The sequence below is a fragment of the Lutra lutra genome, chromosome 13 (genome assembly GCF_902655055.1).
Source record: "Lutra lutra chromosome 13, mLutLut1.2, whole genome shotgun sequence".
NCBI lineage: Eukaryota > Metazoa > Chordata > Mammalia > Carnivora > Mustelidae > Lutra > Lutra lutra.
The window spans coordinates 61,324,046-61,611,672 of NC_062290.1; the positions used below are offsets into that span (position 1 = coordinate 61,324,046).

The following is a 287,627-nucleotide window of genomic DNA, read 5'->3' on the forward strand; positions in this document are numbered from 1 at the left end:
CTGTTGAAGTTGAGAATTTTTTAACATTTGAAAATAGTGTTACATAGGAATTGGTCTATATGGACTGTAATTTGCAGTCAGTTCCTTGTTAACACGACATGATTGTATTTAAAAGCTCTCAAGGGGTGCCTGGGTAACTCAGTGGGTTAGGCCTCTTCCTTCAGCCCAGGTCATGATTTCAGGGTCCTGGGATCAAGCCCCACATCAGGCTCTCTGCTCAGCGGGGAGCCCGCTTCCTCCTCTCTCTCTGCCTGTTGCTCTGTCTACTTGTGATCTCTCTCCCTCTGTCACATAAATAAATAAAATCTTAAAAAAAAATAAAGGCTCTCAAAGGCAGTGGGTAAATAGGAGCAGTCAGAGTTAATCCATCTTTAGTGCCTTTTCAGTTAATTTCCAGTAAATTTTTATTTTGTTTATTTTGCTGACGGGTTGGGTTGTAAAGTCATGATCATCTCAATAGAATTTTAGTCCTTATGGTAATTTATTATTTTAGCTTTTAGCAAAAAATATTTGGTAAGTGAGGACTCACATTTTAAATAGAAGCATAAGAAAAAAAAAAACCTTGGCATTACTGAATGTCTCATTCTGTGTTACAGCTGCGACTGTCTTTTTTGGTTATCTTCTTTTTTTTTTTTTTTTTTAAAGATTTTATTTATTTATTTGTCAGAGAGAGAGGGAGAGAGAGCAAGCACAGGCAGACAGAATGGCAGGCAGAGGCAGAGGGAGAAGCAGGCTCCCCGCCGAGCAAGGAGCCCGATGTGGGACTCCATCCCAGGACGCTGGGATCATGACCTGAGCCGAAGGCAGCTGCTTAACCAACTGAGCCACCCAGGTGTCCCTTTTGGTTATCTTCTTAAGAATAATTCTCATTATCTGATAGAGGTACATGCAAACCTACAAAATGTTTTCTTCCCATTTGGCTTCCAGATTCTCTAAATTGTTAGTGAACATTTCTTAATCAGTTTTGGAACTATACTGTGTTAATTTCAAATTGCCTCAACTGTGAAGTCTGATTTTCTTGAAGCAGCACAAAATTTCATTGCAGAGCTTGTGTTTTTCTGTTGGAATTATATCTTAAATACCTTGGAATATGTAACTTAAAAAATTTTTTTTTACCTATTAAAAATTAATAATATTGGTGAATGGTCAGTGTTTTATAGAGCATAAAATTTCAGCCATTGGTCATAACTTCGGGGTCAAGCAGAGGACCTCTATTAAGTTTTTGTGGGGGCAACACCGAGAATATCTCCAGAGGAATGACTGCTATTCTGAACTCAAGATGCTTGCTTCTTGCCCTTTTTTCATTCAGCTCATATACTAGAGAGCCGAAGAACTACTAACTTTCCTAATGGGAAGACCTGCTGAATGTTCAGCCCTCTGAATCTCATTCCTTTACTGTAGAGATCCTTCAGATCTGTCCTCACAGGATAGCTCTTCCTGCAAAGATCCTCCAGGTTTATCCTCAATCATCAGATGTGAGCTTTCTACAACATCGCTCTTGATCAAGGCCTGGAAGAATTGTCAGTTCTTCTATCTACCTTTCCTTGTACCTCGAAGCTTTCCTTTATTGAAGACTCCTTCCCTTCCCAAGAACCACCCCAGATCCTGTTAACTCCTTTTTTTTTTTTTTTTTTTTTTTTTTTTAAACAAACGAGTTCTATATACTGATCTTTACCAGCAGTGGTGAAGGGCCTTGTATCTGTCATGCCCTCTGTGCCCTGCCTGGTACGTATAAGCAGGATTTGCCCTTGGGCTCTGTTGTTCATAAGGTTGATTTGATTTAGGTCTCCAGCTCCACTCAGTGACTCCTCCTGCTGGATATATGCTCGTTCTTGAAGAGAGGACGACTTTGGCCGTATAAAATCTTGACCTACTGGCCAGGAGCTGGGAGTTGAACAGATATTCAGGGGGCACCAATAGACCCCATTTTCCAGGCCTTGTATAGACTTGGTATTTATTTTTCCTTTATTATTATTTTTTTTTAAGATTTTTTTTTTATTTGAGAGAGAGCGAGCAAGGGGGAAGGGCAGAGAGAGGAACTAAAATGCACTCCCTGCTGAGCCCAGGGCCCAGGGCGGGGCTTGGTCCCACCACCCTGAGATCATGACAGCTGAAATTGAGAGTCCCACACCTAACTGATTGAATCACCCAGGTGTCCCAGGCCTAGGCTTTTAGCACAGTAGTGAACCTGAGTCCTTAGACTCCCAGCCTGAGTAGGCAGTACACCTTGCCACTTACTATGTGGGCCCTGCACGTAGTATGGTAACTTCTAAACCCTTTTGACCTTAGCCTAAGTTGGGGATAACATTATCATAGTTCACCCCTTTAACTCTTCAGGCCCACTCGTCCCCAGGCACGCAGTTACGATGATTCACAACTACCGACTGTCCCAGGAGTGCCCTAATGGTACCACCGCCCCGTGCAGCCCGAGCCCTGGGCATTCTCCGGGGCGCTCAAATACAGCTGGTCATTGCCGGTCAAGGTCCCTCCGGGATAAAGCATCCGTGGTGGGCGGTGTCCCCGCTTTCGCGGTCCCCAACGGATGGTAGCCAAGGGCGGCGCGTGTTTCCCAGCCGGCGGGGTTAGGCGGTCGCACGCCGGAAGTGGCGGCTGGAGCGGGAGAGCTGAGGTGTCGGCCGGCGGGGCTGCGGCCGGGAGAGGGGGGGCGGGTGCGTTGGTCATGTTTACCTTCGGGCCGGGTAGTCCCGAAGGGGATGGGACGGCCGGAACGGGGGATGAGGAGCCGGCACCCCGTGCGGGGCAAGTGGCAGCCACCGGGCCGCTCCCCTCCTCGCCCGCGCCTCCGCAGCCCGGGGCTGACGCAGCCCCTCCCCCGTCGCCCTCCCGGAGCCCTCGCCGCCCCGGGGCACCCTCGCTGCCCCTGCCCGCGCGCGCTGGGGAGCTCGGGCAGCCTGGAGCTCTAGACTCCTCAGCTGCTTCCGCCCAGGAAGAGCTGTCACCAACCTCCCCGCCGCGCCGGCGACCCGGGCCAGACTGCAGGGCCGGGAGCCGGGGCCGCCACGGCCTCGGCGCCGGCCTTGGTGGCCCCGGAGCCCGGCTGTTCGGGTGGCTGAGAGAGCGCAGCCTGGGCCGCGGACTGTTCGTGGACCCGGCGCGGGACAATTTCCGCACCATGACTAACCTCTATGGTTCCATCCATCCCGCGGACTCGGTGTACCTCAGTACCCGCACCCACGGCGCGGTCTTCAACCTCGAGTACTCGCCCGACGGGTAAGCGCGGCCCCTCGAAGGGGGGGTACCCGCCTCCGCCTGCCTCTGCTGCCCGTGGGCGGCGGCCCGGGTTGGGGGCAGCCGGCCCTGCAGGCACCCCAGCCTTTCTGAAGCGCTCTGTGGCTGTTGGAGGTCCCGGCCCGGCCCTTGGAGGTAGGCAGGCCCGGGACTCACTTGGGCGCCTCTGTGAAGCCAGAAATGCCTAGAGCCTGCCACCCAGCAGGTCTACCGAGCCCAAGCCAGAGCTAGGCTTCTCTGGTACACAGCACGTACCCAGCAAATACATTCTGAGTAATTACTTATTCTTTCCCTGTCATCCCGGGATTGCGTTTTTCTCAGCGAAGCTGCTGGTAAGCGTAGGAAGCCTGCAGGTTCCATGTACTCTGTGCCTGACTTACCTTGAGGGTTGACAAGTGTGCGTTCCTCTGACCCTGAAGGATACTGAGACGCTGCAGAGAGGTGTCTTATGATGTGGGGCATTTGTGAACACCCCAGGTTAGACTACGTGCTTCTGTTAGGGTGTCCAGCCGTTTTCCTGGCTGATTTAATAGTTATGTTTGGTCTCGGTTTACTTTGTGTTATGGGGAATTCCAGAATAATGTGTATTTTTAAAACTTTGCTGAGTACACGAACAACAACAAAGGAAAAAATTTATACACAGTGCTACCCTGAGAAGACAGTATAACTCTTACCTGATCAAGGACTTGGGATTCTAGTCATTTGCTTAGTTGATTTATTCATTCCCTCATTCAGCAAATGTGTGTTGAGCACTTGCTGTGTTACAGATGCTGAGGTCGCCGTGGTGAGCAAAACCAGTCAGTGGCACCACTTTTATTAAGCTTGGGACTTATTGGTTCAACAAGATATTAATAACCATACTAAATATTTCATAATGTATACTTATAAACTGAGATAAAGGCTTGAAGGAACCGGTTGTATACTAGGGTGTTTGAGGTTTCCCTGAAGAAATGGCATTTAACCAAGAACAGAAAAAATGAGTAGAAGATGAATTAACCAAGATGGGGTGGGGATAGAAGTATTTCAGATGGAGGAAATAGTATGTCAGAGAAGCTATGGTTGAAGGGCCACTATGTCATGTTAGAGAAGTTGAAAAATGATGGCATAACAAAGCAATATATTTTGCTAAAGAAAAACTTGAAATATGCTGAGAAAGGAGAAAAGTAGCAGAATATGAAATCATGGTGAGAAGTTGTATCATATTCCATCTCACTGATGCATATGCATCTTCCTAATTACACTTGGTGCTGGGGTTTCTACTTAGAGCAGTTGCGTGGAACCTGTAGCAATGAATGTGCATCTGAATACAGGTAAGGGAGGAGAAACTACTGCAGTTTATTCATGTAACATCACCTCCGCAGTTCTCTCTCCAACACAGCCCTGTTCTAAAGCTCCTCAAAGTACCAAGAATCTGTTCCTGATAAACATTTGGTTCCTTTCTTCTCCATACCCCAACTCCTCTCCTCCCACCCTCCTACCTGTTCTGTGAGGCTTTCAGAAGTAGCTAGCTGTTTCTACCCTTTGGAAGTGAGATTTGAGGTACATGATGAGAGGGGCAGAATGAGTTCTAAAGAAAGAATTCCCATCGCCAGTGCTATTAGAATGAGGAATATATTACTGATAGTTCTGTTTGAATCTGGACAATTATTATCCCCTACAAACATTTTTGTAAAAAGTAGTTAGGTACTCTGGTACTTAAAATAGTTTAGTAATGTAAATAATAATAATAATTCAATATTGTTTAATTTGCAATTGATACATACTCTAGAAAACCTAGGCAATAAATGAGCAAAAAGAACTTAAACATCATTTATAATCCCAGAGATTAAATGGCTATCTAAGGAGTTTTTTGTGTGTATATGTTTTTTCTTTATTTCTTTATATTTTAAAGGTTTTATTCATTTACTTAAGTAATCTCTACACCCAGTGTAGGGCTCAAACTCATGACCCTGAGGTTCAATAACATGCTCTTGCAATTGAGCCAGCCAGGCACCCCTGCGTGTGTTTTGTTTTGTTTTTTTAAGATTTTATTTATTTATTTGACAGAGATCACAAGTGGTGGGGCAGGGAGCAGGCTCCCCACTGAGCAGAGAGCCCAATGCGGGGCTGGATCCCAGGACCCTGGGATCATGACCTGAGCCAAAGGCAGAGGCTTTAACCCACTGAGCCACCGAGGCACCCCGCATATGTTTATTTTAATGTAAATGTGGAATCATATTATTTTGTTGCCTGCTTTTTTTTATACAATATATTGTAAATTACCTACGTTAATGTATTTTTACATTATTTAACATTTTTCATTAGTTGTTTTTTTTTTTATTTATTTGACAGAGAGAAATCACAAGTAAGCAGAGAGGCAGGCAGAGAGAGAGGAGGAAGCAGGCTCCCTGCTGAGCAGAAAGCCCGATGCGGGGCTCGAACCCAGGACCTGGGATCATGACCTGAGCCGAAGGCAGCGGCTTAACCCACTGAGCCACCCAGGCGCCCCAACATTTTTCATTAGTTTAAATAAAACCTCTATAAACAAAATTTTTAGATTTATGCCCTCAATGATAATTCTCTAGAATGAGTGAAAAGTTATGAAGATTTTGGATACCTATTATTAGATTGCCCTCTGTGAAGATTTTACTAGTTCTCATTCTTATCACACACATATGAAAGTGCCTATTTCCCCATACTTTCGCCAACATTACACATTGCCAATTCTTTTTTTTTTTTTTTTTAAGATTTTATTTATTTATTTGACAGACAGAGATCACAAGGAGGCAGGCAGAGAGAGAGAGAGGAGGAAGCAGACTCCCTGCAGAGCAGAGAGCCCGATGTGGGGCTCGATCCCAGGACCCCGGGATCACGACCTGAGCCAAAGGCAGAGGCTTTAACCCACTGAGCCAGCCAGGCGCCCCGCACATTACCATTCTTTTCCATTTATGCCAAGGTGATATGTGAAAATAGTTGTGTTACAATTTTTTATTATTCTTACTACATCTACTGATATGCTCCAGATTTTTATGGGACTTAATTGTATGGAAAGACAGACATCTGTGTTAAATGAGATAATTTCTTACATCCTTCAGTTATATAGGTTGTATCAGCTTACTGGGTACCATTATCACTGTGATTTATAAGGACTTCTCAGTACAGAGAAAGAGAAGTGACATAGAAGGTAAGAATTAAAATTATGAATTTAGTAGAGACCAGACTAGAAAAAATTTGGCACTAAAAAGGAAATGAAAGGATACATGAAGTAGAGGTAATTTCTAAGAATTCAAAAAATATTTTACAGAAACAGTTTTATCAAAATAAGTGTATCAGGGGCACCAGGGTGGCTCAGTGGGTTAAGCCGCTGCCTTCGGCTCAGGTCATGATCCCAGAGTCCTGGGATCGAGTCCCGCATCGGGCTCGCTGCTCAGCAGGAAGCCTGCTTCCCTTCCTCTCTCTCTGCCTGCCTCTCTGCCTACTTGTGATCTCTGTCAAATAAATAAATAAAATCTTTAAAATAAAATAAAATAAGTGTATCATCTCAAGATAACATTTTGAAAAGTGAAATTCGATGTTAATAGATTAGTTAATAATATATGGGACTTTGTTGAGGTATCCTTTATGAAAACACATTAGGCACTGCTCTAGAGGGAAGTGGTGTACTGGAAAATAGAAATGAAGAAATTACCTAGAATGGAGATAAGATACAGAGATTGAAAATATGAAGGAGATTTGGTGACATGGAGCATAGAGAGAAAAGGCATACTATATGTTTGGTCAGCTCCTGAAGAAAATGAGATAGATAATGGGTAGAAAAAATTTTGAAGAGATAATTGCTGAGAACTTGATGAACTGAAGAAAGTCACCACACCATGATTTAAAAGGCCCAACAGATCTTAAGCAGAAATCCTTTCTAGATATACAGTGACTCCAGAACAACAAGTATTAAAATCTTAAAAGCTAGCCAAAAAAGACCTCAAAGGCGTAATTATGAGAACAATAATCAGTCACCAATAATAGTGCAAATCAGAAGTGATTATTTTCAGTATGCTGGGAAGAGCACTGCTAATCTAGATGTCTATATCCATCAAAGATGGGTTCTTCATTTTCGTCAGAATTGAAGATGAAATAAATACATACACAAGCACAGCCCAGTGGGTTTGCCACCAGACCTTCAATAATGGAATTCTACATTTACAGGGAAGTGTGTTCAACTGGAGGGTCTGAGATGGTAGAAAGAATGAAGAACAAAGAAAGTGGGAAATGAGTATGTGAAACTAAATCTTATTTCAGTTCTGTGTTTTGCAATTAACAAAGCTAGAAAATAATTATGAAGGGATATTCTAAATTTCTCGCTTCAGGGAGTATTTGACATATTAACTGTAGGTTTTATTTATTTATTTTTAAATATTTTATTTATTTATTTGACAGAGATCACAAGTAGGCAGAGAGAGGAGGACACAGGCTCCATGCTGAGCAGAGAGCCCGATGCAGGGCTCCATCCCAGGACGCTGGGATCATGACCTGAGTCGAAGGCAGAGGCTTTAACCCACTGAGCCACCCAGGTGCCCCTAACTGTAGGTTTTAATGTTTGCATGTTAAAATTTGCAAGATTAAAAGATAAGAAAGAATATATTATCTCCAGCCTACTAGAGGAAAAAATAATGGAATGAGAAAAAAATATTGCAAGAGAAAGCAAGAAAGGAAAAGAAAAAAGAAAAGGTATAATTAAAAAAAAAGCACAAAGAATGGCTGAAAATAAGTCCAAATGTTACTAATTATAATAAATATAATAGTACTCAATGTTTAGTAGGATAGACGAAAATATATCAAATCCATTCTAAACAAAAGCTGGTGAGCTATATTAATGTACAAACTAGGCTTTAAGGCAACAAATTTTACTAGCGGTAGGAGGTCACTTTATGCTGATAAAAGTTCAATTCACATGGAAGATAAAACTTTTTAACTTGAATGAATCTTTTAGATCTAAATATATGTATCAAAAACTGGTAACTTCAAGGAGAAAACAAATTTATCATAGAAGAAGATTTTGAGGTACATTATAGTAGAACTCAGGCAGACACAAAACAAAATTAAGAACAGCATCACTTAGAATCTTGCTCTGGAGGGCAGTATACTGCATTCAGGCCTGATTTGCAGCTAGTACACATTGGTTCAGCTGTACCATTTATTAAAATATTGATATATGTCCATAGTGGATGAATAGTTACTGCCCCAAGCACATTGAGTGTCTTCCATGGAACCTCCCAGTGTAACCCATTACACAGAAGCTATAGAGTTAAGAGCTGGCACTGCAAGTTGCAGAAAAAAAATCTTACTTGAGGACTACAGCATCAGTGCTAATTATTCCTTATCCCTCCCCACAACAAAAAAACAAAATCTATAGGCAAATACCCAGTGACCATTTGGGTTCCCTCAGTGTGGGGCTGTCTGCCTTTCACAAGCACCCTCCTGGTCATTCTTACATAGTCATTTGTGAGAACTGCAGCCTCTGGGGAGATCCAGACAGATGAACAGGGCAGTCAGATGAAAGTAATAACACTACTGCTGGCGCAAATTAACTCTCTTGGCATAATGTGCACTTCCATGACTGAAAAGAATCCACAGCAAATGAATGGGCCCTATAGGGATGATGTATGGATGTCATCACTCTGGGATGGAGATCCCTAATTTTATCATTATTAATGAGTTTCACCATTATTTAGTGGGATAAGTTTGCTAAAACCCACTAAATACCTGCCCATCATAGGTGTCAGTAACATTTTATTTTTTTTATTTTTTTAAGGATTTTTAAGGATTTTTTATTTTTTTAAGGATTTTATTTGTCAGAGAAAGAGAGTACAATGAGGGGGAGCAGCAGGCAGAGGGAGAGGCAGGCTCCCCACTGAGCAAGGAGACCGATGCGGGACTCGTTCCCAGGACCCTGGGATCATGACCTGAGCCAAAGGCAGACGCTTAACTGATTGAGCCACCCAGGCGTCCTAACACTAATTTTGTTAATGAAAATGACCGCCAACATAAATCTCAGTACCCAGCACATTTAGTTGAGGAAACAGAAGCAGAAAGGTCATTAAACATGAAGAATTTGTATCCTGGCTTGCTCTTAACTTTTGTATTACATTACTTCTCATCTGGGCTGAAGGATTAGGTCTGATATAAGAAAACATGATATATCAACAGATTATTTATGTGGCTTAGTTATTAATATAATTGAATATATGTTTCATATATAAAATTAACCGCAAGCATTATAAATACTAAAAAATTTTAATTCCGCTTGAGCAAAACCTTAAAAGAAGAGGATTTAGTTCCATGAACAATTCTGTTGATGCTGAGTAATTTTTTTACTAACGAAGACTCCAAGTTACTTACTGACTACCAATTAATGTGGACATTCTTGGAAGCGCTTTATGCAATTACCTATGTCTCTTCATGGTGCAGACATGGGCATCTGGGTCAAAGAAAAGATTATGGCTACAATTTCTAAAAATTAATAAATAATGGAAGTTAAGTTGATGAGCAACGTAATTAGAACTATCACTTGGCATATATAATCTATAGGTTAGTTTACTTTGAAAATGTTTTAAAGTTTTTATTCATAATGTTAATTTTTATTACTATTGAATATTAAACTTTTTAAAAAATATCATACTTCACTGTAACAGCTATCTCCTGCTTGCTTTTTTTTTTCCCAAACAAAATGGAAGATTTACAGATTTTCACTTAAAAGGCCACATTTCAAAATGTTATGGAAGTACAATTTCTTAGTACAATGTGACCATTTGAAATGAATAACAAAAAGATAACTAGAAAAACCTCATGTTTTCAAGTTGAGAAACCTTTATAAATAACATATGGGCCAAATAAATGATAGCAGAGGTTAGAAATATTTAACATTAAATGATAATGAAAGTACCATATGTCTCAAAACTTGTAGGATGTAAATAAAAAATACTTACCAGGAAAATTATAGTCATTAATAAACTGGAAAAGGAAAACTAATGAGCTAAGTATCCATCTCAAGAAATTGAGAATAGTGAAATTATCTGTAATAGCAAAGTAAGTCTGAAGAAAGCAGAAGGAAGGAAATATAGTAACAAAGAGTAGAATTTCAATACAAATACTCAACAGAGAAAATTTTGTCTTTGAAAAGACAAAAATGAAAAACATACTGATCAAGAGAATCCCCAGGGTACCTGGGTGGCTTAGTCAGTTGAGTGTCCCGCCTCTTGATTTCCGCTTGGGTCGTGGTCTCCGGGTTGTGGGGAATCAAGTCCTACCTCTGGCTCTCTCAGTGCTGAATCTGCTTGTCCCTCCCCCTGTGCACTGCTCCCCACTCACTTGTGCTATTTCTCTCAATACATAAAGTCTTAAAAAAAAAAAAAAAAAAAAAGAGGGACTCCTGGGTGGCTCAGTTGGTTAAGCGGCTGCCTTCGGCTCAGGTCATGATCCCAGCGTCCTGGGATCAAGTCCCACATCGGGCTCCTTGCTCTGCAGGGAGCTTGCTTCTCCCTCTGCCTCTGCCTGCCATTCTGTCTGCCTGTGCTCGCTCTCTCTCCCTCTCTCTCTCTGATAAATAAATTAAAAAAAAAATCTTAAGAAAAAAAAAAATCCCCAAGTAAACAATATTCAGAATTACCATTCTGAACAATAGTCAGATAAATCAAACAATATTCAGATGCAAGAGGCAGAGATTGTAGCTTTCCAGAAGTTGTAAAGTAGATGGTTTGGGCCAACCCTTCAACAGAGAATAATTAGAAAAGCTAGAAAAAATACAAAATATTTAATGTAAGATATAAAAAGCTTATGTTTGAAGGGATTGGAGAATTATGGCAGTTAGTAAATTGCAGGGCCAACATCTGCAAAAGAATTGTGAGCCCATGATTTTAGCCAATTGAATTAAGCAATATGGTAGAAATGAAAAATGTAGAATATAAAACAATGTAAGTAGCTACATTAACATATTGAAGGGAAGATATAGGGTAATCTTAATAAATGTTGGAAAACTTTTATGCAATTGAAAATACATTACTGAAAAAAACAGCAAATTTGAAGTAGAACTTCCTTAATCCAGTAATGGGAATCTACCCCCGCAAAAAAAGAAAAACAAACTTCACAGCAAACATTGTACTTAATGATGAAACGGTGAATGTATTCTTGAAAATCAGGCATGACAGGAGTGCCTGCTAATATTAACATTTCTATTTAACATTATACTGAAAGTTCTAACCGAGTGTAGTAACAAAAAAATATTAAAAAAGAAAAAAGCATTTGTTTGTAGATAATATGATCATCGACAGAGAAAATCTAAAATAATGGTGCTTGGGTGGCTCGGTTATTGGACATCTACCTTCAACTGGGGTCAGGATTCTAGAGTCCTGGGATTGAGCCCCTCCTTAGGCTCCCTGCTCTTTGAGCCTGCTTCTCCCTCTCCTGCCTGCTGCTCCCCCTGCTGTGCTCATGCTTACTCTCTCTGTCAAATGAATGAATAAAATCTTAAAAAAAGACCTAAAATAACCTACTGATAAGGTATTAAAATAGCAAGATTGATGGATAAATAATTTTAAAACCAGTTTGCATTTTTGTACACCAACAACAAAGAAAGCAAAATTTTAAAAAGAACATTAAATAAAAGCATTAAAAAAGTGTCAGATACCCAGGAATAAATCTAAGAAGATAGGCGTGACCCATATGGAGAAAATCTCTATGGTATATGAAAACACACCATGTACATAAACTGAAAGACTTTTTATTGTAATGATCTCAATTCTATGCAAACTTTTTTTTTTTTTTTTAAGATTTTGTTTATTTGAGGGGCGCCTGGGTGGCTCAGTGGGTTAAAGCCTCTGCCTCCAGCTCAGGTCATGACCTCGGGGTCCTGGGATGGAGCCCCGCATCGGGCTCTCTGGTCAGCGGGGAGCCTGCTTCCCCTTCTCTCTGCCTATCTCTCTGCCTACTTGTGATTTCTGTCTGTCAAATGAACAAATAAAATCTTTAAAAAAAAAAAAAGATTTTGTTTATTTGAGAGAGAGAGACCAAAGGCGCACAAGTAGGGGTATGGGCAGAGGGAAGAAGGAGAAGGACAGGGACAAACAGACTCCCCAGTGAGCAGGGAGCCTCAGTCGGGCTTGATCTCAGGGTCCTGGGATCACCACCTGAGCCAGAGTCAAGACACTTAACCCACTATGCCACCTAGGTGCTCCCTATGCAAACTCTTCTATAGATTTATCATAGTCTCAAAATCATAGCTGGATTTGTATGTGAGTGTGTGTACATAAGTTGATAAGTTGATTTGAAATGTATAAGGATGTTTAAAGGTCCAAGAATTGCTAAGATACTCATGCTATGAAAATCTCAAATATGTGGGAAGGTAGACATGTTACTGATGGGATGATTCAATATTAAATGATATAAATTCTACCAAATTTATAAAGTCAGTGCATCCCAGTAAAAATAAGAACAAGATTTTTTTTTAAGGATTTTATTTATTTATTTGAGAGAGAGAGAGTGAGACAGAGAATGAGAGGGGAGAAGGTCAGAGGGAGAAGCAGACTCCCCATATGGAGCTGGGAGCCCGATGTAGGACTCGATCCCGGGACTCTAAGATCATGACCTGAGCTGAAAGCAGTTGCTTAACCAACTGAGTCACTGAGGCGGCCCCTGAACAAGATTTTTTGGTAGGATCTGACATGCCATATCTAAAATTCATTTAGAAGACAAAGCATACTATTAGCCCCCCACCCACCCCCAATGTTCAGAAAACATTAAGAAAGTATAATATTAGCCATCCGAAAAAATGTTCATAAAGCAATGTTCATCTTGCTTTACATATAAGAAACCTTCTAGAAATTAAAATAGTATGGTGGTATTGCATAGAATAGGATATAGCATCCAAAAAAACAGCATATGTGATCAAAGTCACATTTCAAACCAATGAGAAAAGTATAGGCTTGATATTGGGACAAATGATACTCATTTTAAAAGTTACAAATCAGGCCATGTACAAAAATAGATTGTATTAAAACAAAGAAATGACTGTCAGTTTTATACATCTCTTACTTAACAAGACTCTCCCAGAATCACTAATTCATTTACTTTGTTTGTTTGTTTGATTGTTTTAGAAAGGGAGAGAGTAGAGGATGGTGAGGAGGAGGGAGAGAGAGAATCTTAAGCAGGCTCCATGCCCAGCACAGAGGACCCTGCTCCTCCTGCTGTGGGACTTAAATTTCACAACCCTGAGATTATGACCTGAGCCAAAAACAAGAGTTGGACACTTAACCTACTGAGCCAGCGGCACCCCTGATTCACTTTTATGCACAAAAAGGAGTAAAGTTCATTCCATAACTCTTGTGAGAAACAACAAGAGATGGCTGTTTATTATCTTCTAAAATTACGGATACTAATTTTTACTCATGCTGGTCAACTAGTACAAAAATCCTTCAGATACTCAAGTTTTGAAGACTACTAAATATGGAAAATACTTTAATTTAGATTTTTCCCCCTCTCACACTTTATCTAAAAAGTTTGTTCTGAATAGAAACTTTTGACTTTTTAGAATTCTGTCTTGGGGGGGTGCTGGGTGGCTCAGTCGTTAGTGTCTTCCTTTGGCTCAGGTCATGATTCTGGGGTACTGGGATCGAGCCCTGCGTCGGACTCCCTGCTCTGTGAGGAACTTGCTTTTCCCTCTCCCACTCCCTCTGCTGTGTTTCCTGTCTCACTATCTCTCTCTGTCAAATAAATAAATAAATAACATCTTTAAAAAAAAGAAAAAAAATCTATTTTGGGGCACCTGGCTGGCTCAGTTGGTAGAGCATGTAACTCTTGATCTTGGGGTTGTGAATTCGAGCCACACACTGGGTATAAAGATAAGTTAAAAAAAAATTTTTTTTAAACCCTGTCTCACTATTTTCATCTTAAGTAAACAAATTCCATTTGTTATTGGAACTATAAATTGGGAAGGCCTACAGTTTCAAGACTCATGATTTCATTTGCTAGATCTGAATCTGAAAGAGCAGTGTCCACAAAAAACTAAGACTTAAAAATAAATAAAAAACAGTAGATTTTTAAAAATCAAAATGTGGCTTATAAAAGGTTTATAATAATATAGCTTTGTAATGGGAAAGTGCTGAAACAAGAGACAAAACTAGAAAGCATAAAGGACATGATATATAAGTTTGATTGTAACTAACTGGTTTACAACTGGTTTGGTAGGATATATGCCAAACCCTTTTCAGTACATTTTAATAGATACTGATAAAGAAATATATAATTTGTCAAAAAAAAAAAGTATGTAATTTGTCATATATGACTTTTTCTCCTAAGTTGCCTCATCTGTGCATGTTTTTTACAACCAGCTTTCCTCATTTAAGAATATGTTTTGGGGGTGCCAGGATGGCTCAGTTGGTTAGGCATCTGACTCTTGCTTTTGCTTTCTTATGAGATCGAGCCCTGTATTGGGCTTCACGTTAAGCATGGAGCCTGCTTGGGACTCTCTCTCTCCCTCTTCCTCTGCTCCTCCCCACCCCCACCCCCCAGCTTTCTCTCACACACGCACTCTATTTCTTTCTCTCCAAAAAATAAAAAAAATTAAAAAACGTCTTGGAGTTCTTTCATATCCATATGAAACCATCCCTGTCTTTTTAAACATTGCATGATATTGCAGAGTATTACATACCATGGCTAAATGATCAATCATTCCTTCTTTTACATACATTAAGGTCACTTTCAATTTCTCATTATGGTGAGGTATAACTTTATATATGCTTCTTTGTATTTATAAATGGTTATTTCTTTAGATTAAATTCCCAGAAAAAAATTGCTGAGTCAAAAGGTACACATATCAAAAGGTATACACATGATAGATACGGGTACTCTCCAAACCTGAGCTGTATCAGTTTATGCACCACCATAATTTTGAGAGTCCATTTCCTACTGTTGTCAGGAACAGATAGCTTCGGGGCACCTGGGTGGCTCAGTCAGTTAAGTGACTGCCTTGGGCTCAGGTCATGATCCCAGGGTCCTGGGATCGAGTCCCGCATCAGGCTCCCTGCTCAGTGGAGAGCCTGCCTTTCCCTCTCAATCTGTGTGCTGCTCTGCCTACTTGTGCTTTCTCTCTGTCAAATAAATAAATAAAATCTTAAAAAAAAAAAAAAAAGAATAGATAGTTTCAATCTTACAAATACTTGCTTTTAACATGGGCAAAAAGAAGTTATGCATTATAGTTTGTGTAATTATAAGTGTGCATATCAATAATAAGAGAATGCTAGAAAACTAAATGTGTCCTTTGCTTTCAGGTCGGTGCTGACTGTTGCTTGTGAACAGACTGAAGTTCTGCTTTTTGACCCTATATCTTCAAAGCACATAAAAACACTTTCTGAAGCTCATGAAGACTGTGTAAATAATATCAGGTTAGTATTTTAGTGAAATAATGAAGTTTATTAGTATGACACAAAATATTCTAATTTGGAAGTTAATGAAAATTTGTAATTTCTTGCCCAGCAGTGCTAGATATGAATTTATGATTTGTGAATTTTATCCCTTATTAATCTTATCCCTTTAATTACAAAACTTGCTATATTAACCATTTTGGATTAGAATCTTTCTGAAATGCCTTTTTTTACTTACATGTGATTTTACCTTTTCTCTTCATATATCAGGGTCATCATTATGAACCTCAGCCATGTATTATGATAGTCTTGCAATGTCTTTGGGCTAATGATCTGTGTAGAATTATGGCAGTCCCATTGCTAAGCCTCTCTCACCTTCATCCCTCAAATCCAAACTGTTGAGGGGAAAGAACACATTTGCACAGAGAACTTTCTAAAAGCGTGTTGGAAGCACCTTAAATTCTCAATAATGTGGGAAGTAAATAACAGTTGAACAGCTTGGTGGATTAATATGCAGTCATTAAAATGATGGTCACAGGGACTACATATCAACATGGACAAATGCTTGGGACAATATGTGTTAAAATCATGATAAAAATTGTTACAAATATGACATGCAGAAGATAAGGAAATATTTTTCAATGCTAACATGGGGTGGATTAGAATGAGTGGATAATGAGTAATTTTGTTTTCTAAACATTATGTAGTAAGATTATATTCCTTTTTTACTAATTACTTCTAATGTTAAAAAAAAAGATACTGGGAAATTACTTCTAGTTACAGCAATATACTGAATTTTGATGTAACCTCTATGTTCTAAACACATAGGACAATAGAATAAATAACACAAAAGATATAGCCAGGCTTTGAAACAATATATATGTTTTTGTGGGCCAGAAATGGAACATAGACACAAGCTATTATAGGGCTGAAACCAAAGGCTCACTGAGGGTTTTGAGTCTGGTACTGATGTGTAGTAATTTTAATTCCTGTCGAGAATCAAAAGTACTAAAGTGCTTCATAAGAGGCAGGAACCAGAGTCAGAATTACTACACAGTGCACTAGCTAGAATGCCTGTCCCATTTGTGAAAGGCTGAAAAAAGGAAAAAGTTATTCACTACCTGAGGCCATGGGTTTTGGCTGATTAAGACACAACCTCATGGCCAGGAATAGAATGAAGCCATTACTGAGTCAGTGATTGAATGCTTATGTCTGATAGCTCCAATATTATCATGAAACTGAAGGCCTTAATGTCACTATAAGGCCTAACTATGGATTAGGGGTTCAGAAATCCAAGTTGGGGCAATGATAAAACCATTAAATAGGAAAGAGGAAAAAAATGATTAAAAACCTTTCTTAAAATAAGCCTATAACCAAAATTCTAAAACTCATGAAGACATCTAATATTCATATCATAACAAATTCAGCAACTAAACAAGCATATTTTCTGGATGAAATTAATTTTATGGAGTAGTCCAACAAAGACTATTTTTAAAAATAAATTATTTATTTTTTTTTGACTAGGTAATACATGCACGTGGTACAAAATTCAAAGGTACAAAAGGGTAAACAGTGAAAAGTAAGTCTATCTCCCACCTCTGTCCCCTAGCCACCCAGTTCCCCTCCCCAGAGGCAACCACTATTACCAGTTTCTTGCTATCCTTTTTGAGATAGTCTATGCATGTACAAGCATATACACACACACATACATACACTTTTATATAAATGGTAGCATTCTCTACACACAATTATATACTTCGGCTTTTCCATTTAATAACATTTAGAGATCATTCCATATTAGTACCCATGGGATGATCTTATTCTTTTTAACGGCTGCATAGTATTCCATTGATTGGAAGAAACTTTAAAGCATTTTTAGGATGTTCAAAGAAATAAGTTAACTGATACTTTCCATTTAAAGAGAACTCAAAATTATGAAACAAAAGAGTTGAAACAAGAGCAGATTACTGTGGAAAAGAACCAACTACAACTTTTAGAAATTAAAAATATGCTAGTATATGAAAAAACTTAAAGATGGGATAAATTTTATCCTTTACACCATTGATGAGAGAATTAATGGGTTTCAAAAATACTAAGAGTACTTAAAATACATAGAGGATTAATTGAAGCCTCCAGTGTGTATATAATAAGAATTACAGAAAAAGAAGATGCAAAGGTTGGTGGAGAACTAATTTTTGAAGACACAAAGGTAGAGAATTTTTAGCATTAAAGAAGGTCCTGAATCCTTGAACTAAAGTAAACTCTAGAATGTCAAGTAGGTTAAATAAAGATAAATCTACATTTTGACAGGTTGTAGTAAAACCAGAATATCAAAGGTAAAGAGAAAATCTTAAAAGCCACCAAAGTTAGAAGCCAGATTACCTACAGAGGTATAATTCAACATTATAACAGAAGGTTTCTCATCAGCAACAATTGATGCTAGGAGATTCTGAAGTAGTATCTTAAATACTAAGGGAAAATAATGTCCAATGCCATATCATATCCAGGTAAACTATTATTTCATAATTAAGAATTTAATTAGGTGAAATGATAAATGTTATTGATTATTACTGGCAGAAAGATAATAATTTAGGTTTGGGGGGGAATACATTTAAAACAAAGTTAAAACTAAAGTCTTGATTTATTTTCTGGTAGTCACATTAAAAAGGAAAAAAACATGAAATTAATTTTTAGTAATGTTTTATTTATCCCAATAGGACTAAAATATTATCATTTCAACATGTCATCATTAAAAAAAATTATTGAGATATTTTAGTTTCATTTTCTAATGTTAAATTTTCAAAAGCCAGTGTTTTACACTTAGAGCACAACCCAGTTCATACTGGCCACATACCAAGGATTGGAAAGCCACATGTAGCTAATGGCTACCAAACTGGACAGTGTAGCTTTAGATAGTAACAACAAATAGGTTGTGTGTAATATGGTAAGATTTGTGTCATGTTCAGGAAGAAGATAGAAATATGAAATAATTTCAGACTCTTTCAGAACAATATATAATTAAATATATACAATGAAAAAGTACTAAATTAAAGGTGACTGAAATAGTAGACATTCAGTGTATAGCTAGCTTCCAAAGCAGTATGAGTGGGGGGGAGAGGGAATATTGAAAACATGATCAGTTCAGTGGAAGATGGACAGCTATAAATAAATAAAACAAAGGAAAGGAATGCTAAGTAGAAAGCAAGAAGTAGAAATAGACCCAGTATATAAGTAGTTCACAGTAAGTATAAATGAATTGATACTCTTCATTAAAAGACATGGAGATAGCAATTTGAATAAAAACCAAAATCATCTATATAGTCATTGTAGAGATACCAAAACTGAAACTGCCCAAAATGGAAAACTAATGTAGATTATCATCATTGACAGATGGAAGACTAAAGGCTTTAATAAGGATAAAGTGCAACAGTACATATTAATGAAAGGAAAAATCAACTAATAAATATAATAACGAAGAACTTTCGTATACATTTTGAAATTTGTATATTTAAAAAAACAACAACAGCAACAAAAACAAGCACAAAACAGATATGGAATTACAAGTCTATAATTATAGTGAGAGATTTTAATACACTTCCGTCCCAAACTAGTAAATCAAGTAGATAAAAATTAAGCTACACAAGATTTTAAACTATACTGGACAATCTTTCACCTTAAAATAGAAATGCAGGATAAGATTTTTAACATATTTTTAAAAATATATAATTGAACTGATAAGAAAGAAAGGAATCCTAGGGCCAAAAATGAAGTAGATGCTAGAATGCAAAGTAGTAAATAGGTATTCAGCTAGCTTTTACCCTGGAGGCATCAGCCAAGTGCAGGTGACCTTGAGCTTATTTTTCAGTATGTGTAAGGGGTTATAGTGGACAGGAGACTTAGTTATAGTGGACAGGAGACTTAATTCTATTGCCAGTTGAAAATGAGGAGTCTAGTAGAAAACTCTGCATAAGGCTGGGACTCCAAAGAGCTATACTTACAGCATAAAGGTGATCTGGAAATATACCACCTTGTTCATGTAGACCATGACATTGGTAGACGGGTGTCAGGAAATCTCCTCAGTGAGTGTCTAACTGCAAGTCAGTCTTCATGCATGTGTGGCGCCCAAGTTCACACATTCAAAACCATGTAGCCAACAGTTTTAAATTGGATCCAGGCTGATAGTACTGCCAGGTATCTGCAAAAACAAATGCAAATCTTCTCTGGGGGAGAAAACTTGGTATCATAAGTCAATTCTTTCCAAATTAGTCTATAAATTTAATGCAGTTTTAATCGAAATACCAACAGGGTTTTTTTTTTTTTTTAACTTGACTTAAAAGTTCATATGTAATAGCAAAGTGCCAGGAATATCAGACAATTTTGAAGGAGACTAAGATGATAGTCTTCAGATATCAAACACAGTATTAGGACAGGAATAGATTAAGTGCCTAATGAAATGGAGTAGAACTTCCTGAAACAGACCCATGCATATATGGAAATTTGATCTGTCTCTGCAGGGACATTACAGAGCAGTGGTGGGGAAATGGAAAAGAGAGAATTGGTTATATATGTGAATAACTGCGAGTTAGAGACCTAATTAGGAAAGCAAACCATTAAAGCTCTAGGAGAAATATAGAATATATTTATGTTCTAAGTATGAGAATGGATTTTTTAAGATACGAAAGCACAGATCATTAAAGAATTGCTAAGTTGAACTGCATTAAAATTGAAAACTTCATTCTAACCCCAGATATAACAGTGTGAGAAGATAAGCTATAGGCAGATGGGAGAAGATGTTTTCAATGCACATAGCCAAAGAAAGATTAGTATGCAGAATATTTAAAACAATTACCCTGCAGCAAAATAGGCAGAGAATTATATAAGAGAAGCTAAAATGAGCAATAAATATGGAAAATTTTTCAAGCTTTCTCGTTATGAAAATGCAAATAAAAATAAACAATGAAGAAATACTAAGTATTGGCAAAGATGTTGAGAAGTAGAAACTCATGGACATTGATGGAGTATAATTGATAAAATTATTTTGAAGAATATCTCAGCAATATCTGGTAAAATTGAAGATCAAACAGTTTTAAAGAAGTTAAAGTACATGTAAATAAGGAGATGTATAAAGAAGGTTTGTAATAGAATCATTATTAATTTAAGTTGTAAATAAATCTTCCGTCAAGAGGAAGATAAATTCCAGAATACTCATACAATGGAATACTATACATCAGTTAAAATAAATGAACTAGAAGCATCTGAGATATGTCTCAGAAATTCAAGGTTGAGCCAGAAAAGCAAATTGTAGAATGAGCTATACAGTGTGATACCATTTATATAAAGTCTGAAAATATGCAAACATAAGTTTGATAAGGGCATGTATTTGTCTATTTGTTCTCTGTTCTATTCCTAGCACCTAGAACTGTGCCTAGCACATAGCGGGTGCTAATTAAATATTTATGGAATAAATTGAATGCAAAATAAAACTATACATTGTTATGGGTACATACTTAAGATCTCACGGTTTTAAAAACTTACATGGGGAGTGACAAACAAATTTTGGATAGTGGTTCCCTCTGGAGAGGGAGGGAGGGGAATGGGATTGGGGAGGGATATTCAGGGTGCTTCAGTTGTGTTTGTAATGTTCAAAAGAATCTGAAAGATAACAAAGTGTTAAAATTTTATAAAGCTGGGTGGTGGGTATCACAGGTTTTTGTTATACTCTTCATAATTTTCTTTGTGTTTTTAATATTTTATGATCTAAAATTTTCTTACCTTAAAAAGAAAAGATGTGTTGTTTGCCCCTACTCAGAATGATCTCTGACTGTTAGAATTTGTTCTTTATCAATGTCAGCTCTCATTTGCTGTTATCAGTGTGTCTGCTTTAGTACCCCACACCTACAGATTTGAATTTGCTTATCTGTTGGTTAGAAAACCAGGTTTTGAAGCTTTTTAGAAGTACATATCACTTAAGAGTTTTGCATGAGGATCTGAGGGGTCCTCTGGCATGAGCTTAAGTGTGCATTACTTATTAATATTAGCTACCGTTTTTTTGACTGCCTGCCAGTCAAAAACTTTTTGTGCCAACCTTTGTGAAGCATTTTTCATACAATATTAATTCTCACAGTATCCTGATGTGAAACAGATATTGTACCCACTTTAAGGAGTAAAGAAATTGCAGCTCAGATAAAGAGATTTGCCCAGTATCTTTAATATGTACCAAGTGGTAGAGCTAGAATTCATGCTCAATTCAATTAGACCACCTCACTCTCTTTTTCAGAGTTGTGGGCATGCCTTTCCTAGATAATGATTTTACACATACTTAGTAATGTCTTCTAGTTCATTTCTTAGTTTTTTAAGGTTTGCTTATCTTGTAAAATAAAAATATTGATAGTTGGGAAGAGTATTTTCTATTGTTTCATACTTGGGAAAAGTAAGGGAAAAATATGATGTAATTTAAATTCTTAAACCCATTATACAGGTTTACTTCTCATTCATGAGGGTCCTATATATCGATTTAAGAGTCCATTTAATAATCAAGGTCCCCCCAGGTTAGAGATTACAAGGACATTTGAGATTATCATAAGAATATTCACTTAGTGGTATGGCAGTTAAAAAATCAGTGGCTATATAAATATTCCAGGATCTACTTTTCCCTCCCACTGTCTTTGTTGGTCTTTTCCTGACTGATATACTTCGAACACTGTAATGTAAATGCAGTGCTTGCATCACTAGGAACATGAAATTTCTTACCTTGCAAAGGATATATAATTTCACAAAACCCTGAGAGTGATAATAGAAAACTGGTCAATTACATATAAAATCATTGCCAAATAAGGATCTGATAGAGTTAGACTAGTTATCAGTTAAGAAAGGAAATGACGGAAACGGGGACATGATAGATAGTTCAGAGAATATGTGAATATTTCATGGGACTAAGGAAAGGCCTTGGGAAAATGAATAAAGCCCTTGAAGTTATATAGAAATGACTCTCTTTCTAATTATAGTACAAAGCTCAAATATGAAGTAAGGGTGCTATATTTTGCTGTCATAATTTTAATGGAAAGATTATGTAGGAAAACCTAAACACTTAATTTAGTCTTATTCTAAGAATTTGCATATAGTTATATAAATGTAAAATAAATGTTAAAATTTTTATGACTTCTGGTTTTTAGGTAAAGACAACACTTTCCATGTACAATGAAATGTTGGTACCCATTTTAAGGAAATTCTATTTCAGTTGCTGTTATCTTTCACCAGTTTTCCTCTGGTAATGAAGACTTCAATTTATCCATGTGTCCAGTTTCCAGAACTGTTAAGAGTCATATGTTGGGATTTGATGGAAACATATGGAGCAGTTTTATAATTCATAAACGCATAGATTTCAGTGTGGATGGAGTGTCTCCTGTTTATTAGAGACTATAAGTTAAAACATTTTACAATTATTAACTTATTAGGCTAGACTGAGTTTTAATTTGAGAAGATTGAGCCAGATCTCAAAGGATTTGTCTAATACTTTACATTCTCTGCATCTGCTTGCTTTAGGATAACAGGTGTGGGTACTTAACTGATCTCCTAATCAGCATTCTTAGTTTTCTATAATTTTCTATTTTCTTCACCAATGATTCTTCAATACCAAGATTTTTAACAGGTAAACTTTAAGGCAAAATGAGAAAACTAAAGTCAAAGTGTTAAATTTTTCATTAAGGTAATTTATTCAATTCGAATTATTAGCTTTTATTCCAAGATTATATTCTTTGTACATTATTGACATTAAAATGGTAGTTTTTTCCGTTTTCATGCAACAATGGTAATTTTTTCAATGGCCTTATTGACAAAAACTTTAAAACTGATACCCCATTTCTTTTTATTTTTATGAAAATCCAACAGTTTTAGAAACTAGCTACCTCAGAGATCTTTTTTGAAACTCTTAATCTAATCATATCATTCTCTTGCCTAAAGCCTCAGGGTCGATCACTGTGGGTTAAGGTGGTATAATGCCACTGGGGTTTTGAATCCATATGTGCATTAAGTATTTTCTGTAAACTAAATAAAATATCTTATTTTTCCCTAAATTTTCTAAATGTACGAAGATGCTCTATGATGACGATCAGTTATTTTAAAAGTTTGATTTTCCAGTAGCCTTTGTCATTGTGTGTTTTTTTTCAGTCATTTAATTCCTGTCAGGAAGTCATTAAGATATTTTTACTTTAAAAACCTAATCAGTGGGAGCCCGGGTGGCTCAGTGGGTTAAGCCTCTGCCTTCAGCTCCCGTTAATCTCAGGGTCCTGGGATCAAGCCTCTCATGGGGTTCTCTGCTCAGCAGGAAGCCTGTTTTCCTCCTCTCTCTCTCTGCCTGCCTCTCTGTCTGCTGGTGATCTCTCTGTCAAATAAATAAATAAATAAAAACCTAATCAGTAAAGATAAAACCATAGGGGGCAAAATGGACTTGACAATTTTGATTTGTAAGATTTTGATATTGTAAGAAAATATATAAACCACATAATATAAATAAAAGTGTGTATGGAAAATATATTCAACATACTGTCTTTGAAAAACTGAGGTATATTACCTTAATATAAAGAGAATAATTGTAATAAAAATATAACAGTAGGAAAATCAGCAAGGAACATGAATAGCAATTCACAAGAGAAAATAATCTAATTAATATGAAAAACGTTCAACTTGATTAAAAATAGAAGTTTCGGGGCACCTGGGTGGCTCAGTGGGTTAAAACCGCTGCCTTCGGCTCAGGTCATGGTCCCAGGGTCCTGGGATCGAGCCCCACGTCGGGCTCTCTGCTCACCAGGGAGCCTGCTTCCTCCTCTCTCTCTCTGCCTGCCTCTCTGCCTACTTGTGATCTCTGTCTGTAAAATGAATAAATAAAATCTTTAAAAAAAAAAAAAAAGAAGTTTCAACTTAAGATTTTTTTTCTTCTGGGCACTTAGCAGAATTAAAAAATATCTGTGTGACAGGGCTTGGAGAAGTAGACACTCCTAACTGTGGTGGTACTGCATATTGGTATGTTCTTTGAACATGGCTGGAATATGGCTTAAAAACCTTACATTTTTAAAAATCCCTATTTACTTAGCAATTACATTTTTCTGGGAATGTACTTAGAAAAGTAAAAAGGGATGTGATTAATAGTTAGCTGTTAGGTTGTTCATCATAGTGTTTTTTAGTGTAAACTTTTTTACAGTACATAAATTTTTACACTAAATAAAACCATTTTGTGGTTTTAATATAAGCCGTAAAAAATTGGAAGCAATATAAACTGCCAGCAGTTGCTTATTAGTTTAAAACAGAAAAAAAGATACAGTTCATTCATACAATGGCTAGCCATTAAGAATGATTTTGTCGATAAATCTTTAATAACATGGCAAAATATTTATGACATGACATTATTGAAATATAAGAATTAGGCTAACTATCAATAACAGTGTTTTTTTTTTTTTTTAAGATTTACTTATTTGACAGAGAGAGACAGCGAGAAAGGGGGGGAGTGGGAGAGGGAGAAGCAGGCTTCCCACTGAGCAGGGAGCCTGATGTGGGGCTTGATCCCAGGACCCTGGGATCATGACCTGAGCTGAAGGCAGACGCTTAATGACTGAGCTACCCAGGCGCCCAACAGTGGTTATTTTTATGGTAGACTTCCTTCCATTTGAAAAATATTTTCAGGGTTGTCTGGGTCACTTAGTTGGTTAAGTGGCTGCCTTTGGCTCAGGTCATGATCCCAGGGTCCTTGCATCGAGTCCCACGTCAGGCTCTTTGCCAAGTGGGGAGTCTGCTTCACTCTCTCCCTCTGACTCTCCCCCAACTTGTGCTCTCTCTTTCTCAAATAAAATCTTTTTTAAAAAATGCAAAGGTGGGGGGGCACCTGGGTGGCTCAGTGGGTTAAGCCTCTGCCTTCGGCTCAGGTCATGATCTCAGGGGCCTGGGATTGAGCCCCACGTCAGGCTCTCTGCTCAGCGGGGAGCCTGCTTCCCCTTCTCTCTCTGCCTGCTGCTCTGCCTACTTCTGATCTCTCTCTGTCAAATAAATAAGATCTTTAAAAACATTAAAAAAAAAAATGCAAAGGTGGGGCGCCTGGGTGGCTCAGTGGGTTAAAGCCTCTGCCTTCGGCTCAGGTCATGATCCCAGAGTCCTGGGATTGAGCCCCGCATCGGGCTCTCTGCTCAGCAGGGAGCCTGCTTTCTCCTCTCTCTCCCTCTGCCTGCCTCTCTGCCTACTTGTAATCTCTGTCTGTCAAATAAATAAATAAATAAAATAAAATTAAATTAAAATCTTTAAAAAAAATTAAAAAATAAAAAATGCAAAGGTGTTAAAAGAATTAAAAAAAGATACTGGGACTTAAAGTAGAATAAATCCATGATATGTTCTCCTCTTATCTCTACTTTTCAGTACACAGTACTCCTAACTACTGTTGCCTCTCAGAGTATACCATCCCCTTACATGCCTCTGTACCTTTGCTTATCCCTTTGTCACTTAGGGAATGCCTGCCTCATCTTTTAAAATCAGTTCAAACGACCACCATAAAGTATTTCCTGACCACCCTTTTCTTTGCTTATTCCATGCAATTATTGTGTACAATTATGTATTTATAATTTCTTCTCCACTAGGCAGTGAACTACTATCTCATTCACACATAATAAATATTTGTGAGTACTTATTATATGCCTGGCACTGTGTATGTTGTGAACTGCAGATCTAACAATGAACTATGCAGACTGTTTCCCCTGTCTTAAGGAGTTTATAGCCTTATGAAGTTATTCCTTATAGTGTACATTAAGTGTTATGACAGAAGTATAGAGTACCTTGGGAGATCCAAAGATTGGTAAATCTACCCCAGGCTGGATAGGGAAGGAAGTCTTCCTGGAGCGGATGATAGCTGAATAATAAATAAAAAGAAAAGAAGTGTGTCAGGTCAAGGGGTAGGCGGAAAGTGGTTTCAAGTAGTAGAAACCACTTGTACAACAGCCTGGAATTTTAAAACTGTTAAGTTTAAAGAAGGTTGTGACGGTATTTATGGATACTGAGGTTGATTTCTGATAAAAAATAATTCAGTATAATTTTATCTTGGAAGAAGTTCCAGAATTTTTTCTCTCTGCCAGAGATTAGGAAGTAATATATAACAGCATATGTTAGAGAAAGCATCCTAAGGTTGAATTAGACAGAAATTCAAGTGTGGGAAAAGAAATAAAAGAAATTCAAGAGTGATTGGTAGGTCTGTTATCTTTTAATTATTTGTATAAAATATATTCTCACTAAGGATTGAAAATTAGTGTAAAATAATTAAAAGTCTGAATTATAGAGTATTTTATTGGTGTATTTTATAATCTTAACTGGTCCTAATAAAATATTGCTAAGTATGATTTTTTGAGGGAATGTCTTTGAATTAATAGATTAAAAATATGGCATTTTATTAGCAATTTTTATGTGTAAATGTGTTCTAAATAGAAAGACACTATTTGTAGCAGAGTAACTAGTTCTCATAATTACAAATCCTTTATGCTTAACATATCTCCCTCTGCAATTATGTCTTCAAAATCTCCTGTCTCTTATTAAATTGTTTCTTACCATTTATGTTTCCTATACAGATTCTAAAGTTCTTTTTTCTCTCTAGCACTGTTCTTCAAACATCCACCCCATATCCAGTTCCAAATAAAAATCAGTAATACAAAGCGAATGAATAAAATTACATTGTGGTCCTCATTGAATCATACTGTCCTTCCCTGAGATTATGTGAATTATGCTTACTTTTTATTGATATCCATATCACTGGGTTTATACAGGCAGTTTGTAGTTCTTTTTTGTTTGTTTTCTTGATTAGGTAAAATAGAGATTGTTTCTTAAGTTTTCTTTAACAAGAGATGAAATAAACCAATTGTTCTTTTCTGCTTTGTAGATTTCTTGATAACCGGCTGTTTGCTACCTGCTCTGATGACACTACAATAGCACTATGGGATCTGAGAAAACTGAACACCAAAGTATGCACTTTACATGGTCACACTAGCTGGGTGAAGAACATCGAATATGATACTAATACAAGACTCTTAGTAACATCAGGATTTGATGGAAATGTCATTATTTGGGACACCAACAGGTTTGTGAATAGGAGACCATGTTAGGATTGTGAACAACAAAAAAAAATTGTTAAAGATTTCTTTATGTGAGAGAGGGAGAGACAGCAAGCATGTGGGGTGGGGGAGTGTCAGAGGGAGAGGGAGAGAGAGAATCTCAAGCAGACTCCCTGTTGAGCATAGAACCTGGTGTGCGTCTCTGTCTCACAACCCTGAGATCATGACCTAAGAAATCAGGAGTTGGGTGCTTAACTGACTGAGCCACCCAGATGCCCCCCCAAAATATTTGTTAAAATGGTAAACAAAATCAGTGTTCTATCTTAGCTTTCATATCTCTTTAGGAGAAAAAACCTGACTTTGGGAAAATAAAAAATGATTCCATCTTTTATTACTTCCTCTTAGTCATATCCTGCACTAAAAAATTGGAGAAACTTAAATGGAAAGGAAACAAGCAGTATAGTTAATGATGAAAACTGTTTATAAGATGAGTTTCCTAAACTTAAGGAATTTAAGGAAAGATATTTTTGTTATTTCCTCTGTGGAACAAGTGTTTTTCATTCTTCAGTCCTTCAATTCTAAACCTATTTATTTTGTAATTTTTGTACTTTTTTTCATGCATTAAAATAGTTCCCACTGGGAATGTTTTCCCAGTGGGAATGTATGGTACAGTTTTAGTTGTCACTATGGGAGGAAAAGAGAGGATTTCTACTGGCATTTAGTCAACAGGGATCAGGTTTCTAAACATCCTGCATGGAACATTTGCACAGTAGACTAGTCCCATCTAAAATGTCAGTGATGACTCTGTTGTAAAACACTTCAGTGGAAATGTCTCCTTATAGAGAAATGATTATTTAAAGAGTTGGAGTTTGGGCACCTGGATGGTTCAGTTGGTTAAGCATCTCTTGATCTCAGCTCAGGTCTTGATCTCAGGGTCGTAATTAAACCCTGCATTAGGCTGCATGCTGGGTGTGCATGCATTAAAAAAAATAGTTAAGAATTGTTAAGAAAAGGAGTTGAAGTTTGAAAAATAATTAACATATACCTGTGCTAGCTATGGGGAAGTGACAATACAATAATACATCAGGACCATTTCTGAAATATTCTTTTCAGAGGTAATATATAAAAAGAGAAGAAGGGGATATGCTTAAAGATTTCTAACTATGCATATTGTTTGAGCAGAGTTATACATATTTCTTTAGATTAAGACAAGCATACCTGTTAAAATTTAGATTTTTTTTTAAAATTTAGAAATAAATTGGAATAGAATATGAATGGTAAGTTCTAAATTAGTGAACAAAGCTAGGAAAACATGAACAGTCCAATAGAGGCAGAGAAGGGGGAAAATCATTTTTTAAAAAGAGGTAAATTGGGAAGCAGAAAAAATATGGTAGGCAGAAAAACCAATATCAATAATTGTAATAAATACATATGGACTGGGGGCGCCTGGTGGCTCAGTGGGTTAAGCCGCTGCCTTCGGCTCAAGTCATGATCTCAGAGTCCTGGGATCGAGCCCGCATCGGGCTCTCTGCTCGGCAGGGAGCCTGCTTCCTCCTCTCTCTCGCCTGCCTCTCTGCCTGCTTGTGATCTCTCTGTCAAATAAATAATAAAATCTTAAAAAAAAAAAATACATATGGACTGAAGTAGCCAGTAAAAAAATAGATAAGGTTAGATCGAATTAAAAAAGAAAACCAGGGGCGCCTGGGTGGCTCAGTGGTTTAAAGTCTCTGCCTTCGGCTCAGGTCATGATCCCAGGGTCCTGGGATCAAGCCCCGTATAGGGCTCTCTGCTCAGCGGGGAGCCTGCTTCCCCCTCTCTCTCTCTGCCTGCCTCTCTGTCTGTCAAATAAATAAATAAAATCTAAAAAAAAAAAAAAAGAAAAGAAAACCAAACTATGTTCTTTGTAAGGAACACACCCAAAACATGCAAACGAGAAAGTCAAAGTAAAACCATGGGGAAGAAGTAATAGGCAAATTGAAATCAAAGAAAAACAGTTATATCTACATTAATAGCAGAATTAGAATTTAGGCATAAAGCATTATTAGTGGTAAAAAAAAAAAGTACTAAAAGGTTTATTTCACTAGAACATAAAGAAATCTTAAATGAACCTACACATTAAATGAAGCTAACACAGCTTCAAACCATAAAAAGCAAAACTGTACAGAATTATAAGAAAAAAGTAAGAATCCCCATCTCAGTGGAAAATATTAACACTATACTCTCGTTTACTAGTAGATAAATAGACTAAAAAGTTAGTAAGACCATAGGAGATCTTACTGTAATAAACCTGATTTATTAGGCATATTTAGGGTTCTCCCAACAAATAGTGAATACATTCTCTGAAGCAGACTTAGAATATGTACAAAAGTAGAGCATGTACTAGATTACAAAGTAAGTTTCAACCAATATCAAAGATTTGTTATCACACAAATGATTTTTCCTGTCCCCAGTATGATTTAATTAACACAGGTAACTAAAAATTCCCATGTTTGGAGATTTATAAACTCACTTCCTAAGTATTCATGGATTAAAGAAGTCATAGGGAAATCAGTAGGCTGAAAATTAGTGAACTAAGCATTTTACTCAGAAAAACTGGAAAAAGATAAAAAAGAGTAAACCCAATGAAAGATTATGGAATAATAACAATAAAAGCAGAAATTATGAAATTGAAAATGCACGTGAATGAAGTTTTTTTTAAAGCCTGCTTTTTTAAAAAGACAATTGAATATGCAATTCTCTGGTAAGATTCATCTGGAGAAATAAGACAAAAGACTAATCTTAACAATAAAAAGACAAAAAATATATAGTATAATACACTTTTATGCCAGTATACTTGAAAACTTTGATGAAATAGTTTATTCAAAAAATACACCTTAGCAAACCGATCAAGAGAGAAATAGAAAACCTAAAATACACCTGTGACCTGGACTGATACTTAACCAGTATGCAGTGATTTACCTGAAATAGTTGTTAAGATATTAAATTACTTCTGTAGTTAACACAGAAGTTAGATGTTGTAACTATAGTTAAATGATAAATAGCCACTATCCTGAATCATCCCTGGGTGCTCATATCTTGGCACCCTCTGGTTACCCAGGCCCTTCTTTTAGGGATACCTGCCTGAAGATCTTCCTATGATCTAGTAGCTAAGTCCCCCATAAACTACCCCTTCACTCCCCCTTTTATTTGGTTGTTCAGCATCTCATTTAATTCTGAGAACAGCCTCATGAGTTAGATTACTACTATTATCCCATTTGAGAGCTAAAGAAACCAAGTTCAGAAATGTTGGGTAATTTGCCCACATGACTGTGAATAAGATAGTAAGATACGAGCCAAGAGTCAAACCCCTGGTTTATAGACTCCTGAAGGGCACCCTTTGCTGATGGGAGTTTAAAGATCTTCTAGTAGAAGAATTCCAGGACTCAGTTCCAACACTGCCAACTGCATCAATTTTGACTGGATCGTTTTCATGCATGCTGATTATTTAAATATTCTAAACAGGGTACGCCTGGTGGCTCAGTTGGTTAAGCAGCTGCCTTCGGCTCAGGTCATGATCCCAGCGTCCTGGGATCGAGTCCCACATCGGGCTCCTTGCTCAGTGGGGAGCCTGCTTCTCCCTCTGCCTCTGCCTACCACTCTCTCTGCCTGTGCTCATGCTCTCTCTCTAACAAATAAAAATAAATAAAATCTTAAAAAAAAAAAAAAGAAAAAAATATTCTAAACATTGCTTCTGACATAGCCATTAAAGAAATGGAAAATATCAGTTAAAATTTATTTACTAGTAAAACAGCAGGCCTCCAGTTTTACAGGTGACTTCTGTAAATAGTACAAGAAACAGAACATTCCTATTTTATTAAGTTCACATTCCAGGAAAAAGGGGAATTCTCCTTACCTCATGTATGAAGCTAGTATAACCTTAATATATAAACTCAATAAAGATAATATTAGAAGAGAAAAATTGAAAGGTCAATCTGTAATGTGAATGTAGATACAAATATTCTAAATAGAAGGAAACTGAAACTTTTAAGATATTAATTAAAATATCATGACCAAGTTGGGTTTCTTCAAGGAGTGAAAAGATGGTATATCTGGTGTGCCTGGCTGGTTCAGTCGGAAGAGCATGCAGCTATTGGTCTCAGCATTGTGAGTTTGAGCCCTATGTTGGTTGTAGAGGTCACTTAAAATCTTAAAATAGAAATTCTTTTTTTTAATCTATTTTATTTGACAGAAAGAAAGAGAGTGTGCACAAGCTGAGAGAGCAGCAGGCAGAGGGAAAGGGAAAAGCAGGCCCCTTTCTGAGTGGGGAGCCCAATGTGGGGCTCGATCCCAGGACCCTGGGATCATGACCTGACCTGAAGGCAAACACTTAACCGACTGAGCCACCCAGGCACACCTGTCAGTAGAAATTCTATTAATATAACTCATTACATTGATAGATTAAACAGAAAGTCCATACGGTTGTTTAATTGAGGATAAATACAACATTTAATCATAATTAAAACAAAAGGGGATATTATCAGTCTTACAGAGATTAAAAGGATTATAGAGGGATACAATGAACAACTTTATGACAACAAATGAGACAACTTAGATAACAGATACCTGGAGAGTCACAAATTACTTAAACTGATTCCAGAACAAATAGAAAATCTATAGACCTACAGACCTAAAGCAAGTAAAAAAATTGAACTGGTAATTTAAAAATCTTTCCACAGTGAAAAACCCAGTCCCAAAAGTCTTCACTGGTGAATTTTACCAGACAGTTATAGAATAAATACCACCAATCTTTTACAAACTCTTCCAAAAAATAGAGGAGGAGAGAACACTTCCAAACTCATTTTATGAGGCTGGTATTATTACTCTGATACCAAAACAGACAAATGTCATAAGAATAGAAAACTACAGGGGTCCCTGGGTGGCTCAGTGGGTTAAAGCTTCTGCCTTCAGCTCAGATCATGATCTCAGGGTCCTGGGATCGAGTCCCGCATCAGGCTCTCTGCTCAGCAGGGAGCCTGCTTCCCCCTCTCTCTCTGCCTGCCTCTCGGCCTACTTGTGATCTCTATCTGTCAAATAAATAAAATCTTTAAAAAAAAAAAAAAAACAAAAGCTACAGACCAATATTTCTCAAAAACAAAAAGAGGAAGAAAAATAGAAAAATCCTCAACAAAATATTAGCAAATCAAACCTAGCATCATATGTCGCAATAGAATTTACCTCAGGTGTAGAGAGTTGGTTTAAAATCCAAAAATCAATTAATGTAATACATTGTATTAATAAAGGTCAGAATGCATAAACAGGATCATCTCAAGAAAGGCAGAAAAGCACTTGACAGAAATCCAATGCCCATGTGTAATAAAACTGGGAATAATAGGGAACTTTTATTCCCTAGACATCTGATAAAGGACACCTATGAGAAATTAATGGCTAAAATCATTTTTGTAAATATTTTTTTTTATTAGAGCACACTAGCGAGGGTGGGTAGGGGTAGAGAGAGAGGAACGGTTAGACTTCCCACTGAGGTGGGAGCCCAAAGATGCAGGGCTTGATCCCAAGACCCTGAGATCATGACCTGAGCTGAAGGCTGATGCTTAACCAACTGAGCCACCCAGGCACCCCTGGCTAAAATCATGTCAATGCTGAAAGACTGAATACATTCACCCTAAGATTGGGAACAAAGCAAGGATGTCTGCTCCTAACACTTTTATTCAATATTGTACTGGAAGTATAATTGCACTGGAAGTACAGTCAGACAAGAAAAAATAGCGGGCATCCAGATTGAAAAGAAAGAAGTAATGTTCTTGTGCAAGTATGATCTTATAGAAAATCTTAAGGATTCCACAAAAATACTAGAACTAATAAACAAGTTCATCAAGGTCACAAGATATACAAGATTAATATATACAAATCAATTGTATTTCTACTTACAAGCAATGAACAATCTAAAAATGAAGAAAATTCCATTCATAATAGCATCTAAAGAAATAAGACACTTAGGAATGTATTTAACAAAAGAAGTATAAGATTTGTAGACTGAAAACTATAACATTTCTAAAAGAAATGTAAGAAGTATAAATGAATGGAGAGGCATTCCATCTTCATGGATTGGAAGACTTCAGCATCATTAAGATGGGTAACCAGGCTGGGTGAAGAGAGCATGTGACTCTTGATCTTGGGGTTATGAGTTCAAGCCCCACATTGGGTGTAGAGCTTACTTAAAAAATAAATAAAATTACAGAGGACAAACAAATTTTTTTAAAGATGGCAACTTTCTACAAATTCATCTATAGGTTTGGTGGCAATCCCTATCAAGATTCCAGCTGCCTTTTTTGGACCAATTGGCAAGCTGATTCTAAAATTTATATGGACCCAATCTTTGAAGAACAAAGTTGAAATTTTAGAACTTACTGCAAAAGCCATAGTAATCAAAACAGTGTTTACTGGCATGGGATAGGCATATAAATCAAAGGAACAGAATTTTGAGAGTCCAGAAATAACTATTGCATGTATGATCAGTTAATTTTCAACAGAGGTGCCAAGGTAATTCAGTGGTTCAGAAAAGGATAGTCTTTTCAATAAATGATACCTGAGCAACTGGGTATCCACATGCAAAAAGATTAATTTAGACCCTTATATCAAAAAAAAGTAACTCAAAATGGATTTAAACCTGAAGGTAAGAGAATTACGTAATTCATAGAAGAAAACGTGGGATTTAATCTTCATGCAAACCAATTACAAGTGATTCCAAAAAATAGATAAAATGGACTTCATTAAAATTAAAAACTTTTGTGTATCAGATGATACCATTACGAAAGTGAAAAGAAAAACTATATCATGGGAGAAAATATTTGTAAATTATATCTGATAAAGGATTTGTGCCCAAAATATATAAAGAATTCTTGCAACTCACTTCATATATACACAAATAACCCAATTTAAAAATGGGCAAAATATCTGCATAGACATTTCACCAAGGAAGATAATACAAATGATTAATAGACACGTGAAAAGATGTTCAACGTCATTAGTCATAAGGAAAAGGCAAGCCAAAACCAAAATGAGGAAAATTTTCATATCCACTAAGAAGGCTTTAATTTAAAAAAGACAAATATTGACAAGAATGTGGAGAAACTGCATCCTCATACATTGCTGGTAGGGATGTAAATGCAGCCACTTTAGAAAAGTTTGGTAGTTTTTTAAAATGTTAAGCATAGAGTTACCATCTGACTAGCCATTCTACTCCTAGGTATCTACCCAAGAGAAATGAACACCTGTCACCACACAAAGATTTGTAGATGGATGCTTATAACAGTATTCATAATATCCCCAAAAGGGAACCAGTACAAATACCTATTCAGTGGTAAATGAATAAACAAAATGTGGTATATCTATACAATAGAAGAGTATTTGGTAATGAAAAGGAACAGAGTACTAATACGTGTCTAGAGTACGGATGAAGCTCAAAAAACAGTACACTAAGTGAAAAAAGCCAAACCAAAAGACCACTTGCTGTATAATTCTTAAATGTCCACAATAAGCAGATCTATAGAAACAGAAATAGATTAGTGGCTGCCGATGACTGGGAGTAGGAACAAAGAGACAGCTAGTGGTCAGGAGGGTCTTTTTAGGATGATGAAAATGTTCTAAAATTGAGTTGATGATTTCACACTCCTTAAATTTACTAAAAACCACTTGTTAACTTAAAATGAGTGAATTTATGATATGTAAATTATATCTCAGTAAAGCTGTTAGACTTCATTAAAAATGGAAACTCATCAAAAGTGTACACTAAGCGGGGCGCCTGGGTGGCTCAGTGGGTTAAAGCCTCTGCCTTCAGCTCAGGTCATGATCTCAGAGTCCTGGTTCGAGCCCCACATCGGGCTCTCTGCTCAGTGGAGAGCCTGCTTCCCTCCTCTCTCTCTGCCTGCCTCTCTGCCTCCTTGTGATCTCTGTCTGTCAAATAAATAATTAAAATCTTTAAAAAAAAAAAAAGTGTACACTAAGGGGCACCTGGATGGCTCAGTGGGTTAAAGCCTCTGCCTTCGACTCAGGTCATGATCTCAGGGTCCTGGGTTCGAGCCCCGCATCGGGCTCTCTGCTCAACACGGACCCTGCTTTCTCCTCTCTGCCTACTTGTGATCTCTGTCAAATAAATAAATAAAATCTTAAAAAAAAAAAAAGTGTACACTAAAACAGGATATTTTTAAATAGCGAAACTTTTAGAAGTTTCCTTTATAGGAGTACCTGGCTGGCTCAGTCAGTAGAGCACGTGACTCTTGATCTCAGGGTTGTGAGTTCAAGCCCCACATTGAGTAAAGAGCTTACTCTAGGGGCGCCTGGGTGGCTCAGTGGTTTGAAGCCTCTGCCTTCAGCTCAGGTAATGATCCCAGAGTCCTGGGATGGAGCCCTGCATCGAGCTCTCTGCTCAGCAGGAAGCCTACTTCCCTTCCTCTCTCTCTGCCTACTTGTGATCTCTGTCTGTTAAATAAATAAATTTAAAAAAAAATTAAAAAAAAAAAGCTTACTCTAAAAAAAAAATTTTTTTTTTTCTCTAAAATCAGGAAGGGAAGGGGTGCCTGGGTGGCTCACTGGGTTAAACCCTCTGTCTTCAGCTCAGGTCATGGTCCCAGGGTCCTGGCATTGAGCCCCACTTCAGGCTCCCTGCTCTCTGCCTCTCTGCCTACTTGTGATCTCTCTCTCTGTGTCAAATAAATAAATAAAATCTTAAAAAATCAGGAAGGGAGAGAACATGGCTGCTATTACTACTACTGTATACCACTGTTTTGGGTGGCAGAAGATAGGGTCCTAGTTGGTGCAGGAAAATGAGTATATAAGGATTGGAAGGAGAAAAAAATGAAAAAAAATCGCATTCACAGATGATATGATTGTCTATATGAACGGTTGGCAAATTTTCTGTAAAGGACTGTATAATAAATATTTTCAGCTTTGTGTGCTGTATAGTCTCTGAGCAGCCATCAACAATACATAAATGGATATTGCTGTGTCCCAGCCAACTTCCTATATAAAGACAGGACAGACTTGGCCCATAGACCAGTATTCTGACTGGTCTATGTGAAAAATCTTAGAAATTCTGTTGACAAATTATCAGAATTAATGAGTTAACCAAGATTGCTAGACATAAGATCAAAATGTAAAAATCAGTAGTGTTCCTATTTATCACAAGAAACAATTAAAAAATTTAAAGTATGTAGTTTTAGTGATTAAAAATTAAAAAACCCAGGGTGGGTCAAGTAGCAGATTAGACACAACTTTAAAAAATAGCTTGGAAGCTAGATATTAAAAATTATCCAGAATGTAACAAAAATGAGGAGATAGAATATAAGAAAGAGCGGCTATGAGACAAGGAAAATCAAATGTGAATGGTTCAAACATCGATTTGTAGCTCCAAAAGAGTAGAGAAAATAAGTGACAGACAATTTTGGAGTAATGATGGAGAATTTCCCAGAATATATGAATAATATGAATCTTATGAATTAGAAAGTCAAATGAATCCCAGTAAAATAGAAAGAAATCCAAATTTAAATATATATCAGAGTGAAACTGCAATGCTCAAAAGACAAAGAGACCAAAGGAAAAAAAAAGATAAATTGTCCAAAGTAACAATTGCCTAATAGCAGACTTAAAAATAGCAACAATGGAAGCCAGGACTCAGTGAAATATTATCCCCAGTATTCGGAAAGACACAACTATTAACCTGAAGTTTACATGATCAGCTTAATCTTTAATCGGAGTGGAATATTTTCAGAACAGTATAAAGTGACGGTTTACCTCAACAAAATCTTACTTTAAAATGTATATTTCAGAAAGAAAGAGTAAAATGGAAAGTTGGAGATGAAAGAAGGAATGGTGAGCCAAAAAAAAAAAAAAAAAAGTTTTGTCATGTGTATAAGGCTAAGCATACACTGTAAATTCTAGTTTCAAGATTGAAAATATGACTGTTAACCAAATCCTTATATTTATGATAATTCTAGGTTTTGTTTTGATTTCTTCTGTTAGGTGTACAGAAGATGGGTGTCCACATAAGAAATTCTTCCACACACGTTTTCTCATGCGAATGAGATTAACCACCAGATTGTTCCAAATGTTGATCTCAACGTCCTCTGGATATCTCTTGATTTTGCATGATCTTGACTTAACCAAGTCTTTAGAAGTAGGCAGCTATCCCATTTTGAGAGCAAGAAGAACTACATCAAGTTCAGGTAAGCTTTTCCTTTTTGATTTCAGAAAGTTTTCCATAGAGTTTCACACAAAGGGATGGTATATGTTTCCATTCTGAGAATGATACCAGGAAGGAGGGAAGGAAATTTGAAGACATTTTTGGAAAGCTCATTGAGAGCTTTTTTCCCAAGGAAGTATGACCTATATGAATTTCTGACATAGCATTAATTTGTGCTTCTGTATCACCAATGGAATAGGAAGGACTACTGACTATAAAAATATTTTCTTTTAGCGCTTTCTGCTATCCAGAAAATCTTTTATTTTTTATACATACATATACTGTATTATTTGCCCCAGGGATACAGGTCTGTGAATCAACAGGCTTACACATTTCATAGCACTCACCATAGCGCATACCCTTCCCAATGTCCATAAGCCAGCCACCCTATCCCTACCCCTCCATTCCCCAGCAACCCTCAGTTTGTTTCCTGAGATTAAGAGTTTCATGGTTTGTTTCCCTCCCGATCCCATCTTGGTTTTTTTCCCCCTCCCTAGCCCTCATATCCCCCGCCCTGCCTCTCAAATTCCTCATATCAGAGAGATCATATGATAATTGTCTTTCTCTGATTGTATTTATTTCGCTTAGCATAATACCCTCTAGTTCCATCCATGTCATTGCAAATGGCAAGATTTCATTTCTTTTGATGACTGCATAGTATTCCTGTGTGTGTGTGTGTGTGTGTGTGTGTGTGTGTACGTACACCACATCTTTATCCATTCATCTGTTGATGGACATCTAGGTTCTTTCCATAGTTTGGCTATTGTGGACATTGCTGCTATAAACATTCCAGTCCATGTGCCCCTTCAGATCACTACATTTGTATCTTAAGGGTAAATACCCAGTAGTGCGATTTGCTGGGTCATAGGATAGCTCTATTTTCAACTTTTTGAGGAAATTCCATACTGTTTCCCAGAGTGGCTGCACCAGCTTGTATTCCTACCAATAGTGTAGGAGGGTTCCCCTTTCTCTGCATCCTCGCCAGCATCTGTCATTTCCTGACTTGTTAATTTTAGCCATTCTGACTGGTGTGAGGTGGTATCTCACTGTGGTTTTGATTTGTATTTCCCTGAAATACAAATTTCATAGCATTTCATAGCTGAGTGATGTTGAGCATTTTTTCATGTATCTGTTGGCCATTTGGATATCTTCCAGAAAATCTTTTTTTTTTTTTTTTAATTTATTTGACACAGAGAGAGAGAGCACAAGTAGGCAGAGAGGCAGGCAGAGAGAGAGGGGGAAGCAGGCTCCCTGCTGAGCAGAGAGCCCGATGCGGGACTCGATCCCAGGACCCTGAGATCATGACCTGAACTGAAGGCAGAGGCTCAACCCACTGAGCCACCCAGGCACCCATTCCAGAAAATCTTTTATCAGTATTTCTAAATCATCACTATCTCAAAAAGTTAATGGTGACCCAAGGTAGGATCTATCTTTTTAAGTGCTTCTGAAGCCCAAGAGAGCTTTATTACTATTTTTATTTTATTTCATTTCATTTTTATTTCACATCCCTGAGATCAAGACCTGAGCTGAGATCGAGAGCTAGACACTGATCTCACTGAGCCACCCTGGTGCCCCACCTAGCAGAGCTTTTAAGATACATTCAATATAGAGCTTTACTTTTAAGTCTGTATTACATCCCAGACTTCCAGAAGTCTATACGCAGGTAGCTGGTGCCATCCTCTTTCACAACCCCTAAATATCCTCTTGCTAAAGCTATATTCTGGTTTGTTTGTTTTAGGATTTATTTATTTATTTTTGAGCGTGGCAGAGGTTGCAGAGGAAGAGAGAAGCCTGACGCATACTCCCCACCAAGCAGGGAACACACTGGAGGGGGGAACCTCAATTCCAGGACCCTGAGATTATGACCCAAGTTGAAACAAAGAATCAGCTGCTTAACCAACTGAGCCACCTACATGCCCCTAAAACTGTATTCTTTTTCCTGTTGCTGATTCCATTAGAATGCTTCAGTGAAATTGGGGGTCAGAAAAACTTATGCACTGTAATTTATCTACATTATGTGATAGAGTCTATATTTCATTACCTTTGGGGAAAAGAGGGCTATTCCAGGAACATACCTATTTATAATTTTATGTTTATGAACAAAAACCCAGAAAAAAAGACCTAAGCATTTGAAACGCAATGTTTATAAATACCTATTTAAAATCAGCTTCAAAAGAGTAAATAAATAAAAATCAGCTTCAGATGGTTGGACTCTTTCTCCTGTATGCATAGGGCCACATTTGAAGACTCCTTTGGGAAAGTACAGGCCCCATTGTAATTGCATTTGTCCAAATTCACTACTAAAAGTAGAAATTTGGGGCACCTGGGTGGCTCAGTGGGTTAAGCCGCTGCCTTCGGCTCAGGTCATGATCCCAGGTCCTGGGTTCAAGCCCCACATCGGGCTTTCCTGCTCAGCAGGGAGCCTGCTTCCTCCTCTCTCTCTGCCTGCCTCTCTGCCTACTTGTGATTTCTCTCTGTCAAATAAATAAATAAAAAATCTTAAAAAAAAAAAAATAAAAAAAATAAAAGTAGAAATTTAGTTTTATCAATTTATTTGCAAAGCAAGGGATTTCATAAGTGTGTGAGTATAATCCTTTTACATTCAGAAATTTATTTTTAGGTTAAACATTAATAATCAACTTTAGCTTAGTAAGAGGTAGTAACTTAGAAGGTCTGGTTGGTATTTTTTTATTCAAAAACCAAGAACATTTTCTGTCTTCTAAGAGTAACTCTGATAATAACATCAAAAGGAATTAGATGAAGAAATCCTCATAAAAGTGTGGGGCTACCGAAGAGTGAGATGAAACAGAGATTGCTATTTGGAGTAATACATCAGATCCAACTATCTGATACTCAGTGTTTGTTCTTCAACAGATTTCAGTATGAAGTTTATATTGCATTTCAAAGGTAGTATTCACATAATTCCATGAATGATAACAATTGTTTGGCATGCTTAAGAAGGCTCATTTACTGTTCTCAGTAATGAACCTGGTATTTGGACCCTATTCTAAGAGTAAATGGGCTGATGAACAGCTCAGTTTTCATGTTTATTAATAATAATTTTCTTATTCCATCTTACTACAGAAGTGATGGGGAACCCAGAGATGCTCCTGTGTTTATTTGGTTTGTCATTTTTATTTTACTTAAGCAAATCTTGGTAGAAGAGATTTTAGAAAGGGCCCAGGCCTTAGACAGAACACTTCGAAGAGCTGCCCTACCTACCTTGGTCTTAGTTATAGGCCTGCTTTAAGTGGGCATGTACTTGCCATGTTTCAGATGGATTTTCACAGTATGCTTCAACTAGATGATTAAAAAGTTGAGACGCTATTAAGTTCTGCTAAGTTTACTGTTAGAACTTTTTGTGTTTTCAAGATCTGACTACTTCATCAAGTTCATCTGGTCCTCGAGTTTCTAGTTCACCTTGTCATCATAGTGATTCTAATTCATCTTCTGAGAAACACATGTCACGAGCCTCACAAAGAGAAGGTAGGTTAAAAGTGGAATTTTACAATCTTGCAACAATAGATTCTACCAAATAGCTTTCTTTGGTTTAGTTTTAATCCAGACAAAAGCCAGTAAAGAAGAGGATATTCTTTGACCCTCAGTCATTTTCAAAAGCTAACCAGTCTCTAGGGTTGGATATCTTGGGCTTACATCATTGTTGGAATTTGAGCTTTGGTTTTATTTAGTGAATTTCGTTTGGTCTAGATTAGAGAAAAAGTAGTTTGGACATGTAGATTCTAATTGAGGTTGTTAGGGAAATTAAATGAGATATGCATGTGAGGGTGCTGTATAAGGTAATGCGTTTGTCAGGTGCTTGTGAAAGTCGCCTAGTTCCAGCCTGGTAGGCATTTTGCTCTCCCATTTCTTTATCCAAGCAATGCCTGACAGCCTTAGAGGGATTGTGGGATAAAGTGGGCTACGACCTGGCCCTACTGTGCTTGTGCCCGTTTCCCCCCCACTGCTCTGGGAAAACTAGCTGTTTACCCTATTCTTTTCCACCCCCTAAATGAGATGCTTTTTACCTATGCAGATTTCATCTACTTCTCCAAACCAGTTCACAACTAAGAACTTTTTGTTTGTCCTCATCTTTGTGGACTGATGGCCAGATGTGGTTCTTTTTGTAATTTTGGGTCACCTTTTGGAGATGAGCATGGCTCCTACCTAGATCTTTAGGGGAGGGACTATCCATTAGACTTCTAATTTTGTTTCTTCTAGGTGGTATCACCTGGTAAGTGCTTGATGATTGCATACTTGATTATTTTGCATGACTACTTATGTTTGTAGAGTGGTTTGAGAGCCCTTCCTAAACCTACAGCCTATCTATTTTCCTTTGGGTATTCAAGACTATGACATTTAAGATTAAAAATTCCTCCTATTAAATTTAGAGATTATGCCCAGATGTGTAACATTTTTTTCTTTGATTTGTAGCAGAAACTTCTTTTCTAGATTCTACCTGTTCTACTTTGGCTACAGAACATAAGACAAGGCTCTTAATAATCATTGAGAAAAGTCTTTATTGAGCTAAACCATCCATGAGGAAAAAAACACACAAAACTTAAGAGTAGTTAGCTGCTGGTTGCAGTGGTAAACCCGAAAACCAAACTACACATCAGTTTCATGATACAGAGAGTTGGGAATGGGAGAAGAGACAATGTATGGAGAGCCTAGGCAGAGTATAGAGAAGAGGTGGGGCTCATACATCAGGTCGTTCTGAATATTGGCGCTCCTGGGTCTTCAGGATATCAGAATGTTAGCACCATACTTTGACAGATATAGTAGCTGTATAGAGCTGAGGCTATCAATCCCATTTCAGGATTAGAACTTTTTTTTTTAAGTGATCTCTACACCCAGTACAGGGCTCAAACTCCAGACCCTGAGATCAAGAGTCAGATGCCCCTAGAACTCTTGTTGACATGAAGTCTGCTGTGGATTGTAGCACAGATAAAGTGCAAAAACTGGTTCAAGTGAAATTAGGGAGTCCCGTGACCAGTCTTCCCTACCCCATCCCCATGCGGTTCCCTCTCTGGAGGAACCTCCAAGGAGCAGAGCTCAAAAGCCACTACTTACTTATTTAGATGGGTTTCTTTTCTGCTTTTGTTCAATTTTCAGAATTCTTGAAATAGTGGTTTTTCTCTAAAATTGTTATTAAAGTTCAGTCACATGTGAAATCATTATTTAGGTATAGTTTGGTTATAACAATGTAATTTAGAGCTTCACAGGTTTCCATCAATGCTGTAGTAATCTAAAGGGAATCTTTTAAAGAAGATAACACATCTATTTGAGAAACAGTTCACAAAGGGTCTGACAGAAGGAGCTCATAATCTTCAAAGCAACTCCTTCCGCAGGTAGAGAAGTGTTAAAATATTTCTCTTGATATTAAAGTTCTAAACTGCTTCTTTATGATGTCTGTGAAAGTGGTTCTCCACATACCTGAGGGATAGGATGTAACTCTCAGTAGTAACGGCTAGCTGTAGCAATTACTTCCGTGAGGCCTAGGAAGGAGGACAAGATGGGCCCTAACAGAGTACTGGGCATATGTATGATTGGCAGTGTCTCCCAACCCCTTGTTTTGATACACTGATATGTGAACTATCCTCCCTTGCCTCCAAAATTATAGGTGCTTATCACTTATAGTACTGTCCTTGGGGGGCCATAAGTCCTGCTCCTTGCACACATAATAGCCTTTTATTGATAATAAAGGCAGTCTCCATGGCTTCCAAGTATTTCCTTCTCCAGACTAGAGAGCACCAGGTCCTCTGAGATGAGAATTATCTTTTACTTCTTTCCAGATTCCTTTCATGTCCTAGAATTTGATTTTTAGAGTTTTCTGAGATGTAAATCCTAATCAAAAGGATCCCTAGTCTACTTTAATGCCTTAGTCTTAGGTTATAGATTCCTGCTGCAGGAACTTAGATTCTTTAGTTCTGGTCATAACCTTTCCCCATAACCCCACGCCAAAGACATGTACACTGTACATCAAGGGGCACCATAGGTTTTTTTCTATATATGGTTTTTGGTGTTTAGTTATTTGTTTGGAAGGTTTTTTTTTTCGTTGTTGTTTTTGGTTTTTTGGAGGGGGCAGATTTATTTCAGAGAGAGCAAGCATGAGTGGGAGGTGCAGAGGAAGAGAGAGAATCTGAAGCGGACTCCATGCTGAGCATGGAGCCCGGTGCAGGGCTTGATCTCACAACCCTGAGATCATGACCTGAGCCAAAACCAAGAGTTGGCTGCTTAACTGATGGTGCCCCCCAGCTGTGCCCAGTTTTTCTTTTTACATGTGGTAGCATGTTAAAAAAAAAAAAAGGTGGGGTGGGCTGACGCAGGAATGAAGGCTAGAGGGGGTGACTGCCAGAAATCAAAGCTTTGATGAGCTGCCTTAATCCTTTGATAATATAAATCTCACATCCTAATTTTCGTATCAGGAGTTTCACCACGAAATAGTCTTGAAGTCTTAACCCCTGAAGTTCCTGGTGAGAGAGACCGTGGAAACTGCATCACGTCCTTACAGCTGCACCCAAAGGGCTGGGCCACTCTCCTTCGGTGCTCAAGCAACACTGATGATCAGGAGGTAGGAGCAGCAGCATTCCACCTCAGCGGGGCTGGCGGAACAGCCGCTGCCGTGCGTGCTCCTGGTCCCTTTATCCCTTGACCCCCTCCTTCCTCTCCAGCCTCCTCTCCAGGTTTAAATACTTTAAACCAGTATCAGCTCAGATTGTGTCCAGCTTCTTCATTCTTGCCCCCTCATCTGCCACATGCCCTTTACATAGTGAACTTCAGATGGGAGATGCTGCAGCTAAGCTGGCTAAATGTAAGGTTTTGCTAAGCCAATTGAGTTTTAGAATTTGCTCTTTTTTTAAAAACGAAGGGAGGGGTGTCTGGGTGTCTGGGTGTCTGGTCGGTTAAGTGTCTGTCTTCAGCTCAGGTCATGATTCCAGGATCCTGGGGTCGAGTCCCGGTCATGCTCCCTTCTCAGCAGGGAGTCTGCTTTTCCCTCTTGCTCTGCTCCTCCCCACTGCTCATGCTGACTCTCTCAAATAAATAAAATTAATCAATTAATTAGTAAAACCACCAGCGGAACCTGGGGAAAGACTGAACTGATGACTGGGGAAAGGGCCTTATATCACCTCATGACTCGTCACTCTGGAAAGCAGGAGTCTTTTGAGGATCTCACTGGTTCTAGAAGTCACAACTGAAAAGAGACAAGGACCTTTGAAGTGTGTAGGAGGAGAGCTATTTTAGGCTTAGATGTCTAAATTTCAGAATATTTTAAGTATCAAAGTTGTTGTTACTTTCACAAAAAGGAATTATTACCACAGAAGTCACAGCAGCCTGAGGGAATAAAAGGCATTAGTCATAGTATGTCACAGCACACAGAATAACCTTGGCTTCTGAAGATAAGGTGTGGGGCCTACACATTTTAGTAGATGGGAGAGGGGTAGCAGTCATCTGATTTCTTGCAACAATTCTGTGGCTTTGATGGTCTGTTGAGCTTTTTACAAAAAGAAATATTTAGCATTATTTGGGGCTCTGTAACTTTGGTTTCTCTCACTTCTCTCCCCTTAGTGGACTTGTGTCTATGAATTCCAAGAAGGAGCTCCCGTGCGACCTGTCTCACCTCGCTGTTCTCTACGACTAACTCATTACATTGAAGAAGCCAATGTAGGCAGGGGTTATATCAAAGAACTTTGCTTCAGCCCTGATGGGCGAATGGTCTCTTCCCCACATGGCTACGGGATTCGCTTGTTGGGATTTGACAAACAGTGCAGTGAACTTATAGACTGTTTGCCCAAAGAAGCCAGTCCCCTGCGGGTGATCCGTTCTCTGTACTCTCATAATGACGTGGTACTGACGACGAAGTTCTCTCCAACACATTGTCAGATTGCCTCAGGGTGCCTTAGCGGACGGGTTTCTTTGTATCAGCCAAAGTTTTAGGCACAACTTACATCAAATAAGGAACTCTTCTGGTGTTTGACTCATAAATTACTTCAATTTAGGTGAAGTATTTCCTTTTTAGAAGATCTTAAAAGTTTGGGTCAAGATCCCGGTTATTATGGGTCCACGAACACAACTGTGACCTGAGGACTTGGCTGTCCGGTATCGTAGGGGCCTTGCCAAGTTAGACTCTACGCAGCAGCAGCTTTTGCCGCATTCCTCTGCTCCTGTGCCGCCTAAACTTCAGTTCTTCTGGTTATTTTGCATGGTAGCTCTTGTCAAATTTCTTCATTTCTTTCCTTGTTTTTTTTATTTCGGTGTGAATTTCGTGGGCGTCTGGCAGGAGTTATGGCGGGGTTAGGAGGAACCCGTGACACTATATTGAATAAACCCAGAAGTCCCATGTCAGCATACTGGTCATTAAAAAAGAAATTCCATCTTATCAGTATACTTGGCCTTTTAAAGTTGCTGTTATGTTTCTCTATAATGAGCACAGATAATGGCATTATTCTCGTAACTGTTAGTCTTACAACAAAAATGTCTTTTGAGTTTCCTGTTAAAATTATACATATTTTTTCACCGTGAAGGGAATTTTATTGTAAAACCCTAGAAAAATAACTGCCACCTCTCTTTGTAATTTACTTGTATGAATTTAAAAATCTCTAGCATGTGTCCTTACTTGGTATTTTGTTCCTCTCAACAGCATTTAGAAAGGAAAACAGGAGAAGGAGTGGGCTTTGGTCATTTCTGTTGTATACAGGAGGATTCGTTGAGTTAGTACACTATCTGGTCAGAGTGATGAGAACCATGTGGCTTAGAATTTGTTTTCTCTGCCAGACTGACTCACACAGGGTGACTTGTTATGGTATTAGGGTGGAGGGGAGATTGAGAGGAAAGAGGTGGTATTTTCTTCATCTTTACTCCTTGAGCCAGGGGGCACAAGCTTGACCCTTAGCATTAGGGAGGGGTGAGCTGCAGTCCTCTGCAAGCCGTGACCTAACTATAGTAGTCAGTGACTTGGATGTCAAGACAAAGAGCTGACGTGAAGACCTCTTATATTCTGTTATGGAACACAGCAAGCTGGGTCAGTCACAGGGCTGACTGGCCTGCTGAAGTAAGCAGCTTTCTTCTGGTCTCCACTTGGAATGATATTATATTTAGGAAAGGATCCACCAGAGGCTGGAGTAATTTAAGCCACATGCTAGCTCGTTCCCTCTCAGATCACATTCTCTTAGGCCAGTGGTTCTCAGATAATAGGGTGCGTTACAGTTATTTAGGAGCTTGTGGAAAACAGAAACCTGGCCCTCACCTTAGGAGGTTCTGATTCCGTCAGGGAGATGACAGGAATCTGTTTTTTGGTTTGTTTGGTTTTTTTTTTAGGAATCTGTTTTTAATAGGAACCTCTAGTAACCTTATTCAGGTGGTTCCTAGATCAGAGTTAGAAAAACACTACCTTAAACATCAGTAAGTACTTCCATACCTTTCAGGTGGTTAACTCCCAGAAGGTGTTTTAATTATTTAAAAAAATAGTAAATGAAATCCATTTTAGAGGTAGAAAATGTAATCAATCTCATCATCAAATGAATGAGAAAAGTTAAGTGACTTGCCTAAAGTCGTCTTACAAAATTAGTGGCAGAGCCAGAACTTGAATTCAAGTCTCCTAATTCCTTGCTCAGGGCAATTTCTACTGTATTATGCTAGCTGTTAAAACAATGATTTATGAACACTTTATCTTGTCTTTAAGTTGTATTATTGTGACTACCCTTAAACTGGCTGATAGATTGAAAAACGCAAGGGAGTAGATGCTGAGAATTCCGGCCCTAAGAAAAGAATCCCAAATCTTAATAGAAATATTTAAGCAACCCAAATACATGAATAAAAATGACATTTTTTTTTTTGCAGGACCTACCAGACAGCCATTCACACATGTGTGCAGAGGTTACATACATCTCCCTTGGAACAATCTTGGCTCTAGGACAAATTTTAACAATTATATCATTTTACCATGGATGTTAAAAAGAATTTGAAATTTTTTAGCCATCAAGAAAATTACTACAAAGTATAATGTAAACATTGGTTTGCCATAAATTTTTTTAAACACCCACATATGTAAAGGAAAATAAAGTTGTGGAGGCAAAAGTACCCAATCTTAACATTCAAAACAAGCTACTGAGTACAGCGCTTCTATTGATGAAACAAAGATTCCGTATATCGCAACCCCTCTGGAGAGAGTTGAATGTCGGATGCTAGACCCACGTGTTGCCCAACTCAGTTTCAGTCCATGATTCTTCAACCATTATAGTTTCTATGGTGTCAGTCTACACACTCTACTACTAACCCTCACTCACAAATTACCTTGCAAGGTAGGTGACATGAGCACCAATTACTTTGGAAGAAATGGAGGGTCTGAAAGGTTGAGTCAGAGCTGGCACTGGGCGGCAGGGGGCGGAGAGCAACACTGGGATTTAAACCCAGCTGCTTCAGTCCAGAGCCTGGGTACTTACTACTCTACCACTTTGCCCCTTTGTTTATAAAGATGGGAAAATGGCCTGTGAATTTGTTTAGCATCCTCTGTAAATTCTTTATTACAGAGCTGACTTACCTTCTGCACCATGCAAGATTCATAAGAATGAAAATTTCCATTAGAATTAGTACCATAAACTGCAGGGCATACATACAGTCCACTCCTAACTGAAAGACTTCGAGCAGGATACGTAGCTGTAAAGAAAAATGTGGAACAAATAGCTTTGTGTAAAAATAGAGCCACACAGATGAGAATTAAAAATTAGGAAACTCGACAAAACCACCTTTGTCCTCTTTTTGAGGTCGGCTGTGATCAAAACATCATGAGGGGGATATTAATCCAGGAATCATAGGGCATCAGGAATGCTAGACTCTTGGAGGAAACTGCATCTTAAAATTTCAAGGTCTCATTTCACTTAAGAGCATAAAAGCTAATCTGGGGTTTTTTTACTCTAAATTTTATTTAGTTTATTTTTTATTCATGATAACTGGTGAATATATTATAAATGGTAATGTGGTATAGTTGTTGGTAAGTGTAGTATAAGTTATACTTGTTTTAAAAACCTTTCTACTGGGGCACCTGGCTGGCTCAGTAGAGCATGCAATTCTTGATCTTGGGGTCATGAGTTTGAGCCCCATCTTGAGGGGCAGACTGTACCTTTAAAAAAATCTTGAAAATAAGCTCTCTACAGAAATGCTATGTTAACTAAGTTTAGGAACATCAAATATTTAGTAGTTCCTCATCTTTAATTGTGAAAATGAAGTGGCTAAAGCAGACAAGACCTCTCTCAATCTTTTTTTTTTTTTTTAAGATTTTATTTATTTATTTGACAGAGAGAAATCACAAGTAGGCAGAGAGGCAGGCAGAGAGAGAGAGAGAGGGAAGCAAGCTCCCTGCTGAGCAGAGAGCCCGATGTGGGGCTTGAACCCAGGACCTGGGATCATGACCTGAGCCGAAGGCAGCGGCTTAACCCACTGAGCCACCCAGGCGCCCCCTCTCTCAATCTTTTGAAAATCTGATTTTTTTCCTCAGAAGCCCAAAGTACATGTATATTTTGTTATTTCTCCTTGTTACATCCAAGATAAGGCTTTACCAAAAATTTTAGGCAAACAAGCAAGGATAAGGTTCCCAACTCCTATCTAGAACCAAGATCACATTATGTCATGGTTAAAGCTTTGTTTTCCAGGAAGTGCAATATAGGAAAAATGCTCTGAGAATCTGTTAGAAGCCTAGTGTTTCCCATATCAGTCCGAATATGGTACTGGCATCCACAAGCATCTGTTAAATCTTCTGTTTAGCAAGAAAAATAGTCTGATAACACTGATGACAATCATCCCCATTTAAAATGACCAGCAGCCACGGACAGCTGTGAAAATTCACTCAGTAATAGCCAGTGCTGGTCATGAAAGAAAGCATATATATATATATATATATATATATATATATGAAATTTTGGATAACTAATGTATATATCATAAGTGCCAAAATTTAAAACTTGTAAATTATTTTTGATGCAAGTCTTTCAGCTATGTTAGTGTACCTCCCTGCCTTCTTAAACAGCATGCTCGGTATAATTCACTTTTTCATAACGGAAAGTAAAAGTTATATTCATGTGTTATTATAAATACCCAATGAGTTCTGATGTATGTAAAATACTTCATAAAATGTAAAGGGCTATAACAAATATGAGTTAATATCAATTATTAGAAAGTGATTCCCTCGGCCCTGAGGTATAATCATTCACTTCAGGTTGCTTGGATTTGGGGATTCTTTTCTTTAAAAATTTTTCTATGTGCTAAGTGGTTTGTTCTGTCTCCTACCACAGTCTCCACGTGCCTACCTCTAACAGGCTGGCATACGCACTGTGTTCATCTGTTCCGAGCTGGGACAGGAGATCACCAGGCCCGCTTAGCGTCTAAAGAGCTGCACAAGCCCTGCGTGCACAGTCTCTGGGACCACAGCTCTCTGACAGGTTCACCATAACCCGGGGAAAGCCTAGGTTAGTGATCGTTTCAGCTACCGCCAAGGAAGATACCATGGACAAAGGATGCTGCTAGATGAAGGGATGAACGGCAATGCGCCCAAGTACAGCCAAGTAACAACAAAGGCTCTGTATTTGCACAAGGATCCTTCATATTTGTTTTTTAAAAAAGAAGAATGGGGGGAGGGGAAACAATAAAAATAAATCCAGATAGACTTAAATATTTTTGATGCCATTAAACTTGGTCAATAGCCATTAAAATACATGCTTAAATTACCACACACGGTTACAAAGGCAATTTTCATCTCATTACAGAATAAGATCATACCAAATTTATACCCCAAGAATTTCTCCTGTTCAAATGACAACGGAAATAATCAAAAGGAAAGTCTCAAATTTACCTGTATGCCGCTTTAGTTTTAAATGAATTAATAATGGAAATACCAGTTTTATCAAAAGCTCCAAGGAACACATCTCACATATGCACAACTTGTATATGTATGTGTATATAAATGTTACTATAAATGAAATGTCATCCAGAGACAATAAAATAATTTTAAATTTTAAATCTTGTTCATAGTATTTAAAATGGAATTTTTTCAGCTTTCCTAAGTTTCTTCCTTATTTCAGTTTCATGTTTTCTACATTGAAGGTTGGCTATTCGATTTTCACTGCATCTTCCATTTCTAAAACGTGCTTTCTGGTAAAGTCTAGATTCATATTTTTAGGAAAGTTGGCAGTGTTCCAGATAATACCCTAGACACCAGGAAGTTTTCTCACTAGGTTCTGAGGTACTATTAAGTTCTTCCATTTGACTGTAAGCTCCTTGCGGGCAGGGACGGACTTTTCTTGCATCCCCAGTGCCCAGTACAGGAGCCGACAGAGTAATTCAACAAATTTCTTGTTGCGGGAATCAAATGAACCTTAGCCATATGTGACCTTGAATTTCCGTGAAGCCGGAATGTGATGTGCAAATAGAGAAGTCTTCATCAGAGTAAGATTTTCCTCTGACCACAGGTCAGAAAAACTAAGCATTTCTCATTGATTTGGAAAACTGCAAAACTCAATTTTTCGTTCACCAAACATTGAATCCCTACTATATGCCTTGTCCAGTCTAACAATGGACTCGAGGGACAAGGATAACTAAGATTGTAGCGCTGGCTTCATGGTGTGTGGCCAGTACAGGCATACAAGGCCGTGCAGTGAGAAAAGCCTCATGCTTGGTGTAAGGTTCTGTTCGATCCATCTTAGAATTCTTAATTTTTTGAGCAAGGGGCCCACATTTCTATTTTGCACTGGGCTTCCAAATTAGATAGCTGGTCCTGCTCTGATATTACCATGCCAACATGGTGGGAACAATAAGAATTATAGTATCTTTTATCTCCTGTCCAGTAAAGATACTCACATTCATTGAAAACTAGCCATAAAGTGAATGATTTAGTAAAATAACGTCTAAAATCTAAAAACTCCCTCCCTCCCACAGATTTTTTCCACAGATCTTCATTTCACAATTAGGCAAGCTTTATAAACTGTACTAGGCTTTTACTGTTTCAGTTGAATTCTCTTGAGGTTTTCATGTGGATGAATGTAGAGTTGTAGGTGATTTTAGCTACCTACATATATACCTACATGCAACTTTAAGATTTCAGTAAAACTTCTATTAATATATGCACTGAATGTCTTGGTGTAAGTCTACCTCATAATATGCTTTTAAAAAAAAATGCTACTCTGAAACATTTGACACATTTTTTTCTGTAGTTAACCTGTTTGAAAGGTTCATGACAAGTTTGCACTTAGCAGTAGTTTGAAATTTTTATTTAAATTGCTTAGGTGTTTATTTTTAGACCAGAATCAAACATAACGCTGTAACAGAGGCAGTGGCTTGGTGATTCTTGTTGAGGTTATTCTAAACTTTTAAATCCTAGAACCCCTATCCGGAAAAACTGAAGCACATGTGCTCTAGATTTTCATGTCATCTATGTATTTATATATATATATACACATACATATATATGTATGCACATATTTATACATAAAATATCGTACTGCTCTACTATGAATTATAAAACACGTACAGAGAGGAAGTAAATTTTAAAAGGTTAGGGGCTGTAACAAAGCTCTACATTACCTCCTGCACTTCCAGGGACACCTTGTGTTCCCACGGGTATATGCACATTTCCCTTTGTGAAGGCCACCGCTCTAAAACACAGAATTGGCATTTTACACTGAAAACACATTTACTAAGATCTGATTCATTCACATCTGTTCACTAATGTTCTGGACATCTACATGAATAATGTTTATATTAGAGAATTTCATAAATTCTTTATTCAGTGAAAATTATATTCATATCAATAAGCATAGTGGATGAACTTTTGTCAAGCTGCACACAGATTTGTTTTCATACAGGTACACTTAGAACATGCTATTTTTCACAGTGTTCCCCTGAATGACATTTTCTTGTTATATTATTTAACAGTGTGATGGTTCACTTTACTGTTTTAATTCACTTAGAAAAATGACAATCATATTTGGGACACTTACTTTTTAAAATAAGTCACTGATGAGAAAAGCAGAGTGACTCCCTTTCAATTCAGATCATTTTGTGAATTATTTAGATAAATTGATTTAGCTAACCATAGCATTAATTACCACTATTTCAGTTACTCCTCTGACAGACTTATTTTGGGCTATTTAAAAAGTAGTTTTTTTAAGGAAACAATTATTTGGCATGGTTTAATGCTAATAAATTAATGATTTATATTAGTTTCCTATGATGTAACAAATTACCTACCACAAATTCAGTGGTTAAAAGACAGATTTGGGGCACCTGGGTGGCTCAGTCAGTTAAGCCTCTGCCTTAAGCTCAGGTCATGATCTCAGGGTCCTGGAATCCAGCCCCGCATCGGGCTCTCTGCTCAGCAGGGAGCCTGCTTCCCACACCCCCTCTCTGCCTGCCTCTCTGCCTACTTGTGATCTCTGTCAAATAAATAAATAAAATCTTTTAAAAAAAAAACCCGCAAATTTAAAACAAAACAACACAAATTTGGGCTATCTGGCTTAGTTCGTACAGCATGGGACTCTCCATCTCTGGGTCATAAGTCTCAAACCTCATGTTGGGCAGAGAGTTTACTTAAAAAATAACACACACACACACACACACACCACAAATTCATATCCACTGAGTTTCCCTCTAGGCCTTTCCCTTCTGGCACAATGCATGCAATGTGGTGCTTTGACTCCAGCGCATGCCAGAGGCCTTGTTAAAACACAGATTGCTGCTTCTATACTGAGTTTCTGATTTCAAAGGTCTGGGGTGGGAGGCCCCCATTTTGCACTTCTAACCAGTTCCTAGTTGATGCTGGATGTCTGGACACCACGATTTGAGACCTACGGATATAGAAAATGTAGTTAGGGGGGCACCTGGCCGACTCTTGGTTTCTGCTCAGGTCATTATCTCATGGTGGTGGGATCGAGCCTGGCTTGGGCTCCCACACTAAAGGTAGAGCCCACTTGGGATGCTCTCTCTGCCCCTGCCCCTTCCCTGCCCCCACATGTGTGTGCACACACTCTCACTTCAAAAAAAAAGAAAGAGGGGCGCCTGGGTGGCTCAGTGGGTTAAGCCGCTGCCTTCAGCTCAGGTCATGATCTCAGGGTCCTGGGATCGAGTCTCGCATCGGGCTCTCTGCTCAGCGGAGAACCTGCTTCCTCCTCTATCTCTCTCTCTGCCTCTCTGCCTACTTGTGATCTCTGTGAAATAAATAAATAAAATCTTTTAAAAAAAAAGGAAAGAAAGAAAAAGAAAATGCAGTTAGGGTTTAATTCTTCATGGATGACAGATCCTAGGATCTCTGTGTAGATAAAGGAAGCCAATTTAGAGAACATTTTTTTTTTGTAAGAGAACATCTTAATTCTGGAGGCTATTACAGACGGACAACGGCTATTACAGCACACCGCTGGGGGCACTCCATCAGTGAGAGCGGAGCCTCCCCCAGTGTAAGGCGATGCGTAGGTCAGCGGGCAGTAAGTTAAGTAAGACCGCTGTACCTTCTCGGGGACAGACCTGGTGCTGTGGCTTCTCTTCTAACTCCGAAAGAGGAGCGCTGCCACAGGACACGCGCTGCTGTGAGCTGTCGAGAGCTGCAACCGTTGCTCACAACAAATCCGGAAAACGAACACCTGAAACTTACCAGGGCACGCACACCTCAGAACAGCTTTTAAAACCTTTTCTGGGGACACAGTGGTCTCCACTGAAAGCATCTGAACCACGGGTACGCTGGACTGCTGCGCTGACATGAATTCACAAAAGCCCTTCACTATAATAAAAGATCAGTTTTCAGGTAAAATGAAGACTTTTCATTGTGATAGGATTATTTTTTTTAAAAGTTAAACTATCTGACCTGAAAACGCTGTGTTTACTCTGAAGCAGTCGTTAGTCTTCCGTATGCGCGCACACGCGTGCAGGCACTTAATAAGTGTGTGCAATGAAAAGAAGGATTTCCTGCCATTTATTGAAATGTGTAGTTCACTGGCAGGAACATCAGGATCGCTGCCCTTGTCCCTGCAAGGGGCAGGGAGCCAGACCCCTTGCCTCTGGGGCAGTCTTAAGCAGGAAGCTGGTCAGCCTGTGGCAGTCTGCGGGTGGAGGAGGGCGCGGCCGTCCTTGCTCATCGGCAGGAAACGGCGCCGTCTGGCATCCTCTTGCAGCATGGATGGCGGTAGCATCCGTGATTGTGTTTAGTCTAAGAAGAACACACTAAAAGAATTAAACTGGGGGTACCTGGGTGGCTCAGTCAGTTAAGCATCTGCCTTTGGTTTGGGTCATGATCCTGGAGTTCTCGGATCGAGCCCCACGTCAGGCTCCGTGCTCAGTGGGGAGTCTGCTTGTTCCTCTCCCTCTGCCGGCAGCTCCCCCTGCTTTTGCTGTCAAATACATAAAATCTTAAAAAAAAATTAAAAATAAAAGAATTAAACTGAATCAATACAATGCAGACAACAGATAATGTGATAAAGTCCCTAATGATTTTTCTCAGCATTTTATTATGAAAATGTTCAACATACAGCAAAGTTGAAAGGATTTTATGGTGAACACCTATTGCCCAGGATTCTACCATTATCGTTTTCCTGTTTTTTCACATATCTAATACTCTATCCATCCATCAATCCACCTTAATTTTTGATATATTTTGACTAAGTTGCAGATAGCTATAGCCATCCTCCTAAAAATCCTCAGTAATACAAATCACTTAAGTTCAGTATCTTTTTGTTTTAAATTTTTCACATGACGAAGTATACCAGTATTAATGGTACGTTTGCTAAGTTAAGACGAACGTCCGCACCTGTGTTACCCAAACCCCTATCGAGATGTAAATTACACCATCACCCAGAGGTTCCTTCGTAGCTCTCCCAGAGGCAACCGGTTTTTTTTTCCCCAGCATAGATTTGCCTCTTCTGGAAATTCACATAAATGGAATTCCACAGTATGTATTCACCATGAAGATTTTTAAAAGACACTCCTAAAAATTCAAAGTGTCTCTGAAACAGGGAGAGCAAGTGATACAGACAGCATCTGAGATCAGATTACGATTCCCTCACTGACAGATATTCCTTAGGAGAACCTCTGGTCTAAGGAGTCAAGGGTCAGAGTCCGTCCTCCAGTGAGTTCACGTTGTCCTGAAGGCTCCAGCACGAACATCACGGAGCACATGCAAGGGCTGAAACAGCCATCACATGCCGCAGAAGCGGGCCCCATCCAGCCTGGGAGCCAGCAGGGAATCGAGGGAGGTTTCATGTTCACTTTGGCATTTGTCTCAGGCAGCCAATGCTCTGTATTTTCTATGAACCTAGAGTCTTCTAATTTAAAACTACTGTCCTTAAATGGGCAGCCTGCCAGTACTGAGCAGCGGGATGTATGGCAAATTCGCTGAACAAAATGAACCAGGAAAAAACTATAAAAGACACGAACTGAAATAAATTATTAGCCATTCTGTTTTTTTCTGGCCAGAATTCAAACTCAGATGCACGCAGTACTGCCCTGAAACACACGAACATGTGTTTGTGTTCCTGGCCCACAAGCAGCAGCTTTGAAGCGCTCCCGACACAGCCAGCAAACCTCTGACCTTGGGCTTCCCCTCCGCTTTCTCAAGGCCCAGCAAACCGAGGCCCCCTGCCAGCTTTTTACCCTTCACGCTCATCATTTACACACAAATTACAAATGAAAAGTACTTGGTTCCCTTACATTTTCCTACTCTGCCCTTCTCAAAACTCCACGGCTATTTTTTTAGCAGGGAGTGAGGAACCCAAGGAAACCTGGAAATTTCCTGTTCAATTCCTCTCTTCCCAGAGGAGGAGGAGGAGGAGTGAGAAAGTTCCAAAGCGGCTCCTCGCCCACAGGAAGGGAGGAAGCTGTCAGGAGCCAACTCGCACCTGAAGATACGACGGCCCTCGGAAGAGAAGTTGGCTTCATTTTTCTAGTGTCATAGGAGACAAGAAGCCTCTCCACGGAACTAAATGCATTCCCCGTTTTCTGGTGTGCTTCGAGATCAGGAGGTCACTGCCTTACCCACAAGGAACTGCTGACTAACGACCGGGTCCCCAAACATTCCTGTCGGCGACGAAGGATGGAGGGACAGATGCAGTCTGCTCTTAACAACTAAAACTAGTCCCTGCTTTCATGACACTTTTACAGTTAACAAAGCAGCGGTCGACGACACTATTTAAGGAAATAACCATTAGGCTCTTCGATCAGTTAGGCTCGTGCATGTAATGGACTGAATGTTTGTGTCCCCTCCAAAATGGATACGTTGAAGGCCTAACCCCCAATGTGAGGGGATGTGGAGGTGGGGCCTTTGGGAGGGGATGAGGTTTCCATGAGGTCATGAGGTCCTTTCTGCCATGTGGGGACACGGTGAGAAGTCTGCACACCAAGGAGAGGCCGCTTACCAGGAACCAGCTCTGCTGGCGCCCTGATCTTGGCCTTCCTAGCTTCCAGAACTGTGAGAAAGACAGGTTTGTCAGTTAAGTCATTTAGTCTCGGGCATCTCACTCCGACAGCCCAAGCAGTGTTAACGGCTTTTTCCTTACACAACCTTGATGGGGAATGGAGGTCTGACAGGATATTCCAGAATGCTGCGACCCTGACTATCCACACGTCGTTTCACCCTCCTGACTCCTCACCGGGCCCCCACGGGGTATCAGGCACGGGGCCAGGCACTCGAACGAGGGGATGGCCCGGCAGAGTCCCTGCCTTATGGAGCTGGCATTCAAAAGAGGCAGGAAACACTGAATACTCAACAGTTCGGTGCAAACAGGGAAGTGCTCTGAAGAACAGGAATGTGGCGGCACGAGAACGTCCCAGGGTGGGGGGACCTGACTTAGTACCTGAAAGTGTGAGCCGGCTTCCCTGAGGCGACACTCAAGACCTCCACAGAGGTGACTAAGTGAATGCGGGGCAGTGCTGTGCTTGGGCAGGGGACTAGGCCACGAGAGCAGAGGTGGAGGGTGGAGGGCGGAGACCGGAGACCGAGCAGGCCCCAAGTGGGGGCTACAGAGTACTCTTACAGCCATTCCCACAATGGATCCAAGGGAGAGAATTTAGAAAAATTCTATTTTATCCTCAATTTCGATTTTAAAATCAGCTCTGCTCACTGGAAAAAAGTTCCCCCTTGGAAACTTCCGAAACTAAATGAGGTTGGGCGTCCGCCTGGGAGAGGCTCCCCTCCCACCCCTGCAGCGCCTCAGGGCTCCCCCTGGAGAAACACCGCCCACACTCTCCCCGCACCCCGCACCCCTCCCCGTCCTTGGTGCTCCAGCGGTGGGCTACAATGACGCTGCAACAGAGGACATGTCCAACACACTTTCATCTAAAGTTCAGGATATTCACGTTTATGACTAATTCCAACCCCAAACTGTTGTTTTACAAGCCTGAAGTCAATCGCTCCCTTACCTGCTGGTCATCAGACAGCTTCAACAGTCCCTTGAGTCTGGGAGCACCTTAAAATTTAACATGTAAACAGCAGGCTGACATGTCAGCCTTCTAACAGAAAGGAACAGTTATTAAGTTAAAAGTAGAAAAAAAAACCTCAAAAAGCACAACATCCATATCATTTAGCTTGGGGGTAAACATGACCTTAAGGTACACTATACCACGGAAGTTATTAATAAACTGAATATACTAATTAAGTTTATAGTCAGTAGAGAAAAGTTTACTTCATTTGAGAAAAATCTGGAACTCCTCCTGACCTAGTAAGATGGATCAATGAGGGGCTATTCTACCTGCAAAGTTACCAGAGGAAGGTGCTGAAGAGTTGGAAATAGTATGCTAAATGTTTTCTCAACAAAAAGACAAACCACAAAAAAGTGCTAGTAACCCTAACCCAACCACAAGAGAAGACCAAATAGAATGGATTGAAAATAAAAACAACTTTATTCCAAACAGAATTACCAAAAGAATGTTAACTGACACATTTAACAGGTTTCATTTAAAGTCAGTCACAAAACTCAAAAAATATTAAACATAAACAGCTTTGTGTGCTTAACCACTTTTAATAATGAAACTTAAAAAAAAACCCCAAGAAACAAAGTGGAGACTCCCCCACAATCTGGGAGCCATTTAGGCAAGCAAATACTATCAAGCAAAAAGACGGCATTAAAAGTATTAAAAATGAAAAATCCTCAAACTTAAGGAGAACGCCTGTTAGATCTTGGATACGCATTTATACATACAAGAAAACAGAGTATTTTAATTGAAAGGAGATCAAGTCTGAGCTCACCCTTCCTTCCCATGTGATCTCCTGCCTTGCCTTCACTTGGACCTCACACGTCTCTCAAACTTCATCTGCTCGGACCTGCCGTTTCCCCACATGGTGCGATCAGCGGCCCCAAAAAGGCCTCCAGGTCCCATTCTGCACATGCTGTCGCCCATGATTCTATGTTCGCACAGCATGAGAACGGAGCACTACCAAGGTCATCGAGCTAGGAAATGTCACGTCTCCAAAGGTGATTCCAGATACACAATTCTGTTTTATTGCACAGCTTACAATATATAGCAGGCGATTACATAACCAACCATAAGGTAAGATGAATATTGACTACCGAGACAAAAACATTGACTGTCTCCAGCCACAAATGAAACAAAGACACACAAATCTGCCGCCTTGGAGAGGTTGTGTTTACTCTGTGATGCAGTCCTGAGGGCTCTTACCACCCTAAGCATGTTAGATACAGAATCCGTAGGACATCTCTGGTGGCGTCAGAGATGAAGTATGGGAGGCAGGGCCGAGGGCCCCGAGCTCGTAAGCCGTCTGTGCCACGTATGTAACAGAAAGGCCACTTTTAAAGCTCTTCAGGTAAAGTTATTCAGTCACGTTTGCCTTTTCAAAATTACTACTAGTTCACACCGAAGGTAAAAACAAGTGGTTAGGATCTCTTATATAACACATTTTGACTTCTTTTAAGGTTCAGACAAAGCTGTTGGCTACCACAAGCAAGTTCTGTTCAAATTTTTTGTCAAATTTAAGAAGTCTATAGGACAACACAAAACCATCCCTGGTAATATATTTACAGTTTGGTCTCCAAAAGCTGTAAAAAGTGACAAAGAAATCCAAGTATGAGTTAAAAACATTAAAAATATTTGTTGTTTTTAAACGCCACAAGTTTGAGATTGCAGAAACCAAAGCATCCCCTTTTCAAATTCTCACTTGTATTTCACAAAAGTGCTTTAGAACTTGGGTTATCTGTCACCTCACAGGAGTGTATTAATAGACAAAAGGAAGCCCATCCCCAGGGCATGACCCCAGGCTAACTCACCTGCCACAAGGTGTGGTGGGCTAGGGGCCAAGCACCACCAGACCTCAGGTGCCTTTGTCATTCATTTCCTTACCCTGCCCCCGCCACAAACTCAACCGGCTTCAAAGCCAGACTATTCAACAAGCCAAACTTTGATGCTACTCATGATGCTCCTCACGTTTATTTGGTGTCAAATCCTTGCTTTCTGAAATCCTCACCTCTGCATCTTGGTTTTCAAAGTAAACTGCCATTTCCAACACATTTTCAAAAGGGCTGTTGTAAAGCTACTGAGCCTCATTAGTGCCTGACGAGTGCTTGATGCTGCTTCCCAATCCTTTATGGTTGGAAGGGTGCTTATGTGATCAACCATATTGCATTTAGAGGTAAACATTGCTTTTGGACTATCTGCCCAGAAACTGAGTAAACTACCGAGACCCTGATTTTATTTTGGTCATTGTGTGCACATATTCATATGCAATTACCCAGAATGATGAAAAACTGGTAATAAGAAACCAAACTACTCTGCCATGTCAGATGCTGGCAAGCAATCATAACTACATATTTACAGATGTGGATTTTTAAAAGACTGATAACTACTTTTCTAGAATGTTTCAAGTTTTATTAATTATTCAGTTGGTAAAGAGAGGGATTTTGCTTCATCGATCTGGAAAAAATATTTTAAAATCTGATTCCTTTTTTCTCTATCAAGTAAGGGATGAGTATGCTATCCAGCTATTATGAACTAGTAGCATTTAAAATTAACCCAACAAATATCTTTATTTTGATCTTATCTCAAACTGTCTTACTGTTTTAATGATAAAATGATAAAACTGGGTTCCCAAATGTAAAAATCCTAATAGAAGTCTCTATTTCAAGACTCAAATAAAAAAGCTAATACTGGGGGGAAAGCTATCCTGAGATTTTTCTCCCCTTCTGTAATGCTTAAAAACCAGGAGAGAAATCTAGAATCCCATTAATAGACTTCCAAAATACAATCTTATAGAAGTGTTTTTTTTTTTTTAAAGAGAGTTTTAAGAAAACAGGATACTTTGATATGACAAACTACAACTCAAAGAAAAAAACACTCCCCAATCTCCCAAATCTCTTCATGAAGTTGGCAACAATTAATCAAAGAAACTGAATTAACCCGAGTTTGCAATTAATATGAAATTTCTTCACAGGAAGAAATGCCTGTAACTAAACGTAAGTCTCCCCGTGTTTTGGCAATGAAATAAGTGAAATTAACATAAGGGGATTTGGGAAGGGTTTAAGGTCACACTCAGAACTAGACACAAAACCTTCCAAGCTAGACAGGAAAATGGGAACTTGGACTAGCTGCTTGGTTCTGCCACACCATGTGTGAGTAGTCTAGATAAGGACTATCCAAACAGGTACTTAGTTTCAAAACTAATATAAGCAATTTATCATAAAAAGCCTACACCTATTAAGCTGTTCTCTTCTGTTGTTTGTCCTACATGTGTACGCTTATGTTTAACGAAGACTACCCTTTGTAACTCCTCCTAAAAGCAGAGAAGCAAGAAATGGAGTAAGAGAAGGAAGCCTGAGAATTCACATGGCTCTAAGAGCCTTTTCTCTGGCTGCTCATGGCCACTGACATTTCAATACGGAAGATTTTAAAGACTTTTGGGAAAAAGAATCATACCGTGGCTGTTTTCCTGGTCAAAAGCAGTCAGGGAGACAGCTCTTAACCAGGCAATTAGCCTAAAGTTCTCGGATAATAATGAAAGAACAAAACCAAAAACCCCTTAAATTTTCCTATTAGAACCTTTTATTCTGAATTTGTTGGTGCTTCAAGAAAACAGCTTTGCCCATAATTCACTGTGCCCTGAACTTATGACACCAACTTGTATTTGGCCAATTAGAAACCAGGCCAAACTGCGTTCTTCTTAGGTCTATTCAGTTAACAAATGGCACTTAACTGATGGTTTCTTTCATATAATCTTTAACAAGAACTCGTAAGTTGCATTGATTATGCCCCAAGAGATGAGGGAGCGATGGTAATTCAGGTGAGCACCTCTGAAAAGATTTGTCAGCTTCCTGTCCCGCTCTAGCCAGATTTTCTGGAAAACCTTGGGAAAAGACTGAAACTCCCCACCAATCTGAGACTGCATGCGAGTCTTCACGACATTAACTGGGAAAAACAAGATTCCCAACATGGCACCCAACAGACCTCCACAGATAAAATCATTGACCAGATGAGCACTGTGAGTCGTGGCAGTAGGCAGATGCTCCTTAATGGGACCTCGAAGGCCAAAGAAAAGGACATTGCTGAATCCATTACGGAAAAGAACAGGTACCAAGCCTCGATAATACTCTCTAATTCCATGGCATTTGAGTGCCTTGAAAGCATGGTAAGTGTTTGTAAATTTGTCATGATGCTTGTGGTCTTGAAGCAATGTCTGAACTCTTTCCAATGGAGTGAAAATTGCTTCTGTCGTCCCTGCAAGCACTGCGGCCACACTGCGGGTCGCAAACTCGGGGGTACGGACATGCTTGCGGAGAAGGCAAGATAAGTCCTCGTAGAGCCCAAACATGAGCGCCAGCGTCGTCGTCTTCTGCATCAGTGGGGGCAGGATGCCCCGGTACAAGTTTCGGAAGCCATCCCTCCGCAACTGGAGCACCGCGTCCCGCGTTTTGATCCCATACAGCTGCTGCCGAAAGAGCACCTTCTGAATGGGAAACGTGATGGCTACGTTGTTGAAAGCTGCACAGCAGCCACACAAGTAATGCTTCATCTCCCCGACATTCGCGATATGAGGTGACAGGTCTTGTTTTGAAGATGTCAGGATGGGCGGCCTCTTTTCATGAGCTTCTGAATCCACCATGTTGCTTAAGATCTTTCTTCTTCATGAAGGGTATTTTTAACCTACAAATAAGAAAACGACAACAGGTCAGCCATCACGGACAGGGCTAAACATGTGGAATGTTTCCTTATTTCCTTAACCCTTTAATTTCTGGACACGATAACATTTTCCCTGTTAGACTACATCAGTAATTGTGACCGTATTTTCAGAGGGCCCCTCGAGGTCCCTGATACCCCTGCAGGGGTCCAGCAGGTGTTTCCTTTTCCAGCCACGTACCTGCGTGAAGCTGGATTTTCTGCATCTACTTTAACCAGAACAACTTCTCACCACACACAATGCAGAAGCAAATACGGGACCCCACCTATCTTTTACACCAGACATCACACAGACCTGCAAAATGGGAAAACACACTCTTCTCATTCATTTTTTGGAAAATAGTTATTTTTCATGAAAACGTGTTGTCTATGTTAACATGTTATTTTAAAGCAAATTAGGAGCGCCTAGCGGCTCAGTCAGTTGAGCAGGTTGAGTGTCCAACTCTTCATTCTGACTCATGTCATGATTTCAGGGTCACAGAATCAGGCCCTGCATCTAGCTCTGCGTTCAGGGTGGAATCTGCTTGACCTTCTCCTTCTCTCTCTCCCTCTGCCCCTCCCCTCTCCCCTGACCCATGCAGGAGTTAATACATACATAAATTTTAAATAAATGCGTATAAATTTATAAATTATAATTTATAAAATTTTAAAAATTATAATTTCTAATTTAAATAATTATAAATTATAAATATTTAAAAATAAATACATAAAGTGAATTAATATTTTAAAATTTAGATTTCTAAGACCATAAATACTAATCCAGATAAATAAAGGCTCTTTAGGGTACACAATAATTTTTAAGTGTAAAGGGGTCCTGATACCAAAAAATTTGAGAACTACTGGACTAATTCATACGTTCTACGCTACATAATGGTCTAAACCATTATCTTTCTGAAAAAGATTCAAAGTCTTCCCTTGAGAAATAAAATAGCAAAATATGCATTCATTCATTCTGTTCACTAACACTCACTTAGTGTCTACTCTGGACTAGGACCTTTGCCAAGTGCTAGAGATTTATTTTATTTTTTTAAAGATTTTATTTATTTATTTGACAGAGATCACAAGCAAGCAGAGAGGCAGGCACAGAGAAAGAGGAGGAAGCAGGCTCCCCACTGAGCAGAGAGCCCCATGTGGGGCTCGATCCCAGGACCCTGAGATCATGACCTGAGCCGAAGGCAGAGGCTTTAACCCACTGAGCCACCCAGGCACCCCAAGTGCTAGAGATTTAAAAGTAAGGAACTCACAGGGGACCTGGGTGGCTCAGTCAGTTAAGCGCCTGCCTTCAGCTCAGGTCATGATCCTGGCAACCCAGGATCAAGCCCCATATTGGCCTCCCTGGTCAGTGGGGAGAAGCAGACTCCCTTCCATCCCTCACCCCTGTTCGTACTCTCTCTCAAATAAATAAGACTCTTAAAAAAAAAAAAAAAAGGCAAGGAACTCACAATGTAACAGGAGACTGGCAAGGTAAACGAGTACCCCACAGTGTACATACCTCGTATGACAGATACGTGCTGTGCATAAGGGACACTGAACACACACCTTGGGAGGTAGAGACTGGAAGAACAGGGTCAAGGGAGGCCTGCAGGTATGTACTATACACTGTATTTTCCCAGTGTTACCAATGAAAACACCAATACTCTCCTTTGTCTGAGGTATAGAAAGTGGAGCTGGCATCGAAAGTCTGACTACAGCGGTGCATGTTCCCACGACTGCACCAAAGGATGGCAGTGACTCTGGGAGGCTGCCCCGACAACGTGGCTCTATCAGATGCTGAAGATCTGAAGCCTACACCCAGGGGCTTAGTTCACCAAGTAAAACAAAGGTGAAGTCCTCCCCCAGAACACACCAGCGTCCTTAAAATGGCCAGGCTATCCTGTTGCCAGACATCTAAGTCTGATTTTCTCCAGAGGATCTAAACAGCTGGATCATCCACAACAATCCTACAGCCCAGAAATAAGCTTTACTGGGGGACTACATGGCAATTGTATTGTATCTTAAATAGGACAAGCTATGTATTTTTTTTAAAGGTTATTTTAAGGGATCTCTAAACCCAACATGGCACTCAAACTCACTACCCCAAGATCAAGAGTCCATGTTCCACCAACTGAGCCACTTAGGGCCCCCAACAAGCTAAATATTTTTAAGTTGCTTTTACTTCCTCAACAGTACACCACATTTATGAGACCACTCAATAAAAAAATATCCTGGGATCGAGTCCCACATCAGGCTCCTTGCTCAGCAGGAAGCCTGCTTCTCCCTCTGCCTCTGCCTGCCTGTGCTCTCTCTGACCAAAAAAAAAAAAAAAAAAATCCTGACTAAAAAATGAGCAAAGGACTTGAATAGCCATTTCTCCAAAGGAGAGATACAAGAAAATACGGAACTCCACCCATCTTTTAAGCTAGACATGAAAGAAATATACAAAACTGTAAAACAGGGGTGCCTGGGTGGCTTAGTCAGCTGCCTTCAGCTCAGGTCACAAAGGACATGATCTCGGGGTCCTGGGATGGAACTCCATCCACATTGTCAGCATCGCGCTGAGCTTCCCCATCGCTTTGGGCTCCCTGCTGGATGGGGAGTCTGCTTCTCCCTCCCTCCTGTGGTCCCTCCCCCATTCATGCTTTTTCTCCCTTTCTCTCTCAAATAAATGAAATCTAAAAAACAAAAACAGATACAAAAAACACCTTGGGGCAACTGGGTGGCTCAGTCGTTAAGTGGCTGCCTTTGGCCCAGGTCATGATCCCAGGGTCCTGGGATTGAGCCCCTGCATCAGTGGGAAGCCTGCTTCTCCCTCTCCCACTCCATGTAATTGTGTTCCCCCTCTCGCTGTGTCTCTCTGTCAAATAAATAAATAAAATCTTAAAAAAAAAACACTACCAAAAAACTGTTAAACACACTCAGATGCCAACAGCCATATGAAAAGATGCTTGACATCAATCAACAGAGAAATGCAAATCAAAACACAATGAGATCATTAGGATAGTTACTATTTAAAACAAACAAACAGAAAATAACAAGTGTAGGCGGAGCTGTGGAGAAGCGCAGTGTCCCAGTGCGCTGTTGGTGAGAATGTAAAATGGTGCAGCCACTAAACCAGAGCGGCAGTTCTACAGAAACTTACAACAGAACTAAGAGGATTCAGCAGTCTCACTTGCAGGAATGTATCCGGTAAGAACCGAAAGCAGGGTCCCACGAGGCTCACGCGCACACGCGCACATCCGCAGCAGTGCAATTCACAACAGCCAAGAGGCGGCAGCAACACAAGCGCCCACTGCTGCATGACACATTCAACAAGACATGGTGTATATATACAGACAGTGGAAAACTATGTGGGTAAGGAAGTCCTGTTACGTGCTAGGACAGGGGTGAACCCTGAGGACATTAAGTAAAATAAACCAGTCATAAAAGGACAAGTACTGTATGATTTCACTTACATGAAGTACCTAGAACAATCGAATTCATATAGACAGAAAGTAGAATGGTAGTTGCCAGGAGGCTGGGGAAGGGGGAACAGGGAGTTTTTGCTTAATGGGTATAGTTTCATACATCAACTCTTGAGCATTCAGGACAAAAGATGTTAAAATGTAAACACTATGAAGTGCAGGCCAGGGGCACCTGGGTGGCTCAGTGGGTTAAGTTTCTGCCGTCGTCTCAGGTCACGATCCTGAGGTCCTGCAATTGAGCCCCACATCCGGGTCCTTGTTCAGCGGGAACCTGCCTCTCCCTCTCCGAGTGGCTCTCCCTGCTTGTTTGTGCACTCGCACTGTCCAAAAAAAAAAAAAAAAATGCAGTGCACAGCTGAAGCACAGAAGAGAATCAGAAAAATCAGTTCCTGGAGAGCTTATATCTACAGGAGCCACAGATACATAATATCAAATATGAAACATACATCTGCAACTCCCTTCTAGGAGTACAGCCTATGGAAATAGTTATTCATACAAGATGTACACAAAGATTCAACTAGGCGACAGTCACGACGCTCTTGAGAAGTACTGAATGAAAACTAAATGCTCAACAGTAAGAGGCCCACTAAATAAATGAAGATGCACCCACCTGATGGGATGTCATATAGATATTAAAAGAGTACTGGGGCACCTGGGTGGCTCAGTCGTTCAGCGTCTGCCTTCGGTTCAGGTCATGATCCCAGGGTCCTGGGATCAAGCCCCGCCATCAGAAAGCCTGCTTCCCCCTCTCCCTCTACCTGCTGCTCCCCCCTGCTTATGCTTTCTCTCTGCCAAATAAATAAATAAAATCTCCATAAAATAATTTTTTTTTTCTGTTTCATTCAGACTTACAGGATAACACTGTCAAGACGACATTCATTTGCTTTTTTGTTGGGGACTTCTTCCTCTTTGTCTGCTTTTACACTGGCCTCTTAGCATACTAAGAAAATTAAATTCAAGCAACTTATTCAAAGGCACTGCCCTGTCAGAGATTAGAGATAAAGGAGAACCCTGGCCTCAGGGGAGACAGGACATGCAAATGATAGACTACAGAACAATAAATGTGAGCACGGAAATATGCACCAGGTGTATAAAGGCCCCCAAAGAGAAAGGGGTCATTAACTAGCTGTCTAGGGACAGGGCGGGATAGGATGTGTGGGCAGAAGCACATTCAGCTAACGGTGGCAGTGCAGGCTGAGGTGTCAGTCCTGAGTCAGAGGCGCAGCAGATCGAGTTCTAAAAGAATTACTCAAATATGTTCTGTAGAGCAGAATGTGGGTGGAAGATGGGTGGGTGGCAGAGGACGACAGGGAAGCAGGCTTAAACCAGCATTACGAGACCCTCAGGAAGATCCCAAGACCCTCTGACACTGCTCCGTACTGTTTTTTTTTTTTTTTTCCTTTCTCATGAGAAGCAAATGGAAACAAGCTATTTTCCTTAAGTATGTCACACCAGGGTCTGTGTGTCCTCTTCCCACAAGATAGACCACACTAAGAAGAAAATGTATCATTGAACACTCTGGCTCAAAGTTTCTTTGTTCTGTTGGAGTTCCAGCTGGCTTAGTCCATGTTTCTATTAGAAAAGATAAACTTGCTGAGAAAAACTGTGACTAGAAAACCACTGCTGGCCCAAACCCTGTCGGAAAGAAGGTCCTGAAAGGGGTCAGCAATCGTTCCTCAGCACTAAGTCGCCTGGCTACACCAACACAACTGACAGTGCTGGGGTGCAATGTTTCACTGTCCGCCCCCACAAGCTGGGGGAGCCACACCACCTCCGGGCACCACTCTATTCACAAGAAACACGCTCTCCCCTTGGGCAGAGCACTGGGAGCAGCAGGACTTAGGGCTGAATGCTGCTCAGCACTACTGTGACTCAGTTTAAAGGGCAGGAAAAATTGTTCCCTGGTGTTCTGAAACTGTGTTCCTCTGCAGTATAAATGAGCAAAGTAAAGCCTAGCTCAGAGACAGGAATTATTTCTCATCTTGGCAGGTATTAGAACAATGAGGGGCAGGGCGCCTGGGTGGCTCAGTTGGTTAAGCGACTGCCTTCAGCTCAGGTCATGATCCTGGAGTCCCGGGATCAAGTCCGGCATCGGGCTCCCAGCTCCACTGGGAGTCTGCTTCTACCTCTGACCTTCTCCTCGCTCATGCTCTCTCTCACTGTCGCTCTCTCTCAAATAAATAAATAAAATAATTAAAAAAAAAAAAAAAAGAACAATGAGGGGCGCCTGGGTGGCTTAGTTTGTTAAGAGACTGCCTTCGGCTCAGGTCATAATCCTGGAGTACTGGGATTGAGTCCCACATCAGGCTCCCTGCTCATAGGGGAGTCTGCTTCTCCCTTTGACCCTCCCCTTCTCGTGCCCCTTCTCTCTCTCAAATACATAAATTAAAAAAAAAAAAAAAAAAGAACAGATTATGAAGTCACCTAGATGCTCAACTCAGCTAGATTCCTTGGAGTTGGGCTGCTTATAGATCTAATAAACCAACAGATGAGTCATTTCAATGAAAATTCACAAAAGAAACATTATTTTTTTAAGAAAAAAAATGACACATTAATAATAAACATTTTAAAAAGATTTTAAGAGAAAATAAAGTTGTAAATCAATTAAATATACATACATCTCCCCACTCCAGGCTCACTGCCCTGGCTTAGGGCTCTCCGTGTCTAGACTCACTGTGGGAAAGCCTCTTTACCAGTCAGCCTGCCACTAGTGACACTCCCGATGCATTGTTATCTTCTAATAACAGCATGGAGATACCCCAGTCTTTGGAATGACTATGTAATACTCTAACAAATGGACATATTATATGTAATTTATTCTATCTCCTATTTTGGTCCCTGTTTTTTTGTTTGGGTTTGGCTTTTTCTTTTTTTTTAAAGAATGCTGCTTTGGGCAACCTTGTACCTACCTATACCTTGCTTGGGTGAACTCTTGCAAGTTTATCTGTAGGATAAATCCTCAGAATAGCACTGCTGGCTCAAAGAGTAATACATTTAAATTTGATAGCTACTCCAAGCTACCCCAGAACTTACAAGGATTTATACTTCCATTATACGTATGCCAGTACCAGGACCAACGTTTCCAGCATCAACTGATGGGTAAAGAATCGCATTTGTCATTTAAACTTTCTGATTAAGATACAGCGTTTTGAGGCGCCTGGGTGGCTCAGTCAGTTTTAAGCATCTGCCTTCGGCTCAGGTCATGATCCCAGCATCCTCGGATCAGCCCTGTGCCGGGCCCCCTGCTCAGCAGAGGGGCCTGCTTAAAAAAAACTATAGCATTTTTTCATTTTTGATCATTGGAACTTCTTTTGCTATAAATTTTCATGTTACCTATATTTCTAATAGGCAGAAGAACTTTTCTGATTTGCAAAATTTCTTCATATATGAAGAAAATCATTTCTGGTTCTAGTAATCAAATTTTGGCAAATACTTTTCCTACTTTATCATTTTTGTGATACTGAAGTTCTTAATTTGGATATTAAGTCTACGATCTTGGCTTCTAGGCTTTATGTCCTCCGAAGGCCCTCCTTACTCTAAAAGTATGAAGGAGTAACCCAAGCTTCCCTCTACAAGCTTCACGGATTCATTTGCAAGCCATACGGGAATCTCTCTGGAAATTTCAGTGTAAGGAGTGAGGCAAAGAGAAGAGCCTGCCTCTGGAAGTGACGGGTGAGCAGCATCCAAATGCCCATGGGCGCGTGCACATGTGTCTGCACTGGCTCTGCTCCGCCAGCAGCCCAACGCTTCTTGAGTGCCAACCTGCTGGGAACTGCTACAGCGCTAGGACGCGCGTCACCATGTGTAGCGCTTCCCCATACTCTTCTCAGAACTAGCAGTTTTCTTGGATCGCAGACTTCTCCTGATAAACTTTAGTGTATCTCTGTCATATTCCTCCCAAAATTCTTGGTATCTTACAGAGGAAGTGACTTCATAGATAAATGAAAAGACCTGTCACTTTTCCAAAATCAAACCATATTTCATAGGAATATGTCTTCCTATTTACTTGGGTCCTTTCACAAACCTTAGTAGCATTGAAAAATTTTTCATACAGATCTTGAATTTTTTAATAGTCTTTTTATTTTTTTAAAAGATTTTATTTATTTATTGACAGACAGAGAGAGATTACAAGTAGGCAGAGAGGCAGGCAGAGAGAGAGGGGGGAAGCAGGCTCCCTGCAAAGAGCCCGATGTGGGGCTCAATCCCAGGACCCTGAGATCATGACCTGAGCTGAAGGCAGAGGCTTAACCCACTGGGCCACCAGGCACCCCTTGAATTTAAGATTTGAAAGAGGGGTGCCTGGGTGGCTCAGTGAGTTAAAGCCTCTGCCTTCGGCTCAGGTCATGATTCTAGGGTCCTGGGATCGAGCCCCACATAGGGCTCTCTGCTCAGCAGGGAGCCTGCTTCCTCCTCTGCCTGCCTCTCTGCCTACTTGTGATCTCTGTCAAATATACAAATAAAATCTTAAAAAAAAAAAAAAGATTTGAAAGAGCACGTGCAGTACTGACAGGGGAAGAGGCAGAGGGAGGAGAGCAGCAGACTCCACTGAGCACAGAGCCCTACTGAATATCTCAGGACTATGAAATCATGACCTGAGCAGAAATCAAGAGACAGAGGCTCAACTGACTGAGCCACCCAGGTGCCCCCCAGATCTTGAATATTTCTTACCTCTAGGTATTTTATCTTTTCAGTTGCTATTATGAATGGGCCTTTTCCTTCCTGTTCACTTTCGAACTGTTTATTGACTGCATATGAAAAAGCTACCAATTTTTATGTATTAAGGTTAGATTCAGCCAACTTACCAATCCTCTTGCAATTTCTCATTTTTGGACTGGTTTGCTTTAGCTTCTACTACATAAAATACCACAAATAATTCTGACTTTTCCACTATAATATGTACCTTTATCTTACTAGATTTGCAAATATTTCCTGAACAAAATTAAGTAATAGTAATAGTGAATATCTTTTTATTTTTGACATGTATAGGAACTTTGCTAGGAATTACTATGAGACATAACACTGGTCTTTGGTGTAAGAAACAAAGTTGTCATCAGAGGATTAATAATCTAAGTCCTAGCAGTTTCAAGTTTACATAGGGAAATAGATCATCATGACACAACGTTTACTGAACTCGTCCCTACAAAATCTGTACCCACTCAAGTAACCTTCCCTGTTCACCATCTTTGCCTACCCACATTTAGGATTGTGCTACAAATACGAAGTAAAGCATATCTTTCCAGCGCTATCACTAATTTCATTGGATAAGCTACCTTAAAACCCCCAAAACCTCATTCTGCATTCATCCTAAGAATTAGCGTATCTTCTATTATAACATTAGCCCCTTCCCCCTGCTATTTACCAGGAAATTATGTTTCCCATTAAAATTACATTCCATTTTTCTAATACCAATGATCACCTGATAAGGGCTTAGAGAGTTTTCAAACATGGGAAGGGCAAACACATTTATTCCTGTTTTACGGATATTCAACCACCTTCAACCCCTCCCACCACCACTCAATCAGGAACTTTGGTCAAATGCTTTTAGGAAGCTACTGAGATGACCCTATGAATACTAGAGACAGAACCAGCGTAACATTTATGAGATGTAGCTAACAGCCTCAATTCAAATCCTGGCTCCAGCACATATCCACTGTGTGACCTTCTTCAAGTTTCTCAATGTCTCTATGGCTTAATTTCCTCATTTATAAAATAAAGATGCTACCTACCTCATAGGTGGGCTCAGTCATTTGCGTTACTACTTGTACAATATCTGGAATACTCTAGAGCACTAGAGGTGCTCAACAAGGATGGCCTATTATTATTATTATTCTCTAATTTATTTGGTGTATATGTTAGCATTATTTCTTGTTAATTACTTGCCCTCATAAATTGGGTATGAATACTCCTTGGCCATGGTGAAATTTTTTTTTAATGTATTACTAGATACCATTTGCTAATATTTTATTTTAAAATTTCACATCACTAGAACATACCAAATTTTTAATTTTATTACTATCTCACACCAAGTTCAGGCATCCCTGTTCCATTAGCTCTGTAAAAACAATCTGTCACTTTTCCTTCCCAAAGCTGGTGTAAAATTTAAACCTTATCAAAATTACCTTTTCCTTCAAAGTTAAAGGAATTCACCTGTAACACCATCTGGGCCTGGTGTTTTGGGGGATGGTAGCTTTTTGATAACTTTCTCAATTTCTTCCATTGTTACTGGTCTGTTAGGTTCTTTCCTCCACAGTCCATTTTTATACTGTAGTTCCTTTAAAAAAAAAAAAAAAAGTTCTGGTTTATTTATATAGTCTTACATAGTACTTGTTTTTATTTTTTATTTTTTTAAAGATTTTATTTATTTGACAGACAGCGATCACAAGTAGGCAGAGAGGCAGGCAGAGAGAGAGAAGAGGAAGCAGGCTCCCCACGGAACAGAGAGCCCAATGTGAGGTTCGATCCCAGGACCCTGGGATCATGACCTGAGCCGAAGGCAGAGGCTTTAACCCACTGAGCCACCCAGGTGCCCCAGTACTTGTTTAAAAAAAAAAAAAACAACACACAAAAAAAAACTTCTAGGGACGCCTGGGTGGCTCAGTGTTAGGTTAAAGCCTCTGCCTTCAGCTCAGGTCATGATCCCAGGGTCGTGGGATCGAGCCCCACATTGGGCTCTCTGCTCCGTGGGGAGCCTACCTCTCTGCCTACTTGTGATCTCTCTGCCAAATGAATAAAATCTTTAAAAAAAAAAAAAATACTTCTAGGGGCGCCTGGGTGGTTCAGATGGTTAAGCAACTGCCTTCGGCTCAGGTCATGATTCCAGGGTCCTGAGATCGAGTCCCTCATCAGGCTCTCAGCTCAGTGGGGAGCCTGCTTCTCCCCCTGCCTTTTTGTCCCTCATGAATAAATCTTAAAAAAAAAAAAACAAAAAACCTTCTAGTCTTGTGTACTTATGTTCCCTTTTTTCTCTTTTTTTTTTTTTTAAAGATTTTATTTATTTGACAGAGAGAGATCACAAGTAGACAGAGAGGCAGGCAGAGAGAGAGGGAAGCAGGCTCCCCGCTGAGCAGAGAACAGGCGCCCTGTTCCCTTTTTTCTTGAACAGGATAGCCAGTTTGTCAAATTTACATTCCTCCCATCCCAGACACAAAAAAACAGCTCTTAAAGTTACCAGTTTTACTATTTTCAGTTTTTAAATTTGTTTTCGTCTTTATCTCTTTTCTCCTGTTTTGTCTAGGTTTATTACATTCTAATTTCTTAAGTTGGGTGCTTATTTTTATTTTTTTTCTTAATTTTTGAGTGTTTAAGGTGATGTATTTTCCTTTGAGCAAAACTTTTTAATATTACTTTTTAAGGGGCGCCTGGGTGGCTCAGTGGGTTAAGCCTCTGCCTTCAGCTCAGGTCATGATCTCAGGGTCCTGTGATGGAGCCCCGCATCAGGCTCTCTGCTCAGTGGAGAGCCTGCCTCTCTGCCTACTTGTGATCTCTGTCTATCAAATAAATATAAAAAGTATATATATTACTTTTTAAGATACTCTTGAAGAATTTTGGTCTGATGGTTGCTTTATCATTTCCTGTTTCTTTGACATAGTGGCCTCGATTTGGGATTATATATGCTCAGCTCCAGAACCAGAACCTGTTTTGGCTTTGTCTGTCTTATCATATCCTTTATTTATGCTCAGGAGAAGAGCATCTTTCTGGTGGCCCACAGGAAGATCATACAAGGATGGATCCTAAAATTTGGCAACTGTGCTCTAGCCTCAAAAGATCTGAGATAAAAACACCCTGAAGCTGACCTTTATTAGTGGGAGAATAAAGCAGCAGCAGCAAGCCAGTTACATTAAGTCCATTACTAAGTGTTTTGCCAACAACAGGACAACGGTAAGAGAAACATACAAACCTGAAATATCCAGGCACCATGACAGTCTTGCCACGGAGAGAAAAATAAAATAGCCAATGGCAGCCATCTTTCTGCTAGATCAATCTGAAATGCAGGGGGGTGGGGGAGGAGAAGCAGAGAACTTAAAATGGATAAAGAAATGTTTTTTAAAAGTCCCTGTTTCGGGGGCGCCTGGGTGGCTCAGTGGGTTAAGCCGCTGCCTTCGGCTCAGGTCATGATCCCAGGTCCTGGGTTCAAGCCCCGCATCGGGCTTTCTGCTCAGCAGGGAGCCTGCTTCCTCCTCTCTCTCTGCCTGCCTCTCTGCTTACTTGTGATTTCTCTCTGTCAAATAAATAAATAAAATCTTAAAAAAAAAAAAAGTCCCTGTTTCGTCCTGCAATTTTAGTCAATTTTGGATAAATAGGATCTTCTGGCACAGATATGAGAAGCCATAGTTCTAATATCTAGCTATAGCTTCCTTGATCTGCTGACTGCATCGTTTTGACTTGCTTTTCTGGAAAAGCATTTTTGCTAAAAGCCATACAGACTTCCTCCTTCCTACACAGCAATCTCTCAGTAATTTATACAGTATGGGATTGTGCCATGTGGCATTTGAAGACTCACTTATTTTTTTTTAAAGATTTTTTATTTTTTGACAGACAGAGATCACAAGTAGGCAGAGAGGCAGGCAGAGAGGCAGGCAGAGAGAGAGGAGGAAGCAGGCTCCCCGCTGAGCAGAGAGCCCGATATGGGGCTCGAGCCCAGGACCCTGGGACCATGACCTGAGCCGAAGGCAGAGGCTTTAACCCACTGAGCCACCCAGGCGCCCCAAGACTCAATTATTTTTAAGATTTTTTTTTTAAAAGGAATCGCTATACCCAACATGAAGCTTAAACTCACAACCCCAAGACCAAGAGTTGCACAATCCCCGGAGTCAGCCAGGCGCCCTGAAGAATCAGTTTTTTAAAACTGTTCACCTGTTGCTGACTTTATTATGTTAATTCCTGTTTCAACAGTAGTTTTCCTTACTCAGGATACACTTCTTGTGTATGACAGCTTTTCCTCACACACCATTTCTGTGGGTATGTATTTATCGGACTTGGAGAGAATTGGGGGGAAAAAAAACCACCCACAACTTTTCGATTTAAAACACACCTGCCTGTTACAATTTTTGCTCTAAACCAGTTAAAGAAACCAACAGCGGGTGGGAGGTTGGGGGAACCAGGTGGTGGGTATTAGGGAGGGCACGGACTGCATGGAGCACTGGGTGTGGTGCAAAAAACAAAGAATACTGTTACACTGAAAAGAGATTAAAAAAAAATGGCATTTTAATTTTTCTTTTTTTCGCCAATGGCATTTTTAGTTAAAAAAAAAAAAAAAGGAACTCTGAAGATGCTTAAAAAGAAGTTTGCCAGGGTAGAGCTGGGTTATTATTAATCACTTAGTCTTCTACATCCTTATTTCTTGCTATTTCAGCTGACAGACATGAATTTAAGAACTTTTATTAGAACCACACTTGCCAATCTAAGATTAACCAACATTTTAAAACAGCTTAGCATACAAATGCTTTATATCTATGTAATGCTTTGCTTTCCTTCAATCTCAGGACTACAGAATGAAAAAATCAACAGGAATAGTCTGGTTAATGTATATGATTATATAATACCACATTGTGACAACTTATGAATGTAAGATATGTCATTTACATACTGAATACATAATACAATTTTAAATTCTAAAGTTACCACCTGCAAACCATACAAACTAAGTTATTTGTATACCCAACCTACCAAATTTTGTCCATGTTCACTTTTAATTTTTATTGGAATGACTTACTTCCCAAAATTATACAAATTAAAGTTACTTTAGCTAGCTTGTCATGGCTGTTTGTAATAATGGAGACTGTTATTAAACAGAAAACTATGGCTAGCAGAAGTTAGCCATTTATTGACCCCTATATTCAATTATTTTAAGTTTTTTTTTTTAAGATTTTATTTATTTATTAGACAGAGATCACAAGTAGGCAGAGAGGCAGGCAGAGAGAGAGGAGGAAGCAGGCTTCTGGCTGAGCAGAGAGCCCGATGCGGGGCTCGATCCCAGGATCCTGGGATCATGACCTGAGGTGAAGGCAGAGGCTTTAACCCACTGAGCCACCCAGGCGCCCCTATTTTAAGATATTTTGACAACATCACTGTATAGGTGCCTGGGTAGCTCAGCCAGTTTGGCATCTGCCTTTGGGTCCCGGGAGAGAGCCCCAGATTTGGCTCCCTGCTCAGCAGGGAGCATGCTTCTCCCTCTCCCTCTGCCACACCCCCCTACTCAACCACCAACCTTGTGTACTCTTGCCTCTTGCTCTTTAAAAAAAAAAAAAAAAAAAAAAAAAAAAAAATCACCGTACATTTAAAGTCTCAAATTTTAAAAAATTGGCCTGGGCATAGAAAAAGGAAGGAAATGAAACCCTCCTAGACTTCACAGATTTAAAACTTTCCCTCTAAATTTTAACCTCCTGAGACTTGTGAGGTCTTCAAAGAAACCACATGTGGAAAGAAAATAAATAAATAAAGCTTTCCCTCTAGTTTCATCCCACACACCAGGATGGTATGAATAGATTAATTTGGCAACAGAAGCAAGGGCAGTGTGCATAGTATTCTGTGGCAATGGAGTTTAGAATTTTATATGTTTATCTATACTGTGAACACAGCTAAATTTCTTTACTAAACTGATCTCTGTATTTAAATTCCTTAACATGGATAATTCTTTGCTACTGCAAAACTTATTTACCATAATTTTCAACTGTTTGTTACCTGAAACACTCAAGCTCTGTGAACAATAAGAAGCACAGTTAATAAGTTGACTTTCAAGCAACTACAAGTATCAAACTTTTGTGGCATAATTAAACAGTGTAAAGTCTAAACACTCACTGTAATTTACAGCCCAGGTGGATAAGCAAGACCTAGATGTGATCCCAGCACAAAGGTCTTTGTGCAAAAACTGGGGGGAAGGCAAATGTAATTCTCAAAGGATATGAACTCCAAGTCAGCAGGTCTGAGTCAGCAATGAGAACAAGATCAGTCTGGGTTCCAGTCCTAGTTACGACACTATCTTGCTACTATACTCCAAGCAACGTTCCTAATTTAAAAAGTCAATTCTCTGGGCTTAATCTGTCAAAGGTCAAACCAAATACCTCCACTCAGAGGTAACAACTTATGATTTTTTTCTTTAGATCCACGAAAGGTGACTCCAGATCCAAAGTACCTAACCTGTGCTCTGGAACCGTTGGGATACCCACCTGACCAGCTCCAGCACCTTTTGATTTTATTGAATCCTTTCCAAGCAAGGGTGGAGAAGGCTCTAACTGGCAAGGTCACTACCCATATACTTCTAGGACTTCTGTTTCACTGCTTACATGTAGAGAAACAGAGGATGGTAATTAAGACCAGCTGAGTAGAGCTGACGGGGCAAAATAAAGGTTATGCTCAAAGGGTAAATAGAGCTAAGGCATCGACAAGCTCTATCTAGCTACGCTCAGTGGTAAATAATCAGGACAGAGATTAACGAAGAACAACACCGTCCGCCTGCCCGCCCCCAGAAAGCCTTGTACAATTGAGTTTCCCACAACGCGATGCAACATGGTGTCGCAGAATAAGCACCGCCCCGCAGTGGCTAGACTTACCGCCCTCCGGGCGTCCATTTCCCCAGTTTGGGATAAGAGGGGCGGGGGTTGGGTGGGATCTCCGAGGCCCCTTCCGTCTCCGACAGGGAACAGGCTCAGGAGGCCCGGAATCCCAAACCCCCGGGAGGGCAGGGGCCTTCCGCCGTCCCAGCGCCGCCCGCCCCCGGGCGCAGGCAAAGCCCAGCCCTGCCCGCCCTCCGGTTCGTGCGCTGCGGGAGGCACCTCCCCAGCAGGGGCGCGTCCGATGAACGCACAACCTTCTTCGCCGGGAAGGCCCGCTCCGGCAGCCAGACGGCGCCCCGCGGAGCCCTGCGAAGCCAGGCGGTTGGCGGGGCAGCCGGGAGCCGCGGGGGCGTAAAACCCACCCTGTGCGGGAGCGCCGCCCTCTGCGGCTCCGGCGGCTGTGGGCCCCACCCGGGAGGGCGCGCGCGCGGGAGCGGCCGGGAACGCGGAGAGGAGTGGGCCCCATTGGCTGCGCCAGGGGACCGGGGCCGGGCGGCCTCCTCAGACCCTCCTTCAGCGTACAGGCCGGGGGGAAGGCCCATGCCGCCAGCCCACCGCACTCACCCATAGCAGCGGGCGCCCGGCCGCTCGCCCGGGTCCGCGCCCGGTAGCCGCCAGCCCGCAGGTCGGCGAGCCGGCGAGCAGCGGCCGCGCAGGCGCAGACCTTGACCGAGCGAGTGCGCGGGGCGTAGGGTGACGCGCTCGACGCTGCCCGAGTCGGATCACGTGAGGCAGACGCCACCGCACCGCCTCTGCCTAAACCCGCAGAATCAGGTGACCCCGACCCAGTCCCCTTGGCATCCACGGGGCAGGTGTAGAGTAACCCAGCACACCTGTCGTAAGGCACCGGGGCTCCGCTAACCAGAGCACCGGTCTCTTGGCGACATACGGTGGCCTTGCCTTGCCACAACTAGTCAACGCGTTCTCCAGCGTGCAGCCTGGGGGAGTGCCAGCCGGAGTTAACAGTTGTGGGTGGCAAACGCTAAACACCTGAAAGTGCCTTTTCTGGCTCCCCTTTGTAGCCGTGGTTAGATTTCATCTAAACTTCAGAGTGGCCTTTTTCGCTACCGGTACTGCAGGCCGCAGAGGAACATTTGTGTATGATTTAGGACATACAAATAACTTAGTAAATGTGCTGCCGAAGCGAGCAAAGGACATACAAGTAACTTGAAAATGATTTTTTAAAGATTTTATTTGACAGAGAGAGCCAGAAAGCGAGTGAGCACAAGCAGGCAGAGCAGCAGGCAGGGGGAGAAGCAGCTCCCCGCTGAGCCGGGAGCCTGATGCGGGGCTTGATCCCAGGACCCAGGCTTCTGAAAGTAGCCGCGTAACAGACTGAACCACCCAGATGTGCCCATACAACCACTTTTAAAGCGTCTTTCCTTTCAACCTCAAACAGTTTGTAGGTGTTGGACTCTATTGCACTAGCAAAATGAAGGCTTAGGTGCAGTAATAGCGCTGACGCTTCTGGGAGTGACCTTGGACAAGTCACTGGTTCCTAAGCCCCAAGTACCTGTCTGAAATACAATGCCGGCTTCGTATGCATCCTTTGGCCCTTGTCAGCATCACATCACATCCTTGTCAGGAATAATGACCTGACTCTAACTCCTAAACTGAAAGGCACACAGCAGGTGTGAGGAGTTGAAGGAAACAGAAAGGTCAGCCCGGAGAGGAGAAGCCTTCAGGAGGCTGGTGAAATGCGTGTGAAGGAAATGCACTTCACTGGGGTTAGTGCAAGAGGCATGTGTCAGAGATTCGCTCCAGGGGGTTGGCTTTCCCTGCCCACTTGCCCACACAGCACTTTAGAGATATCGACTCTGAAATTTGGTGTGCTTGAGCTGGCCTGTTTAACTGCTGTTTGGGATGTGGGAGAACGTGCCACCTCATTTCAGCTAAGTCCCCTGAGGCACCTGCTGTGTGCCATTGTTCATGTCCAAGCTCCTCTGGGGAATCTTAGAGTCTAATGAGGGATATAAAAACAGAAGACTCTGGATATTTGGAAGAGTGAAGGGCCTTGCCCCTTTCGAGGGGAACCAGGGATGGCTTCATAGGGTAGGAAGTGTTTGAACTGGGCTTTGGTTGAGTGACTGGAATTTGGACCAGTGGAGAAAGTCACAGTAGCAGGAGATAAGATTGTAAAGGTCAGGTGGTAGGGTCTGATAGAGCAAATCTTGACTGTCAAGACGGAGGCACTTGGCATCTAATTAGTGTGCAGGGATAGATTCGGGGCTCCATAGGATGATGACAAGGTCACACGATGGTTTGGAATGATAAATGGGGCAACAGTTGGGGAAGGGCGTTCACCTCAAAATTATATTTGCCCTGTCCTGTGTGAATTCCTGTTCAGATGTATTATTTGAAAAACAAATAAATCAGGCAGGCATCCAGAGTATTCAGATGCATAAATCATTCACTCCAGTTTAGAGCAGCTTAGTCTCCTGTGGTGAAACCTGAAGAGGAGGCAAAAATTGAAACTGAATATACACTTGGGGCACAACAGACTTGAAGGAGTGAGGAACTCCCAGGCCAACAGGAACATATGTGTTTGGAGCTGCATCAGTTTGTTTCTGTCACGCCGCAGGCCACCGTGGAGGCCTCTGCCCCCTCCAGCTCTTAGTTCCTGGTCAGAACCCCCCAGGCCCTTAACTGGCTCTTCTTGGACATATAAAGGTTGGAACTCAAAACCTTCTCTTTTCTGATTCAGGATTCATTAAGTTAGCTTTTCATTTTTCCATCTTCATCTACCAATTCTTTCATTCTTCAGCCCCCTAAACCATTCTCCATACCTCCAGCTTCTAGTCCGATCAGATCCTAGAGGATGTTAGAACCTATCTTTGACCATCTCACTCCTCAAGTTAAAAACCTTGCGGGGGAAGCTGGGTGGCTCAGTGGGTTGGGCCTCTGCCTTCGGCTGGGGTCATGATCCCAGGGTCCTGGGATCGAGCCCTGCACCGGGCTCTCTGCTCGGCGGGGGGGCTGCTTCCCCCCCCACCCCCCGCCTGGCTCTCTGCCTACTTGTGATCTATCTCTGTGTCAAATAAATAAATAAAATCTTAAAAAAAAAACCCTCCAATGGTTCCCTCTTGCCTCCCTTACCTAAGCTTCTTAAGTTGGCCTGTGGGCTGATCTGTGTCCGGCCCCTCTGCCTGCTTGTCCACCTGACGACTGACGACATTCTGCACTTCAGCCGTGTGCAGTCTCTCAGTGTTTTGTAAATCTTTGGTACCTTAAGTCTCTTCCGCGCCTTTCACCATGGACTCTTCACCAATTTTTTTTTTTAAAGATTTATTTATTGGGACACCTGGGTGGCTCAGTCGGTTTAGCGTCTGCCTTCAGCTCAGGTCATGATCCCAGGGTCCTGGGTTGGAGCCCCACGTTGGGCTCCCTGCTCAGCGGGGAGTCTGCTTCTCCCTCTGCCTGCGGCTCCCCCTACTTGTGCTCTCTCTCTCTCTCTCTCTGACAAAAAAATAAAGTTTTTAAATTAAAAAAAATAAAATAAAATAATACAGATTTATTTATTAATTTGAGAGAGAGACAGAGAGGGTAGGGAGGGTCGGAGAGAGACGGAGAGGGAGAATCTTAAGCAGCCTCCACACCTAGCGCAGAGTTCAACACAGGGCTCCATTTCACAACAGGGCTCCATTTCATGAGATCATGACCTGAGCCGAAATCATGAGTTGGATGCTCAACCGACTAAGCCACCCAAGTGTCTCAGCTCTTCACCAATTAAACATATTAACCTTTCAAGGTTCTTCACCTTCTCAGAAGAGCCTTCTCTGACCCAAGAAAAATCAATGGCCTTTGCTTCTGTCTTCCCATAGCACAAATTTTGGGGCATTTCCAAGCCCCTGCCCTATGTAATAGTCATTCGTGAGGGTGAATCCTTTCCCCATCGCCAGCTCACTAGGGTAGAGCTGTCTGCCTTGTTTCTCGCCCTCCAACTCAGTGCTTGGCAAAAAGGATGTTTGCTCAAGAGGGTCTGGAGTCCCAGGAAAAGGGACATAGGAGTGTTGCTGATGGACCTTTGCTTAAGCACCATCTACTCTCCCTCCCCTCCAGCCCCCCCACTCCGCTCCTGCCAAATGCTTTCTAGAAAGTTGTCTAGTGCCCTCGGGCTCCATGGGCCCTTATGTCCACAAAAAAAGCTTTACACAATCTGTCAGGGGCGTCTTGGCTACTGTGAGCCAAGATAAAGTCACCTGCGGTCATTCCCTAGCAAGGGGTCAGTGACCTTCCTTTCTCTTCAGCTCCCATTCCCCAGGCCCCTGCAATCATCTGGGCCTATCTCTCCTGCTCCCCTTCACACCCCTAGGCCCCGGACACAAGGCCGATTGCTGCCAGTTCCCTTCCCCGAACCTGCTGTGTTCTTTCACACACCTCCAAAGTGCGTACTTTTTGTCCTCTGTGCTCCGAAGGCCCTGCCCACTTCGTGACAAAGTCCTGTTCACTTTTCATTGCTCAGCGATCCACAGGCTTGTTGCTGCTTTCCCTGACCGTGACCTCATGGCCTGATGCTGCAGAGCTCCCCCACTGTGCTGTCAGTCCCAGAGTGGTGGTGGCGGGTGGGGGGAGCCAGGGTGTCCTCAAATTCCCTCAGTCTGTCTGTCCCCATGGCTGCTCTGTGAACTCCAGGATGTCCTCGCTTCTGCACTCATTTTCAAACCCGCATTGGTTTAGCAACTCACATGAGCTGCATAGAATCGAGTCAAAGGTTATAGCCCACAAGTCCATGGGATGCTCTATTCCATTAATTTATTTCCGTGCAGGTAGGGACCCACTAAATCAGTGAGCCTCAGCACCTGATCATTTGAAACTTTAAAAACCAAACCGAAAACCTGAGTGATTCTGATTTAAATTGGTCTGTAGTGGGATCTGGACCTTAAGTATAGTTTGTGGGGTTATTTTGTTTGTTTGTTGTGACCTTAGTAGATTTCAAAAGCTACCCGGGTGTGCTGAGGTTGCGGTTGAGAACAGCCCCAAATCCTGGCTTCTCCAGCAGGCCTAAAGATAAGAATAACCTGGGGTCCTGGACCTGCAGCCCCCACACCCCCCCACCCCAGGGGGCAGGTTTGAAATTATTCTTCCTGGCCTGCCCCAGACCTAGGACACGAGGATCTGTATTACTGAGCTCAAGTGATTTGTATGCACTTTACGATTGAAAAACTAGATTCTAGGTCGTGGAAGGTTGGTAAATACATCCCCAGTCCCAAGGCAGAACTACCAGGAAACCAGAACCTCGAGGAGAGAGGCCAATTGGCCTGTGTACATTTAAAACAAGTCCCAGGGGCGCCTGGGTGGCTCAGTGGGTTAAGCCGCTGCCTTTGGCTCAGGTCATGATATCGGAGTCCTGGGATCGAGCCCCGCATCGGGCTCTCTGCTCGGTGGGGAGCCTGCTTCCTCTCTCTCTCTGCCTGCCTCTCTGCCTGCTTGTGATCTCTCTGTCAAATAAATAAATAAAATCTTTAAAAAAATAATAATAAAATAAAACAAGTCCCAGATGATTCTTCTCAGGCAATTTTGGGGAACAACAGCTCTGCATGGATATCCTGACCCATAACAGTGACCTAAAGTTCAAAACGCAGGGGCCTGGAGAGCCCAAGAAGGTGTGAGTGAAAGAGCATGTGCCCAGAGGTGAAACTGGGGTCCGGCCCTAAGGAGAAACACTCAGCACTTGAGACAGGCACATACCAAGTTCTATTAGTGTCCAGAGGAGAATGAAAATGCACTGACTGCAATCAGGGAAAGCTACCTGGGAGAGGTGACCTACAAATCATGACTAAAATTTAAATAAAGTGGCCTCCAGAATAAACATAGGATGGGAAGGAGTGTGTAAGAAAAGAGACACCAAGCTTCTCATCCTCCCCGACCTTGTTCCTGTCCCCCAACTTTGCTTTGTCCCAGGCACATCTCCAGTAGCTCTCCGGGCTCAGAACGATTGCTGACCTCTGGGTGGGATCATGGAACACCTTACTTGGTATTTAAGTGACACATACTTGTGAAATACAAACACATTTTTATCTAGCAAGGGCTGAGTCAATAAAATAACATCAAACATTTGCACAATACTCTGTGGGCCTTCCAAGCAGTTACGTGATAGTTTCTTCCTCTGATTTTTACGTAATTTGTGTGCTCACAGAAGCCCGGTGACCTGCCCGAGCTTAGTACCTAGTGAAAGGTGAGGCCGGGACCCTACCACGTCCACCATTTTCGAGAACAGAAGCACAGTTGAGCAGTTGGTGCTTAGCACTTGTGGCAGACTGGCCCTTTATCCAGGACTCTCTGATCATATGACTACCCTGAGGAACTTGTTACAAATATAGGTTTCTGGCGCTCCACCAAGACCTACTAAATTAAGATTTCCAAGAGGAAGGACTTAGGAATCGCATTTTACAAGAGATGGAACACGTTGCAAGGTCAGCATACTGGGTTTGAATCCTAGACCCACCACTTCCTGATTGTGCCCCTGGGGCAAAGCTGTCCCCCTCTCTGAGCCTTGATATCCCCATCTTCAAAATGAAGGTCCTTGCTCGTTCTCACCTTCTGAGTCCCCGGGAAGGGACTTCCCAGGATGGCCGATCTAGCAGGACCGAGGCTCATTCTCCTTCATGGAGTGGGCGTGGAGCTCAGGGACTGGGACACCCAAAGCTCTCAATGTCACCTTTCTCTCTTGCTCCTGAGGAGGGACTATGTAGTTTCCTCTACCTCCTGCTCACTGTGAATTGTGACCCTCTGCTGGGGTGTGAGTTACACAGCCTGGGCCCTGGGCAGCAACTGCTAAATCTAATTTCTGCTTTTTCTTGTAGTCCCTTTACCTTCTGAGCCTCCGTTTCTCATCTGTCCAGCTGGCTTTTCATCGGGGGAAACCTACGTGTGCACAATGGGAAGGCACACAGAGTAAGCTCACCATCGGTGGGGAATTCTATCATCATTTTTTAAAATTTATTTAAAGATTTCATTTAATTATTTGACAGAGAGAGCTCACAATTAGGCAGAGAGGCAGGGTGGGGAAGCAGGCTCCCCACTGAGCAGAGAGCCCGATGTGGGGCTCCATCTCAGGACCCTGGGACCATGACCCAAGCCAAAGGCAGAGGCTTTAACCCGCTGAGCCTCCCAGGCGCCCCTCTATCATCATTATATCACTTAATACATACTTACTGAGCACCTACTATGTGCCAGAAGCTCTCCTAAACCCCTAGAGTCTACTTTCTAGTTACAGTCTGGTAGGTGCAGAGCAAAGATCATGAACATGATACAAGTTAAATATTTAAGCAGTGAAGACCCTGCCTAGATTTGATATTTAAATAACAAAGACAGGGGCACCTGGGTGGCTCAGTGGGCTAAAGCCTCTGCCTTCGAGCTCAGGTCATAATCTTAGGGTCCTGGGATCAAGCCTCGCATCGGGCTCTCTGCTCAACAGGGAGCCTGCTTCCCCCTCTCTCTCTGCCTGCCTTTCTGCCTACTTGTGATCTCTGCCTGCCAAATAAATAAATAAAATCTTAAAAAAATAACAAAGACAATACATAGGTTTAATACTGAAGCAAACAACAAACATGGTGGTTATTTAAATAGTAAACACAACAAATGCTTGTTATTTATATTACACTTAGTGTGTTAGCAGGAGTGTAAATCACAAAGTTGGAATGTTGGGAGATACCCAGGTAGGGGAATGGGGAGAACCACCCGGGACCCCAAGCTGGAGAGGAAAAGGACCTTAAACTCTGCGCCTTACTTCACACATGTTTAGTAGAACCATGGCGTCTTTAATTTCTAAAACAGACTCCCCTCACACCTCGTAAAGGAGGCCCCTTCCGGAACTCCAGACCCTCTTTCCTTTGAAATTCTGTGGCTGTATATGAAACTATATAAAACTCACCTGCTCTAGCTGACATTATCTGAAGGTTGACGAAGCTAATGCCTGCTGAGGGCTTTCATCCAACACTGTAATCCTGGCAATAACTGCAGGAGGTCACTTCTCCTGCCATTGTGCAGCAGAGGAAATGGAAGCTTTGCCCAGGTCACACAGCTGGATAGGAGGGAGGTAGGATGTGAGCCTGTCCTCCCCCCACCCCCATGCTCCCCTAGGGTGACTGCTTTTCCGCTTTTCATCTGCCTCCCAAACTCCAGGAGGGTGGGGCTCCTTCTCAGCCTGGGGTGAGGGGGTGGGGAGGCGGGGTTGGGGGTGTACCTCCCGCCCCCAGCCCAAGACAGCACCGTCACAGGGACAGAGATTTTGGGGGCGTGCTGAGGGTTATGCCAGGAGCCGGTAATGAGGGTGACCAATTGTTTTGGTCTGCCTGAGACCATCCCAGTTCCGCCCCAGAGTTCTGCCTCCTGGAGAGCTCTGCAACCCTGGACAGATACGGGTGATGGGTCACCTCTGAGCCGACCCCACGCAGCCTCCTGTCCTGTCCCTATGGCCCCATGCCCAAACTCAGGCTGTTTTTGATGAAAGGAAACTGCTTAGCTCATGCCTCACATTTTAGGCAAAGTCTAAGTTGCTGAAAGTTCTCTAATGTAGCCAAACGGCTTTACTCTGGGGGTTCTCCCAGACAGAGCAGTGGAATATAAACTTGTCTTTCTGGAAGTTGAGAAGCCTTAAAGATGGACCTAGCCTCTGACCAGGAATACCACTTCTAGGTATTTCTCCTAAGAAAAAAACAACCAGAAATATGGACAGAGATTTCTTTTTCTTTCTTTCCTTTTTTTCACAGTGATTTCTAAACAAAGATATTTCCAGCAGAGTTGGTTATACAAAAACTTGAATGAGTTAAAGTAGAATATCATGGAGCTAAGAAAAAAAAAATCGTATCACAGATTTAATAACATAAAGGTACTATTTTAAGTAGAAAATAAAATATAAAACTAAATAAACACAGCATGAGCCCAATTTATTTATGAGACACCTGGCTGGCTCAGTTGGAAGAACATACCAGTTTTGATCTCAGGGTCATGAGTTCAGGCCCCACACTGGGTGTAAACGGTACTTAAATGAGCAACAACAACAACTTAAAAAATAAAACAAGTGGGGGTGCCTGGGTGGCTCAGTCATTTGGGCATCTGCCTTCTGCTCAGGTCATGATCCCAGGGTCCTAAGATTGAGTTCTGTATCGGTCTCCTTCCTCATGGAGAGTCTGTTCCCTCTCCCTCTGCCACTCTTTCTTGCTTGTGTTTTCTCTTTCTCTCTCAAATAAATAAATAAATAAAATCTTAAAAAAAAAAAAAACCCAAAGCAATGTTACAGCCTAAGTTTAGGTTTATACTTTGATGGATGAATAAAGAAAATGTGGTATAATAATGGAATATTATTCAGTCATAAAAAGAAAAATTCTGGGTGCCTGGGTGGCTCAGTGGGTTAAGTCTCTGCCTTCAGTTCAGGTCATGATCTCAGGGTCCTGGGATCGAGCCCTCCATCAGGCTCTCTGCTCAGCAGGGAGCCTGCTTCCCCCTCTGTCTCTGCATGCCTCGCTGCCCACTTGCAATCTCTGTCTGTCAAATAAATAAATAAAAATCTTAAAAAAAAAAAACTGTCAAAAAAATAAAAAGAAAAATTCTGCCATTTCCACCACATGGATGGACCTTGAAGACATTATGCTAAGTGAAAGAGAAAGACAAATACCATATGGCCTCACTTATATTTGGAAACTAAAACAGTCAACTCAGAAATAGAGAGTAGATGGTGGTTGCCAGGGACTGGGGAACAAAGCAAAATGTGGAGGTATTGGTCAAAGGGTATAAACTTCCAGTTATAAAATGAGAAAGTTCTGGGAATATAATTTTCAGAATAGTGACTATAGTTAACGATACTGTATTATATACTTGAAAGTAGCTAAGAGGGACGCCTGGGTGGCTCAGTCGGTTAAGCATCTGCCTTCTGCTCAGGTCATGATCTCAGGGTCATGGGATCAAGCCCTGCGTAAGTCTGCCTGCTACATGGGGAGCCTGTTTCTCTTTCTCCTCCCTGCTTGTGCTCTTTGTCACTATCTCTGTGTCTCTCTCTCAAATAAATAATATCTTTAAAAAAAAGAGTGGCTAAGAGAGATCTTAAATGTTCTTTTTTTTTTTTTAAGATTTTATTTATTTATTTGATAGACAGAGATCACAAGTGGGCAGAGAGAGAGGAGGAAGCAGGTTCCCCGCTGGACAGAGACCCTGACGTGGGGCTCGATCCCAGTACCCTGGGATCACGACCTGAGCCGAAGGCAGAGGCTTTAACCCACTGAGCCACCCAGGCGCCCCTGAGATCTTAAATGTTCTTATGACACACAAAAATTTTGTCATTATGTGAGATGATGGATTTGTTAACTAATCTTTTTTTTTTCATAGAGGGCAGTTTATTATTTTATTTTATTTTTAAAATATTTTATTTCTTCCTTAGAGCACAAGCAGGGGGAGTGGCAGGCAGAGAGAGAGGGAGAAGCAGACTCCCTGCTGGGCAGGGAGCCGGATGTGGGACTCAATCCCAGGACCCTGGGATCATGACCTGAGCTGAAGGTAAACGCTAATTGACTGAGCCACCCAGGCACCCTGTGTTAACTAATCTTATATGTGTGTGTGTGTGTATCTATCTATCTATCTATATTTTTTTAAGATTTAACTTTTTTGAAAATTTATTTGAGAGAGCGCAAGCAGGAGCAGAGGGAGGGGGGAAGAAGGAAGGGCAGAGGCAGAAGCAGACTCCCTACTGAGCAGGGAGCCTGATGCAGGGCTCTATACCAGGACCCTGAGATCATGACCTGAGCCAAAGGCAGATGCTTAACTGAGCCACCCAGGCACCCTGACGTGTTGACTAATCTCACTGGTGCAATCACTTCCCAGTATATAGATGTATCAGATCATCACATTTGTATACTTCAAATTTACACGATGTTATATGTCAACAGCACATCAATAAAGCTGGAAAAAAAATTGCACGTATGCACAGAAAAAAAGACTGAGAAGATACCTCAGAATGTTAACAGTGCTTTTCTTTGTGTTTAGGGTAACTTTCATTTTCCTGAAATACAAGCCTAGTTCCATGAATAAATGTTAATTTTATCATCAGAAAGTCAGTAATTTAAAAAAATGCTGCATAAAAGGGTTCTGTGCTGAGCTGTTCTAACTCTGACTGACCTTCTTTCTCAGGTGGCATGAATTACTGGGGCTTTAGAGTAGAAGGCAGTTGAGAGAGCACTGGGTTGGGAGTCAGAGGAAGCCTCCTGTCCAGCTCTTGCTTACTCCCCCCGTTCCTCTCCTTGAGATGTCCATATCCCTGCATGTAATGCCTGGTTCAGTTGTCATTTCCTCTGCTGGCCTTACCTCTGCTACAGCTCCCGTCACCGACCTGTTTATCAATTCACATGCCTGCCTACTCCTTTCCTGGGCCTGTTTCTTTCTTTCTTTCTTTCTTTCTTTTTTTTTCTTTTCTAAAGATTTATTTATTTATTTGACAGAGAGAGAGATCACAAGTAGGCAGAGAGGCAGGCAGAAAGAGAGGAAGAAGCAAGCTCCTCGCTGAACACAGAGCCTGATGCGGGGCTCAATTCCAGGACCCTGAGATCATGACCTGAGCCGAAGGCAGAGGCCCAACCCACTGAGCCACCCAGGCGCCTCTCTGGGCCGGTTTCTTTCTCTAACAGGCCTGGTAATTTGGAGCAGCCGTCCCCTCCCCCTGGGCCTGGATGCAATGCCAAAGAGAACCACAGGAGGGCGCCAGAGCCTCACTGGTGACAAGACTGCCACCCAGTTAGACCAAGGTCCCTTTGAAACTATCCTAGAGGACAGCAATCCCTGTAAGCCTGGGATGCTTCCATTGAGGAGGGAGCCAGCAAGAAAGAACTGGATTATCAACTCGGTCCGAGAAGAATCCCCACCCCTACCCCAGTCTTCCCACCTACGCTGGCCAAGGTGACCCTCTGAACTGCCCCCCCGCCGCCCCCCGCCACCCAGCCCCTGCGGCATGTTAAGACAGAATTGCTGTGTGTCCTTGCCCAAGTCCCTGTCCCTCTCTGGGCCTCAGTTTCCAGCCTGCACTGCTGGGTTTCTGTGCAGAGATGCCCTAGGGCAGGCATCTGGCTGCTCGCTGACCGCTTCCTGTGAACAACGGTTGAGGATGTTTCCTCTGCCCAGCTTCCTGTTCCAGGTCACTAGTTTGTCACTGGCTCTGCTGCATGCTCAGTGTTTGTTAAATTGAACTGACAGAAATAAAATCCTTCCTAGAATGTAAAATGGAGTTTGGAAGTGACCACTAAAGACATTTTCTCCTTGCCCTTCAGGAAATTCCTGGTTGCAGAGCACTGGCATTGCCCTTGGTTGGGTCCTGGGTGTGTGCGTGCGTGTGTGTGTGTGTGTGTGTGTGTGTGTGTGGTTATGGTGTGGAGCGTGCTCTGAGGGGCTTGGGCTTGGGAGTTGGAGGAGTGGATTCGGGATCATTGGAAAATGGGAAGGAGAAGAGAACCAAAGCCTAAGTCCTGGGGACCATGGGGGAGGAAGGGGCCTGCTTGGGGGCAGAAGGCCCTGTCCTTGGGAGAGAGGGGCAGGAGAGGCATGAATTCCTACACCGGGAAGTGGGGGTCAGGGGCCACCCCACAGGTGCCGATCTGTGTTGAGTGCGTTTGGGCCACAGACCCTCCCCCACCCTTCCTACCTCAGGCTGCATGATGACATCATCTCGATGCTAGTGTGAGGGCAAATGATGGGAGACCCTGCACCTCTCCTTTAGGAATCACTCCCTCCAGAAAACAGGCCCAGAAAACAGGAGGCCAGCACCTCACGAGTCTTCAGGGAATTGCGTCCTGACTGGAGAAGACCAACGCATGTCCCCTTGCCCCGTTTTTTTTTTTTTTGCCTCTGCAGGATGAAGCCCTAGGAGACCCAGCAGAATGTCACTTCCTGCTGCGGCAGGCTGCACTATGCCGGGCAGTTCCACTCTCCCTGGTGATCCCCGCACCTGTTCCTCTGCCTGGAACACCCAGCCCTTATCCTTCAAGGCCCTTTCCCTGACCAAGGCAGGCAGATTCAATTCCTGCGTCTGGGCCCCCTCGGCTCTTGGCCCCACCCTGACCGTGTGTAGCTCCCTGTTTTCCCCCCACGATGGAAACTTCCTCAGGGTAGGGTCTGGGTCTCATTCTCCTGTGTATCCACCAGGTCCGAGTACCAGGAGGTACTCAACAAATGTTTGCTGAACAAATTAATTTGTTTTCATTTAACGAGCTCATTAGGGCTCTTTCTCTTAATTAGGAAGCAGGAGGTTTTGTTTTTCCTGTAACAATTCACCTTTGGGGGATGATGGCAGAGCCTCAGCCCCTGCGAGCAGAAGGCAATCAAACTAGATTTCTGGGGCACATGGTTGCATCACAAAGAAGTAACACGTGTGCTCAATGAGGTCCATGTAAACAAGACAACTGGATGTTAAAAGCTTCACATTAAATATACATTATCATACAGCTGATCACACAGAATTAGAGTTTATGGGATGCTTTTTTAGCAGTAGGTGGCTGGCACAGGTTCTTGGCAGTGACCCATAGCCCCAAAGAGAGGGGATGGCTAGGCTGAAGGCAGCTACCCGTGTCCTGGTGGCACCCGAGTGGGTCTCTGTGGGGTTCTGGAAGGTGCTCCGACAGCTAAGGCTCTGGGCTGTGCTGGCTCCTTCTGGACATCTTGATCCATTTGGTCTGTGCTGGTAAGTGAATCTGGAAGGGGGAGGAGACAGACGTGGCAGCTTGCTGGACGGCTGCCCGATCCAGCCGGATGCCTCATGGGCGCCCGTGGGCCAACTCCAAATGCCAGCCTGCCCCGTCTGCCGGGTTTCTGCGCGAACCGTCCCTAGGGTCCGTGAGAGCAAATGGCAAGCCTGGCTGTCTGTCCCTGCTAGGCCCTTGGACGAGGGACATCAACCGCTTTTGGAGTGTCCTGGAGAACTGGCCAGAGCTTGGGGTTAAAATCTTACAAAGGGAATCTCCAGGCCCCGTGACCACAGTAGAAGCAGAATGCTCGCCAAGGGCTTTACCTGTTGACATGAGGCCTTTGCTGGAAGCTAGATAAGGATTCCCCTCTGCCCACTCACTGTCCACAGAGGGGCACCAGCTCTGAGCCACCCTGGGAGGGGACCCATAGCTCAGCTCCAATTGGCCCCACCTTCCTGAAACCCCAGACCCTTTTCACCATTTTCCTTAGAAAGGCGGCTCCATGAAGCTCTCTCCTGACAGGCAGGTGGGCCCTCTCTCCCCACAAAGCCTCCTTTCTTCCTGTGGTCACCATCTTGTGGTGCGGAGGGGGGGTTGACAGAAAGGTCCTTGACTCCTCAGGGCTCAAGGATAGAGCTGCTGAAGTGGTTGGGCATTATGGTCAATAATGAGGCCCGCAAAAAAGGGAAAGAAAGGAAACAAAACAAAACAACACAAAAAACCCAGTGCTGTGGCTCTGGTTAGTGGCTGGAGGTTGTGTTCTGAGACAAAATGCTGAGGGCGAGATATTGTGTGGCAGGGAACCTTTTTTTCCCCCCCTCAAAGAAATCCAGCTCATTTTTTCCATTAATTGGCAGCTGATGAAAAAAAAAAAAAGCCCAAATCAAAACCAAACCAATGCCAGTAACCTGAATGTGAGTGTTTCTGAAAGGGAAAAGCCGTTTCAATTGTTAGATATCCAAGAAAACATGAATACACACCGACAGAGGAAATGGTCACAATTAGAGGAAGAAGAGGGAGAGGTTCGTAAAATTAAGGCAAAAATTCCTTTTAGCAGCTCCCATCCTGTAAGCTAGCTCCTCTGTTCTTAAGGGCAGCTGGAATTTGGGCCTCCCAGGGAAACTTCAGGAAGATTGGGGCAGGGGAGGGCCTAGGAATCCCTTAAGAGAGCAAAGTCAACAGCAAGCTAGTTTTTCAGGCGATAGGCACAGAACCTTTTCTTTCTTTCTTTTTTTAAAATATTTATTTATTTGACAGACAGAGATCACAAGTAGGCAGAGAGGCAGGCAAAGAGAGAGAGAGAGAGAGGGAAAGAGGAGGAAGCAGGCTCCCCGCTGAGCAGAGTCCAACTCGAGGCTTGATCCCAGGACCCTGAGATCATGACCTGAGCCGAAGGCAGAGGCTCAACCCACTGAGCCACCCAGGCGCCCCAACACAGAGTCTTTTCTGACGAGGAATTTGGTGTGCAGGACGGTCCACTGAGAAGTTCACACAGCTCCTGTTCTGACCCAGCCTGCAGCCTCGGAAGTGCCCCGTGGGCCTCTGGGCCTGCAGGTGGGGGAGAAAGCTCATGCGGGCTCACCCCGCCCCAGCTTGAGGGGCTATTCCCAGGTCCCCAACCTCCTCTAAGTGGACCCTTGGGATACAGACTCCTTTGGCACTTGTTTGGACAAATGCCAATTACTCTCATTTTCTCATCCACTAAAAAAGAGAGAGAGAGAGGGAGGGAGAGAGAAATGTGAATCACTCCAGGTACTGTCTTGCCTCAAAGGATGTTTGGGAAAATGCAAAACAGACAAAAGGTCAGGATGGAGTCTTGGGACACCAGACCCAAGCCGTGGCCTAAGTGGTAATCATGAGGCCGCAGGCGGGGTGGGGTGGGGGGGCGGCTATCTGGACCGAGACAGCACCAGGGAGGACGACCCAAGGGGTGGACTGGGCAGAAAGAACGGTTGCCAAGGAAACAGCTTTGGCTACAAACCCTGGCAATCCACGGCAGCCCCCTCCGTGGGCACAGCTCTCAGTCCTGCTCTGCCCTTTTGCCAGGCGCTGCGGCGAGTCCGCTCTCTTCGTGGGGCCTCTGAGCCCGCGTGTGAGCAGCGAGCTGGAAGCATGGCTGAAGCCCGGGCAATTCTGAAGGTCTAGGACTGCCGCTGATGCTCGAACTGAGCCCCTCGTGCTGGGGACGGTGGTCACTGAGCTTCCGTTCCGTTCGGATCGCCAGGGCAGGGAGGAAGACGCGTGCTGAAGACACCGCCAACTCGTGCCGTGTTTGGATTCCTCATGCCTCTGTCAGTAGATGGAAGCCGTGTCTGTCATGCTGCTGGGTGGGACTCTATTTCTTTCTCTTTTTTGAAAGATTTTATTTATTTACTTGAGAGCGCGTGCACACGCAGGCGGAGTAGAGGAGAAAAGGAGAAGGAGGCTCCGTCCTGAGTGCAGGACCTCACGCAGGGCTCGATCTCATGACCCTGAGATTGTGAGCTGAGCTGAAATCAAGTGTCAGATGCTTAACCTGTGGAGCCACCCGGAAATCCTGGATTCTTCTTCTCCTTCCACCAGCATTTAACCACAGTGTGGTGGTGGGTGAATGGGGGGCGGGGGAGGGGGGGCAGGGGGAACTAAGAGCGAGCCTCTCACAGCCCTAGGGGGCGCTGCCCTGAAGGGGTGGGAGAAATCCCCGCTCCTGTCAAGGACAGAGGTTAAGTTAGGGGTGGGGTGCAGCAACGTGTGTTTGTATCTGCAGGGAAGCAGTGTGGATGGCCGGAGAACTCCAGGTCCCCCCACGGGTCAGGATTTGTCTTCCACCAGGAGCAGGGTAACAGCGAGGCCATGGAGAGCCAGAGCGCTGGCCATGGAGCCTGCCAATCGGGGAGAAGAGCCTCTTCTGCGTATGAGCTCTGTGACCTTACGCAGGTTTCTTTCCCTCTCTGTGTCACCCTTTCCCCCAGGTTAAATGCCTCAGAGGGTCGCGGGGGTTGGGGAGCCGTCTGTGGATGGCTGGGTGCTGTGCAGACTTGCCATCACTGGGCAGCTACAGGAGGGAGAGCTTGGCTGTTGGGTCAGCGCTAGAGGCTACCGCTGCTGTAGGCTAAATGCGGGGCCCGGTTGCACCTTCCTGCAGGCTGGCTCTCAGGGGGCAAGGAAAACCCTCCTGCTCCACTTACTGCCTCGGCCCTGAGCTGAGGGCTCTGCCTCCCTCCCTCCCAGGACCTGTCATACCACACGTGCCAGAGACATACCTTGCTCTGGCGATGAAACCAGCACTGCCCCCCTCGGACACCCTCTGTGGTGTATTAAAAAAAAAAAAAAAAAAAAAAAAGGCTAAGAATATATATTAAATGACTATTTTATTTACACACCCTATTCATAAATAATTGAAACTTCTTTGTGACTGCACAATGATTCCTTGAAGATCCCCTAAAGATTATACTGAAGTGACTAAAAGTGGATTAGTGGGTTACTCACATCTGTGTGTGACCACGTTCTCTCATGTATGGGCTCACACTCACTCACACACATACACACACACACACACACACACACACACACACACACCAGAGGGGAGGCGGGACTCCCAGGCTCTTGTGGGCTCTCAGAGCACCCGCATTTGTCTCCCAGCACCAGCGGGCCCGGTGGGAAACTGGGCCCCCTCCCACAGGTGTGAATTTGTGACAGCTGGAGAACAAAGAGCGGCAACCCAGGGAGCTCCCGCCCCGCCCCTCGCCCCTCTGGAGCTGCTCTCCTTTGTTCATCCTGGAAGGCATCTCTTTGGATTTGCAAATATTTTAATTCACAGAAACTCAAGGAGGGGATGGGGGTGGGGGCTGGGGTGGCGCGCTGGCTGTCCTGCTGTCTTTATCCAGGCTTTTTCCAGCCCCCAAGAGTGGCAACAGCATTCTAGAGACATGCAGTGGTGTGCTAGTACCATACACACGACAAACTGGACGTGGCCGGCGAAGGTGGCCGGGGGCCTCTGGCTCCTCCAAGTCTGGGCCCTGTCACAGAGCAGCATGGGGCTGGTCCGCTCAGAGGGTCCGCACAGCCACTGGATAGAGGAGGGACAAGTGCTCGGCCCCTTTGATGGGCAGCTTTCTGGTGGTGTAGTAGTGGATGACTTCCGGGACACTGTCGAACGGGGGGCTGTTCTGACCCAGAACGTACTTCTCTTTGGTTTTGGCCAGTTTCATGTGCATAAAGCCCTGGTTGCTCCTGCGAACAAAACAGGGAGGTTACTGGGATCTGCAGAGTGACAAAGGTCAAACAGCCATCCTACCCAGGGCCAAATGAAATGCAGCTGCCCCTCAGACTAGGAACCCCTCTGCCCAGCACAGACTAGGAACCACCAAGAAGAAACTGCTGGAGAGTCTTCTGGGCCTCGAGAGCTTTGGAGGCTCCCTCAGGAAAACAAACCCCTGGACTTGGCTCCTCTTCCTGTTGCTGATGCAGTATTAAGCCCCGCATGGCAGGCACAGTGTAAGTCTCCAGCTCCCTAATAAGTACGCGGGACAGGTCATCGCCGCCCCCCCCACCCCGTTTACAGATGAGGAAACAGCGTGGTGGGGATGACAGGAGAGCTGTTTCCCAAAAATTGATGCTCCCCTTTCCATAGTACTCTATTGTCACTAGGAAGGGGTGGCCCAGCCAGGGACTACATTTCCCAGCCTCCCTGGCAGCCACTGCAAACATGTGACTAGCTTTAGCCAATGGAATGTCATGAGGATATGTGTCCTCCCGCCCCCAGCTCTGTCCCTATGCAGGCACTCTCTTCTCTGGACTTCTTCCCTCTGTTCAATGAACTCTGCCTCTTCCTCCAAGGCCCAGCCCAGGTGTTTCCTCTGCCAGGAAGTCTTCCAGGATCCTACAAGTAGAGCTCCTTTCTTCCTCTGCACTGAGTATACTCATGCCTCCATCAGCACTTGCTTTGTTGAACTGCAATTACTTATCTTCTCAATTACTGAAAGTTCCAGAAAGCAGGGCCCAGTCTGTACCCACCATGCATGGCACCTGCTGAAAAGGGCAGTGTGTGGGTCCCTCAGAGATCAGAGCACAGCCCCACGCCCTGTGCCCCATGCAGCCTGCCAGCTACATCAACACGCTGTGGGGGGCACAGCTCTTGGATGGCAATGGCCACACTGCTTCCACCTGGCCCTCGCAGACCTCTCCCACCTCCCACCCGGGTCTCCGGCCACATTAGACCATGCATTCCTCTGTCAATCTGCCTTTGCCTGAGCCACCTTTTCCCTGCCCATTCAGCTCCAAGCCTGACCTTTTATGATGTTGGTGCCACATGTGCAGATACTTGGGTTTCCAAAGGACAGTCCAATTTACCTCATGTTTGTCACTTAGTGAGAAAGCTAGGACTTGGACCCCCTGCTGCCTTCTCTAGACCCTGTCCCTTGGCACTAAGAACTTGTGACCAGTCCTGGGGGCCCGGCTTCCGGGACACCAAGGCCCAGCCGCCGGCGAGGCCAAGCTCCACGTGGACACAAGTCTGCAGGCTTCTCAGCTCCAGCCCTCTTGCTCCGGCAGCTCCCACAGGGGCAGTGGAGGGCCCACACGCATCGCTTCCAGTCGGGACTGGGCTCCCCGCGCGCACCAGCGGCTGTTCTATTAACGTGTCAATTTGGACTCCAGGACCATTTTCAAATGGCAGAGCAAATGCTTAATGAAGGGCGGGCACTGTGCAATACATCTGCTCATAATAACGTATTTAGAAATGTCACCCTCAGCTTAAAGGAAATCGTTCGGAGAGCAATTATGTTTCAAGAGAGAATAATTCCTGTAAAGAACTAAAATTTAAATCAAGATTTTTTAAGGCTGACAATGTTCTAATTACAGAGCCTGTGGCAAGTTCTGCTCCTCAGTGAAGGGTCATTTCATTGGAGAATTGCCTCCGACGCCTCTGAGAAGCAGGAGGCGCGCTTGCTTCAGCTGCTAGGAAGGAAACGGTGTGCATTCCATGAAAAATGTACAACCCCAGTTAAGTGGAGACTAGCCACCCACGACGCTGGAGAGATCACAGAGCAGGGTGGGCATGGGGCCTGGGACCGTCATGCCTCTCTGTGTGAGTGGGTCAAGAAGGGCGATGTCTTGGGTGCCAGACCGCTGGGCGTCAACGACTGTCCCAGGTCTACAGCAGGGATGCAAAGTGCAGGCTGTGTAAGATGGGATCGCAGCAGCTAGCTGTGGGCCGCAGCAGGCGTATGGAGTTGCAGGCGGAGCGGATTTCATTTTTAAGGAGGTTAAGGAAAGTAACTCCTATGGTTTAATGGGACGTTTTTACAGCGGTCGTTCTTAAAACATGCAGCGAGGGAAGTGGGCGGGGAAGGTGAGAACAGCTGACAGAGCCAGAGGCAGAAGAAGCGGAAGCTGCTCTGTTCCCAGACCACCAGCTCGGCCTGGAATGGCGGAATGGCCACCAGGTGATTGGAAACCTCCCCATCAACAGACACCGGCCAGGAAGGGCAGCTGTCAGCACTTCCCTCAAGTGCCTCCAGCACTCAGATTTCATTACACACAGGTTTAGGATTCTGAACCAACAAAGTTTGGGGACCATGGCAGAGGACTCGGGCCCTATGACCTCCCCACAGTCCCTGGCATGACCACTGCCTGACACAGGGGTAAGGGCCCATGAGCTGGCTCTCCCATGAGGGGCCCCCTGCAGGAGTGGCCCTGCTCGCTGGGCTCAGGCACGGCACACCCCATGGTTCGCTGGACCCGAGGCGGTTCTTTGGGGTGTGCTTGGCTCTGTCCCTGCATCCACTGCCTCTGTGAGGCAGGGAGGCTAACAGGATGACCTCTGAGGCTGCTTCCAGGCCTAAGGTCCTGGATTCCACATGTATAAGCTTAAGCTGTTGCCCACTCTGTTGAAGGTGTCCTGTAGGAAGACACCTGGCGGCAGCCTCATGACCCATTCCAGGGCTGCCCACTGCCCTGTAGTCTCACGGGGCACTGGCCTGAATGGTCATCACAGTCAATGTTTCCTGAGCATTTCCTGGGATCCAGGCTGTATGCTGAGCCCCGAGGCTCAGACAGAAGGTGGCCAACCCAGTGTCACACAGCAGTCAGCAGCAGCGCTGCTCCCCTCCTTGCTGGGCCTTTCCCAGGGTCCACGCTCCTGACCTCAGTACCATCAGCTCTGAGATGGAAGCCTACTTAGCCCTCAACACTCCATGTGAGTTCAGGCAGGGTGGCAGGGGAGAGACCTTAGACCTTGCACAAGTGACTCGACTCTGGCCTCAGTCCCCAGGTGCTTACTTCACAGGGCTGACGGTGGGCCACAGACAGCACAGGGCTGGCCCGGAAAGGTCACCCAAGCACTGGGAATGGCCCATCCTGACCGGTGAAGCTCCCAACTATGTAAACAGGGTGGTGGCCCATCCCATGGTGTTGGCAGGCCCTGAGAGACGAGCAGGCTTGGTTTTTGAGACAATCTGTCAAACTCCGACTCACGAAAAGGTCAGGTAGAACCCTGTCAACACACACCCGAGAGATGTGCTGTGATGATACATCCTGATCGGATGGCCACAAGGTCCCCATGAGTGAGATGTTACCTAACAACCACTAAAGATTTCAAAACAGCTGCGAAGGGATGGCTTGAATGACTCCCGACTCAACACAGAAGAGGTCTCACATGAGAAGAGAAAAAAAAAAAATCAGAATTTCTAGGGAGAACACAGTGTGCATCAGACGCCCAGCGGTGCCCAGGGATGCTGTGGCCACTCTGGACAGAGCTTCTGAAGCTCGAAGCCACCTGAGGACCCTCTCCTCTTACCCTCTTGGGGAACCTGGGAGGAAACTGAGGCTGGAGAGAGCAATGCTCGGGCCCAAGGCATACAGCAAGGTAGGCTGTAGCTGCAGCCAAAACCTAGAGCCCTTGCATCCAGGATCTTGAGGGCCAGGTCCTGGGCCAGGCCACCTCCCCATCACCCCTTCTGGGGGGGCACTGGTCCCCAGGGAGTTCAGACAGGCTGTTGCCGCCCGCCAGACTCCTGTGTCGGTCCTGCCTCCTTTGATAGGACATCTTCTGAGAGCAAAGTCACAATTAGGGGTGTCTCCAGTGGCTGACCTGTCAAATGAGTCATGTACGGCTGGCGGAGGCTGGGGGTGCTGGGGCTGTCACTGCGTTTAGTTCGTTCATTAACATCACAAAAAGCACCTCCTCATCACCAGGATTATCAAACGTGCCTGGTGAGCCAGGCCTAATAACAGGCCCCACCTCGTCTCATAATCATGGGCTTTAATAAAACATCACTCAGCCCGCAGCTGCCGGCCCGAGCAGGGTACAAGGCCTCACCTCTCGCTTTTAGACCTAATTGCTTGATGCATATTTCATGAAGGATTCTGAGTAATCGTTATGTTAAATCACTTCTTTTCATGATGAAATGACTTAAAAATACTTGCATATAATATTTATGCAGGAGAAGGCAAGGAAATTGCCTTTTGGGACTAGCATGTAGGACCTGTTACAGGAATCCACACCCAGCGAAGATCTCTAGTTCCCCTCTACTGAAAGGTGGGTGGGTAGGGAACTGCTCCCTTGACAGAGATGCCCCAGAACGCTGTCCCTTGGCTCAGAGCTGACCATGGCTCCCCAAGGCCACTGCACAAGGAACGCCACCCGTGCCGCTCACATGCCCAGCGTGCGCCAAGCAAGGAGCTGAGCTGGTGCTATAGGTCAGCTCACGGAAGCCCACGGCAACGCTGCTAAGTTGGTGTAACTACCACTGTTTACAGATAGGAAGACTAATGCTGGGGGGTTGGGGGGACAGTTGTGTGCCAAGTTCCACAGAACGGGCCGGGGCTGGGGTTTCCCTAGGGCTGTCCAATTCTAAAGTCTATGTTCTCTTCTTAGCCTGAGGTGAGTGTTCCGGGATCTGAAGCTACCACTGCCTCCTCTTCCCCTGCTTGGCCACCAAAGCAGATGGATCCAGGTGTCTAGGTGGGCCTTCGGACTCCTTCTGCCTTGAGACATGGGCTCCCTGTGGCTCTGCGAGCTCCTGAGCTCAAGAATCCCGTCTGCTCGTTGTGATGTTTCTCAGTAGGCCAAGCCTTACTTCCCTCTGGGCCCTCAGCACCTGCCTGGCCCACAGCTGGGTACGTGGTCCACCTGTCCATTATCCATCCATCCATCCATCCATCTGCTATCTAGTGAGGGTCTGTCCTGACCCAGCAATGAGGATCCACCTATCTTTCCCTGGCAGTTGTTCCGCTCTGTCCCTCAGGGTGGTCCAGCTAGGGTGGAAGCCACCGCCCCCAAGGCCAGACACAGTAGCTGCTCTGTCTGGACAGCACTGGTCCTGGGACAGCCAGTGAGGACCAGCTGAGCGAGCTTACTGGGGGGCAGAGCCATACCTATGAGCAGTGTGTAGCCACTCCAGAGAGAACATGCTGTGAGAGCCCTGGGCCAGCGGGAGAGAAATACCCAGAACTCAAGTGCCAAGGGCCCTCAGGGGACAGGAGCCTGGCTGCCATCTCCTGAGGGGCCTATTGTGTGCAGGCTAGCATCCACAGATACTGGGACCTTCCAGCAAAGGGCCCGGGGACACAGAAATGTACGACAGTGTTAGCGGTCACCCCCGGTCCACAAATGGACCAACCTCTAGCTTCAGAAAGATGCTGCGAGGGCTGGCATTACCCACAAGACGCCCATGGCACAGCTGAGAAGACGGCTGGAGGACAGTGAGAGGATATGAGGGGGTACCGAGCCAGAGGACGGGAGGCTCCCTCCAGTGGACACAGTCTAGAAGTCAAGGGAGCTGGGGGCAGGGGCTTACAAGGTCACCTGGCAAACACCTGCGTGCCGCCCACCGCCTTCCAAAATAGCCTTCACTGCGATAAGCCTCAGACGCACATGCCAAGTTATGGCAAACAAGCGTTTAAATGTAAATGCTGCTGACTGCAACGACTTGATTTACAACCAAATAATTAGACTTTCAATAAATGCATCAGCGGTGATTAGCCTTCCTGGGCCACCTGGGCATTTTTCAAGCACTAAGTGGGCGGCCCAGGGTGAGGGCCTCCAGTAAATCATGACAAACAGCCATCTCCAGGCAGAAGGAGAGGTGGCGGAGGCCTCTCCCGGCAAACACAGGGAGGCATTAAGGTTTGCCTTGTGCCACACAAAGCAGCAGGTAGGCCAAAATGAATGCATTTGGGGTGATTTTCTCAGGAGAAGACTAACAAAGTTTTAGGCAGGAGGACTTTAAGAATCAAGGATGACAAGAGAGTGAGCCTCCCGTTACTGGAGGTGTGAAAGCAGGAGGGTAATGATGCCTGGGCATCAGGCCGGGTGACTTTTGCAGTTCCCTTGTCCGGTATTCCCAGCGGTTCTCCGGCTCCACCAAGCATACATGAAAACTTCAAGAAGGGCGGAGGCAGGGGTGGGAAGGGGCAAGACGGTCTAGCATGTTTGGTTTGGTTTCCCCTTCTACTCCGTGTTGAGGACGCTCCTAGGAATGCAGACACCTTTGTGTGTTTAGCACAGGCTGGGGTGGCTACGGGGGCCGGACTGAAGTCAGACCGGACTGAGTTCAAACTCTGATCCCAGGCAAATCCCTTCTCCCTGGGTCTCAGTGTCCCCATTTGGGAAAGGTGGAGGAAGGCTCTCCAGCACTCAAGCCAGTGAGGGACACCCCCAGGTGGGGGGGGCACCCCAGCAGCAGCCAGGAGAACTAAGGCAAGGCAGAGTGGCTAGCCTCGATGCAGGAAGACAAACCAGCAGAGCCCTGGGTATAGTGGATCCCCAGGCTTAGGGAAGACACCATGACGACAGGAGTCCCAACACCTGTGCCCACAGATGGAGAGAACGCATTTGTCCCCGAGTGGTCTCCATCTGCTGCGACAAGTCATTCCCAGACCACTCTCCTTGGAGCAGTGCTTCTCCACTGAGGTGAGCTTATCCCTTCTGGCGGGTAATTCGGCGATGCCTGGAAACTCAGGGGCTGCCGGCATCTTGGTGGAAACCCGGGGCGCTGCTCACGAACCTAGGGCGCACAGGATGGCCCCTACAATGAAGACTAATCCAGCCCCCAATTCCAGCAGCACCAAGGTTAAAGCTGACACATACTACTGTCCAGTGCCTAAAAATCTGCACCTGTGAAATGGGAGTAATGAGAGCTCCCCTCACAGCAGTTATGAGGGTAAGTGAGAATGTCCTTGGGAACGAAGTGTGAATGCTTGATAAAGCTTAGATCGTCTGGCTCCGTACCTGAGGGCTTGACACGCAACACAGAGCTGACCGAATAGCTTGGCTACTAAGGGGTCCAGGCTGTTTCCAAGGCCCAACCTCTGCCCCCACCACCCCCACAGCCAGCAGGTCGGGGGGCCGTGCCAGCCTGAAGGAAGCTCCAGAACAGGGACCAGAACAGGGAGCTGTGGGGGTGAGCCCCAGCGGCTGTGGAGAGGACTCAGAGAGGCACAAGGGAAGCAGGACAGCTTCCAAAGGAACCCCCGCCTGTGGATTCAGGGTCCCCCAGACCTGGGTCTGAGTCCCTGTCCTGCCATGTTGAGCTGTGGCTCCCTTGGCCTCAGCTTCCTCACCTGTGGAATGGAGCGCCCACCTCTCCCAGGGCTGTCTGACGTCTGAGCTAGTCCGTGCGTGAGCTAGTCTGCAGATACTGAGGCTCGGGGTTCTGACATGGCTTTGTTTCCAACCGCTCTGCAGGAGTCTGCGTACAAGTTATTGCCCATCTGGTTCGTCTTGCTGGCTCCATGCGGTCTGGGCCGAGCAGTGAACGTGTCTTCCCGTCTGTCTGGTCTATCATTCATAGCCGTGTTGGCAGCCCAGAAGCCATGGATGGCCAGGCAGAGACCTGGCTGCCGGACCACCTCCTCCAGCTGGGGAGCCCACCTGGCTAGGGTAGAAGGCCTAGGTTCCGGCCCTGGCTGTGTCCCAGGGTGACAGTGGGGAGGGTGTGTACTTCCGTGACATCAGTTTCCCTGTGGGGCGCCTGGGTGGCTCAGTTGGTTAAGCCACTGCCTTTGGCTTAGGTCATGATCCCAGAGTCCAGGGATCGAGTCCCACATCAGCCTCAAGCTCCATGGGGAATCTGCTTCTCCCTCTGACCTTCTCCCCCTCATGCTCTCTCTCTTTCTGTCTCTCAAATAAATAAATACAATCTTTAAAAAAAAAAAATCAAGTGGTATTTCATGGCCCTCTCAAAAGCACATTGTTACCACAGGGGTCCACATGAAGACAATAGGAAAGAAGAGGAAAGAAGTTTCTGTGCTTAAAAAATTCTGGTCAGGGGCACCTGGGTGGCTCAGTCGGTTAAGCGTCTGCCTTTGGCTCAGGTCATGATCTGGGGTCCTGGGATTGAGTCCCACTTCTGGGCTGCCTGCTCAGCAGGGAGTCTGCTTTACCCTCGATCTCTGCCCCTCCCCTCACTTGTGCTCTCTAGCTCTCTCAAATAAATAAAATCTTAAAAAAAAAACTGGTCATACATGATCCGTGGTATTTATTAAGTACCTATGATGTGTACTTCTCTGCATTTACCATTTCTGAGCAGACCAGATGTCCAGCACAGGCTTCTAAGACTGTTGGTTCCCTGCCCTCAGTTCACAGATGACTTTAGGAGGCCCAGAGAGGGGTGGAGGTTTGCTCTAAGTCCCCAGTGAATCAGGGACTGGAATCCCCCCACACCCACCCCCATGCCATCAGGTGTAGGGGCTGCTTGGGCACCAGCGGTAGCCTTGTCAGCAGGGATGGGGGATGACAAAGTGGAGAGTGAGGATGGGGGAGGGGTGCAGAGAGGAGGGAAGCAGCAATCTTCCACACCCCGAATCTCATGCTTCTCCTCCAATCATGGGGCCGCCCCTACTATCCTCCCAGCCCAACTCCTGTGCTGGTGGGGGCTTCCCTTGCTCACTGACAGAGGGCATCCATTAGCAGAGCAAGGAGAGGACTTCCCCACAGAGCACCTGATCCAACTTACAGTTTTGCTTCAAAAAAGGAAAAAAAAAAAAGTAAAGAAAGAAAATCCAGAGGGGTCTTTAAAGACTACAAGTTAAAACAGATCCATTTGCCAGGGACCCTGCCCCTAACCTGAGGGTAGTTTTCTCCTCTCTGGAATTTCAAAGGCACACAGTTGCTGCAAGCCACCCAAACATCCTGGCCAAGGGCCTTTGCAAATCTATCAACGACAGTTCTTCTCCTGTGGAAAAACTCCCCAACAGTCCTGGGAATCTGGGTCTCTGTTTCTTTATCTGTGAAATGGGAATAGTTTTCAATGTGCTCTGAAGACCACTGAAAGCAAGTGAAAAGAGCTCTGTACCAGACATTAGGAACCTGGTCCCGACTCCAGCTTCTGCTCTCTTGGGCCTCAGTTTCCCCATCTCTATAATGAAGGGACAGGACTGGAGACCCCCAAGGTCCCGCAAACTGGTAAAGCTTTGAAGCCTGGCACATAGGAGTGTTCATATCACATGACAAAGAAGGAATGACTACGTGGATATTAAACAAAAGGACTCACCTACTTACAGAAGCACCAGAGCGCCAGGGCTGGAAGAGGACCGCGTGTTTCTTTAAATGTGCCTCAGAATGCCCACATCACAGTCCTCAAGACTTGTTAAACTTGAGGCTCCCTGGGTCTCTTTGGAACCAGATCTTTTATTTTTTTAAAGATTTATTTATTTATTTAGATGGGGGAGGGGCAGAAGGAGAGAATCTTTCAAGCGCACTTTCCACTGAGCATGGAGCCCAAATTGGGGCTCGATCCCATGACCATGAGATCATGACTTGATCCAAAGGTCAGATGCTTGACCGAATGAGCCACCCAGGTGTCCCTAGAATGAAATCTGCTTTTAATTCGCTCTCTAAGAGATTCTGATGCACATTCAGGTTTCAGCGCCCCCATTCTATTTCTATCCCATGATGGAAAAACCTTTGTAATACTCACATTTAGTGTCCAGCTTGTATCTCTTACTCTCAGCCCTGGTGAGATTACTTCCTACTGAGACAACCCCTTCCAAGTTTTGATGGCTCTGACCATGGGAAATTCCTTCTTGTACTTAGAGCAGCTCAGTGACCATAGCCTTAGTTCTGAGCTCTGGATCCTGTGACCACAGTCATGCCTTCCGTCCCACGAAGGCCCCTCAGAGACCAGAAGACCAAAGAAGCAGAATCAGCTCCAGTTGTCCTCACAGGGCAGCATCTCCTGTCCTTTCCCACCCTGGTCACACCTGCTGTTCACAATCTCTCATGTACTGGGGTCCTGCAACTGGTGGGTCTGTCCAGCTTTGCCCTCAGCCCTGCTATCTGCATATGACCCCATCATCAATGTGGACACACCAGGTGGTTGCTAAACCCCTTTCCGGTGTCTGTTGACCTCCTAAGGCCACCTCCTCCCAAGGTCCAAAGGATAGGATCTGACCAACGTGCAAGTGTTATCAGGTGAAGATAACATTCACTTCCTGACCAAAACCAAAAGGAACACCAGGTCCAAGAACATTAAGAAGCAAAAGATCACTGGCTTTGGCTACATTCGGAAGGTTTGCAAATGCAATTTTGAAAGGTCAGTCAGCCCTCAGTAATCTGGGCTCTGGAGGGCAAGTCCTCTTGTGCTGGGCATTCATTCTGGCAGCTTCTTGACAACCTCTGTCCACAGGGTGGAGAATTTTCTCAAAATTAAATCTCCGGCTCTTTGCTCCCTAATGAAATTGATTTCTGCCTTGATACACAACAAAGCTTTCATTTTATTATTTGCCTAGGATTTGACCACATTAATTACAGTTTTTTTTCAGCATGGCTGCAAGTAATTGGTTTCCAAAAAGTTACTTACTATGTGGAACTGATTGGTTTTTAAAAGCACAACTCCTATAAGAGTAAAATAGTCAACCCTAGTTTCTTCATAGTATACTTTTTTGGTTAAGATTGGAACCATTAGGGATGCCTGGGTGGCTCAGTTGGTTGGACGACTGCCTTCGGCTCAGGTCATGATCCCGGAGTCCCGGGATCGAGTCCCACATCGGGTTCCCAGCTCCATGGGGAGTCTGCTTCTCCCTCTAACCTTCTCCTTGCTCATGCTCTCTCTCAGTGTCTCTCTCTCAAATAAATAAATAAAATAAGAAATAAAATCTTAAAAAAAAAAAGATTGGAACCATTAAAGACAGAAAAGTTATTTTTCTGGCCCGAAAATATGAAGTCCAAGTGGGATTATGCTAACATTTGAGACTGTGGGTCTGAAATCTGGGTGTGCTCAGATCACCAGATCTCATTCATCTGCTGCCTCGCTGGTCTTATCCTCACTGTGTCAGAACTCACCCCACCCCCGCATTTTTAATCAGTGTTATTGGTATAATTCTGCCTGCCTCAGAGGACACTCTGCAAGGGCCAGTTCTAATCAATTCCTCCTAGGTACCTGGGACTGCAAAGAGCCTGCTGGGCACTGTGTAAATGCACGGCTCTCTCGGATGCTACGTCCAGCTTGGGTGGGGTAGACACTTTGAGCGTCAAGTGGACATGATAGGCACATGGCCTGCCCTTGGGAAGGCGGGAGATCAAAAAAATGAAAAACCAGGAATCTGGGGTACTGCCATGGTCACAGGTAAGTCCCAGGTCTTACTGAGCCCTTTTCCTTGACGGTGAAGTGGGGATGCTGGGACAAGCCAGAGACAGCTGACAGACTTCTGAGATTGTAAGGCATGTCTCTGTCCATAATAGTGTTGGTCACCTGGGCTGGGGTTGGAGGGCCCAGGGGCTCATATGGTAGGGACAACTGAAAACGCTAGTCGGGACCAGAGGAAGAAAGGATAGTGCAGAGACCTCTCCTCCAATCCCAAACCCAGTTAACCATCCTTCTACCTTGCTGTTACTTCTCTCTCTCTCTCTCTTTTTTTTTTGCAGGTTTTTAAAAAATTTTTATTTGAGAGATAGAGAGAGAGGGAACACAAGCAGGGGGAGTGGGAGATGGAGAAGCAGGCTCTGCTGAGCAGGGAGCCTAATTCGGGGCTTGATCCCAGGACTGTGGGATCATGACCTGAGCCAAAGGCAAACCCACCCAGGTGCCCCTTGCTGTTACTTCTCAATAAATTATCATCTTCCACAGCCCTGATCCAATGCCAGCTTCTCCAGGAAGGCTTCCAAGATGCCGCTGGTCAAACTTAACTTTCTTCCTCCTTCACCTATTCTCTGCCACATCTCCTTATATCACACCTACCTGTTTGTTCCCTTGTCCAGACTACCAGCTGAGAGACTCATGTGCCTCCGTCACCCTGCCCAGTTAAAGGCCTGGCACACAGTGCGATCACAGCCATGACAGCCACACTGCTGATCTATTTGTTGGCCCTGCCCTGAAAGTCCGATGAGAAGGTGGCAGGCTGGTTCCCATGCTGCCTGGAACCATGAGCAGTGTGTGGATATTCAAAAAGAAAATAGGGAGGAAAAAAAAAAGTTCTAATTAAAGCATTTCTAATAAGCTGGCCTTGCCAAACCAATTGTTTCTGATGATTCTCCTGGGTGAAGTAATCTTAAAAAAAAAAAGAAAAAGAAAAAAAAGAACAAGACACTAAAAGTGGCAGAAATCAGCCCTAGCTGGAAACAAGAAGGCGGCTGCTCACTAGGGAAGACATCTAGGAAAAGGTTTGAGGCACTAAGAACAGGAGTGGGGAGGCATCCACCTCAGCAAAGTGGAAGTACATGTGTGTGCATGTGACACTAGGTACACACACACACACACACACACTCACAAACAGCAAATCATCATTTTTACAGTTTTAGCATTTGAACCGTGGGAGCAAAGACAAGAGCTATAAAATCTGACACCTGATTTTATAAATCTGCCTCAAATACCAAGAACGCTGATGCAGAAAATGGGAGAGGAAACTACAGCGGCGCCATGGGGCTCAGAGGTGACAGTGCCTGGGCTCTGCCAGGAACCTGTTACGGGATGCTGGGGGTGTCTTTTTCCCTTCCTGGGCCTGGTTCTCCCATCCCCAAGCCAGGGTCTTGACCCGGATGACTCAAGACCCTTCTGATTTTAAGGGTCTGAAGGTCTAGGGAATAGCCAGCCACACTGCCTCTTGGAATTTTACCGTACAAAGCTACCTGCTTTAAGCCGGGCCAAATGCCTCTAGGTGGGGGCTAATCGTATTTCTTCCAGCGGCCCTGACCTAGCTAGAAGCAAATTAAGACCACAGCCCTGTCCTGGGGCAAGCACAGAAGCTCTGCAAAGAATCCCACCCTAATCAGCACAGCTTTCTTTCCTCCCACTGTGTTCCTGAGCCTCCAGGCTCTGGAGGCTGGGAGAGCCCAGAGGGTGGGAGCCGTGGAGCCACCTACTGGGTGACCCTCATACAGCGGGAAGTGGTGGGATTCAGGCCCCCGTCCTCTGCCTACTCCCTCCCCTCCTCCCACTGCATCCTTCTCTGTGCTGCAGCCCCCTCGCTGATGGCAGAGCCAAAGTCTGTGTCTGTCACCATGGCCGGTCCCTGTAGCACCCATATGCCCTCCCCAAGTCCCCAACCAAGCCATTCCCAGATGGCTTTTGCAAAAATATTATTAAACAAGTCATATTAACAAGATGTTAGAAATGTGATTAGAAAGAAATGTTTTTCTCATTTGGAGAGACCACCCAGTGCCTCAGAGGAGAAGCTGTCCCGGGGCACAAGAGGTTTCCTGGCGACGGATGGGCAGTTGGAATGCCTCCCCTGGCGGGCTAGCCACACAGGCGGATTTATGCGGGCTGATAGGAGATAATTAAAAACCAGCTGGAAATGTAATCGGGGTGGCTCAGAGGCTCAAGGGACCATGGAGCTCTCCGGGGAGCAAAAAAGGCATGCGTGGCTAGGCAGGGACACCCAGTCCGTCAGTGGGCTTCCTTGGCACCAGTGTGCCAGGGGGTGTGCTGGAGAATGGGTTGGCTTTGTGATGCAGGTGCCTGTCATCTCTGAGCTCTGGGCAGCAGTGGAAAAAGGTCAGCTGACTTAGGGAAAGCGTGTTTTCCTGGGTCTTTCTGAAACTGACCATTCCAAGTCCATGCTGCAGCTGGCGATACCACTGCTCACCCGTCATTCAGAAATCCAGATGAGGTTCTGACTCCTCCCTCTTTCTCACCCTCATCAGTTCCACCATGACATGTGCTCCCCGCCCCCACCCCGCTGCCCTAGTCCTTTACTGCAGCACTCCTAGCAGCCAGCCTGCACCCCTGATCCCTTCCAGACATACCCATGGTTGGACAGGGCTTCTGAAAACCTGTCTTGCCAGCTACAGAGGCCACTGTTGTGGCCTCAACTTCCCTCTCTGCCAGCAGATCCCCAGATGCCCCCAGCTTCTCTGGTGCTTGAGCAGACCCAGAGAAGAAAGTGGATTCTGCCTTGGGTCATATATCCTGACACTGTCACTTCAGAGCCAGAAAACTACCCTCCAATATTTTTAGATTCCCACAAACCGAGGAAAGGAGCCTTAGGGCCTCTGGCCAGTCTACACAACGCCCTGGGGAAGATACCAGGCAGTGCCTGGCAATGGGTTTGTGTCCCAGGTCCTGCTCAGAAACTGTGTCGATGGTCCTGGGGCCCAGCTGGAGTGGAAGGGTTGGGGGTATTTCCGCTCAGAGAAACAAAGGCATCCCCCTTTCTGCCAAAGGGCAGAAAGAGGGCATTGGAATGCATGAAAGCCTAGCTCTTCCTTCACTCACTCAGCACTCTGAGGCTCACTGTTGTCAGGTTCATCCCCTGCAGGAAGCGTTTGAGGAGTCTCTGGAGCAACAGCCCCTAACTGTGGCATTTCCTTTAAACCTTCTAGAAGGAGAAACCACACTGCACGCTAATTGAGCAGAAAGTTCATTTTCCCTCCATCAGCCCGGAAAGGAAGTGGAATCCTCCATGTAGTGAAAGCAAACATATAGACCTCCTCCAACTCCAGCCCTGTCCCCGCTGCCCCTGCCTCAGCCCGACTCAGATGCTGTCAGAAAACAGGGCCTGGCTGGGAAGCCAGGAGGTGGGCAACTCCACCCCCTCTCTGGGCTCCAGCTGCTCCACCCGTACAGGGCATCAGGCCTAGTGATTTAAAAGATCTTCTGGGGGCACCTGGGTAGTTCAGTCAGTTGAGTATCCGACTCTTGATTTTGGCTTGTGGCCTTGAGGTCAAGAGATTGTGAGATCAGCCCTCGTGGGCCTGCAAGCTCAGTTGGCGGGGGGGGGAGGAGGGATCTGCTTGGGATTTGGCCCTGCCGCCCCACAGTCAAAAATAAATAAATCTAAGTTAAAAAGAAAATCCCTCTCTGTTCCCTAAATCCCAGGGTTTCTGCTTAGTGTACTCAGTGTATCAGAGCTGCTGTCCTGGCTTGCCACAAAAATGCCTCCCCATGAGAAAATGAGGAAATGCTCATTGAGATGCTCATCATCTTCAGCTGGGAGAACAGAGAGGTTAAGTGACTTACCCAAGGTCACACAGCCAGGATTTGACTCTAGCTCTGTGTGATTTGAAGTCTCAGTCACAGCAATGCAGGGTTTTGAGTTACGGCCTGCATAAAGTCCCACCTTAACAAAGGGGAATAGATATGGGTATAGACAGAGACTTCTAGGCCAGACCCAGATAACCCACAAGCTTTGAACCACACTGAGCTCTTTCCTCAACAACCTATAGCTCTCCAAAATCTATAACAAAGACTGTGAGTTACCACTCACTCACTCACTGAGCACTTACTACATGCTAGGCACATGCTAAGCATCTCACGCATACTGTCTTTTCATTACTATAACTGTAAAACCCATTTTACAGATAGGAAACTGAGGCTCAGATATGTTAAGCCCCTTATGCCCAAGACCACCTTGCTATTAAGAGGCAGAGCTGGTGGGGTACCTGGGTGCCTCAGTCGGTTAAGCATCTGACCCCTGATCTCAGCTCATGTCTTGATCTCAGGGTCATGAGTTCAAGCCCCCCCTGGGTTCTGCACTGGGTATGGAGCTTGCTGAAAAAAAAAAAAAAGGAAGAAAGAAAGAAAAAAGAAGAAGAGGAGGCAGAGCTGGTGTTTAAGAGCCTGTGTCTTCTGCTGCACAAAGCTGCCTCTTGTGGGGGCAGGAGAGGATGCTGGTCATAGGATGTATTACTAACTGTGGACTGAAAAGTGGGAAGCTTTTTCTCCTGGGCTGCTGTTTTCCCAGCATGGGTAGTGCCTTACCCTGCCTACCTACCCACAGTGCCTGAATCCTCCTTGGACCATGTCAAAGACCCCCTCCCTACCCCCAACCCACTCAGCACCTCCTGGGGTCCCTGTCTGCCTGACCACCTCTCTTTCTTCTGTAGGCCCCTCCTCCTCCAGCCCTCACACCCACCTGGCAGCTAAGAGAGTACAGAGTCAGAGGGTCCCTCTCATTACAGCCAGGCGGTCCTCTGGGTGCACAACCCTGCCTTCCTTTAGGCCTTGCCCTCAGGGGCATGGCTGGGAAAAGGGCCACTGCTGGAGGGAGTCCCGGCATTCTGGGGCTGGAGGTCATGCAGTGCAGAGAGCTCCACAATCCCTGGGGAGGCCCTGGTGTGGTCGGAGGGACTGTTCTGGGGCCCACCCTTGGGAGCAGGCAGCTACCCTGCAGTATTTGGAGACTCAATGTTGACCCAACAAGGGGGTGCGTCCATGGTAGAGGGAAGTGAAGTCCAAGGAGCGAGCAGCCTTTCCTCACCCCCCACCCCCTCCTCACCCTGCAAACCTTTATTATTTCTTGCTCCTGGCTGTCAGCAGCAGCAAACTAAGATTAATCACTCGCCTGCCTGCCCAGACCCAGACATGCCTACTGTTTGAAAACTCTCTCCTTTACTGTATAAATCAATGAAGGGAAAGAAGGAAGAATAACAACTCTACCAGCAACGCGCCCCCAGCACCCCTGGAATGCAACCCATCTGCTCCTCCGGGCCGGGCTACACCCGCCACCCGCCGCTGGAGCCCCAGGAAGCGTGTGTTGGCGGAGACTGGCTGTCCTGGCAGGCAGCGCAGACCTGCAGCTTCGAGCAGGAACCAGACGGGTGTCCCTAAGCAATCAGAGCAGGAGGCATTTTCTTGATAAATGGTCCTGCTGCAGCCTCCTCCCCTGCTTGGAGGAGGAGATGGGGCCCTGGTCTTCCCACCATCCTTGGAACGTAGGGGAAAGGCACCTCACCCTAACTGTGTGAAGCCTGTAACCTGGGAGCAAATGGACTACTCGAACCACAGACCCTCACTCTGTGGATGCGGGAGGCAGACGTCTGCCCAAGCACCCAGGAGCAGATACAGACAGGCCCCGCCCCCAGGGCTTCAGACCTGGCGGCCCAGCGCTCTGTCCAGTCTGCTGCCTCCAGTGTCTAAAAGTTCTGGGAAACCTGCATTACACTCAGCACCTATCTGCTGGGGGCCATGCGTCCGGCCAACCTGCAGAGCCACATTACTTCTTACAATGGCTTTATGAGAGTGGCCTACACAGTTTTCCAGGTAATGATCAGGGAAGTAAAGTCACTTGTCTAGCATCACACAGCAGGTAAAAGATGAAGCCAGGATTCAAACTCAGGTTATCTCTGACTGCAGAGCCCATGTTCTTCCCTTTACAGCTTAAACAGGGCTGCCCTGGATCCCCCCTGATGCCTGCCCACAGACTGCCTGCCTCCTAGGCTCTTGGACTGTGCTAGCTTGAGTGGCATGTTTGTGGGCATGTAGAAGGAAAGGGGGGCTTGGGAGGGCCAAGGGAGGCAGAAGCGGTGGTTTTCCCTTGATAATACTCATGGTGCACCCTGGTTCACTAAAGGTTCTAGAATACACCTCTGAGGACATGACTGCACCTTGCTCAAAACCTTCAGGGACACCTGCGACCTTAGAGGAGAGGGCCTCCATTCCTCAGCCTGGAGACTAGGGCCATGTCTTTCTTCAGCTCCTGTGGAAGTGTTATTTGTTGTTCTGCACAAGTCTGCCCTGTCTATAAGTTGACCTGCTCACCCTCCAAACACCCCGTCTTCGGGTGCTTTGCCTCTTTCACAACCCCGAGACCTTTCTGTCTTGGGTAACCCTTCAGCAGTCCCGCGAGTGTATGAGTTTATGGGTTCTGGTGTACATATCCTCTTCCCTTGGACTGTGAACTGCTGGAGGGCTGGAATCCAGGACAGAAAGGGTACTGAATGGGGCAGAACTTGTTGGGTGAAGGCGGGGGAGGTGGGGAAGGCTCCTGAATGATCAAGACTAAGCTGCAACCTGAGGGAAAGAGGCCAGACCCCAGAAGCATCTCCTGAGGTCAGAATCTGGGCCACATTTGCATAGGTGCTGTGCAGTTTGCCTTTGGGGATTTGAAAGCTGAAGGCCCCTTTGTGGGGGTTTCTTGGGGCCATGTCTCCCATGGGGGTTAGGGTTCTCACTGCCTAAAGAAAGCTAGACCTGGGCTCTTGTCAAAGCAGTATGGGCATCCCTGCAAGGACGTTTTTTTCCCCCCTTGTGGGGGTGGTGAGAGAATGAGGGAGAGGGGCCCAGAGGGAGAGGGAGAGAGAGTATCTTAAGCAGGCTCCACGCCCAGCATGGAGTCTGATGCCGGGTTTGATCCCCTGAGATCATGACCTGAGCTAAAGTTAAGAATTGGACACTTAGGGGTGCCTGGGAGGCTCAGTGGGTTAAGACTCTGCCCTCAGCTCAGGTCATGATCCCAGGGTCCTGGGATCGAGTCCCCCATTGGGCTCTCTTCTCGGCAGGGAGCCTGTTTCCCCCCCTTCTCTCTCCGCCTGCCTCTCTGCCTACTTGTGATCTCTGTCAAATAAATAAATCAATCTTTAAAAAAAAAAAAAAAGAATTAGACACTTAACCGACGGAGCCACCTGGGCGTGTCCCGTCCCCCTGCCCTGCTTGAGGCCTTTAATTACCACTCTGCCCGCTCCCAGGGATGGGCCCAAAGCAGGCCCAGCCTGCCCTGCATCTGGGGAGGGGAGCCCTGGCACTCACCCTGCCTCCCTGCCCCCACCAGCTGCAAACCCTTGTCTTTGAAGTCCTATTTTCCTCATCTTGTCCAGATTCCTTTGCAAAAACTCATGAAACTGGAACTTGCAAAAAGTCATTCATCGTCCAAAGTGCCTGAAGAACCCTTTTAATGAGATTTTTCAAGACTTTTCCTCCCTTTCCCCACTGCCTGCCTTTCCAGACAGGAAGCTGTTAGAGTGTGGTGTTTTCATGCCAATATCTAAAGGGTCAACCCCTTGCTTCCCTGAGGCTGGAGTGAGTGTTCTGAAAGCCAACATGTCTGTCAGCAGCTGAGAGGGAGCCTAGTCAGGCTGGAGAAGGGGGAAGTGGGAGAGCTCCGTAGGGAGAAGGGGATAAGGGCAGTGTTCTAAAGCAGCTAGGCAGGATCTCTGTAAGACCACTCTGTAGGTGGAGGTGTCCACCAGGGAGGGGATCTAGAGGCAGGGGCTGGGGAGTGCAGGCACCATCTTGGATTGCCATGAGGGTAGAGAGCTTTTGGTGGCTGATGGCTAGCAGCTTAGGCCTGTCCCCCCCCACCGTGGGAAGCAGTCACCATCTCCTGTCAGGGTGGTCAACTGCCGACTGGGTTGCCCAAGGCCAATCACCAACCCACTCTGGGCCTTTAGTCTCCCCACCCATGAGGCAAAGGCTGGATTAGATGGGTCTCTAAGGTCACTTCCAGATGACCTCTGACCCGGTGTAATAAGGAGTGTTTGGGAGGGGTGGCAAGAGACCAGGCTGGGAGTCCCTGACCTCCACTCGTCTTGGAAGTTCATTCAGCTGCCTTCACCCTACAATGAAAAGGAGGACCATGCTTTCTGTCCTAGCCAGCTGGCAGGGCTGTCCTGGGCCAGACACACTGGCCTTCTCAAGTGTAAGCTGCTTCAGATATGCAGGGAGACAGGGTCAGGAAGTGGGGCTTAAGCACAAAGGCAGGTCCCTCAGAGCGGACCCTGCACTTTCGTGGCTCCAGCATCAAAAACTGAGCCTCAACTCCTTTGTGAGGCACAAGACCCGCCAATGGCTCTTCTGTATTCCCAGGACTTTGCCTGGGCTGTTCCGTCCAGCTGAGATCCCCCCAGCCATCCCTGCCTAAGACCACTTACCCTCTTTTTAAGGCTCAAATGCACCAGCAGCTTCACCTAACCCTCCGTGTCGGGGACTGCCCACCCCTGAGCCAGCTCTGAGTCCCCCAGGCCCTCCCTGCAGACCTGTGTGTAACGAGACCAGGCTGAACAGCCCAGGCTGTGAGTGCCTGTGGTCTGAGCTGAGTGGTTCTCGTTTCAGCTGCAGATGCTGCCCTGCCCAGCGCCCGGAACGGCAGGCTCTGAGAACTATCTGCTGCGAGGACAGAAGAGGTGGAGGGCCGTGCTCTGAGGCCAGGTTCCCCCAAATCCTTTCTCCAACCGGGAACATGCTCACAGCAGGACCCAAGGGTCACATGAAAACATAGCTGGAATTCCAACTTCAATCTGTACTATGCTTCCGACAGCTCCATGTACAGACATTGCCAGTCCTACCCTGCCCCCAGCACCAGGCCTTGGGGATCTGAGAGATGTCACACCTCCCCCCGGTGGCTGGCAAAGCTGGCACTTGATCCAAGCAGCCCCGATGTTAAGTACTGGGGCCATTCCCTTTGTGGTCGAGGCGACTAATGCCAGGTTATCACCCTCTGGCTGCCACCCGGACTGCTCATCATGAACTGGAGGCACTCTGGGAAGTCAGCTCACCTCCCTCTAATAGGCCGCCCTGCCCAGCCACAGGATGGCCTAGCCCACCTCCTCAATTCCAGGCTTCTTCAAGGGACATCTGACCACATGAGACCACTCATCTGGCCTTTGGGATCTCACAGCTCTAGACAAAACATGCAAGCTAAACCTCCAGCACTCGAGGGCGCAGAGCAGTCATCCCAACTCAGGTCTGGTGGCAGATGTTCTTATCCATGGTTCGGGCCCAGGCTGCTGGCCCTGCCCTCAGTCTCTTCCACCTCCTCTCCGGCTTGGGAGGTGCAGGAGATCTGGCAAGAGTGCTCCACAGACGGAGGAAGGCTGAGTCCAAGGACAGGGGAAATCCAGGGAGGAAGAGACACCCTGCTGTCAGAGGTGGAGGCATCCTTAGCAGCCACAAAATTCGCAAGGAAATGGCCTTTAACGAAACCAGGGCGGCAACCTGGGAAATGGGACTAATATTAAGAGGATGTCTACACTGCACTGGTCAGACTAGAGGTGCTTCTCCTCTGGAAGAGGTGCACCGTCCCCCTCGGTGTGCAGAAAAGGCTTTGAGAAGTGCCATGACTGCCAAGGCCATAAGGTCATGGAGTGGGGACATACACTTAGTGACAGGCTGAATCAGATGCCCTGCCAATACCCCATCTTTTTTTTTTTTTTTTAAGATTTTATTTATTTATTTGACAGAGAGAGATCACAAGTAGGCAGAGAGGTAGGCAGAGAGAGAGAGGTTCAGGAAGCAGGCTCCCTGCCAAGCAGAGAGCCTGATGCGGGACTTGATCCTAGGACCCTGAGATCACGACCTGAGCCGAAGGCAGAGGCTCAACCCACTGAGCCACCCAGGTGCCCACCCCATCATTTTAAAATTAAAATGTGCCAGGGCTCCTGGGTGCCTCAGTCAGCTGAGCGGCTGACTCTTGATTTCAGCTCAGGATCATGGAACTGAGCCCCACATCAGGCTCCATGCTCAGTTGGGGGGCGGGGATCTGCTTGAGATTCTCTCTGCCTCTTCCTCTGCCCCTCGCCCTGCTCATGGAGTCTCTCACTCTCTCGCTCTTTCACTAAATAAATAAATCCCTAACACATTCACACAGTTAACTGCTATTCACAACTTGATGTATAGTCTTCAAAAATCCTTTTCTGTGTTGTTTGTACATAGAAATGCTTGAGTATAAAACAACACTCATACACCTGTTTTTATTTCATAAGTATCGGTTCTTATTTATGGTGGCTATACTTTCATTTATTTCTCTGAAGTTTTATATATATATATATTTAAAGATTTTATTTATTTGACAGAGATCACAAGCAGGCAGAGAGAGAGGAAGGGAAGCAGGCTCCCTGCTGCGCAGAGAGCCCAATGTGGGGTTCGATCCCAGGACCCCGGGATCATGACCTGAGCCGAAGGCAGAGGCTCAGTGGGTTAAAACCCGCATTGGGCTCTCTGCTCAGCAGGGAGCCTGCTTCCCTTCCTCTTTCGCTGGCTGCCTCTCTGCCTACCTATGATCTCTGTCAAATAAATAAATAAAATTAAAAAGAAAAAAAAAAAAGAAAATCTCTTCAAAATTGCCTATTATTTCTAGTTTCTTTGTCTCCAGAAAGCGGGATCTAAATCTCCCATGGGAAAGGTACTCTCTCTGAACCAGGAGATAAAAGGACATTCTATCACAGGGCCCCCAAACAGGCCCAGGGACTCCCTTCTCTTCAGGATTTCTCTAGGACTTTTCCCAAATTGCCTGCTGGCCCCTTACTTTGCACACATCCCTGACCCCTGGACTCCAAGCTCGTTCCTGTGGAAATAGACTCAACTTGCTATCTGTCCCTGAAGAGTAGTCCTACCACCCCTACTGCCCAGGGAATGGTGCGCACCCGGGATGAAAAGGAATCGCACTCTCAGAGCTGTGCTGGAAATCCTCTCCTACCGACCCATCTCAGAGGTGGATTTTCGGCCTGTTTGCATCAGAGGGCAAGCTTCACAGAAACTCGGGCATGGATCCCACAGGTATCGTGGTATGGCTGCTTCTGCAACTGCCTTGAGAGTTCCTTCTATGGTCTCATGCTGCTGCCTCAACAGTGACACATCCTGGGTACTGAGGAGGCCACTGTTCCCTTGCAGACAGAGCTGTGTCGGGGTCACCATGGAGCCCCAGTGTCCAGCCGGGCCCGCCCTGACAGAGGATTGCCGGGCTGGGTATGGGGTGCTCCATCCCTCCTTCCTTGGTGCGCCCTACTGGTCATTTTGGGCACACTCCTCTGACCAGGCCCTAGACAACAGGATTCTAGGAGGAAAGAGAGCCACAGAGGAACTCCAAGGGTGCCAGCACAAGAGGGCCCCACTGAGGAAGCCCAGGGGGTAGGCAGGCTGCCTCGGTCAGCATGGAAGGGCAGTGATGCGGGAATCCCGTCTCTGATGTCATCTGCTTCCTCCATCTCTCCCAGCCCTGGACAGCACACTGCACCTTGAGGTGGGAAGTCGAAGCTCTGGAGAACCGCTCCAGAGCACCTGTACTGCTAGGTTACTGTGCACAGGGAGGGAGGAGTCGGGGCTGCCCGGAGCAGTGAGCTGCGAGCCCGAGGACCCGCTGGTCTCTGGCAGCATGGCACGAGGTGTGCACCTGTCCCCCACTGCCCCTCTCACCTCCATCCATGACTGGCCTCTAACTTTGCTCCCTTCCAGCCCCGCCTCCCAGCCCAGCTGCAGTTCAGTACCGAATTCTTCCTGGCTGAGATAAACCGACTCTTCAAGCCAACGGGTCTGACCGTGAACATCGAAGTACAGGTGCTGCTTGTCCTGAGTGCCCCCGCCCCCCCAGCTGGTTAGAAGTCCCCTCCATGTTCTCCCTGCCGAGGGCCATCCAGCCCCTGTTTTACATCCCCAGCAATGAGACACTCACTACCTCCTGAGGCAGCTTCAGACGGATCTAATTCTTTTTTTTTTTTTAAGACGGATCTAATTCTTTATCAGTTCTGTTAGAAACCTTTTGCTCTCACTGAGCTGGAATCTGCACACCTGTAACTCCCATCTGGGGACCCCCAAGCACATCTGCTCCTTCTGCCCTGATTGTCCTGGAGCGATCTGTGGTTCCCACCATGTCTCCACACATCCTCTGCTCTCCAGGCAGATGTCTAGTGCCTATTTGCTGCCCATGCACTGCGGTTGCCATGGTCCCTCTCGGGGCCAAGCCCAGTGGACATGGTGGGGCCAGTCCTGAGAGGAGAGTGCAGGCCAATCTATCCCTCCTTGGCTGCACTGCTGCTACTGTCTACATGGCCGGCAGCCACATCCCTGCAGGCCCTTTCTCTATCACATGACCTCTAAGAACGGTGAGCAGAAAGGAGGGGAAGCCAGGCAGAGGGTTTCACTGCTTCTGCTGGTCTGTGCCGGCTAAAGGGCCACGGTTCTTCAACCCCAGTCTGTCACTAACTCTTGTGTCCTTGAGAAACCTCTCCTCTCTCTAGGCCTCCATTTTCCTATCTGTAAAATGGGTTTTAGACCATCTGTTGGGTCCCATTTGGTAACAGCACAGAATGAGGAAGCGCTCAAGCAAAAAACCTCTCTTACTTCAGGGCTGCCTATCAACAGTGATGCTTCATGGGTTAGAAAGACCCAACAGTTTACAAAGCAGCCACAGATGACACCACCAGCAGGATTCTTCCTGGCTCTTCCCAGTGCTCCTCAAAACCTCTGTGACCCACATAAAAATCAGACCTGTCTGAACAGCAGCCTGGAACACATAAAAAACGTTGTTCCTGCAGTGGCAGCAGGGTGCTGGGGACAGTCAAACAGTTGGTTCTGAGTCCTGGCCTTGTCCCTTGGGCCTGCCAATCCCCCTTATAAGCCTCAGTTTCCTCACCTGCAAAATGGCGACAATATGTTCCTCATCAAAGGACTGTTGGGAGGTTTGAGAGAGGACTGAGGTATGTACAGAGCTTCACTCGTGTCCTGCCTCACAGCAGATACAGAAGCTATTCTTGGGTATTTCATATTAAATCTTAGGAAAATGCCCCTCCTCTTCTGGGGCAGAGAACATTAAAAACTCCTCTGTCTCCCAGGAGAATAAGATCAAATTGAAAAACCGAGGCTTGAAATAACTCACGCTGGCACATTTCTGCGGCGGGGGGTGGGGGTGGGGGACACACTGTGGTGAAGTCTTGCTGCCACAGACACAAGGACTGGGCAATGCTTCACTGGAGGCTGCCGACGAGGGCTGAGAGGGTGAATGAGGCTGTACTCACTTCAGGGAGAGGGAATAGTCGTGCTTGCTTGTCTGGCTGTTCCGGACAAGGTAGCTACACTCCTTGCAGAGCCGCAGAAGGTTCTCGGCATCTCCTCTGCTGATGGCTCCGTGATACCAGCTGGAGAGAAGGGAGAGGGTCAGAACCCAGCAGAACCCCCCCACGGCCAATACCCTTGCAAACTCCTCCTTGGAGAGGCTCAGCCCCCTCGGAGGACAGCTGGCATGTCCCAGCTGCCTCATCACAAGGCAAGGGCACGTGTGTGCATGTATTCAGAATTCAGTGCAGAATTATGTGTCTGCTGCACACGCACTCCTGGGGAGAGAACAGGAAACGAACCCGTGGCCGCCTCCCTCATGGCACTTACCTAACACAGGTGCTATGGGAGGTGGTACAGGGGAGACAGAGCAGGGCTGTGTGGTTTGGAGCTCGGGGTAGGGGCTGCTATTTTAAGCAGTAGCCAGGGAAGCCTTCCGGAGACAGTGACGTTTCAGTGTGGGCCTGAAGGAGGTGAGGGAAGAAGCCACGAAGGACGGAAGCTGGAAAGAGCAGTTCTGGCAGAGGGAGAGGCAGCAAAGGCCAGAAGCAGGATTGAGTGCCTGACGTGCTTGGGAACCAGCAAGGCAGCCAGCACGGCTGCAGTGGGTCCAAGGGGAGGGGTGAGCCAGGAGGCCAGAGGGCAGGGCCGGGGCAGGGTGCCTTGTGCACAAGGCAAGGACCCTGGCTTTCTCCATCTAAGTGACACAGAGGCCATCAGAGGGTGCTGACAGGAGGGACACGTGTTGCCTCTCTGTGACATCTGTGGGACAAGTGGGCGGTGCTCATCACTCAGGAAAGCAGGCAGCTGGGTGGGGGGGTGGCCAACCAGTGCTTCTGGCAAGCAAATCTGGCATCGGCTAGGCCCTTGGGAAGCCCAGAATCACCACATCCAGGTACCACGAGGTCAGTGGGAGAATCAGAAGGGAGGGGTGCCACAGCAGACAACCTGACAGAGGCTCCTGGCTACAGGACAAAAGAGGAACACTGATCTTCCAGATTGGGAGAGCTGAAGGTAGAACTGCGGAGGAAGAGTGAAGATCACGAGACGCGAGTCAGAATGCATTTTTGTTTACCTTACAGTGTGGGCAACGGGATAGTGGTGATAGGTGATACAGGGCCAGGAAGAGAACCACAGGTGCTAGATGGTTACGGAGCCGCAGACAACATCCCCCCACCCCCACGCTTGCCAACCGGGCAGTCAGGGGCGAGCAGCAGAACCCGGCTGCACCTCAGGTCTCTATCCAGTTAGGGTCACTCCCCCCCAATTTTAGGGTGTGAGGCTTAAATGGGACGATGCATGGGAGGGCTTATGTAGAGCCTGGGACGGGTGAGTTTCAACAAATGGCAGCTCTGAGCATCAACAGAAGTAGAAGGAGAGCGAATCTGCAGATGGCCGTGGGCAACTCCCCCAACTATCATTATTTGGGCTATTGCCCACCTGTAGTCTGCATTTCAAATTCCCAGGTGTAAGCAGGGATGCTGCTGCCTCCTGGTCCCGGCCCAGGACTGCCCTGCAGACAGGACCTCTGAGAGTTCTGTGAAAGACATTCTGTGTGGGGAGAAACAGGGTACCGCCTGACACCGCACGCCTTCTACAAGGCAGCGTTCTGAACAGGTAACGGCAGTTACCTGTTAACTTCAGAACCCAACCTGCTTCAGGAAAGCACGGACTGGAGAGCAGATGTGAGTGTCCCTGCCCACTGTGCATGTGATGGAGTGGCTGACCGCCCAGGAGATCACTCACAGGTCAGCCCGGAGGCTGGACATCTGGAGGGGACACTCGTCAAGGGAAATGGTAGGAGGAGTGTACACCCGCCTTCCTTTCTAAATGTGGAAATGAAGAGGAATATGAAATTAGGGATTGCATGGGCTCCCATAGGGAAAGCACTTTCAAAGATGTGAAGGCTGAAGGCACACATTAGGAGGTACATGCGACTGGAGTTTGGAGAAATAGCTAGACAAGGATGGAACAGGCTTTAGAACTGAAAGTTAACAGATCTGGCAAGGCTGTTTTCCGGGAAATTTCACCCGTGTAACACACCCCCGGTAAGCTGACAAACTTGTTGTTTTACTAGGAAAACAAGTTCCAGCCATCTGAAGCAGAGCCATCCTCAGAGAAAGGCCTAGAAGAGGTCTCCAGGGAAGTGCTGCCTGCTCTCCGCCCCTCCCTGAGCATGAGCTGGCGGCAGATGGGCCTCCAGAGGCTCGGGATCCCCGTTGAAGGTAGTGCCTGATGGGGAAACAGGATAAGCTGCTGGCTCCTTCCCTGCTGCCCAGCTACTGCACCTGGAGAGAAGGTCAGGGACTTGGGCCAAGATTCAAAGGAGACTCAAGCTAGTTTGGGAGAAAAGGGCCAAAGGACATGATCGGGGGCTGGGGCCAGCCACTGGGCAGCCGGCTGGCATGAGGCTGGCCACCAGAAGACAGGGTGGGCCTGGGTGGTCCTGTTGGGGCTGAAGGCCAACTGCTGGGCCCAAGCAGGCTCTGCCTAGACTGAAAACAGAATCTAAGCACGAGGCTGTCTGGGGATGTGCTGGAGTTTGCAGAGCTGGCCAGTCGGGTCTGTACTGTGGGTATGAAGAGGACCCAACCACGGCCATCCAGCCTATGCAGTACCCACTAGCTCATCCAAAATTTACTCACCACTGACAACATCCTTGATCTCATGGGGCTGACGTGGAGAAGAGGGAGAGCCAATAAATAGATTCAGAACACAATTTCAGAAAGTGACAAGTGCTATGCAGGAATCCTGAGTTGGTGCTAGGCAGTGACGAGGACAGGGAAAAGTGTTTATGTTAGAATGAACAGACAGGGGAGGCCTGAAAGGAGATGACATTTGACCTGAGAATCTCCTTCATGAGAAAGAGCCAATCATGCAAAGAACCAAGGAAAACACGTTCTCTGCAGAGGAACCAGCAAGTGCAAAGCATCTGAAGCAGAATGTGCGGGGGGTGTTCACAGAGCAGGAAGGCAGCAAGAATGGCCCAGCTCTGGGAACACGGGGAGCGCTGCAGGATGGGGGTGGACTGGGAGGCAGAGCCCCATTCCCTGAAGCCTTGGGAGCAAGGGAAGAAGTCTGATTCCATTCTAAGCACAGCAGAGGGCAATGTGTTTTAAAGAGAGGATGCTGGGGCGCCTGGGTGGCTCAGTTTTCTGGACGTTTTGATCCCAGCATCCTGGGATCAAGCCCCCCATCAGGGAGCCTGTTTCTCCCTCTCCCTTTGCCTGCTGCTCCCCCAACTTGTGCTCTGTGTCAAATAAATAAATAAACAAAATCTTAAAAAAAAAAAAAGAGGATGTTACTTGTTCCCAATGGTCTTATAAAAGGCCAAGCAGGTTCTCCTGAAGAGAGGCCAGCAAGGAAATGCAGTGGGAGACGAGGCAGGGGGCTTTTGCAGTGGTCCAGATGGGAGGTGGCTCTGGGACAAGAGGAAAAGATGGGTACGGCCTATAATCTAGATCCAAGAAACTAGCAGAAGTTGCTAGTTCAGATGCATTAGATGCTAGTGTAAGGTTTAAAAAAAAAAAAAAAAGGAAAGCAAGAGGACTCCAGATTGGTGGCTTGAGCAAGTAGGTACATGTGACACCATGTATGGAGGTGGAGAAGCTGGGGGAGGAGCGGGTGTCCGGAGCTCAGGGGCCCAGTTTTAAACACACTAAATTTGAGATGCCCATTTGTCAGCCAAGTGCAGATGCCAAGACAGCAGCTGGATGCAGGAGGTGGGCGTTCTAGGAGAGGTGTGGGCTGCGGAGGCACGCTGGTGACTCACCACCCAGAGCCTGAGGCGACTACCCAGGGAGAGCGTGCAGCTGGAACCTGAGCCCCCGACAGGCCAACCTTCAGGTAAAGCTGAGGTGAGGAGCCAGAAGAGGTGGCCAGGGAGGCAGGGGGAAAAACCAGGAACAGACTGTGTCTCCAAAGGAGGGAGCTGTCTACTGTCTGTGCTCAGTGAGAGAGAATGGGGAGTGATGTAAGGGAGACAGACAGTGTGGAGAGCTCTTTGGGGACTTCACTCATATCCTAGACAGCACCTATTAGTGCCAGGTCCCGTTCCAAAGCACCACGGACGCAGTGGTGACCCAGAGAAGCTTCTGTCCTCACGGAGCTTAAGTTCCAACAGGGGCAGGATGCCTGCTGGGTCTAGCCATCTCTGGATCATATTTTGTTTGTTGATTAAAAAGGACATAGTGATCAGAAACAAGCAGAACTACCACTGGATCTGGGTAGCTGTGACAGACGGTTAGCCGAGATGCCCGCTGGGAGCGCTTCCCCACGTGCTTGCTACAGCAGGCACAGGGCATCACGAAGGAGGCTGAGGCCCTCCCCACATGACAGCACATGTTGGAAAGGGGCACAGAGCCCATGACATCATTCGGAAAACCCTGCATCCTGCTCGCCAAGGGAGCATTTCCTGTGAGGGATGCGCTGCCGGCTATGCTGAGGCCAGAATCCTGCACTGGAGATTAATATAGTACATGACACACATGGGCCTGTCTCATGAGGGATCGGCTTGCTGTCAGCTCATCTCCTGTCTTTATGGAGGGCCTACTCTGTGTCAAGCATGTGTGAAGGGCTAGGGAGAAGAGGGTGTAATTGGGGGTAGAATGTGGCCTCAAGTCACAGCCCTGGAGCTCCAATCCTGCCTCTGCACTGTGAACTGTGACATTCTAGCCAAGGCTCTGTGTCTCCTTGAGTCTAACTTCTCATCTACGTGACGGGGATGGTAACCCCATTTATTGCGTATGTGCTTGTTAAGAGGATGCCACACCTGAAGGTATCAGCACGAGACCCAGAACCAGCTTCATCAAGCATCTGGAGAAGCTGGCCATAGCCCAGGTATATGGAATGGTGAGAAATGGAAAAAGCAGTGTGTGGGCAATCCGCAGAGTGAGTGGCAGGCTAGGGAGACGAGACTTTTATCCTGGAAGTGATGGGGAGCCACTGAAGGTTTCAGGGCTCCGCAGGGACCTGTGCACAGTAAGAAGGGAAGTGATAACCATGATCAGAGCGAGGGCTGGTAAAGGGCCTGACTGACAGTGTTGGGGAAGAGCAGGGAGGGGAAGGGGCAGCAGGGATGGGACTGGGCCACCGACTGAGGTGGGAAATCTCAGGGGAAAAGGCCTGAGAAAACCCACATCAAGAGTGTCAAAACCAGGGGCGTCTGGGTGGCTCAGCTGGGTAAGCAGCTGCCTTCAGCTCAGGTCATGATCTTGGAGTCCTCGGATCCAGCCCCATGTCGGGCTCTTTGTTCAGCAGGGAGCCTGCTTCTCCCTCTCCCTCTGCCTCTCCCTACTCAGTCTCTCTCTCTCTCTCAAATAAATAAATTTTTTAAAAAATCTTAAAAAAAATTTTGAGTTAAAAAAAAAAAGACTTTCCCTCTGTCCCTCGCCTTCTCTCAAATAAATAAATCTTTTTTTTTTTTTTAAGATTTTATTTATTTATTTGACAGAGATCACAAGTAGGCAGAGAGGCAGGAAGACAGGGAGAGGGAGAAGCAGGCTCCCTGCTGAGCAGAGAGCCCGATGCAGGGCTCGATCCCAGGACCCTGGGCTCATGACCTGAGCTGAAGGCAGAGGCTTAATCCACTGAGCCATCCAGGTGCCCCTAAATCTTTTTTTTTTTTTTTTTAAGATTTTATTTATTTATTTGACAGAGAAAGACACAGTGAGAGAGGGAACACAAGCAGGGGGAGTGGAAGAGGGAGAAGCAGGCTTCCCACTGAGCAGGGAGCCTGATGTGGGGCTCGATCCGAGGACCCTGGGCTCATGACCTGAGCTGAAGGCAGACGCTCAACGACTGAGCCACCCAGGTGCCCTTATACAAATAAATCTTAAAAACAAAAAACAAAAAACAAAACTGTCAAATCCTTGCTCAATAAACACCAAGAAGATGTGAGGCAAAACTATCACAGTAGCTAACAAACAATTCTAATTTATAATAGTCAAAAGTAAGGGTGGCAGTACAGCATGGAGGGAGAAAGCCCAGGGTCAGGAATCTGGAGACTCTGTTCTATCTAATTCTGTCAGCCACTGACTGACTTGAGGTTGGCCTTGACCTTCTCTCAGCCTTAACAGTGACTAGAGCTGAAGCTGGGCCTTGCTCCCTCAGAACTTACATTTGCTTTTCCAGTGGGACAGCAGGATCCACTCTTTCTCCCAAGATCCCACAGAACTCAGGGCTCCCATGCTTGATGGGCTTGAAGCCCCCTCCCGGAGCTCGAAGCTGGCGCCGCCGGTCCCGGGAAGGCGAGGGGGATGACTGCCGTTTCTCGTTGCCGTTAAACTGGGCTGTAGGGGAGAGAGAAAGTGCGTGGTCACCAGAGCTCAGCACGAGGGATTACTGGGTGATGCAGAGTAGGGTAACAGTTGATTGTTCCCCTTGGGGGTTTACGATCCACAGAGGGAAGAGCTCCAGGCAATTAATGAACATGGCTCAAAAGGCCTGAGTTTCCTATAGCAGGTGCCGTCAGAGCTAAACGATGCACTCAAGGGGCTGGCTGAGTCTCCCTCCAGAGGCCACTGAGCTCAGCCTTAGCTCCAAAGGATGCCCCCTGCTATCTCCAGTAAGGGGGGCATGGCACCCACAGGGGCTCAGTCCCCTGGACAGTTCTCAGGGAGACAGCTGTTCCCCATTTTCTACCTCCAAGTGGCTCCCCTCCTCCCGTTCTCCCATCCCCCACAGGGCATACCATCCACATCTGCCCCCTTTCTCCTGGGATGACCCTACAGAGCTCCAATCAAGGGTCGTGCTGCATCCCCATCTGCTTCTCTTCCTTCAGTGCCCTCTGCATGGGCCCCCCACGCAGGGAGCCCTGTCCCGGGCCCAGTGCCAGGTGAGACTGAAGCAGTGCACAGCACAGTGGGCAGGGCCTGCTGCAAGCTTCCTCCGCGCCCTGGGCCTGTGAGAGTATCACATACTTCCGCGGGCTTGGGGAGGATACCTCTGGAGGGCAGGACCCCAAAGATAGCCCATAAAGAAAATACTGAGCTGAACCTGGAGTCGCCAGAAGCATTCCTAGAGACCAGTTAGTCCGCCTTGCAAGTTATCTCTCCGGGCTTCAATTTCCTCCTCTGTAAGGGGAGATGACTGGACCCACCTTGTGGGGTTGCTGCGTGATGGTACCCAGATCTTAGCAGAGTGCCCAGCATGTAGTCGCTGCTCAATCGATGTTATTATAAAATATTTACTTTTATTATCGTCTCTGCTCAATGTGGACACGGTACTAGGTACTTCACATAAGTGTCCAAACCAACCTGAGTTCCTCTTCCAAGCTTGCCAGTAATTTGCTGTGTGCCTTGGCTAAGCTACTCAACCTCTCTGAGGCTCCATTTCCTACCTGCCACAGAACCGTGAAGATCAGAGAGAAGACATCCTAAGGGCCCAGCACACAGAGCACTGGGTGAATGGGCCAGGCCCTAGGGAACACGGCTCCCGAAGCCAAGTCCAGCTGCAGGCCCAAGGACACATGATGGCAGGAATCTCTTCTCCAAAGAGCAAACACAGATGTGGCCAGCTGTCCTCTACCCTGGCGAGCCACAATGGCGATCAACCTCGAATTCATGAAGGTGGCAGGAAACCCCAGCCCTGAGGGTGGTGGCCAGTGGTGGCGTGCAGTCTATGGGACTATGGAATGTGGATGGACTTGTTCTATGTCTCAGCCTCTGAGCATGATCACCCATCAGGACCGCAAAGCATTGTCATCCCTCCAAGACACTCTTCTCCATTAACCACTAGGGAAAGCAATGGGAAGGGAGGTTCCTGACTATGGAAGGCTCTAGACATGCTGGACCCACGGATATGTGCTCATTCTCATGAATGAGGCAGTGGCTGGTGGCCTGTCCATGCCACCGCCCCACTCCTCAACCCTCCTTCACACATGCCAGGTGAGCTCGGGGCTAGAGGAACAGCCGTGAGCAAAACAGAAATCCCTGCCCGTGAGGCTTAGAGTCTGAGTGGGGACAGACACGATAACCGAGATTCTAGCCGCATAACTGCTGTGGACGAAACCAGGAAGGACATTCCAGGCAGGGGGAAGAGAAAGTTCAAGGGCCCTGAGGTGGAAACATGCTTAGGGTGACAGAAACACAGTCCAGGGGGAACAGAAGGGAATAGGAGGAAGCAGTGCCAGGTCATCGGGCGCCATGTCTTGCAAAGGAATTTGATTTTATTCTGTGAGAAATGGGGAGCCACGCTGATGTTTTGATGGGGTGGGTTTTGACCCAGCACTTCTGAACAGGACTGCTGTGCTGAAAAGAGATGGGAGGATGGGGCGGGGGGCGGGGGATGGGAACTGCCTGCACTTTCTGCTCAACAGCGCCAACTGCTCTTTAAAAAGTTGATTAATGAGGGACGCCTGGGTGGCTCAGTTGGTTAAGCAGCTGCCTTCGGCTCAGGTCATGATCCCAGCGTCCTGGGATCGAGTCCCACATCGGGCTCCTTGCTCATCAGGGAGCCTGCTTCTCCCTCTGTCTCTGCCTGCCATTTTGTCTGCCTGTGCTTGCTCTCTCTCCCTCTCTCTCTCTCTCTGACAAATAAATAAATAAATAAATTTAAAAAAAAAAGTTGATTAATGAAAGAGAGCGAGCCACATAGGGCAGCAGTGAGGATGGAAGGGCAGGACAGGCCGACAGGCCTTGTCTGTGCATTCTCAGTGGAGTGTGGGGGAGAGAGGCTCGAGAGGCCATAGGCCTATGGCCTGAGCACTGGAGGGACGGGGCTGGCATTATCCAGGAGGCGAAGATTCACAGAAAACTGTAATGAATATTTGTGAGGAAGCAGGATGGAGGCCAAACTCCAACCTAGAGACCCCCACCCCCACCCAGCCCATGAGGCCAGGACCTGCGGTGTGGAGCGGGGACAGTAGAGGACTCACTGGGGGCCGCCCTCTTCTTGGGCTACAGTTCTTTCCTGTGTCCCAACCATAAGGACAGACAGCAATGATAGGACCCTTCTAAGGTACAGGTCCTGGGGCTGGGTGTCTGAGGGAGCCCTCTTCCATCTGGTCAATAACCTGGGCTTGCACAGTGGCAGTGAGAGGGTGAAGCCCGGAGCTCCAGCCCCAGCACACATGTCACCGTGCGCCCCTGCCTGGCTTCCCAGCATCCTGGCTCTCCCACCAGGGCTCCTCCTGCTGAACCCCACCAGCCCTCACAGCAACTAGTCAAATGGCCTATATGTTCTTAGTTGGGGGTGTTAGGAAGAGGTGAGACATCTGCCTTGCATGGTCGTAGATGGGTGAACTTGGGTTGGCGTGAACACTGGGATAAGGTAGACAGGTAAGGGCCCGGTCACATAGCCCTTTTCCAAAGAGCTGGGTCTTGACCCGATGGATGAGTTAATCAGGGAATGGCATTCTCAGCTGGGGTTTTAGAGAGGTCCCTGCCTAGTGATGGAGATAGGATGTGGGGTGGCAACCAGGGAGACCATTTAGGGAAGGTAATGGAGGCTGAATCTCTCCATGATGGGAGGGATGTAGGAGGTGACTTCAATAGGACTTGACACTCACGGCCTGAGCCAGGGAAGGCCCCTGTGTGACGCTCCATCAAGAGGAGATCTGGGGTATGGCATAAGATGGGGGCCAGGGACCATGGAACCAGTGTGCACTTTTCCCTGGTCCCTCCCTCTGCTAACTTTCTGTCAGGAATGGAGGGGAGGCCGCTCAGCAGGCCCCTCACCTCTGGGGGCTACGGGTCCTGAGGTGGGTAGTGAAGCAGCATGATGTAAGAAGGGGCTGGGGGGAGATGAGGTTCTAGGCTCAGTTTTGCCATCGGCTAAGGAGATAGAGAGAGAGACCAAATGAATTATAAGATATATTCACCTCTGACTAAAATTAGAATTTGGAGATTTTTGCCCACATAAAACCCCACCACATAACTCCTGGCACAGAAGAGGGAGGACAGGCACAAAGCATGAACACAGACTACAGAAGGAACCCAAACTCTTCAGCAAAGCCCATGACCCCGCTGCCTTTCCAGCCTCAGGCCTCACCACGGCCACTTCGAGGCCATGTCTTCTGCCTAAATTACTACCACCCCATCCCCTTCTACCAGTCTCTCCACCTAACTGACTCCACTCTGGAGTCCACCTCTTCCAGGAAGCCTTCCCTGACCTTCCCTGACCTCACCCCCTCCCCAGAATCACCATGATCTTAGTCTATGGCCTCCTAATGGCCAATTTCCTGGTCTGAGGCCGTCTGAGCCCCTCAAGAGCAGGAGCTGTACCAACATGTGCCTTTGTGCCCCAAGCTTAGAACATGCCTGCAACCCACCAGGTACCCAATGAATGACTTTAGAAAATTAATGAGCTGTTGTTTCACTTTATTGGGAAAAAAATACCGGTTTTCATACCAGATAAACTCGATAAAACCTAATAACATCCCAGTCAACACTGTAATTCCCCACTGAATTAATTTATACATTCGCTTGCAAGCTTAATAATATAGCCATATATATTTTAGAGGGAACAGGTGGTGATGAATGACAGGCTTAATTAGGCAAATCATTTCACCTAAAATAAAGTACACAAACCTCAAGTGCAGTGATTCAGCAGCAAAAGAAAAAAAAAATTTAAGAACAAAAGTTCCAAACACAACTGCTTTCAATCCTTCTAATTAAGTTTCTCTTTAATCTGCAATTTAAAATGGCAATTCTTTTAATTTAGTGATTTTCTGCAAAAGATAAAGACACAAACCCTCAAAAGAATATCTGCATTTAGAGAAAAAAATATGCCACCCCTGTGAATCATTAGAATGACAGGACCTAATTAATTGCACCTATAGGCAATTACAAATGGAATCAGAGTTGTGCAGGAGGGAGAGGAGACTCAGGGGGGCAGGACCAGGTCCTGGGAGGCAGTGGGAGACACAGCCCCACTGATGTACCACCAGCTTCTGTCTCCAGGGCAGGTGAGGGGGCCCCTTCTCGATGCCCTAAATGTCTTTCCAAAAATTCTGGTCTAATGACAGGCCTCAGCCTTTAAAGACTCAGCTCAGGTGCCCCCACTACTGCCCTTTTAGGAGGTCTTTCCTCCATCCACATCATTAGCCTCCATCTCTGGTGGTCCCCTTCCTACTTGTGGGACAGATTTTATACCAATCGGTTCTGCAGTTTAGTTACTCACTGCCAATAACGGATAGCCCCGCCACCCTGTGGGTGATGGTGAGGGATGGGGACTCAGAGGTGAGAAAGAACTTACCTCAAAGGGTCTCAGAGCTAAGAGATGGGATGGGGATGGGGCAGACAAGGCTTGAGCCCAGGCCTGTGGGTCACCAGGGTCAGCTTCCCCTCTGACTCCTTAGGGCCTTCCTCCCTGTGGTCAGGCAGGGGCTGTGCCTCCCTCATTTGGTCTGTGGTGTACTTCCCACCTCTAGGCCTGGAAAGACCAGCCTCTGGCTCCATCCACGACATCTAGAAGCTTCTAAGACCTGGCAAAAAGCCACCTCTCCACAAAGCCTCCCCTATACTGCCTGCTGAGAGCCCCTTCCTCCTCAGAAGCACTTGGCACTTGGCCCACAGCTCCACGGGCACTGCCTCCCACTCTCCCCAGTCAGCCTGGGTGTTCTGTGGAGGCAGGCGCCTGGCACTGATTCTCTTTCTCTTTCAATCTCTCGTTTGCCCCTAAACCTAATGCTGTCCTTGTTATGGAGACGGGTGTTTAGTAAATGTTTGCTTAGATGAAATAAATGTGTTCCTTTGGGGTCCAGCTCCTTCTTGTTTATCATTCGGGGCTGGCCAGAGAAAACAAATTCCAAAAGGCCAAAGGGCCTTTAAAGCACAGCTTTGCAGGCCTCACAAACCCTTGCTGGCTCCCAGTGCCCCTGAATGGAGGGCAGACTCCTTGCTCTAGTGTTCAAGACCCTCCGTGACTAGGAACGAACCCAACTTTCTGGATTCATCTTCCCCTAGGGGTCCACACCCAGCCCTAGGCTCCAGTCACAAAGAATGGCCAGTCCCCAAATCCACCGTCTGCCCCTAGGGCTCTGCTTTCCTTTGCCTGCCCTCTGGATTCCTTCTTCACCATCTCCAGGCGCACAAATCTTTGTTATTCTTTAAGGTTCAGTTTCAATGCTACCTCCCAGGAGAGGTTTCACCCTAGACCCCAGGTAGAATTCCCTTCTCTTCTGTGCCCTGCATCCCCTGGTCTCTGCCATTGTCTGACCCCACCCCAGTCTCCAGTAGTGTCTTTTCAGAACCAGATGGAGCTGGGGCCTTATACCTCAGCCTCCTCATGGCCAACACGCAGCCAAGCTTAAAGAACGGACCATGGGCTGCAACAAGGCCAGGGAATGAAGGAACCACAGCAGCCTGGCATCATGGAAAGGGCCTGGACTCTAGACTTAGACCCCTGTTTGAGTCCTGCCTCTGCCATTTACTGTGCGACTTTGGGCAAGTTTCTAAACCCCTCTGAACCTTAGCTATCTCTTCTGTGCAACACAGTCATCTACACTTACACCATGAAGGATCACTACGGCGGTAGTTAGTAACAGATGATGTACCAAAGTCCAGGCAAGGCCCCTTGTAAGTGGTGATGCCCTCCCCACGGTCACACCCAGGCTTTGAATACTCCCCTCTCATGTACAGAGGAGGACAGAGTGCCTGCATCAGAAACCACCTTCTTCCCTGGGGCAAATAATACATTATATGTTAATAAAAATAATTAATAATTAGAGAGAGAAAAAAAAGAAACCACCTTCTTTTTCCCTAGCCTCGGCTGCAAGTCCTGACTGAGCTGGAAGGTCCAAGAGGCACGACACATTCTCCTTTGTTCGGAGCTGAATCCCCAATGCCAAGGACAGTGCCTGATGTACAGTAGATGCTCGATATCTACCAAAAGAGTAAATCTCCACCTGGGTCAGCAGGACTGTAAAACCTCTATGCATCAATGGAGAAAGGAAACTTGGTAGCTGGACTATCTCCTCAACTTATTTTAAAATATTCTGAAGATGGCTTAACTTTTACTGAGGGCTTCCTATGCCTGGGGAGGCATACATGAGGCCTGATGGGACCCTCTCCTCTGACCCCCACAGCGAGCCCAGGACATGGCAGGGTAATTTGTCCAGGTTTTAGAAACAAGGCCTGGTGCAGGCCAGCAGCCCTCCCAAGCCGAGGAGCGGGCTGCCACATCAAGCAGCCAGCCTCAGCTCCTACCTGCTCCCCTTCTGCTTTGGGATTTAAGCCCTGGAAGGCCTCCTCTCACCTGGGGGTGAGGGGTACCCTAGGAGTACCATTCCCTGGGGAGGGGCAGGGAAAGAAGTCATTGGCCCGGCAAACATCCTCCGGTCGTCCCAGCTGACCAAGGATGTGGACAGTGGCCCCAGAGGACAGGGACCATTCAAAGCCAGCTAGAAAGGAGCAAATGGGGCCCAGGGGCCTTGGGCCCCATGTGAGACCTGTGATGTGTTCCAAGCTCAGTGGCCGCGGCTTTCTGGCTGGCCTGGAGTCTCTGATCCACCAGCTATCCACACAGGACAGGGTCCTTTAAGCAGAGGCAACAAGGATTAGACAACTGAAAACAGGATGCCCGGAAGGAGTGCTCAGCCCACTGAAGAGGCTTCTTTAGGCCTTCTGTGGGTGAGGCAGAAATGAATATACGGGGCGCCTTTGCAAACTGCATGTGGCTCCCAGAAAGGGCCTGAGAACACAAGGGCACAGAGAACAGAATAAAGGTGGCCAAGGCACTCCTTCCGCACAGTCCTTGGCACTGATCCCTCCATTCTGCCAAGAGCTAGACCTCAACTCTGGTGGGTCTGTGTGTGTGGGGGGTGGTGGTGGAAGGGAGTGTGGAGGGCAGGGATGGAGAGGCACACAAGGAGCTGCTGCCCAGGCAGCTGTGAGCCCCCCAGAGGGGGCAAGGAGGGAGACAACACAGGGGTCTGGGAAGCTGGAGTGGACCACGTGATCCCCGGAGTCTCTAAAAACACCGCAGACTTTCATGACAATGTGTGAACACCTGCAACGGCCTGAAACTGTTCCCATGACAACAGCTTTGCTTTCTACACATACATTCTGAGTTACCTCATCTGCTCCTCCCCGCACCATCAGTATTAGAATTCCCATTTTACAGATGGAGAAAAAGCCTGGAGAGGCGAGCCCCCTTTGCCTTCCATTTCAAGGGCAGGCCTCACTCTCCACCTTCCCCCCACCCCGTTCTGTGTGTGAGAGCTGCACCTCCACGTATTGTAAGACTACAGGCGGCTCAGCAAATGTTTGGTCTCTGTTCCAGGACTGCCAACAAGAGGCCTCTGTGTTCACCTCCCAGACGCATGCAAGCCCCGGGGCACCACGCTGCCACATCTCGTGGGCAGAGCCTGAGAACAGAGGTCTTCATTGTCAAAGGAGGCAGCGGGGACTCCCCAAGAAGCAGGGCATTGGACAGGCTGTAAGGCAGGCGCCGGGATGCCGCTTGGGTTCCAGGAACGCCATCTGGATTCCAGGAACACCGTCCGTGCTTGCACACCTAAGCCTGGGCTGGGGAAGGAGGCTCTGGAACAAGGTGGGGTGAGGAGAGGGGTGTCTTCATCCCCTTATTCTGCACCCACCATAGGAAAGAGGCACCAGTGTCTGGTGCAAAGACCCCTACCCCAAGGGCTGCTGCTCAGCTATGGGAAGTAGGATAAATCCTAATGGAAATGGTGAAATGATCCAAATGCAGAGACCTTTACAGCTGCCAAAGCAAGCCATCTTTATTGTTGTAACCCATTTTACAGATGAGAATCGGAGGGCTGGAAATGGGACTGATTTGGCCCAAGTCAACAGGTAGATTTGAACTTGGACAAAAAATAGTAGTTCATGATGACAGTGGTACCAAAAGCCAGCATCCACTCACCACTCACTGTCCCAACTCTCAGCATGAACTACGACCTCATTTTAAGATGAAGAAACAAGCAATTTGCCCTGGGTCACCCTGTTAATAAATGGCAGCACAGGGTTTCAAACCCAGACCCTGTGGCTCTGGCATCTGAGTTCCTGTGCACTCTGCTAGCTCTGGGCTGGGCTCACCTGTCAGATGGAACGCCTGCTCATGTCTGATGCAGCGTGTTTCCTGATGCTTACACCGACAGACGCCCACAGACAATCACTTAGAATCCCAGGGCCAGACTTTCCCCCATCCATGAGCCTCAGAGGACCTGCATGGTGGGCAGCTGTGGAAACGTGTCTCCCCATCTAGAAGCCCCAAAGCCCCAGGCAAACTGTGTATAGGTTTCTGCTGCCGTCCCTCTACTGGTGGGGGGGGGGGGAGAGCAGTGAGGGAAAGGGAGAGCGACAGGAGGGGACAAGCCAAGTGGATGGCTCTCAGGGGCCCGCGTACCACCCACTGGCACACGACTCTCTCCACATACAATACGGCATCTGGACACCTGAACCAACGCTTGGACAAGTGTGGACACACCCTCAGCTTCTTCTAAGGAATTCAGACCAGAAGGGGCAACCGGGGCAATTACCAGTCGTGCAAAAATGCCCCTCCAGCTGCAGGTCCCTCCCTCAGCCTTGTGTGGAGAGAAGACAGACATACAGCATGAAAGAATGATTTGAAAATAAACCATCTCTGTGGGAGCAGGTTGCCTCATTACCCAGGTATTCTAGTGTCCTGAAGAAATCATGGGGTTGGTTTTTCTGAGACAGGATTTACTGAGTCATTTAATACATTTCTGCATGTTCATTATGTGCCAGGCACGGATCTAGGCAGGGGCCCAGGTGGACCGAGGCAGGCAGAGTCTCTGACCTCACAGAGCTCCAACAATCTCTATCCACAAGATTTCTGCCCTACCAAGCAGAATAGCAAAGAGTCTATCAAATCTTTGTGTTTTTTTTTTTTTTTTTCCACACAGGAGACAAAGGCACTAGAAGGAACATTTCTATCTATCAATATAATTAGTAGACAGACCAAAGCTATTAAGCACTAGAACACTAGTGTTTTCCTTTCTCTTTTCTTCTTCTTTTTTTTTTTTTTTTGGCTACTAAATGAATTCATTCATATGTCAAGTAGAAAAACCAACTGGAAAAACCTGTCCCTCAGTAACATATTAGCCAAAGGAAGCGAGCGATCCCGGTTCTCTTCGTAGTCATTTAAACCCCCCTTTTCTCCACAGACCTGCTGTCCATATGTGTTAAACATTAATTACAACTGTTATTCATTACATGGCAAAAAGCTCCCCATACAAACAAAACTGTTAATTTCCTCATAGACCCAAGGCATTCTGGGAAGCTATGCAAAAGACAGGAAGCCTCACAGGAGCCCCACTGGGGCCAATAGTAAGGAGGCAGCGGAGTGGGTCTGGGTGTGCCAGGTGATGGTGGCAGGTCTAACACTCCCTGAGGAACCTTCTGCAGAGGCTGAGCCTGTTTGTTCTGAGTGCACGAGGATGAATCATGGGGCTTGATGGGAACAGCAAGCCCAGAGAAAGTGTCTGGTGCACAGAATATCCGTGCTCCCAGCTCCACAGCCTTTGTGTTGGATAGTGACAGGTCATGAGGTGAGCACGGAGTGGGAGCCCCTGCTTCTGCCTCCACAGTGACCAAAAGCACATGGCACTAACACAAGGTAGAGGCAATGTTCCAACCTGCCCTTTCTGCACTTGAGCTGTCAAGGTGGCAGTGGAATTAGCAAAGATTTTGCAGGTAGTCTGACCTAGGTTCATGAGCTGTGTGACTGTGGGCAAGGGGCTCATTCTCTCGGAGCCTGAGTATTGTCATCTGTATGATGACATTGAAACCACACCCACCTTGCAGGTCTTCATCAGTGGTGCTCACTAAATGTTAATTTCCTGTCCTTTCCCCTTTCCCCCCTTACCTTAATAGGATTATTTTAAATTAGCCAATTGAGCTGCTTTGGAGATGACTCACAATTGTTTAGGAAATAGACATACCTGGGACCTTACTTGCCCTCTCTCTGCCCTTTTGGCTTTACTTGATGAGGCTGGGAAGGTGTCAAAACTCAATAGGATGCCTGGATAAGGGATGACCAAGCAGCATTAGCAGCCCCCCTGTAAGTCTGTATCTGGCTTTCCATTATGCACCCCGGGACAGAGGGGTCCTGGGTGAGGGTAGGGAAGGGAATGCACATGTCCAGGAAGGGCTTCCTGGAGGAGGAAGTGTTGATACCACTAAGCTGAGCTGTGACATCCCCTCTCTCTACCTTCTGACCCCGGTACCTAACACATAACATGTACAAGGTACACTGTAGGTGCTCAAAGCAAATGTCCTCAGGTCAGCAGCATAAGCAATTCTTGGGACCTTGTTAAAAATGCAAATTCTCATGCCTCATCCCCAGAACCTACTGCATCAGGAACTCTGAGGAGTGGGACCCAACAATCTATTTAATGTTTCCTTTGTGTGAGTCCCTACTTGCTCCTGAGCAAGCCAACCATGGCTAGAATGGGGAGGGAGACAGGGTTGAGAAAGGCAGTGGGGACCCTCTCACACTCAGGGACCAGTGGCCCAATCCTTGCGAAGGACTGAACAAAGAATGGGAGCACTGGGTGGCTCACTGTTGGAACTACTGCAGGAATGGAGACCAGGACTCCCTACTAAGTACTGCTTTCCACGGCATCCATGCTACAGTGCCAGGTGCAACGAGGAATGAGCTCTGCTAAGTGGGGACCATGTGCCTTCCAGGTACCTCTTCATGGAGTACTGTTTTATTTATTTATTTATTTTTTTAAAAAATATTTTATTTATTTATTTGACAGAGATCACAAGTAGGCAGAGAATCAGGCAGACAGAGAGGAGGAAGCAGGCTCCCCGCTGAGCAGAGAGCCCGATGTGGGGCTCGATCCCAGGACCCCGAGATCATGACCTGAGCCGAAGGCAGCAGCTTAACCCACTGAGCCACCCAGTCGCCCCTGGAGTACTGTTTTAATATTAAATTAAATTTTATTTAATATAGTAAACCTTCCCCGAACACCAATAACCGTTCTTTCATGTGTGACCCTTCAGGGCTTACAAAGTCTTTTCACCCAGACCTTTTCCCGTGATCACTATAGAAACATGGTGTGACAAGAGTTGTAAGTATCCCCTTTTTCTAGAGGGAAAACTAAGGCTCAGGGAGACTGAACGGCTTGTCTGAGGTGGCATGGCTGGTGAGTGGTGGAGCTGGCCTGTGGAATTAGGATTGTCAAACTCCCTCTACTGTGCCATGGACTCCCAGCACACCTAACACTGTCCAGGGCTTTTGAGCGCAGAGCGACTTGCAGAGAGGCTAGTGGGGAAGACAGACAAATTCCCAAAATAACTATGTTTAGCACTGTTTTCTCTTTAGGTCTGTCTTCTCTCTTTGCTGGGAAGTAGACCTGTTGCCGGCTGAACCCAGGGCATTGTCTGAAAAGTAGCTTCAAAGGAGACCAATCTTCAGTGGGTGGAAAATGAGAAAATGAGAAGACTTTGTTCCTGTATAAGATTTCAAGGATGCCCTGCCGCTTGGCTCCTTGAACAAGTTCTCCGATCATTTGCTTCTCAGAGGCAATTATAAATCATTAAGAATGTGGCTGTTGGGACGCCTGGGTGGCTCAGTGGGTTAAGCCTCTGCCTTCAGTCCAGGTCATGATCTCAGGGTCCTGGGATCGAGCCCCACATCGGGCTCTCTGCTAAGCAGGGAGCCTGCTTCTTCCTCTCTCTCTCTGCCTGCTGCTCTGCCTACTCGTGATTTCTCTCCCTCTGTCAAATAAATAAAATCTTTAAAAAAAAAAAAAGGGGGCGCCTGGGTGGCTCAGTGGGTTAAAGCCTCTGCCTTCGGCTCAGGTCATGATCTCAGGGTCCTGGGATCGAGCCCCGCATCGGGTTCTCTGCTCTGCGGGGAGCCTGCTTCTCTCTCTCTCTGCCTGCCTCTCTGCCTACTTGTGATCTCTCTCTGTCAAATAAATAAATAAAATCTTTAAAAAAAAAAAAAAAAAGAATGTGGCTGTTAACTCTACTCATTGGATTAAAAGGAAACATTGTGGATGGCCTGACTGACTCTGCTATGAGGTCCCTGGCAGTTCTTCTCGCCTATCCGGGCCTCAGTTTCCCCAGCTGGACAAGGAGGAGTGGGATGCCAGGGTGTGGGAGCCCCTCCCTGTGCTGGACAGTGGCAGACCATGACTAACCCATGGGATGGGTATGGTCACCCCTGCCCCATCCTGGTACGAACTTCCTGGATGGGGCTCCTACTGGATCCTCTGTTGAAGCCATTCCAGATGGGAACACACATCCCAGTAAAGTCTTCTACCAGAGGGAGAAATCTGTACAAGGGCAATGAAAGGCTTGTAGCAGCACACCCATGGGTTCCAACCACATTTTGTGCAGCCTCTCTGACAGCAGCAGGGAGCCTAGATGTCCACTGGGTTCGCGCTGAGGTCTGGAGTTGGACTTCACAAATCCTGGCTCTGGGGGTGCCTGGGTGGCTCAGTGGGTTAAAGCCTCTGCCTTCGGCTCAGGTCATGATCCCAGGGTCCTGGGATCGAGCCCCGCATCGGGCTCTCTGCTCAGCAGGAAGCCTGCTTCCTCCTCTCTCTCTCTGCCTGCCTCTCTGCCTACTTGTAATCTCTGTCAAATAAAATAAATTAAAAAAAAAAAAAAATCCTGGCTCTGTGGCTGACTAGCTATGGGCCCCTTCTCTTTGGACCTCAGTCTTTTTTATCAGTAATATGAGGAAACTCATTTCCCAGAGGGTGGCTATGAGGATTCAGCGAGATAATGGAGGCAGAAAGTGCTCAGTCGATGGCCAGCACTTCTGTGATGTGGTTCCTTTAAGCCTCACTGACACCGTCTGCAATGGGCACATTTCCAGGTGAGAAATCCGAGGTTCCAAAGATAGATTCGATCCCTGTCCTCCCAGAGGCCCCTCAGAGATGTGAAGACACTAATCCATACCACCTGGAGCCAATGTCTGCTTCTCTAGGTTATGCTCCCAGCTCCTCTGCCCTTCCCTGGGGGGGCCACCTCCTCTGCAGGCTCCATTTGTACATGTCACAGACCCTGCCACGGCTCAGGGCAGATGAGACCCTCCAGACCAACCCATGCCTCCCCGAGACAGTGTGGAATCCCCCGAGGCTGCTTTTCCTGCCCTGCACTGGGCAGAGAGTTCCACAGAGCCATGGTGTGGGCCCAGAGCTGCCTCTCTGAGGGCTTAGGGCCGGACAGGAAGGCCATTTCTAGACCTTCCTGCCACCTTGCAATTTGTTGCTGTAAAGACTCCTGGGGGTGAAGTCAAAGCAAGCCAGGAACTAAAACTACCAGCTCTGAAGGCAGGTGTCTCTGCCAGGTGGGAAGGGAGCTGACAGCTTGATGGCAGCCACAGCAGCTCGCCGTGCACTGTGGGGTTGCAGCCTGCCTGTTCCTAGGAGTCGGCAGTGCCAGAAACCTGACCAGTCGTCTGTCCTGGGGGCTAGGATCAACAAAGTCCGCGTGTGTGGGAAGGGACTCCAGTGCTGGGTGGCTGGAGGCTCTGGCTAAGGCCACAGTTGGCTTCTGAGAGGAAGAGCAGGCAATGAGGCCCAAGGCTTTTTGGAGCCCTTGTGGTATTTCTCACTTGCCTGGCCACAGAATTCTAGGACGGGGGACGACTTTCATTCCCAGGAAGCCAGAACCACCTCACACCCTGTAACAGCTATTCTCATGACAACTAGGAAGTGATAATCGAGCCTTCCTGAGGCAGCAGCCCCGGAGCCTGAGAGTACGGCTTAGCGGGGAAGGGTCTAACTTCCACAAAGGCTCGTCTGCAGCTGGGAAGGGTTACTGCTATGCAGATGCCAAAGCACAACTTCGAGAGATGCCTGTTTCCATGAATGCAATACTGGACAGCACTTAGAAAGCCAGTAAGCACTTTTGCTTCACAGGCTGAATCGTGGAGATAATTTAGAGTCCCCCCTCCCCGGTCTCTGATTAGCATGGTGGGGTGCTGAAACATGGAAGCAATCCTGGAGGGGACAGGCCACCTCCACACTGCTGGGCAAAGCCTCTACCAGCAAGCCTGCCTCAACTGAGCTTCTGCTTGCAAATTCCCAGCGAGGGGAAGCTCATGATATACTGCCAGGTAGAGAGCACATTCTTCCCACTGACCTGGACCCTGAATCCCTGTGGCTCCTTCTTGGGGGGCCCAGCTCTGTCCTTCGGAGCTCCCTTACAATCCACACCCTTTGGAAATTTGAAAACACTGCGCAGGTTCCCTCATCCAGGCCAAAAATGCAGAACCAGAGAACACAGGAGGTGGAAAGAGCAAGTAATGATTTTGCCCAGCCAGTTTTAATCCCATACAGAGGCTTTCCAGCTGCAGATCCTGCACCCCGGGCTCTCAGGACCCATCAAAGAGCTCCTCAAAGTCTAGAAAAACCATCTGGCACATTTCAAACAGGTCTTGTAAGAAGACAGGGCCTAGCCAAGCATGGCCTTGCTCCCTGATGACTCCACTGACTTGCTAAAGCGTGTGCACGTGGAGATACCCATGCGCGTGCACACACACTACTAACTCACATGGGAACACGGTCCTTCATTCCTGGGCCACCACACTTCTGGGTTTATAAATGCAACCCCAGCAGCACTCGAGCTGTCCAGTTGAGTTGTTTCAACTCATTGTTCTTACCTGCAAGGCGGCCCTTCCACCTTTCACTCCTAACTTGAACAGTTAAGGTCCTGTAGGTTAAGTGCTTTTCACTTTAACATGCATATGAGGGTACCTGGGTGGCTCAGTGGTTAAAGCGTCTGCCTTTGGCTTAGGTCATGATCCCAGATCCTGGGATCGAGCCCCACATCAAGCTCTCTGCTCAGCAGGGAGTCTGCTTGCCCCGTCTCTCTCTGCCTGCCTCTCTGCCTACTTGTGATCTCTGTCTGACTCCATAGCTCTGGGATGGGGCCTGAGACCCAGCATTTCTCACCAGCTCCTGGGGATGCAAAGCTGCTCCTCCAGGGATCACGTTCTACGCAGCATGGCACCAGGCCAGACTAGAGCATCAAAGGTACCACCACCCTCAAGTGACCCGCCGGTCAGTCCAAGGGGAGGCCCCACACCTGTCTGTAGTGCTATCTCACACCAAAGGCCCTAGATGTCTGGGAGAGCTGCCACGTGAGTCCTTTAATCAAAACAGTGTTCGCAGAAAGAAAGCTCTTGGATGGCACTGGCCCCATTCCAGCTCCTCTCACGCCCAGGAGGAGCAAAGCCCCTTATCAGCCATGCCAGGAGAGGGGGTGGTCCTTGGATTCCCTTGTGCCAAGGGAAGATAGGAGGCTGTGAAATGTGCGGAGGCAACCTGACCTTCAACCACACGACTATGCTTGCCTCTGGCTCATGGCCAGGCGCTCAGAGCTTGGCAGGCAGAGACCAGCACCTAAAAGAATTAACCACATGATGAAAGAAACGTTCTACCAGAGTTGAGTGCAATAAACTCAACAGGCCCAGAGAGGCAGCAGAAAAGCCCTTGGGATGCGTGGCTGTGTCTCAGGGAGGGCTCACAGAGATGGCAATATTTGAGCTGGGTCTGGAAGGAGGCACAGGATTTTTTCCATGGCAGGGCAGGACATTTAGGCAGAAAGAATGGGATTTGCACACCACATACTACGTCCAGGGAACGGTTGAGTAATATGTGTCAGGAATAGGTAGAACATCAACTGAGGGGATGAGGATGGGGGTAGGCAGAGGCCCCATGCTGGGGGCTAGAAAGGAAGGGTCTAGTTATGCATGAAAAGGGGAGATTTCAGGCAAAAATGAATCTTAAATTAAAAATAGAAACTCCCCTATGGACCTGGGTGGCTCAGTTGGTTAAGCATCAGACTCCTGATTTTGGCACACACTCAGCGTGGTCTTGCTTGGGATTCCCTCTCTCCCTCTGCTGCTCCCCCTGTGTGCATGTGCTCTCTCTCTAAGAAAATAAAATCTTAAAAAAAAGAAAAGAAAAACCGTCCTTTTGGACTTCCAACGGGGCAAGAGTTAAATGAGTCATTCAATGCCTCTTTTTTCACATTCCCAAGCTCTTAGATGCGTAAGAAATCTTTTGCATCTTGCTTTTCACCTCCTAACATTAAGCTGAAGCATTTTCCTCAGCTGTTATAAACTCTTCGTCAACATCGCCTGTGAAGAGTGGTACGGTATTCCATTTAACCAATATCTGTCTGCTGGACATTCAGGCTGTTCCCCTCTTTGCGTGATCATAATGCCTTTTCTGAGTTTTTAGTCATAACCCTGGCGTGGATGCTAAAGGCTGGGCTTAGCATCAAAGGTTGTGCACATCAGCTTAAGACCTGTGGCACATGTGGCGGGGAGCTTTCCAAAAGGTTGTATGAGTGGAGTTTTGGTGCTGGGACAGATTTCCAGATTCTGCAGAACCGAGTGAGGTGGAGGGGGGCACCCCAGTCATTCTCGGCCAGGCTGAGAGTGGGTTTGAGGTCAGGATGCACCCATGCCTAGGCTCCGTGCCCAAGCTGGGACAGGAGACGCAGTTACCCTAGGTGCTTGCAGGCCTATTACAGCTGTATAGCTAGATGGAGGCACTGGGCTCCCTCAGGCCCAGCAGGAGCCGCTCTGCAGGTTGGTCCTCTTCTAATTGGTAAGAAAAATCCTTCTGAGATCTTGGTTTCAATGAATTAGAGCAATACCAACAGGACCAAGACAGTCAGACAATGAGATCATCCAGGCCATCTGTGAAGACTAGGGAGACTGGAACCAAGGCCCTAGGGGCCAGACCTTGGATTTCCACTGGGCCTAACCTGGCTTCCCTTCCCTCCAGGACCCTCATCATCTTCGAGGGGCCCAGGTGGACTAGAAAAGAGGACAGCCCAGCTCAAGTGGATTCTCAAATGAAGCCTCATGGTTTACCTGAGCAAGAGGGACTGGTGCCCATACCCCCTTTACTGAAGGTGAGTACTGAGTGTGGGTCAGCAGCCCCCTCTGAGCTGGGCCACTGGCTCCTTACCTGCCAGAGCTGGGATGGTGACCCTGTTCCACTCCCATGGCTGGTCGTACTCGTCGGCGGGCCTGTCGTCGTCCTGGGGCAGCTTGCTCTCCCGCAGTCGGGGGCTGACTGTACTTTCGGAGTCCGAGTCGACACTTTGGCCCTCAGGTTCATAAGGGGTGTCGTATAATTGGATGCCTTTGTGCTGAGACCGGACGCTTTCTTGCCTCTGAAACTCTGCAGGCAAAAAGGAAGGAAGCAGAGATTTAACAGGTGCAAAAGGACTTCCTCACCTGGGACGTGCCAGGTGATGCCCACAGGAGTTCAGTCACCAGCCAAGAAGGGTACAACTGCACAGGAACAGGACCTTGTTTCTGAGCTTGAACTGTCCCTCCCCACCCCCTGAAGGCAGCGTCTCTGCTCTCACAGGGCAAGGCTTCCTCACAACAATCTCAGGCTCCTGGACCTAAAGAGAGAACCAGAAGGCTTGCCGCCGCCATCTGCTCCTTCACTGTGGTCTGTAAGGGCAGGGCCCAGATGTGCACATGACCTTCCAGGTGTTCTGACATCAGCTTGGAACAGAAAGAGCCCTCAGCCCCTTGCTTTACAGGTGAACAGGGTCTTCCCCACAAGGACTATTCCCCATCCTCTGGACTCTCATTCTTTACCTGAAGAATGAAATTAGGCCAAATGATCCTCCAGTTTTCCTTCAGCTAACAAGTCCAGAGCCTCCCCAGGAGCACCATTTTCTCCCCTACAAAGCCCCACAAGCACCCCTGTCCCTGTGTTTCTGCCTCCGCCAGAGCCTGCCCATCTTCTGACACAATGAGCACATCCGAGGGACTTGAGAGCACATGTCCAGTTTCACTGCTAAAGAAGGGCGGGAAACTCTTAATCCTTTGGAAAGGATGCCAAGGTCTGGCCCTTGGTGGGCTGAAGGGTACCTGCCCATCTAGCCCAGGCCCCAGACAGGGGGCACCCATTACCTGCTTTGGTCCTAAACACCATTGTGTGAAGGGCCTGCATGGGGCATATGGAAGGGGTTCACTGGAGAGACTGCTCTGAGGAGGCCCACTGCTTCCTGAAGAGGTGTAACAGGCATCTAAATGACCAAAATTCCCATGGCAGAGGGGCTCAGTGCAGGGCCTGTAAGGGACGAGGCAGATGGGGAGAGAGGACACGTGAACTCTGACAAGCCAACACAGGAGGGCTGGCATTCCCTGTGGTAGGACCGAGGCGAGCCAAGGCGGGGTGGCTGGAGTGGACAGACAGACTCACTGCCCTTCTGTTTCCCTGTGGTAATAATATAACTCTGTCATTTTAACCAGTTTTAATGATACAGCTCAGTGGCACGAAGTACATTCACACTGTTGTAGAGCCATCATCACAACCCATTCCCAGAACTTTTTCCTCTTCCCAAACTGAAATTGTACCTAGTAAATTCTAACTCCCCATGTTCCCCTCCCCCAGCCCCGGCAGCCACCATGCTAATTTCCGTCTCCATGAATCTGATACCTTATGTAAGGAGAACCGTATGGTACTTGTCCTTCTGTGACAGGCTTGTTTCACTTGGCATAATGTTTATAAGGTTCTTCATGCTGTAGCACATGTCAGAATTTTGTTTCTTTATGAGGCGGAATAAAACTCTGTCTATTCACTGCCCACTTCTGCTGGAGCACTGGGTCCAAGGAGGTGAGGGGGAGAGGCAGGGTTTGACATAAAAGGGGTGAGGGTTGTTGAGAGTGAACTGTTTAAAAGGACTCCTTTTTTTTTTTTAAGATTTTATTTATTTATTTGACAGAGAGAGAGAGAGAGAGAGTATGAGTGGGGGGAACAGGCAGGCAGAGGGAGAAGCAGGCTCCCACTGAGCAGGAAGCCCAACCTGGGGTTCGATTCCAGGACCCTAGGATCATGACCTGAGCCAAAGGCAGATGCTTAGCTGACTGAGCCACCCAGATGCCCCTTAAAAGGACCCTTGAGGCATTCACCAAATCAGAGATCCAATGGCATAAAGACACGGTAGAAGGCCAGGAACTTACGTGCCTTGGAAGAGGAGCTGACGAGATACCTGGTGACATCAGCCCTTCTGAGCGAGAGCGTTGTTTTTAGGCTGGGCTCCATGTTCCAGGCCCGGCTCACGGGAATGACGACACTCCCCGAGCACACGCCCTGACACGGCAGAAGCCAACTGATGTCATGCCCGTGCTGTTAGTGTGGACAGTAACTGATGGGACGGTAACGTTCCCAGAGCTCATGAAGTCACACACCAGCTTCACAACTGTGTTGTTCCCAAGTACTGCCTGGGTGATTCCTTTCTATTTTTGCTTATGCTGCCTCATTTTTTAGAGTTCATAAATTTATGAGAAAACTTTGATATAACCACCCATAAGACATCATCCTTTACTAAAAACAGTGGATCAGCGTGAAAAGAATGAATGAGAACAAACCAAGCAGGTAGGTCCTACTGCCTGCTGGGCGCCTAGCACAAGGTTTGCTTTCCCTCTGCTGAGAAGGGACATGAGCCAGTGCTAGTGAGCCAAGGTGTGTGTGTGTGCGCGCGCGCGCGTGCAAGTGGCACGCAGAAATACTTTCTTTGGCAAACGCTTTCTCTTTTTAGAAAGAGAGGGAACAAAATGGAAAAAAACCTCTCATTATATGGTTCTCACGCCTAAAATCCTGTCCCCTCTGAGAAGACGTCCCATACTTTGGCAAAACATGGCTTTACTGCATCCCCCGAGTAAACTGGGATCATTTAGTAGTTTTAAGGATGTTGTTTTCCTTTTTATGGGGGAGGGAGAGGAAAAGAAAGAGATATAAAAGGTAGGACTTGGTCACTTCAAAGTGAATACCAACTGTAAGATGCTACAGACACCTCTGTAATTCACTAAATCTACCAAACTACTGAATCTGGTCTGGGACTGTCGCCTTCCGCGTCTCTCTCGTAGAAACGAGTGCAGTCTAGCCTCCTGTCCTTGGCAAAGTCTGAGGTCTGAGGACACTGGGGCTTCATCTGACAGGCACTAGAAGACCACCCTCTTCTTCACCCTACTTTATAAGCAAGACCAGCAACCACTAACGCACTTGTGTGAGAATCACCATTTAATCCTGGCTACTGTGAAGCAATTCACAGATGCGCATCCGTGGGCTTCCAGTAGTCAGGCGTGCCCTTGCTCTCCCCCTCCCAGAGTCTGGCCGCAAGCAGATATTCAACGAGTGCGGGTGGGATAAATGAGCGACAACTGACAGCCAGAAACCACTCCTTACCCCGAAATTCCCGTTAATTTATGGAAGTCCCTGACAGCAGTGATAAAGTATGTGGAGCGATATGCCAAATGCATACAGTTTAGTATTACACAATATGCAGGAGACACGGATATTCTATATAAATACCAGCATAAAAGGAAAACATGTGCAGTGAACAGATTAGCTATTAAATCAGAGGGGCCTGTGCGTACACCTCTCATACAGAATTTATTGTTCCAAAGGCATCTGTGCCTTCCTAAAGCTGGGTTAGTAATGGCATGCAGTTAGGGCAGGGGATGTTATAATGGTAATCATTAAGCCAAGCTTCCCCCTGTAGTACATGGTGAATTCAAATTTTCATTAAGGCTGCAACAATAGGGAACAGTTAAGTAAATTATGGCACGCTAACTGGATGGAATATTAAGCAGCCATTAAAATGATAAATCTGAAGATTATGTAGCTACATGGAAGAGCGTGCATGAAATTATGCTTCGTTAAAAAGTAAAATACAAGATTGTTGACGTGTTGGGCAAACTGCATAATGTGGGCTTTCGAAACAAGTCCTGGCCACTGTTTGGAGATGAGGCCCCAAAGGGAATTCTGCTCCTTGCTTAGGAATTGCTGAACACTGTCATCACACACTTTGCCCACAATACGCACACTGTGATGACACCAATGTTGTCAGTATAGCCACACACGAATAAAGGGCAGACAGCCTGATAGGCGAAGGTAAACAGCTACTATGCATGGAGGAAGGAATTACTGTGTAATTATTTCTGAAAGTTGTTTTAAATAATGAATTAGGATGCCAGGGAAGAAACAATGTAATTAAGACAGGAGCCCATGAAAGTAAATATGGTTTGAAGCAAGATTGGGCTTACAGGAGCTATGTGCATTTCGGAAGCAGCTGCCCTTGAGAAAATGCTCATTTAAGGAGCATCTTCTTTCCCAGGAGAGGCTCACCCAGGGCCCCAGGAAGTCAAGGGCCACTGCACCAGGTCAGCTCACCAGACGTCACTGTCTCCTGCCTAATGACTAGACCCACCCTCCTTATAACCCAGACTGATCTGTGAGGGTTGAGAGACTAATCTTACAGGGGGAGCTGGTGACCATATGTTTTAAGTCACAAGTTATCTGGACATCACCTACTATAAATTCATGGAAAATGACCTTTAATACCAGTGGCAGGCTGTGATTTCATGCCTCTTCGGCAAGGAACAGAAACATTAAATTGACAGGGTGGGATTTCTGTTGCTCTCTAGAATGGAAAGGTTGTCAAGTGGAATCATACACAGAGAAAGAGAAAAAAAAATCAATCAATCAATTAATCAATTAATCAGCACTTTCTCTAGAATCAGAGAATGTCAGGCCCGGAAGGGGCCCTGGGAGCCTACACTCACCAAAGGTATAGAGGCAGGTGTGTTGACCAAGGGCTGTGGCGGGTTGAGAGGTAAGGGCCAGGGGAGTATCTGAGTGAGGGGCCCAGGACAGAGCCCAGCGCAAACCAAGAGGCTCCTGAGTAGATCTGATAAGGGCTTACGGTTCCCCAAGTCCACAAGCAACAAGTGACACTCTACACCAGGGTTCACCAGCTCTGTGCCATTGCCCTCCTGCCCTCCCTTTCTGTGCTCTGGCTGCCAGGAAGCTCAGAGTTAATTTTGCTTCACTTCAAGAAGATTCACTCACCCTTCCTTCTATATGGACTTTGATTTCCATTACAATGGCCTGATTACAGACATTTAAGAAAACGATGGACAACCTCAAATCTCTATTTTGAAAGCAGATGGAAATGTGTAATACCTCATGGCAAATATCTTACTAGTAAAAAGACGACAAGAAAATAAAGTTTTTCTTTACCTCTTGACCTTCCCTTCAGGACCAGGAAAAGGAGGTCTCTGTTTAGTTTTTTTTTTTTTTTTTTTTAAGATTTTATTTACTTATTTGACAGAGAGAGATCACAAGTAGGCAGAGATGCAGGCAGAGACAAAGGGGGAAGCAGGTTCCCCGCTGAGCAAAGAGCCCGATGCGGGGCTCGATCCCAGGACCCTGAGATCATGACCTGAGCTGAAGGCAGAGGTTTAATCCACTGAGCCACCCAGGAGCCCCTGAACGGAGGTCTCTGGGAGGCCGAGGCCGAGGTCGAAATCCGTGTGCATCCCTGGGGCACCCAGGCTCCTCCAGCAGCACCGGTACCCACCCCTCCTCTAACCCAGCCAGACTCTACCAAATGGCCAGCACAAGAGCCAGATGGAGATACGATCCTGGTCTTCGAGATGCCCTTGGTGAAGGAGAGCCAGAGTCTCCAGCACAGACATGGCTCAGGATCCTCAACAGCAGGAGATGTGATTACTACCACTCGGGGCTCGGAGAAGCCTGGGAGGGCCTTTGGGAATCTGGCCGTGAGGTCGCAGCACAGTGGTGCGGCCTGAAAAGCAGACGTGTGATGGGGGAAGGACTGAAACAAAGGCACGGGGGCTGGAAGCACAAGGTGTATGAGGGGGAGGTGGGCCGTCCAGGGGCCCCGGTGGGAGAGGACACGGGAGGCAGGTAGAAGTGGGTTCTGGATACTCTTGGATGCCACAGGATGGCACCCCCACGAGTATCTGAAGAGAGGTGCCTCAGACCCTCCAGGCAGGGTGGAGCTGGGCGGGGAGAGGCTGGCACAGACGTGCAGAAGCCTGGCTGGAAATGATAGACGCTGGCCTGCAGGCCCCTCGCCTCTAATTTTCCCAGCTGGGCTTGTCTGGGAATTGACACTAGATCCCAAATCATAGGGTGGCAGAGCTCAGTAGGGATGCGTGGCCCACGAGGCCTCCATTCCCAGGCCAAAAACCCCTCTACTCAGCTAGTGATGGGCGTGCCTGGTTGGGCCACCAGACCTCTCCCACATCATGGCTTGGAAACCAACAGGACCCATGCCTAAGATGCCTGAGATAGGGGTAGGCTAGACTCAGAAGTTCAAGGCTGCTAGTTACTAGAACAATGAACCCTTCACTGACTGCCTATACCATCCAGCTGGAGGAAGGCAAAGCCCTAGGTCCAGGTGAGTGACAGGTTCCACAGGACAGTGCAGTGGCTGGAAACACAAATTCTGCCAGACTGCGTGGGGCCGGGGCCTGGCTCCAGGGGAGGACCCAGGGCAAGCCGCTCCAGTTTCTGTGTCTCTGGAGGGGGTAATGACAGTATCCCCCTTGGAAGGATGTTATGAGAGTTAAATGAATTCACATGCATTCAGCTTCTAGAACGGTGCCTGGTGCACAGAAAGCACTCCGAAGATATGGCTGTTACTGCAGTTACTACTATTGGGCTTCCTTGGAACACCAGCCCAAGATCCTTCCTCCTCAGACACTGCCCTTGGTCCCCCAGAGCCATGAAAGGTCTGCTTCCTGAAATCTGACAGGTCAACCCTGCAGTCGAAATAGAAGGGTTTCAACACCAACCTCTATGCCTACTTCCACTTCTGGATCCAAAACTTCCGACTTTCGCTGCCTCTTTGGCAATCTCTTGTCCCCATAGGGGACCCCGGCTCTGGATTGACTCTGGTGCCTCACAGGAAGCACGCAGGGGAGGTCTCAACGATCAGCAGTCTAATCACTACATTTTACAGATTGGGAAGTTGAGACCTGGGGAAGGGAAGAAAGTAGCAGGGATGAGACTAGGGTCCTCTAAATCCTGAACCAGGACTCCTCCTCCTGTCTTTCCCAGACGCTTCCTGACATCTCTTTTGTCAGACTGTCTAGTTCTTAAATCTTCCAGAGGCCGGGGCATCTATTTCAGTCCGGGCTGAGGTGTTAAAATCACACCCAGCACCACAGACCGAGTCTCCTCACCGAGTGAGGAGGTGCACAGGATTGGGGGTGGGGGGCTGTTCCTAATTAGGCATGCAGCTGGAAATCAGCCAAGTTCCAGGGCGCCACATCAAAGGGGAGACGGGGGACATTCATCCCCATCTGAACTGTTAAAGCATTTGCTGGAGAAAGGCCCGACTCCTGACTGAGGTGCTTCAACGAATATCTGAATTCAGGTAGCCCTCGGAGGCCCAGGTGGCGGCGTGGGGCAGCAGGAGTTGTCCTGGGTCGACGCTGCAGGCCAACTAGGGCGGGGCAGGGAGGTTCGGAGATGAAGCCTAGATAAACCCAATGCAGCACGAGCAGGAGGCCCCACCTCCTCCTCCTCTATCTGGTCTGGTTTCCGGAGCTGTCTAGAAGCCAGGAGACTGACTAATTGGAGTTCTCTTACCATCTTTTCCAGGCGTGCACAGAAACACCCAAGAAGCGGAGACAGACCTTTGCGGAAGCTGGGGGTGGGGCGCGAGAACAATGGTCACGACTAAGGGAGCAGAGGGCCTGCTGCCTGGCAGAACCTGCACCACTAGCTCTTTTCGGCTCAGCCCAAGGGCGAGGGAAAGGCCCCGGTCTGAGTCAGGGAGCCCAGTTTGCTCCCTTCCCTCCATCAGCAACCATGATGGGGTCTGATGGGGTCTTCCCTCGAGGGCCCGTGTGGCGTGGCACCACAGGGGAGACAAGTCTGTGCACCTGGTGACACCACATATGCTTACCTCATGATTTCAAAGGCCACGGGGGCCTCTTCACAGAGCCCTCAGGCCCTCTCTGCAATTATAGCTGAGTCCTTCAGGCCTGCCTGTCACTCTATGCTCTTCCAGGGACAGCTCTGGCGTGCTGAGGCCTCTGAGAGGCAGCAGGCCAGGGTTCTGTCGCCATCCCCTGTGGAGACTCACTGAGGCGAACTTGCTGCTCCAGGATCTTGGCTGCTCCCGGGCTCAAAGCAGTACATAAACAAGTCTCCATTCAGAATGGCAACTTCCTTAAGAGACAGCTTTTTGACTCCATTGCAACTGCAAGACCCAATTCACAGGCCATCAAGGAGCCCGCCTGCTTTTCTTCCTCTAGCATCCACTGAGCCCTTACTGTGCCCTAAGGTGGGCCCCAGGCCAGATGCTGAGCACTCACAGTGGGTGAGACAAGGCTCCTTCCTGCCTTCCACCAGACCTCATGGTTCAGCCAGAGAATCGGGATGTCACCATCCATAAGCACTGACTGATTAATAGGAGTTACTGAGCACCTGTCCAGGCCAGGCACTGACTTGGGCGCTGGGTGTATATCATTCCTCATCCCCACGGCGCACAGAGGCAAGTGCTACTGTATTTTACAGTGCAGAAACTGAGGCTTGGGGTCAGAGGCCCAGCTGGGACTAACCTGGTTCTGACGGTGGCGGCTCTGTGGAGGCAGACAGTAAATGCTGTCCCAGGGATTTCGAAAACCTTCAGCGAGATGGTAGTTCACAGATTCTCAAGTCCTAGTGCAAGAAGGCTCCTCAAGGGCCAGGGATCTGCCTGGTCTCACAGATGGTATATGGTGAGCCCTGGGTTGAGTCAGGAAAGGACAGACAGGTAAAGATGAGGGGCCCCAGGAGAAGGGCATGTTGAACCCCAGCGAAGATGTGGACAGAGAGGAAAGCTCGAGGGGTTCTGAGGAAGAACCACATACTGTGAGCTGCCATGGGCTCGGAGCTCATGAGGAAGAAAGGACAGGGAGTGGCCAGACAAGGAAACTGGAACTGGGCTCTGGAGGGCCCTGAATGCCAGGAGAGGTACATACTTGAAAGGGCAGGAAACTGGAAAAAGTGGATCAGGTACCCTGATTAGGTTTGTGTTTTTCCTCAAAGTCTTTTCCAGAAGCTGATGGGAAACACCAGGCAATCAGGGGCTGATGATCTGAGGGTCTAACCCTGCAAACAGCTAGGGCTTCACCCTTTCAAGAAGGGGAAAGAGGATGCCCAGTGCTCCAGATGGACAGACGCTCCTGCGAAGGACCCAAATGCAAGCATTTCCACCAGGATGAGGGGCAGAGGTCAGGGGGGCAACTGCATTCTCAAGTCATTCCTGAGGGGGCGGGTTTCCCATGACCCCTGTGCTGCAGACAGAGGCCAGAGCCCTGCAGGGACCACCTGGGGCCTCAGCAAGTAGAGGCAGACACAAGCCCCATCTTCTGTCCTCTGGGTATTGACGGACAGTATTTATAAAGAGGGCCCACCTCCCTCTATGTCCCCTGTGCAATATTCCAGTCTACTGGGTGCAGTGGGGTCCCAGCTTCCAGAGGCCTCCAGCCACACACTAATATGTGATAAAACCTCAGGGGACAGACTTTCATGCCATACCAGTCATGGCTACGTCCCTCACCTGAGCAGTGTCACTGGCCCACTTTCATGGAATCTTGGAAGGGCCATGACCAAACCCAAGCCCCCTCCCCACCGGACTGGTAAGAAATCTGCAGGTCAGGCAAATCAACTGGTTCAGCCTCCATCTCAAAGGCTCCAGTCTTTACAACGTACTCTAAGAATGAGTGAGCGCTCGGTGCCAGCTGTTGGGGGTGGTGGTGTGTGTGTGCTCTGGTGGGGTCTGTGCTAAGTGCCATGCATCGGGCTCCCCGTTTCATTCCCACGACAGCTCTGCCAGAGGGTGCTGCTGACATCACCACCTTAAAGGCAGTCACATGGTAAGCCAGCAATGGAGGCAGTCTGGCTCCAAAGCCCGTGTTCTGAACTGTGCAATTGTCTACGCTGCTTTTCCAAGCCAAGTTGGGGCTCCCTGCACTCCTCTGGGTCCACAATCACATGAATGAGTTCAGGTCAGCAAGGGAAGCAAGCAGCAGAAGAGTGGGGTCCTGGCTCCACTGTGCCGAGTGATGGCCACGGGCCACGTCCTCTCTCTGGTCATCGCTTTGCTCATTAGGTCATCGGGTCATCTCAGGGCTTATCTGACTAGGACCACACACAGGTCCCTAAAGTAATCATTGTGGTCAGGCACTTTGCGCACAAAGCACAAGGAGGGGGAGACTCGGTGGCTCAGTTAAGCATCTGCCTTTGGCTCAGGTCATGATCCCAGGGTCCTGGGATTGAGCCCTGTGTCAAGAAAAGGAAAGGAAAGAAAAGAAAAGGAAGGGAGGGGAGGGGAGGGGAGGGAAGGGAAGGGAAGGGAAGGGAGGGGAGGGGAGGGGAAGAGGAAGGTAAAGAGAAAGGAAAAGAGAAAAGGAAGGAAAGGAAAGGAAGCACAGGAAGGTGTCACAAGGAAGAGGAATGCCCATTAAAGAGGCATTCTAACGCACCCTCATCTTTAGAGGGTGGCCAACACATGCTGCTGTCTCCAGTCTTGTTGGTCTTAAGCAAGGGATTATAAACTGGCATCAGGCATAGGGGTCAGCTTCCCAGGGCACAGCCAGAGACTTCTTCCAGGCACAACCCTTCCCTTCACCTTTACCTGACAGCCCCTCTTGCCACACGCCAGGTCGGAAGTCAAATTGGTCATACCTCACCCATACCCATCTGGTGGTGGTGGCAGCCCTAAAGCCAGTCATGGGGTCACTGCCTCACGCCGTGGGGTGTTGCTGGCATCGTGCCCTGTGCCTGGTGCAGCTGCCTGGCCGGAAGCAACTTGCTGAGATCTGGCAAGCTCTGCCCCAGCCTTTCTCAAGCTGGAACTGCTTCAAGAGGAACTAATCCCCCCAGGGACTTAGACAACCTCAGCCTTCTGGATGGTGATGATGAGGCGGCCAGCCTGGGACTCGCCTGGCCTCCGTTCACCAGCTGTGTCACCCTGGCCAGCTGCCTGATCCACGGGGGCTAAGATTCCTACAGGTGAGGAGGGAGGGGGTGACACAGAGATCCTGGAGGCTTTTCTGCCTCCAGAGTCCCTCAGTTTTTTTTCTGTAAGGGTGGATATTCACACATGCCTCTTGTTCCAGAGCTGTGGCTCTGGCATGCCAAGAAGGAGACATAAATAAGAGGACCCATCCTACCAGCAGCGTGTGGGGTCCCTGACCTTGGCATCCTAACTAACTTCCAGCAAACTCCTCCAAAATTCAACCACAATATGCAATGAGAATCCTGCTACTGTGAGACCAAGGATTTTGGCAGGGATCCCTACCTGGACCAGGAGTCAACCCAAATTCAATAAAAAACCAACAGCTAGACTCCCTCCTTCCATATAGTATTTTCTGGCCATCCAAACCCTTTGTTATTAGGTTCTTATAACCACTGGATGGGACAGACCCTGGTAGGCAGAGCCAGCACCCCCATTTAATGGGGCACATGGGAGACCCAGGATGGAAAGGACTTGCCAAAGTCTGAGTGAGAAACCAGCACAATTCCCACTTGACTAATCCTCCCAATTTTACTGTCATATCTCGTATTTCTTGGTATTATAGCACAACAACCCAAGAAAGTGTTTTTCATTTTGCTTGAAAGACAAGTGGGTGAGGGGAACGTGTGTGGTGCTGCTACGCACGAGTTAGGGACCTGATAATGCCTGTCCAGGATTGCTTTCAAGCAGTGATTTCCCATGAGCAGCTGCTAGATTACACCATCCATACAGCCATCCCAAGAAGTATTTGAAAAGAAACATCTGCAGAATCAATGTTTTTGTGCTGGGAGACACAAGAACAGCCCCTTCTCAGGAGCCTAAAAAGGTCTCCGAAGAGACACCATACCGTGTTCACACAGGTGTCATCAACCCTGAGAACACTAGAGCAAAGGCACCTTGAGATTCTTGGTGGAGACAGCCACCTCACCACCGGTGCCCCTTCCAACTGGCTCCCTCTGGGGTGCCCAGGTCTGAAACTGCAGCCTCAGAGGCCCCAGGTCCCAGGTCATCTGCTCAGTTTGGGGCACTAGGTACTGAACCCCCTTAGCAGCTAAAACATGCACCCGACACTCTCACTGGCACCCTTCTTCAAGAAGCTGGGAAGGGGTCCCTGACATCTCTTCTCACTCCCCCGTCCCGGCCGCCCCATAACCTCAATGTCAGCAGTCAGCCCAGGGACCCTGGGACTCTCTACTACGGTTTCTAGCCATTTGCATGCTGGGCTCTCATGCCCGCCCCAGCTTCTGAGGGCCAAGTTCAACTCCAATCCCTCTAGACGCATCTCCTGCAACTCCTAGCACAGAATCTGGCTCCACAGATGCTCTGTAAATACTGCTTGAAGGAACAGAAACAAAGAGCCTTTTGCAAATTCAGAATTTAGCACAGGAAAAAAAAAATTTAAAAAATATCTGTCTACCTGAGGAAGGGAACATTATATCATAGACCAGTGGAGGGAGTAAAAACTGGAAATGGTAAGTTCCACTTCTGGAAATCGATCCTCCAGAAATACCCAGACCCGCATGCAGAAGTATATACACATGGGTGTTTGCTTCAGAATGTTAAGAATAAAAAACTGGAAATAAGTTAGAAGTCTACAAATAGGGGAACGACGGAATACACTGTGCCACAGTCACAGCACAGAAGCACTCAAGAGACAGGACGACCTCGTGGGGCGCCTGGGTGGCACCGTCAGATGGGCGTCCGACTTGGTTTCAGTTCAGGTCATGATCTTGGGGTAGTGAGATCGAGCCCCGAGTCCAGCTCCACACTCCACGTGGCATCTGCTTGAGATTCTCTCTACCCCTCCCGTTCATGCTCTCTCTCTCTCTCTCAAAAAATAAATGCCAAAAAAAAAAAAAAAAAAGAAAGTAAGAATGGATGACCTTGAGGAAGGTCTGTAACACAGAACAGTGTTTGTAGGAGAGCATTTATGTAGAAAACATGCTTGGAATACTGGGAGACGTGTAGTTCTGGAAGCGAATGGGGGAAGGCCAAACGAATACATAGGTTATTACCAACAATCCTTGAGTCTGGAGAGAGACTTCACCTTTTACTTCCTCTATGCTTGTATGCCGAATCTTTTTTTTAATATAATAAAATGTTTTTTTTTATGTAATAAATTTTTTAAAAGTTTTTTAAAAATTGAAGAAATTGTAAAAAGAAGTTTCACATGCAGATGTGGTACGTGAAACCGTCCTCTTTTTTATTACTGTTAGTGGAGGTGCTGATGGCACTTGTTGAGGGTCTGCTGTGCACCAGGCACCGTGCCAGGAATCTTACAGGACCCCAGGACAGATCAGGAAACAGGAGGCATCGGGAAAAGGAGGCAATGGCCGGGCTGCTCAGGGAGATGGGATCATTTGCTCTCCGTGGGCGTGCGGTCCTTATCACTCGCTCCCTGCTGCTTTCAGGAAGCACCGGCTGTGGAATTCCCTCCTCTTCTACTTAACTGTGGAATTCCCTCCTCTTCTACTTAACATTCCGGTGGAACAGGCTTTAGACCAACAGCTTCTGCTTTTGTGACTGTTTCTAAACAATTTCCATTTCATGTCATGTTTACACACTTGAAGTTTAGGAAATAGAGTTCAGAGGAAGTTCTGTCTTGGTTTTTCACTCTAAGACACGTGTTTTTATTACAACATGACCTCCAGACACAGCCCTGGTCATCGATGGAGGCACACAATGCAGGAAAAGATCTGCAGTTACAGCCTGGGCACCACAAAAGATGAAAGCTTTCCCGAGACACACAGCTGCAAGAGTAGGTCTGATCGCTTTTGGGGGGCCAATGGTCACACTGCAGAGGGTCCCCACTCTCCCAGGAGCTTGTTATCTGTTCTCCTAGGTCACAAGTCAAGGTAATTGCCATCAACCAATGTTGATCAGCGAGCTGGGAACCCGAATCAACCTGACGGGTGATAAGCACACAGGCTACCGCTTGGGAAGTGGGGGTGGGCTCAGGTTTCTAGCCAAGGCTTTATACCTTGATGACCAGTTAGTTACAGAAGTGGTTGCCTCCCGAAAGATGGCTCCTTGCCGAGGGGATCAGAAGGGATTACAAGAAGTACAAAAGTTCTTATCCACAGGATTCCAGGTTCCGACACAAGAAACATACTTTGGGAAATGGACTGAGAGCCCAGACTCTGGAAATCCCCAAGCTAGAGGGTTCGAGGGAAGAGGGCCAGATATGGCAACTAGTTTAACTAGTTTTACTCCCTCACCCTACTGAGCACTTGTGTTGCTGGTTGATGGGAAATGTTGATCAATCAACCCCGGTGCCTGCCCTAAAGAAGCTCATGGCCTAAAACACAACCTTTTCAAGTACTGCTTAGTCTAAGAGGCTTGCATTTTAGTGGTGAGGCAACAGGGAGCCGTCAAAGGCTTGGGAGACGCCAAGCAGTGCACAGGGGCCCCAGGTCTTTATCTCGTGCCTGGAGCTGGGCCAGTCTGGTCTCCCTGGGCCCGTTTCCTCAAGTTTTAAACTGGATTCTCCGTGCTGCCTTGCCACTCACTGCACACACGGCAGTGGAAATGTGGCAAACAAAGCCAGCGTGGCCTAACAAAGCTAGTGTGGCACAAGTGTTATCTGTGAAGCGGCCGTGGGCCAGAGTCAAATGTTTCTGGTCTGTGAATAGAGATAGGGCCTAAGGAGCACCAGAAGACACACATGTACATGTATGGATGTGTGTACATTCACGTGTGTACACGCACGCCCAGAACGACACACTCACATGTGAGGCGCTCTAGCGGCCTAATGCTAAAGAAGCCCCTCGGACCCGCCCCCTTCACCGCTGCAGGTTTTTCTGTGGAGGTGGGGTGCAGGAGCCAGAAGCATTTTTTTCTCAGGTGGGTACACATGTAGGGAGTCAGGGGCACATGGGTGAGTGACAGATGAAGAAACTTTCATAAGTGAAAAGCAGCCACCCAGGTCACAAGCAGCTACTCAGGGCTTGCTGAAGGGTCTTCCTCTTGCTGTCACCTGGAGCGAGATGAGGCTGAGCATTTGCCTTCTGGATTAGTTCTAGGACCCAGTGGATGAGAACTGGGGAAAGTGGGGTGGGAAAGGAAGCCTATTTGAGTGTGGATTAAATTGGAAGAGAAAGGAAGTCACGGGAAGAAAAACAGAGCTAAAAATAAGGCAGTTCCAAATTATTGCTAGGCAGAAAATATAACCCCAGCTAGGCAGGAAAACAAAGTGGGACGGAACAGAAAATACCAAGTTCCCGTCTAAAAATAACTGGGAGCCCTAATGAGGACTCACCATTGAGAAATACGGACTTTTTGATAGGAGCTTGCGATCACAGTCTCACTTAGTAGGGAGGGTTGCTGCCATGAGGAATGGAAGGTTCTCCTCCCACTGTGAAGCTGGCAACAGAGAACTGGATCAACCCCAGGAACATTCCTACCTGCCAGCTCAAAGACCTACACAGAATTTAGCACCCAAAGGCCTGCTGAAGCTGGGACCCAAGGGGCAATGGGCCCAACTCAGGCTGGGGGATCAGGAGCCTGTCTCAAGCTCGCTGCTAGCAGGTCCTGAGCAGGCCTCTCCTTCTGCTTCTTCTGGAAAAGTGTCCCACTGATCCCAGTTCATTCATTTACTGAATCCCCTTTTCATGTTGTCTGTTCATATAAAACGTATTTCCATTTTATACTTCTATATGGTTGTGGTAACCCAGTTCCACGGGAGAGTACAAAGTGTCCACGGGATCAAATGGCTCCTTCTGATCTCGGAGACCTCAGTGAGTCCTCCAGCCCCTCTGAGCCTCCAGCTTCTCAACAGCCAAATGATGTACCTAGACCTCAACCAGGAACAGTAACAACTGAAGAGCACTATACACGCAATTGTGGTCTTCTGCCCTACCCCTTGTTCTGGTATATTTCACACCTTGACCATCTTGCAATCAATGCAAATGTAATGCCAGTGATTAACTTCTTACGTTGCCTGAGAACACAGTGTGCTTCAATCCCAGGTATGGAGTACACTGGCAATTCTATCTACTGGTGTGCACCTTCTGGAACCGGACTTGGGAGATTTCACTTCAAGCCCAGGTCCTGTTATTTCCTAGCTCACACCCTGTGGGGAGCGACTTGTCCCAGCAGAGCCTCGGCAGCCTCCACTGTGCAGTGGGGAGAATACTAATATCAACTTCATGGGGCTGATATAAAATAAAACCAGACAAAGGATATAAAAGAGCCTTGTAAATCATAAAACCCTAGGCAGATGTTACAGATTAGAGCAGCATACACATACATGTGCACAGATAGATACACGACCTGATTTGGAGCTGACAGCTGGTATAAATGACTCGCTGTTCAATTGGTTTACGTCCACGAGGAGACGTCTCATTTCATTTTTCTTTTGTAGGATCAGTCGTGTACTGTGCCTTTCACTGATGCTGAACAAATAGAATCAACTTCCATCTTGCTATTCAGTATTTTCGATGTCTGCCCCCAGAAGGAAGGACTCCGCAATGTGTGACAGGGTTCTGAGAAGGCATGAGTGGATTCCAGGGTTCAGAAACACGACACGGTTTTTGGATGGCACCCCCCGCGAACAATTCGGAAAAGCTCTGGGAAAAGGAGGGCCTTCATGTCGCATGTAAGCCCCCTAAGAACTGGAACTGAAGCTTTCTTCCTGAGCGTTTCATTAAGTAGATCATCTGCTCGCGTTTGGCACTTTTCCACTAGCTGGGAACCTACAAAAACTGATGTGGTATGACAGCTGAGGGGTGCTGCCAGACAGGCTTCCTCGCTCGGAAGCGGGTGGGGGTGGCAAGGGCTGGGAAGAAGTGGGGGGAGGGCGGCAGCTGTCACGTTGTAGCCGCGCCACGCAGACACCCACTTCGGATTTCACTCACGTCCTCCTGACGAGGCACCAGCCACAGGCCTCGTGACTGGGGACTCCACACTCGTCTTTCCAGTGAAACAAAGAGGCTGTGCCTCCTCCCCAGAGCGGTCCCACTCTCTCAAGGAATCTCTCAACTCCCCTTCAGTGCAAGTTCTCCTCTGGGGTTTAAACCTGTTCGCCCCTGGCCTGGTGTGTCAGCTGCCTGCCCACAACTGCCTAGGAGAAGGCTCTGCTGTGCTGAGTTTCACAACCAACTTAAAAGGGGCGGGCAGTGGTCTGGAAAAATGCTCCTCCGAAGGCCGTGCTCATGGTGTGCTCCAAGCCCGAGGCAGGACAGGACCTCAGGGAGCCTGCTGAGGAGAGTCCTGTCACCAAAGTCCATTAAAATCTCGTTCATCTCCACTTGAAAGAAGGCTTCCTTGGCCTATCTTGCTTTCCTCAGGGATGATGTCGAGGACAATTAATAGTAAGAGTAATATCATGGGGGACAGGGCTGGAGTGGCAGAGAGAAGAGGGGTGCTTGAACCAAGAGGAGAACAAATGTACTGAGAAAACCCTGACAAGCACAGGCAGGGGCCCTAGTTATACACGGAAAGGGAGCCGGCTAATTTCTTGTCATTCTTATCTACTCTGTGGAGCAAGTCGCTGTTAGGACCCTCATTGCACTCTCTTACATCTCTTTCTCTCTTAATTTGCAACTAATTCTCCTCACAGGGTTCACCAGGAAGCTCCTGCTGTTTTAAATACATACTGGGGTGCTTTGTGAAGATTTTTCTTTGTGGTAGACAACCTGAAATAGCTGTTTTGAAAAGTGTCCAAGCTAGAATTGACTGCTGCCATTCTGTGTGCCCACGGCCAGCCACGGCTTCCAGGTGTGGGCAGACACAGGGTGGCCTCCCACCCACAGGCTTGATTGAGCATCTTGATTTTCAGGAGGTCCTGAAGCCCACCCCTGTCCCTGGCTCTCACCTCTGGTTCTCAACACAACCTTTGAGCCCCGCTGAGACTCCCAGGGGAAGCCTGTGGAGGAGGGAGAAGCAGCACATTGGGATGATGGCCATGAAGCCTGGCCAGCCTGGGATGGAGGGTCCCCAAACTAGATCCCAAGGCCTGGGCTGTGTGCAGAGTCTGTGATGAACGCATATAGAGTCCTGACTGCATAGACCTGCTTTTTTTTTTTTAAAGATTTTATTTATTTATCCGACAGACAGAGATCACAAGTAGGCAGAGAGGCAGGCAGAGAGAGGGGAGAGAAGCAGGCTCCCCGCTGAGCAGAGAGCCCGATGTGGGGCTCGATCCCAGGACCCTGAGATCATGACCCGAGCTGAAGGCAGAGGCTTAACCCACTGAGCCACCTGGGCGCCCCTGCATAGACCTGCTTTAAGTACTTAAATAGTTTTTTTTTTTTTTAAAGATTTTATTTATTTATTTGACAGAGAGAGATCACAAGTAGACGGAGAGGCAGGCAGAGAGAGAGAGAGAGAGGGAAGCAGGCTCCCTGCTGAGCAGAGAGCCCGATGCGGGACTGGATCCCAGGACCCTGAGATCATGACCTGAGCCGAAGGCAGAGGCTTAACCCACTGAGCCACCCAGGCGCCCAAGTACTTAAATAGTTCTTAAATAATTCAACCTACACTCAGGCAAGAGTCTGAAACTCTCATCTCTGGGCGCCTGGGTGGTTCAATCAGTTAAGCATCTGCCTTTGGCTCAGCTAGTGGTCTCGGGGCCCTGGGAGCGAGCCCTGCATCAGGTTCCTTGCTCAGCAGGGAATCTGCTTCTCCCTCTCCCTCTGCCCCTCCCTCTAGCTCATGTTCTCCTTCTTTTTCTCCCTCTCAAATAAATAAATATTAAAAAAAATAAATTAAACTCTCATCTCTTCAACACTGGCTGGCTCCCCATCCCTTAAATGCTATACAGATTTGGAGTCACAGATGTCAGCATGTCACTCTGTGCCAGGCCCTGGGCCAAGGCAGAGCCTGTTCCCCACCCCCAGACCAGCAATGATCTTTATTTTCAGCTCCTCTTTTCAATACCAAAGGCCTTCAGGGACAGGCTTAGATCTTACTTCCTTCAAGTTATGACCCTAGCCACCCTGGGCAGGCATTCTGCCCCTTTGCTGCCCGCTCTAGCACTGGTTATTTGTCCAGTTCATGTGTCCATTAATCATACAAGGCATTAAGACATTTCTTTCAGGCATCTGGGTAGCTCAGTAGGTTAAGCGTCCGCCTTCAGCTCAGGTCATGATCCCAGGGTCCTGGGATAGAGCCCAGCATCCCCACACGGGGCTCCCTGATCAGCAGGGCAATGTGGGGTGTTCTACTTCTCCCTTCTCCCTCTGTCCCTCCCCCCTGCTTATGCTTGCTTTCCATCCAAAAAAAAAAAAAAAAAAGACATTTCTTTCAGTGCTGGCTTTAACTGCCATGTGACTCTATGTCTTCAACTTTACCACCTGGACTAACTTTCTAACCTGACCTCAGTTTCAGAACAGAGACTCTATGGAAGCCATTTGCGTGCCTCAAGTGGCCCAGTGCTTACATGGTACCAACAGGGTCTCAAAGCTGGACGATTTGATTTAGGGATAAGAAAAGCTGATGGGGGGCGCCTGGGTGGCTCAGTGGGTTAAGCCGCTGCCTTCGGCTCAGGTCATGATCCCAGGTCCTGGGTTCGAGCCCCACATCGGGCTTTCTGCTCAGCAGGGAGCTTGCTTCCTCCTCTCTCTCTGCCTGCCTCTCTGCCTACTTGTGATTTCTCTCTGTCAAATAAATAAATAAAATCTTAAAAAAAAGAAAAAAAAAAGAAAAAAAAAAAAAAAAAGAAAAGCTGATGGGTGAGAAGTGGGTAGGGGCCATTTACAATTCAAAACCTCCCAGAGGTCTCCGGACAGCCCTCCACAAAGGGACCATCAGACAACCTCGCAGCCACACCCCTCCCCAGCAGGCACACTGGCTACTTGGGCAGCCGTCTTCACTTATGGGCATGGCACAAGCGCGTGGACTCCCCCTGCAAGCTGTCCCCACTTCTCTCCACCCCACCCACCCCCCCAGAGCACCCGACTCTGTGATACCTGCTGCTGGGTCCCCAGGGCCACCATGCCGGTCCCCTCTTCCCAGCCTGCTTGTCTTTCAAGACTTGGGTCAAGCTTCAACTCCTGGGAAGCCTTTCCTGCCTGTCCCTTGGAACCTGTATGATTGCGCCATCTCTGTGGGGACCTTCACCCCATGAAACGAAGTCTGAGACACTTCAGTGCCTGACCTGGTCCACAGATGCCTCCCAGAGCCCCGTTTCTGTTAGCATCCTTGGTGCCTGGCACATGGGGGCTGCAAAATGAGGACCGAAGGGACAAAGCTCTCCTGGAGTACTGCCATGACACCCCTCAAACCTCTGTCTCTGTGGCTGACCTGAGAAGCCCCAGCAGTGATGTCCGGCTCCATCCTCCTCTTATCTAGTGCCCAGAATTTGGTATCGTTCACCTCACACACAGAAACAAAGGCATCTCTGTTCCTCTACCCGATGGCAGATAGTCAGTTTGTCCGTGGTGGACAGAAGCTTCTCACTGTGACAGGGGCAAGTGGGAGGACGGACCAACAGGGCCTTGGGGACCAGAGGTCACACAGCAGGAGACCCTCTGCTAAGGATCAGAGGGCCCTGACACAAGGTTGAGGACGAATATGAGCTGCCTCTTCCTGGTTCGTGGTACCCACTAAATTCAAGAAAGCTAAGAGAAATAGGCGGCAGGAAAGCTGTGTGACAGGCCCTTCGCGTTTCGCCGCGGCAGAGCTTCTTTCCCTTGTAAAGCAACACCCTGCTCACTTGCCTTCTTATAAAGGGAAAGGCGATGGGGATTTACAGCATTCCTACTGCTCTAAGATCCCAGATTTATAATTCCAAGGCACCAGTGACCAGCTAAGAGGGAGGAGGGAGGAGGAAAGGACAGAAGGAGGGGAAGCGGGGAGGAGGGGAGGAGGAGAGTGGGGAGGAGACGCATTAGGGACAGGGCCAGACCAGACCATTACCCTGCTGGCTTGAGCTTCCCAACCACGGAGAGGTCCACGAACTGTAAACTTCCCAGGGCCACAGGCGCCCTAGAGAGTCACAATGTCTCCCCCCCCCAGAGCGAGACAATCTCTGCATTGCGTTTTCAAATTCAGTAAAGTGTGTGCTTTGATAGCCTCAAAATCATTCGTGTGTGTGTGTGTGTGTGTATGTGTGTGTGTGTGTGTGTGTGTGTGTGTCTCATTTTTCAGGGACAAACAGGAGATCCAAAAGTCCAACTGATTAATATGTTTGCAGCCATTAAATGAACGTTAAAGGTGAGACTAAGATGGATGTAGAGGAAAGGCTCATTTTCATCCCATTTCAATGAGCGCTGCCCAAGTGCCAGGCCCTGTGCTGGGCTCTGAGGAACCAATGACTCACTCAGGCCCTGCTGCTGGGGGAGACAGAGGCTGGTTTAGGACTCAGAAGCAAAAACAAGAATGAGAGAGAGAGTAAAGTTAAGGATTCAGTGAGCTGTGGAAGCAAAGAGCCTGGGGAAGGCTCCTGGAAGGAGGTGACACTGAGAACTGACACAGGAGAGCAGGAAGCTGTTGGAGGTGCTGCCTGGTACCCTGGGCCCCCCTGAGGGGAATAAAGAGGGTGGTGTGGCTCGAGCAAGGCCTAGAAAGTCTCTTACTGGATCTGTGGGACCCAATGAAGGTCCCCAAGCAGGAAAATAACAAAGGCCATGCCTGGGAAAATCACCTGGTGACAATGAGAGAGAGCAATGGCACATGGCCCCTTCCCTGGTCCTTGAACCTCCCCATCCGGCTTCGCTCCTCTCTCTGAGAGCTGCCCCGCTGTGAAGATGAGAGACAGTGCTGTACATACGGGGGATTCAGGAGCTCAAGGGATGCTCCTGTTGACGAGGACAACGCACGTGCAGAATGACAGCTCTTTGAAATATGTAAGAAAAAAAAATTTTAAGTCGGCACAGTGAAATTATGCTCCATTTGGAAGCAGGCCTCTGTGGAAAGACATCCCCCAGGGAGTCCAGTGTGACTTTAGCTCAGAAACAGGTTTGCAGGGTGCTGAGTGGAGGCCGCCATCATCAGGTACCACATGCTGAGCTGAGGTCTGATCAGAAAGGCATCCAGGGACGTAGCCAGACCCGATGCTCAGCACAGGGAAGGCTTTTTGTTTGTGGGCGTTCCTATCTCTGAGCTCAGCAGGATCGGTGTGCTTCTGTGTGTCTCACTACTACCACCACCACTGCCACTGGAACAGGTCAGCACTAAAGCCCACCGTAGGATCAGGTCAGAGCCTCGACTTCAGAGATGTCGACACGGAAGCCCAGGAGGCGCAGTGCCTTATCCCTGCTCCAATCAGCTATCAGTGGATGAGCTGGGATGACCTGCTGAGATCGTGAGAGTCTTTTCCCTAACCATACCAGAGCCTGTACCCGGCCCTGCTGTTTGGCCTTTCAAAGATTTTATAGGGTTCTAGCTATAAGATCACAGCTCTGAGAAGCTAACAGGGTGATCTTGCAAAGCTGGGCCTTCACTCCCACACTCCCAGGATGGGGGTTTCTGCTCCTCTCCACAGGCCCAGGTGCTCAGGATATGCATGGGGAAGGTCAAGGAGACACCAGAATACATGGCCATGTCCCTGCAATGGAGGCAGAAAGAGAATGAGCCAAGAAGTCAGGGAGAAAGATGCAGCTCACAGAACAGACCAGGGCATCAGGAATTTAAGGAGACCCTAGGCTAAAGCAGGGCCCCTTAAACCATGGGACCATCTGCCCTATCTTAAAATGCAGATCCTTAGGCTCCACTGAGAGCCTGTAAGGGGCAGAGCTAGGGACCTGTACTCTCAACACTGACCATCTACCTCACCCTTGCTTCCCCACGTGACTATGGTACAAATGGGTGTTGGAAGGCCCTGCACTCATGGGTCTTCAGGGCAAATTGCCCTTCACTCTGACTCAGGATGGTGGACAGGGTGCCAGGCCGACCCTCCTTAAGCTTTAGAGACTGGCCAGGGTGAGGGGCCTCTGGAAGAGCAGAAGGGGGCAGATGGCAAAGGCAGGTGTCTCCCGGAGCCTCCATGTCCCTGCACGGTGAATGCTGGCTCTGAAGCCAGGAAGACCACTTGTGCAGCAAACGCGCAGCAAACCTGTACAGTCCATCTGGGGACTTGAGCACCATTTGCCTTCCAATCTTTACTCACCATACTCGAGGCCCAGAGTAAGTCGGAGGCAGGGGGAGCTTGCAAAAGAACCACAAAAAGACTGCCCTATGAGTGTGGAAGCCTGGCTTATGGGGATGAAAGGGATGTCCCTTACCCTCTCTGAGCCTTCCTCTCCCCGTTATGGAACAGGGATGGACCGCACACTAGGCATACCTCCCGGGGTGTGAGAATCAAAGGCGCGAAGGCTTACTCCGTGCATCAGCGTGAATACAGTACTACCATTACACAGATTTCTGCTCTCCTTATGAATTTTTTTTAAGGCTTCAGGAAAAGGTTTATTCTTTTCTTTCAGTTTTAGAGATCAAGGCAACTCAGAGGTAATTATTTTCCTGCAGCAGGCAAGAAGGCACCCGTGTGGCTCATACCTGGCCTGCCCATTTCTCCTGAAAAAGAAGCCAGGGGTCCTCAGTAGGCAATTCTGAACGGCCCTTTATAATTTTGAAATCTCAAGTGAGCATGTATGTTTATGTCAGTACTTATAAAGGCAGACAGAACCACCCATGTCAGGAGAGGAGATAATCGTCAAGCACGTTTCCCTGGCAGAGGCACTGTCGTGTAATTAAAGATGATAATTATAGCTCTGTGTCTAGTGTCAAACCCAGGGCTCTTTCCAGACACGACTGCGGCTTTCTCGCCCTGTGTTCGAAAACACACAAGGCTCTTTGTGGATGGGGAGAGCCTCCCCAGCTCCATCCTGTAGCCCAGGGTGGCTTCTAAGAGCCATGCCCTTTGGATGCTTTTACCTGGAAGCCTCAGAAGAGCTGGGCAGACAGTCTCTGAGTGGGGCCCTCTGCGGTCCTCCCTTGCTGGGGACACAGAGGCGACCTGACCTGAGAATAGGAAAAAGGACCGGCCAGCTCCCAAGGGTTGTTAGCGCCAATGAAGACCACGTGCTCACGGCACACAGGGCTCTCTCTCTCTCGTTCTCCCAGTATCTACCAAGGACTCAAGCACTCAGCAGTTCCCTACACACAGCCACTGAAGCCTCTGTAGATAAAAGGTCCTCTTCTCGTCCACTCTGTGAGTTTTGGAGGGCAGGAGCTTCTGTGACTGTCTGTCTTTAATCCCCCCCTGACCACTCCTTCCCCTGAAAGATCTGGCTCAGAGGCCAATGTGATACAGCAAAACAAGCCCTGGACTTGGGGGCTTCCAAGACTGGAGCTCACACCCCAGCTCTGCCGCTGAGTGACCTCGGGCGGGCTGCTGCCAGCATTCTGAGATGAAATGAGTTAATGTCTCCAACAGCACCCTGCAGTCAGTAAAAGGAAAAGCCAATATAAACTGTGATGACAATAACCCTACACATATAACGGATAGTTGAGGTCCTAGAAAAATTAGAGCGAGGCCAACTAATCTGACAGCATTAATTAGAAATATACACAGACCGACAGATTTGCTAAAACAAAGATCCTTTCCTCCAACTCTTTAGCCCTGGAGAGGAAAAAGACATCATTCTCCACAGACCAGAAGTGATGGGCCCATCTAGATGGGGATCCCTGGTGGGGAGGGGGTTGGGGGAGAGCCTGCTTCAGTCTCTCCCTTGACTGGACAGAGGTGACAACTTGTAAGAGCCTGAGCCACTGCAAAGTCTCAGGTGTGCACAAAGGAGAGAAGACAGTTGTCTGTAGGTACCAACTCCCCAGAAGCAAGGGGACGCTGGCTGCTGGAGGCCTTGAACCGTTACAGAACGCCACGGTGGGGACCAGAGGGAGGCCTGGGCGAGGACTTCCCCTCTCCACCACTGCCCCCCATAGCCCTGGGCAGCTCCCACCATGCCCCCAGGCCTTCTGTTGCTTCATTATAAAACAAGGGGGTGGGGACGCCTGGGTGGCTCAGTTGGTTAAGCAGCTGCCTTCGGCTCAGGTCATGATCCCAGCGTCCTGGGATCGAGTCCCACATCGGGCTCCTTGCTCGGCGGGGAGCCTGCTTCTCCCTCTGCCTCTGCCTGCCTTTCTGTCTGCCTGTGCTCGCTCTCTCTCCCTCTCTCTCTGACAAATAAATAATAAAATCTTAAAAAAAAAAAAAATTGCCAAAGTGTTTAAAAAAAAAAAACAAAAAACAAAAAACAAAAAACAAAAAAACAAAACAAGGGGGTGACCACATGGTCCTGGCTCCACAACACTCCCTCTCTGCAGGGAGATTTCTGGAGAGTGAGCACAAGCTTTCCAAACAGCACCACATTCAGTTTGGGCCAAGGTCAGTGGCCGCAGCTCCCGGGAATCTAGGACACGGCATCAAGTCACCCCACAGAGGCTGTGAGGCCCAAGAGTTTGATGGAACCCAAGGCAACCCCACTTCAGCCTCAGCCACCAGAGACTTGCCACGTCTGCCAATGTTTGGGATGAAGCTCGGGGCATGAGGCTGGGGCCCAAAAGGCAGCCCAGGGCTTTTCATTAGCATGGGAAGCCTTGGGAATTTATAGCCAATCTTGGTCCAAATGAAAACAGATTTCAAAGCTAGGGGATAAACAGGCTTAGTATGTAAATAACAAACAAAACTTTCCTCCTAATCTCTGGGTGTAAATTGTGAAAATAAAGGAAACATGGCCTAGTTTAGTTTCCTCTGAGGCTCCATTCAACAGGGTTCCTTTCCTTGAGCTGGGGCTGGGGCTGGGATGGGGCAGAACTGGGTGAGCCAACAGTCTAAGCACCTGTCCTGGGGGGAAAATCTTCTCCTCAGCACAACACAGGGGGCCTCCCCGGGTCCTACTGAGGACGTTCCATCAGTTCTTCCTTCCAGGTCTACCCTCAAATCATGGGGCTGGGCCACACCCCTCACTGCCTCTGCTCCTACCACCGTTGCCAGCCCAGTTCCCTGAGGAAGTCTATTCCAACCCACATCCCCCAACCCAAGCAGACCAGACCCTCCCCTCCCTTCCCCTGCCATCCCCAGGTACAGGCTTCCATGCCCACACTGGACCTACCTGAGGACTGACTACCACCATCACATATCACATGGTCATGTCCCACCAGAATGACTCTCCTGGGGGCAAGGCCCAGGTGGGCTCCAGGTTCTAGCACAGCAGGGTCCCAGCAGATGCTAGGCAAAGCTTCTCCCTCAGGGGAGGGCAGGGAGAGGAACCTGGGGTGGGCTGCCCCTTCTCTATTTTACTAGGCTCTGACATGGTCTCCAACAGTCCCATCCCCTTGCCCTGAGGCAGCTCCGCTTGGCATTAACTCTTCCTCAGCAAAGATGTAGCAGAAGCAGCTGGGCAAGGGAACTAGAGTCAAGCTGTAGAAGAGGCCTACAAGGGTGGGGCTGGAATGGGGTGGACGGTGGGGACACTGTCACCCATGGGCTGTTTCTCAGTTTGTCTGGGTTGTGAAGTTGTTGCTAGAGTGGCCCCTTGCCCCACTTCAGGCTTCTGCTTTTTGTTACTGGGGAGGGCAGGCTTGGCCCCCATGCATCTAGCCTGTCTGACCCCCCAGCTGCCAGTCCCTGTCTCCACCATGCTCAGGCCCACAGAGTGTCCTCAGCCTGGGCTTCTCCTCCTACCCCAGTGACTGCCTGACCTGCTCCTGTTTGGCTTTCGGAGCTCGGTCCCCAGGATGCCAGAAATCCTCCCATTCAGCGAGGGCAGATGCTCGAGCCTCTACTCCTGCTCTCTCATCAGTGACGAGCAAACAGTCCCATGAACGGCCTCCTCTAGGCCTTGGGGAAGTGGAGCACAGGTGCTGGGAAGGCAGAGCTCCTGAATGAATGCACACTGGTCTGGTTCTGGCTGGTGTTGCAGGAGTGTGGGGACACAGGACAGGAGGACAGAAGCATGGCAGGAGAGCTTCAATGAAAGGTGACCCTGAGCTGGCAGGCCAGTCAGGTTTCAGAAGGGAGAGGCTGAACGTGAGCAAAGATACAAGGATGGAGCCACGTGAGGAGGAAATCAACAGGGGAAACGCTCCCTGCGATCCCACTCTGCGCCAGGACTATTGGCTGGGAAGGCCAGGTGGGGTCAGGGCAGAGGCTGGTCCAGCTTTGGCAGGCAAGATGCTAGTCCAAAGAAAGGCCTAGTGAAAGCCGAGGACGAGCAGGGCTCAGGCACTTGGCTTGGGGGGGGCGCAGGGAGGGGAAGGTGGTGACACCTGGGGCCACAGGAGGGCAATGAGGATAGTGCCAAGACTTGAAAGGACCCCCAATATGGTAATGGGGGCTTCATGGAGGGCTCAGTGGTTGAGGGTCAGGGACATGAGCGTATGCGCCAGTCCCTTCTTGGGGACTTGAGGTGACAGGTGTGAACCTACAGAGGCACAGGCCAACAGGCATGAGGCCAAGACCCAAGGGAGGAACGTGTGGAGCTGTTGGCAAGGACTGAGAGGTGAGCTGGTAGGGAGAAAATGAGGCCCAGTTCAAGTCCCTGAGAGCCTTTAATCTTCGGGAAGAGTTTACGATCATTTGCACAACACTCCACCAGAACCAGCAAGTTCTGACCTGGGGACATTCTTTGCTGGAAAGGTCCAGGCCAATCTCTCAAACACTGGGCGCCGACAGTCTGGGGGCAAGAGTTCTAAGCCCTGTGGTCCTTGCCCTCCAGGGGCCCCCAGGCTGGCAGGTGACTGATGCCGCCGCTTGGTCAGTGCTGCCTCAGTGTGACTGTACAGAGTGACCGTGGCAGCCAGAATCGGGGGACCCACAATGAAGCCTGGGCCCCAGGAGAGGACCTTCTTCCGCCGCATCATTTTTTAGGCTGCCAGGTATAATTACAAGCCCGAGTTCTGGAAGGCAGAGAAGTGGCATTTTCTTTCTTTATGCTCATGCCGCCGGTTTGGGGAAAGAACCTGAGGCAGTATACCACGTTGAAACACCTGGGCCGAGGCGCCTGGGTGGCTCAGTGGGTTAAGCCGCTGCCTTCGGCTCAGGTCATGATCCCAGGTCCTGGGTTCGAGCCCCACGTTGGGCTCTCTGCTCGGCGGGGAGCCTGCTTCCTCCTCTCTCTCTGCCTGCCTCTCTGCCTACTTGTGATCTCTCTCTGTCAAATAAATAAATAAAATCTTAAAAAAAAAAAAACAAACATTTAAAAAGCAACATTAAAAAAACAAACAAAACAAAACAAAAAAAACACCTGGGCCAAGGCAGGTGAAAGAAGCTGAAAGGCAGAGCTCTCTGGGGGGGGGGGGGGGGGGGGGGCGGGGGGGCGGGGGGACTAAACCTCAGGCACCTGCCAAGTTATCCCAGAGGTGGAAAGAACGCAAAACCTCACCCCCCAGAGCGGTCGATACCCCGCATCCCTCCCTCACACGGCTGGACAGAGGAGAAGGGGGCTCAGAATGGGGCACAGTTCCAGTCTGCCTCCATGACTCAGCTTTCTCATCTGCAAAATGAAAATAATCACACTGCTTCCTCCCTGGCATAATCTACAAAAGGTGCCCTTAAATACAGCTCTCTGTCATCTCTGTAAGCTTCCAGAAAGCCAGCCTGAGCCCGAGTTAGAGGAGGGTACTAATTAATTAGTCAAATAATAGGGTGTGGGGCAAATCACTGAATCTCCTTCCTTAGATTTCTGGAGGGACAGGAACCGGGGCCCGTGGTCTCCTTGTACAGCCCTTGCCAACCAGCTCCTCTCCCCAGGCCACTGAAGACACTTCGGGGCCCCCCTGTGACCTAACTCCAGGACCTCTTGAACACCCGAGTGCAAAAGGACCCACATCTGAATGCGCTGACCTCTCCCCCAGGACTGTCCTCCCCCTTCTGGTGTAACCAACTCTCTCACCACGCACCAGGATCCCGGCCCCTCCCTCTCCCTTACCCACGGCACCCCAATGGCTGGCAAGCTCTTTCACTCCACCCTTGGCCTAGATGACGGTTGTAGCCACACAACCACAGAACCAGTCCCTCTGCCTCTTGGTTCTCTCGGCTCTAATCCGTCCTACGCACCCAGAGAGGCACGACTTCCTGAACAACTTCCTAACACTTACACCTCTGCTCAGGAACGGGCAGTGCTTCCCCACGGCCTCCACAGTCTATCTCCACATGGGGCGCTGCAGGGTGGCTGCAGGGTGCCAGGCTTGGCTGCCCACCCACACAAGTCTCCCTCAATCCATTTCTGGACAGGCATCGCCAAGAGTTTCTATGCCTTCAGATCTTTTAATGTATCTCTGAGATTCTGAAGGGCAAAGGGCAGGGGTAGGGAGGTAAGCAAGCTCCTCCTTTTCAGGTGCTTTCTCCTTGTTCTCCTTCCTGAGGGAGAATGCTGGCTTCGTTCTGAGCTTCCAGGAAAGAAAAAGGGGTTATGGGCTTACTTTCCTGAGGGTCTGGGTCCTCACTGCCAAGTGCCCAGGAGGATATCAGGGGCCCTCACACCCATGAGGGTGGGTGTCAGCAGCACAGGACTATGCTCATTGCTCTGGAAAAGTCCATGGCAACCCCCAGAGTCCTGGCCTGAACCGAAGTAAGAGAAGAATATAGTTGCCAGCCACTGGACCAAGGCAGAGCCCCTCATCCCCCACGGACAGCATGGAGATCATTCTACCTCCTGAAGGTGGCGGGCCCTGGGGACAATCTCTACTCTGCTCCCAACTCTGAGCAAGCCTCTAACTTCTAGGCCTCAGTGACCTAGAGATACTGTGACCAGGGGCAGCGGTGGCTTAGATACAGACCTTCCCATACCAGCATTTCCAGAAATGAGTTATTGGGAATTACAATTTGGTAACACGTCCCCCTTGATCCTTAAGTGTACGCTTCATGAGAACAGGGACTCTGTTTTGTTCACAACCCCCAGAACACAGAACATGTACCCAGAAGCACAGACAGATGCCCCCCAACACCCCCCGGTGATTCAATGCATCAAACCTTGTTCACTGAGGGCCTATGACTTCTGGCAAGTGGTTCTTGGCAAAATGGAAAAAGCTGTTTACAGTGAGTAGTTGTTTACCGTTTGCTTCCTTTTATTTATTCTCCATATGGACTTTTACTCCTACAGTCAGTAATTCTGTTGGTGAACATTTGCTGAGCCCAGAGGAGAGGTGAAGATGGGTGAGACCCAGTCCCTTCTTTCAAGGAGTTCTCAGCCCAGAGAGGGAAGCAGGGAGAAGAGGCATCACCAGACACCCCCTGCAGCCCCCAGCACGGAGACAGAACTGGTCTCTAAGAGCAGGGCACAAGAGTCTGCTGCCTGATTCCCACCTACAGGCCAAATCAGCTGCTTTGCCAAGTCCCCACCCATGTAGCAACTGGTTAAACTCAGACTTTCCAGATCTGGCGATCTTCAGAGGAGGATGGGAAGGTCTCTGGGGATGCTGAGGGGGTCCCAGCAGGTCTGGACACCAGCCCTGGGTCCCTGGAATTAATTAATTAACACACTCATGCATCCAACAGCCACTTACTGAGCACCTTCTCTGTGCCAGGTACTACTTTAGGTCCCGAAGTTCCAGCAGGGAACAAAGTTTTGCCCTTGTTAAACCCACATCTTAGTGATGGAGAGACATAAACAAGAGAAAGGATAAGTAAATACAGAATGTGATCAATAGCGACCAGGGCTAAGGAACAAAATTAAACAGGGAAAGGGGATGGAAGTCTTGAGGATGGGTTGAAATTTAAGACAAGTGGCCAAGAAAGGCCTTGCTGGAAAGGCTATTTTGAGTCAAGACCTTAAGTGTAGCCTTGCTCAATGCCACTCTCTCCATGTGGTCTACAATGGTCTTCAGGAAACAGTGTCACCCCTTCCTCTGTCTCTCCCCAAGGACACTCCTCTTTGCCTGTTTTATACTACAGATATCAGTCCTTGTCAAACTTCTCCACGTGACGGGGACACCAGGGACCAATGTCTGGCACACAGCAGGTGTGCTTTCAATGACTGTCAGCTTTCTGAAGCCTGTACCAGTCCTGTTGCCAACTTTCCTAAAAAGGTGGGCAAGCTGAGTGTGCATGCTGTGGGGGGAAGGGAGGTGTGGAGGTGGATCAAAGGGAGCGGTGTGTGTGTGGAGTGAGAGAATAGGGAAGGGGCCGCCAGAGTGGGCCCAGTGGTCACCATGGAAACCCAGGCTTCAGGGTCCTCGCTCCCCTTCTCTCAGTCCCCACTCCCCGCTCCCCACTGGGGAGCTCAGCAGGTGAGCACCACTGGGCTGGGTGTGTGAGCCCTGCTGTTTCTCAAGAACAGGAAAGTCATCGGGTGACTAATACCAAATCTATTTACACTTGATTATCTCCTTCCTGTCCGGTAGGTAAGTCATTCTGGTAAATGATAGACCAGCTAGGGAACTCTGCACAATCCATGACAAGCCAGGCAAGAGGGTGGAAGGGCAGGTTTCAAAACATTTCAAAACAAGGCCCAGGTTGGAAGCTGGGAGACCCATTCTGCAGCTTACTGATATATGACCTTGACTAGCTCTCGAGCTTCTCTGTGGGCCTCAAGCAGGAAAAGGATTCTGGGCGGAAAGGGCTGTTCTTCAAAGACAGTTCTATCCTGACCCCACCCAGCTCAGGGAGAGCTCCTGTGACCCTGAGGGCAGCTGTAGCTTGACACAGCATGGGGAGAGGGCAGAAGGGCGGGGGAATAGGGCAGGGGCGGGTGGGAAGGGCCTGCAGAGGATGAAGGGCAGGTGTGTGGAAGGGGAGTGATGGTTTGGGGAGAAGAGCTGTGTAGAGCAGACAAGGCAAGAGACAAGTGCATGGACATTCTGGGAGCAGAGTCCACAGGTACTGAAGAGCTGGGAAGGGCCTGGACTCAGGGGCCCAGACAGAAAGGCCCTTTACTTTCACAGCTACCAGGAGGACAGGGAGAACAGTGCTGCCTGGAACCAGGGGGGCAGAGACGACATCACACACAGGAGGAAGGTGGAACTCTCAGGTAGGGTAGCCAGAATCAGCCTCTCTGACACCTAGTCTAAACCCCAAAGCCCCTTTCTCTGTGGAGTGTTTGCTGCTCTTTCAGGGTACTGACCTGTAGCTCCCAGCCCTGTCTGTCCTGAAAGCAGAGAGGACAGTACGTATGCTCCTGGGGGAGTGCTAGGGTCAGCTCTCTCTCGCATCCACTGGTGCCACGTGGAAGTAATGGGGGTGGGTTGGGAGGACATATGGTTCTGATCAGGATGGAGAAGCCCAATCTGACCACAGAACCAAGGAAACTAAGGGTTTATAAAGGCCCTCATGGAACCTAAGGAAGAAGGCAAAATCTGATTTTCCAGAGGAGGTGGTGGAGGCCCAGAGAGGGGAAGCAACCTGCCTCAGGCCACACAGCAACCAGGACAGAGGCAGACCCCATTGCTGGCCCCCTTTCTCCCGAACCAGGTCACAGCGAGTACAGAGACTTGAACATGATACATACCCCCATTCTCAAAAAGCAAGCTGCCATTAGAAGAGGCTTACCTAAGGATGAGAAGATACAGAAGGCTATCCCCACCTTGCCTTTCAAAGTCATGACTGGCTTTACCTGGACGTACCTGCTAGCACGTGGGAGAAGAAAAGGCAGCAGGCAAGTTGTGAGCAAGGCAAATGCCCTTGTCAGGGCAGCAGAGTTCTGTATGAAATGGCTTTCTTTTAAATTCCTCTTATTATGCTATAAAGTTGATTTAATAATAAAAACATGCTATAGACTTTTTAATGCATAACTGCTTATAATAATAAAAATTATGGGAAAATGCTTGCAATTAATGTTTATGTGATTCATCCTATGAAATGATACTTTGCACCATTTTATAAAGGATGTTGGGGTGGGGAATCATACCTAAAAAGGGGGCCTAAGTGAGTGTACAATTTCCAGTTATTTCTGCAGACCCTCTGGGAGTACAGGACAGACGTGCGTGTTTTAGGTGCAGCTGAGAGTGCTACTTCTGCCACTTAACCTTCCTGAGACTCAGTAGACTTGTCTGTGAAATGGGGATGCCAGAAGTACCTCTACCTTACATACTCCTTATGAGGATTAAATGAGCTAATCATGGTTGAGTCCTTGGAGCACTGCCTGGCACCCAGACCTTCCAGACAAATGAATGACCACCATCTCAGTCGCCACCATTGCCCTGGGTCCCTCTGAGAATGCCTGGGCTGAAGGCCTGGGCAGAAAGGGTCCCGGTTGGAGAAATACTCTGTGCCTCTAGGTCAACGAAGGCCTCATGATCCAATCGGTCTTTACAAGCTGTTGCCCCATGTGCTTTTCCTATCATTATCCTATCAAAAGCCTTATTTCCTGCCCCTCCTCTCCAGCAGAACCCATGCCTCCATGCCTTTGCTCCAGCCCTTCCCTCTGCCTTGGTTGCCAGACCCGGCTCTCATCACTACTACCTACCACCTCTCACCTCCCACCTCACATGGATGACCCAAACTGGAAGCTGTCGTCCCTCCTCCAAGCTCCTGAAGATTTACCCACTCATCTCCGTGCACCCATCACTGACCACGCAGGTCCATGCCCGTCTCCCTGCTTCATGGAGATTCCTGGAGGTGGTGGCAGTATCTGCCTAGGTACATGGTCAAGTCTCCGGCACAAAGGGTGGAGCAAGGGCTCTAGGACCGAATGGACTGCAGAGGGCCTAAGGACCACCTGCTTCACTGTCCTGCTGGCTTGGCCACCTACCTCCAGGTGGGCAGGGGCACCTACAGAGAACAGCCAGAAAACTCGACAGCACGGAACACCAAGTGAAGGCCCAAGTTCAGCCCTCTGCTCCCCAGTGACAATCTCACACACACATGAAACCATTCTTCCACCAAGACACGCATCAGTGTTGCATGCCCTATTTTACAATGAGGTCGCTGTGGCCCTCAAGGGGTTAAGCCTAAGTCAGCCTGACTGGGAGCCCAGAGCCCTTCTCACTGAATCAGCAGGCTCCAAGCACCTCCAGCCCCCAGCCCTGGGATTAAGACTCAGGGAAGAGGGTAAGAGCTAAAGGGCTGTGTGGTAGGGTTTGGGAGGGAGGGTTGGCCTGGGGACACCAAAGACCCTGGAGCAGGAAGGAAACCAAGAAGTCCTCTGATTCTTTCACTTCAAAGGACACAGGAGGAACCTAAGGCCCAGGTGGCATGGAAAAGGCCAAGGCCAGAACGGGGCCTCAAGGGAGGGGACAAGCAGGATGAAAAGGGGAACTAGGGCAGAGCAGCGAGCACAAGCCAGGCCGGCCTGGGAAGGGAAGCTGCCAGCCTCAGCCTGACCCTCCCCTATTCAGAGCTGGTCTCAGGTGCTCCCTTTGTGGAGCTCGTCTTGGATGTCTAATGATGACACAGCACACAGTGACTCAAGACATCTTGCAGCTCAGGGTTGACACAGACATCAGAAGTAGCTTGAGCCAACCACCCATGTCTAACGTTAACTACCTCTGTCGCCTCCTAATGTGGGCTGTGTTGCCTCGGCTTGGACATGTCTAGGGATGGGCAATGCACAGCCTCCTGGTTAGCTTCATATTTAATCAGTGGGGTTAAAAAACATCTCAAAAAGATTATGACTTTTTTGAGCTGCAGTTTCTCTACGTATAAAATGGAAAGCTTGCCCTGGGTTTCAGGCTTCCCCACTGGGTTCCACAGAGCCCCAGAGTTTTCAGGAGCTACTCTGAAGCTACTTTTGGGATGAGAAAGGCAATGGGGGCAGTGATCAAGGTCCAGGCAATCCATGGGCATCTGGGTTATGAAGTTCTGTGGAGAGTGGCACCTCCATCGTGGAGCCAGAATCTAATTTCTGTGGGTGACACAAACAGGAGTCCATGGAGAGGGAAACTGAGGCAGACAGAGGGAAGAGGTGAGAGGAGCCCCTGGGAAAACAGGCACACATCTCCCTACCTTCCTTTGTAGCCACAGCCTATGGGGCTGGGCTGAGTTCCCTGCTCACAAAAGCATGCCTCCCCAAAGCACTCCCCCCATCCCCACCTGCTGCAATGGAACCAAGGCCGTAAAAACAAAACCTCATCAATTAATCACAGACCACCCTGGGCAGGCCAAGGGTTCTGAAAATCAAGCTGGGCACCCAAGGGCTCGATGCTGAAACAAGGCCTTGGCAATCAGCCCCACAATTCAATACCCAGCTGGGTTGCCTTGGGCTACTTACTTAACTTCTCTGTACCTCATGTTCTGCATCAGTAAAACGGCACTACACTTTAGAGGCTGACAGTGAGAATCCAACAAGTATTCACATCAAGTGTTTCCAATGGGTACGAGAGCCCAGCAGCCGCCCCCACTGCTGTTGCTGTCATTACTGATGCACCATGCCACACTCGGGGAAGAACGGAGGAACGAACTATGCTGCCCAAGGTCACACACCAGTTTGCAGACCACAGAAGCTAGAACTATGACCATTGCCTGCTCTAAGGCTACTGCTTTGCAAGGGGAACTGAGGCCTTGGCCCATTCAGGTTCCAAATGGCCATCTCAGATCTGCTTGGCTCCAGTCTGGGACACGGAGGCTGCCATCTCGGGCAGAGAGGGCACACTCCTCCCAGTAGGGTTATTCTTATCTAGAAGTTGCACGCAGACGTAAATGTTACGGCAGCAAATAAAGGTCACCCTAATGATGGAACATAACTTGTGCTGTGCCACCCCCGTGCTCCACCGCCCCCCTTCTCCCCGAGGACCTTCATGTCAGCTCAGTGAGCTGCTTCCCAGAACATTTACATGATGCCGGCTCACCCCAGTCCCCCAGCCCCACCATCAGTCACCGCAGTGACGTTACACACAAAGAATTTTGAGTCAAAGGGAGGTGCAGTGAGGTCGTTACAGCCAGAAAACGTCCTGTTTAACCACCTATTTCCTTAGAAACAGAAAATGTGAGTAAATTTAGGCATTGCCTCTAAGCTAGGAAGAAAGGCCAGAACAGCGAACATAAGGAGGCCTCTTCGGAGACAGAATGCAGGAGATCTTAACAGATTTCTAATTAAATCAATCTGCCCTGCCTTGGATCCGGCTGCTGTGGGTGTGTCTCATTAAAAAGCCGAAGTCCCCAGGACAGTTCTATCCAGCTAAGTGGCTACTCAGCCACTCGACACTGAGGTCCATGGCAGTACCCAGGACGAACCGGCTGCATTCCCAAGGAGCCAGGCAATGTCCACGAAATCCGGGTTCCCAGAGGTCCCCCTCCTGCTGGTCCCACATTCTACAGATGCAGGTCTGAGCCCCTCACTTCTGCTTGTGTGACCCCAGAGAAGTGACTTGTCCTGTTTCTCTCACATGGAAAATGAGACACCACCTCCTTTGCAGTGACACGGTGAGGCTTAAAAGTATGTGTGTTCAAGGGCCCAGTACAGAGCCTGGAACCTGGTAAGGGCTCCAGCCTCAGATGGCCCCTGCCATTTCCCCGTGTCAAGCACAAATACACACTTCCTCCGGTATTCCAGCCCCCAGACCGCCCTGCCATGAACAGTCTGCACTTGCCATTCTGCCACCAACTTACTATGTATCTTCAGGCAAGTGTCTCTCCCTCTGTACAGTTTCCCCATCTGTCACACAAGGCTGTTGGGTTCAAATGACCTTGAAGATCCTTTGCTGCCAAATGTCTGAATGTGCCAGAGGGCCCCAAAGGCATTCCTGTAACCAGTACTCCGTTAACCCCAGACCAATGCCGGCCAAATGCAAGAGTGGCTGAAGCGGGGCCCCGGGCTGGCACGCCCCCCTCAGTGCTCCCACAGAGCTGAAGCTTCACCAAGCCCAGCGGAGGCGAGGGGATGTGGCAGTGGGAGTGGGTGTCATTACAGTCCTGAGGTGAGGAACACTGCACCAGCAGACTTGCTTCCGTACGTCACCGGAGAAGAGCAGACCCCAGTTCCTAGCTCTCCCCCTTCACTGGACCCAGCTCCAGCTCTGCCTCTTGCTGTCCACAGAGACCGCTCTGCCAGGAGAGATCAGGAAAGAGCAGGAGGCCCTACAGAAGTCTGGCCTAATCGTTCCCTGCCCCAGCCCCTTACCAAGTGGCCAAGCACTCTGGAGGCCACACTGGTGCCCGGACAGTCAGTCTCCAGGAACAGGAGAGCACAAGGCACAGTCTGAATGTGTACCCACATTCTTCAGCGACTGTCCTTTGAGGTCTCTGCAGCCCCATGAGCTAGCACTTACAGAGGCCCAGCATACACTAAGGGCTCAGTCAATGTTGCTTCCTTTCTTCTTCTAATTCAAGCGGAATCAAGAGAATGTGCTTAAAGACACAAACACCAAGAGAACAGTAAGAGGGCCGCAGGAATCCCAAATCCAAAGACACAAAGGGCACCAATTCTCCAGGCCTCAAAACTCAGAGTGGCTCTCAACCTGTTCCTGGCCACCTTCCTGCATCCTAGGCCCACGTGGCGCCCCAGTTCATGTTCCTGCCTTGTGTGTGGTCAGAGGGGACCAACCCACATAGACAGACCATTCTTCTGTCTCTGGACTGTTCTCCTGAGCCAGGAGGACCCACATAGGTGGTTTCTTGCCACGGCTCTACTCATGCCCGGGGTCTGTTTGAGATGGCAGATAACCTAATAACCATTCCCTCCTTAAAGATGTGTCAGGCATCCTCCTGATGAAAGCAGACCCTCAGGATACTGCATGCACGGCCACTTTCTTCTGGGTCCCATACAATTGCTTGGACAAGGTTTTGTCTTCAGGGGCCACATGCCAAAGAGTTCCTGGTATGGGGCGAGGGATAACTCTGTTCCCAGTGATCTAACCCACCTCCTTCTACGACTGGATACTGAAAGCAAGGTGACCCTGCATGCTTCTTTTATTGCCTTGGCTGCCAGGAAGCTCCAGGGAAGTTTTCTATCTCAAATGCTATATTTTTATTCAGTAGAAATTCCCCATATATTGGGGGGGTGGGGTGGGGGGTGACTTCATTAACTATACTTGTTACAGTGTACGTGGACTTCCAGGTGCTTCCAGGTACTTCCTGATGTAGGTGAAACATGAACTGGTGAACTGGAGTGAAGATTCAACATAGCACTGCTCTCCAAGCACCACCAACCTTTCTCTGTTGAGCTTGGCTGGGGACCGCCCAGAAGTGTCCCCACTGCCAGCAGCTCTGCTTACCTGTCATGATCCTCTGGGCCTCGTAGGGCTCCATGTAACCAGCACTCTCTCCCTTTCCTGCTTTGCTCTTGAGATCATTCTTGGCGTCAAAGGGATCCGAATAGTCATCAGCGATGGTTACCTGCAAGGAGCAAGATGGCAGGAGTGTGAGTCCACCTCTGGCTTTCTGCTTCCGTTCTGTTCACAGCCAGGCTTTGCTCTAACAAACACAAACAGAGCCTGCATCATACCAGCAAGGAGCAGGGGCTGGAGACAGGACACAGAGCTGGTGCCCATCCTCGGGGAGCTCCCATTCTCAGAAGGGTAACAAAGAGACCCACACCGGTGGAGCTCTGTGCCTCTGCGCCCGTGCCTGCAGCCTGCCTGCTCCAGGCACAGCCCCGTGAGAACAGAGGGCATCTGGGTAGAGAAGCACAAAAGCAAGAACCTGGAGGGTGTCTTCAGGGAATGTGAGTTGCTCAATTTAATGGAATGGAAATGGAGCAAAGTTGGAAAGGAGATAGCAGAAAGCCTAGAGATGCTGACAGGCTCCTGGTGCTGGCTGAGGCCTAGAAGAGCCTGTCTAGAGATAATTATGCTCAGCGTTCCATCTTCCCGAATCTGGAACACAAGCATGCCTTGGGTAATCAGACAACAATTTGGTGAGATCAACGCACTGCAAACATGACCATGGCCCCAGGCAGATCTAGTGAAAACACAAAAGCAGCTCAGGGAAGGATAGACTGCCATGGCCAGAAAGGGGCTGGTAAGGAATACACTGGAAGACTCTTCCATAACGGATGGGGAAACTGAGGTCCAGAGAGAGAAGGAGCTTGACTAAGATCCTCAGCCAGATCCTCTGTCTCCCAGGGCCATTCTCTTGGCCTCCTCACTTGTCCACATTTAAAGATTTTTTTTTAATTTGACAGACAGAGATCACAAGTAGGTAGAGAGGGAGGCAGAGACAGAGAGCAGGGGAAGCAGGCTCCCCACCGAGCAGAGAGCCCAACTCGGGGCTCGATCCCAGAACCCTGGGATCACAACCTGAGCCAAAGGCAGAGGCTTTAACCCACTGAGTCATCCAGGCACCCCTTGTCCACATTTAAGAAAACAGCAAAGTCCCACCACAAATAGACAGTCACCTTGGGGTTGGCAATCAGGGCAGGGAGGGGAGTCCTAGGAGGATGCCAGGATCTGAGATTTGAACGTGGAAGAGACAAAGTTCCATAGTTTCCTTGGAGGAGGATAAAAATTCTTGAGCTAAGAGTAAATATGGCAGTTTTTCCTCCCATTTCTTACTTCCTAAGCTTCATGAGGGGCACACTTACCAGTGGGGAAAGGACAGGAACCCATCCAACCCATTCCCTGTCACAGCACCCTAGCTCTACCACAAACTCGCTGTGACCTCTGTTGAGTTCTTGGCCTCTCCGGTCACATCTGGCAAAGGGCAAGCCCTCATCATCCCAGCCAGGGCCACCCAGCTGCCTCTCTTGGGAGGGGATAGGTTAGCATTTCTCTCAACCCTTGGGGTTACATGAATTGTTATTTAAATTGTGGGTTTAATTAGAAACCACAGGAGCCTCCTCTCTCTCCCAGCTCCTGGAATGTAAGGCATTTGAGGGGCCTATAAACCCAGGGGAAGGGAAAATCTCTTTGTAAGCCTGGTAAATGGCAGCTTGTGGCAGCAGCCCTGGCAGGGTGAGCGAGTGACCTTCAGCTGCCAGGAATGTGATCCCTGTGGAGAGACAGCGGGCAGCAGCCCCATCACTGGAGTGTGGTGGGGGCTGACGGGAGGCGTGGCACACAGCAGCCGCTGCTCCCCAAATGAGAGCGAAGCTTATCAGTGAGTGACCCAGGGCCAGAGCGCCTGCCATCTGAGCACGTGTGACCCCGCCACTGCTTCCTCACGACTGTGGGTCAGGCTTGGAGTCCCAGCGGGGACACTTCCAGATGCTGACATTGTCATCATGGCCTTTCTGAGACTCACTGAGCTCAAATGACACCAGGCAGGGGGAAAGACGGGGGTGGAGGAGCACTGCGTCTGGCGATGTCTTTCATTTGATATTTCTACTCCACCATTTGCAGAATACATTAGGGAGAAAATTATACACGTGAACCACTGTCAAACAAGACAGTTCGGAGGCTGATCTGACCTAGGGTTTTGTGTCTGAGAGTTCAAGGGACCAGAAGTCCAAACTGAGAAAATGATGAGCCCAGAGGAGATGACATCTACTCTCATTTCTCTCATTCTGGCCTTCCTTACTGTTGCTTTTCAACACGAACGTCCTCTGTCTACTCTAGAAAGGGAGCAAATATTTCTCCAAGAAAAGCAAATCATTTGGGGGGGATTAGCTGAGGAAGGGGAGGACAAGGGAGGAGTGGGCTGTAGTCTCCATAATCTAGAAGTCAACATTCTGGCTCCTCTCGGAAGTGCTCTGTAATTTGCAAACAGGGAAAGCTTGCAGGATATAAACCAAATCTTTGTTCACCCTGGGACAGGAGCTCTGGGAGGCCTTCGGTTCAGCAGACACTATCTTTATTTTCTAATTAAAACGAGATCTGAGCTCAGGTTGTCAAGGGGGCCCCCCAGCTGCCTGCCCTGCTTACTTCCGTTTCAGTAAGAATTTACAAATCCTAAAACCAGGAAAAGCCCCTGGTCCCTGCTGACATATGGTTCCAGTTATACCTGCTGACAGTTGAAAATCCTTCCATTTAAAAAAAAAAAAAAAAAAGGTTTATAATTCTGTTAGTTTAAGAAGCAAATCGTAAGGTTCCTAAAACGTATATTTAATCAATTTGCTTTCCAACTTCAAAGTGAGGTTGGTGGAGGGGAGGGAATTTGAGGTTTGAGCAACCTGAAACTTGGCAAACACTCACTGAGCTGCCTGACCTTTCACAAAATCACATCCTGGTTTTTGGAGTAAAAGTTTAACCAGGTGCTAGGAGAGCTGAGCAGGCAGTTCACCAGAGTACTGAGCGGCTTGCCACAGGCCCCGGCCACCGGCACTGGGCAGTGTGACCGCTGTCCAAGCAGCCCAGGACCCACTGTCCTTCAGGAGGGTCGGCAGGGGGCTTGAGCCGAGGCTGCAGATTTTCTGAGTGAAAAGAAAGGGAATGAATTTCCCCAGATGTGGGCTTGGATTCCTGCTGGGGCTGACTCTGCTCTACTTTAAAATGCCCTCAAATCTAATTGAACAATTCAACCAAAAGGGAGCCAGTTGGGACCTCTCTGGGCGTCAGGCCACATGGGCACATGAGAAGCTTTCCTTGATTTCAAACTTGGATTGGCAAAGACCTGACAGGCATCAGACCTCTTCACGTGGCCTGCTCACGGTCCCACAGGGCAGGCACAGAGCTGAGGGGTGGGGGGTCCCAGCCCACCGGTCTCACCACTCCACTATGGAGCTGGGCGGCAGCAGAAAGGCCAGAGCCTAGCAAACCTAAGGGCCACATTCACTTTCTTGGCTTCCTGGGACGTGTGCACTGGTCCATTTCCAAAAAAGGAGGAGAGCTATGGCTATACCTTAGACAAGGCTTTTCTTGCTTTCAAATAAAACTGGAGACCTTGGGTCAGCCCAGTGCCTCCAAAGGACTTTCACAGGATTATAAAGCTGTGAAACTGGGAGTCCTTGAGAGACCTGCTCCAAACTCTCGTTTTGTTACTGCCCACTGTGGCCCAGAGGGTTCTAGACAACCACCATGTCTGCTGCCTTTCTGGCAAGGCTCTATGAGCTAGCTGCAGACTGGGAGTCAGCTCCACAAGCCTCCTTTCTGGTTTGCACACACTACTTTGTGAAACTGGTCCCTCCCTCCCAGTAGTGTGAGGCCTAGGTATTTTTATCTTGGGAATGTAGCTCTGTGATAGGAAGTAGCCTTCCTGTTCACTCCCAAAGGGAAGCCCTACAGGAAGATGGGTGTTGCCACTTGTCACACGTGGCCATAGGCTTCTGTGAGCCAGCTGCACCTCTGGGGAGTACGGGGGTCCTCTCCACATGCTCTCAATGGAAAGGTAAACTGGCAGAGCCACTCTGAATGACAGCTTATGGCAAAATCCATGAAAATCCAAAATCGCACATGGATTGACCCATCAATTTCACTTCTCAGTATTTATTCCCAAATGTGCACAAGAAGACGGGCAAGAATGCTCACTGGAGCACATAATAATGAGAAACTAAGTACCTGCTATATCCATCAGTAGGGGACCCGCTAAATAAAACTGCGCTGGCTCCACACTATGAAATATCATGCAGCAGATTAAAAAAAAAAAGCAGTTGGGGGCGCCTGGGTGGCTCAGCGGGTTAAGCCTCTGCCTTCGGCTCAGTTCATGATCCCAGGGTCCTGGGATCGAGCCCCACATTGGGCTCTCTGCTCCACGGGGAGCCTGCTTCCCCCTCTCTCTGCCTACCTCTCTACTTGTGACCTCTGTCTGTCAAATAAATAAATAAAATCTTTAAAAAAAAAAAAAAAGCAGTTGCTCTATAAGCACGCACATATATCTCCACGACATAGCTCTGAATGGGAAAAAAAAGCAGGTTATGGAAAGATAAATACAACAATACCTATTTATAAAAAATAAAACAGAAACCTTTATTTAATGTAAAGAAAAGGTTTAGGGACACAGAAATTTTATTTTTAAAAACTTTTAAAAATTTAAGGATTTTTTTTTTTTTTTAAGTCATCTCTATACCCAACGTGGGGCTTGAACCCAAAACCCCAAGAGACCAAGAGCTGCATGACTGAGCAAGCCAGGAATCTCTAAGGAGATATAAGCTAAACAGAGACCTCCTTTGGGAGGAGGGAAGGACTGAAATGGGGTGGTTAGAGGAAATCAAAGGAGACTCATCTATAATGTTAACACATTTTTTCAAATACAGAAAACTTATTAATGTATTACACGCAAAGCTAAACTTAAAAAAAAAAAAAAAGCACTCTTCCTCATAGGCTATTTTCGGTATAGTACATAAACTATTTCCCAAACTTGCCTGAAGATAGGAATGGCCTGGAATGATTGTTAAAAAAAAAGATTCCTAGTCCCAATAATCTGTGTATTTAATAAGTAACCCAGGTGATTCTTACCGAGAAAGTTTGAGAAGCTCTAAGTGAGAGCCAGCACCCTCCCCCACCAACCTAAAGCTAAGCCTCCAGATACCACTCTGGAATTTCACTTTCCCCAGGTATTTCTCAGCCGAGTTCATTAAACTGAGGCAAGAAGTCGATGTTAAACGCAGTTCTCACTTGCTTTCTTCCCTGGGGATTAAGTGGAGTTAAGAAATGACCCAACATGCCTTGGTCCATCTCTAGAATCAAAGACGTGGAGGTAACGGCATTCCCTGTGCGCTTCTGAGGGCTGGCCCCAGATGAAGCAACCACACGCCCTGGCAGCGTGGAGAGGGTTACCATTCAGGACCCTGCCCTGCTCCACCCCAGGAGGGGAGCCCAGACCTGATGACAGTCCTGCCCATGAGGATGTGCGAAGCTCTCTGTTCTGAAGCATGGAGCCTTTGGGGCTCTTGGCGAGCTCTGCAGGAAGACTGCACAGCTCCAGGAGGGCTGACAGGACAGTAGAGAGGAGCCACTGCTGAAATGCAGGGAACATCCCCAACAAACTCACTCCAACCTTGCTATAAAGAAAAAAAAAAGTGGTGAAAGGGGGACTAGCAGCCACCTCCAAGGAGTGGGTGACCCCCACTGTCCCCACTCCCTGGGGTCACATCCTCTGAGCCCTCAGGTCACTTCCACGTGCTCTGTTGCCTGTGAGAATTGGTGCCATCGAGCGGGCTCTGCTCAGCCGCTTGTTAGATGAAACAGGGTAAGTCTCCCCCGTTGTGCGCTGCTTTCCGCTCCCTGGGAAGTGAGGGGGCAGCACCCCGTGAGGCCCTGGGTCCTTTCCAGGCCCATGACTTCTTTCTGCTCTACCCCAGAGCGAACTGCATATGAACACACCTGGGAATGTTCTACATGGTCCCAGCCAGACCATTTCCTTGTCAATTGACCATTAGACTGTACAATACTTTTCTTAACAGTTTGGGGGTCACAGACCTCTTCAGAAATCTGCTAAGTGGTGAAGCTGTGGCTCTCTCCACCATGCTTATATATGCCTGCAAAGCGAGGGCACAGTTCAGAAGGGTCAGCAGCACTACGTTAAGACTCAGCCCCACACACTTGAGCTACTTTAAGGAACAGCTGAGATGAGACGCACTCTCTGTGGCTTAGAGCAGCAGTGGCTGAAAACAGAGTGGTACATGACTGGCCCATCATTTGTCTGGGGAGTGTGGAGGCACAGAAAGAGTGGCCTGAGGCGATGTGTCATGGCTCACAGCCTCACAGCACTTGAGGCAACCTGGCCTTCCTTTCCTTTTGGAGGAAAAGAGGGCTCCGTGAAGGTGATCAAAACATATGCAGGGTATGAGGATGCAGTGGCATCCAGAAGGCTCCACGCTCCTGTCTTCTTCCCAGGGACTAGACTGGAGTCCTGGTCCCCCTCTGAGATTCACCAAGACACGGGCCCTGGCAGGGATGATGCCCCCACAATGGAGGCTCTGTTGCCATGCCAACTAAGAGACAACATTATAGAAACAGGGATTTGGGGGTTGGGAGAGGGCTTTAACTGACCAGCAGGCTGCTTGGGAAAGAGGCAGTGGACAAATGTTTTGTACTGACCCAGCAACTATACAAAAGCACGCTTGGTGAGTCAGAAAGGACATCTAACAGCCCCTAAAGGGACACGCTGCCTGGAAACCAGAGTTCTTATCACTCAGTGTCTGAGCAGAGGTGCCAAGGTGGGTCTCTGCTTTGGCCAGAGGTCAGCTAACTGGGTATCACCTGTCTGTGAGGTTTTCTTAGCACAGATTCAGTTGCTCTACAGCAGAGTTCAGCTTCGAGAAACACTTCAATGGGTGGTTGTCTGCAGAACTCCCAACATGACCAAGGCACATGGTATTTCCAAAGCTCCAAGGCTGACCAGTGGCAGTTATGCTGTGGCAGCTGCCTGGGGCAGTGTAAATACACAGAGAAGGCAGTGGCACCACAGAAAGGACACCAGCAAGCAGGGACAGCCCAGACAAGCAGACTTCTGGAGTGCAGCTGGCTCAACCCCAGGCTTGCTGGGTGACTCTGGGCAACTTGCTTTATCTCTCAGTTTCAGCAATTCACCTGTGCCACGGAACAAGACTGTTTCCCGCCTCAGCTTCACATGAATGTTGTGAGGAGCAAACACTGAGATGATCTGGGGATGTGTCATTGGTTTATACCTTCTGGGTACCCAAAACACAGCTAAGTCCTGGGGAGTTCTCTGTCCACAAGATGCAGAAATTTAATGAAGATAAAACAAAGACCTGAAGATAAAAGATAAAAAAGAAGATAAAAAAGACCCGAAAAGGCCCCAGTGAAGGCCCCAGTGGTGACAGAGGAAACTGGCTGAATTTAGGCCTAACAACAGCTGTCACTGCTCTCAACCACAAGAAGGAAAATGTTTGTGAAAAGACCTTGTCTGCCCTCTTATGCTTTGGGAAAGATGTACCTCCTAGTCAGGGGCATCTGCTAAGAAGAGAACCTCTTGGGACGCTGGGGGCTACCCCACCTGTGTGCTCCCGGTCTCTCAGGCTCCCAGTGGCTCAGAGAACCAGGCTATAACACATACTGGGTTGTGGGGATGCCCCAAGTGGAGCTATTAGCAAGCACCACCTGCCGCCTCTCCCTGGCCCTGGCTTTGACCATCAGAGACCAGTTCTCCTTACAGGCGTACCAATAAATCATTTCTGACGTGGTAAGGAAATTAATTTGGGGAAGATTAATTAGCTACATTCATGCTTTCAGCACTACTCCTGGAAATCGGATTGGGGCGGGGGTGCTTTTCCACACCGAACTAGGACTGGTTTCCTTTCTCTCCTCTGAGGTTTGACTGAGCCATGTGGAGTTGCCTCAGGGTTCTAAACCCCCCTTTCACGCATGGAGGACAAGTGCTTCCAGTGATGGGGAGCTCCATCAGTTATTTGGGACAGTCTTCCTCTGGCAGGTGCCATTCATTTCTCTGTAGAGACCTTGGGTGTTCTATTATACACACCTCTTTAAAGACTAGCCAGTTACCTGCCGCACCCCCCCCCCCCATGTCAGGAGGCAAGGGGTGTTTCAAGTGGTCTCCACTGGTCTTTCCAGTCCTGCCCCTCCCACAGCCACAGCTGCGTGCCTAGACACCTGCAGGCTCCAACTTGTCAGGAAAAACGCATTTCAAATTACAGCCTCTGTCAGCTCCTCTTAGGCCCTGCTTGCTCAGCCCCTCTCTCTCTCACATACACAGTCACACACACATCTCACCCTCCCTCGGTTTAACCCTGTGGAGAAGGCTCTGGGTTCTGGGTGGGAGGCTGCTGGAGTGGAGCCCAGCACAGCCCTCTTGTTTACTCCAGAAGCTTGCCGTGAAGTGGTAGGGACTAGCTTTTCAGCATCTCTCGAGCAGTGGAAGGTTCTATTTTGAACTTAAAAATAGCTCAATCCTAGAATTTCTTAATTGCCTTCAGCGAGGGCCAGAGGCAGAATTCAGTGCCTCCCTCCTGAGGACAGAAGGTCCCAGGGGTCTGCAGTCATTACATGTGAGGTCAGAACAGAAAGACCCCCAGGAGATAATGTAGTCCAGGGGGTTTCAAACTTTCATGTGTGTTATTGTGTAAAGAAAGTCTCACATGGAACCCCAACATGTGCCACACTGCCCACAGTCTGAAAATCATGAATTCACTAGGAAGCAGGAGGCCCTGGGATGGTGGGTCGGTGGTAAAGGTCAATGCCAAAAACAGGTTAACTCAATGCTTCCTAACACCCAAGTCCACACTTTCTGCAGTACCTGTATGGCTATCTAATTTTTCCCTTAAAATCATTCCTAACATGGGGTACCTGGCTGGCTCAGCCAGAAGAGCATGACTCTTGATCTCAGCATCCCAAGTTGGAGCCCCATGTTGGGTATAGGAATTACTAAAAAAATAAATAGACTTTAAAAAAAAATGGTTCTGGGGTGCCTGGGTGGCTCAGTGGGTTAAAGCCTCTATCTTCAGCTCAGGTCATGATCTCAGGGTCCTGGGATTGAGAACCGCATCGGGCTCCTTGCTAACTAGGGAGCCTGCTTCCCTTCCTCTCTCTCTCTGCCTGCCTCTCTGCCTACTTGTGATCTCTGTCAAATAAATAAATAAAATCTTAAAAAAAAAAAATTCCTAACATTGTCAGTTTGCACAAATCACTCTCCCCACCCCCAGGAAAAGCCCCTTAGCGCCACTTGCAAGAACCACCACCCACATCATCCATCCCTGGGCTCTGGCTCAGTGCTGCCCAGTCCTCCTACAAACCATCAACCTCCACCCAGCTTCCCAGACAGTCCCTTCTTGCAAGCTTCCTGCTCAAGTGGGACAAGTGTTCTTCCTGGGATTTGGGGTCACTGCCTAGAAAATGCTCTCAGACCAGCGCTGGATCAAGAAGGGTAAGATTGGGGCCACTGGGTGGCTCAGTTAGTTAAGCATCTGCCTTGGACTCAGTTTATGATCCCGGGGTCCTGAGATCAAGTCCCAAATCGTCAAGCTCCCAGCTCAGCAGGGAGTCTGCTTCTCTTTCTTCCTCTGCCCCCTCCACTTGTGTACCCTCTCTCTCAAATAAATAAATAAAATCTTTAAAAAAAAAAAAAAGGAAGGATAAGATCAAGATCAGGATTTTCTTCTTTGCAGGACACTTAGGGCTAGAAGGGTAGGAGAATTATCATCTGGAGCAGGGGCATGGGATGGCCCTGAAAGGCCTTTACTTCTCTGTGCCTCAGTGCCTTGTTTATAAAATGACAACAGGATGCAGATAAAATGAACCACTACTAGGTGAGGTAGAATGGGCCTGGCACACAGCAAGCACTCAAGACACATCAGGTGTGACTATCATCATCTCAATCCATCCGGCCTGATGGGAGTCCCTTGTTTTATGGAAGAAGCAACAGAGGCCTGGAGAAGGGAAGGGGCTTGTGGAGGTCATCTAGATATCAAGGAAGAGAATGTCACTGGAATGACAAAACCAAACTCCCAGCAAATCCCAACCACACGAGAACCTATCCCGATTGCTTCCCAAATGGGTTTTGCACAATTGAATTCAAGTCATTTTTCTGTTCCTGGTAGGCCTGGCCCTTCTGCTGCTCCCTTCCCGAGAAAGTATAGGGAATGCCCGTGAGGCTTTCTCACGGTAACAGTAAGAACAACTTCCCGTGTTCTCACAGGAAAAGTATGCAAAGCAAAACAGCAGAACCTAGAAGCCAAAGGCCTTCCCAAGGGCTATGGTACCTTTAAAAGCCAGGCCTCCATGCAGGCCATGGAGATGAGCCTGAGTGGCTGGGTGATGGGGTCTGTCCCGCCTTTATGAGCTCTGTGCCCAGAGCCGACACTAAGGGGAGAAGGGGCCCAAGCCCGGTGCAGCCCATGTGACCGGCAACAGTGGCCCAGGATCCGTACGAAGTGCAAGGGCGCTCCTCTCTGCATAGGTCCCATTAGGATGACGCGTGCCCATTTCTAACACGAGAGCGGCCGGGCAGGCTGGAGCATCTTTAAAGCACAAAAAACACTCAACAGCTGCCCTCCCCCGAGAGTTACTGCCTTTTTTACTGAGGACACGCAGCATCGGCCGTAATTACCAGCACCATATTTGAGGGTTCTCAATTATATATATTCCGCTTAATGGTGGGTGCTCAATAAACGGTGACTCACTGTTTAAAATGATGCCATCTTCTCAGGTCCTCAAGCAACCAAGCCTCAATTAACTCACTCTCACGTGCAGACCTCTAGGCTAAGAAACTGTCCCTGAGCCCCAAAGCCCTGCTCGTATGGACTCAGCACTTTCCAGTGTACAGGCAGATGACTGTGCACAGGGCTATGTAACAATACCCCTGTCTGTAACGGTGTCAGCAGCTCGTTCAAGCACATGCATCCCCCCACACACACACATACAACATGCCAGCCAATAAGTTGCTCTGAGCTGGGAGGCAGCGAGGAGCAACGGCAGGCCTGCCCCCTGCCTCCTGGAGCTTTGGGTCTCCTGGGAAGTGCAGTGTTAATCAGCAACCCTCCTTGGGGAGGGCAGGAGAAACCCAGCCAGCCCCATGCCAGGCAGAGGAGGAAATGCAGGGGGTGAGGCCCCTTCGTACCCTGTCCTGAACTGCGGCTATGTGGACGACTGTCTGCTTCGCCAACCTGGGAGGCTGGTTCTGGGAGCCAGTTCCCTATGCACCACAGTCAGCGCCAGCATGCAGCAGGGCCCCTACAAGGTGTGCTTGGCTAGGAGCCAGGACAGTTAGGGATGCTGAGGGTGGTGGACTCAGAGGTCTGAGCTTCAGGGCTTCCTGGCTTCTCACCAGCTGTGGGGCTCTGGGCACGTCTCCTACCTTTTCACCCACCTTCACTGGGAGAACATCTTTCTCCCGGGGTAGGAGGAAACTGAGTCAATGGACCAAATGATAGCACAGTGGCCGGCACACTGTGTTGGCAAGGGTGAGAGGCACTGGAAAACATGGAAAGGATGCTATTCTCATCTTTGGGATGCCACAGGCCACACTGGGTTCCCCCCCCCCCACAGACCCTGAAGCCAGGAATCAGGTGCAAGCCCTTTATTTGGGACCTAAAACTTATGAGGGGTGTGGAAATGAGCCAGGGAAGGAAAGGCAGCAGAAAAGCTGGGTAATCAAGCCAGCTACCAAGGTGGGCCACTGGAACTTCACCCAATAGGGAAACTGGGAAATCATATACAAGGCACCCCATCTGAATTACTTTACCAAGGGCAGAGGAGTTGGGGGAGGCCAGACACCAACTAAATCCTGAAGTCACCACTGGAGGCTGCTGATGGGGTCCAGCCTCTGGCCTCTGTCCTGTGTGTGGATAGGGTGGCTTACTCCCATCCCAGGCCCTGCATGAAGCCCTGGGGCAGATAAGGGTTCAAGCCAGCTGGAGAAGGTCAAACTGGTAGGGCAAGAGGGACTTTGTGGGGCCTGACAGCACTGGCTGCCTAGGGCTGGGAACAGCCTCAGGGAGAGGGAGTGAGGTGAGCTGAGAAGTCCCACCTGGCAAGTTTACCCAAGTGAAGCAATAGGAGGGCCAATCAGATCAACCTGGGCTCCTGTGCCATTCGGCCCCTAACCTGCCCAGCTCGTTGGTCTCCTCTGAGTTTCTTCAGTTTCTGCATCTGTGAAATGGGAAGAAGCACCGCCCTATCCCATCCCCCTCCTGGGGTTTCCAGCAGATTTCCTTCGCAAATGCAACAGGGACTGTACAGATGGCATCAGGCCATCCCCAGACAGCACCCTCCCTGGTGCAGGGACTAGCAGACGCAGCTTTCCAGGCTCAGGGAACACTGTTCCACGGATACACCCTGGTCTCAAGAGCCATGATCCTCCATGATCTCCATGATCCTGGCCCCCTTGCCATATCCTACCCAGAGATGCCTGGTTGGTAAATGTGATGATTTCAGACCACTGTGGCCTTTGCCCTGAAAACCCCAGAGCACTGCAAAAGTGTCCGAAGCTTTCAACACCCGGGCGATCTGATTGGCTCCTTCCATCTCCACCCCCGACCATGTCTACTCACAGCACGAAGGGGGACAAGCAAATGCTGGATGAGTCAGTGAGTTAATGAGTCCAGGGATGGTATGTTGAGCCATTTCTCCTTGCACGGAAGCCCGACGTCCACGTGCATGGGGGTTGCGGGGGGGAGGGGAGACTCACAGGTAGGACACTATAAACAAGCACATTTTAACCTAAGCACTTGTATACTTCTTGGCTCGGCCACTTCCTGGCTTGCGTGACCTTAGGCAAACCACACGTCTTACTCGACCTCTCTTGTCCTTAGTATTGCTCTAAAGTGTGAACACTAAGATTTCCATTATGAGGTCATGATGAGACTTGTTTTAATATTGGCCAAACGCTCAAAACTATGCACAGAGCAAAAGTAAGCATCCCCGAAGTAAATACACCTTGCACGCACGCTTGTAGCTACATACGCACGCACACGGGTGTCCACGACAGCACACTGGCCTATGCTCCCATGCGCTCTAGAGCAGGGGCCTTGGTTTGCTTTTTCCAGATGTGCCGTGTGGTGATATGCATACTCGGCCCTGGCCAATGGGCAAAGAGAAAAGGGCCACAGTCTGCCTTAAACAAAATTACACCACTGAGCCAAGTCCAGCTGGTGCGCTGACTAACAGCCACGGCTGGGTACTGTGGTCACCATTCCAGTCATCTGCCCGGCCTGGGATCTGATCAGAGAACACCGGCCCTACCCCCCAACCCTGGGACAGGTGGCCCCAGACCCACAGGACCTCAGTGATGCATGACACCTCTCCCTGGAGCTAAGGAGCTACCAGAGCAAACAAGGGCAGGTGAAACCACAGACAAAGCCCGATAAACGCCACGTGCCTTGCCTCCTTCCTGTAGGTCCACACCAGGCGTTGGCTCTAGAATCCCCTGTGGCCTTTCTTCTCTGACCTCCGGCTTCCAGGCAGAGGGCTGGGAGAGCAGAGGAGATGCTCTAAGAGGGGATTCCAGGGCCCACAATGGATTCTTATTTTTACATGCCAGTCCTTCAGAAGTTTCACATTCGTGGAGCCCAGCTCCGCAGGCATGTGGCCTCTGCGCTTGGTAACCTGCTGTTGCCCTTCCCGACATTTTTCATCATTTTCGAACGAGGGGGCACACGCATTCTTATTTTGCACTGGTGGGCTCCACAAATCACGTTGCTGATCCTGATGGTTTTTCACATCCAGAAGTTTCCATGGGGAGCTTGAGGCCCAAACTCTTAATCCCTTCCTCCCCCCACTTGGGCACCAGTGGCTAAGTCACACTCCCTGTTGGGACCTTAGTTTCACTGTCTGGAAAATGGGAAGGGTAGAGTGACCCGCAGGGCCGGAATTCCGGATTTCACAGACCACTATAATTACCAAGAAAGGGAGGGGAAAGGACACAGGATCACCACACTAAAAGAAACCCAACTACCATATGCCCTCACTGACATTTTTGAAAGAAAAGAAAAATAACAACAAATAGTAAAAAGGAAATTGAGAATAAACCACAATCCTTTAAGGAATGACTCTAACTTCAAAAAAACTCCCTAACTTCTCACTTTTCTAATTGCAGTGGAGGTCACTATGCTTTTGGGGAAAGCACTTGGACTGGAGGGGCATTTCAGTTCTTCCAACATTATTTTGAAAGTCATGCCCTCCTTTAGGGTCATGTCCATCTGCAGCTTAGGGCGCTGGCTTTTCCTGCCCCCACCCCGCCCCTCCCCACTCACTCCAAGGGCACATTTTAGACCACCCCTGAGGACTGGCCTCTGGGAAACACCAACGCAGCACTTGACAGTGACCTTGTGCATCACGCACAAGTTGGCCCTAATTTATTAGTTCACACAGTAACATTACCTTTCGAAGGGAATGTCACAAATCACCCACTACCGGAAATGTTCCATCCTTAAAGTGAGGCAAAGTTATCTTGAACCGAATCCCAGGCTTATCAATTTCGAGAGCAAACTTTGATCCGCTGCTTCTGTGTTAACTGAGCGATCAGGGAAGCCCAGCCCCTTGCTGATAGCACAGCTGCCAGGAGACATCCCAACCTCCCACCAGCTTTCTCTCTTCACACATCTCTCTGCAGAGTCATGCTGAAGCCATGCATGACTCACGGGGACTGACTCCTGGAGACAAGGGTCCTGAGAACCTCAGACCATCCCCTCCAAGGGCCTGAGCATTCCAGATGATTAGAAATGGCAAGAGGCTTATAGAAGTGATGCTGACGATGAAGAAGGTATCTATTGTGTGCCAGGCATTTGAGTTTTTGCTTTTACGTACATGGTCTTATTTCATCTTACTAATTACATCATTTCCAGATGCCAGAATCAAAGCTCAGAGAGGTTCAGTCGTTTCCCCAAGGCCACAGAGCACATAAGGCTGCACAGGCCTCACTCCAAAACTTTGGCTCTTCTATGCCACCCACGGCCTGTTGCATCAGTTACTAATATCCTGGATTCTTTCTCGACAGCAGGAGGAAATCTCTGAAGAGAGGTTTGAAAGGAAGAGGAGGAAACTCTGCCAACTTGGCTCTGATGTGCCAACCTCGGGCAAGGGCCACCCCTGACACTCCCTGTCAGCTGGGTGCTGGAAGTCTCCCTTCCTCTTCCTCAGCCACCCTGTGACTGCAGTATACCTGCAACCTGCCAGGGCCACACCTGGGGAAACAGCCACTTCCGCCTGCAGCCTGTAACGCTGTGCTCTGCTCCCAGCAATTCCCCCCTCCCATCCCCTACTGCCTCATCCTCATCCTTCCTGCCAGAAAGATCCCACCTCCTCCTTCTCCTCACAACCACCACCAAAAATAGCGCAGCAGCGTACAGGCGGCGTCCTTGCGTTAGAGGGAATGAGGCAGGAGAGCCTCTCTCCCCACATCCCCAAACCTTTGCACATGGAAGCATCACTCAGCATAGGAGGGGAAGGAGAGCTGGAAGGTGAATGTGACCTCGCCTCTTGCTTCATTAATAAGAGTTAATACTTGGACAGTGCCCAGCATGCACTAAGTTACTGTTATTTTCAAGGAGGCCTGTAAAGTAAGCCTCATTTTTCTCATGGTAAAGTGGGAGGGAATCTTATGGTAGAGTTGGTTCATTTTTCATCTTGTTAGTATTAAGCCTGGTTGGATTTGAAAACGCCAAGGGTCCACACGTATGTGGGGATCAGAGGCACTGAGGTGCTCCGTCTGTAGGCTAGGGGCCCTGGGGTCAGGGCGGCCATCCTGAAATCCCTACAGGCCCTCGCAGCCCCTGAGGTGTTGTTGGTGGTGGTGCCTGAAAGGGGATTCAGGGATAACTCAAAGCAGCACTCTCCCAGAATAAAAATGAACACCCTATTGTCTTTATGGGTGCCCCATCATGCCCATTTCCTAGGGGATAACACAGGTGATGTGGGCCACCTGACTGGGGGGAAGGTCCTTTCAATGCCCCTCCTGCCCCACAAATAAGAACGCACTCCCTAGAGACACTTAAACCAATGCCCCAGATGACCAGGACCAGGACCTAAGTGGTCTGGCTACACTCCCTGTCTCTCCACATTTCTGCCACGCCCATCCTCCAACCAATCGGTGGGCAACAGGTCCAAACAGAAGGTGGTCCTGAGCTCCCCATCCACCCTGGACCCCATAACTGAGAGCCATCACAGCTCAGGCATCTTGGGCTTACAGGCTGGCTCCAGCAGACTGAACAGCTCCCACCACCTTCCCCGCACCCTTGGCAGGGAGAGTTGGCATGGTGAGTAAGGCAGAGAGGGTCCTCCAAGGCTGCCCCCAACCTTTTCCACCCAAGAGAAATTTGCTGTAAAATACCAACACCCTCCCCAGAACCACCTCCCAGATTTAAGAAGGGGAGAGGTAGCTTGGGTTTTAAAGAGAACTTGGATTCCCATTCATGAACTCCCCATACCAGGGGCACCTAACAGGTAAAACGGGTTCTGCCATTGATTAATGAGCTGGGCTAATAATGGGGTTCACCCTTCACCATTAAAAATATTAACCTCATTCCTGGCCCAATGATAAGACCATAAACCCAGGGCCCATAAAGCACTCTCATGACCACACTTCCCATCTGCCAGATTAGGGGAGGGGTACACGCCACGGGGTAGGCCAGGAGAGCCCTTTGGAAAGGCCACTGACACTCCACAGAGCCAACTGCAGTAGGCACAGGGAGCTATAATGCCACACCTTGCCACAGGTATGCAAGAGCCCAGGGGTCTCAGATGCCTGTGGCCTTTATCGAAGTGATGCTGTCGTATGGTCTAACCCAGCTTCCCAATTGCTAACCCTGCCCACTGCTACCAGGGAGGAAGATGGTCTCCATCGATCTGAACAAACCAAGAGCTACTCCCCATCACATGCAGCTCTGGGCCCTGCACTTCAGATCAAGAGCTGCCACCAAGGACGACGAAGAACCCAGCCTTCTTGTCTCATGAACGTAGTTGGAGAGACCATGGTATGTTTACGAGAATAGTCAGGGGCATGTGGGCACCGTGCAGGATGGGTGGGTAATCCCTAGAGCAGGATGTAGATGTGTTCTTTGGGGTCAGAGAGGACAAAATGAGGACCAAGCAGCAGAGGTTATGGAAAAGATTTCAACCCAATTTTAGAAACAATGTTGGATCAGACAGAGCTGGTCAAAATAGAACAGGAATATTTGGGGGCGCTGGGGTGGCTGAGTTGGTTGAGCGTCTAACTCTTGATTTCGGCTTAGGTCATGATCTCAGGGTTGTCAGAACAAGCTCTGCATCGGGCTCCATGCTGATCGAGGAGTCTGCTGGAGATTCCCTCTCTCCCTCTCCCTCTGCTCCTCCTCTGCTTGTGTGCGCTGTCTGACTCTCTTGCTCTCATTCTCTAAAATACACAAATAAATAAATCTTAAAAAAAAAAAAAAAGAACAGGGTATTTTGAGGCCCAGTGAGCTCCCAGCCACAGGAATCTCCAGGCAGAACTTGGTGGAGCACTCAGTCAGCAGAAGGACCTAGATTAAGATTCTCTGCCATCGGAAACTTTATGCTGCTCCTGGGATTCTTATGGTGTCCCAAAGCATGAGACCCAGGACATGGGAGCCATTGCTGAAGAAGATGGTCCAACCTTAGAAAAGTGCATTGATCTCACCTCCACAAGAAGCCCCAAGACTTCCTAGCTTTAGGGCCCAAGGGGTGGTACTCGGCAGTACAAGTGGCTCCTTCCCCAAAAGCACGTGAGGGTGGGAGGTTAGGTATGCCTACATCACCATGCAGGTCAAGATGAGACACAGGAGCTGGGTGTGAGCACAGCATCTCCAGGCAGCTCCGAGGTAGGGGCCCTGGGCCCCATCAGGGGAGGGAAGGTCTCAGACTTAGGGCCTCCCAATAGCATCCGATAGGTTGGGTACCGTAGGAGAAGCATAGAATCATAATAGCAATGCTCATGCTGGGCTATGCCCATGCCGGGCTAGGCACCGGAGACAGGAGAACAAATGTAGCTCAGTGTCTGTCCTCAAGGAGGGGAAAATCTAGGAAGAGAAGCCAGCAAATTTCTTCTTTTAAAGAGCCAAACAGTAAATATTTTGGTTTGCAGTCTCTAAGGCGACTGCCACTGTAATGCAAAAGCAGCCTTACCGCACAACTAAATAAATGGGTGTGGCTGTGTGGCAGTAAGACTTTATTGACAACAACAGGCAACAGCTGGATTTGGCCCAAGGGCCACAGTATGCCCACCTTTGATCTAGTCCAGTGGTTCTCAACAGGCTGCACATTAGAATTACCCGGGGAGCTCTCACAAACAGCAATGCCTGAGCTCCACCCCAAATTCCAATTTAAGTGGTCAGAGGTAAGGGCCTGGATCTGCGTTTTTTTTTCTTTTTTTTCTTTTTTAAAGATTTTATTTATTTATTTGTCAGAGAGAGAGAGGGAGAGAGAGCAAGCACAGGCAGACAGAATGGCAGGCAGAGGCAGAGGGAGAAGCAGGTTCCCGGACGAGCAAGGAGCCCGATGTGGGACTCGATCCCAGGACGCTGGGATCATGACCTGAGCCGAAGGCAGCTGCTTAACCAACTGAGCCACCCAGGCGTCCCTGGATCTGCGTTTTCTAAAACCTCCTCCAGGTGATCGTACTATGGAGCCAAGACTGAGAATCGCTCGTCCAGCAGAAGAGAGGCACTTATAATTCCACCATTATCTCACAATAATTCACAGGATTTCACAAACCCAACCCAGGGGAAGTGACTCGTTCAAGGTCATACAGTGAGTCAAGAGGAAAGGATTCCCAGCCTATGAACATTCCCTGCTCCACAGCAGACACACAGATGGGCTCACACTCCCATCCCAGAGCTTGGGATGCAGGTGCCTTCTAGCTCATGCCCCCTTGTTCCAGGATGATGAGGACCCTGGAGGAATACCAACCACATTGACCCAGCCCACTCTAGTACAAGGGACCTGGCCTCTCCCTCGACAGAACCTCAGTGACCTCATGCTAACACAGGAACAGAATTCGCCAAACATCTATCTCCCTTTCTTTTGAGAAACAGCATTTTAACCAAAGTTTAAACAGTTTATTGGCATCTGGGAGGAACAAAAGCAGACTGTAAAAACTGTATTTCCTCAGTCCCAAGAAGTGCAGGCACAGGAAACTCTTTACCAATGACACCACTAAAAGACCTGCCAAAACGTGCTGCCTGCCCAGAGCTCTGCCTACACAGGACTTGGGTACAAGGAACCCCCCAGAGCCCTGGGGAATGTTGCAAGAGCTTGGCTGAGGCTGGGCAGCCACTGGCAGTGATGATCTCAACGTCTAGAGAGCAAACGCACTCAGGCAGACAGGGCAAAACCCAGGCATCCCTGGCCTTGCAGGAGCTCTGCGGGTGGCCAGAGAGCCTGAGACCCAGATCCTCGCTCCTCTCCATGGAGCCACAGGACAGTCAGGGTATCAAGCGAGCAAGGATTTGGCCCAATTATTACTGTAATAACACAATAAGGAGCTACCATGGGCTATATTCGGTTCTTTTAATAATCCTAACAACCCTTTGGAGTAGGTTCTTATATTGTCCCCATTTTACAGAAGAATAAACTGAGGCACAGGGTGGCTGGGTAACTTAACCAAGGTCAGCAAGGTGGGGAGTCCGAGTGAGGATTCAAGCTCAGCTGCTCTGCCCCAGACTATAGCTCAAAGGACTTCACAATCTACCAATGCAATGGCCTCCTGCAGGGATGGTGAAATACACCCTGAAGAGTAAGGGGCTGGCCCAAACCAATTCTGTGTGCCACCCTTCGCAGAGTCCTCTCCCTTCACTGAGAAGGGCCCCCCAGCTCCTACGACACAGAATAGGCTCCTACAAGATGCTAGGGGCCTGCTTAACTGGAAAGCAAGGCACCTCTATCTGCAGCCCGTCTAGGACACCCCATGTCATTCAAAAACTTTCTGTCCCATTTCTGGGGTGAGGAGGGCTGCATGCTTGTTTTCAGTGTGATCCCCTCACTGCATATGCAGAATTGATGGCCCTCGACTTCCCTGCCATGGGTCTTTACCCAGCTGTGCCCTCCTGGGGTGCTCCCTACTCTAGTCACTGCACATTCAAGTTCTATCCAGTCTCCAAGGGACAGTGCTTGAGAACCTGACCTCTGGGGTTAGATCTGAGTTCAAGTTTTGGCTCTGATATGTTGGGAAGCTTGCTCAACCTCTCTGTGCTTCAATGTCTATATTCCTCTATAAAGTAAGGATAGGAACAGAGCCCACCTCAGTGCCTGGCAAGTCAGGGCTCAGCTGTATTACCCTAGCTCTGTCTGTACCTCCACTCAGCCTCCCTGGGCTACCCTTGGGGCAGATCTCACGCTGGGCTCTGGGACACGGAGCAGAACCAGACACTACTGCGATCCGGCAGGAGTTCCAGGCTAGTCAGGGGGAGACACAGGTTCACAAATAGCTGTGAGGGGTTAAGCAGTGACATTCACATCCTGTCACACTCTAACAAGATTTTTTTAAAAATCTGGCTCTTGTCCCTGACTAAAGTTAGTTTCACGAACTCCTGACAAGTTGTATAAGAGTTTTCAAAAATCAGGTCAAACCACACTTGGAGGGCTCCAAACGGCTCCTGGGAATTTCTCCCTCCCTTACTTTGCAGTCTGGGTTTGACTGTCCAGCTCCCACTCTCTCCCGCCCTGTGCCCCCATAGACGTGTGTTCCCACCCATGCATTCCATGCAGGCCGGAGCTCAGCAGCCACAGAGCAGGGTGGGTGCACACGCACCAGGCTGGAAGGGATCTCAGACTTCAGAGCGCCACAAGGCAGGTCTTGCTCTATGGTCAAAGCAGGAGGCCCAGTAACTACCACTCTACTCATGTCAGAGGTCTCTGACTCTTACCCAAAGATCCAAGGAGTCATTATACCATGATTATGAACACTTCCTAAACTGGGGCTCCAGGGCAGGGCCTACATCCGTGCATCCTTCTAGTGCTTGTGTCTAATGTGGGACCCGACACACAAAAAGGAGCTCGGTAAGTGAAAACATACACTTTACAAGTGAGAAAACTGGCCCAGAGAGATTTAGAAACCTGCCCAAGGTCATACAGTGCAGAGAAACAGCTGGCCTGCCTGGAGACAAGGAGAAGCTTGGGTGTAGAGAGTGACAGTGGTCAGGGGCCATGGGCAGTGGGGACTGGAAGGTGACAAGATGAGGGGGGAAAGACAGATAAGGTCCCCGGGAGGAGGTGCCTGATCAAGAGAGAGCAAAGCGAGGCATAGGGAGCTGGCTGGAGAGAGGCCAGAGGGAGGGAGGAAGATGAGAGTTTTTGAGACAGACTGTCAGCTGTGAAGAACAGGTTTCTAAACTCCTGAAGCTTATTGGGCAGGGCTGGGAGGAGGGCACGACAGTCTGGGACAATGCCACACGGGAAAGGGTTTGCCACAGACGATTTGCTTCCCTCGAAAAATGGCAATCATTTGTGGTTAGAATGATGAAGAGCATCCTTAAGATAAAGTGCTCTGTCAAATGCTGCTGTCGAGCCTTCATGCCTGCAAGACTGTCCCCAAACCAGGTGACTGAAGTCTTAAAAAAAAAATTCAAAACGCTATTCTGACTTGTCACTACATCTAAATCAGAAGAAAACTGACAAAATGGGCTCTTTTCCAAAAAAAAAAAAGTGCACTTGGAATGATAAGCCCAAGAGAAAGCGGAGTGTAAGACTTTATTACAATATGGCGATTACTCTGTCGTTAGCCTGTTTGTGCTACAGCAGATTTCAAGGTTGCCAGATCCAAAGAAAAGGGGTCATGGCCCAGGGCCAAGGACTGCATCCTATTTCGTGGCAAAGCAGTGTTTGAATGAATGGATTCCATACTTCTTGGCTCAAACCCTCCGATTTTACAACCCTCTGCCCCACCCTACAGGCGCCCTCCCCCATCTACAGAGCAGAGGTCACAAAGCCACAAGGTCCCCTTGTAATCCCTACTTCCTGTAGATGCCAGTCTGGCTTTCTGAACAACCTCTTTAATTCGACCACACAACCCGCAGTTGTCCGGAAACAACTCTGGTGTAAGGAACAGCCCAGGGAAGCTCAGCTACTCTGTACGTTCGGAGACAACCCTCAGCGTTGGCAGGGGCCATGCACGGGGACACGGTTCTATAGGCCAAACCCTCCTCAAGGTGGCTGACAAGTGAAAGGAGAGGGAGAGCGGGAGGAATTCTGCCAGGGGGCTCTGGACAGGAGTCTGGCAGCCTGTGCCCTGCCCTCCACAAATCCCCGGGGCCAGAACCGCTGGTTCGGGTTCTGAGGCCACATTCTAGGGCTGTACCACAGATGACAATGCTGACAAGCCTGGCTGTTGCAGCGCAATTGTTCCCTGAAGACAAGACTTGTTATTTGTCCTCAGAAATTCGCAAAGCACCCCACAGTTCCTCCCCACAGCCTCAGTTCCCTCAGAGAAATAATGCAAACAGTGGTTCAACTTCCAGCTTCAGACAGGCAGAGAGAGCCAGGAAAGGCCAGGTCATGGCCCTGCCTGGGACGTCGGCTGGCAGCGTGTCTGACCCTGGGCCCATCTCGGCAGCCTCTCGGGGAAAATAGACTGTCACCTGAGGGCTGTCAGGAGGGAATGAGACCATGTGTGTGTAACCATACAAAAGTCGATAAAAGGCAGTTACACCAAAGCTGGGTTGCAGAGAAGGTACAAGTCCACGGGCTCTGACTACTGTGCTCTACATCAGTGAGAGTGGGGAGGCGGGCAGCTCTCCGCTGGGCTCTGGTGGGAACAACAGTGGAAGGCATCTGAAGGAGGGAGTGGAAGTGAGGGACGGAGCAATACGAGACCAGGCTAGAATGCTGGAGAGATTGTGCGGTGGGTGTACAGCCAAGACATTTAGAAATGGAGTCTGGGGTGGATTTTGAGGGCTCTGCTTTGTGGCTTTACTGGAAATAGAGAACATGTCAGTGTTTTGAAGTGGAAGGATAATGTGTGCTCAGCAGGACAAGGGGTGATGGAGCAGGGGGGTGGGGTGGGGTGGGCTAAGAATGCAGCCATACTAGGGAAAGGTGACAGGACTGTTCTAGAAGATGTTTATAGGGAAGTTGACCTTGAAGACCTGGTACCTGGTGGGACTAGAACAGATGAGGTCTTAGGACATTTGTCCTCATTCAAGTCCTTGCTTCCCTGGGCTAAAAGGCCACAGCTTTGTTTCTTCCAGGCAGGGATAGAGGGCCAAATTGCAGTCACCACCGGATGCTCTGTTCTTTTCTGACACAATCTGAAACCAGCCCTTCATGCCTGATACCCAGAAGGCCCTTTTCACTTATCATCTTCCCTTTGCTGGGAAGGGCTCTGCTTGAGCCACCTTTCCTACCATCATGCACACATACAGACAAGTCTACCACCCAGTAAGGAGCATGGTATGGGGGCAGGACAAAGTCATGACACCACACCACTTGCCATGAGGTGGGGGCAGGTGGACACAAGCAAGGCCTCAAGGCAACACCCACAGGTGGGGAGCAGAAGAGAGGCCGTCTGAGATTTGTAGAGGGACAGGATCTGGCTAAACCTGTGTTGGCTGTGGCAGGATGAGGTAGCGGGAGGGAGGACAGGCATGCCAGCCTCAGGAATGGGCACCATCAAAGCTGCAGAACAGTCAAAGTTCAGTAAGTCTAGGAAAGGATGGCAAGAAAAGGAGCCAGGGACTACCTTGTGGGGGCCTTGAATGCCAGGTTATACAGCAACTCAGCATCACTCCAGAAGGCAGTGGGAAGTCACCGAAGACTCTGGGACGCCAAGGAACCAGATCAGAGACGCGCTTCTGTGGGAGGCATGCAAGGTCAGCTGCCCTTCCTAACAGGATCGTAGGTGGGGCCCGTCCCAGAGGCACAAAGCACAGCAAAGGAGAAAGTTAACGGTAGGAGCCCGTAGATTGCCAAAACATAGCCAGCTGCAGTGAGCTTTCAAACACACTTTTTATGAATAGTGTTTTGGGCCTCAGTGGAAACAACCTCATTCTCCACCTATTTCCTTTCTCATTCTTCAATTTTCTCCTGAGTTTCTGAGTATGGATCTCATGAGGAAGTCATTAGCAGGAGCTGCAGTCTGTTCTAATTATAGAGCATGCTATAGGACTGCTAAGGCCGACGAGGGGATCGTGCCCACGTCTGGCCTCACAAAGGCAGCAGGGTGTCAGGTTAAAACAGGCCAATGGTGGGACTGCATGGACTCAAATGCCATGTCTGTCTTGTGCTGGGGTGTTGCACAGATTACGTCCACTTTGCCTGGGTCTCCTCACCGGGGAATATGAAAGTACCTGCGACGAGGGTTGTTGCCAGAATGAAGCAAAGAAGAGCTTAGCACAGCACCTGGCACAAAGCAGGAGCTTAGCATGATGTATGAGGGAAATCACCCATTATCTTCGCTTGTCATTTAACTGCAAACCTCAACTCCAAACTGTGCACATGCCCTTTAATTACTGAGGGACTGTGCTATGTGATGACTAATATACTGGGTCGGGAGCAGGGAGGCCCAGCCCTGCTCAGGGGGCTCCCTGATTCTGGGTAACTTCCAGCAATTCTCTTCTCTACCCAGGAGGCCGGCTCCCTCTGCCTCCTGGAGCAGCTGAGACAATAACCGACTGTAAGGGCCCAGGGCAAACGATAAAGTACCCCTGTGAGGGGTCAGTGCTCTCCTGCCTCCAGCTTCAGCCGGGAGTGTACGAGGGGTCTGCCTCAGCGGGAGAGGCATTTCCAACTTGCCCATCTGTTGGCTTCCCTCAGAAATCACTGTGACAGGCTCTTCGAAGGCCAGCCCAAGGAAGCAGATGCCACAGCCAGAACAGCAGGGGCCCATTTCCAGCCTGGCCAAGCATGGGCTTTCCTGGGGTGACACAGTCAAGCCTAGAAATCCAATTCCTGTTAATTCCCATTATGGGCCAGACCCTAGGTTTTCCCTGCACCCCTGTGGTAAAAGAGCCCCTCAGGAGCCCCTCAGACCCATTACTCATGTTATAGAACCATACCACTCTTCGGCCAGGCTCCTGGGGCCCCTGAAATTCCTGCCTCTGCCAGATCACCCAGCGCCCCACCTGTTCTCATTAGGAGCTCCAACCCCACATCTCTCCCACCAGTTCCATGGCTGGGGCCAAGATTCTTTTCCCAGCCACTTTTCAGGACCAGACTGAAAGCTACTCCGCCTCCTCAAAGGAGCCTGCCTACATCCCACTCCGACAATCAGTCAGATGCCCCCTAACCCCGACCACGTTGCAGTGCAGCAGGAAGCCTCGCGCCGGCTGCCTTAGCCCCCACCCCAGCTTCTTCCTCTCTACCTGCTCCACAATGCCTGGTTCTATAGTCCCCACTGTGTCCGTGCCAGGGGGCTCACCCAGTACACGTGCAGGGAATTCAACAGCTCATCCTGCCCCCACCCCCACGGACAAGTTAACTGCTCTACAGACTTTGACTCCAGGCACTGATGTCATAACTGTGCACTTCTCAGTCTGAAAACAGTGAGTTGCATCCTCCCTGGGAAAGTGCTCTCTGGGGGCAGAGGGGCAAAATGACTTAGCCGATGTGGCCAGCTGCCTTTAGGCAGGAGAAGCCCGAGGTGACTGGGCCTGGGACTTTGTAGTGGGGAATGGCGGTGGGGACAGAAACGGAAGGTCGATGGTACTCCCCGCCACCCCTACCACAGGAACCATCAACTGAGTCAGCAAGTCCTGGGAAGAGCCGGGGCGGGCGCCTTTAATCCTCCCCGAACACCCTGGCAGCTGGGAAAGCTCAGAGGGGCAGGCCTGGCGTCAGGGCCCCGGCCCCTATGCTGGGGCCAGCAAGCTGGGGCGGCGACCTGGGGAGGCGGGCAGGCCCTGGCTCTGCCTGGGAGCCCACTCCAACCTGCCACTGCTCATAAATTACAGGGAGGAGGCTGATGGCCAACTGGCTTCAAGGCCGGCCCTGCCTTCTCTCCGGCACAAGGAAGCTTTGTGCGGCTCAACACCTCATTATCTGGCATCTCAGCCACACCGGAAAGGGGAAATAATGGGGTAAATGCGACGCATGTTGTGCAGACGTCCCTCCCTGTACAGACCTGTCCTAGAGTCCCCACTCCCAATGGGGTGAAGGCTCAGCTAACTCCTTTGTATGGCACTTGCAGCCCTTCAATTGGGCCACAAATGTTTCCAGGAAAACCTCCTTCTAGTCTAATTCATTTATTTGTGCGAGAAATCTTTGTTGAGCACCTACTATACATATGCTGGGCGTGATGCTGATGGGATTGAAGGATCCCCAGGACCCAGCATCCCAAAACCTGTGGGGCTCACACACAAGCCCTTAGCTTAGAGCTCTGCATACAGGAGGTACTGCTCAATGCTCAGGAGCTGTCATTGCTCCCACCTGCCCCCAAAGAGGGATGAAGCAGCTCTTCCCAGAAGCCAACTCCCCTGTAAGTCGGACCACCACACTAGAAAGGTGGGCACCAAAGGCACTGTGCCTTTTGGAGGCCGCCCAGGGGTCTATCCTTTGGAGTGCGTTGGCTGCTCCGGAGGGTGCTGGGGTGTGGGGTGTTGCCCCATGATGGAGTTACTGAAGGTCTGGGGACCTAGGGTATCTTGATACACTGGATCCTCCATCAGCTTCTCTCAGCCACTCATCCGACATGCGTTCCTGGGCCCAACCTAGGCTGTGGGAGGTGTTCTCACTGCTGCTCTCCTGGAGCCATGACATGTGTGGCTGCTCCTGCCTGGGGTAGGGACACGGGTCCCTAAATGAAGAGTGGGAGATTGGGATGCCTCCTCAATGGCATGACAGCCGAGCTGGACAGGGAAGGATGAAGAAGATAAAGGTACAATACATGCAAAGATAGAGGAGCACGCGGGTAAAATCCTATTGGAAGGCAAGAGGTTTCCAACTGGCAGGCCAGAAAACATGGAGCAATGGGAAGTCTTTCAGGGAGGTAAGGGTCAGCCTGAACTTCATGCTATGAGTCTAGACATGACAGAAGCCAGGGCAGAGTGTTTAAGTAATGACATGTCCAGAATCACTTTTGAAAGACAGAAGATGGAAGGATCAACCAGACGAGTCAAGACTTAAGCACCATGGGATGTCAGGTATGGGGTTTTTCTTCTGACAGCATTTGAAAAAGCCCTTAACAGTAAGCAATCTGACAGTGTATCAATTTCCTAAACCTTCATAATGGGCCAGACTATACAAGAAGAGATCCTACACAGTTGTAGGAAAATATACTGTACTTTTAAAAGATTTCTACTTTTTTGACATGAGAACACGGACAACTTCCATGCAACTAAGTAATGATCAAAGATCTCAAGGCCTGTCTAGGTCAGAGATGGTCTACAAGAGCAAGGCCGTGGGAGGGGCCTTCCATACAATCAGGAAGTCAAAAGAGGTTTGTATCCAACACAGAATAAGTGCAAATGGGCTATGATTATGAAGAGTTATCCCGAAGATTTTTTTTTTTAAGATTTTATTTATTTATCTGACAGAGAGAGAGAGATCACAAGTAGACAGAGAGGCAGGCGGTGGGGGGGGGGGGAGCAGGCTCCCTGCTGAGCAGAGAGCCCGATGTGGGGCTTAATCCAGGGACCCTGAAATCATGACCTGAGCTGAAGGCATAGGCTTAACCCACTGAGCCACCCAGGCACCCCTTTATTTTTTTTTTTAAAGATTTTATTGTTAGGGAATCTCTACGTCAACATGAGGCTTGAATTCACAAGATTAAGCAAGACCCACAAGTTCTACTGACTGAGCCAACTGGGCACCGTCTGCCTAAAGTTTTAGACCAGAGGTCTGCAATGTTTTATTTTTGTAGTCAGGTTTTACTGGAGCACAGCCACACCTGGTCATTTATCCATTGTCTCTGGCCATTTGTGCACTAACGGGCCAGAACTGAGCAGACACAACAGAAACTCTGTTGTCCCAAAGCCTGAAATCCATACCGGCTGGCCCTCTGCAGAAAGTTCACTGGCTCCTACACGAGTACATGGCTCCTATTTGAGATACACGGGGACTTACACTACTGAAAAGAATGAGTGACCAGCATGGGAGGCAACGTACTTATTCCCAAAGCCGTTCTGGGCTCCTCTCTGAGTTGGGCTGTCACAGGAGGCCACACATTTCTTTGAACATCCCAGGGTGGTAAACCTTCCATCCTCTAGATTTAATTTCTGGAAACGGCCCAAGGCTTTTCCAAACCAATTCAGGTGAAAAGGTGGGTGACCGTGCCAAGGAATGAAACATGCAAGCTTGCCAGGGGCAGGACGCGTGCCTTAAATGCTGGATGAATTGAAACTGCAGTGAGAAATGTGGTTTCATTATAAAGTTGCACAACTTTATTTCTTCTGTCTTATTAATTGGGGACAACAGTCATCTGATGGTTGGGCCTCAGCCTGATAGTAAAAAAGCCTCAGTTGCTTGCGACTACCTCTTACAAGACCAACCACATTCCACAGGAACCCACGGGGGGGCGGGGGTGGGGGGGGTGGCTGTCCTGGCAAGTTTTTGAAAAAGACGGGGCCTTGTGACAGAAAAGAATACCTGCTTACTTTCTACATGGAGACACGATAGCCCAGAGAGGGGCTAGGACTTGTCCAAAGTCATCCAGCCATGGACCCTTGAGGTTCAATTCACCCGGGACAGCTAGGTTCCAAATTCTGAGCCAGGAGCTTCAAGGGTATATAAAAAATGAGCACATGTTCTCAAGGAGTGGAGTCCCTGGTAGTAGAAGATGGAAATGTCTGTTTCCTTATGTGACAAGTAGACAATATCCTCTTAGGGAGCTCCTGGGAGGATAAGTGATTTGATGTGCCTACGGCACCCAGCACAGTCCAGCATACAATGCGCGCTCAATAAAAAAGCGTGGGGCACCTAGCTGGCCGAGCCTCACGCTTGGTGTAGATTACTCAAAAATAAAAATAAAAATCTTTAAAAAAAAAAAAAGGCAGCTCATAATCTTAGGCATGAGGAGAGCAAGAGGTTTTCTTGTTTCAATATTCCATGATCCTTACCCACAAGCACGGACGCACACCCACCCTTCCACACAGGAAACCCTTCAAGACTGCAAGGCTTCACTGTGCACCTGTCATGTGCAAGGCCCAGTTCTGCCTGCCTCCTACAGGGAGGTTAACAGAGGGGAAAAACTGCAATCTGCCTTTGGAGCAGCAATATTCCCAGCCCAAGGGAACAGTCCCATCTCCTGGCTAACTCTTTCAGCTGGCCACAGTTGGAAACACAGCACAAATAGGAAGGGAGAAGCAGAAGCAGATGAAAAGCGGGTTATTCTGGCTTTTAGAGGAAGCCAGGACAGATTTCTTCTAGAGGGGCAAGGGAAATCCTCACACCTTCCCGTGTCAGGAATGACACCAATAAATCCCCCCACATGCCCTTCTCCTTTCGTGGAATAGCCCAGTGCACTACCAGGAGTTAAGTGAGAGAGGGTATGCAGTTGTGGCTTCCTGTGCCTGCCAACATAGTCCAGTAACTGGTCCCTGCCCAGGCTAAGGCTGTGACCACAGAAACAGACAGCTGATGTCCTAATGGAACACCAAGGGCCAGCGCTGGCACCCAGCAAGCCGGGTGAGCTTAGAGAACAAAGGGCTTGTCACCACTTCCTGTGATCCTCATCGCCCACATTCCAACACAATGAGACACTCTCAGCCCTGGCTTTGACGTTCGGCAACTCATTCAGACGGCAGAGAGCCTGTGTTGGCTTACCTTCCATTTTCCTTTGCGTTTGACATAGCATTAGCTTGTTTTTAAAAAAAAAAAAGAAAAAAAGTACTTCTGCAATTAAACATTTGTTTTTAAAAACTGAACAGCACCCAGTCTTCCTGAGATGACCATTGTTCACATTTGGACCCATTCATTTATTGCCTTTCTACTACATACGTATGTGGGAATGGGGTAGGGGGAGAATATAAATATTTAGTTTTTTCTATCTGAGCCTTTCCCCGCTTGACTATTCCGCAGTGGAGTTACTCAACTCAGCTTTGGTTGGCTGCGTCCCTTTCCGCTATGTGCGCTATGGGCCCCAAGTTAGCCACTTCTCCTGGTTGGACATTTAGGGGATTTCCAGTTTTTCGCTTTCCCATCTGCTGTGGGTTACTGGTAACTAAATCACTGTGACTCTTTTCACTTTATCCCTAGGATCAGTTCCTATGAGGGGAAACACGGGGTCACAGAGCAGGAACTTTTCAGATCCTCCGTGTTGTTCCTTCACTGTTTGCTGTCACCGTTCCAGACCTGGAACCAAGTTGACAACACTTTTAGGGCAACTCTGATTTCCTGAGTCCTTTCACAGCAGCCTTAACAGCTGACCTTGTGATAAGGATAAGCACTCTTATTTTCAAGATGGGCAGACAGACTCAGAGAGGTCAAGCGACTTGCCCAAGGTCACAGACCCTCAACTTTGAATGCAGATTAAGCCTGAACAGTGCTCCTTCACTTCCTGTACTGCTTTTCTCAGAGGCCCCTAGACCAGCATTTGAGCAGGTGCTATGCAGGTATTTTTAAATTGATGCGTGAGGGGGCCCAGGGTGGCGCAGTTGGTTAAGTGACCCTTTATTACAGCTCAGGTCATGATCACAGGGTCGTGGGACTGAGCCCCACATCGGGCTCCGAACGGGCTGCTTCTCTCCCTCTGTCCCTCCCCCTGTTTGTGCTCTCTCTCTCTCCATAATAAATAAATGAATCTTTAAAAAAAGAATAAATAAAACCGATGCATAATAATCTGTAACACACGCAGCTTGCTACAAATCCCCAAGACATGCCCTACAGGGTCGCCTGGGTGGCTCAGTTCATTATGTGGCTGCCTTCGGCCCAGGTCATGATCTCGGGGTCCTGGGACTGAGCCCCAGGTTGGGCTCCCTGCTCAGCAGGAAGTCTGCTTCTCCCTCTCCCTCTGCCCCTCCCCCTGCTTGTGCACATGCAAGTGTGTGCTCTCTCAAATAAATGAAATCTTAAAAAAAAAAAAAAAAAAAAAGACACACCCTGTGATTTGGGTTCCACCTGTCAATGCCTGTTAATGTTTTGGCCATCCAGCCGCAGACCAATGCAGGGAAATGCCACAGTCCTTCAGCAAAAGGGCCCTTTCTTTTACTCACCAGTGGCGATGATTCTCTTCTACCACTAAAGAACTAAGGAGTAGGGGCGACTGGGTGGCTCAGTGGGTTAAGCCGCTGCCTTTGGCTCAGGTCATGATCTCAGGGTCCTGGGATCGAGTCCCGCATCAGGCTCTCTGCTCAGCAGGGAGCCTGCTTCCTCCTCTCTCTCTCTGCCTGCCTCTCTGCCTACTTGTGATCTCTCTGTCAAATAAATAAATAAAAATCTAAAAAAAAAAAAAATAGTTTAAAGAACTAAGGAGTAGAACCTGCCATGCCCCTAATGGCTAGCAGAATAAACTTTATAATGACAATTTAACTAACTTGTCTGATTTTTAGACAGTGAAGGCAACATGTCCTTAGGTTTCACATTTAAACAAGCCTCTGAAATTCAAATACACCTATCTTCTAAGGAAGCCTGGTTTTCTTCCTACAAGGGAAGCCCCGATTTTCCTTTCTGAATTTTTAAAGAGGAGGGTGGGGAAGATAAGAACGTATAAACCTCTTGTTTTGTCTAAGTACCCTTTACATATCTAGAGTCCCTTTCCTATCCATAACCATAAGGTGGCCATCAGGAGTGTCTAGAATAAAATTTATTTTCAGAGTAAGAAATGTTTGAGGGCAAACAGAACCTCAAACTGTGAACCTGAAGGAATGCAATCCCCTGAAGTGCTTATAAGGTTGTGGAGAAAAAGGTAAAACCAGAAGAAACCATCAAGAGCAAAGGGTTATGGGGCACCTGGGTGGCTCAGGTGGTTACGTGTCCAACTCCTGATTTCCACTCAGGTCACGATCTCAGGGTTGAGACTGAGCCTCACAGTGGGCTCTGCACTCAGCATGTAGTCTGCTTGCTCCTCTCCCTCTGCTCCTCCTCCTGTTCACACTTTCTCTCTCTAAAATAAATAAATAAAATCTTAAAAAAAATAAAAATCAAAAAAGAACAAAGGTTTACTAGATTTTCTGGGATAACCAGTCCACAAAGGATCAAACAGGAATATAAAGAGCATTTCTAACTTAAGGAGAGGAATTGACTAGGACAAAAACAAAAACAAACAAGAAAACAAAAAACCACAGACACGCAGAAAAAAAACCCACAAGAATGAGTCCTCCCCCCTATCCATTGACTGAAACTTCCCACTTCCAAACTGCTTACTCAGCACCCCTCTGTGAGCTGTCACATTCAGCAATTTTTGCTTCTCTGGAGGCTTCATGTCTAATAATCTTTAAGGCCTCCTCGAAACAATCCAGGATAGATAGAAGTTCCTCAGCTTTTTCAAAAGCAGGCTCACTTCTATCCTAGTGTGCGGGTGATAAAGAATCAGAATGAAGGGTGCAGACAAAAATCAGGTGGGGTGGGACAAGGAGATGGAAGGCAAGACCCCAGCAGCATGCCTGGGTTTGGTGTCAGCACTCTGACAATATTCAGGCCCAAGACCTGTGTGTGTGTGTGTGTGTGTGTGTGTGTGTGTGTGTGTGTGTGATCTGAGCCTTGACAATGTTCTCAGCCATCCTGTGGGTGACTAGGAAGTGATGACACCAATTCCCACCATCTTGTCACTCTGCAGTCACACCACAGATGGCTTTCAGATGGATCCTGAGCCCTCACAGCTCAGCAAGCAGGAGTTGACTGACAGTCCAATTCCCCAAGCGTGTGCCCCATGCGTGCAGCACGAGCCCCCTGAGCCGGACTGATGGCATATTATTCCTGGATCTTTATTTACAAAGTGTCTCTTCTGGGCCCAGGAAGCACGCTCTGCTGGCCTGAGGGGGCTCTCTGACTCAGTGCTGAATGTGGAAGGAACTGGTCAGGGATCCTCAGGGGGCCCTTCGACCGAGCCCAGCAAACATCTTCATCAGGGCTAATGTTTCTTCCCCTCTGGGGACCCGATGGCTCCAGAGCACTTAGTGCTTCTCAAAGAGCCTCTCCCCTGGAGGACGTCCTCTAAAGGTCAGCCTCCCAGCAGCGTCCAGAGCCCCAGCGTTCCCTTCCTCTGAAGGCTCAGCCACACGGCTAGCAGCTCCACTGCAGCTTCCTTCTGCCTTCCGAACCACAGCCCCGAAGCCCCCCGAAAGCCTCCAGCTCTGGGAGGTGCTGCCATCCAATGGCAGAACTAAGCCTCGGTCCCAGGTTGGGGGGCTGGCTCCGTGGACCCCCAGAACAAACCCTACCTACTCCGCCCTCCTCCTCATGCACACAGCTTCCCTCGCAGACAGGCTGCCCACCTGATGGCTCTGTCCTTGCCGGCTCTGCGCTTCTGTAGAAACAACCAGCTAAGGAGCTGCTGGACTCACACGAGGCCTCCCGCCGGACTCTGTCACCAGCAGGACTGCATGTGGAGACAGACCTCCATCCCCAGCCCAGGCCCAGGGACCCCCGGCACAGGATCTGTCTGATTGACAGAGTGCGGAGGGAGGCTCTGGCGGACAAGGCAACTCAGACTCCTACACAGGGCATCTCAGCAGGTGACAAGGTGATCCGTAAAAACGTGTCCCCTTGGCAAGGGCTCAATTTCCCTCCATGGACCAGTCATTGCCAGCTGCCTGAGCAGTCAGTCACAGTATTTCACGGCTTAAGGATACAGATGGGGGTTATGCCCTGACTGCCTCTGCCTAGGGCACCCCAGGTCTCCTAAATGGGGTCCCCACTTGCAGGCTCTGCTAGGCACCCCCCCACCCCACCCTCTCTAACCAGTCCTCTTAAGCTGCAGATACTCAGGTTTTCTTAAAGCACAGATCTGACCCCATTGCTCCCCTGCTCTACCACCTCTCATTACCCACAGAATAAAGACCAAGTTCTGTGGTCTAGCCCTCAGGACTCCTGGCACTTGGCCTCAGCTCCCACTGCAGCATCTTTCCCCTGGTACCTTCTCAGCCTCTCCTTCATTCACCTGAGACCCCTCACAGTGCCCCTCCCGAGACACTCTCCTCACATCCACTAATGTCTAAATACCCCAGTGCTCCCTTTCCACGAAGGCCCCGCTCCCTGCCACCTCCTTCACAGAGCCTTCTCAGTGCTCCTTTGGCAGCATTATCCTGAGAACACACAGAGAAGAGGGCCTGCCCCAAACCAGATGCTTTATCAACTTTACAGGTTTCAAATGGCTTTGGCATCACAGTTTTGAGACCACCAGGTGATACTGAAGTGACCTCTTTCACTGTTCCCTATAGCTGTGTAGCAGAGAAGTTATGGGTAGACAGAAGCTAGACTAACTGCATAGAGCCCCAACCATCTACAGCTTGTACTAGTCGTGTCACCTACGACCTAGGACAATGGACCAAAAACAAAACAAACAACGACAAAGTCCTGCTGGTCTCAGTTTCCCCATTTGTAAAATGAGACTTTTTTTTTTTAAAGATTTTATTTATTTATTTGACAGAGAGATCACAAGTAGGCAGAGAGGCAGGCAGAGAGAGAGAGGGGAGGAAGCAGGCTCCCTGCTGAGCAGAGAGCCTGATGCGGGACTCGATCCCAGGACCCTGAGATCACGACCTGAGCCGAAGGCAGTGGCTTAGTCCACTGAGCCACCCGGGCGCCCTGTAAAATGAGACTCTTGATAGAACTTACCTCACAGGGAGTGCTATGGGGTTCAGTGAATTAATATACATAGAGCCCTTAGAACAGGGTGATGGTCGGGGGAGTTTTTACTCTCCCACTGCAGGGAATCATGGGTCAACACAAACTGATCACCAAGACAAGGGCAGGGCCACTTTTTTGAGGACACCTTCAGGCTAGAAAGGACAGCTTCACTGGCTTCACTGTGACTATAGGAAGCCCAGAGTTCTAGTCTGGGCTGAGGCCAAGAGAATACAAGAACATTCATAAAGCCCTTCCTACATGCCAGGCATTGTGCTCAGCCACTTAAATAGATAATTTCGTTAAAGCCCCACAATGACCCTATGTACTGCCTCTGGACCTCATCCCCAGAATATTTCACATTTAAAAAGGGGATTCTGGGGCGCCTGGGTGGCTCAGTGGGTTAAGCCGCTGCCTTTGGCTCAGGTCATGATCCCAGGTCCTGGGTTCGAGCCCCACATCGGGCTTTCTGCTCAGCAGGGAGCCTGCTTCCTCCTCTCTCTCTGCCTGCCTCTCTGCTTACTTGTGATTTCTCTCTGTCAAATAAATAAATAAAATCTTAACAAAAAAAAAATAAAAATAAAAATAAAAAGGGGATTCTGACAGGACCACATCAAAGATCTGCCATAAGGATCATACTTGGAAAGTGGTATGTAGCTGCAAGGTACACAGTAAGTGGTCGGGACGCCATCTCTTACTGCTAAACCCACATTAGCACAGATGCAGCATTCCAGGCCTAGAAGGTAACCACCTGACTCAAGTTACGAAGCTTCCAAGCACCAGAGCCAGAATGTGAATCCAGACTTCTGACCCCAAAGCAGATGCTCATTTCACACCACCATGGTTGGACACCATTAGGATTCCACAGTGTTTAAAATCAACAGCTCTGGGCACATGTGGTGGCTAGCCCCCACAAGGGGCAAAGAACCAGGACAGAGAATACCCGGCCCCCGGGGGCCATGCTACTTTCAGCTGGGCCAAGTTGTACTCTACCTCCTGCCTGTTCAGGACTGAGGCCCTGGATGGCAAGATCCTCCCTCCTCCTCTGGAATCTACTCCCGACTGCTCCTCTACTCTCTTTGCTTTAAGACCCCCCCCCCAAATCCACCTGGCAATCCAACCTTGCTCCCCACTGGGTCATACATTGTGATGGTTAACTCCTCAGTGCTAACCTCAGCCCACCCGCCCAGAACCTGGTCTAGCCTGCTACTTCCTCCTGCCCAGGAATCTCCCAGACTCGGGATCCATAGGTGCCCTCTACACTTGTGATACTGGAGGGTCCCTGCTCTTAGCAGCTGGTGTCCTCGCTGGGATTCTGGCTCTATGTGGAACTGTGAAAATCCGCAGCTTCCCTCTGCCTTTGAAGGTACAATCACACATCAGAGGGTCTCACACATATGAGGGTCATTGTGTGGAAGAACTAAGATTAGACTGGTTCTACTTGACCTCAAAGAGTCCACCTAATAAACCAGCAGCAGAGCAGAGGTCTCGTAACATCAAGTACTCAACAAACCTGTGCTAAAGTGGAGTGAACAGCAAAAAAAGCCTTGCGAACCCAGCTGTGCAAAGGAGTGGGTGGCTACGTGGCCTGGGAGGTGACTAATCCCCTCATCACTGAAAGTTTTCAGGCATGGATGCCAGAGGGTTAGACTGGGTGACCTCCAGGCTCTCCTAGAATTCCAAACTAAGGTATGGGACAGCAGCTCTCAACCTTGGCTGTGTGTCAGAATATCTGGGGACCTTTCCTGTAACACTGATGCCCGGGAAGCCAAGGTGGTCATCAGTCCGGGGAATTGAAATTTTTCAAAAAACGCTCCCTAGGTGATTCTAATGCATTACAAGGGCTGGTCTAGGGTTCAGTGATGTGGTATGACACACAGCAGAGTGAATTAGGTAGATACCCTCAGCCTCTTAGAACCATAAACATGTTCAGTGTTCAGAAATCTGCATTTTTCTTGATTTATTCCCTGTGAATACTCCTGGACTTAATTTGTACCGTTAACACCAATCCATTAATGTCACAAACCTCACAGCAGACACCGCAAGATGGATTATCCTGACATGGCCTGAGCCAGAAAAAGGGGAATATGCAGCAAGGGTTCAGAGAGGGTCTCTTGTTGATTAAAGACACAGGACACCTGGGCTGAGGGGGGAAAGGAAAGGTTGGGGGGTGTGGGGAGAACTCCGTCAATTCATATCACTTGAACTGGATTTTGGCGGGTGTGAAAAACATGCAAGTAATCAAAATAACGCAGTCCTCACATGGCACACCTTCAACGTCTTAGCCCTCCCCCAAGTGCGAGCTCTTACCCACAGCGAGCTCCACTAGTGCCCGTGCCCATCGTGGGCTCTGATGCTTTTCTTCTCCACTCATAGTCCTTACACCTGCCTCTGTCCTCACACTTGAACTCTGTCCTGCATTGGAGGGAACCCTGGGCCTTTCTGATATGCTCCTTCCTAGGCTCTGAGGGACAGCACACGGCTTACTCATCGCTCAGTGTGGGCGGGGCTCACTCAGGCCTGCGCTGGGATATGTGGTAGGTATCTGAAAAATGTTTGCTGCTCGGGTGACTGCACATTGTATCCCTTCCTCCACAAGTCACCGTGTGAAAGCTGAGGCTGATACACCCAGATAAGGTCACACAGGCAGGGGAGAACATAGAACATGGTCGCTCCCAATAAATACAAACATCCAGCCCCCTGATCCTGGATGTGTCCCTGGATGGGGACATGGACTCCACCAGGGGTGAGCCAGGGCTCTCCTGGCCTTGTCCCACCCACAGTGTCACATTTGGCATCCAAAGACCAAGCCCTAGTATTCAGTTACTTCCCTCAGGTGTCAGGAATGGAATGTGTAATAAGCACATGGCATCTGCCAACAGTAAGTGTCATTTTTACAAAGACAAGGTGAAATCATCATTATCATAATAACTGATAAGACCTAAATGCAGTCATGGTGAAACAGTTGAAATATTTAAGCCTCAACAGGCACCTGGAGAAATACAGATCACAGAGCAAGAAATGAGTAGAGAGGGCGCCTGGATGGCTCAGATGGTTAAATGTCTGCCTTAGGCTCAGGTCATGATCCTGGGGTCCTGGGATCAAGTCCTGCATCAGGCTCCCTGCTCGGCGGGGAGCCTGCTTTTCCCTCTCCCTCTACTGCTCCCCCTCTTTGTGCTCTTTCACTCTCTCTCTCAAAAACTACATAAAATCTTTTAAAAAAAGAAAAAATAGAGGATGTCCAGACACAGACTGGTCATTCAGAAAAGCAAAGTTAAAACCCTACCTCATACCCTAAAATCAAACTCCAGGCAGATTAAGATTTCAACATTTAGGGGCGCCTGGGTGGCTCAGTGGGTTAAAGCCTCCGCTTTCGGCTCAGGTCATGATCCCAGGGTCCTGGGATCGAGCCCCGCATTGGGCTCTCTGCGCCGCAGGAAGCCTGCCTCCTCCTCTCTCTCTCTGCCTGTCTCTCTGCCTACTTGTGATCTCTCTATCCCTGTCAAATAAATAAAATCTTAAAAAAAAAAATTTCAACATTAAAAAAAAAAGTATTAGAAGAAAATACAGGTAAACATTATAGTAAGGAAGACTTTCCTAAGCACCATACTCCAGAAATCATGAACATTGAGAGTTGTCTAACAACAGAAAACAATTCATTGTGAGCAACAACAATCACCAAACACAGAACTGAAATGCATATTATACATCTGTAAGAAATATTCTGTATCCCACAATGGCAGGTAAAGGAGCAGCCATCCTTAATCTACAAAAAGCTCTTAAAAAACCAATACAAAGATAAAACCCTGCAGTTGAAAGGATAGAAGATAAAAGTATACAATCTTAGAAAAGAAACACAAATGGTCAAAGCACACAGGCACCAGTCACCCAAGAAATTGCAAATGAAACTAAATTGGATTAGAGTAAAACAGGCATAAATGTGTGAAGTCTTTCTAGGATACAATTTGAAAGATACAATTTGAAAGCACGTATCAAAATTTTTCCCTTCTTACCCAACAATCCTCCTTCTGGGACTCAGTCCCAGGGAAACCATCACAGACTTCCACTGAGAATTCAGTTACAGAGATGTTCATTAGAGCAATGTTAAATTAGGGAAGACTATGGAAAGCTTAAATGTACAAACAGAATACCACACACACATTACTGTTGTTGAATGTTTAAGATAATGGAGACATCTTTCCCCATCTTGAAACAAAAAGAGAATAAATACAGGCAATATCACTTGATTGTTGTGGTGGGGAAAATGTATATATATATGCATTGAAAAAAGGCTAAGGGAGAAACAGTGAACTGTTAACGATGGTTTCTTTGAATTATAGAATTAGAGTTGGTTTCTCTTTTAGTTTTGCTAACCTGCATTTTCTATACCAAACTTGTCTTAGTTTTGTTTAAAAAAGGCGGTGGGGGGTGGGGTTGGAGTTCACAGATATAAACATTGAAACATACCAAAAAATCCAAGCTTGCGGTTCTGAGAACTACCTCAGAACACAGCCAACTCACAACTGCCCCCCACGGAAGGGCAGGTAGAGGCTGCACCATTCCACAAATGCCACGCAGGCTCCAAATCACATGCATGGCTTTGGAATGCACCAGAGGGATTACAGGGCTGTCTGGCTTTCAGGGAGTGCACATCCAAAAAACAGTGAAGCTTCACTGTAAAGAACCTTCTGGTCATTTTCATTTTCAGAATTTAGTCATGGCCTGGAGAAACCAGGAAAGTCCCATTCCTCCTACTTGTGTTCGTCTCCTCCCTGTAGGTCACATACTGCTGGGCCCTATGTAAGGGAGAACTTTCCCAACAATCACAAGTGCTCAACAATGAAATGCTCTGCTTAGCAAAGCAGGCAGGCTCCAGCCCTGTCCCTGGAGACTTAACCCTGGCACTCAAGTTTACCCTTCCGACGTGCCCAGCTCAGGCATGCAACACAGCAGGTGGCCTCTTTTAAATGTGGAGAACTGGGGTAGTTTCAGGTGCATGGCAGGCAAGGCCCTTTACACACAACCCCCTGCCACCTTCTCCATCACCTGCAGTCACACAAAGGCAAGCCCCGGGCTCTGGCCCAGCAGTGCTCTTCTGCTTTTAACCACTGTGGACAGGATGCCTTCTGTCTGGGATGCCCATGTGCACCTTCCTCTGAACCCATAGAGTGGTTTTCCCCAGCTGGGATGGAGGTCCCCCATGCCTCGTTCAGGTTCTCAGGAACCTCACAGGCCTGGAGGTAGCAGAGTGTGTTCTGCTTTTAGCCCTAAGACTAATGAGCCCTGGGTCATTCCCATCTGCTGAACTATAGGACTGCTCCTCTGTCGTCCTCCCCACCTGGGTTCATGGTGAGTTATCCTCCCTATCACTCAGGCTAAGACTTTGGCATCACCCTTGACCTCTTCCCCCTCACACCTCACAGTGCATCCATCTGTCAGGAAATCCTGCAGCTCTACCCAGGACATGTCCTGAGGTCCGTATCTTCTCCTCACCCACCACTAGTGCCCCTGTTCCAGCAGCCACATGTGCCCCAGCTGGCCTCCCCGCTAACCCTGGAAAGGCTGTTCTCCACTAGGCAGGCAGAGTGATGCGCACAGAACCCAAGTCAGAGCCGGTCATTCCTCTGCTCAGAACCCTCCACTGACTTCTCATCTCACTATTTCAAGTGATAGACCCTTCCAGTGGCCCCAGGGCCCACTTCCCACCTGCTCCACCCAGGCATGCTCCTTTCCCTGAGGCCCCTGGGCCTGCTCCTATCTCAGGCTTTTACCCTGACTGCTCCTTCCGTGCGGAATGCCCTATCCTTGGAGCCATGGGAATCCTGCCTTCAAGTCCTCAGCAAAGCCCTCTGAGACCCCACTTAAAATGGCATCACACCCCAAACTCAGGCCCACCCTAGCCTCTTTATCCGGCTCTACCTCTCTTCACACTTCAGACACACTATCTTCCTATCTGACATTTGCTTGACTCCTCTCATAAAGGAGCAAACTCAGGGGAGCACAAAATTACAACCCCAAGATCAAGAGTTGCATGCCCTACCCAATGAGCCAGCCAGGTGCCCCCAGGGAGCACACATTTTTATCGGTTTTGTTCACTACTGTATCCCTAGCACCTCCATAGAACACCCAGCACCATAGCAGCGCTCAGTAGTGCCTGCTGAATGAATGAATGAATGAACGGGGAGAAAGGTCTTGGTATAAGTTCTCATGGCCCATTTGAGGACTTAGGGTCCAGCCTGCAAGTGAAGGCCCAGCAGTGGGCCAGTGTTATCCACTTCTCCCCACTTCACCCACCTGTCAAGTCACTTCTCCTCTCATGGACCTTGGGAAGCCCCTTTCTGACCATCATTCTTAAGTCCCGCTTGGAAAACACAGGGTGTGAGTCGTTCCCCAGGGCCCTGACTCATTCTCTCTCCATTCCTTGGACCCACCTCCAAGATCCTTCCTCTACAGCATAATGGGAAATCCAGAGAGGGCTCCCCTTGGAGAAAATGGAAAGGAACTGAATGATTTAGAGGAAAATTCAATTCTTCCTGGCTCAGCAGTTGAGAAAGCGAAAAACTCTCAGGAAGCTAGTGCCTCTGAAAGTGAAACATTAATAGAAATATTACTGGAAAATACCAAACAGGAAGAGAAGGAAAATTCCATTGTGGAAGCAAAGTCCTCTGTCGATGCTCCTTAATGGTCTCAGTAAAGTATTTCAGAATCAAAACATGGAAAGAACCGGAAATCAATCAGGCTGTCACCCTTCCTGTGGACTGGAGCTTTGGCCAAGCCACCTCCACACCCGCAGCACAAAGGGCAATGGGCTCAGAACAGAAGATCCACAGCCGGGCCACTGGCTCAGCCAGTACCTGCTGTGAAGCAGGGCAGACTCAGTTTCTCCATATGTAAAATGGGCATTATAGCACCTTCCTTACAGACTAACTCTTAAGAAGCAAATTAACTATGGGTATGAAAATGCCCTTAAGTTATGAAATACTTACATAAATGTAGGAATCAGTTGCTCCTACAAGGCTCACAAACGGTATTTCCTTCCTTCCTTTTTTTTTTTTTTTTTTAAGATTTTATTTATTTGACAGAGAGTGAGTGAGAGAGCGCACAAGCAGGGGTAGCAGCGGGAGAGGGAGAAGCAGGCTCCCCATGGAGCAGGAAGCCCAATGTGGGGCTTGATCCTAGGACCCCGGAATCATGATCTGAGCCAAAAGCAGATGCTTAACCAATTGAGCCATGCAGGAGCCCTGAGGGGACGTCTTATAGAGAGTAAGTCTAACCACAAGTAAGGCAAAGGAAATTCAGGCATGAGACTATGCAACCTGATAGGGGATGGCACATGGGCCAAAAACAAAGTCCTGGATCTGGTTCCAAATCTCATCTCTGCCACTTACTGGTGGTATGGACCTTAGACAACTTACTTAACAGCTCTTTGCCTCATATATAAATTGGGAATGACAGCAGCACCTACCTCAAAGGATTTGGTGTGCTGTAGGAGTTAATGCATATGTAAAACACAATGAATAGTGCCTGGCTGAGTATGTGTATTGGAAGCACTGGCTAGTATTACTACGTGGAAAGCTCCCTCAATTGAAGTGACAATGCTTTCTTTACTCAAGTGCCTCCTCCTCCAAGAAGACTTCTCTGCTTCTCTGTTAAAAAAAAAAAAAGCAAACAACAACCGTCTCCCGCCCCCCTTATCCTGCTTCTTCTTTGGCTCCATGGAATCAAGGTTCTGCCCAGAACAGCCCCTGTGCCAGGATGGCTCTCAGCCCACCTACACCACTTTGTTTACTGATAAATTCTGCCATACAGATCTGTATTCTCACCTGCTTCCTGTGTCCTCACCAATAAGCTACTTATAGGCTGGCACTATGAACCCCCGGCTCATCCCTGTACCCACACAGCTCCTGACAATTTGGCAATTTCTCAGTCAACACAGGCCAAAGAGAAGTTACAAAGACAGGGCGGCAGAGACCACAGCAACCTCTATCTCCATCCTACTGGAAACCCATGGCCACCACTCAGAATGCCGACAGGTGGTGCCACCAGCCAGCTAGCATCCCAGCTCTCTGCTTCAAAGCTATAAATCCTGATTTAGTTTCTAGGGCCAAGTCTGACCTCCCACTTCTCCCACAGGCCACTACCTCTTGGCTCTCCCAGCACAAGATGTAAAAGCTCCAAGATAAACCGCCCAGGGGAGCGCTTGACACAGGCAAGTTGAGCTTTGCTAAATGACAGAGGAAGCCACACCTGTTTCAGATTTGCCCTTTAACGCCTATTTTATGGGTTAGAAATGCTTTGGGGGTGGGGAGAGGATAAGGTCAAGTCTTGGAGGTTAAGTCGGGGGAAATCAGTCCTGTTCTGAGATTGTCAGATTAGACGATGGTCACCTGATCTCCTTTTAAGGAAACGGGCTCCTTGTTGATAAGTCCAAGGTGCCATTAGTTTTTTGGGGTTTTTTCCTTAAAACAGCATGCACAGGCTCACCAATCCTTGGAGGAAGGGAATGCTTGGTGTTAGAATGAGAAGACGTGACAGTTACAAGACACACATTTTGTGCAGCTGTCCCTCGAGAAACGCCAACTCTGCGTGCAGAATTTCTCTATAAAATAATTCAAGGGCTGCATTAACATTTCATTTATGGAACTCAGAGGCAGATGGGGGAGGGAGAGAGTAAAGCCAGCTCTGGGGCCTCTTCTGGGGACCACCAAAGCCCAGACTGAAAGGGGTGGGAAATCAGGCAGACGGGTATAAGAAGAGGAACATTAAGTGAAGGAAGGAGACACATAATGCACATTTCAGTAAATATCGGAGCCTTACTATCTCCATTTAAATCACGGAAAATAGTAAATTGATAAAAAATTTAAAAAGCATATGAAATTGGAATTCAGATTGCACAGATGTGATCCTGGCTGTGTCACTTGGTAGCTGTGGAGACGATAAGCACGTCATTAACCTCAAAGCCTCGGTTTCTTTATCTATAAAGTAAGGGCACTGCTACCTATGGTGGATGGATCGCATTGAAGGCCTTGATTAATGGCCTGCCCACATCCCTGCCTTTTGCCGTGTGATTCTGCAACTCCTCCTCTCTTCCTGAATCCTGGCCGGCCTTGTGACTTGCTTTGGTCAACATAATGCAGCAGAAGGGACAGTGTGCCAGTTTCTAGCCTCAAGAAACCTTAAGGGCTTTTGTTTTTTTAGAACACTGCCATGATCATATGAACAAGGCTAGATGGCTGGAGACTGAGAGACCACATGGGACAGAATCCAACGTCTCAGTCAGGACCATCCTAATCTAGCTACACCCAAACATGTAAGAGAGCCCAGCCAGGATCAGCAGGGCTGCACATCCACCCCAAAAAGACTGCAGATTCATGTGTGAGCCCAGCTGAGACCAGAAAAACTATTCAGTTGACTCGTGGGCTTGTGGACAATAATAAAGGCTTATCATTGGGACAGCTGGGTGGCTCAGTTGGTTAAGAGGCTGCCTTGGGCTCAGGTCATGATTCCTGGGATAGAGGCCTTCAGCAGGCTCCTTGCTCAGCAGGGAGCCTGCTTCTTCCTCTGCCTGCTCTTCCTGCCACTTCTCCTGCTTGTGCTCTCTCTTTCTGACAAATAAATAAAGTCATCAAAATAAAATAAAATAAAATAAAATAAAATAAAGGCTTATCATTTAAAGCAGGGGTTGGAATCTATAGACTGTAGGTCAGCTGCCTGTTTTTGTCAATAAAGTTCTTTTTAAAAAAAGATTTTATTTATTTCAAAGAGAGAGTGAGCACATGCACGAGAGAGAGAGAGAGAGAGAGAGAGAGAGAATATGAGCACACACGAGTGCACGTGAGCAGGGGAAGGGGGAGAAGCAGACTCCCCTGCTGAGCAGGAAGCCTGACACGGGGCTCGATCCCAGGGTCCTGGGACCATGACATGAGCTGAAGGCAGTCATGTAACTGACTGAACCACCCAGGCACCCCTGTAAATAAAGTTTTATTGAAACACAGCTATGCCCTTTAAAAGATTGTCTATGGCTGCTTTCCAGCTACAAGGGCAAAGTTGAACAGTTGTGATGAAGACTATCTGGCTTTCAAGCCTAAAATTATTCACTATCTTGCCCTGTAAGAAAAAGTTTGCCAACCCCAAGTTTAACATCACTGAGTGTGGGGTGATTTGTTATGCAGCAATAGCTAACTAATACAGTATCTAGACCTCTTCTGGGGTGACTGTAAGGATTAAATGACCAATTAAGTGGTTAGCATGAAGCCTAGAGAATATTTCTCTTCTGGGTAATCAATGGAGAAAACCAGGTTTGATAAAAGCAGCATTTTTCTCACACAACTTTCAAGGGACAGGACTTCAAAAGAGAAATCTCGCATCCCAAGCCAGACCACAGATACCAACTTTGGCTCTTACCTTTTCCATCTATTAGTTCTTAAGAACTAGAGAATATGCCCATTAACCAAATGGAAACTGACAACTCATGTTTGACTGGGGCTTCAATCAAGCCATGCATCAATGATTGCATGTGAAAAGGCCCAAAAGACCAGTTACAACTCCCCAGCAAGGCACACGAGACACCCTTTCCCCTTTCTGACCCCAATCTCCCTCTGTAATGCCCCTACCACACCTACTCTGCTGAGCCTCCAACCATTCTTTCCCAAGCCTCCAGGCTGTGGCACAAGCTGTTCCATCCCTTCTGCATGGACAGCACCCCCTCCCCACCCCCTACCCTGCCCCATTCCCTGCCTAAGAAATTCCCACTCATCCTTCCAGAGTCTGCCTAAATGTCACTCCCTCCTGACAGGTCTCTTGGACTTCCCAGAGTCAAGGCCTTACCAGCCCTTTGCACACACTTCTGTTTTGGCATTCCTTAGGTCTCCTTAGCTATTATCTGTCTCCCAGACTAGACCTTAAGAAGCTGGTGCTTAACTGCAAACTGAGACGTTTCCTTCTTGGAAAGCTGGCCACCACTTATTCTCTGAATATCCCCGTCTAGCATGCTACTCAGACACTCTTTGCTGAATGTTTAAAAAAGAAAAAAAAGGTTAGGCATGATATTATTCTTTAAGAAACATGTTATTTAACTCAACTGTGTGGATGCTGACAGAATATAAAGTGTTGGTACACATTAGCATATATTTAAAACTCGGGAAACTGATGTCATCATGCATTTTGACTTTCTCAGTTGTGGTAGAAACATTTACTTAATTATGATTAAGAAGAAGAAACAAGAAACAAGACTTCAGCAGAAAACGTAGTGGGATGAGACCTGTTCAGCTGCACAAAGGGAGGAGACTGACCAAGCTACTGGTTTCTTTTGTCACTGTTACTTTTTTATAACAACAACCTGAAAGAATGATATTTCTACTGACAAGTTTCCTTTTCTCTTCCTGGGAGCTTAGGCCCTCATGGTCTCTCACCTGGACTCTAACTGTCCCCTAATCTGACCCAATACCCCCCCCCATTGTGATAGCCCAATCATGGCTCTGAATCTGTCCTGTTCCTCAGCTCACCAGTTACAAGGACTTCCTGTGGGGTCCAAACTCAGCCCCCCACCTATTTGATGTCATCTTTCATTCCCAAGGGAGGCACAGGGCAAGAAAGCTCTGGTTTCCAAGAACACACTCCATCCCGAAGTTCTGTATGTGCATATATATATATATATATATATATATATATATATATATACCTACACACATACATGCATGCAGACTTACATCCACTCATGCACACAGAGCCCTGACACAGAAGTCCTGCCCCCTCCCCTGCACTGAAATTCCATTTCCATCTCTAGATCCAGCTCAAAGCTGCCTCCTAGGTAAAGACCTCATGAAATTCCCCAAGACCAAACCCGGGGGAAACAAATGATGAAGATAGTGTGTGACGATCTTCTCCAGAGACTTAGGCCAGAGATTACTGGCAAGTCTTCTGCAGCCTTCATTCCTTCCCCCTCTTTCACATGATTCTAAAAGGGATAATGCCCAAGACTGGATGCTTTGTAGGGGGGTAGGGGGGTCGGGGGGTGGGGGCTGGAGTGCACGCGCCAGAGAACTCACTGGGAGAATGAAATGATGCCTAAATGCGGAATAGGGAGGCCCGAGGCAGGGCCCCCAAAGATAAACCATAGTGGGACATGGCACTGGAGGCACTGAAAGGATGATCGGTGGACCAAGAGCTTCCACTTCACACCACAGTAACTCCCAACTCAGGCGTGATGTTATAAACTAACACAGGGCCTGGCACCCACACAGTGGGAGTTGGGGGAGGCATTCATCAGCCTCATGGGTTCTTGTCTTATCCCTGACAACTGACAAAAGGAAGCTGGGCCTGAGATTAAGTGGGGCACTAGAAGTGGGTTTTCCTGGGTCCATGGGTGAGGGGTAGAAGGCAGGCTCTGAGGTGTTCAGGACTCGATCTATACAGTATGCCTGGCTTTCCAAAAGCTGTCTGGCTGAAAATAATGTGGAAACCAGGCTGCATTCAGACTGCCTGACCAGGAACAGCACCGGGGAGCGGGGGTTGGCCCCACATGAGTAGACAGCCCTACACAGAGAGCAGAGATGAGGGGATCTAAAGTCTTTGCATCCCAAAGCAGTTCCAACCAGAAGACCCAGGGGGAGGCTTAAGAAGTCACTGCTACATAATGGCCCTCAAAAGTGCTGATACCAGGATCAGCAGCAAAAAAGATCACCTAAGAACTTGTCAGAAACGCACATTCCCAGGACCCACAGTAGGCTAGATGAATCCATTTTAAAGAGCCCTCCAAGTTCCGGTTTGAGAACCACTGCACAGCGTGACTCTTGGTGGCTGCCTCCCCTCTTCCTCATTAGAAAGAACATCTGGTGGCCGAAACTCCTGTCTCTGGATCGGAACAATTTCTCAAAAAATCAAAGGGCTCAAAGTCACAACCCAGTAGGTGAAATGCAGTCAAGAGAGATTAAAAACAAAACAAAACAAAACAAAAAAAAACCACCTCTGTCTGCTCACATCACTTAGCAGCTAAATCCCTTCACTGGCCCTCACTGTGCTTAGCTTCTAAGGTCCTCCCTAACATGGGCCCTGCTGTTCCCCAGGGGTCTGGCACAACTCTAACCTCTCAATGCCAGCCACAGGCACTTTACCGGCATCCCCTCAAGTGTCAGGCTTTCTTTCAGCAGCCAACCACAGCCACGGCCCCTCCCCCCCCACTATGGCCCACCCTGACTTCCCCCACTTCACCCCTCCTGTAACAGCAACCCCATCACAGCACTCATCATCCACACTGCACACTGGGCCATAAAATTCCAGCACCCAGCAGGGGAGGGCACAGAAAAGAGTCATAAAAAATACTTGATGGTGAGGGGCACCTGGCTGGCTAAGTCTGTAGAGCATACAACTCTTGATCCTGGGGTTGTCGGTTTGAGCCCCACAGTGGGTGTAGAGATTATTTAAAAATAAGATCTTAAGGGGTGCCTGGGTGTCTCAGTGCGTTAAGCCTCTGCCTTCCGCTCAGGTCGTGATCTCAGGGTCTTGAGATCGAGCCCCGCATCAGGCTCTCTGCTCGGTGGGGAGCCTGCTACCCTCCCCCCCATCTGCTCTGCCTGCTTGTGATCTCTCTGTCAAATAAATAAAATCTTAAAAAAAAAACAAAAACAAAAAACTTGGGGCGCCTGGGTGGCTCAGTGGGTTAAGCCTCTGCCTTCAGCTCAGGTCATGTTCTCGGGGTCCTGGGATTGAGCCCCGCATCGGGCTCTCTACTCTGCAGGGAGCCTGATTCCTCTCTCTGCTTGCCTCTCTGCCTACTTGTGATCTCTGTCAAATAAATAAATAAAATCTTAAAAAAAAAAAAAAACTTGACGAACAAAGCCAAACTTAAACACACTTGATATTCCAGCTATTATAAGCCTTATCATCCCTCAGTATTGAAATAGTCTTAATTGTAATTAGGGGGGAAAATGTCTACTAAAGTTTTGAAAGTCAGAAAAGAAGACTTTACAAGCGACAGGAGAGAAAGATTTGCCCACCAGGGAGGTGATTGTGGAGTAACCAGCGGGGTACCAGGAGTCTAGCACCATTCACTGGGAATCTCTCCATCTTTACAGGTGGGGCCTTGCTCAAACCAACCATACTGAGGAAAGGCAGAGTCTCCCAAGCCAGCACGAACCTGAGCCATATGTAAGATAGCAGGGAGCCTCTTGGTGTTTTCCTCACACATCAACCAGAAGCCCTTCATCCTGGGGGCTCTCAGAGAAACCTTCCCCTCCTCCAAGACAGCACCTGGGTAGACACCTGGCTCCCAGCTTCTTATAGGAAGCCCTGAGTCCATGCTTCCAAGGTGTGCCCCCAAACTGGCTCAAGGGGGACGTGGGATCCTCCCCTGACGGCCCACTCGGCCTTTAGCAGATCCAGAGGGGAGGGGATACTCTTGGGACCTGGGAGCTCAGAGAGAAAAAGCCAGGCAGAAAAATTAAAAGGAAGGGCATCCCCTTACTTCTCCTGCTTGGAAGACAAAAACATCCCTTTCCAAGCACCAGCTGGCAGGTAGGAGCCTGTCTCCCTCCTGTCTGGACATCCAGTCCTAAAAGGAAGACTATCAGTCTTCCCCAGCCCACGCCTGAGAAAAATTTACCTTTGGGAAAAGGTGGGGGTGATGGGGAGAACAAGAGGGACATCAGCCTGACAGGGCACTGGGCCTCAGATGTAATCAAAACACTGCCTTCCACCATAAGTAGACAGAACAAGTATTATTTGACGGGGGAAGGGAGAGTGCCACAGGAGTGTGAAGGGGGAAGAGAGGGGCCCAGTCTGGCTATATGGGTGTCCTTCAAAGAGGGGGATCAAAATGGCCTAATATATTGGGGGGGGGGTGTCACAAAGTGGTCTTCCTCATTCCTGGGGCTGTATGGGGTGGGATGGGATCAGGAGGAAAGAGGTGAGGATTGGAGGGTGAATCTCCTTCCAGCCGGATGAACTGGTGGAACCCCTTGTGCGCTCTGCGGGAGGAACTGACTTATGGAAGTGGAAAGCTCCCGGAGGCAGAATATTTCAACCGGAAAAGCATGTGTAGGGGTTCCCAGGGCAGCCCCAGTACAAAAGGCCGCTTGGATTTGGAAACCAGGCGCGAGGGGTGGGGCAGGGCAGGGCTTTTAGTAGAATTTACATATATACGTTTAAAGACAGTCGGTCTGGATCTGCCACCAAGAATGCTGTGTAATATCGGGAGAGTCCCTTCCCAGCTCTGGACCTCAGTTTCCCAACCACAGAAGGGTGGGGGATAGTGGGATAAACAAAAACAAAAAACGCTCCTCTAAATCCGTGCCAGCTCTGACTTTCAGACTTTAGGTCTTGGGGGACGGAAGGGCTGGCTGGGTTTTTCTTGGACAAGGCTGGCAGGACGCTCTGGTCAGGTTACTTCCCAAGGAGGACACCTGGCTGTGGGCTCAGAGAGGGGGCGTTTTAGGAGCAGCAGTTAAGAGACTGTGTCAGGGGAAAAAAAAAAAAAAAAGAGGCTGTGTCAGAGGCCGAGGATCCCGGGGGAAAAGCGTGCGATAGGGAAGAACTGGGACGCGGCGTGGGAACCCTTACCCCAGGGTCCTAGCTGGAAGCTGATGAAGGAACCAGAACGTTGCCTCAGTTTCCCCGTGCGCACAGTGGCTCAGGAACCTGGGGTGAGAACAAGGGGTGCCTTACCTTGTCCTTTTTGCCGGCCCCGCTCTCCTCCGCGGCCGAGGCGGCACACTTGTTGAGCAGTTTCTTGCCACCGCAGGCCGTCGGGCTCCAGGTGCGGCCGCCTGAGCAGGCACCCCCCGGGAGGTCTCCGGCACCGCCCGCGGCGCTCTCCACCTTGATGAGGCGGTGCTTCGGAGAGATGTAGCGCACCTCGGCAGGGGTGGCTGGCCGCCGCTCGCTGCTGCTGCGGTAGAGGTGCGGGGAGCCGGAGGACGACGACGAGGACGCGGCAGCCCCTGCGCCCGACGAGGCACAGCAGCAGCCCGCGGCGCCCGACGCGGACGAGGCCGAGAAGGCGCGCTGGCCCCCGCCCGGCTCGCCGCCGCCGCCGCCGCAGTAGTCCAGGCGGCACATGGCGCGCAGTTTGCGCAGCGACGAACCGGGCCCGTTGTAGGGGTCCTCGAAGTCGCGCTCCTTCTGTGCGCGGTAGGCGCGGATGAGGTCGCTCGTGCTGCCGCTGTCGTCGGGCAGCGAGCCCGACGAGGTTGAGAAGCAGGAGGCGGCAGCCGGACCGCAGGACGCCGAGGCGCCCGCCGAGGCCTGCGGCACAGCCTGGGGGGGCTGCGAGGGCCGCTCGCCCCGGCGCCGCTGCTCGCGGTAGTCCGGCCGCGGCGGCTGCGGGGGGCTCTTGGTCTTGCTGTTGCCCAAGCTGAAGTACTTGTTCAGCCACTTGGCCATGGCGAGAGGCCGCCTAGGGCCGCGGCGAGGGAGCCCGGTCCGCCGCCGCGGCCATTCGGGGAGCAGCGCTGCGGCCCAGGTCCCTCGGCGCCCCGGCCCCGGCGGGGGGCGTCCGGGGCGCCCGCTCCCGACGCCAAGTTCAAGTTCTCTCCGCCGCCTCCTGCCGGCCGACCCCGGCTTCCAGCAGCTGCAGCACCGCCCTCCGCCTCTGCCTCTCGCCGCCCGGGCTTCGGCTCTCTCGCCCCTTACGGGCGCGTCTCATGGGATCCCGGCCCTCCGCCCCGCGGACAGCGAAAGGCCCGGGCGCCCCCCAGCCTGGGACGGTCTGGCCGCGCGCTCCGCCGAGGAGCGCTCTCCTGCCCCGTCGGAGCCGCAGCCTCCACCTGGGCCGGGATCTGCGGCTGCTGCGGGAACTTGTCGGCGTCTTTGGCCCCCCTTCTTCCTTCCCGAGAGCGCTGGGGGAGAGCTTGGCCCCGCAGCCGGCGAGCAAGCAAGAGGGAGAGGGAGCGAAGGATGAAGGGAGGCAGCCGGCGCCCGCCCGAGCCGCGCGCCAGTGCCGGTCCCGGCGGCGCCTGCCGATGCCGCCGCTGCTGCCGCCGCCTCCCGAACCGCCGCGTGTGTGACACTCGGGCGGCCAGAGCCCGCCCCGCGCCGCGGCCCCGCCTTCCCTGGGCTCTCGCGCGCGCGCCCCGCCCCCAGCCCGCCCCCGCAGGCCCCGCCCCGCTCCCCCCAGCGAGCCTGGCCACCAGACCGCGGCCTAAGCCCCGCCTTCCTCGTGCCCGGGTCTTCTGCAGGCGCAACTCTCCACCTCAGCACGCGCCACCACCCGCGGCCGCCTCGGCGCCAGCCCCGGGGTGGCGCCGGAGGGCACCGGGGTCCGGCAGCGCTCCTGGCCCCGCCTCGCTCGCAGCCCGCCGCCGCCTGGGACGTGAGGTTGCCAGCGCGAGCCCGCCGCGCGCAGAGGCCAGACCCGTGCGCGTCTCCTGGTCCCCGCGCGCTGTGCGCCTCAGGGACCCACTGTTGGAGGCTGCGGGGAGCGGGGCTGAATTATCTCGGGACATTTCTAGTTTACAGCATGAGCCGCGCGAAGGAAGTGAGGCCCTGGGTCCCCTCCAGGACAGGGTGCCTTATCCCCTTCTTGAAGGGACGGAGACTCGGGTTCAGACCCCACGTGCCCGATCTGCGGAGGAGTCTCTGTGCTAATGAACGTGTTAGCAGTCCAGCTGACGGACGCGGCCTGGAGGGGCGGCCCCGGCCCGGCACCAGTGGCAGCGCCAGGCTGAGGGGAGTCCGGACGCTGGCTCATCTCACCTGTGAGGAAGTGGGGTCTTTAATCCCGCGCACAGCCGACCTGAGTCCCAAAGGAGGGCCGGCCGCCCAAGTGGGCCGGGCTGCCACTTCCCAGTCTGGTGGAGCCGAAATGATGTCATTTCCACCAGTCTCTACTTGGCAACTTAAGATCGTCCTTTGATATTGACCAAAGCTAAGGAAACTGAGGCCGAGGGAGAGGCGCCGCTTACCCAGTGAAGCTTTACCTGGGAGGCGCCAGGCTCCCCGGGGAGCCTGAAGAACTTCCTGGAAAAGAGGTAACTGCCTCTAGAGCGAGTGCTCCTTTGAGTTTGGCCGGCAGGCCCCAGAATGTGCTTTACACTGAGGTGTGAGAACTGAGACCCGAAGTCACAGGCATTCTCTAGGCAGGCTGACTGATTAGGATAGCCCACGTTGTCAATAATCTCCTCTTGCTACCTGTGTCTTAACAGATGGGTTTTGGGGGGCAGTTTATTTATTTATTTTTTTAAATCCTGTAGGAAAAGTAGGACCTGTTAGGGCAGGCAGAAGGCCAGAGGCTCTCTTGGCCACCACACAGCCCTGGCCCGGCTGGAGTGGAGGTCACATTCTCAGTCTGAGAGCCAGACAAGGAGTGCCTGAGAGCTGTCGCCTCTTCACTGCCTGAGGCCACAGTGGGGAGAGAGCAGAACCTCGACTCCAACTTGGGTCTTCCTCTGAAGACCTGTCCACTCAGCCGCACACACTGATGTAATGGAATTGACTGCAAATTTTCCCTTTAGGATCAAGCCATTTGCTCTTTCCCTCTTTGGTCAGACAGGGCTGTCATTCTCTATGAGTTAGTTGAGTTTTTTAAACCCACTATTAAAACTCCCACAGTCACAGACACCAACTACACAGCCCCTTCATTGCCTGAGATCTACCTACTTGGCATTTCTCAGGAAATAATGTGTGTGTGTGTGTGTGTGTGTGTGTGTGTGTGTGTGTGTGTGTGTGTCTGGGGCATGGTTGAAGAACCAGAAATTGACTTGAGCTAAGATGTTTATTTTGGGAAACCCTAAACTTAAATATCTCAAATTACCCTTTAAATCACTCCTCTGCTGTATAAATACTTAATTATTCTGCAAGTAGGGGAGGCCTAAATAGAAGAAAACCCAAAAGGCAAGGACATCCTCATTGTAAGTCCCATTTCTCAACCAACCACAAATCCTCTCTGACTCTCCCTCTTCCCATTTCTGCTTGTAGGCCAGTAAGGAGAAGCAGCCAGACCCTGGCCATAGGCCAGGCCACTCAGGACAAGAAAGTCCTCTTCCAGGATCTGGAAACTTGTTCCCTGCATGTGGGTTGCACATGGAAGAATTATCTCTGCCTTTTCCAAAGGTTAAGAAGAGAAGTTATATTTCACAACTTATTTTTTCCATTTCACTTTCAGCAGACCATGGGGTTAGACCCACTTTTCCATGTGATGCCTCTGCTGGGGTATAATTTGCAAGCCAAAATTATTGTAATGCTATAGTATTATGCCAAGAACTTCCAGAGCACTTGTGTATCTGCTCAACCCCAACACGTTCTGTGTATAATTAACCCTACTCATCAGCCCTGCAAATCGGTGTTATTCCCAGTTTACAGATGGGGTAACTGGACTAAAGTAGTATTTACTTCAAGCAGGGAAAAATACATGGGTGTTTTCCTTTGGGAATTAGTGTAGACACACCTTACAAGACAATCAGAAATAATCATTCTGAAAGGAAACAGAAAAGTTCCCTAAAGATGACGTTGGAGAAGTAATATGTCAAATGGTTCAAGGAGATGGGAACTCGTAAGGAAAGCACTTATGGGCAGTCAGAGCGGAACAGACACTCCTTTCACAGAGCCAGCCACCCCATTTCACAGAGGGAAAATGGATGACCAAAAGGAAAAGTTTGAATCAAGAGGCACAACTGGAATTGATACTCGGTCTCTTGGTAGCACAAACCCAACATTATGCCCATCCTTGGCATTTTTAAATTTTTAGCTCCCCTCCTCCCAGCACTTGTCCCGATTTTCTTATTGGAAGGGTTCGGTATGGCCCTGTTTCTGTTTCTGCCCTGTCTCAACTTCTCATTTTAGACCAAGGTGGGGACACGGCAGCTCTTTTCCTGCCTCCTCTTTCCAATATTTGGAAGTAGGCTACGGCATTGATAGGGACCTGGAGAAATGATGCCACCAACCCAATAGACTCATCTACTCCTTTCAGTTCAGGTCATCAAATGTTAATGCAGACTCCTGCTGTGTGCTGGGCCCCAGGCAGGAATCTGGACTGCAATCATAGATTTGGGAGTCCTTAGTGCTCTAAGAAGAGCGGAGGCAAAACTCTCAGTCATTCTTGACATCCTTCTTTCATTCCTTCTCCATCCAACACTTCAGCAAGGAATATGCAGAATCCTACCACTTTTTGCCACCTTCACTACTTCCACCCCAGCCCAGCACTCCTTCCTCTCTTGCCTGAATCATCACAGGCATCTGGTACCCATTTCCCTGCTTCTGTCTCAACACAGCAGCCAGTGATCCTATTAAAATGAATCTGATGATGTCCCTCTGCTCAAATCTCCCATTAAATCCCCGTGTCCCTAATAATAAATGCCAAAATTTTTATAGTAACCCACAAAGCCTTATATGACCTAGTCCCCTCAAATTCCTAACTTTATGTTGTCCTGTCCGCTCTCCTGCTCTAGCTAGGCTACCTCTTCCTAGTATTCCTTGAACACTGTCACCTTGGAGCCTTTGCACTGTATCTCCTCTGCCTGGAATGCTTTGCCTCAGCTGTCCCCATGGCTCATCCTTGACTCCCTTCTGGTCTGTATTTATTAATTTTTTTTTTTTAAAGATTTTACACAGGGGGAAGGGCAGAGGCAGAGGGACAGGGACTCTCCCTCCTGAGCAGGGAACCCTACATGGGGCTTGATCCCAGGACCCCGAGATCATGACCTGATCTGAAGTCAGACATTTAACCGACTGAACCACCCAGGTGCCCCAGGTCTGTATTTAAATGTTACATGCTCAGTGAGGCCTCCCCTGGCCACCACATCTAGGATTGTTGCTCCCACTCAACGCTTCCTATCCTTCCCAGCTTTATTTTTCTGTATGTTATCCAGATCCATTTCATGCACAGCATATTTTACTCATTTTTCTTGTTTATTGTCTTGCCCCACAATGGGAAAGAAATCTTTGCTTTTGTTCACCGCGTATCTCCAGTGTTCAGGACACTGCCTGACACCTGGTAGGCACATGGTAAGTATTTATCAAATGAACAAGTGAACGTGAATGGTTGATCATGGAGGGCAGAATGGCAGAGAGCTAAAGCTTGGCATCTCTGCCTTGGACCTGGTGTTAGTGGCTATTAACTTTGGTCTGGAGGTGGGAACTTAGCACATTTGCTGAGTTTTTGAAGCAGATGTGTTCTCGTGTTCTGTTCCCAGGCTGTGTCTCTTAAGCAGAGGAAGGAGAATGAGGTTTATGCCTGTCTTCCCAGCATCCGGAGGGGGTTCCAGGAAAATTGTGGCATCCAGGTAGCCCTTTTCACAAGATTCCCAGTCATGCTGACATGCGACGCTGTCTGTGCATCACTGAGCTGGCTCTGTTCTCTCCACCTCAAGTACAACTAATCTTAGGATTCTCATTATGGGTCCAAAGATAATCCTCTATATCTAGATTAAAGGCTGTGTTTTGACCATTACTGCACATTGAGCATTGAGCCGACAGTTTAATTGAACTGTTTATGCCGCTGCCTTGATCTCTTCCCAGAGAATTTACAACTAATTCCGAGTGTCTCTGAGAATTAAGTGGGCCTCTCCCAACATGCTTTGCTTGTAGTTTGTCTGTGCCAAATCCCACTTGTCCTTGCATTTCCCAATTATGGGCTCTCGCTCACAGCTGTCTCTGACCAGTACCACTTCCAGTCCACTTCCTCCCTGAGGTGACCATTAAGATATGGCTCTGAGAATGGCCATATCCTAGGATAGCCTCTGTGATACCTGCAATGGGGCGGGCTCGGGGGGTTGGAGGTGAGGATTAGCACAGGAGCAGAGAGGATGTGAATCATACGACTCCTTTGAAGTCACCTTCAGGCACCTGACAATAGCCCCCTAACAAGAAAAGGGTACAAATGTCTTTAGCACAGTTAAGTGTGATGGAAGGAAAAGAGCTCTGGACTGAGGTCAAGTCTCCTGAGTTCTTATCATGGCTGTCTTCTGACTTCCTATGTGACTTGGTTTTACTATTTATAAAATAGGAGCTGGCAGATCATTGTTTCTCATTCTGTGTTATAGAAATGTCCAAGGGTAGGGTTGCCATATCTAGAAAAAAAAACAAAACAACAATAGTGAAAAAGGACATCCATGCAATATTGGGGACATACTTACAGTGAAATTTTAGTCGTTGTTTATCTGAAATTCAGATTTAACTGGATGTCCTATATTTATCTGTCCATGTGGGAGATAAAAAAGGCTCCCAACCCCTAGCCCAGCCTCTGCTAGTGGAATGGACAAGAGCAGATGTTCTTAACCCTGGCTGAACATTATAATCACCTATGGAACTCACACAGTACCCAGTGATCAGTCTTGTAGTCCAGACCATTTAAATCAGAATTTCAGTGGATTCAATGGATTGTATTGTTTTGTTTTTTAATTAAAAAAACTCCCAGGGGTGCCTGGGTAGCTCAGTTGGTTGGGGTTCCCACTCAGGTCATGATTTCAAGGTTGTAACTTCAAGCCCCCGCATCAGGCTCTATGTTCCACGGGGAGTCTGCTTGAGAGTCTCTCCTTCTCCTCCCTCTGCCCCTTCCCTGCTCATGCAAGCACACTCTCTAAATAAATTTTAAAAATCTTTTTTTTTTTAAGATTTTTTTTTATTTATTTGAGAGACAGAGAGCACAAGTAGGTGGCAGACGGGGTGGGGGAGCAGCAGAGGGAGTGGAGAAGCAGACTCCCTGCTGAGCAGGGAGCTGGACACAAGGCTCAATCCCAGGACTCTAGGATCATGACCTGAGCTGAAGGCAGATGCCTAACTGACTGAGCCACCTAGGCACCCCAAATCAATCTTTAAAGAAAAACAAACTCCTTAGGTAAGTCCAGTGTGCAGCCTAGTTTGAAAACCACTGGACTAGAGAAGGGTTCTCAGAGTGAGGTCCTTGGGCCAGTGTATCAGCCTCACCTAAGAACCTGTTAGAAATAAAAATTGTCGTTCTGACTTCCTAACCTTCAGAATTAGATACTGGGGGTTGTGGCCCAACAAGCCTGTCTCCAAGTCATTCTGCTATAGCTAAAGTTTGAGAGCCAGTTTGAAACCTCCTTAGAAGGGCGCCTGGGTGGCTCAGTGGGTTGGGCCGCTGCCTTCGGCTCAGGTCATGATCTCAGGGTCCTGGGATCGAGTCCCGCATCGGGCTCTCTGCTCAGCAAGAAGCCTGCTTCCCTCTCTCTCTCTCTCTGCCTGCCTCTCCGTCTACTTGGGATCTCTCTCTGTCAAATAAATTTAAAAAAAAAAAAAAAATCTTAAAAAAAAAAAAAAAAAGAAACCTCCTTAGAAGAATTTGCTAGGGAAGCAAATTAGTTGAATTGCTTTGCGTGATGCGTCCTAATGGTTAAACGACCTGTCCTGGGTGATTGCAGCATAAATTACGGAGGTGACAAACCCATTGTGTGGAGTGGCTTCTTCAGTCCCAACCATCAGTCTGACAGCAGTCTTGAAGGCTACCATTGGCACCTGGAGCTTATTGCCAATAGAACCAGTTAGCCCAGGAAGATCCAGAAGTGGGCCAACAGTGTCTGAGGGCATAAAGTTCTGGGTCAGGCAACCTGAAGACCCAGGAGAAGAGGCTGTGGAGCCTGTAGGCAAGGGGGAAGCAGAAAGTGTGGCAAAGAAACCACAGGTGGTGGGTACATTAGGTCAGACCATGTCCCAACGAGGCTGGGGGCAGTGAGAATCAGGGATACCCCCAGGGTTGGTTAGACGGAGTCACACTGCTTCTGTGAAGAACCAGGACTAGGGCAGGCCAGAGCTGATGTAGACTGGAGGAGGCGGGTGTTAGAGGTGGAGAAGGGAGACTATCCTTGCTTCGTTTTACTTTGTTTTGTGTTAAGAGGCAAGTGGTGTTCAAGAACAGAGCAGCATTTTTCTGCAATGGAGGACTTAAATGCAAGCCTACTAGCACCACCGGGTTTTCTCTGGGGGGGGGGGGGGGTCTCACAGTGAGGTTTATTTGTTTCTGGGATACCAGGGGCCCAGGATATGTGACTGTCTTGTTCTTGAGAGACCTCTGGAGGGCAGGTCTCAGGGGCTATGCATTATTCCTTTCTGTCTACCCCCAGGCTTTGCTCAGTGCCTGCCAAATGCTAGGCCCTGAGTAACTGTGTGTGAAATCAAATCCAATAGAGATCCAGAAAATCACTGTTCTTAAGTATGAGTTATCACCTCAGACCCTAATAAAGCACACCACTGAGAAAGCCCAGACTTTCCACATGCAGAAGGGCACTTGTCACCCTTGGAGAATCATTGCATACTCTCCTTCTTGCTGTCTCTTTTCTCCCTTCCTTCCACTGAGCACCTCTCCTGTGCAAGGGTGGATATTAGACGGACCAGCTCTGCCATGAGGGCTTTGTGCTCTCTAGGGAATCACTGAAAAAGAAGGCATAGAGGCAGCGAACAACATTGAAACCTCCAAGATCTCACTTACCTGGGTTCTAATGTGAATGACTGTGCTAGTGTGTAAAACTGTAAATCTGAAGAGTTTAATCTGATTCTTCTCATCTCCAAAATAAACTTCGGAGTTCCTGAAAAGGTGAAATGTTACTTTAAGCCCGATGGTTGGGAAAGTGATTTATAACCTGCGCAAAAAAATGTTCTGCAATTTCTCTCACTTTGGCTGTAACATTTAAAGACAATTTTTAAAAGTCACTTTCTATGCATAATTTTCTCTCACTACAATTTTTTTCTTGAATTAAAATGGTAACCATGCTGCCATCCGAGGCTTTCCTGAGTGGGATGCAATGGTTTCAGCCAAAGCCAGGAAAGAGTTAAAGTTGCAATGGCTGTTGGTCTCAGTTTGGGGGTGGGGTGGGGGGTGGAGACTGGGCAATTGTCTCTCCATCTCTTCCCCTCCCTAGGGCTGAGTGCAGGATGTCGAGTCTCCCAAAATAGCTCAGACCCTGAGGGTAAATGCTTGCTGGGAGCTGATTTGGAATAAAGGATTCTCTAGATCGGAGGGGAACTTTTGAGGCCAAAAGATCTGATCTTCTGGGCTGAAAACAGAGAGGAGCCCAGCCACCTTCTAAACTGAACATCCACTAACAAGTCCTCACCAGGTCACTGGGAAACCAGGTGCCAGCTTCTTTTACCCATGTAGCATCCAAGAGAATGATCATACCCAGAGTGAGTCCTGTAAGGCCTGTGGGCACAGCATGGAGAGACACCGGCAGATGGCAGAATCTAAATGAGCCTCAGGTCACTAGAATTTCTGGAGCTCTTGGAGTTTACAAGATGCTGTAGAAATCTCTGCCTATCGCACTTGTGCAGAGGAGGGAACTGTTGGTTTTTATGTTCTTTGAGTCATAGAGTCATGCTGAATGAAAGGGATCCTTCTGTCCAGTCCTCAGAGCCCACGCTGATCCCCTTGGTCCTAAAGTTCAGACAGTGATGAATTTGGAGGCTCTGGGCTGTGGGCTTACCTCACCCCTAAGGCTGGAGCACCATTTCACTCATATACTTGGGGTCTGGACCTAGCAAAACCCAGAAAGAATCGTTGCCTTCTTCAAGAGTTCCCTGCTTTTATTTCTGTAAGTCTATTTGTATTTCTATTTGCTCCCATTTGTGGATTTAGGCTCTAAACGCAAGAATTTACTTCTCCAATGGACTACTTTTGCTATAAAGTACACATCCACCAAGGCCACTGTGTGGGTCATGGTGCTCAGACTTGAGAATCACCTAGAAAACAGTGTTTAGAATGTACACTGCCAACACCACTTCAGAGAAGCTGACTTAGATCCTAGTGGGTGGGGCCCAGGAATTTGCATTTTTACATCAACCACAGCTGATTCTGCTCAGATGGGCCAGGGGCCCACTTTGAGAAGCTCTGGTTCATCTCTGAGCTCCAGTCTGTGACATGAGTCAACAAGTTGTGGTGGAGGCATTTCTGACTTTTGTTGCTGTGGTCTGATATTCGGAGAGTCAGCCAGCCTGCGTCTCAGGCAGGCGGGCAGCTCAGGGGGCTGAGGGGGCAGGCCCCTGCAGGGGGCGTCCTGTAGCCTCAGCTGTGCACTCAACAGCTCAGGTGGTTGTTCTTACTTATTCTGAGCAAATCTCCCTCAGTGGCCAGTTTATGGGGTTCTGAGAAATGGAGATTAGGCAGGAGTAAGGGGGGAGGAAGAACAAATGTGAACACTAACAGTGCACTGGCCACTATGCTCTGGGCATCACACCAGTGGTATCTGCCAGTGTCCTGCAGAAAAGCTCATGATAGGCCGTAACTGCCATATTCCAGCTGAGATGAGGACTCAGAGGTCACACAACTAGTTGTGGTAGATTCAGTTCTGTTCAACTTAAAGGCCTTCCTCTTTACTTGTCTTCTTGGGGTCTGGGAGGAGTGGATGCATTTATAATTTTTCCCTTTTTGTTTTGAAAAATTTCAAACAACAGAAAAATTGCAAGAATAATACAATTAACCCCATAGACTCTTTGTTAGCATTTTGCCATATCTGCACTCTTACCTAATTTCGCCAATCCATTTGAGAATTTTGAAGCATTGTGTTGAATTACTCCTAAATATTTCAGCCCATCTCCAAAGAAAAAGGACATTCTTCTAAAACCACAATAAAATTATCATACTTGGGAAGTTTAACGTTAATACACCGTAGAGGCTGCTTTTAGACAACAATCTTGAACAATGGAAACTCCATCAAGGCAAAGGGCCCACAGCAACCAGGTGGCTGAAAACAGGCCCATCAGATGACCCACCTCAAAATATCTATAGGCCCTAGCTAACCAACGGGGTACTTACAGCCAGGTACAGTCACCAAAAAAGAGAATTTCATCTGTCCCCATACTTCCTCATCTCCCCCCTTTATTTATTGATTTTATTTTAAAATTTTGAAGATTTTCTTTCTCTGAGAGAGAGAGAGAGAGTACCAGCAGCAGGGGAGGGGCAGAAGGAGAGAGAGAAGCAGACACCCTGCTGAGCAGGGAGCCCAAAGAGGGGCTGGATCCCAGGACCCCGAGATCCCAGCCTGAGCCCAAGGCAGACGCTCAACAGACTGAGCCACCCAGGCGCCCCACTCACCTTCCCTCTTTAAATCCAGCCCCCCACCCCACACTCCCTCATTGCAGACAGTCTCTCCTCTGCTGTCCTGCCCCCACTCCCTTACAGTGGATTCAGTAAACTTCTATCTCCTTTGTTCTGCCTTGGGTAAATCATTTTACCACCCTCACCACCAGCTTCCACCTGATCATCACCCCACGTTTTAACACATACATTATTATTCAATATCTGGTTTACTGTACCAATTTAAAAAAATTTTTTTTAAGATTTTATTTATTTATTTGACAGAGAGCGATCAGAAGTAGGCAGAGAGGCAGGCAGAGAGAGAGGGAGAAGCAGTTTCCCGCTGAGCAGAGAGCCGGACGCAGGGCTAGATCCCAGGACCCTGAGACCATGACCTGAACCAAAAGCAGAGACTACCTTAACCCACTGAGCCACCAAGGCGGCCCTTGTTTTTTTTAATAAAGATTTTATTCATTTATTTGAGACGGAGAGAAAGAGCCTGAGCACAAGCAGGGGGAGGGGCAGAGGGAGAGGAAGAAGCAGGCTCCCTGCTGAGCAGGGGGAGCCCAAAGCAGGGCTGGATCCTGGGACATTGACACTGGGATCATGACCCAAACCAAAGTCAGATGCTTAATTGGCTGAGCCACCCAGGCATCCTGTACCAATTGTTTATATGACGTCTGTTACAACTTTTTTTTTTTTTTTTAATTTTAATTCAATATCCAGTCAGATCACTCACTGTATTTACTTGTCACATCTTTTTAGTATCTTTTCATCTAGAATGGTATTATAGTGTTTTGGGTTTTTTTTTCCTCCTTCCTTTCTTTCTTTCTTTGTCTGTCTGTCTTTCTTTCTCTTTCTTTATTTCTTTCTTGCTTTCTTTCTTCCATCACTTTTCCAATGAGTAGTATTATTTCAGATTGTTTCCTCAGGACTGCATTCTTCTCAGGGCTTCATGTCAGAGGGACAAATATATGCCATTTTGATTGTCCTCCTCTGTCTCTTGCCAGTAAAAGGATACAGTTTGATTTTTTGAATTGTTACAAGGACTATGGTAGGAAGAAAAGCAGCATAACTTTGAGGAATGAATGTAGGTTTTGTTTTTTGTTTTTTTTTTTTTTTTTTAAAGATTTTATTTATTTACTTGACAGAGAGATCACAAGCAGGCAGAGAGGCAGGCAGAGAGAGAGGAGGAAGCAGGCTCCCTGCTGAGCAGAGAGCCCGATGCGGGGCTCGATTCCAGGACTCCGAGATCATGACCTGAGCCGAAGGCAGCGGCTTAACCCACTGAGCCACCCAGGCGCCCCTGAATGTAGGTTTTGAAGAGCAACAGAAGCAAGTTCAAGTCCTGGCTCTAATCTCCAGCTAATTGAGCTTAAATACAATCTAGCCAAATACCTTAAATACAACTCAAAATATCCTGTTCCTTTTTCCAACACATCTTTCAGATGCACCTTTTTCCGTGCTTCCCCATTTCTTCCATTCTAGAGCACTTTTATGGTTACTGCTTCCTTTCTGTTGCCCACACCCTAATCTGTCCCATACATACTACCACTGGTTGGCCTAAAATGTGTTCCTTGCTACTGTATTCACCTGGCTTCCTTCCTCAGTACATCAAGTCTGAATGCCTAATATTCAACACCTTCCATATTTTGATCTCATCCCACCTACCTGCACTGTTTCCCATGGGGTAGGGTAGTGTGATCACTTTTGATTTGGCTGCTAGCACATCTTTTTTCTTCCCTCATTAGAGTGATGACCCCTCCCTCTCCTCCAATGCTGGGTATATATGCATGTATCAATTAGGGTAGGGTCACAAACAGGAATCACTGGAATTTAAAGTAGGGAGGTATTTAATAAAGGGTTAAGGAGCAGCTGGCTGGCTCAGAAAAGCAAGCAATTCCTGATCTCAGGATTGTAAGTTGGAGCCCCATGCTGTATGTAGAGATTACTTAAAAATAAAATCTTACCCCAAAAAGTAAAGGGAATTAAATACTTACAAAATCATTGGAAAGTCTGGACAAAGATCAAGGAAGATCACCAGTTTGTCACTAACTTTCATAGATAAGAATTTGAAGAAACTTGGGAAACCAGTAGAGATGATCACAGCTACCTTCAATCCTAACACCTAGGATTTTCAGGAAAATACTTAAAGACCACTGCAAAATGTCATATCTGCCTAAGCCTAAAGTTTGACACTGCCAGAGGGGCAAGAATGTGTCTTCTGCCTTATTATGCCTTCTACACTTTGGCAAGTGTTTTTATTTAAAATGTTCTACTCCAGGGGTGCCTGGGTGGCTCAGTCCTTAAGCGTCTGCCTTTGGCTCAGGTCCTGGGATAGAGCCCCGCATCAGGCTCCCTGCTCTGAGGGAAACCTGCTTCTTCCTCTCCCACTTCCCCTGCTTGTGTTTCCTCTCTCGCTGTGTCTCTCTCTGCCAAATAAATAAAATGTCTCTCTCTGCCAAATAAAATCTTTTAAAAAATAAAATGTTCTACTCCAGGATCTGTAGATAGGGATTCTGGGACATGTACTTCCCAGACTTCTAGACCCTGTGATACAGGAAAGAGTGCAGAAGGAATGCTGGATCAGTGAAAGTCTTTCCCTGGGTCTCTTCTGATTGAGCTAGTGAGGAAGACTCTCTGGTTTCTTCGGCCACTGCTGGAAGTATGTGAAACTGCTTACTGTAGAGGCCATCTCTCCTGACTTGGAGGAAACTCAGATGTGGAGGGAGAGAGAATGAGGCCCTCAAAAAATGAGAACAGAGTGAAAAACAAGGCTGGAGATGGAGAATGAGACAGAGAGATAGCAAGCTGATGATAAGATTCTGTCAGCTCTGGATTTGGTCATACGACCTTTTGCCAGTACTCTCCGTATCTTTCTCAGCTATTTCAATCCATGAATTTCTTTTTCTGCCTAAGCTAATTTAAGTTGGATATTTGTGTTACAATCAAAAGGGTACCAATGAATAGGAGGGAGACATGTGAACATTACACACTCAGAGTGTGGTATGTGCTGTACAAAGAGGGCTAACAAAGTGGATGCCCACCCAGAGATAACATAAGGAGGGAGTGCATCTCCATTTGGTCTTGGAAATGTTATTTTAGCCATAACTTTTATCTTAGTTTGTTATTTCTCATGTCCTTTGCTTCCTTCCAGAATATCCTCCTCCTTCTCTTCTTGTGGTATTGTGATTTATAATAAGAAATATATACTTGGTCTTCATCCTATTCCTAGCACAAAGCTCCCAAGACTCTTGGAATTTCTTAAGTGTTCAGAGCATAAAAGTGCAGTGTTGTCTTTTGTTATTCATAGCAAGCTCTTTTCAACCACACCTGTTTATGTTAATGAGGCGCTTTTGGAAAGCCCCTAAAAATGGGGGCTGGTTGCCAGGGGAACCAACCTAGTGATTAGAGCCTTGAAACTGTCAGGATCCATCCACCCTCTCGCCTGGAAGGGGAAAGGGGCTATAGTTGAATTAATCACCAATGGCCAATGATTGAATCAATCATGCCTAAGTAATGAAGCTTCCATAAAAGCCCAAAAAGATGGAATTCAGAGAGCTTCCAGGTTGGTGAACATGGAAATGTGGGAAGAGTGGCCTGAAAGCCCCTCAACCCCTTCCCACTTCCTTTGCCTTAAGCATGTCTTCTATCTGGCTGTTCCTGAATTATATCCTTTTGTAATAAAACTGAATCTAATAAATTAGCTTTTCCTGAGTTCTGTGAGCTGCTCGAGCAAATTAATCAAACCTGAGGAGGGGGTTGTGGGAATCTCCAAGTTATAACTGGGGAGCACAGGTAACTTGGACTTGAAATTGGCATCTGAAGTGGGGCAGGGGAGGCAGTCTTGTGGGATTGAACACGTAACCTGTGAGATCTGATGCTATCTCCAGGTAGTGTCAGAAGTGAGTTTCCAGCTGGAGTTAGAGAATTGCTTGATGTGTGGAAAACCCACACATCTCGTGTCAGAAGTCATATGGTAGTACCATGAGAGTAAAAGAGACACATAGAAATTTTTTTTCCTATAGTTTTCTGTTTTCAAGATACTTCCTGTCTTCCAAATATTAGTTCAAATCTGCCCTTTCCAGGGTCCTCTATATTTACTTCACCCATTTCTGAATTCTTCAAGTTCTTGGCACAGAACAGTTGAACATAAAATTATTTTTAATTTTGTGTGTGTGTGTGTGTTTTAAGATTTTATTTATCAGAGAGAGAGAGAGCACAAGCAGACAAAGGCAAAGAGAGAAGCAGGCTCCCCCCAAGCAAGGAGCCTGTGTAGGACTCGATCTCAGAACCCTGGGATCATGACCTGAGCCGAAGGCAGCGGCTTAACCGACTGAGCCACCCAGGCATCCCTGTGTGTGTGTTTTGACTCCGTATATTAACTGTAAACTAATTCCTCAAGGCTATGGACTACATTTTACATGAACTCTCCGGATTCCCCTTCCCCAGATTTATCACCCCATGGTGCTCAGTTGATACTTGGGAGCTGATGGATTGATTTGCTTAGTGGAGAGGCTGAAGTTGCCATGGGCAGTTAACTGGAGTAGTAGGAGGGGAGGAAAGGAATGCTGTCCAGGTACTAGCTATCCAGGAATAAGGAAGCCTTTCCAGAAAGAGTAATCAAACTGGCTGGAGTTGCTTGGCACAAGGGGGTGAACTTTTCCGTCCCACGTAGTGCACCTTTGCTATTGGCCACAGGAGGGCGGCAGAGGGTACGGCCCAGGTGTCACGCTGTAGATATGGTGGCCAGATTAGCCAACCAATCAATCAGCTAGCTGAGCCCCCATGGAAAGGACCTTTTGGTCTAAGTACCTTGCACAGGATGAGGTGGGCCTCCCAGCAGAGATCCTGGAAAGGAAGTTGCCTGGACCAGAGATGGGAAAGCCAAGAGATGTATGGTGGACATCAACAGGCATCTAAGAATGCTCAGAATCTCCAAAATCAAAGCAGTGAGTGAACTTTTAAGAGATCTAGATATTCTCTTAATGGCAAGGGGATGCCTCAATACCTTGGCAAAAGAGGCAGGAAATCAAACATGGTATAGTGCTAAGCGCAAAGTCTGGAAAGCAGGAGTCTTGGAGTCCCATCTCTAAGCTTGTAGCTCCTCAGCCCTGATAAATGCTTTTGCTGTATGACTAGGGGATGACTTTCTCCTTTCTGAGCCTTGGGTATCTCATCTTGTACAAAGAGAATTGGTAGATATCTGGAGACTCAGAGACCAGCCCTGTCTTTGCACTGGGCTCCATGGTGGCCAAGTACCCTTCCAGCTTGGCTGGTCTCCTGGGTTATGTGAACAAAGCAGCTCAGTTGTCCATAAACACATTTCTTCATTACTCATCTCTGTGTACACCTGCTCTCTTTAAAACTTTCAATGGGCCTTGACCCGTGGAACCAGGGCTGTTCAAAGACTTTTATAAGAGCTAAACAGGCTAACACTGGGATGTGCCACCCCATGTCATAGCACACATTCCACAGTAAGCGCAATTATTTTTTACTTTAAAATAATCTTAAGGGCGTTTTTTAAATTTTGCTTTCAAAATTACTTTGCTAATTTAATTTTCAGTGGCTATGATTTCTCAGAAATCATAGTACATACTTAGGAATTCCTTGAAGTGAAAGGACCCACTAATTGTTTGTAAATATAATAAACTTTTGATGGCTACCAAATTGGACAATTAAGGGAGTTGACATAATACTGTATTTTGTGGGAATTTGGTTAAATTTTGATTTTGGAATTTTCCTTTTGTATCCTGGAGCAACAAGAATGTATGTGGGGGGCGCCTGGGTGGCTCAGTGGGTTAAGCCGCTGCCTTCGGCTCAGGTCATGATCCCAGGTCCTGGGTTCGAGCCCCACATCGGGCTTTCTGCTCAGCAGGGAGCCTGCTTCCTCCTCTCTCTCTGCCTGCCTCTCTGCTTACTTGTGATTTCTCTCTGTCAAATAAATAAATAAAATCTTTAAAAAAAAAAAAAGAATGTATGTGGGGTATGAGCATTTTTCTGGGCTCTTGAAAGGCTTGTATATCCTCAGTCCTGTGTGTGTATGGTACCTGATGAATTAAAACCCTCCTGCCTGCGGCAGCTGACACAAAGTTGGGGGGGGGGGTTCTTTCAGTTATTATATTTTGTTTCATGGCTCCTGGTCTGGGAGCCTGAGCAAGCTTTGAGTGCATCAATAAGAAAAAGACGCCCCCTCCTACTTCCCTTTAATCTCCGCAGCTTTATTGTAGCTATATCTAGAAGCCAAGTCATACAGGCAGGCACAGAGGTAGCTGAATCCCTTTGCTCTGGACATTTTGTAAGGACAGGCTCCTCCCAGCCCTCTCAGGTATACACATTCAAGCCAGACACCATCCCCATTGTCAGTGTTTCCACAGAACTAGGTATCTCACAAAGGGCAGTATCTCACCAGAGAATTTGTTTTCTCTTCTGATAATTTCTCTCCATAAACATTTTTGAGAGAGATGAATAGGTGTACCTTTCTGGAACAGCAGGCAGATGCTGGGGCGTGAAATGACTTTGTGCAACATGTTTTATGGATGAGGGGAGGGTCCCGAGGGCCACCTTTTATTTCCCCAGCCTCTGACCTGGGTGCAGATCGCCAGGTTCCCCTTCTGCAGGGGACCTTCCGCTTCACCCACTGCTGCTCACCTGAAGCTTTAAAGGCCCCACTTGGGGAGAAGCTACAGAGAAAGATTCCCAAAGAGTTGGTGCAAATTGCCACCAGCCTATAGCATTCTGGGCCCACCACAAAGACCTAGGTCCCCCAGGTGCATTTCACAGCCAGTGCCACAGTCTTCAGATACTTCATTATGCTGGCATTTTTTATTTCTTCTCTATCTTTATAATAACTATGAAGGGAATGAATTCCTTTCCAACATGGTGTTAATGAATCTCAAAAGAAAAAAAAAAAAAGATGTGATCCCAGAAAAATAAAGACGAGAACATAAAAACGGCAGACACAGTGACCTTCAACAAAATGAACAAATGTGGGATTTTTCCATTCTTCTCTGCCTGGGGGGTGGGGAGGTTGATTGTTAATAACAGAATGGTACCGAATGACTTGCTGACAGTTCATCAGGGTCACTCTAAAGCCTGGAGTCAACAATACCAAATGAGTCATGAAGGTGGCAGACCATACATGAGTGACAGGAGAGGGTGGAAGGTGACACAGAGCTCAGAATCAGGGCGTAGGCTTCAGAAGAGGTTTATCCCCACCCCAGGTTAGGTATGCCAGATTCAGCAAATAAAACTATAGGACCCCCAGTTAATATTTGAATTTCAGGTAACAAATAAATTTTAGTATATTCAGGATATACTTGTACTAAAAATTTAGATATGTTGTTTATTTGAAATTAAAATTTAACTGGGTGTCCTGTATTTTCTCTGGCAACCCTACCCCAGAGATACCAGCACTTCTCTTTATTTCCTAAGTCCTTACACATTTCTAGGTTCAAGCTCCACCAGTAAGAGACTCCCTCCAGTCTCACCTTTTGAATCCTACACGCTTATAGGTCCAGTTCAAATGTCACATTTTTGGAAGACTTTCCCCCTAAATCAGTTCCTCCTTCCTTTCTGTCCCCTTGCCCCATTGCATTTTATTTACCATTTTGGTTTATATTTAGTTGCTTATAAACCTGTTTCCCCCCTGCAGACTGGGAGCATCTCAAGGGCAGTATCTAGATCCCTTTTCCCATGGCCACAGTACAGCTTTGCCTGCACTCCTGTATATTCTGTACTCTGAATATTTGCCTAATGAATAAGAAAGTGAATGATCAGAGGTAACATGCTTTGAGTCCTGACTATGTGCCAGGCATAGTTCTCAGCACTTTTCATGGATTTAATCTTTGACTAATCATCTGAAGTAGGTACCATGTTTATTTCTATTTCAGAGATGGAGAAATGGACGCACAGAGCTTCTAAGTAACTTGCCTATGATCACACAGTGAGTAAGGGGCAAAGCTGGGACTTGAACCCAGGCAGTATGGCTCTTCACCTCTGTAGTACATTGAATGAATAGATAAATGGAAGAATGAATAGGAGAACAAATGGAGAGCTGCATGAGAAGAGGCAGCAAACAGGTATTATGATAGGAGGACATAAGAAGGGGAAGCCAAGGTAGATGTTAGGAGAGCAGAGACCAGAAGAGTCAGGGAGGTACTAAGGAGTTAAGCTGAGGGGTGCACATGGGTACATCAGTGACTTAAAAGGCAGCTCCGCAGTGGAAGAGATTGCTCTCTCCTGGTTTCTGCTTTGGAAATCAGTCCTTATGTTACAAAAACCCTCTACATCTCTGCAGGGGCTTCATTGTAACTCTCTTCCTAGCTTCCTGTCCCCTCAGCCCTTTTCTTCCAGGGACAGAACCCACCCTCTGCTCTTTTAAGAGGCTCAGACTAGTGGGACTGTAAGGCCAGTTCTGTCTTTTCCCCAGAGCTGTCCTCTAGGAGTCAGTGCTCTTGGTGCCAACATCCTCTTTGTTCCTGGGCTCCCATTCTTCTATGGTATACTTCTACCTGGCTCTTGCCATGGGGGTGACATGTGTGTTGCACAAAGGAACCAATGTGCTCCATGGGAGGGTGATTATGGACCCAAGTAGGAGCACTGACAAGATTATCATAGTAACATAATACTTCCTTTACAAGTCTATGGAAGCAGAAGACAGTGGCCTGCTAATACCATCAACCTAGTCCTTTAAAAAAAATAAAAATTAACTAATTAATTTTTTTTTTAAATATTTTATTTATTTGACAGAGAGAGAGAGACATCACAAGCAGGCAGAGAGAGACAGGGGGGAAGCAAGCTCCCTGCTGAGCAGAGAGCCTAATGCGGGCTTGATCCCAGGATCCTGAGATCATGACCTGAGCCGAAGGCAAAGGCTTAACCCACTGAGTCACCCAGGCACCCCTAGTCCTTTTTTCTTTTTTTTCAATTGTGATAGAAAACATAAAGTTTACCATCATAGCCATTTTTAAGTGTACGGTTCATTAGTGTTGAGTATATTCACAGCGTTGTGAAACAGATCTCCAGAACTTTTTCATCTCGTAAAACTAAAACTCTGTGTCTTCCTTTCCCTCTCCCCCAGTCTCTAATCACCACCCTTCTACTTCTCTATGAATTTTGCTTCTCTGTGTGCCTCATGTAAGTGGAATCATACAATATTTGGCTGTGAGTGGCTTATTTCACTTAGCATAATGTCCTCAAGTTTCACCCATGTTGCAGCATGTGGCAGAATTTCCTTACTGCTTAAAACTGAAGAATATTCCTTCGTATGTATATACCACATTTTGTTTATCCACTGTTGTCAATGGACATTTAGGTTGCTTCATATCTTGGCTTTTGTGAATCCTAATGAATAATAGGTATTCAAATATTCCTTCAAATCCATGCTTTCAGTTCTTTGGGACATACACCTAGAGGTTGGATTGCTGGATCATATGGTATTTCTGTCTTTAAGTTTATGAAGACTTTCTACTGTTTTCCATAGCCATGGTACCATTTTACAATCCGAACAAGTTTCTCCACATTCTCATCAATACACATTATTTTCTGTTATTTGTTTTTTATCATAGCCATTCTAAAGGGGTTGAGGTTGCCTCAAACGTGTTGCTTATGAGGAAGCTGTGGTTCTAGAATGACTTAATGTAATCTCTAATCATTCACTGGAGTCCAGCAGTGGGGAAAGTACACCACTACGCTGTGGGCAGATAACCTGATAACCTAGAGACTGAAAACTCTTCTAATTTTGCCAATGACTTTGTGACTCTGGCCAAGTTTCCATCCGCTCACTGGGGACAAGGCCTTCTTGATGACATATCCTCCCTGCTCCGTCCAGACATTTTTCCAGGAAAAGACAGGAAGTGAGAGCTGAGAAGTGACTTGTTAGGTATGCCTGCACCTCAGCAGTCATAACCCTGAGTGTATTTCCTTTTTTTTTTTTTTTTTGTTATTGAAATGAGTCATGCTTTAAAAAAAAGTTAGAAAGTTCAGAAAAGCATCAGAAGTAAGGAAGTATTTACCCCTCATTTCCATCGCCCCGAGAAAAACACTGATAACATTTTGGTCTGTTTCTTGTGGTTTTCCCCTTATGGAAGGTAAATGTTAATCCTTGAGAGTCCCTCTTTTTCTGAAGAAGAGCTATTCATTTCCACAGCAATCAGTAGCAAAGTTAACTGAACTCTCAATTTCTTAAATATATCTTTCTTTGTGCTTGTTCACTTCTTAGATGTGTCACTTTGAGTGAAAAGCAGTTAATTACAATGGGAACGCTGCTTAGAGACGTCTTATGAAATTATGTTAATATGTATAGAAAGACAAAAAGGAAGGGGGAAAGGGAGCTGATGGGCGAAACAACTAGTCTATTTAAATGGATAATTTCCTTTCCTTTCAAGTTCCCTAGTTGAGGGTCTCTATATTTATGAAGGAACTAGAAAGCTATTATTGTAGTTCCAATTTGTCAAAGTCAGTAAAACTCAACTGAAAAGCAAAGTTGATAAACCAGCAAAAAGGCAACAAAAGAATGACTTTGGTAAATGTCATATAATTAAAACAAAACAAAACAAAACACTGCTGTTCTATCAGTTCAGGAAAAAAAGTTCTAAATGATAATCTGAAGATTAAAGAAAGGTGGCCTGTGGGAGAGCAGTGAATGTAAAGGCACCCTGTCAGGAATTTTCGGTCCCAGCAGGAGATGCCTGGGATGTTTGGGGCAGGTCTTGTCTAAAGGAACCAGGTTTTGGAGGTGTGGAGACCCAGTTTAGTCTTTATAGCTCCACCTGGCCTGGACCCCTGAGGATGGACTGACCTTGCTTCTGTGCTGGTGGAATACCACATGGAAGGTGTTAGCACAACACCTGGGACAGAGGAAGTGCTCAATAATTGTTCAGAGTAATTGCTTTCTCTGGGGGTGGAGGAGGGAGTGGTCTCTTGGATCTTCTTGGTAGTGTGGTGGGGGTTGGGAGTCCCACTTGGAATGGGAACAGTGGTAGGGAGTGGATCGGTCCCTTTACACACTTCCTAATTCCTTCTTTATCTAGGCTTCCAGGGCCCTGGCTGGGAAAGGCACAAGCATGCATTTGTGTGTGTGTGTGTGTGTGTGTTTGGGGGCATATATGGTGGGGAAGGCTCGGGGAGGAGCAAGAATCCACTAATATTTATTACACACCTGCTATATACCAGATACCATGTTGAACATTTAAAAAAGCAAAACAAAAACCATCATGTGAAAGAGGTTAGGAAGCTTGACCAAGCATCTGGACCACGTTTACCTGCCTGATCCTAAGGCCTCAGAAGGGACATTCCCTTCATTTTCTCTGGACCTATAGAGAGATTTCATCCATCAAGTTTCAAGAGTCAAGCCCAACCTTGCCTCAGGTAAGGTTTCAAGAGGCAGAGTTTTCCCAATTTAAGAAAAATCAGACATTCTCCCTTTGGGTGTTAAAGGGTTTTTTGCCAGTGACAGGAATCATCCCATCACTGGTTCCCCATCATCAGTCAGGGCTTCTCCTCAAAGGGACTGAGGGTGCTGGTGTGGGCTTGCCAGCAACTTTCTCTGAGGCCACAGGGGAAGCCAGAAGGCCTCATGGTCCCTGCCTGGTGTGACATAAGCACTGGGCAGAAGGGAAGCAAGCGCCAACCTGCAGGCCAAGCCTGGCACACAGTGGGACAGTGGGCAGACTGCCATCCTTGGCACCACCGGGGCCAAATTTTTTTTTTTTTTTTTAAGATTCTATTTATTTATTTGACAGAGAGAGATCACAAGTAGATGGAGAGGCAGGCAGAGAGAGAGAAAGAAAGAGGGAGCAGGCTCCCTGCTGAGCAGAGAGCCCGATGAGGGACTTGATCCTAGGACCCTGAGATCATGACCTGAGCTGAAGGCAGCGGCTTAACCCACTGAGCCACCCAGGCGCCCTGGGGCCAAATTTCTTGCCAAAGGGGCTTGGGTTTCAAAACGTTGGGAGGCACCGGAGCCTGGGAGTATAACTTTGCTATCAACCCTGGAGCTGGGCCAAAGAAGACCCTAGAGAGTCTGGCAGTGCCATAGCTGGAAGGGGACAGGCATAGGCAAGGGGCTCCTAGGAGCATGGCCCTCCATGGGGAATGCCAAGTGCCTGCCCCAAACATCCCAGGCATCTCCTGCTGGGGCCCTAGTAACCCTAGGGGCTGCAGTGGGACAGGGCATGTCCCAAGCCATCCCAGGATGGAGGTGCACTTTCTTCAGGCATTTTACATGTGAGATCTTAGAACTTCGTCTAGAAAGATCCTTGGAAGTGATCTAGTCTACAAATGATCTATTCTTGCTGAGCCTGAGTCAAGAGAGGAGATAAAACATAACAGATACTGTTTAAGAAAGCAAGATATTTTAAATTGTATTTTAGAAAGATTTACATTCAAAATTATTGTAGTTCTTAATTTATATCCAAAATAATTATAGTTTTTAACGTTTTGGCCCAGGGAAAGCTTCAGTTATCAGTAAATTTTACTTAAGTGGAATCAAGAGTACCAGATTTTGCTAGATAATGATAACAATCACACTTAATGAATATTTTCTGTATTTCAGGCCCTAGTCTAAGTGCTTTACTTGTATTAACTCCTTTGATCTACGTAACAACACTGTGCAATGGTACAAATACTATTTTTGCTTTAAATATGGGAAAACTGATACACAGAGGGGTTTAGTAACTTATCCAAGGTCATACAGATTTGACAAAACTTAGATTTGAACCCAGGGAGTCTATCTGGCTTCCAAGCCTAGGTTCTTAAGCACTGTGTTCTAAGGTGTCCCAGATAGTGAGCATTTACTTTCTTTAGATATTTTCCTAAGCGATCATCCATTCATGTAAGATATTTGTGGGAACTGTCACCATGAGAGTTTGGGGGTCAGTCAGAACAAACTGGGAAGACTGGAAGCTTGACATCTTGACCCTTCCCTCCCCGCTACTCAATATTAGCCCAGAGAGGTATAGTGACTCCTCTAAGTTACAGTGTGAAAACCTAAATGGAAGTCAGAAGTTAATGTTCACACTGAGCTTTTCCCAACATACCATTCTTTATTTTTTTTAATTTTAAGAGGGAAACGGAGAGGAAGAGAATCTCAAGCTGACTCTGCACTGAGCATGGAGGTCACGGGGCTCGATCCCATGACCCTGAGATCATAACCTGAGCTGAAATCAAGAGTCAGCCACTTAACACACTGAGCCAAGCACCCGCATTATTTCTTCTTAATGAGCTCTATCTATATCAGACTCTGAGTTCTGAATCCCAATTCCACTCCTTTTCTCTTTGTTTCACAGCCCCAATTCTTCTCAACTGGAAAGTGTTTGCACTTCCTCTCTGATACACATAATCCCTGGTCCTGATTCCATCAGAAATACTCCCTGGACTTCCCCATCCCTGTCTTGCCTGCTTTGCTGGGGCTGTGCATGGAGGCAAGAATACAGGATTGGTATTTGCTCTTCTTCAGAGCAGAGGCACTAGGAAAGGAATGTTGAGCCAGAGATCCAGACCACATGATTGGGGTGATGGAAACTGGGGCCTGGCCACAGCCGGTTAAGGGAGCCGCACCCATCACTCCATCAGCTCCTCCCTCAGCCATTTAACAATCACCAACAATGCTGAGATGCCATTGCTTTATTTATATATTTATTTATTTTACAATAATACATTTCCTAAAAAAATATATATATACATTTCCTTTTGTTATTATGTTAAGTTAGCCACCATACAGTACATCATCAGTTTTGTTTTTTTTTTTAGAGATTTTATTTATTTATTTGTCAGAGAGAGAGCACAAGCAGGCAGAGTGGCAGGCAGAGGCAGAGAGAGAAGCAGGCTCCCTGCCCAGCAAGGAGCCCCAAGTGGGACTCAATCCCAGGACCCTGGGATCATGACCCCAGTGGAAGGCAGATGCTTAACTGACTGAGCCACCCAGGTGCTCCAGTACATCATTAGTTTTTGATGTAGTGTTCAATGATTCATTAGCTGTGTATAACACCCAGTGCTCATTACAACATGTGCCCTCCTTAATACCCATCACCCAGCTATCCCATCCCCCCACCCCCCTGATGCCATTGATTTGAAAAGTGCTATACGGGGGCACCTGGGTGGCTCAGTCATTAAGCATATGCCTTCAGCTTAGTTCATGATCCTAGAGTCCTGGGATCGAGCCCTGAATCAGACTCCCTGCTCAGTGGAAAGCCTGCTTCTCCCTCTCCCACTACCCTGCTTGTGTTCTCTCTCTTGCGGTATCTCTCTGTCAAATGAATAAATAAATTCTTTAAAAAAAAAGTGCTATATGAAGCAAACAAAGATTTGAGTCATTGTTGGATGTTGGAAGTACTGAAAGAGCTCTTGATGAGGAATCGGGAGACCTGGCTTCCAGGCTTGGCTCTTCCCCCTGACCAGCTGTGTGGCCTTAGGCAGATTGACACACTTCTCTGGGCCTCTTGTTTCTCATGCATTAAATGGATTGATCAGCTGCTTTCCTGTCTTCACAGGATTTATGTGAGGCTGAAAAAAGAGAACAAAAGTAAATGTGCTTTGGCAATGACAATGCAGTGTAAAGATGGGAGGGATTACTGTTGTTGTGCTGAGCGAGATCCAAATCCATGCAGCTCTGGGTTCCCTGCATTGGTGATAAATGGTGGTATGAATGACTTTATTTGCTTCCTCCTACCATATCAAGACTTGTTATTGAAAGGGATTTGCTGGAGGAAAATAGATCCCAGCATGGGGTTGCTTCCAACCCCACATGTTAGCTCTTTGGAGCACTGTGTCAAGGATCAGGAGCCTGGGCTCTGGAGCCCACACTCCCACCAACAAACTGTGTACCCTGTGTGCCTATTAGCCTCTCTACACCATAGCTGGCTCTAATACTGATGCCACATCGGCAGCTTAAATGCAGGGAGCTGAGTCAGCTCTAGGATCTGGGAAAGGAGGGAAGTGGGAAATATGCCTACTAAGTGCCACGCCCATCCCATCCCATTTATTTCCTTTCTTTCCTTCAGCTGTGATTGTGCCAAGCTCTGTGCCAGACACTGGGACCAGTCATTATCTAGAGAGACCTGGCTTTCTGGAGAGTCTAGTGAAGCAGGAAAGACAAACATAAAGCAAATGTTCACACAAATACAGAATGTCAGTTGTGGAAAAGGGCAAGAAGGAAAAGAAGAAAGTGCTATTAGGAGGGACCAAACCAGCCTATTATAGAGTTGAAGCTTGCCAGATAAAAAGGAGGTGGCTGGTTAGAAGAGGACAGACCTTTCATGCAAAGGGAATAGGTGTGAAGGCCCTGAAGTTGGAAGTTGGTGTGGCCTAGAGACAGAGGAAGACAGCAAGTGTGTAGAAGGAATGGGGAGCGAGGGCTGGCCCATTGTTGGTGCAGACGCCCAGAAGCTGGCGGAGCCGTCTTTTTATAGGCCATGGTGAGAAGCAGAGGTCTTGACCCTCATCTTGGTATCTTTTTATCTTGGGGTATGAGCTTCAGTGGCCTTGATCTTCTGAATCCAATTAGAAATTCTTATTTTATGGATAATCTGATCTGATCACCTTCAACTATTACAAAAACATTCACTGTGCCTGGCCCTAGAAAAACATGACCTAAAAAGAGACTTTGTCTCTGTCCCTCTGCTCCCCATCTGGAAGACAAGCTGGGGAGAGGGCAGCAGGTGAGCACTTTAGTAAGTAACTCTAAAGCAAGACAGACTGAGATGAGTCTGCAAAAGAAATGCAAGGGCTAAGGTTCAGTGACCAGATCTGACAGTTACAGGAACTTGTCATGTTAATAGCCACATCTTTGAAATGCTTGTCACATCCACTGGGAGTGTTTCCAGGAAAAAAACTATAATTTAAGCTGAGCCTTGGACAATGATAAGAATTTTTATTTTTAATATTTTTTTTCCAATTTAAAAATAATGTATGCTCCTAAAAGAAAAATTGGTAAATACATAAAAAGGTAAGGAAGATAATTATAGCCACACTTAATTCAGAGAAACCACTATGAACATTTTAGTGAGTAACGTTCCTGGCTTCTTACCTAAGTTTAACGACATTGGAATCATCGTATAGATGCAGTTTGGCAGTGCTCTCTTCTTTTCCTTTCATATGTCCAGAGTTCTTTCCCGTATTATTAAAAATTCTTCAAAAACATAATATTGAATAGCTGTTTAGTTTTCTGTTCTACAGATTTGTGTAACCACTTCACTATCATTGGGTATCTTAGTAGTTTGCAAATATGTTGCTACTAGGAATAATGGTAGGGCGAGCATCTTTGTATGTAAAACCTCTGATGGCATCTGTGTCTTCCCTGAGGACAATTCTGAGGAGTGTAATTCCTGGGGAAAGACTGTGAACATCGCTAAGGCTTTGGATGCCCATTGACCCATCACACTCCCACTAGCATCAGAGCAGCTCTCCTATCTCACTGCACACTTGCCAACGCTATTTTCTTTTTAAAATCTTGGCCATTTTGATGCAGGAGAGCAATATTCTCTTATTGCTTGAGTCTGCCTTTGATTAAGGATGAGCCCAATTTTAACCACAGAACTGGGGGGGCGGGCATGGGGAGGTTGGGAAGGGCACAGAGAGAACAGTTGGAAGAAAGACCTGGCATGACTCCTCCCCAGCAGCTCAGTGGAGGAGTCTGGAATGTTTAAGGGGATTACACAAAGGCTGCCTCATGTCAGTAGGAATGCCTCCCCTCTCTTGTGGGCACTTGGAATAGCAGTGACTCAGGATACTTCCAACACCGGAGAGGGCCCCTGAGATACGGTTCTGTGTATCCCGGGATGTGCCTAGGAGGTGAGAACCCTTAGTCTCACCCACTCTGCTACTCTCCAAGACAGATCCTCCTTCACTAAATTTCCCTAGTGAGAGAGGGAGTCTACTTTCAATTTCCATGAAAAGTGAGATACAGGGTTGTAGGAATTGGAAATAAAAAATTCTTGAGAAATGCCTTCAGATACCAGACTTTATATACTATTAGAAGGAGCATAAATTGGTTCAACCTTTTTGGAGGGCAAGTGGATAGTATGTCTTAAAATGTAAAGTATGAATACTCTTTTTTTTTTTTTTAAATTTTTTAATTTTTTTTTTAAAGATTTTATTTATTCATTTGACAGAGAGAGATCACAAGCAGATGGAGAGGCAGGCAGAGAGAGAGAGAGGGAAGCAGGCTCCCTGCCGAGCAGAGAGCCCGACGCGGGACTCGATCCCAGGACCCCGAGATCACGACCCGAGCCGAAGGCAGCGGCCCAACCCACTAAGCCACCCAGGCGCCCCAAAGTATGAATACTCTTTAACTCAATATTTTATTTTAAAAAATGCATCAGAGAAAATAAATAAGAATGCAAAAACAATGTGCCTCAGGAGGTGTATAGAAAGAAGTATTTTTTTTTTGAAGATTTTATTTATTTATTTGACAGACAGATCACAAGTAGGCAGAGAGGCAGGCAGAGAGAGAGGAGGAAGCAGGCTTCCTGCTGAGCAGAGAGCCAGATGCAGGGCTCGATCCCAGGACCCTGGGACCATGACCCAAGCTGAAGGCAGAGGCTTTAACCCACTGAGCCACCCAGGCACCCCAGAAAGAACTATTTTTGATATTAGTGAAAAAATATGGAAATAATCTAAGTGGGTATCTTCTACATGCTTGTGAAATAGAGACGTGTGTATAGAAATTTCATGGAATTTGGGGTTGAGGAAGAGGCCAATACCAGCAAAGGAAAAACTATCTGGAGAATATCTGAGAGGATTTCCCTGACCAAGATGCAGGAAAGAGCCCTTCCTGCCAGCCCACATTCAGCATTGGCAGCCTGTAAGGCAAAGCATGGCTTGTGCCTAACCTGGGCATCCAATAATGTGGGAAGGGTACCAGGCCCACTCACTTCAATCTGTGCCACTCAAATGAAAAATAAGACATTCTTCCAGGAAGGTGAGGGTCTTGTCAAGCAGCAGCCCCTCCTGGTGACTCTCAAGCTATTAATGTGGCCAGTAGGACAGTAGTTACGGAGACATTCCGATAGAGAATCAGAATATCCCATTATTAGACAGGTACTATACCTCCAACCCCCAACATCATCCTATATCTTTCATGTGACTCAAGAAATAGGTAAAGGGGATTAAAAGTATGCTTATCTTGATGAACGCTGAGTAATGTATAGAATTGTTGAATTATTAGATTGTACACCTGAAACTAGTATAACATTGCAAATTAATTGTACATCGATAAAAAAAAAATCCTCATCAGGGGACCAGTCAGACTAAATTTCTCTCTCAGAAAGAGACATATTGCAAAGAATAAAAGAAATAATAGAAAATATTTAATTCCAAATGACAGTGAGCTTTGAGAGGACATGTCACTTATTTATTATAAATAACATGTAGTGAGTGCCCACCCTGTGGTGTGGCGAATGAGGCAGGCAAAATCTCTGTCCTCATGGAGTTTGTCTTCTAGGTTGAGTAGAAAGATCATAAACAAGGAAGCAAGTCGTAAATGGTGGGTATGGATTAATCCGAGTGCTGTGGAGTAGGAGAACAGGCTGCTGAGGCAGTGACAAGGAAGCAAAGGTCTCTAGATGGAGGGGATTGTGAGCTGAGGCCTGATGCCTGAGAATGAGTAGCCCTGCCTGGAAGGGTAGTCTGGGTAGAGGGCACAAGTACCAGAACAAAACAGGGGTGGCTTTAGTTCATAGCAGGGAGACTGATGTGGGCTGAGGGTCATTACAGTCTGATTCAATCTAAGAGCAACTGGAATTACTGAAGAATTTTGAGGAATCTCTACACCCAATGTAGGGCTTGAACTCATGACCCCAAGTCCAGGAGTTTTGTGCTCTACTGACTGAGCCAAGCAAGCACTTCTATTAAAGAGTTTTAAACAGGAGAGGAGCACATGTACTTTATGTTTTCTATTGTTGATTTTTGTTGTTTGTTTCTATTTCTAGTTTACTCAGTATTTTTAAAGATAGAGGTATTATTGATATAACATAAAATTCACCCTTTGAAATTGCACACGTCGGTGGTTTTTATTAAATTTAAAAGATTTGTACAGCCATCACCTTGATCTATTTCCTACACATCCTATCACCCTAAAAAGGAACTCCACACCCATTTGCATCACTCCCCACCTCCCACACTCCTCAGTCCCTAGCAGCGATGAATCCACTTTTTGTCCCTATGAGTTTGCCTATTCTGGATATTTCATAGAAATGGATTCATATATACCATGTGACCTTTGTGACTGGCTTCTTCCACTTACCATGTTTTCAACTCCATTCATTTGTGTCAGGTAGCATTCCTCTTTAAGGCCAAATAATATTATGTTGTATGGATTTACCACATTTTATTTATCTTTTCCTCAGTTGATGGACATTTGGGTTGTTTCCACATTTGGGTTATTATGAGGAATACTGCTATGAGCACTCATGTGTTAGTCTTTGAATGGGCATATGCTTTCTTGGATACAGATTCCCTGGATTGCTGCAAGCCTTTGGCTAATTTCCAGAGTACAGAGAAAGTTGATTTTCACAATTTTTTCCAGTATTTTCATTGCTTATACGGAGAAGATTATTGGAGATCCTTACGGTGTCATTTTGCTAATGTCACTCTGGATCACTTTATTTTAAATCCTGTATTTGGTATTTGATGAATGAGAATGAATTGAATTTTAAAGAAAAACAACCCTGAGATTTGTCTTCTAGGTTACTGCTATGGTCAGCAACATTACCTGCCTCTGTTTTTTAAATTTATTTTTCCAGTGGGCCAAATATTGACTAAAATAGGGGGCCAACCAAGCAAGTTAAACCTTTAATCATCTTCTGGACAGGGTGTTGGGCCTGGGAACAGTGCATCTGTGTTTCTTGGAGAGACGGCAGGGTTCCCACAGAACAAGATGTCGAGGTGGGGGATGACTGAGTTGTTGCTGGTGGGAGGTGGCCAGTTTGTGTCTCTGACTGACTCAGAGATCTTCTGCCAGGCCTTGAGTACTTTGTCAATAATTTGTCAAGGCCAGAGTTCACCAGCAGCCACTACGGAGCTCTGCCCTGAGAAGGCCATGGAGCCATGTGATGGAGACTTGCTTGCACGTCATAGCTTCTGCAGGATATCCCATTCAGATAGGTTGGGGAAGGTGTCATCCAAGAGCAGAGGGTTGTATGAGTTGGTGTCTTAGAGTCTGTCACTCCTGAAGTATGAGGTATAATACCTTCTTCAGGGTTGGCAGGAAGCAGATGTTTTTCATGCCCATATGGAAGGTAGAGGAGCCGAGGCCAGAGTGGGGCCAGAACCATCTTAGCTCCCCTTTACCTGTCTTTAAGTTCTCAAGAGGACTTGACTGGAGCTCTTTGCATTCCAGTTTCCAACTGGTTTGTCTTCTAGATGGCCACACGCCAGGGTAGGATTTATCCAGATTCAATTTCAACTCTTGCTTTTGGAGCTAAAAATCCAAGTGCAGAACTCTGGCTCAAGAGAGGTAAATGAGGGGGCACCTGGGTGGCTCAGTGGTTAAGCCTCTGCCTTCAGCTCAGGTCATGATCTCAGGGTCCTGGGATTGAGTCCCACATTGGGCTCTCTGCTCTGCAGGGAGCCTGCTTCCTCCTCTCTCTCTCTCTCTCTGCTTGCCTCTCTGCCCACTTGTGATCTCTCTCTGTCAAATAAATAAAATCTTAAAAAAAAAAAAGAGGTAAATGAGAGGAGGGCTCAGGGGACTGAGCTGATGAGAAGCATGAGGGGCCACCTTCAGGGGCTAAGAGGATCTCAGGCTGCACTAATGGTGGCGCAATGTCTAGATGGAGGGAGGTAAGTGTTCCATGCACCCTGGACTGCACTGGACCCTCCTGGGGTTTTGTGTCCTAGAGTATGTCTGGAGTGGGAGGGCAGTCTGGAAACTTGTATTAGAGCAAGTGAAGGATTTGGGAGCTATTCAACTGAAGGACAGACTCAAGGGACATGGGCTATCTGGAAGCAGAGAGAGCAGTCTGTGAGTCCTTCAAGTAAAGAGCTGGGCCCATTGGGGGAAGCTACAGGGAGGTAGCCTTCAGCTCAGCATTGGCAAGACCTCTATAATAGGCTGAATGTCCACGTAGGCAAGCTTGGGCCCGTGTCTATAGGTAGTGATTCCCCAGTCAGTCCTAAAGGGGCACGTAGGAAGAATTCTGAAGTGTTTTGTACAACATCCAAAATGACGTTCTCTCAAAAATATGTCGGGGCTGGCAAGGTCATTGGGTCTTCAGATCTAGCCCTCCTTTATTTCAGCCTCTACAGGGAAGGTCCTGCCCCAATCTAGCATAATTTGGAGCCCAGGTTTTCTTCTAGACTCCTCCCCTTCCCTGGTCAAGTCAATCAATCAATCATTTAGTCAATCACTGGGTCCTGTCCAAGAAAACCTCAGGATAGGGGTGCCTGGGTGGCTCAGTGGGTTAAGCCGCTGCCTTTGGCTCAGGTCATGATCTCAGAGTCCTCGGATCGAGCCCTGCATCGGGCTCTCTGCTCGGCAGGGAGCCTGCTTCCTCCTCTCTCTCTCTGCCTGCCTCTCTGCCTACTTGTGATCTCTCTGTCAAATAAATAAATAAAAAAAAATCTTTAAAAAAAAAAAAAAAAAAAAGAAAACCTCAGGATAGCTCTCACATGTGGCCCGTTTTCTTTGCCCCTGCTGCTGGCTTAACTGCAACCTTCATCATTTCTGGTCCTGGCCTTTGTTACAGCTTCATGTCTGTCCAGTGGCAATCTTAACTGATTGTCCTTAAGTGCGGACTGATCACGTTAGCACCTTGCTTGAAATATTTGCTGTCTGTCTGTAGTCTCAGGATAAAGCATAGACACCTTAACATGATGTTCAATCCACCAGAATCTTACTATTCTCCCAGATACTACACGTTCCAGTCACATGTCACTGCCCCCTCCACCTTCCTTTATGTTGGTCCTTTGTCTAATGTTGTCTTTCCTGGCTTGTCTTGTTTGTTTGTTTTTGTTTTGTTTCCTTTTTTTTAGAGCAGTTCTAGGTTTACAGAAAAACATGTCAGAAAGTACAGAGTTCCTACATACATCCCCTCTCTCCCCAGTGTCCCTATTATTTATATCTTGTATGAGTGTGGTATGTTTGTTACAACTGATGAACCAATACAGATATTTTATTATTATGTGCGCAGTTTACGTTAGGGTTCATTCTTTGTGTTGTGCATTCTGTGGGCTTTGACGAATGCATGACATGTACCCATTATTGGTGTACCATATAGAAGAATTTCACTGCCCTAAAAGCTCTTGTGCTCCATCTATTTATCCTGTCTTTTAATCCCTCACAACTACATTTTCTGGCATTTTATATGTCAAAATCTACCCATCCTTTAGGATCTTATGTAGATATTACCTCCTTCATGAAGCCTTCACTGATTCTTTCAGTTGAAATATTTGCTCTCTTCTCTTAATAATCAATAGCATATATGGCACATCTCTTCTGCTCTGGGTACTATGTCAGTCCTTTATTCTGTGTACCAACTCTGCTGCATAGATTTTAATTTACAAATGAAGAAACAGAGGCTGGTTTATTCAAATGACTTGCCAAAGGCCACACAACTCACAAGCTGGAAAAACTGAGATGTGAACCCAGGTCTGTCTGCCTCCACCAAACCTTTTGTTAAGACCTTGACCTCTTACACTGCATGCCTTCCCCTCTAGACTGAGAACTTGAGATAGGCACAATTTTCAGTGCGTCTCTGAATCTTTAGAACCCAGCACAGGACCTAAAACAGATCAGGAGTTTAAGATAAATGTGAATGGATTGAAAAATATTTCATTCTTTGGAATTTTTATGAACTAGCTGGAAGTGCTGAAGAAAAAAAGCAGGAGTCTTTGGACTGTCTGCAGGAAAAGATATTTGTCCCATATGCTCCAGCGGACCCTCTGAGCCAGGCCTCTTGAGCAAAGTTGTTAATTCCAGGGACAATGACCTGGAGTGTGTGTGCGTGTGCCTGCTTGTGTGGGAGATCCATATCCCCCACATCTAGGACACTCTAGAGGGAAATGGGCTCCTTTTTTATCTCAGCCTGGAGAAGGCTAGAGAGGCCCAGCCTTCCTGTTGGGCTCTGCTGGAGAGGGGCCAGGCCCCTAGTGTGCTCACGTGTGTGCACTTGAGCTCCAGAGCCTTCTCTTCTTCGTATATCACACCGCCAGACGCATAGTTCTTCTCTCCACTAATGCAATTTATATGTCTGAGCATGAACAGAGGATTTGTGAGCCTTCAAGGCTGGGGCTTTGGAAATTACCTCGGCAGGCTGTGGCTGCTAAGTAGAGACTTGGGGTTTTAGGAGACTTTGGGGGAATTATTTTCAAAGGTGGTGAGGCTCTTCCTGGTAGAAGGAAGAATTCTGCCATCTTTGGCAGAAGGAAGAGCCATCCACACCCTGCAAGCCCCATCTCCTCCCAAACCCTTCTTAGGGTCCCTTTTAAAGCACAACCAACAAGACTTTCTGGTTTGACATTGAGCAGGATGAGAGCCACACAAAGTGACAGAACAAAGGCTCACTTTACAGGTCAGTTGGTTAGGGAGGTGAGGGAGAATGAGAGCGTTTCTAAACTGGGCACTCACCAGCTGGGAGTGTTAGTTAATTTTTAAATCTTAAACTCGGCTCCTACCTGGTGGAGTTGAGAGGGATAAATAATGTCTTCCAGGAGGCGGATCTCAAATCGAAAACAACACAGGCTTTTGTGTCCAAAAGACCTGTGTGGCTTCAGGCAAGCTACTTAACCTCTCTGAGTCCCCTGTCATTTGTAAATTTGGAAATGATAACAGTGACCACAGCTACCCTGCAAGATTGTTTGAGGAGCTAAATGAGATAATGTGCAGAAAGTGCCCAGTGTAGTACCTGGTACCCAGTCAGGACTCAGCGATCACTGGCTCTTCCTATCTCCTCCTTAACACATGCCAGTCACTGTCTTCTGCCCCATTTCAGGACCTTAGCAACCACCTCTGCCTTGATGGCTCCTCACTCACATCCCTCTCCAACCCCCATCATCTCTCTTGACTGACAGTCGTGAGTTTGCAGACTTTTTCCCTTGCTTGCAGGGACTTTACTGCCTTGTGCCCATCTAGAAAAGGGTCTTTCTTTCTTTCTTTTTTTTTTTTTTTTTAAGTTTTACTTATTTACAGAATCTCTACCTCTGACATGGGGCTCAATCTCACGACCCCATGATTAAGAGTCTCATGCTGTTCCTGACTGAGTCAGCACCCCTAGAAAAGACTCTTTCTGAACCATATTGACCATGTCATTTTCTTGCTTAAGAAACCAGTTATGATTATCCTTTGCCTATAAGAGCAAACCTAAACTGCTTGTTGCCTTCTACCTTTCCCGTCTTACTTTCTCTTTCTTTAAGAAGGCTGGAGTATTTAAAAAAAAAAAAAAAAAAAAAAAGAAGGCTGGAGTATCAGATTTGATGACCATGGCTCCTGGTTTTAAGCATTTGTTGTCCATATTTCTTGTATATCATTATTGATCTTTCTCCCTCCCAAGATGAGGGTGATTTTCAAAGTGAATTTTGAAAATGATGGTTTCTTGATTTAGTTTAAGAAATAATTCTCCAAACAAACAAAATAGTAGTTTTTTCTTTATGCCTTGAAACCACCTGAGTATTGCCATGGATTTATTCGTGTTTTCCTATGAGCCAGCTGTAGCCATAGAATGAACAGAACATACTATTTCTTTGTAATTTCTCTGTGCTGGGTTGCAGGCCTGGAAAATGATAGATGCCTAAAATTGATCAGGGTAATCGATGCTACGTGAAGTATTTACACATGATGGATGTATCATCTACCAGATGTGAGTGTTGGCAATGGCTCCCTTGTTTATAAAACCCCTGAGATCCCATTTGTATCAGTGACTAATGTTTGCACAGGGGGCTATTTGCAGTGTTTCAGAAATGACTATTTATTCGACATGACCACCTTTCTCCCTTACTTCCCCATTTATCACAAGCCTTGCTGCTCTTCCCTACATAACAAATCCAGGGTTTTATTCAATCTTCTCTCTCCTTGACCTCTGTGATATATGGGGGGTGGTTTTGTTTTGCATTTCCAACTGGCCTCCTGTCTCGTCTCTCCCTCTAATTCAAAACTTATGTGTTGCTGGTGTTTTCTCATGAGTCTCTGACTACCCATTACTATACCTACAGTATAAACTCCAAACCCCCTCATATAATATTTGAATCTTTCTTAACTTGGTCTCAGCTGGTCTTTCCCGCTGTATGTATTGCTGAGGGCCCCAGCACTGAAAAGAGATACTCTTGTAAGTGACAGAAACCCAACCCAATTAGCTTATACCCACAAAGAGATTCGTTGAAAGGTCCCAGGATAGGACACATAATGAAAAGAGACCTGCCTGAATGAAATTTTCTGAATGAAAAGAGCCCAGCTCTGGGGATCTCAAGGACTAGAACCAGGGTCTCCAAAACTATCCATAACTCCCGTCACACCATTTCTGCTTTACACCCATTCCTGCTTGTCTGGTGTAATGGTTTCATTTGCACCGGTAAATAGGTTTTTTCTCCATGGTAAGGAATATGGGCACTGTCAGCTTAACTCCTTAATGGGGAAAGCGTGCACCATCTTGACTGTACCGGGGAAGGGCCCTGATTGGCCTGGGTTGGGCCACCCACATCCTTGATATCTGGGGCATGATGAGTAATAAATGGCCCAGCGGGCACTGCTACCCCAACTCCGTGGCCAGCGGTTAGAAGGGCATGGGGGAGTGTGCTGGGCACACAGAGCTGCGGCTATCATCCCTGCTCCCCAGACCAGCCACAGCATGTGCTCCTTTCAGTGCTTACTGAGCACTAGTGCTCTGCACCAGGCTCCCAGCCCTTCCTCCGCCTGAGCTCACAGTCTGGTGAAGGAAACAAATACCCAACAGATCATTACAATGCAGGGTACAGAGTGTGACAATAAAGACAGACTCAGAATGCTGTCAGAGCACAGGCAGGAGACCTTGAACTCAACCTGCTCAGTCCAGGAGAATTCTTGGAAGAGTGACAGGAACAGGAGGCTCAGAATAGCAGGAATGAGGGAGAGAGGGGCATTCCAGGTGAAGGACAGCATGAAGGTGTGAAACGGCGGGCCTATGCCCAGAAGTAGCAGCCCAGGAAGGCTAGGGCAAAGAAGGTGAGGCGGAGGGGAAGGAAAAGGTGGGCGGGCTCACAGGCGCCGGCTTCTTTGCGTTTGCTTGCGCCCCTCCCTCCTGTCTTCCACACAGTGAAGCCCAACTCAGCTTCAAGAGCACACTCCAAAGCTGTCCTGTCTTTTTGAATCCCTCAGTGGCGAATCATAGCTTCCTTGGGGACTGTGCAGCTTCTTGTAGGTGCCTCTATACTACACTTCTGTTCTGCCTTGCTTTCAGTTATTTATTTACACATCTGAGATCCTTTGCTACATCAAAGGAAACTTGAACGCAGGAACTGTGCCCTAAATGTCCTCTCTCACACAGCATGGCTTACCTAGCACAGGGCCCTGTTTTGTGTTCAAAAAATAACTGTTGAATTGTGATCACTTGGCTAATTGGACATTTTCCCCCCCTTTGGGAGCAACTGGCAAAATGATATTCGTTTCATGTAAGCAGAAAGAATTTAAGAAATTATTTATCCACATCTTCTCAACATAGCCAATTTTTTTTTGTTTTATTTTTTGCCAAAACAAAAAGCTCTATGGATTTTACTGATGATAAAGTTGATAAATATGCATATAGAAAATGTAAGTGATACATAAAAGCATAAGAATAAATTTAAAACAACACAAGGCACCATTCCCAAGAGGCCAACCACTGTTAACATTTCAGATAACAACCTTCAAGACATTTCACATATAAATCCAGCTATAATATAATTAATATATAACTTTATAAGAAAGTACTATGAAATGCAATATAAGCTGGCCTTCAGAATAATAATTTCAAAAGAATTTCACAGCTGAGGGGTGTCTGGGTGGCTCATTTGTTTAGCATCTGCCTTTGGCTCAGTCATCATCAGGGTCCTGGGATCAAGCCCTGCACTGAGCCCTTCATCGGGCTCTCTGCTCAGTGGGGAGTCTGCCTCTCTGTCGCCTGCTCCCCCTGCTTGTATTCTCTCTCTCCCTCTCTTTCTCAAATAAGTAAACAAACAAACAAACAAAAATCTTTAAAAAAGGGGGGGGCACCTGGGTAGCTCAGTAGATTAAACATCTGCCTTTGGCTCAGGTCATGATCCCAGAGTCCTAGGATCGAGCTCCGTGTCAAGGCTCCCTGCTCAGTGGGAGCCTGCTTCTCCCTCTTCCTGCTGCTCCCTCCACTTGTACTCTCTCTTTGTCAAATAAATAAATAAAATCTTTTTTTAAAAAGACAAAAAAAAAAAAAGACAGACAATAACAACTGTCGTTGAGGATGAGGAGAAAGTGGAACACTTATCTACTGCTGGTGGGAATGTGAAATGGTGCAACTGCTTTGGAAAACAGTTTGGGAGCTCCTAAAAAAGTTAAGCATAGAGTTACCATATGACCCATATAGTCTGTTCCTGGATATATACCCCAGAGAAGTGAAGACATATGTTCAAATAAAAACCTGGACATGAGGGTTCATGGAAGCATTATTCATAGTAGCCAAAAAGTAAATACAACTCAAATGTCCATCAGCTGAGGAATGGATAAACAAAATATGGTATATCTATGCAATGTGATCTTATTCAGCCATAAAGAGGAATGCAGTACTAACACATGCTCCAACAGGGTGATCCTTGAAAATATTATGTGAAGCAAAAGAAGACAGAAAAAAAAGGCACTTATTGTATGATCCCATTTCTTTTTTTTTCTTTTTAAAGATTTTATTATTTATTTGACAGAGAAAGAGATCACAAATAGGCAGAGAGGCAGACAGAGAGGGGGGAAGCAGGCTCCCTACTGAGCAGAGAGCCTGAGGCAGGGCTTGATCCCAGGACCCTGAGATTATGACCTGAGCTGAAGGCAGAGGCTTTAACCCACTGAGCCACCCAGGTGCCCCTATGATTCCATTTCTATGAAATGTTCAGAACAGGCAACTCCGTAGAGACAGAAAGTAGATTAGTGGTTGCTAAGGGATAAGGGGACAGAAGAATGGAGAATGACTGCCTGCCTAATGGCTATGGAATTTCTTTGGGGTGATAAAAATGTTCTGGAATTGGATACTGGTGATAGTTGCACGATCTGGGAATATACTAAAAACTACTGAGTTGTACACTTTAAAAGGGTAAATTTTATGGTATGTAAAATATATCTCATGAGAGAGAGAGAGCAGATAGAACTTTCAAAAGCAAATATTGAGTGGTTGTTTAATCTCTCAGAGAACATAAATAACTCATTTAGATTATTGAGAAAAAAGCAGATTTTTAAAAAGATTTTATTTATTTATTTATCAATCAATCAATCAATCAATCAATTAATTTGAGAGAAAGAGAGAGAGAGAGAATACAAGCAGGGGGAGAGGGAGGAGCAGGCTCCCCGCTGAGCAAGGAGCCCATGCAGGGCTCAATCCCAGGACCCTGGGATCATGACCTGAGCCGAAGGCAGACACTTAACTGACTAAGCCACCCAGGTACCCTGAAAAAAGCAGACTTTACTCAGCTGTTAAATTCTTTTGTTTTTAGATTTTTCTTTTAGACTCTTTTTTTTTTTTTTTTTAATTTGAGGGAGAGAGAGAGAGAACAAGCGGGGATGGGGTGCATAGAGGGAGAAGCAGACTCCCCACTGAGCAGGGAACTGACAGAGCTCCCAGGCTCCCAGCTGGACCCCAAGATCAAGAGTTGCATGCTCTACTGACTGAGCCAGCCAGGCTCCCCTCTTGTACTCCCCTTTAGGTTTTTCAACATGGTTTCCTTGAATTCTTTGAACACATTTAAGATAGCTCATTTATAGCTGATATCAAGTGCTTGGGTTTCCTTAGGTATGGTTTTTAAAATTTTTTTTAAAGATTTTATTTGTTCGTTTGACACAGAGAGAGAGAGCACAAGCAGAGGGAGCAGCAGGCAGATGGAGAGGGAGAAACAGGCTCCCTACTGAGCAGGGATCATGATGTGGGCTCGATCCTAGGACCATAACCTGAGCCGAAGGCAGCTGCTTAAAGACTAAGCCACCCAGGGGCCCCTTAGGTATGGTTTCTATTGATTGCTTTTTCCCCGCTGTGATACATAATTTCTTTTTTTCTTTGAATGTCTTCTATGTTGTTGTTGTTTTTGAGAACTGGACATATTTAGTAATATAATATGCAACTTGGGAATCAGATTTTTCTTGCCATCCCCAGACTTTGTTGTTGTTGTTCCCTGGAGTGTCTGCTCATGTTTCCTGAACCATCCTCACTGGTTAGGCTGTTCTGGCCTCGCCCCACCCAGAGCTCTCATCCGCACTGACTCTCTCTTCTAAGTCTTCCAGGCAGCCTGAGGACTGCAAACACTGGGGTAACTTTTACCCAAGATTCTTCCTGAGTTTACTGAGATCAGCACATCTTCCCCACATAGGAAACTCTGGATTGACTTCAAGACTCACCTTGACATTTGAGTGGAAACTCTCTCCAACTTTGAAGTCTGTGACAAAGACTCTATTCTCCCTCTGCCTCCCATCTGCTCCTTTCTGACTTCTTACTCGGCTTATCAGTATTGCTCAGGGGTTGACACGCTCTCACTTTTCTCTCTCTCTTCTCTCCACTTTCAAGTATTTATCTACTCTTACTCCTTCAGCTGTCTCCTCTCTGCTCCTTGGTGATGGAACTGGAGCACAGGAATAATAGAAGTGGGCTTCAGAGTTCGGTGGACCTGAGTTTGACACCTGGCTTGTTTGCTTCCAGGCTGGGGAGCCTGCGATAAACTAACTTACAGCTCCATGCTTCAGTTCCTCATCTATCCTCGAAGGATAATAATGGCGCTATTTCAAGGAGTTCTTGTGAGGCTTAAGTGAGATCGCACCAATACCCTGTGCCCGTGGTTGGCTAAAAGCTCAAAAATATTAACAATTGGGGTTCCACCATCATTTCAAATGCTACCTATCCAAACAAAGCTCATAATTTAACTCCAAACAAGGTCTTTCTGTCTTCTGCCTTCTCCAGCCCTCCAGCCTCCTCACTTTGGGGGTCACTTCTGACCTTGTCTTACTCACTAATGATCCAATGTGGGTTCAACATCACCAGAGATTTTCATGCCCAGGTTCCTGTTTTCTTCCATCGTGGAGCATCCCTTGCTCAGTCCTGCTAACTTTTCTTTCAGAACATCCCTTTCTCCACCTTTTCTTTCAACCCTCACTGACTCTGTCCCAGTTCTGCCCTCACTGATCTCTGAGTGCGGTAACGTCTCCTGATACCACAACTGCCTGCCTACCTCACAGGAGATAGGATTCCAGACACGTTTCTGTGGCGTCTGTGTCTCTTGTTCTTTTTTCTAGCAAAGTGGAGCCACATGCTAGTCAGGTAAATGTAGGGGAGGGGTAAACTGATTTGGAGGCAGAAGTTCTTGATTCTAGACTGGGTTCTGCTGGGGCTTTCCAGAGAACCCAGTCAGGCCCTTCATGATTTTTGGTCCTTGTTTTCCCCATCCATGCAGTGGGGATAAAGAATTTAATAGTCTTCCAGACCTCTGCCATCTCTGATGTATGATAACTTATCACTGTGTTTTTGTTTTGTTTTGTTTTGTTTTCCAAATATAAGGCTTATTCATGGGAATTCCGAAATATTGTTCTTCCTTCCCTCTCTCCCTGCCTTGACAGACTTGTCTTCTGAGGCAAGTTCTCTTTTGCCAAGTCCTTCTCAGACCTCATTTCCTGTCCTGACTCACTCCACTTGGCTTCTCTCCCCACCCTGCCCCCATGTTTGTGTTTGTGCTGATGTACAAATTTATTTGGATTATTGGTACAAGTTCTACCTCTGTGTTCTCTTAGTCTTTTCAGATAGGCTCTGCCTTTTGTCTCTTCTGTTCCATCCCAGCCCTTATGCTGATGGCCAGTGGAATCTTTCTAAAGCATAGATCAGAGCTTGTCACTCTCCTGCTGAAAAACCATTAATGGTTCTCCAGATCCCCAGGTTATGGTCTATTTCCTTAGCCTCCTTTTCCAGGCTCCCACAGTCTGATCTCAACTCATTTTCTGTACTCAGCTGTTTCTGAAGGGATGGTCGCTCTATTCTTTTGCTTATTCTATTCTCCCTACTCAGGATGCACTTTCCCCCCATACTTCTCTGTCCATTAAAATCCTACTCACCCACCAGCCTTCAGATCGACTGTCACCTTCTTGGGAAGACTTTCTTGATCTCCTTACTCAAAGTAAAAACCCCATTGCTTCCAAACTCCCAAAGAATGTTATTCATTCAACAGAGAACTGTTTTCTTTCTTCTTCATATTATAATAAAGGCAAAAACAGTGTCTGATTTAAGTCAGATGCTTAGCACATAGTTGGCACTTAGAAACATTTGTTGAAAAGGGGAATGACTTCTCTTTGTTTCTGGCTTTAGACTCCCTCCCCCACCAGACTACTTGAGAGACTGCCCTCAAATTCACCTATCAGGGATCTGCTTAAAGGGTGGCTAGGTTCATCTGCTGCTAACTACTGGCACGGGGAGCTCTGGTAGAATTCTTAGCCAATGTCCACAAAAGCAAAAGTGGTCAATGATACCCACATCTAGGATTGGCTGAGCTGGGGAATCTGAATTTCTGGATCCTTCCAAATCCTGGGTTGTCAGAGGTGGAGCTGGTACTCAAGATCAATGTGTCCCAATACCTTCATTTTATATATGCAGAAGCTAAAGCCCCAAGAGGGCCCGAAGCTCTTCCCTTTCTACCAGGCTGTGGAGTTTTGTAAGAATTTTTATAATTCTTGGATATCTTAGCTCATAAACAGGGATTTTCCTACAGCTGGATTAATAAGACCTTGAAATGGACATCCAACTTTTAAATTCCAAGAGAAAATTCACTGAGGGATAGAGTAAAAGAGAGAGAGAGAGAGGTGAGGGAAGATGGAGACAGAGAAAAAGAGAATGAGATAGGGACAAAGCAGACAGAGGGACAGAAAGAGAGATCCAAATTGAACAGACAAACAAAGAAACCAAGAAATAGTCATGGGCTACAGGAGCTATGTGTATATGAGGAGGGATTTTGAAGAAAATGGTGAGGTTGATCTGGTAGTTTCTTCCAGGTTTCCTGGGCTACAGGAACTCTAGCCCTGGTTTGAGGGGTTGGGTCTGGTACTGCTTGGCTGGGGATTTCTTTTTTTTTTAAGATTTTATTTATTTATTTGACACACAGAGAAAGATCAGAAGTAGGCAGAGAGGCAGGTGGTGGGGGGTGGGGGGTGGGGGAAAGCAGGCTCCCTGCTGAGCAGAGAGCCCGATGCGGGGCTTGATCCCAGGACCCTGAGATCATGACCGGAGCCGAAGGCAGAGGCTTAACCCACTGAGCCACCCAGGAGCCCCATTGGCTGGGGATCTTGAAAAGGTTTTCATGCTAGGGTTTGGATCATATAATCCCTGAGTCCCTCCCAGTTTTAAACTTGATCAGTTGAGCAATTAGACCTAAAGATAAAGCATGGAGGTTCCATCCCTTTCTCTTTGATGTTCATTCACAGTCCTTACTTTGAGATCATGTCTGCTCTCAAGGATATGAACAAAAAGGGATTGTCCATCAAGAGAATAACTCCACCTATTGATTTGTCCAGCAAAGAAAACTTCTTGTTGGAAATGTTTAATCACAGACCATCAGAACTGGGGGGACACCAGATACATTTTTCCTAAGTTCCTCATTGCTCAGATAGGGAGAAAGAGATCAAGAAAGTCATTGTTAGAACAGGAGCTAGAAGCTCCAACCTAAATCTGCTGGCTTCTGGCAATGTCTTAGGGCATCAGGCTGCATGCTGAGTGGTAGGGAGGGAAGCTGGGAAGACAAGACTGGGGTTTCTTAGCCAGTGAGAATAATGCCCCCAGAAACATCCCCAGAATTTGATGGATGATACTGCTTCTCTCTTCTTCTCCCCCACTTTTTAATTTAACTTTTTAAGTTTTTTAGAAAGATTTTATTTATTTGAGAGAGAGAGAAAGGGAGGGAGTACATGGGTGAGAATGGGGGAGGGGCAGAGGGAGAGAGAGAATCTCAAGCTGACTGCACTGAGTGTGGAGCCTGATGGAGGGCTTGATCCCATGACCCCGGGATCATGACCTGATGATCATGAGTCAGATGCTCACCAGCTGAACCACCCAGATGCCCCTTCCCCACTTTAAATTAGGCTTTTATCCAGAGTTACTTGGACAGCCCCACCTCCTCACCCCAGGAGCTGAGAGGCAGCTGGTGACCCATTTTATCACCATCTTCCCATGGTGGTGATGGGGGTGCACACTTGACCTTCATTCACCAGGAACTCAGACATCAAGCTCCTTTGCCTCATAGCCTTGACAACCACCTAGAACTGCCTTAAAGGAAGTTGTCCCGTGCCTGGGCTTTAGAAGACACTGGACAGTGGCTGAAGAAGGCAGCAGAGAGGAGCAAATCAGGGAGATGAAAGAGATATTAAAAAGACAAAGCTGAGACATATATCTACCTACATTACACACCACAGATCACCAAACGGTCCTTTCATGAACTTTCTAAGGTTGTCTTTTCTTTCATCCCTTTACTTATTCATTCAGATGCATACTTGTTCATTCATTCATATAACCAACCAACCATTCATGGTTCCCATGCTAAGGAGTGGTTATGGTAGTAGAGGTGGGTGGCACTGGTGGTGGTGGTGGTGGTGGTGGTGGTGGTAGTAGTTGGGGATATGTTTATTTGTGGTGGGTTGTATTGATGAATGCTGGTGATTTTGGTGGTGCTTATACTATAATGGTCATGAGTGGTGGTGATAAGTTAGTAGTATTGGTGGTGATGGGTGGTAGTGGTGGTGATGGATATTTTTGTTTTTGTTGAGTGATATTGGTGGGCAGTGATGATTATGAGGTTGATGGAATAATAGTGGTGGTGATGGTGTAGTTGTGGTGGTGTTGGTGGTGGTGTTAGTGCCAGTGTGAGTGAGTGTCGTGATGGTGGTGGAAGTGGGGGTGATAATGTTGGTGGATGATGGTTGGTGGATGGTGGTGGGTGGTGATAGTTGTGGTGTTGAAAGGGGGAATGGTGTGGTATTGATGGAGGGATTGGAGGTAGGGAGTAGGGCAGTGGAGCAAATCTCTCAGTTTGGTCCTCAGTGCATTTGCAGTCTGGTTGGGAAAGAAGTACGATCCGGACTCAACACTAAAGCTGCAGATCGACAAGGCTCAGGGATGTGGAAGAAGGAAAGTGAAGAGCTAGGTGGGGGGAGGTGTTTGGAAGAGATAGAAGTTCTCCTTGGCCAGGACTTAGCCACCTCTTCCTGTACCTGAAGGGTAGGTAGTGATAAGAAATAAAATCTACATAAAATTAATAGTTTTATTGCTTTCATATTTGCAATGCCTACTAATTAAACAGAACCAAGAAGTACAGAAAAGTACAAAGAAGAAAAAACTTAAATTAAACCAATCTTATTTCTTAGATATAAACGTGGGAGAGGAAGGTCATTTTTATACTCAGAGATAGCAGTGAGAGGATTGCAGCTCAGAACCACATTCCCCTCCAGATGGAGGAAGCAGTGTGAGGATGGAATGAAGGTGCCTTAGGGTGGAGATTGTTTTCATCAGCAGAGATGAGGGCCCTGCCTTCTCTGGGAGGAAGGGAAGCGGCACCTGGTAGTGAAAGCACAAACATTGCTTCCAGAATTGCACAGGGGTGGGGTGAGGTGGGGTGGAGCAGAATGGGCTCTCCTTCTGCCTGCCCTTTGTCCTTTGACCAGCATGGTTGTGCAGATAAGCTTTGTTGGATCTTTGTGTTCTGTGTGTCACTCTCGCAGAGCTATTGAAGTGTATCACGCAGCCCTGCTGTGGAATCTCAATGAGTAAGAGAGAGCCTGAGAATAAGATCAGGTTCCTTTAATCTTTGTGCTCTGGCATCACCCCACTGCTCCCCCTCCCCAAAACCCAGCATTGAGCCTTACTCCTGGATCTGTGTGAGGCAGAAGGAGCAGAATTAGACCTTGGGGGAAAAACTTCTTTGGGTTGGACTGAAACTGAGGGTTACTTGGAAGGTTTCAGCACAGTTTGGGGGCCAAAAGTGTCAGAATATGAAGAACTCTTTTAAGATAAACAAGCCCAGGTCTTGTCAGTTCTTCCTTCCTTGTTTACTTTTCAAACTGAGCATCCTTTTGTCAAACAGCATCTTCAATGAAAGTCCAATATGACACCCACAAAAAGGAGGCTGCTCTGATTGAAACAAAGGAAGAAAATTCTGCCAGTTGAGCCTTTGGTCAACTCGCCCCTGAGCCTTGGATTAAGGTGAAGAGGGCATGGTCATACTTGTCTTCCAGGACTATTAGGACCAAATGTGGTGATTCCTGTAAAGCTCTTGGGATCCCATAATCCTGGGAGGCCTTCAGGGCTTCTGAAAGGTGTGGGATTCACTCTGGGCTCTCCTGGGGAGGAGGGGAACAGGAATTGGAGCTTGGAAGATGACCCTGGAGAGTGCCTAGGCAGGCAGGTTCCCATTCTGACACTCAGCTGTAATACCCGAGCAAGGGTGAATGGGTTCCTTTTATTTAGGGTTAGTGTTTCAGGATTTTTTTTTCTCTGTTGGTGCCCAAGGTTCTTGGTCACACCACTTCAAAGAATGAAGAGGTAGACCAGACAGAGTGGTGGGCAGCAAAGCAAGGTTTATTGAGGAATAGCAAAGTGAAAAAACAAAACTCTTGAGGAGAGTGATATTGGGGGTTGCCAGTGGAGTTTTTTTATTTTTGCCACTGGAGTTTCTAACTCCAGGGTGTTTTTTTTTTTTTTTAATTTTTTAAAAGATTTTATTTATTTATTTGACAGATACAGATCATAACTAGGCAGAGAGGCAGAGAGAGAGAGAGGAGGAAGCAGGCATCAGGCTGAGCAGAGAGACCAGGGCAGGATTTGATTCCAGGACCTGAGCCAAAGGGAGAGGCCTTAACCCACAGAGCCACCCACCTAACTCCAGGTGTTTTTCTGGGCTTGTCAGCAGGCTGTTTAAATCTGATTAACCTTCACCTGTCATCTAATCAGGTTTTTGTCACCTCTATATTGCATGGGAAGGGGTGGAGGGCTCCTTCCAGGGTGGTGTAAAATCCTTTTAAGGGTGGTTTTCTCTTAGGGCAGGGGTCCTTGTCACCGCCTGCCTGCCTTCCAACTATCATTATCATTAGGATGAATATTTGGATAGGGAAGCCTTGTCGTTGTATGAAGAGGTGGGTATAAGGTCGCTCACATAGCTTAAGGTAGCATGCCTGTATATACATTGCATGTTATGTAAATGAAGCTTGTGTACCCCCTTGGGCAGAGATTTTATTTTAACGAGGTAAAGGTAATTGTTGGTCATCCCAGAGGTCCCTCCCCTCTATGGTCCATCTACACAGGAGCGAGTCTCGGATTTAGCTCAAACTGCTCTAGGTGGTCTAGGCCATCAGAACTCTTCCTTCAGACAATAATTGCTTGAGGGGTAGTTTCAGTTTTCATCACAGGATGTCATGCCCATAGAGTCTTTTGCTTGAGTTAAGAGATGAGCTGGAAAGAAGAGCTTTAAGGAAAAATGTGGGACAAATGAAAATGGGTATAAGCAGATGATCAATAAAGGTCAGGTCTTAGGGTCTAGCTGGTGACAATCCTAGCTGACTCCTGCCTCTGACAGGCAGTGCTCAATTCAATATATTCTTCCTCTCCATCTAAGTCCCCGCACCACCCTAGGTGACCTTAGTGTCTCGGGATTTACACTCCACTTCAGCCCCACAGTACCAGGATCATCTTTTATTTTATGTATGTATATATGTAAGTAATCTCTACCCCAATGTGGGGCTCGAACTCACAATCCTGAGATCGAGAGTTACACGTTCTTCTGACCGAGTCAGCCAGGCATCCCTGGGATCATCTTTTATAACAACAGGAGCAGCTAGTGTTTAGGGCACGCTTGCCTCATGCCAGGCACTGTTCTAAGGCCTCCACACGTATTCTCTTATTTGATGCTCCAGCAACCCTCCCAAGGGAACACTCTTCTACCATTTTGTACTCCCAGAAACCAGCATAGAGAGGGTAAATTATTTGCCTGCCAGAGGCAAGAGTCAGCTAGGACTGTCACCAGCTAGACCCAGAAGGTCATGCGGATCCTAAGAAGCAGAGCCAGGATTGGATGCAGGTGCCTGTGTGTAGGGACCTACACTCACCAGCGCTTTCCCCACCCCAGAAGTCTTAGCTGTGACATCTCACTACCCAGCCACAGGTTCCCTCTGCCCCTGCTCGTCCACCTTACAGAGACGTCTAGGCCCTTTTTGCAACTTCCATTTGCATTCCGTCCCTTTGACCCTCCTGTCTTTGCTTCCTTATCATCCCAAATCCTTGGGCTTGTACTAGCAAACTGACTAGCAAACAATCCCACATTTAAACACAGGCCCTTTTTGTAACCTCCCCATGTAACCTCCCTGTGTCCTTTATGTAACCTCTCTATGTCTTTATGTCTGGTGAAGACTCAGTTTCACCTATTGGGAATGAAAAGAAAAATTGCTCTTTTGAAAGCTGGCGGCTTTGAAACCTTCTGGAGGTCTGTCAAAGTCTTTTAGAGAAAATTGTTTCTTTGTTTAGAGAAGCTCCTTCTAGAGCCTTTAGGTGAGACAAGGAGGTGGGCAGGGCTAAAGCAGAGAGTGGGAGTGGGAGGGGAGATTACTCCCAGGTCACAACCTCATACACCTCTGGGGGTCCACCTGCATTGTTTAGTGAGCCTTCTGTGGCTTAGCATGTTATGAAGGGTTTCCATCCCCTCTCACCCAGGAAGGGTCTCAGCAGGGAGGGTCGTGAAGGACACTGTTCAACACTACTCCTGGAGTAGGGGGGTAGTTATAGTCCTACTTTAAAATCCTCCCCCATCTGTATAAGGCAGTCCAGAGTCCGTCCTTTGACTCTCCCATAGCTCTTCACCCATCAGGATCACACGGCTCCACACACACTAACTTCCCGGCTTACCACAAACACCAAGTATAAGGTGGCCTCAACACCTGCCTTTGCACTTACATTCCCCCTGCTGCAACACACACCCCTAGACCTTCAAGCAGCCTGTTCTTCATTGCACTCAGCCTTTGTTCAAATGCAACTCCGCACAAGGCCTCCCCGACCTGCCTAACTAAAATTGCACTCTGTTGCTCTGTCTCCTCACTGTGCTGATTCGATGTCCTTTGGCCCCCATCATTACCTGGTATCAAACAAATTATAATTTACAGAGTCAAAAACCTGGCTCTCACACAAGCAGACATCCAGTGGGGTGTGTCAGTGATTTATTTAACTCATTAGTGAGGCTATCAGCAGGATGATGAAGTTGGTTCAAAGGGAGTATGAGAAACTGATATATATAATCAATGGGGAAAGAGGGCCAGAATAAGATTGCAGAGTTCGATACCAAATTGGTTAATGTCCCATAGCAAAATAAAACTGCAGCCTTTGGGGTTATCTTTTCTTCCAGACAGAAATCATTTGCATCTCTGCTGGACAAAAATCATTTGCAGCTTATCCATCTTCTTTAAGTAAACATTTCACTTCTTAGAGTCTGGGCCCTAATCAATAACAAATAGTCCAACAAAAGTTACCCTCTTAGAACAGCACTGACTAAAAGAACTTTCCACAATGAAGGAAATAGTCTATATTTGGGCTATCTAGGATGATAGCCCCCAGCCTCATGTGGCTAGGAAGTTCTTGAAATGTGGTTGGTGTGACTGGGAAACAGAATTTTAATTTTTTTTTTTAAAGATTTTATTTATTTGTCAGAGAGAGAGGGAGAGAGAGCAAGCACAGGCAGACAGAATGGCAGGCAGAGGCAGAGGGAGAAGCAGGCTCCTGCTGAGCAAGGAGCCCGATGCGGGACTCGATCCCAGGACGCCGGAATCATGACCTGAGCTGAAGGCAGCCGCTTAACCAACTGAGCCACCCAGGCGTCCCAGAATTTTAATTTTTTTTTTAAGATTTTATTATTTATTTATTTGACAGACAGAGATCACAAGTAGGCAGAGAGGCAGGCAGAGAGAGAGAGGGGGAAGCAGGCTCCCTGACGAGCAGAGAGCCCAATGCAGGGCTCTATTCCAGGACCCTGGGATCACGACCTGAGCTGAAGACAGAGGCTTTAACCCACTGAGCCACCCAGGCGCCCCTTTAATTTTTTTTTTTTTTTTAAGATTTATTTTCGAGGGGCACCTGGGTGGCTCAGTGGGTTAAGCCTCTGCCTTCGACTCAGGTCATGATCTCAGGGTTCTGAGATCGAGCCCCGCATCAGGCTCTCTGCTCCGCAAGCAGCCTGTTTCCTCTTCTCTCTCTGCCCGCCTCTCTGCCTACTTGTGATCTCTGTCAAATAAATAAATAAAATCTTAAAAAAAAAGAAAGATTTATTTTTGAGAGAAAGAGAGAAAGAAAACGCATGCAGGGAGTGGAGTCAGAAGGAAAGGAGAAAGAGAGAAATGATCCTCAAGCAGACTCCCTGCTGAGCACAGAGCCCAGCCTGGGACTTGATCCCACAACCCTGAGATCATGACCTGAGCTAAAACCAAGAGTGAAGCACTCAACTGACTGAGCCACCTATGTGCCCCCAGAATTTTAATATTTATTTAAATTAAATTTCAATAAATATAATTGAAATGCTATGTCTATATTATGTTTCTGTATATACTAATATACTATATAATGTAATATAGTAGACATAAATACAATTTAATTTAATATGATATGAATATAAATTATTTGTAAGTACAAAATTTCTTATATTAAATATATTTCATTAATTCATATAAAATTAATAAGTGACCTTCTCAGTTTAAATAGCCACCATAAATTTTAGCAGCTACCCTATTGGACAACACAGTCCTCGAAAGTTAGAGGACATTAGGCCGCTCGTTAGACAATGCTATAGCAGAAAAGGACTTATTTTCGTGTTTTGAGTAAATTTTCTTAATTCGGACATCATATGATATGTTTACTTGTTTACTTTGTTGTCTTTTGTCCCTACTAAGAAGGCAGCTTTGTAACGGCAGGGACTCTTGTTGTCTGCATCTCCCCAGCACTTCGAAGGGGTGTCTGGGGCATGACAGGTCCACAGTCAATAACTGTTGAATGAATGAATAAGCACAGGGGGGCTGGAGACTTACCAAAGACCAAAGCAATAAGGCTCTTGAGCTTGAGCTTTAGCTAGAGTGAAACCTGATTATTACATTTTAAATGGTTTTCTTATTCTGTAAGGTAATTCCCTGCTGTGACCCTCAGACTTTCCGTGAACGTACATGGCTCGGTTAGTGGTTTCGTGGAGGGTGGTGTGAAGAGTTGCAGGGGGAGGGCAGGGCCTGGAGGACGGTGCTGAAATGCTGGGGGTGAGGGAGGATTATGCTGGGTACAGACATGTATGGCCAGAGCAGACAGAAGACTTCCGAGAGGAATGGGACTTCAAAGTACCAGGGAGATCCTCAGGCCCTCCAAAATTAAGGAAAGATGGATTTACTTGTTTACTTTGGTAATGTGTTAGTCAGGGTAGACAACCTGCAGTAACAAACAGTCCTTTAATCTTGGTGGTTGAACATAGTAAGTTCCCAGGCGGGGTCACAGTCTTAAGAGGACGGGGCCTAGTGGCAGTAGAACCAACTTCTATCTATTTATATACATAGAGTGAAGGTACAGTGGGGACAGTCCCCAAGCCATTTTCATCTGTGTGTGGGCTGCCCTGGGACCTATGTTTAAATGCAGGGTTGTTTACTCAGAGAATTTACATGGGGTCCACCAGGAAGCTCTCCTGCTCTGTGTACAGAGAAGCCCGGACACCACAAGCAGACATCCCTTGGGATGTGTCAGTGATTTATTTGACTCCCTTCTTTATTCCTCCACCTTCCTGATCCCAAGTGTTCTTTTATCCCTGGGTGCCACAGAGTTGACTCTTAGTTCCCAGCATCTTTCCACAGCACAGGTGCCTACTCTATTGGGCCACACCTTCCCTGGGGCAGGGAGGTGGTTTTTTGCCCAAAGCCCCAGTGCCCACTTTTCTAGGCCCCATGAGAGATGTGGCCTGTCTCCTAAGGATGGGAATGGTGGCAGATTTGGCACTGGGGAGAGGCTGGGGTTTCATCTGTCAGGCTCCTTGGCTACCCATGGATGGGTGAAGATTCTAAGTTGAGTGAAATGGACTGTTTCTGTCTCTCCTCAGTCTGGTCATCAAAGGGCCCCTGGTAAACGAGATTATGAGGTTATTGAGCTGCACCGTCTCTGGGAGGAGGAGGACCCTCGTTACTAGAGTAGCATCTCCTCAAAAGACAAAATATCAGGTAATAAGGGTCCTCAGCAGTTACATGGTCTTACCCCTTGTTGTGCAGAGGACAAATCTGAGCTTGGGGATAAAGGGACTGTCTGGGACACACAGAATAGCAACAGAGCTGGGCCTTGAACCAGAGTCTCTTGACTCACAGACAAGGATTCTGCCTCCTCCCCCATTCCCAAACCTCCCTCAAAGGTGCTTGTTCTTTGGACTTGTCCCCTATCTGCCTGCCCTCTTCTCTACCATCAAAGGGGCCAAGATGAAGTGGAAGGAGGAGAGGTGATGGGATGTGAAGAGAAGACTTTTTAGGCTATAGGGACCTGCATTCTATGGCTGGAGCTAGAGAACTTGTCCATGAGGTCCTCATCTCTGGGTGTCATCTCATCCCATGGCACTCTTCTGTCTGAGCTGAGGGGCTTGAGCAGGGTGGCAGGTGCTGGTCTCAGGTTATGCCTAGGAATGGGGGAGCCCAGGCTGACATTAGTCTCTAAACCCCTGATATTCATACTGCACTCTCTTCTCCCTCCCCTGGGGATTCCCTGTACCCTCCTCCCTTTCCATCTAACAGGGGGTCCACCAACGTTAGAGTTGGAAGTGTCCTTAGAAATTGCCCAAACCCCTCATTTTACAGCCCAGAGGGAGGCCCAGGGAGGGGAAAGAGCTTGGCCACACAGCCAGTCAGCCAGTTGGTACAGAGCTGGAACTAGAGGCTGAGGCTTCTAAACTGACCAGCGGGTTTTCCAGGGCTTCAGGCTATCTCTTGGCCATTACCTTATCTTGTCTCATCTCATTAAGGATAAGGGGCTGGAGCCAAGAGCACTGAGATGGGATCTTCAAATCAACTTTAGAACAGTTCCTGGCTTATACAGTGTATCTTCTGAGGCAGAATTTTTCCTAAAGCCATAACCCTCACCCAAGCTCAGGCATGGAAACCACCCCAGGCCTCCCTCCCAGTTGCCCCTCTGCTGGTCAGGCTGTCTGTACAAGGTCACACAACAAAATCTGGGCAGGCAAGGAGTGAGTAGTGGTGAGTACACCATTTCTTTGGGCTTATGCTCCTGGAACCAAGGAGGATGGATAGGCATCCCCCTGTCAGTATGGGTCCTTTGGGATTTCATGGAAGTCTCTAGAAGGGTAGGTAGAGGGAGATTGGAATGGGACAATGGCTAGGGCCTCTTGTTGTCCCAGGCAGATGAGGGGGTATAATGGGGCCTCAGCCTATAAGGAGTCTTCCAAGCTTTACTTCAGGATTCCTTACAGCAAGAAGTAGTATCAGACTGCATTTGGTTCATTCAATTAGGATGCTTTTGGTTATCACAGAAACTCAACTTAAATATGCTAAGGCCAAAGGGGAAAGGAGGCTATTGAGAAGACACTGGGCTCTTCCATGTCACTAAATTGTGCAAAGACCTTTCTCATGTCAACAAATCATGTCCCCATTGATTTCAGGAACGTGGGAACTTAAATACAGCCAAGAACTCCTCCCATCTTTCATCTCTACTTATCTGTGTGTCAGCCCCACTATTTAATGGCTTCTTTCATATTAGTGGACACAGTGCTAACCACTATCAAGTGTCCCACAGCTCAAAGCTTTGTTCCAAGAGATGGATGGTTCTCCTTTCTCCAGGTTCAATTGGGGAAATTCCTAGAAGGATTCCACATGGCCTGACTTGGGTTAGGTGCCCACCCATGGCCCAGATTACAGAGATTACAGGGTGTTGGGAACTATTTCCAGAAGACAGTGAGCCAGGGACTTTGTTAGAATGCTCATTACTGTTTCCTGCATGCCATGGCCTGTGAGGGCTGAGCTGTGAGCAGCCTGGGAGTTTGGGCAATCACAGTTGAACAGGGGAGCAGAGCACCAGGCAGAAGTGTTCTAGGCCTAAAAGAGAGAGACAGTGCACTGGGATGAGAGTGGTTTTAGGATCAGCTAGACAGAGCAGAATGCACAAAATCTTGACGAGAACTGAACCTCTGGTGCATGAGGCAGGTGGCACGTGGCAAGACACTGGAGCCTCAGAGTCCACATTCTATCTTGGGTTTTTTGTTTTGGCCACTTAATATTGTATACATTTCTCATTTGGTTATAGTATTTACACTTTCAAAATTAGTTTTTAAATTATAGAAGTCACACATGTATATACTAACACAAAACGCAAACAGCTCAAAAAGGAATAAAAGATGAAAAGTAAGTCTCCATCTTCCCCAGACTGCCTTCCTTGATGTAACTGTTTTTTTTTAGTTTTCTTGGGAATTCTTCCAAAAACTTGTAATGCATAAATAATTGTGTATATGCATATATTTTTAAATAGAC

General features: G+C 47.1%; 4 protein-coding genes across 21 annotated transcripts; 1 reads left to right on the plus strand and 3 right to left on the minus strand.

Annotated features, from left to right (window-relative positions):
- The first annotated feature begins 2,598 nt into the window (after positions 1-2,598).
- On the plus strand, positions 2,599-50,951 carry DCAF10 (DDB1 and CUL4 associated factor 10). Of its 2 annotated transcripts, XR_007122127.1 has the most exons (8): positions 2,599-3,231; positions 15,543-15,656; positions 27,538-27,735; positions 37,724-37,926; positions 41,316-41,429; positions 44,369-44,514; positions 45,510-48,241; positions 50,228-50,951. XR_007122127.1 is itself a non-coding variant. In XM_047698678.1 (7 exons), exons 1-7 carry the CDS (start codon positions 2,681-2,683, stop codon positions 45,876-45,878), a joined length of 1,695 nt encoding a protein of 564 aa, XP_047554634.1. In that variant the 5' UTR covers positions 2,599-2,680; the 3' UTR covers positions 45,879-48,608. The 2 variants fall into 2 exon arrangements, 1 of the variants encoding a protein (XP_047554634.1); XM_047698678.1 differs by lacking the exon at positions 50,228-50,951 and having other exon boundaries at positions 45,510-48,608.
- Positions 50,952-58,785: 7,834 nt separating this feature from the next.
- On the minus strand, positions 58,786-78,829 carry SLC25A51 (solute carrier family 25 member 51). 17 transcript variants are annotated; one of them, XM_047698690.1, is made up of 5 exons: positions 78,646-78,829; positions 74,427-74,510; positions 72,677-72,800; positions 67,382-67,511; positions 58,786-63,056 (listed from the first exon to the last, which is right to left on the minus strand). In XM_047698690.1, the coding sequence occupies exon 5, from the start codon at positions 63,013-63,015 to the stop codon at positions 62,122-62,124; it is 894 nt and encodes a 297-aa protein (XP_047554646.1). In that variant the 5' UTR covers positions 63,016-63,056; positions 67,382-67,511; positions 72,677-72,800; positions 74,427-74,510; positions 78,646-78,829; the 3' UTR covers positions 58,786-62,121. The 17 variants fall into 17 exon arrangements, with proteins under 17 accessions (XP_047554646.1, XP_047554644.1, XP_047554643.1 ...); XM_047698688.1 differs by lacking the exon at positions 67,382-67,511 and adding an exon at positions 63,271-63,384 and having other exon boundaries at positions 72,649-72,800; XM_047698687.1 differs by having other exon boundaries at positions 72,649-72,800.
- A 16,694-nt stretch (positions 78,830-95,523) lies between these two features.
- On the minus strand, positions 95,524-233,989 carry SHB (SH2 domain containing adaptor protein B). Its single transcript, XM_047700355.1, has 6 exons — positions 232,684-233,989; positions 182,368-182,488; positions 144,522-144,737; positions 126,762-126,933; positions 120,607-120,726; positions 95,524-95,954 (listed from the first exon to the last, which is right to left on the minus strand). The coding sequence occupies exons 1-6, from the start codon at positions 233,398-233,400 to the stop codon at positions 95,771-95,773; spliced, it is 1,530 nt and encodes a 509-aa protein (XP_047556311.1). The 5' UTR covers positions 233,401-233,989; the 3' UTR covers positions 95,524-95,770.
- LOC125082987 (translation initiation factor IF-2-like) lies at positions 233,540-234,461 on the minus strand. Its single transcript, XM_047698892.1, has 2 exons — positions 234,224-234,461; positions 233,540-234,138 (listed from the first exon to the last, which is right to left on the minus strand). Exons 1-2 carry the CDS (start codon positions 234,459-234,461, stop codon positions 233,540-233,542), a joined length of 837 nt encoding a protein of 278 aa, XP_047554848.1.
- Between the last annotated feature and the right edge of the window lie 53,166 nt (positions 234,462-287,627).

Excerpts from the sequence above, each read along its gene's own strand:
- SHB (XM_047700355.1), bottom strand. The coding sequence starts at position 233,400 with ATGGCCAAGTGGCTGAACAAGTACTTCAGCTTGGGCAACAGCAAGACC. Across the intron at positions 126,934-144,521 it reads CACCATCCCAGCTCTGGCAG|CCCAGTTTAACGGCAACGAG; the intron begins GTAAGGAGCCAG and ends TCTCCCCTACAG. Across the intron at positions 95,955-120,606 it reads GACTATTCCCTCTCCCTGAA|GAGCAACCAGGGCTTTATGC; the intron begins GTGAGTACAGCC and ends TTTTGTTCGCAG.
- SLC25A51 (XM_047698692.1), bottom strand. The coding sequence starts at position 63,015 with ATGGTGGATTCAGAAGCTCATGAAAAGAGGCCGCCCATCCTGACATCT.
- DCAF10 (XM_047698678.1), top strand. The coding sequence starts at position 2,681 with ATGTTTACCTTCGGGCCGGGTAGTCCCGAAGGGGATGGGACGGCCGGA. Across the intron at positions 15,657-27,537 it reads GACTGTGTAAATAATATCAG|ATTTCTTGATAACCGGCTGT; the intron begins GTTAGTATTTTA and ends TCTGCTTTGTAG. Across the intron at positions 44,515-45,509 it reads GCAACACTGATGATCAGGAG|TGGACTTGTGTCTATGAATT; the intron begins GTAGGAGCAGCA and ends CTCTCCCCTTAG.
- LOC125082987 (XM_047698892.1), bottom strand. The coding sequence starts at position 234,461 with ATGTCCCGAGATAATTCAGCCCCGCTCCCCGCAGCCTCCAACAGTGGG. Across the intron at positions 234,139-234,223 it reads CGCCGAGGCGGCCGCGGGTG|GCTCGCTGGGGGGAGCGGGG; the intron begins GTGGCGCGTGCT and ends TCTGGTGGCCAG.